Source organism: Sphaeramia orbicularis, chromosome 2, assembly GCF_902148855.1.
Source record: "Sphaeramia orbicularis chromosome 2, fSphaOr1.1, whole genome shotgun sequence".
In the NCBI taxonomy this organism is placed as follows: Eukaryota; Metazoa; Chordata; class Actinopteri; order Kurtiformes; family Apogonidae; genus Sphaeramia; species Sphaeramia orbicularis.
Window position 1 is genome coordinate 14,496,863 of NC_043958.1, and position 288,358 is coordinate 14,785,220.

Genomic DNA, 288,358 nt, shown 5'->3' on the forward strand with positions numbered 1-288,358 from the left:
GGGTTGCTCAGTGGGATGCAGTGGTAGCTAACAGAGGGGCCTCCTGTCATGTGTGTGTGTGCGTTTTGCTTGAGCGGACCGCAACACTGTCATCAAACACTCCATCATCGGTTTCTTTCTCCGAGAGGCTCAGGGGAAGACAAAACAGCCACAGCATGCCCAAATCATCGGGAACGTGTTGTGGTTGAAGCCTGTGATTTCGTGCTTTTTTACCTCACACAACGCTCACTGGACTTCTGAAAACCTTCTGCTAATTTGTTGGCATCCCACAACCAAAACTTGCCACACAGTCTTTATTTGCTCACATTTGATTTTGATGACCTCTTGTTTATGCCAGCTTTTTCATGTGACCCATGTCTGATTCCCTTATTTCCACTGGAACTCTACTGTTTACATTCCAAACAACCTGCATGTATGCATGACATCACGTCTTCATAAACAGCTCTATAATCAAGCAGGGAATAACATATATGACTCTGCAACTGCATTTTTTCTTTTCTTCATCTCAGTGGTGTTTGCAAGAACATTCTCCTTCTGCAATGGATTTGTTTGAATAAAATTTAGAGGAGTAAGGATTTATAAATGCAGCAAGCAAGCACCAATATAAAATAGGATTACCTGAGCACTTCTGAACATCTGAACTTCTCTAACATCTCTGTGCTTCACACTTGCTTTATTTTGACAGAGCAGAAAGCTGATACTCTGAATATTTTACAGTACATTGATGCTTTTATCCAAAGTCAATTCACACTCAGAAACCATGCAGACTGGTGTTCAGTCAAAACTTTGCCTAAAGATACAAAGATGGAGTTCAGAGTGCTGCTGATGGACACTTTGGCTGTAAGGCCTGAACTGGTGACCCACGGGTTCACAGACGGGGGCCAACGTTGCAGTCGGCCCTGATCTCCAGACGCCGCTCCTCAGTGTTCTTTTCCCTTGTCAGGTAAGGTGAGAAAGGGCATTTTACCAACAACACTGTAACTAAGCTCCCTCCAGGCAAACAGCTGAGTTCAGCGAGTTCAGCTCATGTCCAACGGCATGTCGAACAAAAGAGGCGAGACACTGTCTAAGTTCTTCTTGTTGCAACTTGGGAAATACTTTTTTTCCCTCTCGCCTTTATTTATCCAGCGACGGAGTGCTGAGCAGGCATCGCTCTGCTCATAAAGTTCAGGCATCACACCTGGGAGCTGCTCAATCAAACCACAGCCCTCCACTGTTGACCGCCGAGCAGCTCCGTCGGGGCGGTTGCGGGTTGATTATTTTGCTCAAGGGTACCTCTGACAGTCACTGTTGAGAGACACAAAGGTGAATTATGCTTTTTCACTTCCTTTACTCAGGCTTTTCCAGGCAGACATGGGATTTGGAGCGGCAGGCACGAGCCTGTAGGTGTGTGTTTCCATGTTTCAGTCTGCGTTTGTATCATGTGTCTTCGAGGGATTGACAGGGTTGACGACCAATCCAGTGATTCATCAGTTACTTTGCCAGGTGCCTTCAAAGTCTGTTCAAGTGCTCTGGTTTAGAACAGATTTACTGCCAACAGCATTAGCACTAGCACTATAAAAAAACATTAATATACTGCCTGGCTAAATAAAAAGTCATACACAAAATATTTTGTTAGCTTAGATTATGAGATGTCTTTGCTGTGACAAATGCCACAAAACACTTGTGTAATTTCACAATAAATGTCACAGTATTTATTTATGCGCATACTAGCATTCATTTTTGGTGAAGATCTTGTACTGATGATGGGAAAGACAGACCACCTTGTAAAGTCTTCACTAGTACATCCCAGAGATTCCTAATGTGGTTCAGGTCTGGACTCGTTGGAGGTCAATCCATGTGCGAAAATGATGTCTCATGCTCCTGAATGACTCTTTCGTAATTTGAGCCTGATGACTCCTGGTGTTGTCATCTTGGAATACGTCTGTGTCATTGGAAAAGACAGTGATTCCATTAATTCAGTATATTTGGCAGACCTCATTTTATGGACATGTACTGTTGCTGAACCAAGACAATTTGAACAAATCCAGGTCATAACACTGCCCCCATAGGTTTGTACTGTAGGCACAAGGCATGATGGGAAATCACTTCATCTGCCTTTCTTTGTCATTCTGGAACAGGGTCAATCTGGACTTATCAGACCACATGACCTTTTTCCATTGAAACACAGTCCAATCTTTACGCTCTCTATCAAACCGATGGTTGTTTAAGAAATGAGAAGGAACACACTGCATTAGTTAAAGGGTTAAAAAAAAACAACAACTTGTGGCTGTCGAAACATAATTTGTTAGCCTCATTGCATAACTGCCTCAAATTTTTGACTAAATTGGGATATCTGCATGTCTTTGCTCTCCTGGCACTGTTGCTTCATTTTTGATCATTGGCTTTGACCTGAAAAAAAAAAAGATAATTATGCTATGAGGCTAATGATCCTAATCATTACAGTAATTATCCAATGCTTCCTACAAATATTGAATACATTTTTTTCAGTGAGCTTTGTTGTGGTAAAACTACATTAACAGACCATCAGAAGATTCTTTCACTTGAATGTTTCATAATGACTGTACTTGAACTGTTGGCATGACTTAGCTTCATTACCTAATGTTCCAAAAGTCCCGCCCCTTTCACTGTGCCCCATGGTATATAACCTCAGAAAAAATATGAACAATGGTCAATGGTGAGAGACAAACAATTTTTAAGACGTTCCTATGATGGAAATTTCATGATCCAAGACGGTACTTGGGACAAAGATAGTAAAGAAACATGTAGTTTAGTGTTAAACCGCTCAGTCGACTGCATGTTTGGTCGTATGTGATACATGTCACCCACACACAACTCAACTGCTGCCCTGGCACGTTTTACCTCAGTCTTCTAGAGCAAGGTGAAAAGTATTAAAAGGGGTGAAAGTCACAACAAGTCTGGTCATGTCGAAGCTGCAGAGACATCTTCAGCAACTCTGAACAGATCATGGAGAGTCAGTTATTATGACGTCACCTCGGCAACTTCTTCGTCTTAATATTCGCATAGTTTCACTGTCTCATACTTCAACACTTTTATCACAAACTGCCTTTTTCTCTGTTTCTAATATGTTTTAAACTGAAAAAAACCCCAAAAACATTATATGTGTAAACAGCAGTTTAATTCCAGCAGGATTTAAAAAAAAGCTAATTTCTTGCCATTGGCTGTAATACACTGCTGCCCATAAAGTTGGAATAAAATATTTTTACCTCTTCTCATGAAATGATGGCGATAATGCAATTTATTCTAGAGAGATAAAATGGAACTGGGGCTCAGTATGGAATCATTGTACCTGGTCAAAGGTGATTACTGATATGTGTTGATGTCATGTTTTCTGCTTGACTGCTATCCAAATTGGTACTAAAAAAGGACCTGGTATCAGGTACTATCACCCTATGGAAAACCCTAAAAAGTCAAGTAGAGCCAAGCAGGTGCTAGTGGAAAAGCCCCATAAGTAATGTATGTACGTATTACATTAAGTTTATATCATAAGTTGATATATTAGCATATAGAGAGCAGCTGTTTACCCACCTAATACCAGCGATAAGGTTTTGTCCATATTCAAAAGATAAAAGTTTCACAGCTTTATTTAAGAAAAAAAGCAAAGCTGTCCACTGGAAAGGACATAAAAATGTAAATGTATCTGAAAAAATGATTGGTTCTTACTGTTTTCAAGACAGTGTGATACAAGATATTTTTCAAGTAAAAAAGCAGAAACTTGTACTTGTACTGTGTTAACCCATAAAGAACCAAAACTCCACCGGTGACCAAAACCATCTACTCACATCTAATGTTTAATACCTGTTGATCCACTAATCTTATCTATACATGTAAATAATAGGTGTAAAATGCATTTTGTCATGTTTTCATGGTCATCAGATATGACCCATTTGGATGTTCAGAGGCTCTGTAGTTACTGCGGAAACACCGTCATCTTCTATAACATTGATTCACCAGTAAAACCCATGGAGTTGGATCAATGACAGTGGATGGAGACACTTGTTTTTACGTTGAGTTATTGATCTTCATTTTTCCCTGTTGTAAAATAATAACCTTTGAATTTACTCTGAGCTTTCATGAATATGACCAGTGAATTAAATATAGGGAAAAATACATGACATACTGAAAAATGCTAAATGCAGAGGATAATATTATCATAAATGGTGATAAATCACTTAAGAAAGGTTAAATAGAGAGAAAAATTCATTTGGGAACTGCCATAAAAGTAGTACCGGGTCTTTACGGGTTAAACACCACTGTGTGCAGAAACTTAAACTTTGTCATCCTCTGTCCTCTTGTCCAAATATGTTCATTTGTAATTCCCAAAAAACTAAGGTGGTGACGTCCATAATGCCAAACTTGAGGCTTCAACCCAGCAATCCACAAACCAATGGGTGGTGTCGTGGTGGCTACATCTATTCCTTTAATACAGTTTATGGTTAAAAACCAATGCTCATCTTCAAAATAAAAAAATAAAAAAACTGAGTGAGGTAACGCATTCCAGCTAATACTGCCAAGTTTGTTCAATAGGATATGGACTGAAAATGGCCCAATCCATCACAAATGTGGTATGAGGAATGAAAATGACAAGTGAGCACAATAGTTCTCATTTTATCTCATTATAACGCTGTAAAATGTAAAACACAATGAGGTGTTTGTAGAACTGTTTACAGCATGCATTTGTCCACGAGTTTGTGGTGGGGCATAAACTTTTCCATAAACAAAAAGGACAGACGACAAGCAATAGACAGACCACCGACGCTTTCTCAGCAACTCTCACTGACAGCCCTGATAAGAAAGGCCTGTTTAGGTTCCATCTTGCTGATGCACCCGAATTTAAGGTCTTCTGTTCACCTAATTCCAGATCTCAAATAGACACAATACTGTATATTCTGATCCTGACACAAGGCTATAAATCCTTGATCTTGAGTCAAAACATCAAGTGAAATATGCTCACAGCAGTAACAGTATCACAGTGTTATGTATGGAGATATATTGTTACTGCTATTGTAATAATCCAGCCTCACTGGGATGAGTTACAGGCTTTTGTAGCTCAAGGCACAGGTGAGGTGAAGCAGAAGAAGAGCTGTCTGTAAGCAACATTTCTGTCTAATAATACAAAGCTTGAATAGGCAGGTCAGTGCATAGACACCTCGCCTCCTAATCGGAATTTCTAAACACAGCTTTACGGATTCTGTGTCATGGTAGAGGTGAGGGAAACGCTGTCGAAAAGTGGAAACAACATGGAAAAAAAAAGAAAAAAAAAAAAGATGTGAGACAGAAAATAAAATGCAAGTAAAAAACAGAACATACCATTCAGAAGATAGAGTATCATATATAAGATATCCTGTTAATGCAGTACTCCTTTTGGACGCGAAGAATTTCTGCTATGTTGAACTTGGACAGATTTACAGGTTGGCCAATGTTTGCAGTTTATAGATCAAGTCATTTAGAGTGTATACGGTATGTGCAGGGTATCAGAGGATTTAGACATGCTGTTTTCAAATGCAAACAAGTGTGTTAAGATAGAGGCTTCTTTCGCAGCTTTCTGGCAGCTTCATCTCTGAATGAATGTGTCGAGGGGTTTAAGTTCCACCATGGAGGAGATCGTCTCGATTTTTATTGCCATTGGCACGAGTCATAGACTAAATAATGGTTATGTAATGGAATCAGTGCTGCCTTAAACACAGGAAATAAATGGTGGTGGTCATGTTCATTCATGCTGGTAATTATCACTGCTTTCTCAAAAAAAAAAAAAAAAAAAAAAAAAAAAAGGGCAAAAATCCCCTGAAAGAAAAGAAATTATTAACTTTGGACAGACACTGACTGGGCTGCATCGATCCAGATTCTACAACCCTATGTGTGTGTGTGTGTGGAGTGTTTTCATCCTGGGCAACCATTGAGGAGAAACTTCTACACTGAGAGCACGTGTTCGCCTCAAGAGGCAGACTCCAGCCAGGAATCGGGCTCCGATGCAAGATGAATCTTCAAGTTAAAAGTTTCTTTTTCTTCAGTGCTTTGGAAAGATTCTGACTCGCAGAAAACGAAGACAAAGAGGCGCCTTGTATATACATGCCACATGAATAATATCACTTAATAAAAGCATCTGAAACAAATGATGGCGCTCCATACGTTGCGAACTTCTTTGGGGATCTTCAAAGCTGACCTGAGGACAGGCCCTTCCCAAAGCCCCGAGGCTCCTCAAGGGCCACATCGTAAAAAAGAAACACTTACGCCCCAACATGACTCAAGTTTGGGAGTATTCACATTTATGACAGTTTGTGTTTTCTCTCAAATATAATGTGCTGAGCTCTGTAGAAACAGGTGACCTCCGCCCGTTTGGCTAATCCTCGACCATCAGGGATCATTCCTGCGATGGTTTGAATTCTTCCACAGCTTTCACACTGTAAGCTGTCTTATTTTGTTTCTTTTTTTTTTTTTTTTTACGATGCTTTCAAGATTGTAGGTTTCATTTCAACTTTACAAGGGTTACACTCTAAGTGACAAATCATAAAGACTTCATGCGATTGTAAAAACAGGCTAAATGTAATAATTTTGACACGCTTTAAGACCTGAGGGGGCTTTAACAGCTCAAAACCATTGTTTTATTAGCTTAATGCCTCATAGCTTCTCCTAGTTTATAGGAAACACTCATTTTTAAAGGATTACCATAAAGCTCTACAGAAATGAATCTTAAGAGTCAGAGGGGAGTTGGCATTCTGCACCTCTGGTCCCTTTGTGTCCAAGTCGAAGGTTTCAGTATTGTGTTACAGGTACAGTCTGTGGTTAAAACAGGTTTAAAAATGTCAGATTATGTTCTTCAGGTATACACTCAACTGAACGTTAACAAAAAAAATCAGCCAACAAAGGGCTAAATGAGACTGTGACGTTAACAATGACATTAAATGTCATCGAAAAAGTCATATACTCACTTTTATGGACTTGTGTTGCATTATTACAAACTATTTTACTCACCATCTCCATCCAATCAGGCTCAGACAGAATGTTTTTGGTCAAAAGGTAAGTGTGTGAAATTAAACTACGATGAGGTGTGGCGATGCTGAACTGACATCTTATAGCCTAAAGATAGTGTTTGACTTTTTTGCGTCAAAGCTCTGAATGGACTCCCTTTTATCCTGTTATCTCCATGTGTTTCTTCTAGCATTAACCCTTTAACAATGGCAATAACTCCTGTGCTACATCTTGCACTTTACAGCACTCAAATTACTCTAACTCCTGAACCATTTGTGCTATCTGAACTTTCCAACACTACGTAACACTTTACGACAGCAATGCGGGACATTATTACAAGTAGAAAGGAACTGTTTCATAGACTTCCACACAGGCTAAAAATACCTGGAAATAAGAAATATGAAGCCAAAATATGGATACTGAATGTTCAAGACCAAAAAGCATGTTTGAGCAGATGTAAAATAGTTGAAAGTGTATCACAGTAATCTCAAAAAGTTTCATTATGGATATTTACAGTTGTTTCTGATAATAAATATACTAAAAACTTTGTCAGTTTTTTTTCTTTTTTTTACTAAAACACACTGTTTTAAGCATTTGCTGTTTATAATAATGATAATTAATGACCAGATATTGAAAGTTTAGCTCTTCCTAAAAACAAAGGTACAAAAGAATTGGAAGAAGTAAACCTGAATACACTTATGCGGCCTGTTATTAATGTCAGTACAAAGAGTTCACATCCTCTTAACTAAAAAGCCCACAATAGTGAAAACAGAGTGTAAAAGGCATTTTATACTGTTGGCAGCCTCTGTAGGGGTAGATGGGTGGGTGGGTTTTGTACAGTTAGCTGCAATCTGAAACTTTACCACTAGGTTTCACTAAACATCACACACTGAACCTTTAATAGGTTTGTGCATGTTTTATACTGTAGTTATCTAGTTCAAATGATGAACTCTCAGGGACACGATGGATCAAAAACTGTTGCATGTTTCTAAAATCCCAAAAACTTCTGCCTATTTTTTTCTGGCAGACATGAGAGGAAACATTGGTCCTTATCCTGATCCTGGCGCAAACAAACCTGCTTGTTTCCTCTCGAACTGCAGCCCATGCTTGACTGAGATGCATCATAGTCTCCACTCAGTCTCATGAAAGTTGACCCTTTGTGCGCTGAGTGGGATCTGAAGCCTCACATGGCTGTGAGAAAGTACAGTACAGTCAGTGTGGCAGATATGACTCTGATCAGCTCTATGATGCGCTGTCGTTGTTCCGGAGAGATTTCACACGAGCGTGAAGCTGAAATGGAGTCGGCGAGCTGCTGCCGAGACACAACGAGAGGTGTTTAGGGCCCGCTCCGCTGCTTTGGCGGGAGAACAGCTGGCCTGTTTCAGAGCTCCAGTGCTAGCCGACCTCTTCCTGACCAACATGTGGATGTGAGGAGAAGCCCAGTGTACCGTTTCCACCCCTAATTAGCCTGAACTCAGCACTGTTATCTTAAGGAAACCCTCAGGAGCTGTGAATCGGTCAAACTGCGGATATGACAGAAGTTAGGAGTGTTTTCCGCAGCAAATGGGCTAAATCAAGGCTTCTCTTGAAGAGATTATCACTGGCAGAAGCAGAACAGATCACTGATGAGCTTTTAATGATGTCTTAAAAGAGGGATTCTCTTCATCCCCAGCATGCTACTGATAATATCATCATATCTGGAGGCGGCAAAAACGCAATTAAGCATTTCACGTATATAAAGCACCTGCTGCTGTGCTTTGGAAGAGGCTACAGGCTATTAAACCTGTCACTCCTGTTTAATCTGGCTTCTGTCTAACAAAATATAAGACTCAGTTCTCTTTGGGAAGTAAAAAAAAAAAAAAAAAAACGCGCATGGAGAAGTTGGAGTGCAAACAAAACAGGCAGGTTGATTTTTCCATTTGATAAGAGTGGAGTGGGAATTTTCCCTTGTTTGAATATTTACAGTCCAGTGGCATCTGCATGTGCAGGGGTCAGGTTTTTCCAAAACGACAGAGCCTCTGTGTGGGAAGGTCATACCTGGGTGAGATGCCTCTCACACACTGCACACATTTGCACTGGATATTTGTGTTCAGGTTTGGGCTGTGTGGACTGAAAACTGTCAAAAAAAAAAAAAAAAAAAAAAAAAAAAGTTGTTTATTCTTTGTATATTACGTCGTTTAATCCAATGATGGGTCACAATGGACCACAGTGTTTTTATTGGCTTTAAAACATGTCAGTTTGATTTAATTTAACAGATGTGGTACTTTGATTCTCTACCTCTGTAACAGAAATTAGGTGGTATCTGGTAGATTTGATAAACATGATTTTTAATAAAGTAATAGGACAAAAAGCAACATTATCGCAACCTGATATTTAGTAAATGCACATAAACTAGTGGGTTTATCTCAACCCATGTAACTTTAACGCTTGTGGCAGTTTCAGGTGCATAAAAAGTTGCTAGTTTACAAGCATTTAATGTAGAAATGTTTCATAAAACAGGTTAAAACTAACTAAAACATAGACGTGGAACATGGTTTGATCAGGGCGATTCATTATTCAATCATTCATTCCTGCTGCCATTGGATTTTATTATTCTAACTTTTAATAGATAATTGTACTTTTTATACTTTCATAGTTATTTATTTATTGTTGTTTTACATTTATCGAGTGATTATAACTGTGTAGCTTGACTGGACACTTGAATAAAGCATCCATCCATCCATAGATAAAACTGTAAAAGGTTAAACTAATTAAACTCAGTGAACACTTACCTAATAGAGAAAAACTCAAAACTTAGCTCATTCTGTGCTAACGAAAACAAAACGGTTCTTATTTTTGCATCGTTCTACATTAACGAAAATACACCGATTAATATCATATTCCCTTTCTGCAACCAGATCCTCCTAAATCCCCCAAAATCATACACACTGGACCTTTAAGAGGAACCCTCCCAACGCTGCCAGCCTCCAATATGTTCTGTTTGTTTTATGATGGCATGACGGTGACATCTGAGGCTGTTAATTTGGTCCGACAAAATATATTACGCACGGTGTAAAATATTACCCTCACACTTAACTGCGGTGACACAACCTCCTGTAGTCAGGCCCTGGTGGTGATCTCACAGCAGGTGAAGACTTTTAAGGTTGAGTGCTCAAGATTAAGGGCTGACATTTGTGTGGATTGCATTTCTAGTCAAGTACACGTTCATGGTTTGCATAAGAGCAACTTATTTAGGTGGAATCTAATTTTGGAAAAGTGTAGATATCGTCACCTTTGGATTCCTAGAAACTGAATGATGGCCCAGACAACCTGGAGACACACTTGTTTTAGTTGAAAGTGTTGAAAATGCTCCGTCAGGTGGATTTGAACCTCAGTCACAGGCTGTGAACCGATCGTCTTCTTTCTTTCGGTGTTAAAACCCCCTCTCTGAGCGCTGGCCTTTCAGACTGGACGTCCCTCCTTTCTGTTTTATGGCTGATTTCAAAGCCGGGAGGCATATGGTCCTGATTTCTTATTCAACGATTTAGCCGTCGATCGAACCCCGAGCATCAGGGCGGATGCAAAACCGCCGCACCGCCTGGCTTTGACGTATGAACTTTCCCCTGTGTTTTTACTGCCCTGACAGATTCAATGTTTTGTTTTATTTTCTCTCTGTTTCATGTTATTGAAATGCAAAACGTAGTCTGCGCACAGGCGATCTGTTGTAAAAGAAAACTTTGCTGTCGATGGGACTCCCTTGTTCAAATAAAAGTGTCAAATCAAATCAAATCACACCACTTGTGCAGACGGATTGGTGACCAAGCCTTCCATCCAAATCCTGTTACCTTTACATCTGTCTGTTTTAGGCTAAATGCATATGTAGCGTCTATGAACTAAGCCAAGAGACCCATGATGACTTGGTGGTGGCAGCAGCGGTGGTGGGCCCGTGTACCTCCCTTACAGCTCATACGGCGCGTATGTAATTTGTCAGGAGGGAAGTGTGTCATGCATATTTGGGAGTTTGAGCACTGTCTGCGACCATGAGAACCTCGCAGAGTTTGGATTACATTTCTTATTATTGCCTGTCTGCGTCTCTCTGTCCCGCCTCTGCCTCTCGTCGGCGAGGTGGGGGCCCCGGGGGCTTTAAACTTGGAAACAAACACAGAGCAAACAAACAGAATGGGCTACTGCTTGGAGAGCTGCCTTGTTGATTCTGTAGCGCTGGATTTCCCCCGAGTGGCTCAGTGGCTCGGCCGCAAACACACACCTGTTATCAATCTGTTTGCCCTTCTATGATAGTTCTGGTCCTGGTTTAAACTAATCTAGTACACCCTCCCAAAGTCAACATTTAATTACCTGACCAACCAAGCTGAAGGATGAGGAAAAAACGACTGAAATAACCAAACATATAGGGTCTGCCACTAGTATTTTCTTTGTGTTTTAATCTGGTGAATATTCTGGATGATTCATTGTCTCTTTCTCAAAAAATACTGTTTTAATTTCTGTTTCTACAATATTTACAGTTTTTATTCAACCCTTAGATCGTAATTAATCCATAAACATCCAAATAGCCACTGATGACCAAAACCACCCGCTGAACTAAAATGTTCAGTATTTGTTGATCCACTAATCCTATCAATCCATGTAAATAATTGGTGTAAAATGCAGTTTGTCATCTTTTCATGGTCATCAGATATGATCCATTTGGATAGTCAGAGGCCCCATAGTTACTGAGGAAACACGGTCATCTTCTACAAGATCAATTCACCAGTAAAACCCATGGAGTTGGATCAGTGACTGTGGACGGACACACTTGGTTTATATTCAGTTAATGATATATTTTGCCGTAGAAGTCTTTTTCTTCAGTTTTCTCTTTTTCTGATTTAATAATCCCCAACTTTAATCAGAGCTTTAATAAACATCTACATGTTCAGTAAATTAAATCGAAGTGGCTTTTGCCACTGTACTGTGGGACTACGTTCTTATTTGTCTGTTACCACAGAGCCATTCAGCACCCTTGTTAGGCTATATCATGTGTAGACTGCTAACCTGTAACCTGTAACCCTGCTGCCACAGTACTGTGCCAGTGACCTGTAACCCTGCTGCCACAGTACTGTGCCAGTAAGCATCGCACATGCCATGTGCCCATCTGGTTACAGGAAAAGGCTAGGGTACCACCTACCGGAAGCTGTTTTGTGCGCCTAGTCACACTTTCAGTTTCAGCATGCAGGCAAAAAACATGAAACATGGTGATGGTTTTGCCTCAGATGAGGAATTTGGTTTTCAATAAATATAGATCAGGAGTGGCGCACTGGGACCCTTTTTTCAGCGCAGGAGTTTCATATCCAACTGGCTGACAGAGTGGGGATAAAACTTATGGGTTAGCCTTTTTCAAGTTCTACATATGTATGCACTGTGCACATAATGTGTGTGGACACCTCTTTCACGCACTGGGATCATCAGTAAGACACTTAAGTCAATTAAATCCACTGTTTATGTGCTGTCAGTCACAAGTAGCTATTCTAGCTCAAAGTCAAAAGTTACTTAGAACAAGAAAAGTTTCATAAACTCACCACATGCACGTCCCTCCCTAACGACAGTGTCATCATTTTCAACTTGGCTTTGCTGCTCAGATGCTACAAAAGGCATGCAATTAAAGGATTAGTAGGCTTCTATTGCAAATAAATTATGCATTATTACATTATTAATATATTTTCTATTAATAAAATGAAATACAGCATATTACTCCATTATACGACAAGCTGAATTGGTTAAATACTGTGTAGCCTATTCTGAGCATCCTAGCCTGATGTTAGCTTATATGTTAATTAGCCTGTACCCCGGCCCTTTACCATTTCCCTCTTCTGTCTGTCTTCTTGAAAAAAATTCTATGAGCTTCACACTTGGCAGCATTCTCCTCTAAAGCTTTTCACTTTATTCTGGCTTTTTCAACCCCACCTGGCCTGTTCCTGTCCATCTTTTCTGGAGCCCCGGGGCCAATCCTCTGTCTACAGCCAAGAGCACCAGGAGCATGCGCCATATTGGACTGAACCATCTTTAACGAGTGCAGAGGGGTTCACTGTGTAATGGTATCTCCTTATTTCAGTCTGAGGGAAAGACAAGTACAATGCGAAATGAGGATCTTCAGTCATTATTTGGTGGATTTTCATGAATGAAAAACATCTATACTACTTAATTAATGTGTTATCTTTATGAAACAGCTAATACCTGATTTCCAGTGGAAAAATTCAAAATATAGTGGACAAAGTCATAATAAATCGTGATCAATTAAGAAAAGTTAAATATTGAGAAAAAAATATTTTGGAGCTGCCCCAAAAGTAACACTGAGTCTTTACGAGCTAAACTACAGGAAAAGTGGAAGACTAGAATTAAATATGAGCTTTTCTGTTAACTGACATATCCGTTTACAGCTCTGCACAGTGTGACATGCATGATCCAAGCCAACACAATGAGTTCAGATTAGAGGAACTAACCTTTATGATAACATATGGTTTGAGGCCTGTATGTGTTCAAATGCAAATAATTAACAGGAACAATGTGAGATAAAACACCTCCTGGTCAGAAGTGGATTACATTGGGGAACTAAAAGCAGGCAGTAGTTTGACAGTAAAATGGTGCAGGGTTAAGTCAAGGTGAGGTGAGGAGGAGGGCAGTGGGAGAAACGCCGGTCACAGACGCTCTTCCATTCTTATGCAAAGAGGTTTCAGATGAGAAGGTGGTTTTGATTTGGAGCAAAGGCCTTTCTTATTAAATCTGTGACTAACCCTCACTTTGATCATCTGCCACTTCTGATTTGTCTGAGGTCCACTTTTAGCTTTTAACATCAGGAACACATGAGGCAGTTCTCAGATTGACCAGCTCTTGAAGTGAACTTCCTGATTTCAGATCCAGAGTTTGTCTGGTCCTCACACTGGGCTCTATGGACTGAAACGACTCAGGCTTCATCTAAACCTGCACTATTTGGTCATTTTTTTCCCCCCATGTCTGTGGGAAAACTAATTCCATCTTCCCTTTGAGCATATTGTAATTCAACCCTGTCTGTGTTTCCAGGCTTTTAAAAAATCCACCTATAACACATGGTTTGTCTGGTCTCAGGTGTTTGAAAACCGGTAGGAGGGTTCAACATGTGATCGACAGCTGTAATAACCAATCACTGATCAGATTCAGTAACCAGCTGTTACTCCATTAATGAAACCTAGCACTAACCAGGCCTGGAGGATCAGTAATTAGAGACAGGTGCATTAATGAACACAGGTGTTAACGGTTTTACAAACGATACTGGAGACAAAAAAAATAAATTAATAAATTTTAAAAAAATAAAAAATAGAGAATTACACGGTTCTTTACCAACATTTTTCACTTACTCTGTTTCTCAATGATGCATTTTTGTGATTTTGAATCAAGATCACAGACCTGAGTTTGGGTTTCTGAGGGTCCGGGTCAGCTCAAACACAGGCACAGACAATAAGCAGTATCAGTAAGAGTAATAAATTGATAAACTCTTAACAATAAAACCATCCCTGTGACTGTTAGAGTTAAAATCCTGCCTTTTATGATGTAGTTAATTGAACATTTTAACAATAAACTATATCAAAAAAATAATTTTAATATGCTTAAACCCACAGTTTGTAAGAATGATGTTTCCATTCAAAGAAGTATATTCATTTATTATGTGCTTTTGGTCACTGGTCAGTGATGTTCTATTCCTGTTATTGAAGCTAAAGCAGGATAAATATCTGGCTAATATCATAGTGTCAGCTGAGTAAATGTCCTGCCTTTAGAATTATCCACTAAATGTACTTGATTTTAAAAGTGAAAGTCTAGGTTTAGCAATGTTATATGTAAAAAAAAAAAAAAAAAAAAAAGAAAGAAAGAAAAAAGATGGAAATAAATGTGACATTGCATATCACAGTCAGTGTGCTGTAATCAAAGACGAAACTGGTTCAACTAAATAATACAACATAGGAATTTTTTTTTTTTTTTGGCCAGTCTGTTTATTATTATTGATGTAGTTCATATTACTCAATCAACTGTGAATCTGTAAATAATTTTTTATTTTTTTTTACTTTCTGAACTCATTGGGAGAGAAGTATTTCCAGCTTCCCATTCTGGATTCCAGATTGTGACTCTTCACTCCTTCAACTCTGTTAATGATTCTAGTTTCACTGGTTTCAGACAATGACTGATACGATCGAAACTTAAATTCTATCCTGTGTTTCCTTCTCACTTTTTTTAATAAGATGTGAAGGCGAATTCGCAAGACAACTGTGCATTTACACGGAACTACTTCAATATGTCATCGATGAGGTTCTACTGTGGTGAAGCAACATCTTAGATACTCCAGTGTGTTTGAAATCATCTAAAGTTTAAACTGTTTTAACTATGATCACCTCCGAACAACAGTAAATAGTTAAACTGTGTTAGCAAGTATTAGCAATGAATGTTATGTCATGAGATAGAAAATTAAATAGTAACTTACACGATGACATTCATCTCTTATTGGTCATGTTGAATTTTTTTTTTTTTTTTTTTTTAATCAGTAAATTTTTAACATCTGCTCTTTTCTGGGAGCGTTAACCAAAACAGAAGAAGCGTCTGACAGGGAACATCTTCTCGTTTCTATATTTAACATATGACTGAAATACAATCTAAATTACATGAAATTAAACGTGGCTCTAATGTGACCCTAACCCTAAAATGGATCTTCAGAAGTAAAGGGTTTGGTAGTTCAGTATTTTACATGATGCTTCTGTAAATAATTGAAGGACCGACCTCATCTCCTGTACTTCAATAAAGAATTGCTAATTATGGTGTACCTCAGGGGTCAGGATTGGGTCCGTTTATTTGCTGCCCATGGATCCGGTCATTATTTAATATATATACAGCACAACTGGGAAAAATATCAACCCATGTGTCACCATTACAGTCATAGAAAACTTACCGATTCCTTTTTCATGTCAGCTGGACTTCAAAGTTTACAATGTAAAACTGAACTGGAGCAAAATGGAAATTCTTCTTTACCACACCTAATTCTTTCAGTAGGATAGTCTTCAGTTTGGGAAAATATCTTTAGAGGAATCTCCCAGAGGTGTCCATGCTTTTATTTCATCATCTGAATTTTGGTAATGTCCTCTTAGTTTTTCAACCTTCCCACCATCACCTTTATTTGGCTAAAAATTAATCCCATTGATAAATTAGGGCGATCTTTTTTGTAGTCCACGGAGTAACGTACCTGCTGAGATTTGTACAAATTCCCACAGTAAAATGTGCAAAATTTTTGAGACTCCAACCATAGAAAAGAAGGCGGTGGTGTTTATGTAAAATGCGTAACCATCTGGATAGAAGAGTTACTGTGTTTTCACTCCACTATGGCTATATTCAAGACAGCAGGTTTTAATGCACAATTCAGATTTTTTGAAGAAATCCAATTTTTTTGTGTACTCGTTCATATTATGCATTCAATGTGACTTCTATCAGTTTTGAGTATGAACTGAAAGCAACCCTGAAGTGACCCGCATGTACAGAAGAGGTCCTGATGTAATATGTGACCACGCACTGTGTTTATGGAAGTAACACTCCCAGGACGCAGAATTGTTGCATTTGTTGCATTTCAGTGACGTAAAGGTCGGATAAATGCAACCTAGCGGTTCAGACTGAAGTCGCATTGCAAAATATCAGATGCGTATCAGATTTAGGACCACATATGAAAGTGGCCTGGGTTGGATTTGTGCTGTCCAAACTGTCTTTAACAGATCAGATACAGGTCACATATGGACAAAAAAATCGGATTTGAGCCACATTTGCCTGCAGTCTGAACGTAGCCTATGTCGTTCTACCACGTTTCAGCAGCAGCTCAAATTGGACTTCCTCTTGTGTGTTCTGGCATCCAGCGTTAAGGCGTATTACTGTCACCAACTATATTTCAGTGCAGGCCAGAATAATTGCATCGCTTAAAGCTTCAACGCATGGTAGTTTTCCAAAATTATCTTTCAGCATATTGTAATTCAAGCAGTCTGAGAAGAAACTGTAGATGTCCAATAGTTTTGGAGCTGTAGAAGATCTACCCTGGGAGGTTTTGGCTGATCATAGGTGTTTTCAGACAGGTAAGGGGGGGGGGGGGCATTGGTACCTGACAGCTGTAATTACCTAGTGCTGTTCCAATTCAGCATTTTGATCAGGACTGAAAGGTTACAATCTGTGTATATTTTCAGTTTTAGGCGTTTTACCCAATTTTAAATCCTGCACTTTTTCATGTTTTTAACAGCCACTGTATGGGATGGTGAGCTGAACTGGAACTTCAGCACTAGATGGTGCTGAATACCATAGTCTGAACCTTGAACTTTCTTTTGTGTGAACTTTAATCTCTTTAATGTTTCATTCATAGTGTGTTATTGTTTACTTAATCTGAAGCACTTTGTATGTTGATTAAGCTAAGTGCTGAATAAACAAAGGATCACAGATGACAGGCTGCACCCAGGCAATAATACAGGGTTCATGTTTAGATCCCTCCAGTAACAGATTAATGAGTGAGTCATTGCAGCTTGACTCCAGTCATTAACCTGTCAGATAAATATAGTGGAATAAACTGCAGGATCAGCGCTGTGTACCATATGTATATGTTCATAACCTTCAGCGTCATAGTCACAAAAGCTGAATAAACACCCACATAACGTCCTGTAACTGATTTGTATTGCTTTAATGTTTTTTCTCCTTAGGAACAGGTAAGCCATGACAATATAATGTAAATGATAAGCGCAAACAAAATCTGAGACCCTTTTGTACATCCATAGTAGCACATTCATCCGATTGGTACGATGGGGTCACAGAAATCTCTCTTTTTCACTGAAACAAGAAGTAACCCTTGATTCAAAGCCAACAGGTACAATGCATGATGAGTTTTATTATATACCACATGAATTTTTTTTAATTTTTTAAAATGTAAAGAACATTTAATTTTTTTTTTCCTTTCTTTTCCCAAAAAAAAAGAGCTGAGGAGCTTGTTAGTTGGTAAATGCACAGTACCTCTTTGCTTTCAATAAAGCGCCACCACACATTCCTCCATTCATTAACACTGACTGTGAACCTGCGATAACGTGATAATGCGACGAGTTTTAAAAACATGTCAGGAAGAGAGAAAAAAGAATAAATAAGAATAAATAAATCACTGATGTTTTTTTTTTAATTTTCTTTTTTTTCGAGAGGGCCGGAGTAGACACCTTTGGCAGTCTGACAGAGCTGCAGCTGTAGAGCTTTAGCATCACGGTGAGACACGTCTTGCTTTATTTACCTCCAACACTGACACCCATATGGAATTTATGTCACTCCTCTTTCGGTATTGTGAATGTAAGTGCTTTGTTTACACACTTCCAATTGGGGCACAGCTAGGCCTGTTCCCTCTTGAACAGGGCGACGGAGATGGACACATTTTTGGCGGGTCGAGACACCAGTAAAAACAAAACGCTTTCGTCATCCGCGGCCGACCGTCTCGCTGTATAAATGCCGTGTTGCACACAGGGTCTGCAGGACACGCTTGTGTCGAGCTCGTGTTTTAGCCGCCAAAGCTTGAGCTGAAGGTCGAACGAAAGCGCGAAAACACAAAAATGGGAGGAGTCGTCCAACGTAAAAGCGACATGTAGCCAGTTAGCATAGACGTGAAGTGTTTGAATCTTTGGCAAATTATAATTCTAACTGTCATGGTTGCATACGATCTTTTTTTTTTTTTTTCATATTGCATTTTGAGGTTGGCTGCTGCTGAACAACTATTTCTCCCCTTTTCTAACGTCTTTTACCTTAAAACCTATCAGCTACAACGCTTTTATTTCTACGAGTGTGTTCCTCTTGTTAAAAACGGATGCCTCTGTCCATGCAGTTCAGTCCGACTCTTGGCTTCTACCGTTCATGCCCTACCTTGTTCTCAAAGAACGCAAAAATGAAAAACATGACGAGCCCGAAACAAACATATACATGTACAAAGTAATGTACACCATATATTCAAACACATTTCAAAATCGTCAGACTTTGAAATCATTAGCCAAAATAAGTATATTTTTTTCTCAACCCATTAGGTAATCTTCTTTATCTAGACTGTACAATATATGTATATATGAGTAATCATGAGGGACCAAAGCAACAAAAATAAATACTTTTTCGCTATGTCACCTTTCAAAGTAGTATATCTATGTACATTTATATCAATATCAATTTCCTTAGCTTATTGTGAATGGTTGAGCGTGTTCAACAAACAGGCATTTGCGCACAGTGTGTTTTTTTTCCTTTGCCCTATCTAAAAGGTATCTAAATGTCAACTTTGACGACATGGTGGATCCACTGTGGAACAAAGAAAAAAAAAAAAAAAGAAAAAGCGGACTGTCCTTGGTACAGTGAAAGGTAACCCTGGCTCAAATGGACCAAAAAAGAAACAACAAAGAAAAAAATGTAGAAATAGAGCATCTCACCATCATGTGACTACTTCAATAATGGGTTTTTGCCTACTTCTTTTCAGGACTCTGAGGAGAGTACAAAAAAATGTTTGTCTATTTCATGCAGTCTTTGACAAGTCATACAACCTCAGTGTACTTGTCTAAAGGTTTTAAGTCATTTTTAGCACACAGCATAGAATGTTTTCAGTGATGTTGAATGTAGCTATGAGGGAGGGTGCATTTTGGGACAACAACATGCATAAAGAACAGTGCATAGGTCCAGGTCATGGGGCCAGTCCCTGGTGATTTCCAGTGTGTTTCAGTGGCAGCGTCTATCAACAGATCCACTACTGCAAGCAGTTGGTGATGGGCAAGTCCGTGTCCAAAGCCTGACCGAGTGGCGCCATCTTGTGGACAAACAGTCTTCCTTTCTCTCTCTCTTTTGTCTGACATGCTATCAGGAGCTGACTGACTTCAGGTGAGAATAATCCTAGAAGCAGGTTTGGAGAGAGGAGGCCGAGGTGATGCGAGTGTGGCTGCTCAAAGTGCGGTGACTGTAGCGTGGCATTTTTTCTTTTTTTTGTTTCTTTGTTTGTGTGTGTGTGTGTGTGTGTTTTTAAAGTCTGGTCTGCTATGCGCAGTTTAGATCAGTCGTTGTTTCACTGCAGAGCCCTTTCCAACACACAACAGACCCAGAAATGACCACTCACAATGACTTTTGTGGAAGGTAGAAGAACCAAGCTTAAAGATCAAGCTAACATGCATAAGGTCTTCAGACACTGTTTTGCTAAAAGCCATCAAGGCCAACTTTTTTTCCTGAAGACAAGTTCAAGAAGAAACCGTATTTCTCTTCTTTTGTTTTTTTTTTTTTTTGTTCGACACTTCATCTTTTGAAAAGAGGAGAAAATAATGGCTTAATAGCTACATCATTCTTGCACTTGTATTGCAACTACCTTTGGTAACTCAATCAACACAAACAACAACAGAAAACCCTGAAACATACGAGTCCTTCCATGTTTCCTGACTGAACTTTGCATTTTTCCTTTTAGTCTTTTCCAAGACCAATCCCCTCCCTTCCGTGGCCTCCATGTTTGTCACTTTCTCAGCTCCACACCACACATCCTCTTGCGCCACCAGAGATCCACACCGTATCCTTCACATCCAGACTCTTGAAAAAAGACCAAAGTCAAGACAAAACTGTCAAGGCAGAGAAAAAAAAAAAAAAAGCAGGAGGGAAACAGAAACAAACCGACAGGAAACAGAAGTTAAAAAAAGGGGGGGGCATCATCATTAACATCATCATCATCGAGTCCTGGCGAAAAAAGACACCAATGATGAAGGACGATTTCAAAATGGGCTCTGCCATTTTCATTTTTTTAGGCATCGGGGAGTTTCACCGCTTCATCATTTTGGAGACAAAGCTGACGATGGCGGAGGCGGGCTGATCTGGGTCCAGCTCAGCGAACAGGTGGCTGACATTGTCTGTTGTGCTTCCTTGTTTCCTTGCAACAAACCCAAAAAGCCTGAGGAAGAAGATGAAGACCCAGCGGTTAGGATTCATCTAGTTTCTGTTACTTTACGTCACTACTGTACTACATATTTTACTTCTCAGATTTGAGTTTTTAGTCCTTTCCTGTCCAGTAAATACATAAATGTTCTAAACTTACTTCACTGAACCACCTCCTTCTTTGCCCCATCTGTGATAAAACAAGGACAAGTAAAGTTTACTCAGAGAATCAGGCTTTTTATGGTATTTGCACCAGAGACAGTAGAAGTGTACTTACTTTCTGTCCTGGGGGTCAGTGTCACAGTAGGTTACTGTGTTGAGAGGATAATGTCGCCTGAAGAAAATCCTGCAAGTGACAAATATTTTAGGAAACATTAAAAAAAATCCCCACCGCAAAATGAAACCTTTATTTTTCTGTTTACACTGTATTACTTAAACACATTTAAAAGACAGATGGAATATTTTCTCCATTTTGAACAGTTTATGTCAAATTTTGAGACATTTCATAAAAGAGTAATACATTTATAAACAAATCCTGCTACTATTCCCTTTATGCTACACCATTTTTCCAACCCTAACCCTACACCAACTACACAAACAGCAAAACTACAGGAAAGAATATTCAAAAAAGATCATATTTTAATACTTTAATTAACCAAAATTAAAGATGTTTCTATTCGCAGCTAATGCTAATGTTAGCTAATGTTTTCACCTGGTTTCAGCCCGAGACCCAAAAGATAAATGTTGTGTTTCATCAGGACCCGTAGTTTCAAAACTACAACATGAATTATGTTCTTTTATGCTGATTTTATCTTGCACCATCTTTTGTGTCAGAGGCGTCTACATTTCACATGACTGTTCTGAGGTCAGCATTTCTAAACTCTTGTTGTATCACACTGTTATTTCACAATTAGGAAAATAAAGTTACATGTAGTATCATATTATTGTTGCACATTTAACATCCTGACCATAAATTTGGGAAAAACAATACTGGCGAATTATCTAATATTTCTGATGTCTCTCAATAAAACACACTTTTTCTTGAATAGTTTATCTTGTAAATTAAATGCATGAAATTAAAAGTAACAAATGAAATGAAAATTAGGAATCAGGTTCACAGATTTGAAGAAAAATGGATAAAATGGGTGAGATGATAAAACAGCAATAGTGAAAATGGATTTATTGGAAAAAAGATGGATATGATATGATATTCTACACTGTTTTTATTGGATTTTTATTGATTTAGTTTATCTGGTAGGGACAGTGCACGTTAATGAACATCTGTATTGAGACAATGGCAGATGTAAATATGCCAGATTACAGCTAAAATGCTAATTTGCACAATTTAGAGGATATATTAACATAATGTATCCTGTGGCTCTTTAACTTGCCTGTTTTACAATTAATAATCAGACTAGTTCCTTCTTAATGTGTAGATCTAATCAATAGTGCACATAAAACATATATCTGTGTGTGTGTGTGTGTGTGTGTGTGATGGGATGTTCACTGACTTCCTCTGACTGTCGGTGAGCGTGATGCCCTGCGTGGACACTTTGAAGTGGACTGTCGTGGCTGCAGGCAAAGGGTTGGTCGCCAGCGTCTGAGTGATCGCCTTGGCGATGGCCTGAGGCCCCGTGAGAGACTCCATGTCCACAGAGTTGATGTAAAGGACGTTGCAGGCTGGAGGACAAACACAGGCATTATAGAAAACCCGACGTCTGTAAAGCGGCGTGCATGCAGTTGAGCGTACGGCGCTGTGGGTGCAGACTGTTGGACATGCTCAGATGAGTGATGCTGTGGCGTTAGGTTTGACATGCACAGGGCTGGAACATGTGGTCATGTCTAGTGAAGCCTCAACACTCTGATGAGGGCAAAATCCTAAATGGCTTGGAGCTGCTGTAAAATGAGGCAGCTGTGACGCTTAGTGTGAACGCAGGCGTCAACACATTCACTTCAAGTGCAATAATGAAGCAGAACAGAAAACGCAAACCAGTATTTACCATGAGCCTCTTCAGGAACTTTCTGGACTGTAAGGTAAGGGGACAATGTGTGAGAATCATTTACAGGACTTAGTTCTTATTGAGTTGCGTGTTAAATGATCTGTAAGTGTTTTTAAATGTATGTTCTGTTTGGGTTTAAACCAAGGACACACTGTAAGAACGGAGCACAGACTGGTTTATTTATGGTCTCAGCCTTTTACAAATACACTGTTGCCCATAAAGTTGGAATCATTTTATTATCAGATACAGTCGCAGAAAAAATTATTAGACCATCGCTTGTTTTCTTCAATTTCTTATTAATTTTACTGCCTGGTACAACTAAAGGTACATTTGTTTGGACAAATATAACGATAACAACAAAAATAGCTCATAAGAGTTTAATTTCAGAGCCGATATCTATCCATTTTCCATGTTTTCTTGATAATAACCAAAATCACTTCATTTCTTACATCAATAGCTGTGGCACTGTACTGCCAAAAACAGTGCTTTTAGACATTCCATGTTTTCTTTTCTGTCTGCTTTAGTCACATGATACACACAGGAGTTAGCACTTGATTGCATAACCATTGTTTTTGATGACATTTGATGGTCTAATAATTTTTCCGCGACTGTACATTCCTGTTTTTATTCCAGATGCAATGATTAGACACTCCCAGTTACACCTCATCTGACAAAAATGAGGGAAAATATTTTATTCCAACTTTATGGAGTGTACAGTGTATATAAATCATGTATTCAAGTATGTTTTTCATCAGAAAAGTAATGTCATTGTATTAAAAACCATGAATAACTCTGACTAGAACTGTTTGTTGCTTGACATCAGCATACTTTGCTTAAAGTTTGGCATTATCTCTAGTTTCAAGCTCCATTGTTATCCAACCAAGGAACTACTGTTTAGCCCCTTGGGAGTTTTTTTTTTTTTTTTCACAAAACACCTCACAGTTTGGAAATATTCAGGAATATTATAGGTTTGAACATGTGATGTGTTTGATACTGAAAATAAGGAATAGTTTGATGAAGACACTGAATTCATATCCGATTCTTACACATCCACGTCTGTAAACTGTACCTGAATACACTTGAATTTTAACTACACTTTGTGGGCTCACATTCCCACTCACATTTCCACCACAAGTGAACCATTTCACATTCCCACTAAGTGGTTGTTGTGGTTCTGCAGAGGTGGGTAGTAACATGTTCCATTTACTTTAGTTTCACAGTAACATACTTTACACTCATACATTGGTTTCACTTGGGTAGTGCACACTGAGTTACCGTATGTGGCAGTGGGCTTCAGGTCCACAGCAGCTACACCCCCACCCCCACCCTTTTTTTCCTCCTGGAGCATTTCCTTACCTGCTCCTTGCTTCAGAAGTTCAACCACTGGATCAGTAGGTGTAGCGAGCTCCAGCGCCTCCTCATTTGGGTCTGTGTGTGACAACAATACAACAAAAGAAACTGATCATAAGCTTCTCTTTCTAGGCTTTTAAGTGAAAAATGATGAATCTGGAGGCGGAGCTTACCTTTGGCGGGGATCATCAGCTTACAAGGCAGAGCCAGAGGAGTCATTGAGTGTTGGTAGACCAGAGCAGAAAGACAACCTGCAAACACAAACGTACCAGATCAGTCTGAGAGGAAACTGATCTACGAGACAAATGTTAGTGTATGATAGATATGATAAACTCACCAAAGTAGGGTTCGTTGGGACAACCCTTCAGACGGACACCTTTGGGGCTGGTCTCAATCAGGAAGTGTCTCACAAGCTCATTAGTCATGTCACCAACTGAGAAACGAAGACAGGACGGAGACGATTCATAACAATCATACACTGTCTATTAGTGGACACAGACACGTGGAAGGTTTGAGAAGTACCACATAGGTGCATGGAGCAGCACTCAGGCTTTTATTTATTTATTCATTCATTCATTCATTCTTTATTACAGTACAAATTTGGATTGGATCAGTTTCAGTGTCAGTTGTTGCCCTTAGATGTAAAGTGGACCTTTACCTTTTTTGTTCTGTTGGATGGTCGGTGGGGGGCAGGCCACTTTCATGGCCAGACCATAGGCCCCACGGAATGAATGACTGTCCCTTATGATGAAGGCCCCGGGCTCCCTGTCCTTCAACAGATTAATAGCTGAGAGAACAAGGAGGAAGAAAGGATAAAGACGATTACAATACATGATGGAATGACTTTTACAACTGCTGTCACTGTTGTTTTCAGACTGAATACAATGTGTCAGATAACACAGTATTTCACAAAATACTAAATATTTCAAACATCATGATTTTGAGAAATACTGATGTGAATTTGTTGTAGTTTCTTTTAGGCTGAGCTTTGTGAAGTGTTATTTGAAATATGGACTTATCACCTTGCTCTCTGGAGATGTCTGGTTTGTACCAGTACTTGGATGTGTCCTGGACAAACTTAACATTCATCTTAATGTCTGGATAGCCATCTGTTTGGACAAAAGAGTCAAGGGAAATGATCAATGTCGAGGACACAAGCGTCTGCAGGCTATAAACAAAGTCTTTCATAGTCTCACCGTATATGGATTTGGAGATGTCTGGGAGCGTGTGCGTTCCAGACAGGTTTGGCGTGCTGCCACCGCTGATGGGTGTGGGCGTCAGGTTCTTGTTGTCCGTCCTCTCAGCATCTCCACTGGACATGTGTCTCTTCTCAGGCAGCTGTGGGGAGACAGGGAAGGCGGGGGTCGAGGGTGGCTGGGTGCTTCCCTGTCGTGAGCCCAGGTCCTCAGGCGTGCTGTGGCCACTTGTTGCTGCTCGGCGTCCCATCAGCGGGCTGGGTGGCACCCCTCCGGCGCCTGCCGTTTTAGGGTTGCGGCCAATCAGAGGGCTGGAAGGCGGGGCGTGTCTGGTCAGGGAGGGGCTGGCCTGGCCCAGGCGTCTCTGCAGGGCGGGGCTGGGCGGTGTGTTGGTGGCCACGGTGCGGTGGAGGGTGTTGGGGCTACCGGGGACCGTGTGCACACCCATGACATTCACCTGCGAGCCTTCTGGGGAGGTGGGTCTTGGACCATAGGAAGGGGTGGGGCTATGAGGGTTGCTGTCTGAGGAACCCATCCTCCTCCTACAGACAAGAATCAGACAGTTGTACATGATCTACTTTGACTGATCTGAGAATATTAATCTAATTTATAATTGAATGTATTATGTATAGTTTGTTTGCGCTTGTATTTTACTTTATTCTTATTTTCCATTTTTTTACAGTCTGTCATGATTCTGTTGCACAACAATTTCCTAATAAAGGGAAATAAAGTATCAGTAAAGGATCAATAAAGTCTATCTATCTATCTATCTATCTATCTATCTATCTATCTATCTATCTATCTATCTATCTATCTATCTATCTATCTATCTATCTATCTATCTATCTATCTATCTATCTATCTATCTATCTATCTATCTATCTATCTCAACCATAGCTTTATGATCAGTCGTGTAATCCACAGTTTACAACCCAACTCACTGGACTCCCACTTCATGGTGTGGACTTCTATTAAAGCTTTTATTAAATTCATTGGACCTTTCCAAATCTTAAGGATCTACTCTTAAATGTTTTTTTTTTTTTAATCCTGAGGCGTTGTGCTCATCTTTGTGTTGTTTCTTGAGTTCTACAAAGGCCTGAGTACAGGTTCTTTATACGACAGGTGCTGCTGGACTTCCTGACCTGCTTCATGTTTCTTCCTCCAGTTTTATCAGAACCTTCTACTTTATTTCTTCATCAGTTTGAGATAATAATAAAATAAAAGTGTGAAGCCTCTGACAGACTACGGTGTGGACCACACAGCATGACGTTGGTCTGGAAGAGATGGTCATGGCTCAAACTGAACCATGAAGAGCTTTGAACGAATTTAAAACATCAAAAAAATCCATACCGTGAACAAGTGTTATATGTAAAATGTTCAGAATTTCAGGTGAGTAAGAAATTTTCTGCAGTTCCTAAGATGAACTGTGTAATTATATTTAGTATTGTGTGACACTGATTTTTTTTACAGTGTATACAACCCTCTGTCTTGGGTTACTGCTTTGAGAATTTCAGCCTTAGTAAACATAGAGCTCTATCTTAATTATTGAAGAGTATCTGCTTATTATTTTCTATTACAAGTCTTGGTGTTTGACCTCAGTGACTGCTTACCCATCAGCACTGTGAACAGGGCTGCTGGAGGAGAGAGGAGCATTGACAGGTTGTGCTCTGGAGTCCCCGAAACTGTGATTATCTGAAAAAAAAAAAGGCAACAGTAAGATCAGTACCAGCTCTGTCTAACACACCACACTGTACACACTGTGAACAGTTTCATTGAAGGATGCAGATATCAAGTGTTTGACCCAAACAAGGAGCTGAAAAGACAAGACTAGAATTGAAAGTTTCAGTAGAACAGGGATGCAGGACTTAAACAAGAACGCAGACAACTGAAAAACAATGCAAGAAAATAAACAAAAACGAAGAAGAAAATAAGTAAAGAAACACGTAGACAGCGGAGGTGCTGGAGAATTAGCCTTACCTTGCTTTCCGTCATTAGAGTCAGAGTCTGACAGCAGGAAAAGGCAAGAAAGAAAGACAGAAAGAGGAGGAAAAGATGTGCAGAAGAGGAGGATATGAGGAATTGAGCAAAACAAGTAAGACATTAGCTTTTAACTGAATCATTTAAGAGTAACCGGAACAGGTTTGGGCACTAGGGGGCAGCAGTGACTAAGCATAAGGCCACTTTCTGCTCAGTCAGCTACACACTGCTATGACATAATGCAGTAAAGCTGTGCAATCAGCTGTGGATCTTCACTCCAGAATAAAAAAAACAAAAAAATGGTAGCATCACATGTAACTGTAGAACCCTATGAGCCAAAGCCCTGCAAACACTTAGCATAAAAAAAGATGAGAACAGTACTTGTAATGTGTTTGCACTGACCTGATCCACCCTGCTGATGTGGTTTCACTCCCAGTGCAGACAGAGGAGTCTTTGTCAAACCGGCAGGAGATCGAGCTGCACAGGAGGAGACAGAAGAACGTAAGTGATAAGATGTAACACACTCATCAGTACAGTCAGCGGGAAGGGGATGGGGATGATCTGCATTTAGAAGCCATGCAAAATACACACCTCTACACACACACTTCAATTCAAGACAATGCAAATAGTTACATGAATATGATGCAAATTAGAAGACTTAATGTTGCTATCCTCAATTAAAAATAAATAAAAATAAAAGAACTGTTTTAAGGATGTTTGTGATCTATGGTCACTATTATGGTAGCTGTATACAATGTTAAAGGCCTTCTCTAGTGTCAGTGTTATGTCTATTGAGGGGGACATTAACTCTGGTCCACATTCAGACTTATTAAATGATGGTAATGCATCTTAACCGTACACGGCACCTGCTACATAATGAAAAGTGCACAAACTACTACAGAAACACGAGCTCTCTTCTAGTGAAGTGGGTCCAGGTCTAGTGCTTAATCTGATCTGGGTTATTCTTGTGTGCCGCCACCACCAGCTACAACAGGGCTATAACCAAACACTGTCATGTCTTGGGGTAGACGTGGGACTATCATGACCAAAACACCGACTAGAACATGGGTTGGCAACCTCTGCAATCTGAAGAGCCATTTTAGGACAGAAATAGAAAAACAAAAACTGTCTGGAGCCAAAAGATACCCTTATATCTTTCCTCAAAGTGGTAACTGTTTAAGAAACTATTTAGAATTAGTTTGTACAGAATATGTGGAGAATAAATCAAAGCTTCGGTACATTTACAGAACTAAAGAAAATGGTGATATTTGTCATTATTTTCATTAAAAAAACAACTGGTATATGAAGACTTTCTTTGCAATGAAGAATACAGATGAATACCTTCTCTTAAAATTAAAAACTAATCTACTTTTATTAATACCACTACTACTACTATTTATTTAATTCATTTGGAGTATAGTCTACATTTTTACAACTGCATAACATCAGAATCACTTTATGGTTGTGACAATAACAGCAAAATGTGTAAAAAAAAATTTAAAAATAAATGTGTTATTTATTTCCTTTTACTTTTTTGACATAGCCACACTGAGCCATTGGAAAAGGGCCCAAGAGCCATATATGGGCCCAGAGCCACAGGTGGCCTACCCCTGGACTAGAACTTTGGAAACAACAGAGCTGGTGTAGAGTCAGGTCTGTCTAATGTAACTGAACATGAAGAAAACAAGAAGAAGCTGCTTTTTGCTCACGGTGCTGATTATCTGGTTATATATGAAAGTAAGCGAGTAACACTGGCTCCTGTTAGCTGCTAAGATTCTGCTAGTTAGTGGAGTTATGGGCAAGACACTCCATCTGTACATACGAAAGCGTCATTCTATGATTAAGGTAATGAAAACACAACAACTGGGGTCAATTCACCAAAGAAAACATAATTTCTGTTCATAAATTTTACAAGCTGGACCTCTAAAAATGTAAAATGTAAAAACAGAATTGGTCAAATCTTCTCCCTCTTTACTGTTAATGTTTCCTGGTGTAATAAAAACAACTTGTGTACGTAAAATTTAAATACTAAAAGTAAAAGTTAAGAGTTTGCACTAATAGGACAAATCCAGTGCACCTAGAATACACTTCCAAAAGCAAACGAGTCTAAAGTAACTGAAGAAAACTACTGTGTTATGTTTTCTCCTCGTCCCAGGTATGAGCATAACCAGGAAGGGAAATCGAACATGTCATTAACAGCAAAACTACATGGTTTTATTGCATGCTCCTACGTGGTTTCTGGCTATTAAGAAGAAAAAAAACAAAAAACACAGAGACTGCAATTGTACGGCAAAGTGTTGAACATCCATGCACAACATGAGAGCAAAGTACAGCCATGGGAATGCTGGGAGCTTTAAAGCATGTGGCTGGATGAGTGAACAACTGCTGATGAGTCATATTAAATGATAGTTTCACATCTGAAGATGATAACCACACAGCCCAGATGTACACTGAAGTACTTGATGCTTTGCTGTAATCATTCCTTTCTGCACCTGTTATTAAAATACTATTAAAAGAGAAGTACTGCATTACTTATTCATGTGGCTCCAGATGGTCTTTTTTTTCCTGTTATATTCTGCAAGAATAAGGACTTTAGAACAGCAAATATGGAAAAACATCCACTTGATTCTTATAATTCTGATTGCTGAGGCCTCATATTAAAACGTGACAAAATTTTTTAGATATATATTTTCCCATTTTGACATTCATGGAAGGGAAGGATAGTAAAACAAAAGGGAATGTTTTCTATTTTTTGCGTTAGCATGTGGATAAAAATAAAGCTTAGGTTCAAAGGTGACCCTAAACACAACCCTAAAGTGGACTAATAGATATTTTCACTTCCTCTTTGCATGAATGGAGGTAGATTTTCCTCTGATTACAACAAGCAAAATGTATCTCAGCATACAGGACTTTTGTTTGAAGCTAGATGTGAAAAGCATGAATCAGTCGTTTGATACAGACTTGAAGGAAAAAACAAGAAAGTCACACCATGAGACTAAAGAGTTATTTCCAAAAAGAGATGCCAGCTGACGACAAAAGGCCATTCCTTCATCTTCAGAATGACTCAGTTTCGATTATGCCACGGATTAATCAAGACACAGTGATTCGACTTGCAACCAGAAGTCAATAATAGAAATGTGAAAATACCATTAAATCTGCCAATTATCTGTGAAGAGTTTTTGTTTTCCACAACTACACACTTTGTATTAGTGATGTTATTTGGGCTTACTCCAGGAAATAGACTACTGGTGTTTTTGGAAATAACCTCTTTGGTTTCATTAATCCTCCAAAATCAGCAGCACGATGGGGACTCGCAGGCACAATGTTGGATTAAAGTGGTTCAAAGGGGTGAAATGTGAAGCCACAGAGCAGAGTCTTACTGCCACCGCTGTGGGTTCAGGCCTGACTGCAGGAGAGTGGGCCGTGTCTAAGAGCTGGTTTACATAATCATCAGCACAGTCAACACAATCTGTCAGACAGAGCTCCTTAATAGTGGTCAGTGTTAAATGTCCAAGTGAACGTCTGTTGCGTGTTATTAGTACTTGCATTACTCATTCTGTCGCTTGGTATATGCAGTTTAATTTATCCCCTTTATAGTCAGCTCTTCCTATATTATTTTTTCGTCAGGACAAACATGACAAAATGACAAATTGTGTCTACTTGTTATTCAGAAACATGATTTGCACACACCTGCACAGTGTTTTTCTAAACTGTCAGGTCACACTGCTCATGTTTTCCCTCAAGCAAATACAAAAATTAGCAAACATTTCCATCTTGACAGCACCTGAACAACAACAAACAACAAACAATCTTTCTTTTTCAGCTAGATCACTGCTATGTAATTCAGTAGAGATGTAAAATTTGGCAGGAGAGGAATATTAAATTACACTTTTACATCTATCTGTAGAAAGGAATACATAATTTACTGTGCATATGTTGCAATGTGGATTTTTAAAAATTATTATTACTTTCTATAAAATTCAGGCAGCAAAAGGTATAACGAATGACAAAAAAATTAGGTTTCTGATAATAATGATTCAGCTCCTGAGCGGCTCAGTGGTAAGGTGTTTTAATTGGTTTTAATGCTAAAGTTTCATGGTCATGTACTTTATGTGCTAGTTATTTACAAACTAAAACAGGGTCAGGAGTGTTTAAGAACACTCTGTTGTAGTGATTATAAAAGGGTAGAGTAGTGTGGACGCTGTGGTGAAACACAGAAAAAGTTATATAATATAAAACAATAAAGTAGGAGTAAAATGTACTATATAGCTGTACCACAGTGAAGGATTTTTAGACGTTGTTAAGTTAATATTTTTCCCACGTGGGCATTTTCTGGGCCATGTTCTGTCCAAACCTAAAACCTTCAGAGTATCTCAGTGATAGAGTGTTAAACTTAAATGTTTGACTTAATCAAGAGTTTAAGGCATCATACCTGGCTCTATTCAATTTCTCTATCAAGCCGTTCATTGTCACTTGCAGATATACTTTTTCTTTGTATATCTGCTCTGTCTAAGGTTTTGGTTAATTTGTGTCTCCAAATCATGTTTCAAATGAAGTATTTGTATTTGAGTGTGAAATTCTAAATCATTTAATTACACAGGGATTGAATTAGAGTCATCATTTTTGCACTTTTTCACCTTCGTTGCAGTGGTGCTCCTGGGCAGAATGTATGAAAATGTTGTCATGTACCATAAAGTGGAAGCAATGTACACTTGGAAAAGGTTCTACCCTATGCAAATACCTTTAGGTCCAATAAAAACAACAGGGTACAGACTGTAGTATATACATCGTTTACATCTTCAAAGTGCTGCAGTGTCACCTGTTCTTTCCCAAAATGACAATGATGCATCAACCCTTCAGACTCCTCCTGATCCTGCTGGACACGTCTGCACTGCTTGGCAAGTATATTTATATTGAAAAGGAGGCAACCTGGCATGAAGCGCAGTTTTATTGCCGTGAGTTTCACACCGACCTGGCTCCTATCAGCAGCAACAATGACAGGCAGAGTATTCAGAATCTCACTACAGCACTAGACTTCTTCTGGATTGGACTGGAAAGGAACTCCACAGATTGGGACAAATGGATGTGGTCAGGAGGAGGGGAGGCGTCCACATTCTACTGGGGACCCTGGGAGCCCCAAGACAGCCAAATGGAAGGCTACGTAATGATGCATTACTATCTGTGGTACAACGTACCTGGAGACCGACCATTACCATTCTTCTGCTACAGTGTCCATGTGGTGAGGGAGAAGAAGACGTGGGAGGAGGCGTTAGAGTACTGCAGGGAGCACCACCACGATCTGGCCAGCATCACATCTGAGACAGAAATGATGCTAATCCAGCGGGAGCTAAGCAAAAATGACACAACGGAGCGTGCCTGGATCGGTTTACGTTTCTTGGCCGGGAGCTGGATGTGGACGGATGGGAAGTGGCTGCGCTACGAGGCCTGGAATCAACAGGGTCAGCCTTCGTGCCCTGAGAATGACTTGATGTGTGGGGCTTTGCAGGTGATGGGAGGGATGCAGGACAGCAGCAGTACAGCGACTACAGCTGCCAGTAACCCAACACAGACACCTGAGATATTTTACGCAAGTCATGCACACAGTGAGGGGAATAATTCACAGGAAAGTGCTGCAGCTGAAGGTGTCAATAAGTGGCAGACACGTAACTGTGAGGAGAAACTCCATTTCATTTGCTACTGAGATAACTGAGCAATTATAGCAAGTGTAACAGTTCTTTTCTTTTAGCTGATTGGAATTTCCCTGCTAGGTTGTTTCTGCATTTTATCCTGCATTTCACTCCGATAGACAGTGATGTTACTTTGTATTTAGGTTTTTGTTCCTTTCTTTAATGTCAGTTTGTGCATTCTGATGACCCATGTTTGAATCAATTATGTTTCCACTCTGTTTTTAACATTTCCACTAATACTGTATTAAAAATAAATTACATAAGAATACATTTTGTGGGGTTTTTTTATGATTTGGTGATGGCATCCATGCTGATCCTAAACCTGTTTTTGGAGCTACTGTATAATATTGTCAATTTCCTAAAATAATTGTCAAAGTCAATTTCTTCCAGATTTTTCAGGAAACACAAAACACGCATCCAGGCCTAAGTCACATTATTGACATATGCGATTATCTTATGGGGTAGAATCACATGATCTGTTCAACTGAGAATGCAACTCCTCAGCATTATGAGGAGATGGTTTAGGCAAATAAGTAATTTTTGTAAAAAAAACAAACAAACCTCATTTTAGGAAGGTAATGATATCTAACATTTCCACATTTCAGTATCTAAAGAATGATTAAGCCCCTGTTGTACATTTTTTTTTACTTGAAAATTACAGAAAATAAATCCACAAATGACATCTTTAGTATTTAACAGGAGAGACTAATAATTGTAGTGAATAGAAACTATTTAGAGCGCCCTCTATCTGCAGGCAGGGTGAACCTACACATGTTGAAGTAAGGAGTCTGTGGTGACACGGGGAAGCTGGGGGTCTGGGGGGAAATCTCACCACCGCCTCTAAAGGTGGGACTGTTGGAAAAGCCGTCCACCTCGTCATCCTCAAATGCCTCCCGGTAGCTGTGCATAGTACCCTGGAAGAAGAAGAAGAAGAAGAAGAAGAAGAAGAAGAAGAAGAAGAAGAAGACATGCATACATCAAAAACAGGAGTACGTAGGTAAAGTCTCTTGTCAGTGCCTTCAACTCACTGCTACTAATGTGCTCAATGCTGCTAATGCTAATGCATATTAGGACAGATGAAATGCAAAATATCAATTTCTCTACCTGGATTTGAAGTCAGCTATCAACATTTTTTAAGTAAAATTTGTTGTTATTGTCATTGTGGTTGAGACAGACCAAAACCAAAAACAAGCAGTAAAATAATTATCTTGCTGACTAAAATAATGATAAAAAAAATTTAGAGTTAAATATATGGTTTAAATAGAATCACAGGTAAAATCAGCTTGGTATTATATTACTATTTCAAAATAATAAAAGCAGAAGATTTAGTTCCATGTGTTAATTTCTGAGCTCTGCTTTGGCATGAGCAAAGTTAGAGGATCACAGTGTACAAGAATAAAATGGCTTTACACAAAATGCATTCCACCATTTTCAACTTCTATAAACCTAAGCTCTCCTTTTTAATACACGAAGAACTAAAACTAAACTACAACTACACTGACATCAGAAACTACACTGAGAGAATACATTCAGATGTGTCCACTGTTCTTACATCACAATCTGAACTCCTGGTTTAAAGCGCAAAATGTGATTTTTGATTTCATTGTGATATTGAACACTGACCTCAATTCTAGGTATTCCTAAGATTTTGCAGCCATAAGAATGGGCAGTCATATCATCATAGCAACTTTGACCATTGACTTTTAGTCATCAATCTGTTTTCTGTTGAGTCCACATGAGCGTCTGTGCTACATTTTTAGGCTTTCAGTTGAGCAGTTAGGGACATTTGTTTTACATATAACAGGATTCAGGTAATAACATGGGAATGAAAACAGGTAAGATCATGCACTTCTTACATTCTCTGCGCACATCTTGATGAACTCTGTGTTTACCTCTCTGGGTCGTCCTCCTGGGTTGAGGGCCAGGTTGTTGGCGAAGTCCGGTGAGCGGACCACCGGGCTGTTCTCATGGCTGCTCTGGTACTGGCCTTCACTGGTGGTCCGACGCCGGCCTGTCTCTTGTGGCACTTCAGGGGTCATTCCTCTGGAGCGAACTCCTGAAACGCCCCAAATGTATAATGCATGGAATTCTAAAGAAGGAGCTGGTTTCCAACAAACTGCACCTTGTAGCACTCAAAAACAGCCTTTTAAATAGCAGAAACATAGGAATATGCCATTGAAGCAGCAAAACAGGCTCCACACTGCTATTTGGTAGGAGTTTTGTACAAGCTGAATCTTCACTTCTTAAGATAAAACCTGAATGCAACCCATCAACACAAAGCCAAACAGACAGAAGAAGAGATTTAGGTAAAGAAGTGAAAGGATGTGGGGAAGCATAAGGCATTGATGAAAGTTAACCCTCAAAAATCATAAAAATAAAACAATGGGAAGCAAAGAAAAAGGTTCAACAAATGCAGGAAATAAAAGCACACAATCAGAAATTAAAAGCGTGAAAGTGGACAAACCAGAGAAGGAATAGGAGCGAAGGCGGTCAGATTGTTGCGGTGTCATGCTTTCGCTGATGCCCCGAATACGAGCGTTGTACTCTGTTCCCGGGGAGGGTGGTGTGTGGATGGAGGGCAGGAGGAGGATGAGGAGGAGGAGGAAGGTGAGAAAGGTGCAGAGGAAGAAGCAATGGTAGAAAGGGTTGTCCATACAGCAGGGGAATGGATTGAACAGAAAAAGAAGAGGAAAAAAACAGAACTGTGATGAAAATACACTGAAAATGAAGATATCTGTCAAATGAGATGTCAAATAAACCCAACGGTGATATAATATTGAATCCTACAGGACTTGTTGTTTTTCCATAAAAAAAAAAGTATATTTGTATGATCGGCACAGAGAACCACTGAAAAACAATTTACTTTTCTCCACTAGGTGGCATCTGTGAGCCTCCACAAGTTTTCACATGAAGGTAAAAATGAATGCAGACAATGCATGGAAGCCAGTGCCTCTGAATGTTTGGCTATTCTTACTCCTATCCCGTCTCCACTCTCACCGGCTCTGCTACTTCAGCTGCGAGGCTAATTTTATAAGCGCAGGTCATTCCCCTGTTACGGCACCCTGTGATGATTCGGTAACACAAACTGCTCAAAGCTGCGCTGCTCACATGCCATTTGATGTTGTGGACTAAAGATGCTCCAAGGAGAATAACAGTCTTAAGAATAAATGTCACATCCTTCAATGATCGTGTATATTGAACTGATTGTGGTTCTGCTTATCATTCGCAGATTTTCCTGATTCCCTGTTTTGCTTTTAGAATGATAAAAGTGGAATCTCCTAAAAGAATTAAAGATTGTCATCCACTGTTTTAGTTTTTAGTAAAAACAAAACACATACATCTTTATTTGTCCTATATATCAGTCTAGGACAGGGTTTCCCAAACACAGTCTTTCTCTAGGCAGGCTGCCCAGGTGTATTTTCGCCTGCCAAAGTATATATGGCCATCCATTTTAATATGTTTTTTTTAGAACACCATCTGCACATTATACTCTCCCTCAGTCTACCCTTCTTATCTCCTCAGTCAACAAATAAACATGCTGTCCAGAGGTAATTGTAACCATCAAAACTAGCTTCCAACATGCATCTCACGTTGTCACGTGTTTTGAATGTTATCTACATGAATGAAAACACTTTTGCGTTGGACAGGTTCAGGCCTTTGTTTGTGTGTTCAGGAACAAATAAGCAGAACCGAAATGTGTTGCTTTGTGGGTTTAATTTCGAACCAATTTGGAATTAAGGTTCAGTTTCCAACCCTTACTACTTCAGATAATTTCAAGCCTTACCGGCAATTCGGTGAGCCACCAGGCCTTCCAAGTTTAATGTTTCTTCTTCAGCATCTTGTTCTCTGGCCAAAGAGGTGGACGATGTCTCCTTAGGCTGGGGTGTGAGTGCAGGGAGAGGAGAAGACGAGGCACTGTAGCCTGGGTATGGAGACGAGCCTTGCAGGTCTGGGGAGTGGGAAACAACGCCGCCCTGGTACGAGTTCACAGGCTTTTGTGGCACATGCTGGTTGAAATTTGAGGACTGATCGCTGGGGTAGTGATGGGCTGCTTGACGCATATGGGCGAAGGGCTCGGGGGTGTGTGTTGGGGTGGTGTTTTGGTGTTGGTAGCCTGTGTTGGGTCGCTGGGGGGAATATGCCGGGGACTCCATGACAGGACTCTGGTTTGGCATTGTGGACACTCTCCCTGCTGACCTCGGAGACTGATGGAAGGCATTGTTGATCGACCCTGTGTTGTTGTAGCCATGGATGGCAGAATCTCCTTGGTATGAGGGCCTCGCCAGGGTCTGTGAGAAAGGAACCTGTGTCGAATTCAGGTTGCTTTCCCCAGTAGGTGCACTGTGGGACTTAGACATGTGGGAGTTGATCGGGTCCAGGTCGAGCATGAGCATGTTTAGCGCCTCAATTGATTGCTCGATGTCCCGCTGTGAGGCGGTGGTGGTGAAGTGGGGCAGGCTGTGGGTCGACTGAAGAGGAGGACCAAATGGATCATCGGGGAGACTATACTGGTGCCAGGCATTGAGACCTCTTTGAACTGCCTCCCGGCTACTGGTGCTCCTCTCAGGGGCTCTGGGCATTAGTTTGGGGTTGGTCTCAGGGCTGCTTCCCGGTGGGTTCCCAAAAGACTGAGAACGGTACATTCCACTTCCATTCTGGTAATTGCTGTATCCCCCTTGTGGGGAAGGTGAGTCCACGCTGCGCTCCTGCATTGCAGTGGGAGTTCGTACTCCGTGCACAGGCATCTCGCTCAGCTTTTCCCCGAGTCCGCCTCTCTCAAGGTAGGGCCCGTCGTTCTGCCCACTCACAGGTGTCTGTGACTGGTAGTACAGGTCTGCCGGTGTGGCCTGGCCTTCTAGGGATGAAAGTGTACCTAAGCTGTCCACACTGTTGCCTTCTTGACTGTTGGGCAGTTCGTCATCTAGAATATCTGTCTCCCGTTCCTCTGTTGAAGGGACAGCAATGAGTCTGTTGTGGCCCCCGTTGACGTGGACCTGCGCAGGAACCAGATGCCGCACACCTCCTCCTGGACTGGTGGATGTGGACAGGTAGGTTTGTCGCTGATGAGCAGGAGCTTCGAGGCCACTCAGGAGCTGATCGAGCTCTTTTTTCTCCTGTGGGCTGAGTGGTGGGTGGGTCACTGCCGGATTATTGTGGTTTACACCACCTTGCACGGACTGGCTGTGCTCGTCGGTACGGTCGGTCTTGATAGAGGCAGTGGAGTTGCCCGAGTCGCTGCTTACGGAAAGGGTGTGGTCGACAGCAGGGAGGGAGGTGTGGCCTGTGACGGGAAGGGTCTGGTCAGTTGTTTGTAAAGGATGGTTGGGATGCTGATGGGTGTTCTCTGCATTGGTCAGGGGGTTTTCATGGACTGGGAGGCCATTGATGGTGACCACTCCCTCCAGGGAGTCTTTCTTGCGTACCCGGGCATACAGGCTTCCGTCAAGAGGACCTTGAGTGTGAACAACATCTGAAAGAGTAACAAGAAATATTTTAAATTAGTTAATCTGTCCCATATTTTTTTTACAGTTGCATGTGCAGAGATATTGAAACCAGAGATAAACTGGACTGATGAACCCATATTACTGTTGAATTAGATAGTGTCCAATGGCTACTATCAGGCTGAACCGGGAGGACTATCTTGAAAGAAAATAACATCTCAAGAATCAAAACCACCTCAGATCATTTAGATTTTGTTTGGTCAGTTTGATGATCAGTTCTAAATGTATTTATTTAAGTGTTGATTAGTTTGACTATAGTTCTATATTTTCTCATGAAGTAAAAGGTAAAAGGTCAATCCATCACTGAAACAGATCTGCTCTTGATCTATATTATTTTACTAAATACAGTTCAGTCTAGTAAAAACTATGAAACCTATTAAATGCCTTATTAAACTATATAGTTGCAAAAACTCTAAAATAATCTTTCCATCATGCACAAACTGTATTCATCGTCTCCAACATCAAATTGTTTTTGCACAGGACTGTATCATTCACACTCAAGCCCAGTGTCCCCCCTCTGCACCCATCGTTTTTGACCTGAAGGTTCAGCATGTGGCCCAGGCACCAGAAACACAGCCCCCCTCCAACTCTATTAATAGCCAATTTGCAGAACTAAGGCCCCTGTCACGTTGCGTCAGTGCAGGGCCACATGGTCTAATGTGAAACAGGACGGATCTTGTCCAACACACTCAAACAGCTGGTCTGCCAGAGCCAAACAGAAGAGCACTGCCAGTTTGCAAGAGCTGGACGAGAAGAGGATGAGCTGTCTTCTTAAAATTGATTTTGGTCTGCTGAATCATGTTGGCAAAGTCAGGCTGATTGCACTTATGTTACATAATGCAAATAACAAGCTGTTTTCCCGTTATACAACTTATTCTATAGCCACCATTAAAACATTTATAGCCTATTTTATTATTTTCCAGTGTGTAGTTGGTGCAAATGTGGCTATATTTTCTCTAAAAAAATGAAACAAATTCCTTTGGCCTGGCTTTGGCCTGTGCCTTGGACACACAAATGAAGGGTAACATTAGCTAACTTTCAAAACAGCCTGTCAGCTTCCAGAAAACCAACCCCAAGTATATGGCAAAGGCACAACCTTTAGGACAGTTCCCACCCTCGTCAATGACTCTATGCAATGCAACAGGAGATATTCTTTAAATTAACTATTTTCGATACTTCAAAGTGCATTTTTTGCTGATATCAGTACTGTAAGACTATACTGTAGGACTTTTGTTGCAATGTCATGTTTGTGCACAGATTTTTTTCTTATAATAAAGGATATGAATGAGAATCTGTTTTTGGTTCTATTACTGTACATAAACATTTGATATTTCTCAGACCACAACATCTGAGCATCATGTGGTTACATGTGCAAGTTTTAGAGACGACTGTTATTTCATGGCAACATCTACAGATTTACTGCTCATAAAAACAAAAAGTAAATACATTTAGGTTATGTCGTGTGCTGTAATTCACACAACATGCACTACAGTAAAATGCTAGAGCTGCATTTTCACATTGTAAAACTATACTCGCTTCTGTGACACAACAATCACACGTGCAGCTCATTGTGCACTTACAGAAAGAAAGTGATATGCCAATGTGGACATATACATTCGCAAAGTGATCGAGGACATATACATGAGTGCAGCTTGGTGCATATGTGAGCTTCCAAATTGAGCGACGCCGGGGACAGATGGTGGATCGCTCCGACCGCAGCTATTTCAAAACCCATGTCAACAACAACTCACGGACACGGTAGCGACAGGAAAAAGGAGAGTGGGCGAGGAAAGCTGTAAACACAGAGCACGTCTCTGTGGTTGTTTTCAGTGATGACACAGGGATTATTATGAATATATGGGGAAAATCTTTGCATTTTGGGGAGTTTAGTCTGAAAACCAGTCATTTAAGAACATTTTATTTATTCATTTTAGACTAAAAATGACTCAATTCATTATCACTACAGGCAAAACTTTGTACTTACATTTTAACGTTACTTCTATCATTGTCAGTAAAAACATTCTCATTTGGGTCAATTTTAACTGCCAGATCGATCGATCGATCGATCGATCGATCGATCGATCGATCGATCGATCTATCTATCTATCTATCTATCTATCTATCTATCTATCTATCTATCTATCTATCTATCTATCTATCTATCTATCTATCTATCTATCTATCTATCTATCTATCTATCTATCTATCTATCTATCTATCTATCTATCTATCTATCTATCTATCTATCCATTTACTTTTTTGGTCACATAAACTCACCAGTGGCACACAAATACATGTACATAAACATCATCATATACTCTGATACATAAAAAGGCTGTTACTAAATGAACCATGATGTCATTTTTTTCAAGGATTAAATTCAATATCAACTGAAAATAAAGTTGGAACTCCCTTTATGTTGTCTCTCAAAAGATACTAAATATCAGCAAGAGACAGATAAAGGTACAAATGTAATCTACAAGTTAATTAATCCACCCATTATGTAATCACAGAAGCAGTAATACAAACCTAATATCTTTTTAAATTACTCCAAATCATTGTTAATACAAAGTTCTTCTTACCAGTAGGTCAACCCTCTGATATTTAAGGTAATTCCTTCCAAAAAAGGATAAAATAGTTCCTCTTCTTTAGCCTGTTACTTTCAGATCAGCACTCCATGGGCTCACATTTTACTGTCAGAGCTCTGACTGGCTGGACTATCTGCTTCTGCTTCAACTCTCTGTGTGTCTGTCCATCCTGTCTGATTCATGTCCTCCCATCACCCAAACATGTGCTGTTGCAGAGCGAGGCGGGGCTGTAACACCGCTCTGCTGCCCAAAGGGGTGAGCTGGCACCGTGGCTGTTCCCAGCAGTCAGACAGGAGGGAGGGGAGGAGGCGGGAGGGACCTCCAACCCACTGGCTGCCACTGGAACGACGTTGCTTCACATAAACTACAACTCCCACGCCATCTGTCTGTCCGAAAGTGTGCACCCCCTGCCTGGTGATGTCATCGGGGGGATCCCTTCAGTCTGCGTCAATCCAACTCCCCTCACTCAGAGTATTTACACAACTAAGGATGAACGAAATCGCTGCAAGACATATGCGCTTAATAACACTTTTATTACTTTTTAAACCGCACAAATTAGATAATCTACAGTATTTAAAGACTTTCCCAGAGACTGTGGTTTCTATTTTCATTATATTTTCACTCTCTCCATTTTTCTGACCTTTAGCGGAACAGGCGATGCCCTTGTTCATGTTCATAAAAACTGAATTGTTCACTGCTCAGTGGCAAAAAACAGTCAAGTTTCCCAGGGCGACACTTTTTCCAGCAGCTGGTAAGTAACCCAGCTCTGGGGTTAAATCAGGGCAGGAGGCACTTCATCTGACATGGCTCAAGTAAATGCAAAAAGAAGTGGCTTTTGAGCATTGGCGCCACCATTATAAAAGTATTACCAAGAGTTGATGAAGTTGACTAAAATGTTTCCAGAGTTACAAACACCACAAGTTGAAGTCATCACCCAAAACTCAGATTTAAATGCTATAAACAGACAGTAATATTAGCATTTGGGTTCATTTGAGCTGCCTTTTCACCATTTTAGTGACAAAAACTCAGCAACATGTGTATTAAAGATAAATAGCACAATTATGATGTTTATGGGCGAGCATAATCTAAGTCTGTGAAAGGATGATATACAAAATCAACTGAAAACAGTCCCGTTTTCGAGGCAAATTCTCTCCTGATATCATGACATAAACAGACAAACAATGACACATTACTATTCCCAGGGGGGCTGCCAGGGGTTTGGGGCCCCGTGAAAAAATATCACTTCAATACCACTTCAATACAAAATAACTAAATATACTAAATATAACACTGTGCAGACATGGATCAATATTTTATTTACAATAGGTTTCATGATTTTGTAATGAGAAAGGTGCAAGCCTTCTTTTACATTTTAATCATATTTTTTTAAATGATAACAAATATATATATATATATATATATATATATATATACATATATATATATATATATATATATATATATATATATATATATATATATATATATATATATATATATTTTACATTGGATCACAAACAAAAATAAAACAGAAATTTACTTTTTGAATGGAAGTATACTGAATCGTGTTGGCGATATTTTATTCTTTTTTTGCCTAAAACAAAACTAATTAAAAGAACTAATGTGCTTATTGATGCCTTACGTGGCAAACACTGTTTAATGGTTATAGGTTAATAATTTTCATTTAAAAAATTGATAAACATTCAACTGTCAGCTGTCAGTTGTAGGCCCTTGGAATCACTTTTATCCCCTTATAGTACCTTTGACCATACCTCTACTTCTTCTGTTAAACATTTATTTAACTCTTAAACACATCTACAATTAATGAAATTCTGTTTTACCCATTAATCATGAATTACATGGAACGTGGCTCATAGTAAATGCAGAGAAAACAAGAAATGCAGCCTTTTTTTGTTTTTTAATTTCTTGTTTATATGATCTCATGTCAATCGACCATAAAGTGGTGCAATCAACAAGTCATTTAAGAATCTATCAACAATAGATTAGCCTGAACATACTGGCCAACAGTTCACTGAGCTGGAAATATGGGCATAGTAACAAAAATATTTTAAATTCACCATGAAAGACCCAAAAGCTCAATCCACTGACCACAGAGGAGCAAGTCCTTCAAAACAGAAATGATCAAAACCAAAGAATTCAATCAGAAATAACTAAAGAGACTGATATAGGTATATTGTTGAGTATATGAGTTTGTTTCCATATCAGTAACAAACAGAGACACTAAAACACCACTAAAAAAAAAAAAAAAAAAAAAAAAAAAGCAAAACAGTACACCTTCAGCAATTTCTCGTTTCCAGTAACTTGTGCAACACTGGCTGTGTTTTGAGCCTCACCTCCTCAAGTGTCTTCATCTTATTTTCTGTCAAGTGAGAGGAAGAGGCCTAAGACTTCAACGTCATCAACTCAACTTAGAAAGGAACAGGAAGTACCAAACAATGCTGAGCATGATAGGAACCCGCTGAACAAGCGTCACAAGGTTGTGACCTTTAGATTTACCCCACACTCAGGGCACGAGTAAACGGGGCAGCAAACATCACTACAACTTCCGATAGACACACACACACTTGGTTAAACCCTTCAGTTCAAAGTCCAAGGGTGCTACAAATGACAATGTTAACAGAGCAGAACTCATCATTGAAGTAAATGTGTAATGTACAATGTGTAACATGTGCGTATGTCCTGAAAAAAGCTACTAATTTGGTCATTTCTGCCTAATGGAGGTTGGAATTCAACAGTCTCTAAAATCCTGGATGTTGCAGCATCCTCTAACACATTAACAATCATCATGCAATTATGGTATAATGACATAATGGTGTGATGGTTGTTAACTATTGCCCATAAGGCTTCAATTAGACCAACACACTGCAGTAATTACAAATTGCTAAATTTGTGTAAACCATGCAAAACCGCACTTTGTCGTAGATTGATTTTTAGTGTAAAAGCAAATGAAAACTGAAACCACAGGCCTCTTAATTACAGCAAAAGAGGAAATTGTTCTATTTTCTATTTTGACTTCACATACAACATTCCAGACATATCTTGTTCTTGTTTGTGTTGCCTGCTACAGTATAAGCATCAGATCGAGAAGAATGGAAGACGTATAGCCTTGGCGTTAAATCCAGTGATCAAGTGAGGCAGCAGTTCGCGATCTGATACAATAAATAGCTTTGTTCTGGTGTCAATAAATAGCTGCAGCAAATCTGAAATTAGACGGGTTGACTCACCAAGGTCTGTCTCACACAAATAGCCAACAACTTGTTTCCGACTGTGGTAAATGACTGTAACGTGCCATTCTCACTGATTCACGAGACACATTTAGCATTTACTTTTTCTATGTGCTGTAAAATCCACATTCAAGTTACAAATATACATAAATAAACAGGATTTTTGTTACAGTAATTGGCATGCATGTGCAAAATATGTGACATTTTAATGAAAACTGCTCTTTATTTACTGTAAATTCTATCAAAGTTGTTTAATAGGGATGGATGGTCATTTCTTTCAAGCTTAAAATCTGACTTATTGTCATGTGTGAAGGTTTAAGAAACCAAAGGGTTGAGGTTTTGAACTATATTTTATGGTTGAAAAACAATGACACTTACCAAGCACCAGCATTTGGCAATTTTAGACAATTAGAAGGTAGAATACTCATAACAAAATAAACACTGATACAATTTGTGTTATACCTGTAAAAAATTTCTTTAAAAAATCCAAAGACAAAAGAAGAAAATTATCATGATATTAAAGTATATCACCATAAATACCTTTATTGTTGTATATATTATATTAACTCCAGCTTTATCGTCCTGTTTTAACATCCATCACATCATTGGAAGCCCATTTAAGGATTAGAGTTAAACTGTTGAATGAGTTTATTCTAATTTGGTATAGACCTATTTTGTTATTTGTTCTGGCTTGAAGTCTACGGACAGGACTGAGTATTTAAAAAGTTATTATGTTAAGCTATTTGATGATGAGAATGGGGGTGGGATTAAATAAATTTTTCTTCTTCCCACTCCTTTTCAAGTGTGATGAATGATTTTGGAATTTTGAATTTGCATGTATTCTGTAAATGCCCGAAATAAACAAATGAAATGAAAATGAAAATGAAATGAAAGGGATCCATGTTGGAACCTTGGTAGTATTTTAGCTACATGCTAACCACTATGAAATGAAGACTGATATATGCATTTTGACTTTAAACATCTTCTGTTACAACCCTAAACTTAAGTGCAAGTCTAATAGAGGTACACCAAGGGGTTGGAGTCCTTGAAAAGGGTTAAGAAAACTCAACCAAAATTTCGCCATCATTTTTGGCATTAATCTGTGTTTCTTATTCGAGCCTTTCTATTCTCTATATTCTTCTACATGACAGGTGTTGTGCTTGCTTGTGAAAGTGCCAGAGGCATTGCTTATATTCTACTCTACACAAACGCACACACACACACACACACACACACACACACACACAGCACCTGGCTTCTGGTTGTATTCTCTTAAGTGTTCGCTTTGGTGTCTCATTGCCACATTGCAGCCGTGGAGCCCATTAAAAAGCCATTTAAACACCTGTGGCCAATGGTTTATTATAAATAGACAACACGCTACGGTGCAACCACTGTTATTGCTGTACAAGCTAGACCAGCTGGGATGTGGATTACATACAAGACACTGTTACAACATTTGATATTAACAGAGTGATTTGGTCGCCTCATTTGTTAGCACACCCGTACACAAATGAATGTACTCAATCATTTCGGTGTTGGATGTCACCTCTCAATGTAACTTGTACACTAATAATACAGTGCTTTACTCCTTTAAATGCGTTTAATTGAAAGGAAAATGTGGGAAGAAAGACAAAAAAAATAAAATGGTACCAATGGTGAAAAATTTGTACTTTTGTCGCAGAAGGATCAGAATTATTTAATCAGCCAGATTAAACAGGTTTTTTGGACTGATTATATATATGTGTAGGTCTCATTTGTTTCAGTTGATCACAGTTCTACTTCAGTTAACAGATTAAGTTGTTGTTTGTAGCTTAGGAACGAATGGATTTCAGACAATTTGCAGGTTTAAATGTCAGATTTACTTGTCTTTAAAGGGGGTCCTAAGGGCTCTACTCTTGTACCACTTTTAAACTACACAACATATAACGCTGGTCTACAAATAAAAAGCCTCCAGCATAACGGTAGTGAAACTTTACCAAGTTCAAGTCGCTAATGAATAAAAATGAAGTCAAAAATGTTAATTGGCTGTGGTTTCCAAGATACAGTCTTTGGTCAAAATGTGAAATTGTGAGAATTAATGAGAGAATTGGTTTTAATCAAAAGGAGTGTTTGTCTCAGAGCTATGAGACTGGCTTCAACACACTGTCTACACATTGTAATACATTCACTTTTCAGGTTCCTTATACTGGAATTTTGATAAATATATTGTATAAATGCACATAAATCAATATATATTTGTAATGACACTTTATCATATGGATTGAAAACATCAGTAAACCAGTACTTTTGTCATTTGTTCCCCAATTCATCTTACTACAGTATGTAAAATTGAGCATATTCAATCTCTGAGGCAAACCATTTCTAAAAAAAAAAAGCACACTAGTGTAATATGTACTATAATACAGTAATTATTTATTTGTAATGCTTTATCAAAATTATATTTCTTTTCATTCTTGAGACCATTGACCGCTGGTTTCCATCAATCCTAGAAGGACCTATACATGACACTAATAACTATTTTCCAAGCCATATGGGTGGATTTTTCCCTCGATTCACAAAGTTTACAAGGCAATTGGAAACTTCAGGGCAGGACTGACACATTTAGGAGACACAATGACCTTATAAAATGGGCCAAACCCATATTTACATAACACACACCTTTAAATATAGAGGCACACCTCATATTTACATTTATAACCCTTATGGTGGATCTGCTATGACTCAGAAAAGTGATCTCCAATGACTTTTATTAGATATATCATGTTGTGTGGTTATAAATGCACAGGCAAACTAATGCTTAAAAGGTATTTTTCAAAGTGGTAGGTCTGTGTCTAACAAATAAATGTGGTACATGAGAGCAGTAAAATGGAAATAAGGAATAATAAAACTGAGGGAGGACCAGACAGACCACGCAACAAAACCCAAAGGCAAGTACCCAAACAGAGCTAAAATTAAACCTCCAGGAGTAAGCTGAGAGGTGAACCCTGAAACAGTAGTCAGGAAAAAATAGGTACCTTTATTTAAAAAATACCACTTGATATATTTTTATTCTATAATTAGAATATAGATATACTTTAACCAAGCAGTAAAAAGAAGAAAATGTAACTAATATTAACCAGAACATTGTATTTTATAGAATTTTTCATTTTTGGATGAGAAAGTCTTGGCATATTATTTACATACTAACATATGCAATTGTATGTAATTTTCTTGTCTTTAATGTCTTTCAATTGTATTTCATTCCAATACCCCAATGATGCCAGTAGACGAGTTGTCATAAATGCAAAGTGATGATTTGTTTCATACATCTCAGCACAATGCATGATCTTTTGTCAATACAATGTTTGTTTCAGGAAAATGTTCTAAATAGATGAAAATACACCATATGTTTACCTATAACAAGGACATTAAAGAGCATTTTACAAAAAAGTTACAATGATTAACATGAGTTAATTGCAGTATTAAGGCTAACTAATAGATGATGTGTCTAAAATTAATACGTAACTGAAGTTGAAGGATGGAAAATAAAGTGGATAATCATTAACAGCTTTAACAGTTTACTTACTAATCTGTTGTTCTTAATAAATATTACAAAAAGACATTTGTTAACTGTTAAATAATGCTTATTAGTGGTTAGTTATTGCTTATTACAATATTAATGAATGTCAACACAAGTTTTATGTAGATGAATATGTGAATGTAATTATAATTAAACAATAGGTAACTATAACTCTTAGGTTATGCTTATTAGTGCGCTGATTAATGTTAATAATAACATTAGTTTAAGTTGTTTGTCCATTCAACTGTCAGTTAATAGTAATTATAATGTAGCCTTAGCGTAAAGTGTTACCGCTATTCTTTGTTTGTATGTAGCTCATAACTAACGCTTCTTCATATGACACAAAATTTGAGTTCCCCTTACACATACATACATATCACACAGACATGTCGGGGTGTGAATCTACATGCACAAGCATTTATGGGCACATGTAATGATGTCAGTGAGCCATCGGGTATCTCACAGCAGGATGCGACTTTCACCTTCACAGCTTTCGTATCACTGTGACGACGGTGAGTCTGCATGCCAGAGAGGGGTGTTTGGGTTTGACTGAAGATCTGACAAGTGACTGTCTGGACTTACAGACCTGTTTGTACATGCGCTTGTTATTCGTCTAAATCCTGAAATGTTGAATCATAAATTTGCCTTTGGCGCCGATCCTCTTGAACTCCAGGTTCATTTAACGCAGCAAAGTGTGAAAGAGAAACACTGACACCAATATACTGTAACAGATGATGTGACAGTCCCTGCAAAAAAAGTGTCATGGTTGGTGTATCAGTGACTGGCACAAGGAAAACTGTCGCGGTTTTATATTTGCCATGTCTGCCGCTCAACCCATCTATCACTCGGTATCCAGCTGTCACAGTTTGAGGTAACGTGACGTGACTGTATCAGTGTCTGTCTCCAGGATTACTTTCAGGGTGATGTCATCCATCCGCCTGTCTGTCATGTGAGTGACTGTCATAAAAAGCTATCTGTCTGACGATCTGTGCATCTGACATTCACGGCTGATTCAAGTTGTCTCTTGGTAACAGAAGATGAACCTGCAGATTGGTGGACGTCCTGGCTAAGTGGAGTTACAACGACGTCATGGGAGAACGGCAAAAAGTGTGCGAGATGTAACTAACTTACATGTGACACCTATCAGTTCACTGTTCCTCATACTAACTTTAAACAGGGATGCACTGATATAAGTGTCCAGCATTAGTATGAGCTCAGTATTGTTCTAAATGACTGACCTATTGGCAAAGCTATCATTTCTATTATGTTATAATAAAGGTTGTGCTATAAATCTATATGACTTTAAGCTCATTTCATTGTGTGATGAGGACATGAAGGACTTTACAAGAATACAGATGCTCCCAGCAAAAGTGAAAATAGATTTAAAAAACCAAAATAAACAGAAAATGAGTATTGGCAATAGCTACCGACCAAACTGTTATTTTAAACATCAGTATTAACCCATCATTTCAGTGCATTCTGAAGTAAAACACCATGATATAATAATTACCGACAACTGCTTTAAAATCTCCTATTAAAAAAAGTGAAGTTAAAATCACCTTACAACAAACTCCATGTCCACCTGTGATTGAGCATGGATTTCGACTGTTTAATCACTGCCACTGAGGAGGTTGGGCTTTTGATACTTATAATGTGTTGGTCTGCTTGTCTATTAGCAGCAATACGCAAAAACTAGCCACTCATGTGGTGAAAGGGTAGGAGGGCCAGCGCAATTTTGGATGTTCAAGGGACAGAGCCAGGATTTATTTATGTATTTGGTTTCTTTAACAGTGCAATGTCGTGTCTTAGCAGAAGTATCCTATCTATTTTAACTCTCAGAGGTCTTGATTTTTACATACTTTCTTAATTTCACCTTTTTACGATACTTAAAAATAACACAGTACCCAACTGTTTTATATCAAAATGTTCAGGACAATCTCAGCTTTATGTATACTGAGGCCTACTTTGTCTTAAGCACTGTATAAAGAGATAATCCTACCCAAATGCCAAAAAATTTGAAGCCTGATTTATGAAAATTTTCAAAGCATAAAAGTTGTATTTCATTCTATTTTCAGCAAATGTCTCAAATGTGACATGAATGAGGCTGAACAAAGACTTCACAATATGATATTTAACATTGTTACATATCAAGCTTCATTCGATGTGTACATGTGTACAAATGAGAAAGGAAATTTGAAAAGATCATGTGATCATAGACCATTAAGGGAAAAAGGAAATATTTCATATTAACAGAGGCTGAGCCTGTTTTTTGTGTATTTTCTGTGTTCGAACTAGCCTGTAATGCAGTTGTCTCATGATGTTGTCTTAAACATAGTCTGACGGGTCTGGTTTCTGTGCATCTGTCCATCAATCTGTCTTTCAGTCATGAGGATCAGTAGCCGTCATAAAAGTGCATCTGCTGGTTGTCTACCTGGATGCTGGCCTATCATATCTGTCTGCGAGACGTCTTTGAGGACCGTATTTCGCCTTTAGAAGCCTCTTAGTTACATTCCAAACCAGGTAATGTCGGACACGGTAACTTATTTTATTTGAGTCCTGGTGTGGAGAGGCGTTAAAATAGACTGATTTAACTAAAATAAGTGATACAATACTGCAGACAAAAACAAAGGGTAGTAGAAAAACAGAGAAAGACACATGGAAGCCATATGGAGACATCTAGTCAGACAGTAGGAGAAAGCAGGCATTAAGAGATGAGGACTGGCTCTGCAGGGTTTCCAGAGCTGGGATTTGAACCTGCTGCTACAGCTCACAGCGCTGTCAGCACCAGGTCTAACTAGAAGCATTATGTGATCACGCAAGACCCACAGGGCGCTGTTCAAATACCTGACTACTCCACACTCGGACTGCGCTGTTGAAAAAGGCGAATTCTGGGAGGTGAGTTTTATTTGTGAGTCTGTTCAGAAGTCTGCAGTCTGCAAATACCAACCCACACCGACATGAGAACGAATCACATCCGCTTTAATCACCATGCAAAAAAAGTAAAACAAAGCCTCCACATGCATTCCCATCCGAGCCTTCTGGAGCTCGCATGATGTTACCAACCAAGGTCCTTAATAGTTTTGGTGTACCCAAATTGCAGCTCGCTCATAAAATGTTCCACACACAAATTGCTCGCTCCATGAGTCATTTTATGCCATATAGGTGCCAAACACACAGGATACAACAATGTTGGCATGGAAACGCAATAAACAGACAAACAGACTTCTGCCTCTCGACTGAATGAACAAAAAATTGTGTTCGTTCTATTGAGGCTTTTAAAAGGGAAAACCTACACAGACTAAATATTACGCACAAACACTATTTTTGATACCGCTTTACTGATAGTTACTTATCACTATTTACGGCAACATTCCTCTTTTTTTGACTAAATTTAGAAGTAGAGTTAAGGTTTTAATAGTGATACTCACCAGCAAGTGCTGTTGGGCTGCTCTTCCCTTTGTGTTCTCACTTTATTCCTTGTTCTTTCCTAATTCTTCTTCTACCTCATTCAGAATTGACCAAACCTTCAGCCAGTGTCTCTAGTCTCACTGGCTCTGTGTCCCTTCTACCTCTGTCTCTGAGTCTGTCACTATCCAGCTATTCCAGACATGTTTGAGCGCTCAGCCCCAGCCAAATATGGGAGGAGGGCAATACACAAGAAGGACTGGCTGCTCTGTCACTGGGCCTGCTGCCCTACTGTACAGCACACACACACACACACACACACACACACACACACACACACACACACACAAACACACACACACACGCACACACACACACTCATCCTCCTGTGGCAACACACTACTTCGAGCTGGAGTTCGTTTTCAGCTGCATTTACTTGGACAACCTTAAATTCAGCAAAAAATATTACTCATTTAACCCTTTCATGCATGATATTACTGCAGTGGACAGCTATTCAGTCTTCAATTAAAGCCACATTATTTGCAGTAATGACTCCGACTGCATTTTATAATATTTCTTATATTTCTTCGGCTCATTTTACTGTAAATGCTACACAGACACTTGACTTCCCCCTCTGTGGAATCAATAAAGTCTTATCTTATGTTGATATATTGTTAAATGAATCCAAAACATGTGGCTGCAAAGAAATTGTCTAATCATCTACAGTTTAGAGAATAGTTTGTTCAGTTTAATTCAGTCATTTTGTTTCATGACATTCATGATATTCACCACCACTGAAATGATGTGTTTTCTTAAATCTGTGATGTATTCTAATTATGGAAAAGGTGTTATTGATGTGTTCATGGCCGAAAAAATGGTAAACAACTGATACGTGGAATCAACAATGAATAGATTTGCATTATGCTAAAGAAATAAGATATTACCGAAATTTGACTGTACATGTTTATGTCACACCCCCCCCCCCCACACACACACACACACACACAAACTAATTTATTAAAAATATATGCATAAAAGAATTATTGGCTAAATATAAAATACTTGAAGGTACACTGTGTAAAATATATGAAGAAGTTTACATGTAGTGAATTTGTCAGATTGTGTGTGTGTGTACATACATATATATATATATATATATATATATATATATATATATATATATATATATATATATATATATATAAAGAAGCCACTATAATGTTTCTCATTGGTTCATGGATGCATTTTAGCCATTTGGCTGTTGTCATCTTAGTTTTTCAGAGCCAGACATGACTACATTTGAGGAGAGGTGAAGTTTGGAGCGAGGGTAGGTGGTTTCAAAGATAAGAAGCAACTACAGACAAGTAATTCCAACCTGGCCTATTTCACTGTTGATGAAAATTTTAACGATAATTCGTAGTTAAACAACTTGTTTCACTTTCAGCCACTTGAACCCATTCCCTGACAACACCAAATGTTATTATGCCTCATCTGCTATAAATTACAAATCTACTTGAAAAATTTGTAGAAAAGTGTACGATAATTATCTAGTCTACAGAGAAACCTCCAAAAATTGGTAAAATTGCATAAAGCTTCGTATATTCTGATAAACATGTTGGAAGATATTATAATTTGCAAACACTGTGAGAGTATCACATTTTCTGTCATAGAGCTATCTCACTTTCATGTTTTAAGACATCCTAAAAATTAAAAATAATGTGTGGAAATAAATATTTTATTAGGCTTTAAGTCCATGGTAGCGGTAGGTGCTCAGTGGCACAGGCGGTGGCCTTCTGACTGGTTTGACCTCTGGGTCATCAGCTGCTAGACTCCAGGGCTATTAGTGGAGCAAAGGCAAGCCGACAAACACAAGGTGCACCATGCGCACACACACGCATACCACGTAAAAAAACAGCAAAAGACGAATGTGAAGAAATTTATAGGCACACACAAATGTTTATGTGTGTCACTGTACAGCAAAAAATAGTATACAATAGCACTCAGCAGCTGAATAAGCATCTTCACATGCATTGTTCGCCGTCTACTCCACTCAACATCTACTTCAATCCCACACTCGTCACAAACACGTTCAGTTAAAGGACCTCTCCTCACGTTTCCCATGGGAGTGTGCATCAGTGTGAAATACACCCAACTCTAAGCTCACTAATCCTGCAGATCCTTTTAAGACAGCCATCTTTCACTGGGCCCTTTCAGCTGGATTTCCAAGGTCGCTGGACTCGGTTAAAAATGGCGTCAGAAAGAGTTAGGTGAACCCCGGACGCATTCAGACATCAACGCCTGAGGATGAAACGTTCACTTAACACCTGGTCAAATAAACAAGTCTGGATTCTCCAAGTGACACCTGATGAGTGATGAGTGTCCACTGTGCCGAATAAAAATAGGCCATTCAGTCATGTAGCTTATCAGTGTTACTCATGCAATGTTAATGTATGTGTTTGTGTGTGGTCAGTTGATTACATTTTTACATCATGAGAATGTATTATCCATGGTACTGGAAATAAAACAAACTATTATCTGCTTACATTAGACAAACAGACTACAATTATATCAGAATTTACCCACTTATCAGAGCCCCAGAATCCTGTTTCTTAATATGTCTAATATGTCCTGTGTGGTATTTTCTCCTTCCATTGAAAAAAGAAAAACCTGTCCACACCACTTTCATTTTATAAAATATCTCCAGCCACCCTACAACACAAAAATGGCTACAAACTGGTACAAATGTCTGGACAAACCATAGCTTCTGGTGGACTTGAAACTGTGTACACTGTGGATAATAAATGTGTGGATCTACTGCAGGTTCAACTTGTATTTAATGTTTCAGGTGTAAAACAACATTAGAAATATGTACATTGGATTACTACTGCTCATAATCTTTCTTTTCTATTGAATGTGTTATAAAGTTTAATATGTCCATGCTTTTCTGTCTCTGGATTTTTGAAAAAAAAAAAAAACAAATAAAAAAAAATCTGTTTAAATCCCTAAGAAAATGGGACAGAAACAGAAACAACCAGAAATGTATTAGCCTCACTGTACCTTGTTTGATGGAGAATGCGTTTTTAAATATGTACGTACACTGTGAGTAACAGATTGTGACTGGAAGACGTTGTGTCTCTTATGCTTCAATAAAAACAAAAAAAAAAAGGGGAAAAAAAAAAGAAATGTGCACATTGGAGTGTAACACCAGTGTTTTCTAATCTATTCACTCTACCTGTCAACACAGATACACATAAACAAATCCTTTCATAAAGCATTCCAGAAAATGACTTTTTTTCAGCCTAAAACATGTTGACAAGAGGCTAAGATGTAGATAAAAAGAAATGATCCACCTAAGTGTAGATGGGACTTTTGGTGGGAAAATACACAAAGCACGGCTAACTTAATAATATCTTACCTAAAAAGTGTTGAGACTCATTTTCAGTGGCATCCAATAATTGTTAGCTGTTGACCTAAATAAAACAGTGTTTATAAAAACTGCCACATGAGTTAAATGTGTAAAAGTACTTTTAGCTGCTACAGACCAAGCAGGTGCATTTCCATGCAATTCCACAACAACTCTCTCATTTTAAGTTTATTTTTTGTGTTTTAGTAGCAATCAAGCTCAATACTACCACTCAGTAAGATGTGTTTCTGCCACTCAGAGTGTCACTGCATTATACTGTGATGTCATGTTCACACCCTCTGGGCCATTTTTCCATACTGGTAGTAATTTAAAAGGAAATGCTGAGTGTTGCATCCTTCAAAACTGAAAAAAAAAAAAAGAAAAAGTCCATTTTCAGTCCAATCCCCATAAAAATAGACACCGCGCTCTCTCTCCTGCTTCTCTGCAACATTTGGATTCTCACATCTAAGTGTAGAAAGCAAAGGCTGCAATTACAGAAATGAATAAACTGGCCGAGAGCTTTTCTGCTGAGTGCTGAAAACACTGCTGCCCATTCAATTAGGATCAAACTTGCAATCCTGGCGATTCCCACTGACCTTCTTGCAACACAGCAATTACCACAACGATTCTCTGGGGAAGTTCATAAAAATGAAATGGGTCTTTGCAAAGCCGTAAAAAAAAAGGTCTCATATATAAAGTGGATGTAGCAGCAGGATGGCAGCCAAGCTCTGACTCAACTGAGAGAGAACACATCCCATGTTTGTGTGGTTTCTTTAAAATACGACAGTGATTAGGAATCTAATAATCACTGACAGGGACAAAAGGAGTCATTGGACTTCTTCGGTAAGTGATTCTTTGAAGGTAAACGGTACATCAAATAAATAAAAAAAAAAAAAAGTAGATGCACTCACACATGCACAGATAAAATTGTAAAATATCAATTAGAAAGTTATAGGAAGGACTGTTAAAGAATGGATTGCTTTTACAAAACTGCCAAAAAAACCCAATTTTACATTTTTTGGGGCCTGTGAACAGTACATATTAATAGAAATGTAAAATATCTGCTCAAATTTTAGATATCTGCTTAAATTTCACTAAGGTTTGAGACCCAAAAAAGGTTCTGGACCTTCAATTATAGAGCTGCACAATACATGGTTTGAGCATTGTCAACACCATGTACGCATGCACAATAGTCACATCGCAGGTCCTGCAATGTCAGAGGCAAATGAACTCAATGTGTCCTCATCTAATTTCAACCTGGCTACCTGACACACACTGCGCACAGTGATCCACCAATCACAATCGTTCTTAATCAGTTTGCTGAAGCAGACCATGCCCCTGTACGTGGAGTGAGTCGCTGGTAACAACATTGAAAAATGAGCAACGAACAAGAGAAAATCACCAAAAACAAAGACTTGGTGCCAATAAGGAAAGCAACATCAGTCATCTGGAATTATTTTGGCTACAAGAAGGATGATATTGAAACATGTGTTCTGAGTCGGTACTGCCTTGCATCTGTTGCCACAACGAGAGGTTACACAACTTATTTGTTTGACCATTTATATCGTCACCACACAGCTGTTATATCCTCCTGAGTATTTTTTTTGTATCACAAAATATATCGCAGGGTTAAAAAAAAAATCACAATGTCAGTTTTTTCCAATATTGTGCAGCCCTATTCTATTACTGGGTCAATTATTGTCAGTGTAAAATATAATGCTATGATATGTGATTTTTTTTATATGCCGTTCATCTCAAACACTGATTTAGCTTTTTTCCAGGACCTCCATCTGAAAGCGTGATGAAACATTCCTTAGATGGTGCTAGTCCTCAAAAATCTAGAAATTAAGATAATTCATGCAAGTTTGGTTACTGGTAAGATCCAAATATTTCACTCTTGGGTCTCAAGGTGAAAAAGTGTATAGACTACACAGCAGAGCAGAGCAGTGCTTGACTATGTTGAGAACGAAAAGTCATCCCTACACATAGACAAAAGAATGGGTGTTCCTCAGGGTTCTTACCTGGGCCTGTTGTATTTCCGCCTACTTTGAATTGAATTGAATATGAAAATACAGAAATAAATAGTTTTTATGTGTTTTCAATTAGAAAGTGGGGCTCACATTACAGCTTGATAACTTACAGAATGAGGAAACAAGCTAAATTTGATAGACAGGTAAAGAATATCTGACAAACAAAGGAAAGGCCAAACCTGTAGGTTTCAAATTAATCACTCACAACATACACATTCCGAAAACCCATTTACACTCTGTAATTTGTCATAATTTGTAACTGCATGGGCTCAATCATCACCAAGTTCAATCAGAAATCTCTAAAGTTAGCCTTCAAATGTGTCAAAGTTTTAGCTCCAGAGTCACTTTCCATGTCTATCCAAAAAAAGCAGCAGAGTAACTGGGAGTGAATGGATACATCGTAAATCTAAATTTGGACAATCCACCTCCTCTGCAGAGGCCTGTCAACTCACACATTACCAACTGAAATAAAACTAATTACAGATAGAAAAAACTTTTACAGCAAAGCTTAAGGTCTGGTTAAAACCAAATCAGAGTCATTTTAATCTAAGTATAGTGTGTATTTAGTTGTATGCATTTTATTGGACTGTTATGTCTGTAATGTACAGTGTTTTTATGAATGGGAACTGTATATTTTGATCTTGTATGTAACTTCATGTGTAAAAACTAGGGACAGGTGACAGAACAAACTCAGCATCAGATTTCATGCTTGTTTTGAACTATGTTAACTGCATCGTCCCAAATGAATCAATAAACAGATTCAACAGCGAGGGTTGTATTCTAATGCAGACTGATCAAAGTTCAACTTCCTGAACTTCTGGCTCAGATGCAAAACCAAGACTTGATGGAGGTGGGTTTGGGCACTTGTGGGACATGGGGTTTCATGTTACAGCCTCCCCAGGGAGGGGGCAGCCAGTAGCAAGGCGACTGACGCCCACCTATTTCTGCAGCAGCTATTTAAAGGACTAATTGACAGGCTGGGGGAGAGGGGTGAGGGGTGGGGGTGCATGGGCGGGAGGAAATGTTGGTGCAGTGTTTTCTCTGTAGAATGCACGAGAGCCAGACGTCCTGGTCTGTAGTCGTGCAAGGAATTCAACTGATGAATTATGACTTTGAATATTAACCTGCGTAGCAAATGCTGAAAGTGAAAGCTGAGATTTGCACAAATGGTTTATCTCCATCTGATCTTTATCTATGCTAATAGGTGAGCAGGAACATTCCATTTTATTACATCAATAAAGTTATTTGATCAAATTGGCTGAAGTCTAATGCTCAAAAGACCTTGGAGGCACAAAACAAAAAAAAAAATCAGATATTTTTTCAGATTTTAAAAAAAAAAAAATTATGGCTTTAATTTCAGAAAACCTAAGAGATTTGTTTTTGCAAAGGTATGACTTCATAATGTCATTTTTTTTTTTATTTTATCACTTAATTTTATGAGAATTTGAGCTTTTCAAAAATTTTGAGACTTTTCTTATGAATTTTTGACTTTACAGTATCAGAAAATATTAAGTTTTTTTTCCCATAAATTCATGGCTTTACCCCCAGAAAATGTCTGAGTTTTTCTTTGGCATCACTTCAGAAAAAAATATTCAAGCTTTTTCTTGCAAATGCACAACTTTATTTGATTTGAAAATGCGCATTTTCTTCTCAATTTTTTTTTTGTAATATTATGGCTTGATAGACTCAGAAAATACCTTCTTTTACAGTGCATTTGTGAGAATTTTTTTGTGAATTGAACAATTTATGTCCAGTTTTTAACACTACAATGTCACAAACGCATAACAAAAAATTGAAAAGCATAAGAAGTAAATTAAAAACAACACTAAGGATTTGAACATCTGGTCAAGTTAAGTTATAGTATGTAACACAAATCAGCAAAATGTTTCCCACCTAATGTAAAATATAATGAAATACAAACTATAGAGTAAATATAAAAATATATAGTTTTCTTGCACATGTTCCATCTTTCAAACACAGTCTCTGAGAACTACCATGTGAAAATCAAACCACGTTCCCAAATTACCCACAGCAGGATTTACAGTAAACCATGGGACAGCAAGTGAGTGTATTAGTAACTGTGGACGAGTGTGGACAACCATCCATCAAACTGCTCCATGTGTATGTGTGTGTGTGTGTGTGTGTGTGTGTGTGTGTGTGTGTGTGTGTGTGTGTGTGTGTGTGGACGTACCATGCTCGCCATCCACAGTGTCCTCACAGCGATTGTTAAAGCTCTCATATGAGTCCCAGCGGATCAGAGGGTCCTGGGTGTTGTAGTCCACGGAAACGCTCGGCCCATTCTCAAGGTGGCCCAGGCCTGAGGAACACAGTGCATTATGGGTAACTGAGTACTTATAGAGAGTGAAAAGACAGGGGTGCAAGGCAAAGGTTTAACCACAGTTCAACATTTCAAAAAACCTTTATGAAGAACAAAAAGCATACTTTAACTTTTACAGTGAATTGGAGAAATTATTTGGTTTCAAAAAGAAAAACGAGGACCTGTTGTCGCCACAATCTGATCCATAAAGGATTCAAAATATGTGTGTTATCAGATTGATGCCTCTATAAATGACTGGTTTACTTATTGGAAATATACTACAAAAGGTGTTCTGGAAAACGTACCAAAAATGGTCAGGAATATTCATTTATCTACAAATTATATATACGGCCTACAGTGAATTGCCTTGTGATGATTTGTCATGAAGAGGGAAAAAAGCTGTAATTTTGTGGATTACCTTTAATTTTTTCTGGTCCATAGGAGAAAACAAACTCCACTTTGCCGTACTCTGGGAATCTGTCATCTGCAAACACAAGTTATTATTATTATTATGTAAAACAATGGAAAGTGTGTGAATCACATTAAGTTAGAGTTAGCTTGCATTAGACAATTTATAATTTTACCATAAATAGAAACCTGTAACTCTGTGTTGATCAAATGTTCCTTAATCTTTAATACCTCTGAGTGGTGTGCATTAAAATAACTGGTATTTTACTCGTTTGCTTCTGTTTACTTTCGTCATAAGTGAGGAGATGATGAGCTGCCCTCACCACCAGAGGACCCTGTTTCCTACAGTATAAAGTTCTGTAAAAATCTTCCAGCAACATATTTTATGCTGAAAACAATCTAACATTACAGTTTTTTTTCCAGTCACTTTCCAAATTCAGTAGTATATGTGAACTAAACTTTACATAGTTTGCATTGCTTTCATATAAAATGCATGGACTAGTTTCTATACCTTCCATTAACACTTAAATTTCAGTATAAAATAGCTACAATTAGAACGCTGTAGATATTAATGTGCCACATTTTGCCACAGAAATAAAGCTATACACGTGTTTGAAGTCTCATTAGTCATATCTGGGCATATATAACATCAGCATTATGACATTGCAGCAACTTTGTGATATTTTAAAGCATTTTGTGTAAATTTCATGCATACAGTACATGTCATTGAGGGAAGTGACTGGAAATCGACCTGTGCTGTTATTTAGGCATGTGTATGTGTTGACTCAATTATGTGTGTATAAAGCATACTAAAACAGCGGATATGGTATGTTAAGATGTTTGTATTGTTTTGTACTTTATAGGCCAATAAAATACTAATTATTTGTGTTTTCTCTCTGGACAAAAAGGCACATGGAGATAGAAGTTACCTTTAAAAGTCTCATCCAGCTCACTCTTCCCAAAAACCACGCCCAGGTCGTGGATGGCGCAAGTGTGGAACTGCACCCTGAACACCTGGTCTCTGGTGGGGTTCCTGTACCTCTTGTGGTAGCACTTCAACTGTTGGGAAAGAGACAGTCAGAGTGTGAATAATCAGTAAAATCAAAAGTACAAGTTTTAGCTCAATCTTGCAAGAGCGATGAGGAAAATAGACTCAATCTTACCAGGATGTCTCCCTTTAAAAGCAGGCCGGGTTCGATGGTTATGCAGATGCTAGTGTTGCTGTCTCCTTGCACATTACTGTTGTAAAAAACGACAAGAATATTTAATTAGAATTCCTGTTTCCTCGAGGAGACCCCACATGTAAATAGGACACCAAACTGGAATCAAAGGTTCCGTACTATATTCCTGATGTATAGACTGGCTGCATTGCCTGGTAGATCTTCAGGAAGGGACGGCAGCCTGTGAACGAAACAAAAATTAACCCTTTCACCATGAAAGAGTATATGTTTTTGAGTTTTTCTTTGGCTTGGATGCTCACCTCCTTTGGACTCAAAGTTTGGTATGCCGTGCATGATGACATGATGGAGAAACAGAGGCTTGTTGTTGATCTTTATGTGTCCGGAGAGCAAGCCGTTGAAGTATCGTACATACCTGCAGAAAAAAAGGACATTAATCCACAGCGTACTCTACTGATTACACACTATACACCCCCATCATTACAAGCATTAAGCATTTTTCTCCATCTAATGCTAACAGGCAGCTCCTTAGCACAGTAATTTAATTTCACATCTTATAACATGCAGTGCTTGAAAGTAACACTTGACAAAACTATAGCACTTAGAGTTTATAGAACAATCTTTACAAATAAAAATACTGACAGTTCTGACCTTTAGTGCAGCTATTAGCAACACAAATTGCACAGAAAACAAAGATGATTTGTGGTTTTACTGTGGCTGTTTTCTGCCTATAAATAGAGCTAAGCTAACAGAGCTATAATGTAAACTATCAGCTGATGCAGCAGGTGAATGTTATCAGTGTTATTTGTTATTTGAATGCCAAGCTATTTTATTTTGAAGAAGAAAACTTGATGATACCATGATACAGATGTGTGTAAACAATGAGGTTTCTACTTTATTCAGTGAGTGATACAGTCTGTGGATACGTCGGTGCATTTTGGTTCATGATTTCCTCTGTTGTTGAAAGTTTGGAACATCAATACTACATATAACCTCTTTAATAACATTTTTTGTTAATACTCATGTACTTTTACTTAAGAACGGTGTTTCATTCAGGATCTTTACTTAAAGGGTATAAATACACCTATAAAGGAATCACTTTAGCAAATGGGACGCCTTTACTTTTGTTACCACTGTACTTTTCCTTAAGTGAAAACTCAGCCAGAGCCAAACCCCTCTGTGACTATAAAAGAGCCAGGAAATGTCAAAGTGAATTGGTGTGTACAGAGGCCAGTTGGGGGTCTGTTGAGTTAGTGTGGTCTGGTTGTTAATGATGATAATGATGATGGTACCAAACGTGACCTTGACCATGGGGTTGCCACATGCAGACACCTCCCCTGCCCTGCTGTCAGTGGCCAGATGGTTTAGCTGCTCGCAAATTCAATTAGACCGAGCTGGGCTACGTGTGTATGCGTGTGTGTGAGTGTGTGTGCATGTATGTGTGTGTGTGTGTGTGTGTGTGTGTGTGTGAGTGAGCAACCTCGCAGGTGGAACCATGTTCTGCCTTTTATCAAGAAAATGTTCTGTGTTTAAGGTGCTGGGTGGAGCCTTTGAAACATCAATATACAGTACAAATGGCCTTTCATTACATCAGACACACAGGATGAATGGTGTGTCTATTACAGGGTAGTGGAACCAACAAACTGAAGCCCACCTACTCATTTCACTTACTCATTGACTTATGCACCTTGTTTTTAATTTTTTACCTTGTATATATCCTCTATATTTTGCATATATTTCTTTCATCTGTGGTATAGATTTGGCCTTTTGTATATTTTCAGCATTTTTTGGTATATTTTTATATATTTGTAGTATTTTTCAGTATAATTTCATGTGATAGTTTTTATATTGTCTCTCTAGAATATGCTGCTAAACAGAGCAGAACTGCTAAACTGATTTTCAATGTTCTTGTAACAGTGACAATAAAAATCTATTCTATTCTATTTTTTGAGGGTCAAAGCACAACAATGTCTCAAACAGTGCAACAATATTCCATAAAAAATACTTGTTTGTAACTGAATAGAGTTTAAGTCAATCACAGTTGAAACAGTTGTTTTTTCTGCTATGCTAATGTGTCTTCTAGAGCCCAGTTCAGACCAAAGATGTACAATGATATAAATGTGTTTTAGAGCATCGCAGGTAAAGGTTACAGTGGTGTGAACTGACCTGTGTGAGCCAAACTGGCTGCTGAGACTAGTTCTAGAACATCACACTATATACAGAGTTCCTACAGGTTTCTACAAGTTAAATTTAAGACTTTTTAAGACCTTTTTAAGACAACTTACAACAAAATGTGATTTAATTTAAAATTTCGCTGCCATATTGGCAAAAATTTGTGACTCCTGGAATTTAGGAAAATATATTTATTTACTCCACTGCCTTGATTCCCACTGTTCTGAGTCATTTCTCACTGGCGGGTGGAAAGTTAGTGGTTCCTAATTTCAGTATAAATTGTCGGGTTTGAACTAAGTCGACTAACGTTACTTTCTTTGCAGCTTGGACATTTCCCAGACACATTTAAACACAATACAGCAAACAAGTTTATGGCAGCCTATCATATCAAATTTAATACCTTTTAAAGCCTTTTTTAAGGTATTAAAGGCAGATTTGTAAATTCAAGACTTTTAAGACTTTTTAAGACCCTGTTGGAACCCTGTATATAGTTTGTGTTTTTCTCTGTATTTAAGGGTTGTAGTTTATCTGTCCTGACTGAATGCAGTGTTATTATGGGCTGTTTTGCCAGTAAATCCCTGCAAATGTTAGGTTGTTTATTCTTTTTTTTTTTTCCTTTTACAGTGTTGTCCTTTTCAGAATGTTGTAAATGCTGTTGTGTTTTCCTAAATTTTAAAGATTAAAAGGTCATAGGTCAAAGGTTAAGGCACTTTATTGTTGTAGGGAAAATGGGTCTCTTTTTATACATCACCATACACAGAGTACTGAGCACTAGCATTAGCATTTAGCATATTTAGAGCAGTGAGTTGCCATTGAAGGAGCTTTGTGAGCAAATCAATGATGAAGGCACCAATAGGAGAATTAACCAATATGTACCTGTTTTTATAGTGGATTTATTGTGTAGAACTTGGAGGAAATGTGGTGATGTTTTCAAAACTGCTGCTGTCTTTTATAAAATGTTAGATTTTATTAAACTATAGTCACAGAAAAAATGATTAGACCACCCTTGTTTTCTTCAATTTCTTGTTCATTTTAATGCCTGGTACAACTAAAGATACATTTGTTTGGACAAATATAATAATAACAAAACTAGCTCATAAGAGTTTAATTTACGATCTGATATCTATCCATTTTCCATGTTTTCTTGATAATAACCAAAATCACTTCAGTTCTTACACCGATAGCTACGGCATTGCACTGCCAAAAACAGTGCTTTTAGGCATTCCATGCTTTCTTTTCTGTTTTAGTCACATGATACACACAGGAGTAAGTACTTGATTGCATAACCATTGTTTTTGATGACTTTTGATGGTCTAATATTTTTTTCCACAAATATATATTGTGTTTTCTGAAATGTTTCTCATCTTTTTTGAAACATTGCCATGCCCCTGTCAGGAGTAAAATGAGCTGTAAAACATGTCCTATGATCAACAGGTTCTGCAGATTTTTTTCAAAGCTGTTCAATAGTGACATCACCACAATCCCACCAAAATCTGATGCATTTATATGATATACTGATGCTGCAGTGTAATACAGATACAGGCATGTGTGGGTACAGATTGTTCCTGACATTTCAAAGCAAATTATATAATAATTTGAAAACACTGCACGCAACACCTATAATTTAAACTTTTACGAGCTTTCATAACATCTCTAACTCATCTCTCACTCTTGAGGTTGAAGTCACACATTCCCCACCATAATGCTGGCGGACTCCTGGGGGGCAACAGATAATTATATCCAAAGCAGGAAATAGCAGCGGGGCAGAGGATGAGCCTATAGACCTGTTAGAGAATGTCTGGCTGTCTAATTCACTACCTCAAATGAAGAGTTGTTAGAACCTTTCGCTGCTCATCCTTTTTGAGACATACTCTGATCTGGATTCCTCTCCCACCAGGTGAAGGGTGGAGGCCTGGCTAATAATGCAGAGGGGTGGGCTCATACAGTGGGAGCAGATTTATGACTTAAAGGAGGACATCTCGAAGGACAGGACCCTCGAGCGCACTGCATTCCAAATAAGAAATTGCTCAAATACTTTTAAACCGCTCTTGATTGGTTCGACTGGTTTGGAATTTGTGTTGCTCACTCTCGATGTTACGTGAAAAACACTGATTGCTAAAAGTGGAGACAAACTGAGGAAAAACATGCTGCGATCTGTGAAGAGGACAGACTTAAACTGCCACCAGACTCCCCAGAGACACCAGTGGAATCCCTCAGACAGACAAGACAGATAGCCTATCTACACAACGTGACATTCTCTCACAATTACTGCAATTACAGCTGATTTGGAAATAAACAGAAGAATTTCCTCTGTGAAGTGTTCCTCCACAACTTCAGTCATGACTTAGCTCTGGCTCAGAATAATAATTCACTGATTGGACTCATGTTTCAAACCTTCATCAGGAGTAAATACAACAACTGTACATCATAAGTTGAAGGGATACTTTCACTTCATGAGCATATGTTCTCAGTTTACCTGTTTTCATAAAACACTCCAAATATCGATGCACCAAATGTGAAAATCTGGTCCAATGCTGATACCAACACTTCACCCTTAAAAACGTATTGTTGTGGTGACTTCCAAATGAATTTTTCTCCACACTTAATCTTTCCTAAATGATTTATTACAATTTATTATCATATTATTCTCTGCATTTTGCATTTTCAGTGAAAATCTGATGTTTTTCAATACTTAATTTAGTGATAATATTGATTTTCACAAAAGCTTTGAGTAAATTCAACCCTTATTATATCAAAACAGAGAAAACTGAAGAAAAACTCACTTTTTTTAGCAAAATATCATTTACTGAACATAAAAACAAGTTTCTGCAACTACTGTTCTTTGTCAAATTACATTCGTTTTACTGGTGAATCAGAAGATGACGGTGTTTCCATGTTCACGATAGAGCCTCTGAACATCCAAATGGGTCATATCTGATGGCCATGAATAGCTTTCCAATGTATTAATAGGATTCGTTGTTCTGAAGTTATTCAACATATTATATCAGTATATGCTTTTGGTCACTGGTGGCTTCATGGTAAATTAAAATAAAAATTTTTTCAATAGTTGATACTGATACCATTTACTTTTGTTTTTTGTTGTTGTTTCTTCTTTGTAGTGACAAATCATTAGTTCTTAGAAAATGCAGTGTTAGTGACTAATAACTTACATGCAATTGGAAAGTAAATGTAACTGTTATTTGTAATTACTGATAAAATATGCATTTACCAGTCAAAATATATGTTCTTTATGGTTACAGGATGATTTTATGTAGAAAATAGCATTAACACCACTTCTTTTCATCTTTTGCTCATGCCATCTTTGGGCAGATTTCAGGACAGCAGGAATGAAAGGTTTTGAACAACTTTGAATGTGACACCATCAACAGTTTATGGTTTTTATGGAGCTGCCTCTGCATCTAGACAGACAGGCCCCATCCAATTGGTTGGATAGGACTGGTACATGTATAATTCTGGTACTAATTAAATTTCACTACAAATGTGAGACTCAAGTCGATGTCGCCAAACAGGAAGTGATGTAACTACTAACCTCTTCTGTGAAGGTTGGCCCACAGGAAGTGCTTTGTCCTCGTAGAAGCGCCTCATTGCAAACCTGTCCAACGCCTGGTCAGCACTGCAAAAACCAGACAAGCATGGTTCTTTATTTGAACTTCCAAACCGAACTGAATTTGTGAATTATCTGATTGAAATGAATGTATTTTGGAAAAAGGCCACCTGCAGATTTTTCCCAAGTTTGAGATTTAGAAATATCCCCTGGCCTTCATCATTTACAAAGCGGCTTTAAATCCTTCTGGCCTCCTCCCTTCTGTTAACATCTGGTTACGTTCAAGACTGAGGACGTTTTTCGGAGGGCCGCTTCTCAGAGAGCCAAAAAAATAAGCCGGCCAGTGTTTTGCCATAATAATCACATCTGTATCTAACTTTCAAGTCTCAGACCTGGAGATGTGTGATGGATCTGATTGTGAAGAGGATATTTTCAGTGACTGGTTGCTCAAAGTACTTTAATTCCACTTTCACTTCTGTTTCAATTCAATACAACTGACAGCGGAGGTTACTACCTTGCGGATATGTTGCTGTAGTGCATGTACGCGGCCACCACCACCCCCGTCCGACCTCTGTTCCCCTGCAAAACAAGGAAAAGGAACATGATATCAATTTACAATAAAAGCTTATTTGACATAGGGATTATTTCACACAGATCAAAGGTTTTAGTCACAAACAGGGGGAAAAATAAATCCTCCTTGTCATCCAGCTGCTTGAATTACATATGGAAGTCCAAAAGCTGAGACGTGAAATAGAGTTTGATAACGTTGCTTGTTTGAACGGACCGGTCATGCACCAAAAAGCAACAAATCTGATCCGGAGTAAAGCAAAGAGCTGCAAAAATGTTGAGCTTTTCTGCATGAAATATGATTTACAGCTTCTTGTGCTTGTAGAAAAAGTCATCAGGTGCATCCAGTATTGAGGTGCATTACCATCTCCGACTATGTTTGATTATAGGTCACTGTTTTCTAATCTATTCTATGTCAGTCTGTGCTGCTTTGATGGCTTGTCTCACCATAGTAGTTAAGAAATCTCAGCAAAGTTTTCTTTCTGTTTTTGCAGCTTAGGTGTTGAGGTCTTATAATGACACAGAAAACTCTGAAAGTAATTAGAACATGTAGTGTTTGTTTATATGGTGCAATTTGTGCTGTATTTGAGGTTACATGAGGCTAGTTTGCATTTTGTAGCTTGCATTTTTGTTTTAATAAGGAGAAAAGTTGCTCACACCATTGTTGTAATATGATTTTTTTACTAAGACTCATTATTTTGCAACTACTTTTAATTGTACTGTGTGTCTGGCTACTCTGCCCATCTCGAACAACCTCATAGCATAATTGCCTAAGTCATATTTGTTGTCAAATTGTGAAATCTGTGTAACTTTACTCTCCTAACACTTCCATTTCATTTTGCAATATTTGCTATGTCTTCAAAAAAACAAAAATGCCTCAGACCGGGAGTGTCCAATCCTGTCCTCGAGCGCTACTATCCTGTATGTTTTAGATGTATCCCTCTTCAAATGATAAGCCTATCAACAACCTCTGCAGAAGCCTGATAACAACTGTCAGGTGTGCTGGAAGAGGGAAACATCTAAAACAAACAGGATAGTAGCTCTCAAGGACCATAACTGGACACCCTTGCCTTACAGAATTATGCTATGAGGATAACGATGTGCAAGAAAATGGACTGTCTACCTATTAAGATGAAAAAGGACAAGAATTTGGGTGAGTTTCATATGTTTTTTTACCTTGTTGTGGAGTACTACCACGTTGTGTGGATCCCCATTGAGCCACGTGTCAATTGCCTTGCACATACTGCAGATCTTGTCCAGGGCTGGTGCATGGTCATCGGGCCATCCAAACTCTAGAACCTAAGGGAGGTTATTCACAACAAAAACAGGAAAAAAACTCATTAAATGAGGACATTTTTACTTGACTTATTTTTATTTTTTTACAAAAAAATATCCAAATGAGTGGTGCATCTCCTGAAGTGTTTGTACCTTGTGATTCAACTTTATTAAGTCATTTCTCCGCTCGCTGAGGTTGAGCACCTGAAACCAGATGAAACAAACACAGATAATGCCTCACAGCCCCACTCCACATGTGATCCATGTTGACATTAGAGGACGAGGCAGCCTCACCAGGTAATGCTCGCCGTGTTTGGAGCGCAGCATCGTCGCCACCTCCTTGAGGTGGGAAGTGTAACTGCGCTCCTCAGCGGCAGCGGGGAAAGAGACAGAGATGATCCTCTCTGTGATGTAGACCAGGTCCACCTCATAGCTCTCCTCCATGGCCTGAACCACACTCTGACTCCTGCAGAAGCAGAGTGAGACGCCGTGTTAATCTGATGCTTTTTCTGGCCTCACCGCTGGAAGGTCAGACTAAACATCTGTCCACAACACAGGTCCAAGTCTTTTAAAGTCCAACATCTGCCCCGCGCCCTTCCAACAACATAACAACCTGGCTTTACTGTGCTTTGAATGGACGTGGTGTGTCACGCATCACCAATATGAAAAACATTACCATAGTAGAATCAGGTGAGTTCACATAAATGTATTTCATGCAGTTAGAAGTAATATGAAAGAAAAACAAGACACAAACTGCAGTAAAAATCAATATACAAATGCAAATGTATTAAGATATATATATACAGGGTGGGGAAGCAAAATTTACAATAAACATTTAGTTGTTTTTTCTCAGCAGGCACTATGTCAATTGTTTTGAAACCAAACATATATTGATGTCATAATCATACCTAACACTATTATCCATACCTTTTCAAAAACTTTTGCCCATATGAGTAATCAGGAAAGTAAACGTCAAAGAGTGTGTGATTTGCTGAATGCACTCGTCACACCAAAGGAGATTTCAAAAATAGTTGGAGTGTCCATAAAGACTGTTTATAATGGAAAGAAGAAAATGACTATGAGCAAAACTATTACGAGAAAGTCTGGAAGATACTATTAAAGAAGAATGGGAGAAGTTGTCACCCGAATATTTGAGGAACACTTGCGCAAGTTTCAGGAAGCATGTGAAGGCAGTTATTGAGAAAGAAGGAGGACACATAGAATAAAAACATTTTCTATTATGTCAATTTTCTTGTGGCAAATAAATTCTCATGACTTTTAATAAACTAATTGGTCATACACTGTCTTTCAATCCCTGCCTCAAAATATTGTAAATTTTGCTTCCCCACCCTGTGTATGTGTGTGTATATATCTATCTATCTATCTATCTATCTATCTATCTATCTATCTATCTATCTATCTATATATATATATATATATATATATATATATATACAGTATATATATACAGTATATATATATCTATATATATATATATATATATATGTGTGTATATATATATATATATATATATTTATATATATATATATATATATATATATATATATATATATATATATATATATATATATATATATATATATTATTTTTTTTATTTTTTTTTTTTTTTTTAATTTATTTTTTTTTTTTTACATAAGGTGTGATGCTTTTTCTCCCTACTGTATATAATGTACATAATATGCTCTACCACATGTAGATTACCTAGTTTTAACAAAGGAGTGCTGGTATTTGTTTTATTCTTTTGTTAGGTGTGAGGATTGTTTGTCACTGCGGTTTTTTTTAAAAATTTGAATAAAATTATTTTGGAAAAAAAATCAATACATACTCAAAGTCCACTGAATAGACAAAGAATATTCAGAAATTAAAATAATATTGCTGTTTTATTATATGTCTCAATCTAAATTTCCAATGGAACACATCGCTTACATGAACTGTATCATAGTTATGGAATATTAATGCACATGTAAATGTAGTGCAGTGACATTAAAGAGCCACAACTTTCACAATTTCAAGTGCCATTTTAACTGTGAAAGTTTCACAACAAAACCCTAAAGTTAAACTAAGACATGAAGAAATGAATAGGGCTGTTAATTTGTAACATACAGGAAATGTTGAGTTGATATTACAGAGCAAACAACCTGTTTTAAATATAGACCTGGTATATTCTTATTCTAATCACCTCCAAATGAGGAAGAAGTTTGGATTTTGTGACATTTTAAGGAACCTCTGACAATACAAAGTCACTCCACTGATACTTTAACACTGGGGTTAGTGTTATAACAGAAGAACTGGAAGAACCCAAATGCATTAATTGGACTAAATCTGAAAAGGAATGTCTAGTTTCTGTTTAACATGGTGCTCAAAAACAACCCAAACCTCCCTCTTGGTCCCACTTTCTGTTTCCTTTTTTGTTGCAGTTGCTTGTACAACATCACCTCAAGTTTCTGAATCCTCTCAGGGACCAATGACCTGAGTTCACTGCAAACATCATCTACTCCATCAAATGTAAACTCCTGCAGCTCATTCTTATATTTCTTGGAAAAGGAAAGATTTACAATCCTTCACTGGCTGTTGACATGACCTCTGCCGATGTTATGCAATCTATTTTGTTGGCCAAATGAGAAGCAAACGTGAGCGTACAGTAAAGCCCTCTATGGGAAACACTCATGCTTGAGGAATAACAAAGAACAGGGAAGTGATATGAGAATGGTCATATATCCAGCATAAGCAATCTTTATTTGATGTTAGCATTAAATACAGACGGAGGGATTAGGATTGATTTATGGGGATGACTAAGTTGAATTGATTTCTGTGTTTTGTTCCAATGATGACTTTGTAATCCAAGGAGTTGTCAGTACATCTGCATTTAATATGGTCACATGACAGGGAAGTTTCTTACCGGGACTGCCTTCGTCTTATCTCCACACTCTTGCAGGACCTCGTAGATCCCTAGAGAAAGACAAGAGAAAAGGATTCATGAGCTGTCTCCGTCTCTAATGATGATCATGTCCCATGAAAACCAAAAGAAAGAAGGAGGAAGATGATGAAGACCAGAAAGGCGAGGAAGGAAAAAGTGAAGAACAACCAAAATTCTTGACAAGAAACCCATCATCATATCATCCAGAATTACAAATAAGTCAGTTTTAACAGCTTCATCGACATGATTTTAACCAATAAAGACCAAGTGCTTCTTTTGTGTCAGTTCCCACATGAAATTTCCTCTATATCTAACATTTCTTAAGTGATTTTTTTCGATTTATTACAATATTGTCCTCTTAATGTTGCACTTAATCAGGATAAAACAGGTATTTTCCTGTATTTAATTCACTGATCATAAAGATGTTCATAAAAGCTCAGATTAAAGTTGAGGGTTACTATATTAAAAACAGAAAAGAGAAAACTGAGGAAAAAGTGACTTTTTCAGTAAAATCCATCATTAACTGAACATAAACCCAGTGTCTCCATCCACTGTCATTGATCCAACTCCATGGGTTTTACTGGTGAATCAATGTTGTAGAAGATGACGGCGTTTCCACGGTAACTACGGAGCCTCTGAATGTCCAAATGGGTCAAATAAATGGGAGCTAATAAACCTGAGAGTATGGCTGAAACCAAGCCTGGGATCACTGACTGGATATTTTATAGTGTTCTGATTGATTTGCTTATTATAAAAAAAAACATACAAAACAAATTTTTGGTTTCACAAAGTGTTGACATTACATAAATCTTAAACATTTTTCTGGTGACTTGGTTGAAATCCAAGTCATGTAATGGAATAAAAAGGAGGTTATAGAACAAAAGAAAGTAAGGGAGGAAGTCAACATGGAAGGAAAAGAGAAGAAAATTCAGTATTAGAGGAATGGATGGCAGGGAGGATCTGGAAATGTGTCAGATCTTGTCTTGATCCAGAATTACCAACTGAATGCAATATGAAAACCAGACAGAAAATCGTACTAAATACATTTGTTCTGCCGAGGAATCCCTGCATAATAGATGCAGGCCATGTCTGTTTTCCTGACTGTTTGTAGACCCAGGGGAGAGTGAGTCAAAAAGATGACGATATCCAAAAAGACTGACATCTTCTTTTATTTTCACGGACACCGCTTTTCCCATAAAGCCATAAAACTCGAGCGTTTAGCTTTACTGGTCAAGCCGATCAGAAGTGATGCTGGCTAGAAGGGTCTCTCATCGTGGTCCAAGGTTAAACACACAGCCCAGAGCTCTTCATGCTGCCTGTGCAGAGCTGCGTCTAACGGATGAAGCTAATCCCACCCCCAAGAGCCAAAATGGGAAGCATAATTCTCCATGATTTGACAGGAACCAGATGCTAGGCGGACCAGGGACGCTGGTGTTTGCAAAATGAAACAGCCTGTTCACATGGGGCTTCGGGGGTGTCACGCCGCTACGTTTCAGATCACAGGAACAATCTGTTGCCTTGTAGCGACACGGGTTCATGAACGTCTCGTGAAAGTCAATGCAGCGTAGCGACGGGAACGTACGCACCTTAATGTACACTCATAAGAGGACGCTGACAGTACTTTGGCATGTTTGTTATTTCTACATACATCACTTTCCCATCACAAATCCTCAAATGTGTTTCAATCCACCACTGAAAATAGGTCCTATATCTCCTGTGGTTATTGTAATGAAGAGTAAAATATCCAGATAATAAGATGTATAACAATATATTACATTTTCTGTAAATTCAGTGAATCAGTAGTTATCGTATCAGTACATAAAATAATTATATTTAAAGGTCTATTCGATACATTTTGGAGTATATATTTGACAGATAAAAGGAACACAGTCTAATTTATTTTTCTGCTTTTATTTAGAAGTCGTGTACAAAAATGTATAAAATATGGTACATTAAGCTAAAATAAATAGAAGTCTAGAATAGGAATATGATCAGACATATCAATTCTGTTCAATAAATTTGAGGTAATGATAGCAAAGCCAACCAAACATGGGCCTAGGGCTAATATTGGGGTGTATAAAATACCACAGGTAAACATTGGACACTTAGTTTAAACTACAGCAGCAAAAAATGGCGCTCACACTATAAATATATAAATTATAACAAGTAAATAAAACATCTGAGCTGCTTGGAAGAACTCAAACCTTCATCCAAATAAGGGAAAACATTACTATAAAGAGTAGGAATGGCAAAACAAATGGAAGAGATGCCTTTCTACTCTATTGTAACATGACATATATCATAAACTGTATAACATGTATATCTAATTTCAAATAATCTAATGAGAGAATTTACTCTCATGGACTGGACTGAATTCATAATTTGTAAATACATAAAGGCAACATTAACTTTTAGTTTTAACAAATATCAAGTATTAAACACTAGATATCCATGTGTAACCAAATATGACATGATCTTGAAACGACTCTAACGTAGATGCAGAAACGTTGAAGAATTGATTTGCATTTCCTACTAATTTTGCAATTTTACTGCCCCTACATAAGACTATTTTAGTTTAGTGGTATTTTGAGAACTAAAAAGTTGTGTTTCAGATGTTTTTATTTTTTGAAACTGAGTAAAATGGAGTAAAAGTACTTCAGCAAATGTCATTGTATGTTACCTAGAGACTTAGTGAATGAGAAATACCCAAGGCACTTGGCAAATCCACTTATTTCTTATTAATATTTAGTAAATCTGATTATTTTTAACAGCATATTTGATGCTGTTTTTTAATACATGCACCTAGTGACCACATTTTTAACAGTGCATATTTAGAGAAAGTGTCCGGCCTTATCGTTTAGCAATGATAAATAAATTGAGCATATATGAAACAATCTGTTGAATATCATACTGTGGTGGTAAAAACAAACTTTTCCTCGTGAGGGTGTGGCCTACCTTATTGAACAGGTTCCCCGTGCTCCACCTCCAGGATGAACGCAAGGAGGCTAAACGTCGTCGAACAGACCCAGCGAAAGTCATAGCTCATCTACACTTGAACCACTCTTCTATTTTTTCTTTGTTTTTTTTCCTATTTACCTCCCTACCTCATCAAATCAGAGATACTCCAGGTCAAATGTGGACTGGTACAAGGCATATCGGAGCATCGTTCGGGTGATGGCGACACATTCAGACAGACCAAACTGTGCCCTGTTTGTGTTGTTAGTAATGATGTAATAAATGATGATCCATGGCCGCCGTCCTCCGTCCCTCCTCACTTATCTTCTCCCTTCTTTCTCACAACCTCTCCTTCCCTGCTTACCGCCCACTTTGTGTTCTCTGGAATTACTCCTCCCTCTGGCTCATTATCTCTCATTATTTCTGCCCCCCACCCCATCCCTCCCCCTCTCTGCTTTTCTTTCCTAAGCCTGCATGTTTTCTTACAATATGGATGTACGCTTGTCTGTTGCGCATGTTTTTCACCTTAAATGTCCCTTAAAAGAGACAAATACAAAACAACAGAGCAGAAAAGAGTAGAAAAATTAAAACCATAACATACTGACAGGGCATCACTGTGCCCTGTCAGGGCATCACTTTTCAACAGTGCAATATATATAGTTTGATTTATCAATGTGGGTCTGAAAGATATGTAGACAACGACATGTTTACAGTCTGGATAGGTTTAGGCTTAAAAACAACTTGGTTAGGGTTAGCAAAAGGGTCTGAGGAAGGACTAAAATAAGAAAGAAAACACTACAATAAACACAGCATGAAATGGAACATGAACACTGATCTCCACTGTGTGAGTCCACAAACTGTTCTTATTCTACCACTTCGTTCCCCATCCACCGCGGTCCACGTTTTCTTTATACTTTACAACGTCACAGTGGTCTATGTTGACAATTTCTGACATCTAAGGAGTTCTCTTTGGATTAACCTGCATGATGAAAATTAATGTTCATTCGCTGTGGGAATACCCGGTGAAAAAGGATGCCAAAAACAGTATGTGATGGCTCGAGAACAGGCTCTAAAAATGAACATGTCCTCATGCCTGAACGACCAGGACAGAGAATACATAGAATAGTTTGATGTCCATTCACTCCCAAAACAATATACAGTATTTGCAGGAAATTTGCAGACACAAAGTACTCTACTTTGTGTAAAAAATGAAAATACTGACTAACCGTGGCATTTAGGCTGTGACAGTGTTGTGATTAGGGTTTGGTTTAGCAGATGCACAAGGGCAACTTAATTTGGGTTAGGAAATAATCACGGTTGGGGCTACGGTAATAAACTTGTGTGAAAAATTTTTTATAAAGATAGAGTATTTACTTTTGGTTTAAAACGGAATACAAACCCTTATTTCCAGTGCCTTTTTATCCAACCATATCCATCCCAAAGCACCTCCTTCAAAAAGGCATATTTGTACTTAAAAACATCACATTGGCTTAAGTCATTAATTTCTGTTAGTGACGTCTATCTATCTTACCTCCATTTTGAAAATTGACTATATTGACTATAGGGATACCCCAGTAGTAGACCTAGGAGTGGAAAATGTACCTGAAAAAAAACAACTTTGTGTTTGCGGTACAAATGAACAGCTGTACTCATGCCTGAACAGCCAGACCAATGAATAGAGAGAATAAGTTGTTATAGTTTGCATTACTGTTACATTGTTTGTCTCTATATGTCAGCCCTGCGATGAACTGGCGACATGTCCAGGGTGTACCACGCCTTCGCCAATAAGTCACTGGGATAGGCTTCAGTGACCCCCGTGACCCTACTGAGGATAAAGCGGGCTCAGAAAATGAATGAATGAAGGTTGTTATAGCGTCACTCCCCAATATTATTTTCCACGTATATGGCAATATGTTTACAAAAACAACTCGGTTATGGTTAGGAAAGGGTTCTGATTAGGGCTAAGTTTAGACACTTGAATGACAAATGTGACCTCAAGACACAGCTTTTACCTTCAGTTCTCCTGCGCTTTTTAATGCAATCACACCTATTCCCAACCACCTCCTTATAAGTTATTTTTCCACTTAAAAACATCACATTGGTCTATGTTACCAATATCTGATTTCTAAGGAGTTACACTGACTTATCAGAGTAGCACACAAGAGGAAAATCTATTCATGCATTTATTCATTGTAGAGGTATCTGATATGTTGTAAAACAATGCTGAGGGCTTATGATCATGTGACAGGATGCGATGACTACTGAGTGAGAATGGGTTTAAAAATAATAGTTTTGTGGTTCCATTTCCAAAAACAACTACAACATACAATAGGAAACTGCTTATGTACTACACACAAAGACACTAAATAGTGCTGATACTGTTAGATTTGGGAGGTAGCAATGGAAGGGCTCAGGTTTGGTTTACAGTAGATGCAAAAACAGCCTGGTTAGGGTTAGGAAAAGATCACGGTTAGGGCCAAGATACAAACTTACATGAAAACAATTACACAAAGAAAAACTACATTTACCTTTGGATTTAAAACACCCTGAGCTCCTGCGGTTTTTTTTGTTTTTGTTCTTTTTCATTCCATATCCATCTCCAACCACCTCACTCTAAGATGTGACCCTGTTTAACCCTTTATCAGGCAAGTGACTGATTTTGGTAATTTCAACAAACTTTAAATATGGGGCCAATCCTGTGCCTTAGTGGGGTCAAGAAGCATGTTGGTTTTTCTAGAGATTTTATAGAAATTTTGAAGCTGAAAATAGTGAATATGAGTGATTTTTGTCAGTTTATGACCTTATAACAATTGTTTTATTGCACGTGTTTACTTTTTAGCAAGTGGTGCTCTGATGTTTTATGGCAAGAGGAGGGAGACGACAATGTCCAACAACACACTAAGTTATTTAGGAGAGTATTTCAATGAATGCCCTATAAAGGGTTAACAGCGTTATTTTATCTAGCGGTTTCATCATTTGGAGGAAAACCGTGTGCATTTTTAGCTACATCTACAACAAAATTGCTAATTTGTCCTCCCTGTGTCCAGCTCTCCCACCACAGTATTTTTGATTTGTAGTGTCTAATCTCTGTCTCCATTCCACAGACAGATTTAAGGAAAAAAAAAAGTCCCACAGTGCACTTGGATGACCTGGACCAACCCCGCCGTAACTTACAATCCACACTGGGAACTTCTTTTAAATGAATCCAGAACGTACAGACGATGAAAACATGCAACCTGATCTGAGACATCATGAGGAATGCTTCGATAAGACTTTTGGTTAAACAAAACATTTGGATGATGAATCAGGATGTTAATGTTAAGTCAAATGTCTGGTCAGAGGATCCGTTCATTCCAAACACTAATATGTCACTGTCAAATTGTTTGCGACAACTTTCTATAATTACAGTTAAAAAAACAGGACCATGGTGAAGACAATTAGTAGCCTCCGTCTTGGTATTTTTAGGGCTCGTGTTTGTCATTATTACGCCCACATTTCCCACAAGCCCTGTTTATGACTTACTTGACCCTTACTTGGCTGCTCTGTAGGATGGTTTAGTATAAAAAACATAGGGTTTTTACCTCTGTGTTGACACCAGTAGAGCAGAATCATGCTAATGTTGATGTTAAAATACTCCCATTAATTGCAATATTCATGATGTTAATCAACTGATATTAAACATATAATCAAAAGTAAAGTGGAAGGAGTAAAAGTATTTCATTCATGAGAAGGAAAGTGGCTTAGTTGATTTCATTATAACTGTATTCTTAAAATTTACTATACTAATATGACAAAAAAAAAATTACTTTAATTTATATTTTCATCATCATCATCTCATTTTGTATGATATTAACAACAAAACAACATTTTTTTTTCATTACATCCATAATTTTCTCAACAATTCATTGTTTTGTAGGACTGAGTATAAAGGCCACACTGATTAAGAAAGAAGTCAAAGTATTTTAAGAAAAAAGTTCCAATTTTACCTGTATGAATTTTCGTAATAGATAGTAAGAAATTTCGCAGCATCAAATAAGGCCTATTGTATTTATCAAATACAATAGCTGCAAATGCATTGTTTGGTTCATCCGGGAAATTTGATAACTTAAGATTAGCTATTTTTCATGAGATATCGCAACTTTGTTGTCATAATATGACTTCTTTTTTCTTTCAATATTGCGGCTTAATTGCAGCCAATATTAATCTCAGAACTTGTTTCTGGAAATGTGACTTTACACTTGAATATTCTTGGACGATTAAGATTTTTTATGACATTTTTTTTTTTTTTTCCAAAATATTACGACTTCAGTTCTTGCTATATTGCTTTTTTCCCTTTGCTTTGCTTTTTTCTTGAAACATTATGACTTTAGTCTGTTAATATATCATATTATTGTCCTCAAAATCTGAAGACTTTACTCTAGTTAATATATGACTATTACTACATCTTACATTGCATCTTTACTCTCATTATATTTAGATATTTTATTTCTCTTTCGCCCAAAAATATTGACTTTTTCCTAAAATAAATAGCCACTTTCTTTGTGAAATACAACTTTTTTGGGAAACAATACACAAAAATTCTTAGAATATGATGACTTCTTTCTTTAAATAATGAAACTTTACTTTAAAGAAATATCATATAATCTCATAAATTGTTCTGAGACGTAAGACTTGATGGTATATATTCTTGAAATATTAAGCCTTTTTTATTTTTATTTGTGACTTTTGCAATTTGACATTTTTTAAAAAACATTTTTCTCTGATATTTTTTTCCTGAAATATGCTAACTTCTCTTTTTCATTTGTATTTATAAATTACATAATTCTCGTAAAATTATTACTTATTTCTCTGAAGGCAACAACTTTATTGTTGAGATATGACTTTTTTTTTCTTCTAGTATTGCAACTTTACTGTCATACTACAATTTTTTTCTCGATATTTTTATGGATATTATGTACATTATTCCATCATAGGCCTGGTTATCCAAATATAGCAGGTATTTTGACGAATTGATCACTACAACAACCATAGCCTCTCCTTTAAAGTCCTTCTACTAATGCCATATTAAATTTAATTTTCTATACCTTCCTTCCCTCTCTATGCATTACAGACACAACACTCGTCAACCATCACTCAAAGCCAAACTAACCCCATGCATCTCCCACCTCCCCCACCCAGACTGTGGATTAATCTCCATGTACACAGGCTGATCTGTGTTTATAATCTGACTCTGAGTCACAAGTCAGAGCTCTGCTGTCAACCTAAACATTCAGCTGACATCGGACACAAACACTGACTCATGACCGTGACTCACAAAAGAAACAGGAGAAGAAGCAGGGATGCAAGATATGAGCGCTGCTTTTATCTTTAGGGGATAAATATTGCTTCAGGTTTTAGGAGAAAAATTAAGGGAAGGCAGCCTTACAATCTGAAAAGCCAACACATTGTTACCTTTGTGAATTCTGGCTCAGGTAAACTGTTTGTACTCTGCATTCATAGTGGTTGTCTTTGATTTTTCTGGAGTCTTGCCCTTCATGGTTTAACAATGTCAAGCTACACATGCGTACCTCGTCTTGGGCCAGGCTTTGGCACCGATTTCTGGCACAAAAACCATTATTGGCACTGGACTGGCATCAACAGATGTCACGGCAGCTTTTCTCATTTTGTGAGGTACGTGTAAAATATCTTTCTAAACCGAAGCAGAGCTGACCAAGGGTTTAGAGTTAAGCTCAGACCACCTGTTCGGGTGGAGTTTGGGAATCTGCCTCGGGAACACTGTTTGACTTTGAAATGACAATCAAATAATAAACAGATTAAAGCAATAAAAATGTGTTTTCGTCACGTAGCACTATCAGAGGCTGTGATTGGCTGTTATCTTTTGCACAGTGCTGCCATCCATTGCTTTGTGCAGGAACAGACGACCTGTGATGGACCTGAGCTCATCCTACATTTTCATAAATTATACTAAAATATTAAAAAAGATCTAAAATACTTCTAAAGAAATATATAATTTTTCCACTAATACACTCTAAATTTTACAGATACTAAAAAAATATACCATAAATTACAAAACAATCTAAAATGTGCAGATTCTGGGAAAAAATGAAGAGACCACTCCAGATGTCCAGACGTGAACTTCACTGAAAACCTCTGGAATGTGATGAAGAGGAAGATGGATGGTATTTTTGCGCCAGGAGCTGCATAAAGCAGCCAACAGCAATGAGAAAGACTGGCACAGGGTTATCAGAATTACTCCAACACATACTGATTCCTGTACTCGTCCCCAGTTTAATACTGATTTTGTTGTTTTAAAATAAACATGAAGTTGTGTTCTTTGCATGAGTCAAAGTCTGAAAACACTGTATTTTGTGTTATTTTGATCAGCTGACAAAGAATTTCTTGAGGCAATGTTATTTTTTCAAGTTGACTTTGATAAAATGTTGTAGTTCATAGAATAAATTAAAGTAAATCCTGCAATCCTAAATTGGCTCTTGCTAATCTTCTTAAAAATGGCAAGACTGGATAAAGACATGGAGCTTTTTTATATGACATGCTCAGAACTGTAGTGATATCAAAGTCATGTGTCTAGGATGCTGCAGACTTGCAAAAAGAAGTCTAAGATGATAAAACAATTGCACTGATGTTGAAAAAATGTCAGCCTACTTATGATAAAAATATGAAATAAAAAAAACTGTACAAATAAACCTGGTTCTGTTTATTGAATGAAATATTTGTTGGGGCAGAAAACTTTACTGTAGTTATGCTTAAAAAGTTGTGCAAACAAGATTCTTCAAGGATTTTGTTGTGCATATCTTTCATTAAATGTTCCAGTATTTTTGTATGCATGACTCAGTCTGTTAGGATAAATAAGCTACATCAGATAATATTAGCATTAATTCAGCACAGTCCCTGTGACTCAGTGGTGATATCCTGACTGGACATCACCAATTTGCTCCATAAAGTAAGTATATTTTTTTTTGCTTCAGAGGAATTTTGTCTCAGTGTATCTCCATACTGATACATCAGATCTTCCTTATTTTAGTTTTTATTTCTCCTGCTGTAGTACTACTGTAATGGCAAAGCGCTTTTCTAAAACAAATACAATTTTCTGATTTATGAGCCATTACAAGTGGAAAAAATAATAATCTCATACTTATGCCTCAAATGCATATTGCTCATGTATGACCACGTCAACCATCAAAACTTTTGTATTACTGGCAAGAGTGTGTCTGCATGTACAAAATATGAAGGTAATATCTTTTACTAAAATAAACTGATTAATTAATTGTAATTAATTCATTGGTTCCCTCTTGTACACATCCTGAAGATGACTGATGACATACTTACATCAACTGGCAGATAATTATGAACTTTCATCTTAACATTATCCTCTTAAATATGAAGCAGATCAGAGATGATCAGCTGAGATTTACTTCAGTCTGGTGATTTGAGGTGAATTTACCCACTGCATTACATGGTTAGTACGCTAACCTGCTAATGAGGCCAGCTAGCGCTAATTAATAATGTTTAATCAGCATTCATAATAGGCAAAACTGCATGTGTTGCCATTTATCAAGTAGCTGAAGTTACTCAGTGGCGTTTAATACAGTTGGTAGTGTGTTTGGGGTTTGCACTATGTTAGCAGTACTGTTAGTGTTGCCTCAGTCTCTCTCAGCTCCTCCCCTCTTGTCCAAATATGGTCACTTCTGCTTCCAAAAAAAATCAAGATGGGAACAGCTGAATGCCAAACTTTGTCAACTGTCTTCCGCCTCTTTTCTACAGCCGGGACCACGGACCAAAAGTTATATGTAGACAGTGTTGTCCAGAAACTTTTGGCAACATTATGTACCAAGAGATTGTTATGGCAGCAGAGCACTGCGATAACAATAACAGTGTTTATGAATGAGCAGCTTTTTTAAAGCATGTCTCCTTGGAAGTAGGGCTAAAGAAGAAGAGGAGTTACTTACCGGTGTATCTACATGCTTTAATGGCAGCTGAGGAGTGGGAGGCTGGAGAGAGAAGCCAGACAGAGTCAGGGGGTTAGTCATTGTTTCTTTCACACGGAGGAAGAAACAACATGAGGGTGAGAGAGAGAGAGACAGAGAGAGAAGGTGGAGACAGGCCCAGCCATGAATGAATGAAACAGATTTGTACAAAGAGAATACGCGTAAAGAGATATCAAATATTCTATGAAGACTTTGGACAAATAAGTGAGAGACAATGAGGTTTAAAACAAGGTTGAGGAGATGCTTCCAGACCAGTGTGAGGGGTTTTTATAAGGAGCCTTTAAGCAAGAGGTAGTGTGATCTATGGTGGAAAATTTTGCATTGTTTCCCCTTTTTGTTCATGCGTTTTGGGTGTAAAATCTTGCTTAAAGAATCATTCTGTAACACAACAATGATAGTGCAAAAAAAGGAAGAAAAGGCAAAGATATAGAGAAAGTAAAGAGAAAGAAACTATTCAACAGTAACTGTGTATGCACGCGCACACAGACACACACACAGATACACACACACACAGGCTGACAGTGATCCATGTGTTAAGGAAAATCTCCTAACTGAGTTAAGTACAGCGTCTGAGGCTGATGGGAGCTCTGTAAACAAAACTGGGGACTGTTTAACAAGCTGCTGCAGTGATTTAAAAAGGCCCGCGTCCAATGTAAATAAGTGAAAAGTAGTTAGTGCAAGACTGGAATGTTCCTAATTTGGTTATATCATCGGTGCCTGATCTTAAAACTACAAAACGGGACTTGCTGTGGTGTTTTTTTGTATGGAAAACTGCAGATTTTCTAATTACGTCCAACATTTTGTCGAGCTTACATTCATTTGGTGGTGCAACAAGCAAGACACATTGGCTAATTTGTGCGGTAGAGTTTTTCCCCTGAGGAAGAGGAGGAAACTCTTATGGTTATAGGGTCTGACCTTTGACCTCTAGCAACAACTTTACAATGCTGTGTGTGCGTGTGCGGTTGTGGCCTCATTCCAGGAAGGATCTCGGCATTAGGAAGGGGATTTCTAGAGGTCGAAAGGCCCATTAAATGTCTCCCTAACAGCTCTGACTTATTCCACATACATCCAAACACTCACATGTTACACTCACCAGCTCATAGTTGGTAGTTGTCGAACATGCTGTGGTGACCTGGGAAAAAACAGAAGAGAAGCGTCACAGTCTACTTAAGATGATTATACTGTCTGACCTTTAACTAAATCACATTAAAAAAGGAAGTACTCTCTTTAAAAAAAAAAAACAAAAAACTGATAGATAGCGATTATTTCTGTAGAAACAGGGAGGAAGAGACATCTCTGAATGTTTCCTCCTGAATTGCTGATTCCCGTAGTCACCCACAGAAATACCCCCCCCCCCCCCCCCCCCCCCCCGTGTGGGAAACATTTTTCAGTCCACAATGAGACAGAACATTTCCTGCAAATATTGAAATCATTGGATTACACTGTACTGTCATGGGTGGAAACACTGGACTATAACTGGGTAATTCACTCTGTATGATGCTTTTGTTGATCATTTCCTCCAAGAACCACGGGCCATTCAATGCAAACTGTCTAAGGTCATTTCACTAGTGTTCAACAACAACCCTGACCTGATCTGACCTGCACTGTCACTCACGTCACGCCATATTTTTTGCCTTTCCAAAGGCCCTTTTGTCAGATTAGGTGATCATAGCATCATAAATCTGTATCATGACTTGGCCGACGGACATGGGGGATTAGGTTTTTACACCCCACCAGTCATAACTTGCTGTCAGCCTTAACATCTTATCCTGACAGTGCTAAGAACATCATTCCTGCCCCATTTCAATATTTGTTTTAAACATTTTTTACATATGGGAAAGCCTAGCCAATGAGGTTTAGCATATGTGGGGAAAACACAAACACAGTGAGTGAAATGTAACACTGTTGGATGCATTGTGAAAGCTTGACAAATCACAGCAACAATAAGCATATTACAGTGGTGGTCATGATCCAAGAACAGCTGCACTGCCAAAAATGTGTCAAGTGCTACAAGGATGTTTGCTCTTCTCTTCTTTCCTTCCTTTCCACTATTGACAAATGATTTGAACATGATTTGGGCAATTTGCAATCTCATGCTCTAGCTCCTCTTGCCCTGTTTAACAGCAGCCAGGTTTTCAGATAAATGTAGCTGGACCGAGAAACCAAATACAAATACTTCATTACTGTTTTTTTTTTTTTTTTTTACTTTTACTCTACACTCTAACACAAATATCTATACTTTCAACTTTTTACTACTACTACTCTTCATCTGTTGCTTTAGTTTGAATGAATTTTAAAGAATTATCCTAGTTTTATTTTGTATGCTTTACAATATTAAGACCAATTACACCCTTAATTAGAAAAGGTATCCATTGATGTGTATCATGTATGATTAAAACAAAGAAAACACTGATGTAAATGACAAAAAAAGAGATGAAACAAAATTAAACTGGTCTAAATGACAAAACAAGATGGAAATGCCAAAAAAAAAAAAAAAAAACGCCATGAGATGAAGACAATGTAAAAGATGCAACAGGATGAAAATGCTGTAGACAGCTAAAACAAAGTAAAAACAAAGGGGAAAAAATGCAGTGAAATGGGGCATCAACATAAAAAAATTCCAAAAACAACAAACAAGTGAAGATGAAAATGATGTAAGACAAGCAACAACACAAAAGTCACAAAGATGACAAAATAAGATGACATTAACAAGACTCTGGGGTATCTCTAATAGGACGTTTGGTTGGTCTGACATGTTAAGTTCAGTTCCTGTTGCACAGAAACAGTCCAGACCATCCAGCTTTGTTATCAGCACTCAGTTGAAAAAGCCTACATCTTTGATGGTATGGGGGTGCATTAGTGCCAATGGAGTGGGCAACTCTTGACAGACACCATCAGTGCTGACAGGTATACAAAGGTTTTAGAGAGGCATAAGCTCCAGATGATGACTTTTTAGGGAATATGTCAGCAAGACAACACTAAACAGCTTAATGCATATATTACAGCATGGCTTCATAGTAGAAGAGTCAGAGTCCTGAACTGGCCCACCTGCAGTCTAGACTTTTGGCACATAATGAATAATGAAATAGAAAATACAGCCCAGGACAGTTGAGTGACAGAATCCTATGTCCGACAAGAACAGGACAACATTCCTCGACCAAAGCTCCAGCAACTGGTCTCCTCACTTCCAGATGTTCATGGACTGTTGTAAAAAGAAGAGGAGATGCTACACAGTGGTGAACATGGACCTGTCCAAACTTTCTGGAGACATGTTTCTGCTCTTAAATATAAAATGACCTTATATAGCCTATTTCTAAAAATTCTCAGTTTATGTTCTGCTGTGAGGAGAACATGTCTTTATGACTAATTTTGCTTGTATTTACATATTACATAGCATCACAGTGTTTTTTGGATTGGTATACTTTGTTTTCACCAAGTATCTGGACTTCTAATGGAGAAAATAAAGTACCACCTCTGATGGTACACCATTGCTTTAAAACGCAGAGCACAGGGCCAATAGGTGCTAGAGATCTCTTAGCAACAGTATCAGTTGTCCCCTAATTATAATATCAACTTAAATTTAGAGTGGCATTGATTTCCAGTGTTACATGTAGCATCTTTAAATAGCGGCTAATGCCTCTGAGGCTAATTTGGTTCTCAAAACAAACGATCATCATGTCAATGCCAAGCAAGTGTGGCTCCTAATCGTCAGCCACCGGAGCCCAAATCACTGATTACGATGCGTAAACATCGTCTGGCTGACCAGCTCAGTCACTTTCATCTGATTGCATTTACTTTGTGTACAGATAGCCACATATGTGTTTGTGGTTAAATGAATGCATGCAGGTCCGAGTATCCCTACGTGTTGTGCTGGGTCGGTGGATGTTTACGAGAGCTGCGATGAGAGCACGCTATCAGCTCACAACAGACGCAGGCAGGAAGGAAGCAGCTGTAATTAGTTTGCTCTGGGAAAACAAAAGACTCATTGACTTTGTAATGCTATCATCAAGCCTATCAGAATACAGTAGTTGGATAACATCGCTGCTGAACAGATCCCACCCAGTACATGCTGATGTGCAATGTGATGGCATTGGTCCACCAGTCAGTGGTGATATGTGCTCTGAAGCAATGCTGTTGCACAAGCAGCTGACCAACAGAGATATTTTAGGTGGAGAAAGACGCCACATTCTGCAGGATGTTTTGGTACCCAGTGTTCAACTTCAAGTACTCCATTTAAGAGGGAAGAGAAAATGCAGGATCAAGAAGGCATGGATAAACACGATTGTTTACACATGATTTGTTGCACACCCAATTTTTTTTTTTAATGTTCTGCATCTGATGGTCTAATGCAAGGTTGTCATTACAGTTCATGTTTGCAACTTGCGATCTGAAAAACCGTCTTTTGTCTTTACTGGTCAACTGTTATATATTTGGAAGATATTTTATACATTTGAGCTCCACCTTTTATCATAAATTATAGTGGGGAAAAAAATGGAATCTTAAAGTGCAAAAAGAAAGACTGTACTGTATATAAAAACTATCACACAAAATAATACTAAAAATATGCACTGAAAATATGCAAAATGCAAAATCTGTAGTACAAAGTGCAGACTCCAGCCGCCATACAACCATGAAAACACACAGCAACACCCTGAACACACACTCCATGTAAGGATCCAGATTTCCAGGTTACATAAGCTTCTGTGCTGCACTGGCTATACATTGCATTACAGTGTATTCCCCATAGAGTATTATTCATTCCATCAAGATTATTACAACATCAGTCTATTTAAAAAATAGAATTACTGTCCTGCACTTGTACACCTCCATAAACTGGTCATATTGCACTTAACAACCATGTCTGTCCACACTTGTATATATAGTGAAGACTTTGAAGGATTTTAATAAAAAGTGATTTTGTTGCAGGTTTTGGTCACATAAAAATTGTGACATGTATTATTCCAGTGAGAAACATGCCTGTACTTAAAGTTTTTTTTTATTTTTTATTAATAAGTACAGCATTGAAAAATGGTTTTAAAGTGACTTTTGACTTTTTCATATATGTGTATTATATATATATATATATATATATATATATATATATATATATATATATATATATATATATATATATATATATATATATATATGTGCAATAATACAATACACATGCATATAATATGTCACTGTATCTTTATTTTATCCTGTTATCCTGCCATTCTTGAGTTGAAGTGGAGATTTGTGCCAAATTTTAGAGAAAGTGCACCTTGAAAGATATGATATTTATTGCATTATTGGTTAAAATTTGTTTTTTAGTCCAATTTTAATCAGGTTAAGTGCAAAATTTCATGCACGTGTAGGTGCAATTATGTTTTCTGTAATGTATTATTATTATTATTAGGTGCCTGGACTGTATTGTTAGCTAATATTTAGTCAAAACAAGTTGGCTCATGCATGTTCTTCACTGATTCCTGTACTACCTGAGGCTGTGGCTGACATTCATATATCATGGCTAGAAGTACAAGTGACCCCAGGGCCCCATAGCAAGAGCATCTGCTATTATTTACAGCTGACAGGAGGTGCTGTTCCCCGTGTTGTACTGAAGTGTTCTCCTGCAAATGACCCAATGATGACACCCTCAAGCATTGATCTAAAGGTCGCAAGGCCATAGAGATAAGTTTGACTGAGTCCCGAGTGTCTCCTTTAAGATTGCATTTGTGCACGGAAGACTGCCTTGGAGGAATCAGCCGTGAATATCGCATGCAAATAAATATTGTTTTCATATCACGGATTCAGTGAGGGAGGCATGAGGATAGACAGAGCAAGCAGACCGATGGCGAGTGAATGCAGACTTCACAATCAGACAATCTTACATTCCTTTAAACAGCGTCTCTGTCTGAGTAAGTTCACAACACCGACGTGCAGCAAAGTGAGAGAACAACCTCGACTTCATCCATATATGGCCGTTGCAGCTGGAAGCCAGACTAATGCAGGCTTCACATGGTTTTTACCAGCTCAGACGGATAAAAGCAAGAGATCCTGCCACACGCTTCAGCAAGGCTCACATATGAACTTAACCAGCTGTGATTGTTTTCGCTGATGGTTTGCTTTACCGCCACGAAATCTGTCGAATGATCCATCTTTTTCATAACTTATTTTGTCAGTAGCAGGAGATCATCCAGAAATAGAGACAGCAATGAACACAAGATGATGATTTATGTTGTCTTCTGATTTTTTATAATACAAAAGATAAAGGATAATGACAATAAAATAAAAGCAATATTGGACCAATAATGACTGATCAGAATCAGGATAGTGATATAATACAATAAAATATGCTATGATATAATGCAATATGTTCCCATGCTATACAATGTCCTATGATTTGGAGGGTATAATGTCATTTATGTGAAGGTCTGAAAGGGGGAAGCAGGGGTCTTAATTCAAGACTATTCTCCTTTTCAAGAGGTCCAGCATCACTGTGTCTGGGTTTAGTGTCAGCAATCAACAATTTGGCCAAAAATTGGATTTTACTGATCTAAATGCTTTCATTGCTTCTATTGGTGGAACTGCATATGATGATAGAATTTGATATAATATGATAAGGTATGTTTCAATATTACTCCATCAAGCACTGTTACTAAAAAAAAACAAAAAACTAAAAACATTGATATTACATTGAACAATATAACTACATATTCTTATAACATATGGCACCATCTGTCCAACCTAAAAAGGCCTCTTTGGGTACCCTTATTAGAGCTTTATTTTTTTATTTTAATACAGTAATTCCCCTGGTGGGACGTGGGGGTACACATAGGTCAACAGAGGCCATTCACAATGAAGAGTTTCATTTTCTACATTGTAATCGGTTTCAAATTGCAATTAAATATTTATGTTCATATATTTACATTGACAAACGTTATCCAAATTAATAACACAAAACCACAAGATTTTATTTAGGTGTGATTCTGTGAAATTTGACTTTAATTCTTTGATTGAGTTATATTTACCCAGTGCCAAAAAGTGAGGAGCTAATTAACAATTCATTATTAATGTCACTTAATTTCTTCTTTAATAAACTGTTACCTGAGTGTGGATTTGCACGAGAATTGGTTTTCATTTGACTTACCTGGTTAAATAAAAGTCAGTAAAAACATAAATCTCTTCAAGAAATAAAAAATATACATAGATGTATATATTAGATGTATGTGTTAATCAGAGGTGTGACTGAAAGTTTTAGACGCTAACAGTAGATGTTCATGTCATCTTTTAATAGAAGAGGGCACAAATAAGATGAAAAAAAAAAAAGTCAATAATGAGGAGCCCCTTGGTAAGGAACTCTTCGTCTAACAAAACAGCAAAAAAAGTTTATTAGTTTATTAAATATGGGATATTCTGTGATATACTACCAACTATTACAGTGGCACACACTTAAATTTTTAACTTTTGTCTCTGTTCAACATAAGTACACACTTTAACCTTTTCAGTGACCTCTGCCTGAGCCCCCCTCCCCCACCAAATCACTTTCCAGCAAAGTGAGTGGCAGACCACAAAGAAAGTTCTCCAACCATGAGAGCAGGTTTAGGATTTTAAAACAGGGAGCTTATAATCTCATCGAGTCACGAGTACCGTCTGGGAAGCCAATGAAGTAGAACAAGGAGTCAAGAAGCCACTGATGGGGGCCCCTCTCCAGTCTCAACCCAGCTGAGAGGCCTCGCCGGGGGGCACAGTGCAGCGAGTGGAGGCGGGACGATGTTGAGCGAAGGTCAAATATCTCAGGTGAGTTTTCATTGAGCTCCTGTCTTTCTTTCTTGATCTCCATCCACACAAATTGAGAGCGTGGATCAGCGAGAGCTTCGATGATTTCAGCTAAAAGCACTGCTCGGGTACTTAAAGGAGTTTATTTGAAAATGGAGAGTGTAGCATATCAAAGCATGACTCTGAAGCCCAGTCCACTGGATTGAATCATTGCAGAATGTGGAAAGGTGAGGTAGTTCAAGCAGGATTGTGATGAACTTTTTATCTTTTCAGTCTTGCACTAAAAATAAAGACCTTCAATGAAGTCATAATCCTTGGAAATTAATCTTGTTTATTCCTAAAAGAAAAAAAATCTTGTTTATGGTTTTCTTCAGAAAATATATCAAACTTCAGACATTTTATCTGAAACAATGATTTGCATAAAATACCCCCAGAAAATAAAAGATTCCTTATTTTAAGACTGAAATCACTTGGACAACTTCTCAATTTAAGCCTATAGTCAGTTGCTCCAGGAAGTTGCAATGTTTCAGTTGTAACTGTGACTAGTCAATCCATCATCCGTCCATCTGTTTGTCTGTCCATCCATCGTTTATGTTAAATACCTTTTTTCATTGCTTGTACTCAACAGAATTTGCCAAACATTTGACATTTTTTCTGTATTTTCTGTGCACTTGGACACCTGAAAAGGCTTTTAATATCATCATATATTTCCAGATACAATGAACAGTTTATGCGATAGTCATGTGTGTTCGTAAGTTGAAACTCTGAAGTAGAATTTTGTTTACTTTCTCCTTTTCGATTCACTAAACGTGCAAAAGCTACAAAATTGTTTTTTCTTTTACCCATCTAAATTAACAGTAATCACTATGATCGTCAGCCTAACTGATGGGCGAAAGCGTGTTTGCCACTGTGCATAAATCATCCCATTGGCTCCAACCATTGGTCCAACCACACTCAAAATTCCTGAAGCACTCCTCCTGCCCACACAAGAGCGTCTGCAGCGCCGATGGCAGTTTGCCTGAGAAAGTAAATTCTTCACTTTCCAAATGGGGGCCAAATAAGGACTGAAGCTCAAACAGCCCCTTTGGAGGGATTTATACATCAGCTAGGTTTCTGTTTTACTTGGAGAGCTAATAAATCCGCCGAGCGCTCTGATGGTGAAACGTGTGTTCCTTCCCACTTTGACATTTTGACATGATGTCAAGTGTGTAAAGCCCCATGTTCGACTGGGTGGCAGCCTGTTACTGGCAAGGAGTGCTGGCAGTGTCCAGTGGTGTCATCAATAGTTAAATAATATCTGATGGTGAATATGAAAGGGGAGTTAAATTAGGCAGCGGTAGTAAAATAATGCTAAATGCAGCCAAAAAAAAGAATACAGCGTGGGAAAATTTTACCGCTCTGTTATTAATAAAACAATCAAATAGTAAGCTCTTGATTCAACAGTGACCAATCTGTGTCTCCATATGATTGTCAAGTGAATTTGAAGTGAACTCTGGAAACGCTGTTAGGGGCAAATTCAGTCCATGTTTTTGTGTTTTGTAGGAATGTCCAGCCATCAGTCCATGTGTTGGTAGGTCCCAGCGATATCTGAACAGAATGTTTTCATATCTGATGCACACACTCACTTGGACACAAAATATTTTGGTGGCCAATGGTCACTGTAACCTTATGTCTGCCCATCCCCATGAATGCCATATCTCAGGAATACTTGAGGGGAATCTCTTCACACTCTGCACAAATGTTCACTTGGACTCTAGGATGAACTGGCTATATTTTGGTGGCCAAAGGTCAAGGCTGTTGTGACCTTGTTTTTGGATATATCTCAAAAATTAATTCACTGTTACACAAACGTTGTGTCATTAAGTGTAGGTTGTTAGTATGCAGAGGTAGTGGATGCATCTGACTGAACTTACGGTTCTCCTTTTTTAAATGCTGTGCTTGAACTTTCTTTTTGAAAGTACAGAACTTTTCTGCTGGAGTGAAGTGAGATGAGAAGTTTGAAGTGATAGCAAACTCATCATCACTTTTCATTTAAAATGGCATAATTTGTCCAGAATTAGTCCAATTTAAGAATTAAACAGTTTCGTGCTATAGAAACATTCAGATATCTATGTAAACCTTCAGAGGGAATGAGAGTCTATCTTTGTGAAACATTCCTGGAAAAATATTTCACTAAATGCATCAGCTCTTTTCTTAAAAGTACAAGCAATCCTAAAATAGTATAAGAAGCATTGCCATTTCTGTCTCCCTTTCCTAATGCAATACTTTATAATGAGCATCAAAATGTACTACAGAACACAAAAATGTCCTTTGAAACAGAATTAATTTGATAAACATTTTTTTTGTTGAGTGGTGTTGCTTTTGGTAGATATTTCAATTTGAATCCAGACTCAGTCTTTCATTGGTGAGGTTTAGCATCGTCTGGATGACTAACTCTAATTTCAGAGGGGTTTTCACTCATGGCTGGAAAAGGGCTGGTGTATACACAGAAAATATAAATAATTGTTTTTATACAGTTGAACATATTGCCCGCCAGCTGTTTCCATTGCCATCTATCAACACTGAGGCGCTCCACACAAACAGGGTCTTTTAATGGGATGAAAACAACCCTGTGAGGGTTGGACAAATGACAAGCCTGTGACTGGACAAAAAAAACATCCTTTGAAACACACTCAATGGTCGGCGACACGAAATCTGTCAAGCGACAAGTTCTCCATCTCCTTGTAAGGAATCAGTCTTCTAAATCTTGAGGATAACACAAGAAGGGGATATATTTGTTCACATGAGAACAAAATCACTACCACATGGTTAACACGCCATAAATAAGAATAAAAATCAGCCGACAGGCACAAGCCTTCGCCTCTCCTCTAAATGGTTCAGACAAAGTATACCACAACATACAGAAGGTTATTTACAATGAGATTCATCATACTGGATTGCCTCTTATTTCAGCTATTTTGATTGCCAGTGAGCTCAGTTTTAGGTCCAACAAAGTCTCTGACATTATTTCACCTCGAAACCAACATGCCGATGTTGGTTTGAGGCCCAAGGAGACTTCATAAAGTGGACGCGTAAGAGGCCAAAGTCCATGGATCACTGAGGAAGCAGCTATTTTATCATGGTCAAGCCACAGCGAGTGGTGAGTGGGCTCTGGCTTGGCTGCTTCACCCCTCGTATGGTTACAACCAAATCACTGCAAGCTACAGACGACAAAATACCCCATTAAACAAGGAAATGATGAATATCAGATGTGCAATTGTGGCCGCTTTGGACACAGGTTGAAAACCTCCAAATCTAAAAGTCCGCCTTAGAGTTTTATTCAAGAGGGGCATGACCGCATATCATAAATGTTAGATCATTTAATCAGGTTTTCAGTCGTGGGAGAGGGAAAACATTTGGTGCTGATTTCAAACCAAAACTCACCTGACTTGCATGACATTGTGGTACCACATGTAAGAAACAGTTGTACTTGCAGTAAAAACTTTGCAGTTTTTGGATACTTGAAAGGCGGGCTTCTGTGAAAGTTGAAAACAAGCATGTTTTCGTCATTACAGGACTGGAATGTTGGACGTTGCTGATGGGTTTGTTCCGAACGGTGTATGCCTATCAGTTCCTGTTTAATTAAGGGTGGCTACAGGATGCTTTCTCTCATTTGACCACTAATAGCATAGTGAGGCGAGAAAAAAGACAGAACGCCAAGCCAAAATCAATGGTATACACTCTGAAACGCGCAATAAAATACAGGCTTTCTAGCACACAAGATGCTCAAAAGAATAAGTAAATGCTCTGTTAGTGCAATTAAGTCTGAGAGAGCCTGGAGTTGTACTTGTTTCTGCATTTTTCCTGAAAGTGCGAACCTGAAAAAAGATTGCTTTTAACTTGGACTGAATTTTTCTTTGAATCCAATTTTTCTTCTTTGTTTTCCTTGTCACCTTGTCACTTGCTGACAGAAATAAATAAGTGGGTCAGCCCAGTTATGCAGCCTCTTTTGTGGTTGAATCCTAAATGCTATCCTCCCTGGTCACTTTTGCTTTTATAACATTTTTGGGCACATACTTTAGAGCTGACACAGTTGGAGGATCTCATGGTGTTCACAGTTTAACACGCTGTTTGTGTGTTCTTTTTATTAGACCAGAAGAATATTTTCCAAATATGTTTGATATAAGAGAACAACTGGCATAACTGTGCAAAAATGTGACAGAAATAGCTGTTTAGCTGGAATCAGAAAAAAAGATGTCTTCCTTTGAAGCATTCAAGACAATTTTCTGATTTATGGCATTTTTTTCTTGGGATTTCTTGCCAAGGTTTCACCTCTCTGATGCTTCAAAAGATGAACTGCCCTGAGGTATGTTATTAAGGCATGGGAGAGACTGATGGAAGAGACAAATAGTTCAAGAGGGATAGCAGGCGTTCCAGAGCATCACTCTCAGAGAACATCTTTATGTTATGAGACACGAGGGAGACATGAGTTAGGACTCTTTTGGCAGTTTAAGAGGGTTTCTGGGCAAAGTGAAGAAAGTGGTAGCACATTCTCTCTTGAGACTTATGACCAGTTTAAAATGTGTGATGCCAGGACAGAAGCGCTGGGTTCAAGGTTATGCAATGTCTAAAAAAAGACACTTGAAAAACAGCTACGAAAAATGCGGCCATTGCCTTTAAAGGACGGCAATAACACTGCATTCCTTTCTCTTGTTTTGACTCTTTAGTGGGAGACAGGACATACAAGCCTCGCAACCTCTTGACCATTCATGTTTAACTGCCATCCTTATGTTAGCACAAGGTCAAAGGTGAATGATTGCCATCATCAGTCTGCATCCTCTCTCCAAGGTGTCAGAAAGAGAGGTGTGAGAAAAAAGGGAAGAGCAGGACACAAACATGGACAAGAAACCATGCACAGAACAATGAAGCAATGAAATCAAAGAACATTCTCAAGAACATCCTGCTCAATAGACCACTCTTCTTCATATCTCCCACCAAAAAAACAGGCTCAGGTCACGCTGAAAAAGAAAACACGTGTTTGCCCGTGTTGACCAGTCTCTCCCTCTTGACTATGCTGCCACAAATCACTACTCTTCGCGTCATGAAAGGCTCCAGAGCCTCAAACAGCGACTCAAATGAACCCTGTCTATCCCGTTCCCATGGGAGCAAGTTTCCCATGAATCTGCAGCAGACTAGTCTATATCCAGAACATGCATTTTCAGCTGCAATCACACTCAAAACACAACCTCATCATGAATAACAAACACTTAAAATGCTGGTTTCAGACGAATTGACTGAAGTCATGAAAGCATGCAAAGAATTAGGACGCACTCTGATGAACTATGCTGCAGAAAAACAGAGAAAACCAGCTCTGAAAGGCTACGTACCTGCATTCAGTTCCACTTTTTCTCACGCTCCCTCTTCTCTCCCCCTGTGCCTTGTTTCTACCTCTGCATTCTCCCTGCCTTCAGACCCTTCAGACCCCCCTCCAGGAGAAAGAGAGTGAGAGAGGGAGTACCAAATACAGACACTTTTCCTCCTCCTCCTTTGCCCCCCTCTCGCTCAAAACAACAGCAGTAATCCCGAACGCGTGCCAGAGAGCTACTGGAGTCGATTCTGTGTAGAACGTGCGTACACGTGTGGATTTCTGCGCAGCCTCTGGACTCGACCAGGATACTCTTCTTTATACTGCTGGCTTTAGTTCCCCCTGTCAACTGCCAAGAAATTTTGAAACACACTATATAAGGCCAAGAAAGTGGCTTGGGGCTCCTTATGATTCCGGTACCCAAAACGAGAGAGCAAAAGCCGTCCGGGGGCAGACAGTAACTGTATCCCTCTGTATCCCTCCCTCTGCTAACCCGCTCTGTCTATTTCCCTCTCTGTTTCTCCTCCCTCCTTTTCCTCATAGTCTTCTCAGTAGCTGTTGACACATGCTTGACAGAGAAAGCAAAAAGGGAAAATAACTGTCTTGTTTCTGCACTGCAAAAACTCCATCATTTTATCATATTTACCAAAGAATATGTTTTAAGAAAGTGAATGTGTAACTCTATATGCTCTATACTCATTGTTGGTGAGGTGGTGCAGTAGCTTAATCTTGGTCGAGTCCACATTCATAAGGTCTTCTTTCAGAAGAAGTCATATTTTACTCAGTTTTGTGTTGTTCTTGGGCAAAGACTGTGGATTTTATTTTAGGATATCACTAATTTGCCTGTGCATTGTCTAGTTTATTTGTTAACATCATTACTGCAAAACCTCCTTCTTCCAATGCAACCAATTATTCGTTTGCTAATTAAATTTTGACTAACTTCTGATCTGAATTTAGTAGAAGAAGCTGTGTCTGTCTGGAAGGGATTCCTGCAAAACCTTCGGAAGCAACATGTGTCAGTATAAACCACAAATAATGTAAATGTACATCTGTGTGTAAATTATGTAACAAATAATAACTAAAAGCTCAAACATATCTGCACTTATGAATCATAGACAGAGGTAGCCTAAGTTTGCTAGCTAATGTTCTGTGCCAGAACTCCTCTGTAAACTCTTCACCTCTCACTCAGGCACATTTAGTGAACATCAACTCCACATACTAGACACCTAAACACAGTATATGCTTCAGGACACTAGTACCTGTTGCTTGTCAATGAGAGATAATATTCATAAAGTACAGACAAACTGCTGTTCCTCAATGATATTTTGGCTTGAGACTGTTTCTATGGATCCTCAAAAAGTTTTACTAAATTGCATTTTCCAGGAATAGTGTGCAGTAAATACAGTAATAAAGAAGCAGCAGTGGATTTAAAAAGTACAATTCTAAGAGCAATCATTTTCTTTTATTTCTAGACCTGACCAAATGAAGCAACCCCAGATCAAAACACTGCCCCCACAGGCTTGCACCATAGGCACTAGGCATGATGGGTAATGACTTCATCCACTTCCCATCACTCTGGAACATGTTCAGTCTTGACTCATTAGACCACATGACCTTTTTTCCATTGAAATACAGTCCTGCCTTTATGCTCTCTCTATCAAACGGATGGTTGTTTAAGAAATGAGGAGCTACTCACTGAATGAGTTAGGATTAAATTTTTACTTGTTGCCATATGAAACATATCAGTCACTGAAGTAATTATCCAATTGAAGGCTCTTACCAATTTATTTAGTTAAAACCTGTGACAAATTTTTGTTTTGCCTGGGTAGTGTAAAAAAAATAGTTATTATGTGCATTATCATATAAATATGAACTACCACAGTGTCAAGGATTCAGCAATCTTACAGCCTTTGGGAAGAAACTCCTGCAATTTTTTTATATTTCTGAATTGATAGATTGACATTTCCTGTCCAACTCAAAATACCTTAAATGCCCACAACACCTTGTGCAAAAACACACTCAAATGACAAACTATGGGTTACATGACAAGAAGCTCCTTTGCAAAACCAACCTCTAAATAAGATGCTGTATCTACATCAGTTTTACTATACTATGTTGGGATGTGATATGGTCTTAATTACATCAATTTATTCATAATGGCCTCAAATGTCTTAAACTGAACTTATTTAAACCAAGCACAACCTGCTTAGGCAAAATGCCCTGTGACCGCTGCATACTAGGAAATAATACAATAACGTGCTTTTTAGATAATCAGAAAAGATGGGCTAGTTCAACCAATTAAATAAGAGCTACTTCATATAAATAACAGATGGATTTCAAGCCAAATAACTCATCTGCAAAGTCCGTAAGTTAGACAGAACTAAACAGACTGATTACAGGAATGTCGCTGGAAACATAGAACCAGCATCAACAATTAAGTTTGTTGCCTTCCAACAGCTAAGTAGCAAATACCATTGACAAATAGAGACGAATGGCCACCATGCAAGATATTTTCCAGCTCTGTGTTCTTCTAATTATATTTCATTAGATATATAATGGACTGAGGAAAAACTTGACAGTGTTGTGGAACAACAACACAAAAATAAAAGAATTAAAGTGGAATTTTAAGGTAAAAGTTGTTTTTACTTGTAAGTAATGACTTGGGTGCAGAAGCTGTTTAGGTAGCCTTTATTTTAAAGCCAAAATCTAGAAACTCAAACTAATTGTTATGTCAATAATTGACACTGTTCAGGAATAATCTGAAATCCAACTTGCAAGAAATTCACTGAGATGTTAAAGTTGCACCGTGCCATTTTTACCTCTTGACAGCTCCCATATGTGAGGTAGCACATGTATGCACAAATGTCAACAGATATCCCCTCAAGACCCTCTTTTCAAAAATACTTGAGAGGAAAATATTTGCCAGCCTCCCGTTGGGTTTTGCACACTTGGGGTGAACTCAGCTCTTGACCTACAGACGAGGGACTGAGGTAAATTGGGCCATCAGTCATCTGCTAGCACCCGGTTATTAGGCCGCCCGTACCGTTTGTCTGCCAACGCTATCTCCCGACTACTGCGCTGCATCTATACCGCTGAAGGGCGTCGCTATGGAGACATGCTGTGATGGCTCTTTGATGTGACGTGTTTGCGCCGGGGAAACAGACTTGCCTCTGTGAAGGGCTACTGAGGAATGAGAGGGGCTTGGCTATTGCGAGAGTGTGTGTGCATGTGCACGTGTACGTCTCATCATAACCCCACCACCACCACCACACCCCCTCCTCTTTCTTCTTCTACCTTTTCACTTTCATGCTTGAATGCTTACTCTCTTTTCCAGGCCAACATTCTTCAGCACTCCTTATCCTCGCTTCTATGCACGTCGAACTGTGTTTTTGGTTTTGCTCCACTCTCTCCTTTTGGAAGATAAAGTAGATAAAAAAGGACAACCACCATGGAAGGGAAAAAGTTCCAAAATCAAAGCCTAATTTCAACTAAAATCACAATGAATCATCCCTTTTTGCCATGGAAGAATGTACTTTAAATGAATCTAAATTGAACAAAAACGTCTTGCCAATACAGTTTGGAATGCAAAAAATGCTTGCAAACACACTCCCAACTGAATATCTTCTTTCAGGTGCAAATTCTCAAAAGGTGAACATTATGTGTTGTTTCCAGGGCAGATTTGCATGCTGTTGTAGAAATATTATTTTCTATTGAATTTTAATTGGACTTTATTGACATGGTTGCTTCACATATTTTTAAAATAATGTTTTTTGTTGTTATCTGCCTAAAAACAAGTAGCCTAATTTTTGCTTAATTTTGGATCTATATTATTAATATTGATAAAATGGCTCGCAGAAAAACAAAACACATATGTTTTTAATGAAGTTAACATACGATTTCAAGGAATTATCTATTTTTCAATTTCCTGGTATAATTTCTGTCCTAAGTAGGAGAAAATATCAGCAGAGTTTTTGTGTTTCTTCAGTTTATGTGCTGTGCAAAAACAATCATAATGGTCAGGAAAACTGTGTCTTTATCACTTCATGTCGAGAATTAGCTTTGTATTATGGAGGATATGAAATCTATCTTTGAATATTTTAACTGCAAATTTTACACCACCACCATGAAGCATCTATGTTGCAAAGAAAGTGTCGATTTTGGATTACTTTTAATGTTGCACAATGTCGCCTTTATAAATCTCACCCCTGACAAATATCTCATATAAATTTTTTTTTAAAAAGACTACAGCTAACTCTCGAGCTCATAAAAACTGAACTGAACCAAAGCCCCTTTAAAAAGCAATAAAACAAGAAAACAACGAGTCAAAATGAAATAAATTTAAAGTGTAAGTCCAATGTACAAGTTCTGTGTTGTTACCAATAAATCTAAATTTCCTCCAGTTTATTTTGAGTCCAAAGTGAGGGCATGGGTGTTAAAATGGATTGCAACCATCCATCCTGGAATATTAGAGAACTTCGATGTGTGTTTTATGGAGCTTGTGATTTGCTACGGGCCTAATTAAAGGCCTCAGCCAGTTTTCACACATCCACACATGTAAGGATGTGGAATCAAATGTAATGATGCCAGATTGTAAACCACGACCTCAAATGCTCATGAGGTAAAGGCCGGGACTACTGCGATGTTACGGCTAGGCTTAGCCCAGTTTGGAATGTGCATTAGTAGACAAACAAATCTCATGCAAAGACACTTTTAATTGGCAATACTGGTCTGCTAATAAAAGTGGAGGAGGTTTTTTGTGTGAGTCTGACAAAGCTTCCCCTCCCTTCTCTTAGATGCTTTCTTGCACATCAGTGTTTGAGTTACGTAACAAAAGATTGAGCTCTGGCTGTCAGGCACGAATCTTGGACAACACGAGATGGAACAGGACTGTTTTGGTCAAATCACAGCAGAAATATTCTCTGGATTCCCTTCTGCATGACAAACAGACTTTGAGATCTGCTACAAATAGAAATTTGTTTGATGGGTATGCCCAGTCGACTTCAAAGCTTGGACAGCATTTGAGATGGGAAGCACTTTCTTTATTTGGCACTTCTTTTGGTATATTGGGAGAAAAACTGATAACTGATGTAGGATTTAACACAATACTTGCAATATATTAACAGAACTCATATTCAGCACTTCTAAATTATTGTCTCATAATATTGCATTGGAATTTAAGTCAGAAACAACTGATCATGAATCCTGCGAAGAAAAGTACAGAATGTAATGCCCTCTGAAGAATAAACTGCTCACTAGCCAACAGACTGTGAAGCATAAAGGTGTCGACAGGAATATGTTCCCTCTGTTTTTAATGTGTCTCATGTCCTTATTTTATTCTTGGACTGCAACCATGACTCACTTCCTAGCCGTCCTGTTTCACCCCTGGTGCTGCTCCAAGATCTGCGAACATCTACAACTACAGGAAGTGGAACGGGCTGATTAAGGGAGCACTTTGTTCGGCTCCAGCTGACAGCAACAGAGGACAAGTAAACAAGTCCTGGGATTTTTACTTTGACTTGCTGAACACAGGTGCCGATGTCGAACATTGGAAACGCCGTGTTGCAACGAGGGAAGAAATACCGAGGAACTCAGTGGAACTTCTGTTCAGCGTCAGGCCTTGATTCCTGACCTTTACTTTGATCTGCAGAAGAGCCTTGCAACTAATGTGGCTTGAACTTGAAGTCAGTGCTGTAGTACCTTAAAACATGATGGCCACTAAAAGACCCAAATGATTTCACTGAACTGCTCCCTAGAAATACAGTATTTGGACCTTCTAAGCTTTCTGATGGTCCTTTTGTAAATCATTCCTCTTTTAATAAGATTTTAAAGCAAATAAAAAGCTTTGAGGTCTACCTTTGGCCACTCTTCCGCCCAGTCAAACTTTTGGAGCTTCTGTATATTGAATTAAACCACTAAACTAAATCTACAATAGTCGTTACACAAGACAGTTGAGGAAATTAAATTTTTTACTGTGTCAGTAAGTTAGCAATGGTTGATGCCCCATTTTAACATTACATTTAGTCTATACTTGTAAAACAACACCATTTGGCCTTCCACGGTGATCAAGAAAGTAACATGAGACAAACTCAACAAAGAACATCTGAAATTATGTTTTTGCTCAAATGTGACTTTTATATGAATAACTGCTCTTGCGGACTTACAAGCCATCTTCTAAAGTCTAATAGTTTCTATTTCAACTCAACTAAACATACTTTAACCTTCTAGCATCCATCAGGCTGCAATTGCATGTTAATAAAAATCTGAGTTACTCTTGAGCCATGATTGAACTGATTGACCGAGTCAAGGTTGCGTTATACTCACATGCAGAAACACAGAACTTAGAAGATGTTCCCTTTCAAATGACATCAAATGCATTCATTTTAGCCGTATAGTTTTCCTGTGATAACCTGGACCCTAACCCCAAATGAAGGTTCCATGAAATATATGGATGTTAGAAGGTTAAGGACCTCCTCAAGTGTTTTCCTTTTTCAAGTTAACACAGAAACACCTGGACCACACAACCTAACCTCCTAACCGGCATCTATCTATCTTGCATTAGATTTCCCAAACAAATTTGTCTTGTGGGTGAAATAGAGTTGTAAGAGCAACACATATGGCATGTCAGACCAGACCGCATTTTGTATAAAGAAAAAAAAAAATCACAAACATGTAAACAACATTTTATACAGTCGAGCCAAGGCAAAACTGAAGCAGACAAATCTCTCCCGCATTTCTGTTTACATGAGAAATATTCAAACTTCTTGCGCTCTCACTAGTCTTGTCCAACCCCTTCCCATCATTCCTCTCTGCCCCTACCTTTCCCTGCCAAACCTCGCCTGGGTCTTCCAACCCGCTGGCCCAATCGAACAGCACAAACCACTGCAGCGGCATTCCAGGAGGCTCCTCCAAGACATGCCAGGGATAAATCATAAGGAATAATGAGGGCTTGTTTCCATGGTGGGTGAGAGAGAACAGAGAGCTTACAGGCGCTGTGTTATCCAGTCAACATGAGAAAGCACACATGCTCATACTCATCTCCTCTCATACTTTAGTGGCGTTGGTGCCAAATCGAACAGCGAGCCCAGAGAGTAGGTGTGTTCATCCACATGCAATCCAACAGGTCATTCAACTGAGATGTAATAGGAAACATCCCCACAATGCACTCCAGGTAAACTGTGATTATAATCATACAAATAAGTCAGTAGTGGGTTGTGTAGATGGTTCAGCCACAATGTTACAAATGAACTGCAGGTAAAGCAGCTTTCGAGTACCATCTAGTTATTAGTTCCTGTATGTTTTCAAATGTTACTTGCACAGTTTTCCAGGTGGTCATGAGTTAAATCCTTGGGGAGTAATAACATCCAAAATGGTCCATGACAGTGCACACTCAGTTCAGTTCAGACTAGACTGGGGGGTCCAGCTAAATGGACACATTCCAGCCACAACTGACAAACACAGTGAGGTTAAAGAAGGACTCTCTCAGCTGGAACTTTCAACTGTGATGCCCCTGAAGTCAGATTCAGAAAATCCAACCAGCTTCAAAATTCAAGATGGCTGCTCTGTGCATCAAGAGTAGTAAAAACTGTAGTAGCATGTATTTAAACAAATGATTGGTTTTATTTCTCTCTGTTTAAATCAGATGTACACAGTGTCCTGTCAGTGTGCAGATACCACTAATGCCTTATCAACTAGCATTGCTAACACTGACTAACCTGGCTTTGACTTTGACTTTGTACTGGAACACATTCAACTCGGGTGTGATTCCATTCCAAGCTCTTACTTCCAAGGTCAATGGAACACAGCTGTAGTTTGACGCCATTGCGAAGTAGTGTGGTATCATGAGAATTGTTTTCAGGACCACTGTAATAGAATTCAACCTAAAGTGACTCATGTTTACAGATTTCAGGTATGTTTTTTGTAATACACTAAATTTTTATTCACATATTTGCTGACATACTGTATATTAACACTATGCCATGTCATATCAATGAAATAGCTGCAAGTACCAGTAACTAACAGAATGTTAAATGCTAAAATAACATTGACTGAGTAGACTTATGTTACGATCCACATTAGCTTGACGATGGTGGTCTATCGTAGTACGCTGGATCAGATCATCAAAGATCAAAGAATCAGTATGTATCTGGATTACTATTATTTACAATTCTGTCCAAATAATAATGAAAAATATATGCATTGTAGCTCAAATCCTGCTGTGTTACTGCATCTATGACATATTTTAATGTGAAAATTATTTAATTTTATTTATTATTTAATTTTAATTTGTGTTGCAAAAGCTTCATAGTCAAAAGGGAATCGTTCGGTGCCACACTCACATCATTTTATCCAGTCAAAGCGATCGGCAGAGATCAAATGAATCAAAACGCCTGCTGCTTTCAGCCTTTTTATTCCAATTCGAAATCTGTTTGATGTGATTTATAACATAATAATTTGCATGCACAGCTTAAGAACCCACAGCAGATTTGAAGACCATACACACCAGAGTCCACCAGACAGCCTCAGTCTCCAACCCACCACTTGGGTGTCCGGTTATTTTGCTAGACATTGGGCAACCTTCCAAGAACCCCTGTCCAGACGAGCCTCCACCTCATCATCGCCACCCATAACAAACACATCAAGGTCGTCGAAATCTGTCTGCGGGACGAGAACGCACCCGTCGCTATGCTAAAATGTCCTCAGGGATCCAATAACAGACGTCCGCACAGAGATGGTTGCGGTCGGACGGAAAGGAAAACAGAAGAGGAACTGTAGCCAGAAACATTTAGCCGTTCTTCATCAAGACATATTAGCAGACATCTGTCTTTTGGATGTTCAGAGGAGACATTTTCATACGCTTTAATGATTAAACCACATGTGGCTACAGATTTTCAAAGATTACCAGAATGAGACTGAGAAAGAGAAACATAACACTAATCGTCCCACCGACAACAAAATTACAGGGACGTCGGCATAATATTTTATGGACTTAAAAGGTGAAATAAGTCAATTTTTTTCAACGGAGGCTACAACATCAGGCTGCTAGGCATTTGAGTCCTGAAGCTAAACAAATGGCTGTAGAGTTATCTGTATATTTATTAGGAGAAATTACAACCTTTTTTCAGATCTTAAAGACATGCTGCACCGGGAATGATTCCGACTTTCTACCAACTTATTAAGTTGCAGCTTCTATCCATTTGGAGAAATCATTAAAGGCCATTAGAGATGACGAACAACTAATTTTTTCTGTTGTAAAAAAAAAACAAAACATGACCATTATCTTACAAATGTCCTTTCTGCACACTAGTGCAGAAAAACAACTACAAAGTGGTGTCAACACTCAGCTTCTGGTGGACTTTAAACTATGAACACCATGTACTTTAGACAAGAATATTGGCGAGACAAGTGAAGTTATAAACTAATGATTATGTTAAATGGGCAATAACAGACATGTGCAAATCAGAGCATGACGGCATTGCTTTCCAATCCCTTCATTTTCCCAGTCCACACACCAGACTTGTTTTTTTAATCTATGTATTAGTGACATAAAATACAGATTACGTATGGCTGAGTACAGTCTCAAATGCCCATTTTGTAAAATATTCATGTGGACTTGGCATGAATCTTCCCCTGCAAACCCATGGTGCAACCTACATTTGATGCAAAAACATGGAAGACTTTTGCTAGAACCACTGTTTGGTGTGTCTGCTCTGGGCATGAAATCATAATTATGTATATTATGTTTCATTTGTGCAAACTAATCCCCTTAAATTTGGAAGTAACTAAGCATAAATACTCTGTCAGTGTACTTAAGTAGAGTTTTCAACTATCTAAACAATTTTATGCATTCAATCCCTAATTTTATCACAGGTTTCTGTAACACCTACCCCTTGCATTTACAAAACATACTGACTTTACTTTTAGTTTTACTTTAGTGAATTATCAGTCATTTTTATTTTGATGACCATCAGTGTTGATCACACAGCAGATATAACGAGGTGTAAAATACATAAAATTGTAAGAAATGTAAAAGACTGGTTTGGAAGAAGGTTGACGTTCATTATTTTTGTATGTTGTTGTATTTTGCTTTTACTGACATAAGGTTTATTTCACTTTGGTTTACTTTTTTACTAAAATATGTACTTCTCCATGAGTAAAGAATGCATTTATGATACTTTTACCATTTTTGAATCCTACACACTGTGCCTTTAATACTGTTTTATGTCAAATTACAGATATATGAGCATGATTATTAAAGAAAATCCATTTTAAACCATGCAAATTATCAACTAATTATCACATCACAATTTTTGACCTCATCAACCATTTTGCATTGCTGTTTTCCATCTGAATTCGGAGTAAAATAATTCCCACGTCCAGACACATAAACAAATTACATTCATCACGTGCAAGGGTGTGTTGCGGAGACAACGTAAAAAACATTACAAATGTCTTACATAGAATGGTAGATCCATTTCTCTTCATTACACCATCATTAAAATAGTATAAGGCCCATTAAAATGCCATAAAAACACAGAGATGCTGCATAAAATGTAATAACACTACCATGGTTACAGTACAGCATAAAAAGGGAAGTTGTGGCAGCTTGAAATAATAAACACATAAAACGAAATCAGTGTAGCACAGCAGTTAGGGCTATCTTCACTTCTGCTGAACTGCAAACCACTGGCGACAATCTCATTGTACCTCATGATAAATTTACGGTTCAAGGTCTGCCTAAATCCACACTCCTATTTGCACAAACTCTTTGCTTTTCCGCACTTTTACTGCCTGAAACAATGAGCGCGCCACTTCCACACTGTGCTCTGTTTATTTTTATTCGAGGGTCATTTCACTGGATAAAGCCAACATAAATGTTTACATCCGAAGGGAAACCAATTTAGGGATTAGCCAAGAAGGATTAGTGCAAAAGTGCAAAAGTTCTCATTTGTCTTGCGATGTTTGAAACATTACCTACCGCTGCTTTTCACACAGTGGTCTAGTTCTTATTATTTTCTGTCCTACCGTTTCTCCTCTCAGACACACACCTCTTACATCTTTTCCTACAAAACATTTCCTGTCCAGTGTCTGTCACCACCACAATGAATGACTCATGACTTTGGCTAGCCTGATTATTCCCCCCATTGCCACCGCAAATGGCTTCGCCTGGTTTTTGAGGTATTCAGACATTTTTTTCCCCCTCTTGCATGTTTTGGGAACACACAGCTTTTGTTCCTGTCGTAATGTTTGGGTAGAGAGATGGCTTTGGAAATGTTTTCAGAGGGGGGCCAACATGAGAGGATGCAGGAATTGGGAGGGAAAAGAAAGGAACGGAGGGAAGAAGGGAAGAGATTTCAACATTTTCCCCCCACCAGTCACAACTCAAACCACTAAGAATAACCTTGCTGCGCTCTTCCCCTCCGCCCTTTTCCCTCCAGTCGCATTCATTCCTCCCTTCCTTCCTTCCTTTTCATTTACTCTCACCATGCATTCTTCCCTTTTCCACTGCAGATTGGGATCAAATATACAGGGAGGAGTGGGACTGTGAAGAGGTGGAAATGTGGACGAGACTTGGTGAACCACATGGTTTTATGGTCCCACATTATTCAGTTTGCAGGGTCGTGTGTTCAAGATATGAACAAATGTTTAAAAAATGTTTAATTTAATGAAAGCTCTGAACATGGTACAGGTAACATAAAGGAACAATGACCTATTTCAGGGTTAGAGTTAGGTTTAAGGGTAGGTTTGAGTCGTGTTTTTAAGTTTAAATTTAGTTTCATACATGTGTAAAACAAAAAAACTATAAGATGTTCCATTTCAACATGCATATCAACCTCACACTTCTTCTGTTATAACCCTATCTTAGGATTTTAGGGCACATGAAAAACAGTGAATATTTGAAAATTTTCATATTTGTGGCTGTTTCTGGTCAGGTACATCAAAACTCAAAGGTGTTTTCAGGGTTTCAGCATAGAAATACTGATGCCTTCATGTTCTATGATACAAGTATCTAATTACAGCTACTATTGATACTGTAAGAGCATATTCTTTATGTAGTATTTTAACAGGTTATTTATATCTGTGTCCGTTTAAGAGATTAAAATGGATGCATTCATTTTTACGAAAATTGGTACGTGCACTGAGTGAGCGAATATATTCTACATTTGAGTTTTTTGTAGCTCTTGATTGAGAACGAATCAAATAACATCTGAAAATCAAACGTTGGATCACTGTGCAATGAGCTGTGAAAAATTCACTATGCTGTCACATTGTCAAACACGTCAAAATCAGATTGATACTTGATACGTTACAAGTTTCTCAGCCTTTTTAACTGCTCTTCAGTTCAGCGTTACTCTTGAATTGAGGCAGTTTGAGCAGTAGATGATCACTCAGGGCTCAGCTTCACTATGTTTTTCAATGAACAAACTGCAGAATATGCATTGTTCCCTTGCAATTTATATTGACATTATAATTTTGTGTTTAATGCTGATGTTCTTGCGGCTTTTTAACAGACACATATGCAGCTTCTTCGCTTTTCACCTTGATTTTCTTTAAAATAACTTAATTTTGATACTGGCAAAGTGCATATGGACTGCACAGCGACACAGCATGAATATAGTGTGTCATTTTCAGCTGCAGCTGTTCGGGATGCAATGGCAGAATACCTGTAAGTCATAATAAGACAGCTTTTAGATTTTTTTAGCCGAGAATATAGTTGTTAAGATTTATAATTTATGGTCAATTTATTAAGATTAAGTGGAGATTTCCAAGCTGTTTGGCTTTTTAAAATTGTTTTGCATCACAACATGATGATGGACTTGTTGATGCAGCAAAATTCTACACTAACCAATCTCTGATCTGCATGATTTCATATCATGTTTTTAGACCTTGGTATGTTTTGGCATCTGATGATGGTACTTGTTCTCACAAAACCAAAAAGTGTCAAGTTAAGGTAAGTTGAGGCGATACTGTCAGTAGAAAAGGGGAAATAGATCATAAATGGGACCAGTGTTTACATCCCTTCTCAGACGCATTTTTCATTTACAATCCGTAACTTTTTAAATAAGTTTATTTTGAGGTTCTTTACTTCACTATATTTTCAATTTCCTCTTTCATTGAGTAAAAAAAAATCTTCATCATTTTACGTGCCAGAAAATTATGTGATCTCCTACATCAACACAGCAAGTCAGTCGCTCATTCCATGCTAGGCGGTCAAAATGAAACACCACAGAATTAAACTGGACTTTTATAGACCTAAATTTAGATGCAAGTGAACCTGAATCCCAGTCATGTTCAGATGAGAACGACAACTTCAATCTGCAGCATAAACTTTGTGCAAAATATGGAGATAGATGAATAAATCTGTTATTAACCTGTGTGAGCAAACTTGATATGTATCTGTAGTAATTTCTGACAGAGTATTTGTCGCAAATGGTTAAATTGTTTTGTTTTGCTCAGCTTGACTCTGTTAATGCTGTGATACAATATGATCTCAACTCATACTTAAAACACATTAAGTTTTAACTAATTAAGAAAACTAATTTTACTTAAAAACAATTATCAACAGTCGTGCAAAGTTTACTTGAGTAAAATCATTCAAGAATCTCTCTATAAACTGCTATATACTGCATATGGTCGAATCCATGAAAATGTAGATGTAAGCAGATTTTTCTACACACTCTGGTGTTACCATGTGGGGGTCCAGCTGCATATACAATGAAAACAAGCAATAATCGGCAGGAAATAGTGGGTGAATCATGTTTCGTTTCTTACCTTCACTTCACATTTCTTATGGCAGGACAGTCGACATGCTGAAAGACAAAAAAAAATCACAGTTAACTGAAACAGATAAGAGTAGGTTCAAGGCAAGAAAGCACATTAATACTAAGATTTATTAATTAATAGAGACTAGGATAGCTTCAGGTTTCACCATGAATAGGTGAGAAAAAAGCTTAAAGCAGCAGAGATGCAAAGAAAAAAACTCGGCTATTGTAAAATGTGTAAATTCAAATATCTGTCATGCATTCAGGTTTGAGTGGAGGTGCTTCCTGTTGAATGCAGTGTAGGTTAAGTCTCCTCCAGAGCTTTACATGCTGTGGTGCTGCCCTCATGTGGCTGCTCAAAGTAGACTCCAACTCTATCCCCTCAAGTCCCAAATCCAACCTGATAAACTGAGGCTTCTTCGAAGAGTTGGAAAAAAAACCCATCAAAAACCAGAGCCTCAGCAACGATCTCCGTCTCTGATGTCTGGACAGGTACAACCTTTGACCCCCACCCTCCCACCGTTCCTCTCTTTCCTTTCCCACACCTGCTGCTGTGGCACTGTCAACTTAGGTGGTCTCCAGGTGGTGAGTGTGTAAATGTGTTTCTGATGAAGAGCAAGTGAACAAGATAGAAGTAGCAGATGTAGTGTGTGTGTGTGTGTGTGTGTGTGTGTGTGTGTGTGTGTGTGTGTGTGTGTGTGTGTGTGTGTGTGTGTGAGAAGGGGGGGTGCTAATGAACCTCTGGGTGGTCTTACACTTAGAAAAACACACTAATTAAGGTAAACCTGTGAATAATGGTGATGAATGGATTAGTTAAAACATTGTCTATAGAGTGACAATTGTGAATTATTTGTAAAAGGTCGGTGTCTGATCACATGGACAGCTGTTAAAACCTGTGCTGAGTGTAGGTACTTTAAAAGTAAGACAATGGGCCTCTTCATACGAAGGTTTCGGTCTTAAATTCTCTCTTTGTTTGTTGTGGAATGTATCTCCACTATGGCACCTGTACTTTACTGACAGACTTCCATTCTGTGCTGCTTTTTAAATCTCCTCGACTACATTTCAGAGGTAAATTTGCATTACGTTTATGCACTTTACATTTAGGCAAAACCATGTATCTTCTTTATGCATTAAGAAGATTCTTTAGGGTTCATGACTTTTTTTTAACAACAAATTTCCATAAGTTTTCAATGACTTTGAAGCTAAATTTCATGACCATACATTGTCTCAAATATACATTTACATGACATTTGATAAAGTTTATGTTAAGTGTGATGCAGAATCAAATTATGTAACAGCACTGTCTCTGCATGTGCTGTATTCTGTCCACATTTTGCATATCCTTGCATTTCTACTTCTCCAAGTAAAGTCAAGCATTATTAAAGGTTCAAAAGGTAAAATCTATTGATATCCAGTGGCGGATCCAGAAAAAATGGAAGGGGGGTGCTATATATACATACATACAGTATGTGATATCCTTGCTCAGCAGGACTGCTTGCTTTGTTTACAGAACATACTGGACATTACAGTCATATTTCACTACACAATATACACCCTGAAGCTTAGATGTAAACATCACATCCCGAAAAGTACAAAGACAATCAGATAGCAAATAGGCCCACCCTTAGGCCAACAGAGATTTAGCTAAATTGGTAATGCTTTGGACTGCAACGCAGAAAACCAGGGTTTGATTCCTGGTCAAAGCAGCAATTCTTTCTACAGCTTTTCAAACGGGGAGTAAATCCACCATTGATATCTAATGCAGACTGGAATCAGCTGAATACCCCACTCACCCTCACTATCACTGGCTGTGATAAATGCAGGACATGGGTTGAGTCATTGGTTAACTCTACTTGGGTGAGACTAGTTTACCCACTGTAAATTTCAGACCCTATTTCAACAAAAACACAGGATTTGAGGTATTTTAGTTAATAGTATATTAACATTGTCCACATCCATACATATCGTCGCAGAAAAAATTACTAGACCACCCTTGTTTTCTTCAATTTCTTGTTCATTTTAATGCCTGGTACAAGTAACCGTACATTTGTTTGGACAAATATAATGATAACAACAAAAATAGCTCATAAGAGTTTAATTCCAGAGCTGGTATCTACCCATTTTCCATGTTTTCTTGATAATAACCAAAATTACTTCAGTTCTTACATCAATAGCTATGTCATTGTACTGCCAAAAACAGTGCTTTTAGGCATTCCATGTTTTCTTTTCTGTTTGTTTTAGTCACATGATACACACAGGCTTTCGTACTTGATTGCATAACCATTGTTTTTGATGACTTTTGATGGTCTAATCATTCTTTCCATGACTGTAGTAGGTGACACTGTTGCACCTTAACAAATGATGCCACTCACTAATAAAAACATCCGTAAAGAAAACAGAATGATTTTAACCCCTATTGGCATTGGACTAGTATAACCTGTAGACCTCTAGTGATATGGAAATGAAACCAAATGACCAAGATAAGCAAAATATGTGTTCCTTACTGAAATTATGCTCTGATTCTTGTGCCAACAGTTGGCTCGCCACTTACAGATGACTGTTGAAAGATGGAAAATGTTCCTTCCAGTAGCTGTCATGCATGTCATCCTTCTCATCATCTCAATTTCCACACAAAACACTTTTAAAATATTTCATTTATCATCACCAGTGTCACCTCTACAGCCATCAACCAGGAAGAAGGCCGAATAAATACAAAAAGGAAACTAAAAATGCTGCATATCCCATCAAATTGCACTGGAGGGATATCATCTATGATCACTAAAATAGAGGAGGTCATTTGCTGTGGAATTTTTACTTCACAAATTTCAGACATAGATGATTTACAGGAGATTAATATCCCAGACAATTTCTACAAAGATCACCACATATTACTAGTCTTGTGTGAATAAGGCATGGTGATTATACACTAATGAAAACATATTGATGAATACTATGCTCTATTTTTGCAATTATCTTCCTAAATCATACACACTGGACCTTTAAATCACCATTTTCCTGGCATTGTATAACATAGATCTGACCTTTCTCTCCTCAGAAAACAATGTAATGTCACGAATACCGACATTACCTTATTGTTTCACTAGCATGTCTTTTCTCAACATATATACTCTATTTTATAAGCAAATTTTCATGACTTTCTGGGATGTGTCCTCATTTAACAAAACTCTTCAAAAGCCTGTTTTTATTTGCTGGAAAATGCAGGATCACAGATGTAAAACCGGCCTATTTTTCTGAGCTCATGCCATGTTTTTAGAGTTAAATAGGTCTCACAGGACATTAAGACTGCAAACATATCGTTAGCCTCATATCGCATAATTGCCCAAGTCATATTTTTGGTCAAATTGTGATATCTGCATAATTTTACTCTCCTAACACTGCTGCTTCATTTTACGCAGGTATCATAATTTGGCCAAAAATATGAATATGAGGTGAATAAGATAATGATCTTATTGAATATAATGCATAGATGCTAGTAACATGTATATAAAGTAAATAAGCTCAACCTGAAACATCTACAGCAGTTAAATGCACCATAGATTTTCAGTATATGCGCAGAATAAACATGAAAATCAGACACGGGAAAACAGCTGAGACATGAATGACTAAATCTACTGACAACTTCACCTCTGATAAATACAACAGCACTGTGGCATTCCCTGTTTCTTTTTCTGTTTGTGCAAATAGCTGTCAACGTTTCTTTCTAAAATGCCTCAAAGCGTCCGTTGGTGAGCTGCTGTGGGCCCCAGAGGGAATCATTATCATCATGTGGTTTTATACACTGTTAATGAGTCCCACTTATCCACAGGAGGCACAAGTCTATCCTCAAACCGCTGCAGCCGAGCAGAGAGTTTGGTTTTGATCAGTGCATGTTTTGCTTCTCATTAAAAACAGCATCACCTGCGCCGGGTCAGAAGTATGTGCATATTTTCTGCAGTTATTTCTGGCTTTCATACATGTTCTCTTTGCTGACACATCGTTTTGTTGTCGTTCTCACCAGCTGCGAGTACCTAAAATGCCCCCAAGGTACACAGTACATACACCAACTGTTCTTAAGAGGACGATGTTTTCTTATTCGGGATTTGTCCTTCGTACAGAAAGACTCTGCACAGACAGGCTCGAGAGTATTTAATGTGTATTTTGAAGATTCACATCATAAAGTTTTTATAGAAACAAACAAATTTTGATGTAGCCACAGGACTGATCCTTGTGTCGTCCCTAAAACATATAGTAGCTGCACTGCAAAAATTTAAATCTTACCAAGTATATCTTTCTCATTTCCTGTCAAAATATCTCATCACACTTAAAATAAGACATGATCACCAAAAGAGTAACTTTTAAGCGAGATATGAGAGCTTATTTTTAGACAATGGATCTTGAAAATCTTATTTCAAGAAATCTTACCATGATAATTTTCATTTGTTCCACTGGCAGATTTTTTTTGCTTGAATTAAGCAAAAAAATACTGAATTAAGCAAAAAAATCTGCCAATGGAAAAAGTGAAAATTATCTTGGTAAGATTTCTTAAAATAAGATTTTCAAGATCTATTGTCTAAAAATAAGATCTTATATCTCACTGAAAAGTTACTCTTAGGTGATTATGTCTTATTTTAAGTGTGATGAGATATTGTGACTGGAAATGAGAAAAATACACTTGGTAAGGTTTTGATTTTTGCAGTGTGGGGTTACAAATACGTCTAGATCAGGGGTGTCAAACTCATTTTAGTTCAGGTTCAACATTCAGCCCAATATGATTTCAAACAGGCCAGACCAGTGAAATAATAACAGTGAAATTACATTATGAAAATGTTTACATCTAAAAACTATTCTATAAAAAGTGTAAATAACATGAACCATGGACAATCTGACATTTATTATGAAAAATAAGTGCAATTTTTACAGTATAATTCCTCTGGTCATCATTTACACATGTACATTACAACTTACAGATCACAGTAGATCTACAAATACACAAAACATTGAGTAACAGGCATAATGTTGGTCAAATTGCACTTCTCTAAAGATATTTCAAGTTCATATTTGCTAAGGTTGTTCACATTTTTTGTGAAAGGATAGTTTATTGATTTAATTTTACTTTTTTACACTAAAACAAAGAGAAAAATGTGGGGTTGCCATTATTTATAAGTTATTATGATAGTATTTTACTGGTCTGACCCACTTGAGATCATATTGATCTGAATGTGGAACAAGAACTAAAATCATTCTGACATCCTTGATTGTTAATATCTTCAGTGTACTTTTTGCATTTCTCAAATTCATCCCAAGGGCCGGATTAGACCTTTTTGGTGGGCTGGTATGTTTGACACCCCTGTTCTGGGTTGTAAAGTGCTAATGACACAACTGATGCAGAAACAGAATCTTATTTGGAAAATCGAAAACAGAATTATCTGCATCTGTTCTTTTTCTTAGTCATCTTAAATGGAGTCTCCCTTTTAAGGAAATGCTGTGCTTTTATGCAACTTTTCACTAGTTTGCTTCAAATTCGCCTAGTATTTTATGGAAATGCAGCTACTATTCTACTCTTAGGAATAAATATTAATAATCTTTTAAAATAAACACCACACTCACGCTGAGAATGATCGGCTGTAGAGCTTCAGGAATAGTTTAGATCAAAGATTTCCAGATGATCTCCAGTTCTGGCTTAAAGTTTTGGGAGTGACATAAGTTTTGTCTTTAGCTCTGAGTTTTTTCCACATGGTTCTGAGGTACATAATTATAAGCATTTTACAAGTTTTGCAGACTTTTATTGGCAAATAAAATACATCTATGCAATGAGTCAATTTGTGTCACTGCCAAAACTTTTGGCAACGACCATAACACTGACAGGTTCTGAGTCTGGTGCTAAATCTTTAGATCAGATTTCATTACTGACTTCTCTTTTTGGTAACTAAGAACATCTGTTATGCACTTTCAACTCAGAAAATACGACTCATCACCTTTCACCCAAATGAACGGGGCATCGGCTTTTCTCTGCTTCATACATACATGCCAGTACTACACTGGTCTTTAGACGTCGGTCGACCTCCAGTCTCCCTAATCCATCATCAGAGCCTGTAAACTGATTTCTATGCAGAGGATTCAGGTCAGTTTTTCCTTTAGTGCCTCTCTTCTGCTCTTCTACAGCTGCAACACTATCTACCTTTAGCTTGAAAATGAAGTTCTACAACATCAACCAAAGACTCCATCAGATGACCTTGCACACATCTTACTGTTCAACACCATAGCTCATGAACGCTGCTTAACACTCTCAGTTTGGACAAATCCACACATCTCACTGTTACATCTTATCTCCTCCACACAAGCCCTCTGGCAATGTGGCCTTTAATGGGGTGCCTAGCAACACTTCCTGGTATCGGTAAAGGACATAAACGAAGCTGGGTCACATATTTGGGAACATGTTTTTCTTTAGCAGCACAAAAAAGCAGCGTCTGTGCTTTAAATGAGGCACTGCTACTGTACAGTTCAGGCATTCAGCTGAAAACCACAGTCCTTTTGCACTCCACTGTATTTTAACTTAAAAGATAAATGAACAAAAGAGGGATGAAAGGGAAAGAAATTCTCCTGCGCTCTCCTTTTGCATCCTCATTCTTTTGTTTCTTCTGTCTAGCTCCCAATCCCCCCATACCCCAATTTCTCTGTCTTTATTCTGCTTCACTCCACCCTTCCCCCCACCCCGTCCTCCCCAGCGCTCACCCCTCTTTCCCTCTTTTCCCTCTTATCTAGGCTAATGCAGCAGCAGCCGCCATGCTAATTTTAACAGCAAATCCTCAGCCAAAGCCCTGTACGGGCCCCATTGCCTACTGCCGGGGCTTCTGTGTGTTTGTCAACTCGGCTTTTTGCTAAAGAAGCTGTGTTTGTAGTCCGGGGGAACGAGGAGAAAGTGACTGAAAGACTGAGAGGGGGAATGCAAAGAGATAGAGAAGGAGGAGGGGGTTGAAAGACAGAAACAGAAGCAATGTGATGCAGACTAGCTGAGTCCTCTAATGTTAATTTCTTCTGGACTTTTCTGGGAGTGACAATAAAACCTTTTGGTATTCTAAAATCTGAACAGAAAAACACACCAGCAGAGGAAGACTGGGAGGTAGGGGCTTAACGGGAGGAAGAGGGGGATAAAAGGAAACGTCAAACACCAGATGAATACATACCATGTCTTTTTTCATGCAATTTGTCAAATAAGGAAGGATATTTTGTGAATTTAGCAGCTTCGACTCCTTCTCTTTATGACAGTTTTATTTCTGTGATGGTTATTAATGGTATTTTCCTTCAAATCTGCATCAAAATCAACTAAATCAAGTGTCAGTAACAACAATGTTGTCCTTTTCAGTCCTCAAAAATTTACATCTAAATGCCGGAATTTAAGGTCGCTGACCTGGATCAAATGGCTACAGGTCATGTCAGACTCCCGCTTGCACATGTGTCTTAATTGTTTCCCTTTAAATCCTTAGTTATATGTAGAAGCTTCCTGAATCAAAGGGTCATTCCAGCTCATTTAGGATTCCCGGGTGATGGTAATGATGTCTATGAAAAAAGTTGAGAACACCCTCAGAGATAAATCTCAGCATTAATATGTGTATTCTAAGCCATCGGACTGTGTTGAACTTTGTGTCCGGACATACTTCATTTATTTCTAATACTGCTTAATATTTGATAACATTAACTTGTTAAATAACTAATGTGTATTAAGCTAATGGAGCTAAGGTTACAACCATGTTAATATGTTGTCAATAAAACAATGAAACACCACTCAAACCTGGAATTGTGCTGTATAAGTTTCCAAAAGTTTCTGTTTTAGGAATCCTAAAAAATGAAAACTGTTGATGCTAGATGTAAAACTAATGGAAGAAAAACAGCACCATAAAAAAATTCATTTAAAAAAATCTAGGTGGATGTGAATTTTATCAAGCGAACAGCATTATTTTCCTCAAAGTGAGTATTTCCGATTGTGAAGCTTAATATTAAATATTCCCTTGACTTCAGCTGAAACTGATAGATGGAAAAATGTCCAATCAGCACCAATTAATCAACAAGTAATTAATCAGTCAAAGAGATTAATTTCTCTATTGCTAATTAATAGTACTTGCCTTCACATAAGGATAAAATAGACTTCAAAGCCCCACTGATTCCACCAACTTTTCCACTTTGTCTTAAAAAGTGTAAACGTGTTTGTGATATTTTAATATTTTCCAAAGTTTTCTCTTGCTTTATTTATTGTAAATTATTACATTAAGGCCATAACTATGACAATTCACTTTTCACAACGGGAGTTGGTAAATGTTGCATTCACATAAAAGACTATTTATTATCTCTAGGCCATAATCTATAGTGTGCACTTATTATTATTTTAAATGTAGACATACTTTATATCAACACTTTGTCTAGATGGTTACTATATCTATGCCTCATATTGCCCCACATTAATGTTGTTGGGATCTGGTCTGCTTGTCTACATACTAATGATGAAATTAAACCACATGTATGAAGTTTATATGATCAAAAATTCAGCTGTTTCAACTACTGAACTGGGCAGCATGGTGGTCTAGTGGTTAGCACGTCTGCCTCACCATTTCAAGGTTCTGGGTTTGATTCTCAGACTGGATCCTTTCTGTGTTGAGTTTACCTGTTTCCCCCACCATTAAAACACCATTTCTAAGTAACTAATTTTGCTGTCGGTGCCCTTGACTATGGTGTTGATGTAGATCTGGAGATGGTCCCTGAGCACCTTCAATGGCAGCTCACTGCTCCTAATGTGTGACATGTGCTAATGCTAATGACAGGTACTGTGTGTGTATGAGGACCGGTCAAATGCAGAGACTGAATTTCCCTACAGTGATAATAAAACAAGTTAACCTTAACCTTTAATGAGGTATTTGAAGTCGTTGTTTGGGATTTTGCATCCTGCCACAAACTTTACAGAAATTTACATATGATTGTGTTCAAGAATATCCACTGTGAAGGCTTGGTGAGTTATAGCTAAGATTTCCTTTGTGTCTTTCTCTAGCTTTACTGCCATCGCCAACAATTGACTGCCAACAGGAAGAGGGAGAGAACATATTCGTGAATGAATCGCTGTCTCAGTCAGTTGAGGAATTTCACCCGGACACTGTGTCTGGTCACAAATCTCTGGTCTAATCTCCCCCCGTCTGAGTTCAACTCCCAGCAGACACTCACCTTTGCAGATGAGGCCCTCCTTGGTTATGGCCTGCTTGCATATATCACAGCTCTTGGCCTTCTTGAATGGCTTCAGCTTGAAGGTGTGTGTGTGGACGCCCTCCAGCTCGTCGGGCTGAGGGAAGAAGAGGAAGGAAGAGATCAATAGAGAGGCAGCTGAATTCATACCAGCAGGTCCACAGCCAATGGAAACACATTTGGTATTCAGCAATGATATATCCGTCTACGGCTTCACATGGTGTTTTTGATCTGCAACTGCATTTGGTTTCAGCTTGACCGCTGTCTTTGTTATACAAAATGTTTTCCTTCTTGCATTTTTTTTCCACTCATCAGCTGATATCATGTGAAAGAACATAAAAAAGTGAGCCCACGTTCATAGTCTCCATGTATCACCATGACATACTTCATGTCGCAACTTTACATCTGCACAATCTGCACAAACTGACACACACACTGACATAGTCCGCCCACCAGCAGAGGATGTTTTCACTTTGAAGTTCTCTAATTAAATGACTAATTAATGATGAAGAAGAGAAGGGAAAAAAAGCCTCACAGCAGCCAACAACCTCAAAAACTCTAGGAATGATGTTCGTCTGCTTATGTGTCTATGTGTATGTGTACGGTACTGTATTAATGTGTTGGTGCCGGAGAGCTGGGACATTTTTCAGAGCAGCCTGAGGACACAACAGCTCTAGAAACTACAGCAGAACCTGGGCAGAGCTGGAAATCATACACATGACTTCAGAAACAGTAGAAAGGTATGAGGGACGATGATGACAACAATGATGGAACAACAAAAAAAGAAAAAGAAATGATCAGTGTCTCAGAGATTTGTGTGTACACCGATGGTTGGTTTGTTGTAATTGATGACAAACCACTTAAGAACAGTCATTCCACTTAATTTAATGGTCAGGTGTGTCTGTGCCAGGAACACATAGGTAAATACAGGAAGAGGTGTCCCATGTTGTGAACAAGTGGAAATCTCTGAGGCTGAAAAATGATGTCAACACAAACCAGCAGTTGTTGATAATTTCCCAGTTTACTATATAGGACATGAAAAAGTCATGCAACAGGTGTGTGTCATCTACTGTTTGGGTTTCATTTGACACCTAATTCATTCCAATTTCAGATCTTATGTTTATTGAATACATTTTATTTTCCCTGACAGACCATTCTACTGCAGTTGTGGTGAAAGAAGTAGTTACAATAACAAGCCTGGTACAGATTTAGGTCATGCAAATATATCACAAAGTATGAATGTTTTATTAAAATACTCAATGCATAAATTATCTGGATTAGCTAGTGTTAGCATTATTTCGTTATTGCATTATATTTACCTGCTAATTGGGCCCATTATCACTACTTGTTGTGTTTATACATTATATGAACGGTATGTGCCAATGACTTAGTAGTGTTTAACATAACAGTGTTTGTCAGTGTGGTTGGTATTTTCAGTTAATAGCCTTATCCCGGTGAATTTAACCCTTGGTTCTTTTGCAGTTCCATGCTTTTAACAACATTTGTGCATCCAAACAAAATCAAAATGGTGATGAACAAAATGATAAATTTTACAAATCAAAATAACAGTCCACAAAAGAATGGATGATATTGAAGAGTTGTGGTCTATGGCACAGATATTATGCATATTACCACTTCACAAGCTAGTACAGTCTGCAATGCCAGTTTGAAAAGCACATCTGACTACAGGAGTGGTTTATTTCACCAGGTATTTAGATCAGATTGAGATAGGATCACATTTCCACCACAAACCACCACAGAGTTTGTCTGGAATTGCACCGACCGTGTCTCAGTGCAGTTGTTTTACACCCAATTGCTATTTTCACACCTGTCCAAGCGAACCATAGCAAAGGGGAAAACCCATACGACTGTATGCACCTGTTAAATGTAGACTACGAAGGAAATGAGGTGAAACGTAAGCTGGAGCTGTGGTTTACTAAAGCCAGTTTTAATTGTCAAAGGGTGGATACTGACTGGGAGGAACAGTGCACTGATAAAGTTCACTACAGGTATTTTTCAGTTTGGCACGATCTACAATAAAAACTTCTGTGCCTCAGACTCTGGCCGACACAGGTATTTGCCAAACAAGACGATATGGTGTTGAAATACAATTAAATGATTGTAAGACATTGATTGCATAAGTGTATTTAATAGAAGGTTGTAATTGCCATTGTCATGTCAGAGGATCAACTCCATGTCTTGTATTTGATTTACTCTTGACATTCTCCTCTCTTTTGGCGCATCAGTGCTTGTTCAAACTTCAGCCTTTATGAGATTATCTTATCCTGAAGACTACAAAGTAGAGCCAAGACTGTAACAGGGTCTTTACTCCTGCTTTTGGAGGAACCAGAAGACATAAGAGCCTAAGTTAATACTGACTTCTTCAAATTACTCTAAAAATATTTCTTGTCATATTCTCCAATCTGACATTTACACTTTGCTGTTATGCTTATTATCACAAACTAGTTCTATATTTAACCTATAAAGGCCCAAACATCCATCAGCAACCAAAAGCATCTACTGATATAAACTGTTTAATACCTGATGATCCACTAATCCTATCAATACAGTGTAAATAATTGGTGTAAAATGCAGTTATTCATCTTTTCATGGTCATCAGATATGACCCATTTGGATGTTCAGAGGCTCTGCAGTGAACGTGGAAACACTGCAATCTTCTACAATATTGATTCACTAGTAAACCTATGGAGCTGATCAATGATAGTGGATGGACACACTTGTTTTATATTCAATTAATGATATATTTGACTGAAAAAGACACATTTTCTCTGTTCTCATACAAAAACCTCTGAATTTACTCTGAGCTTTAATGAACACCTACATGATCAGTGAATTAAATATAAGAAAATACATGATTTACACTGAAAAATGCAAAATACAGAGAATAATATTATACTACATGGTGGTAAATCACCTAAGAAAGGTTAAATAGAGAGAAGATTTCATTCGGGAGCTGCTGCAAAAGTAGCTCTAGGTCTTCATGGGTTAAGTACAATTCAAAGTATGAAATACAAAGCTGTCACTTTTATTTTAACTTGTCACACAACTAAACAAGAGACTCCTTTTCCTTTCTTCTTCTGATACATTCTATCTTGTCACTCAAAGTCAGACCAAGGAGAACAAACCAGTCTCGGATCTCTCTATTGTCGTACCCCTACTCCTGAGCTCTCCTTTCCCACCAGCTCCCTGTCTGAACAACCTCCTCGGTGACTCACAGCCATGATGTCATTTCCTTTGTGTATTTGTGCAGCTGGGTTAAGCTGGGCTGGGCTCTGCCGGACTGTATAAATCTTCACTGTTTTTTTTTTTTTTTTTTATTGAAAACGGCATTTTATGGACACCTTGTACCAAGTATCACCTTGAGAGAAAGAATGAGAGTCCCTGAAGGAATAATTAACACAAATGAAACCAATCCCACAAATTAGCAGTGAGTGCTCCCAATTTTAACGCTGATCCTGTAATAGAGGACTGTCTATTGTACACATCAAGTACTGGATGACTATGTACTGACAATATACACAACTTTGATAAAAAATGAAGGGTATTTGGCAGATACATATGTGACTGAACCTAATTTGATGGACTACCTTGATATTGTTCACAGTTGTTTCTTTTACTTCAACTTATTGTTGTGATAATGTATTTATTACTTGGAGATTGTGCTGACTACAAGAGGTACATTTTACTGCTTGTTTAATGTGGAACTTCCAGTTTTACTGCTTTACAGTACATTCAGTGTGTGATAATTAGTGAAATCTAGTGGTAAGGTTGTCGACTGCAACCAAATGAATACTGAAAATCTCGTCATTTCCACATTTAAGTAACATGACTGTTCACTGAGAGTTCTGGGCTTTTTAGTTAACATAATAATGATTCGATAACACATTCCAGTGACAGTAATGCACTGTGACTCTTCATTTCACTCTTCACTGTGCAATGAAGAAGTAGTTCGTTCTGAGCTAATATGAAACACACCAGCGCAAAACTGGACTTCATAAAAGTCGACTACTTCTGTGGATGTAGACAGCCCATTCTACACACAACAGCTCTTATTTTTAATGCCAATGAAAATAGAATTAGGATTATTGTATTTCTGCAATTCAACTCACATTAAACTTAGATGCTGCATAGATTGGCTGCACAGGAAAGTGACAAAAACTCTCTGAAAAGCAAATAAAGCTGTCAGATAAATCTAGTGGAGTAGACATTACAGACATTATACTAACATTTTCCTCTAAGATCTACTTGACGAAAAGTATAGAGCTGTATAAAACAGAAATACTAGTATTCCCAAGTACCTCAAATTTGTACTTTGGCATAATTATGTGCTGGTTACCAATAACACCCTTCTTGACATAGGTGGATGCAGGTATTTGTGCTAAATCATACATTTTTTTATTTTTAATATTAGCCATGTACAATTGCATTAAAGGTAATTAAAGTCTGGCTGCAATAATATCAATATCTATACATTGCATGACTATCCCTGTTGTTGCTGTTATCACTAGTCTGGCCTCTAAAAGTAATACTGCTACTGCTGTAACTATATAGGACTCCAGGTGTGATGTAGCTCACTGAAAGATGAACTCTAAACTCATTTTCTTGTTGCTTTCTGAAGCTCCCTGGCCTTTATTCGTCTCTGTGCCGCAGTCAGTTTGGCTCAAAGCTTTTACAAAAGTGTATCCCTCAGCAATTTCTCCCCAGCTATCTCCCTAAATCTTAATGGCTTTTGTCACACTATGACTCGCTTAAAGCTCCAGAGAGAAGCGATGGCTAACCTTGGCCACAGAGTGCCAGACAGGGAAAGTTACAACAGGTAGTTTTAAGCAAACGGGCTGACTGGTCCAATATAATGCACAGGGATGCTGATAATTTATGCATAAAACCACATATTCCATCCACCTCATCAATAATCACCGCAGTGAATGCTATCTGAAGCTTTAAGCCCTTCCTTTTGCACAGAGTTGAAGAGAGTAGATGTAATCTAATCTGACTGATATCTATCATGATTATTGGAGGACTGTTGGGAATGTGTTAAAGACAGCACAGAGGGAAAACCAAAAGGGATGAAACAAAAAAAAATACATGTGTTACTTTGCAATGTTATGAGAACAGTTTTCATATCTGTGAAATGTTACTTTTGATTATCTTCAATAGGTTTTATTAGAAGTGTTCATTTCTTAAACTTCTAATTTGGATACTATCACCAGAAGGGGGAAGCATTTTACCAGAAAGTTTTGGTGTCTACAGCAAAACCGGTGAAAATGTGAGAGCTAAGTTTTACTGAAGGCCTATTACATAATGTACCTATGCTTATTCAGCTGTGATTGTAGTTACGTTGTTAGAAACTACGGCTAAAAGCTAAGAGAACTGTTCTTTTCTCTTGCAAGTGGTACAGATGATGATGCACTTCAGGGAATAATTCTGTGCTTTTTTATACTCCAATACTTTTCAGATTAAACTGAATGCAAAAGTTAAGCTTAATGACAGTTGGACAATGTGAACATTGTGGTGGTGTCACTTTGAGACTATTTTATGACTTTGTAAAAACCTTAATTTTTAGGTGAGCACACAGACCTGCTGAAACCATTTCTATTTCTAATTAGGGCTATAAAATCAGATTTTCTGTCAGGTTTCTGAAACTTATAAGGACACCGGTCAACAGGACCACAAGTTGACTAAACACCTAACCTAACATCTTCATCAAGTCAATAACCACAGCGTGTACATTTATGTTATAAGAACATTTAGGGAATGTTCATGGTCATTAAAAGATTTTATTTTGTAAACATTACCTTCCTGTCATGCTTGTACATTTCTACAAATACCAATTTTGCAATTTTGCACACACCCGCAGTGACTGAAATTGGAGACTAACACTTCAGGTGATCAGTCTACAAGAACACTGTTTAAAACAGCCTGATTCAATTGTTGATTATAATAAACTAAAATTATTTAGCTTGAAGTTAGCTAATCCATATTATTTCTTTTATTGAGATCCAGGCTTCCAACTGACTCCTGGTTTTCATTTGAGGAAATATGAGATTCAACACTGTTTTAAAGGTGGTAGGGCAAGTACAAATTATGAATTCATGACAATTCATAATAAGTTTTGTGTACATGGGTACATGGGTGGGTGATACCCTCAACTGAAAAGGTTTAGGAACTCTGGGATCCACTAATAAACCAGTCACAGGAGTACAGTATCGCTTCAGGTGCTTATGTTTGCATCCACCTGGAGCTAACTGGTTAGCATGCTAAATTTTGTAACACACTGACATCTTTGCATAACATTAAAACTGATGCTTCTCCGCAGTCCAAGAATCAATTAAGGTAATATCTGAACGGTTTAAGATAGAAATATTACAATCTAGACCTTTTCCTGCACGTATTCTCTTCTTGCCTGCATACAGAATGACTATATACATAGATAAAAATGATCCCAAGACTAAATAATAGGCTCATACTGTAAAAATATTTTACAGTGTGAGTCAGGCTGGGTTTATAAATAGTGGATGAAGCACCTTGGTGCCACTCTACAGCCCTGATGTTAAAGATGACCTGGCAGAAAGCCACCAGCTAAACCAATCAGATGCAGCCAGCTGTGTCACAGGCAGGTGCCATGGTTACCTGGCTGCCACGGGAACTGGGGTCAACGTGCCCTGTCAACTAATGATGGATGGGAAAGGATTAAAAAAATGGGGGTGGGGGGGAGAAAAAAAACATACAACCACAAGTTGGCACACACATACACACATGTACACAGGCCCACAGCGAGTATCGCCACAACAGGAGTGCAAATGGTTCTTGGATGGCTGCCATGTAGCATCTGGGATTCAAGATTTTTTTTTTCAGAGGAAGAGGGAAACGGGGCCTCAGCAGCTTAAATGAAATCACCAAAGAAGAAAGAGAGATCACTTTGTGCCCTCCAAAATACAAATGACCCACATGCTAACTCATACTGGAGACTATTTTCTGATGTGAAGATGGAACTGAAGCTCACAATTATGCATGTAATCACAGAGGTAATGCTCTATCAACATCAGGGTCTTAACCATCCGTGGTGGATTTTATCATCTGGAATGAAACAACTTCCCTGATAGTGTTCACACAAAGACACAAAAGTTTGCCAAGAATAGACAACGCAAAGTAATGCAGGGAACTCTTTACTCTTAGGTGTAGAATCTAACCAAGAGGAACATAATAAGAGGCTTTTCATTTAGAAGAATCAAATCATTAAATCAGATTGAAATAACCTCAGACAAAGATATCATCGTCTAGGGAAAGTGTTACCATTATTGTGTCTCTTCTTGGTGTTTTCACAGTACTCCTCTATTCTCAAGTGGACTTGAAAGAAAAACATCGAAACTGAAAAAAAAAACACATTCTGAGCATGTAAAAGATGACGAAGATTAGAAAAACGAGCAAATGCAGAGAAGGCTGAAAAAATCTCATGCTCTGTCCTCGGTGTCGTGTCAGAAGGAGACTCCCAGGAGAGGCCAGAGAGGGGAAAATGGAGAGGAGAGCTATGTAGAGAGGTAGAAAGAAAAAAGACACATAGAGAGAGGAGGCAAAATGGATGTAGATGGAGAAAAAAAGGGGGATAAAGGGATAGAGTGAAAGGGCTAAGAGGCAAGGATGGAAAGAAGAGGAGAGTGTGGGTGTGTGTCCGGCCTTATAGACAGCAGCCTCAGTAAATCAAGACTCTGTGCTCCTCTCCCCCAGTTGCACTTAGCTAATGAAAAGCATCACTACGCTACCTCGACCGCGACCCCACTTAGTGCCAAGATGTGGGAGGGTGGATGGGGGTGGGGGGTGAATGGAAGGGAGACGAAGGGGTGGTGGGGGTAGGGAATGGGGGGACACAACACACTCAAAGGCACCGTTCTGTCCTTCTGCAAAGGGACGACGCATGAACACAAATTACCCTGGCACATGGAATATAAAACATGTGTAGTCTGCCATGGACATGCACCTGCATATATAATTTCACAATGTAACATTAAAAAAGTGCTTTTCAATAGCGCTGAATGCATTTTTAATATTAGACACAGAGAGGACACTGCACTTTAGCTTCAGCTTGTCCAATTCAAGAAATCCAGCAAATATTTTTCAAGGTTATATGACATCATTTGATAAATACATAGAGTATACATTTTATTTTAGCCATGAAATGGAAAACATAACCTGATGGGGTTGTGTATTCAACATGCATGGGAGGTCCTTTGGTTTCTGAACTGCTGTTTTGAGGTAAGTCATAAAAGTTGCTATGTTGGCTGTTTGAGGCAAAAAGTGACCATATTTGGACAAAAGGAGTGTGTAAGAGATCATGGGCGAGCTAATGCAAAGTGCCATACCAACAAACCCTAACATGGCAGACATAGAGATGGATCATTAGACCTGAAATGTGATTAACACAGATATAGTTTAAAGACGGACCACCGGAATTGTAGTTGGAAGGTCCAAAAACAGATGAAACTGGAATGAGTTCTTACAAAATGAGCATTTTTAGAGAGAAATCCCCCTTTGACCAACTATAAGATACGTCCACATTGGCTTCATTTTGGAAATAGAAGGGGTTATACTTCAACGATTGCTTAACATTTTTAATTACATCCAAGAAAATATGGGAAATCTGAATAATAAGCACTTAGGAAACAATACAATTCAACACATCTACCAAAATTGTCACATCAATTCAATTTCTGAAGCTAAAATCTGCCTCCATTGCTGGTTTCCACAAAATCAGCATGTGCCATCTATGTGAAGGACTCAAAAGAGATTAAAAAACACTGTGTGACTCTAGCTACCATTAGCTTAGACACAAAGTTAGTGAACATAATCCAATTGTCAATTACAGCAGACAGACCCCAACACAAGCAACGAAAAGTTAAGAAAAACACACCCACCAAATACAAAACCAAACAAAAACCAAGCAGCAAAAACAAGAAAGAACTACAGCACTAATAGAAAAAAAAGAAATGTAAAAGAAGGCCGATAACTCAGTTTGGACATACTAAGACAGCTACTACCTCGATATAGCTTTTTGTTTCTCCTTTCCCTCTTTAAAATATACTCAATGTGTAAACACCTGAAGTCCTCTAAAGCTTTACAGACTCACAAATATGCACAATGAGTACCCTGTCCAGAGAGTAGAGTCTCAATAAAAGGGTAAATGTTTCTACTTTGACGTCCTGTTTATGCCAGGTGTGTTTTGAGCTGCTACATCTGGGACTCATGCCCGGACACTGTGCGCACTCACACTCTCAGAGACACACACAACCCTCCCCTAAGTCCAGCCTCATTCTCATATGTACGGCCAACATGCCTCTTCTAATGTAAAACTGCACATGTGGTTCCATTTACAGCTCGACCAGAGGAAAGCCTTTCTGCATGAATTGGAAGCATGGTTTAAAACACAAAGAGAGGGCATGTTGGAATAAAGATGTGCAGTATCATTTTGCATAATGATGTAATTTGACACAATCCCTGTAGCCCATTAATCTCTCAGTCAGAGTGTCCCCTAGTGTGCAATAACTGTCTCCGAGGAACAATGCTCAAACAAATACAGCTCTTTGGAGACTCAAGTTAAGAGTTCAGGCTTTTTCCTGCAAGGGCACAAGGTTTTGGATTTTTCTCTGGGGTACAAATGGTTTTAAATACATTCTTAACCTCTTAACATCCTCCAGGTCACCAGCAATCTGATTTAAGGCTAGGGTTCGACTTACAAAACAAGGAACATCTTCTAGGTTCTGGTTTTGATGTGACTGTAACAAATGGTATCCCATGGCTTAAATGTAAAAACTAACCATCGCTTTGGGTTACAATGAAAAGAATGGACGCTTAAAAATGTTTGACAAAGCTAAAGGCTGCAGTAAATTGACTTTTTCTGCTTAGGACACGTGTGAAAGGTGAATGGTTTTGTGACTGACTGACTGACTACATGGATGATAGATGAGGTGAACAGAAACAGTCAATGACTCACAGAGAAAAAAAAAAAGCACCAAAACTCGCCAGAGCGTTTGCCCGCCTCGGACGGCATGATTCACTGAAGTCAAACATGAGGCTCAGGCCCCCACGGAAACCGACAGGCGAGGGGGGGGTGGCGGTAGAAAGACGTCCTGCACCCCCCTAAGATGAAAAAGCAGAGCCACACCTGCTTTCAATTTGAAATTCTGACAGGAACAATGGGCGCCTTTGTGAGACACAGAGCCAGCCAATGAGTAACACAAAAAGAAGGAAAGGAGAAACAGGATGATATTTGTAATATTTATACATCGGGGTGTGTGGAGGAGCAGTCCGCTTACTTTTCTGTTGTAGTTTTTGCTACATGAAACCCATGGTGAAGAACCTGTCTGAGGAAATGCAGCGATCAGTTATTTATTCATTGTCCTATAAAGACAACAGACATGCAGCTATATTTCTGCAGCTCTTTAAAACACTACAATAAGTTTATCACCAAATCTCCTATAGACTGTGACATTCCAATCTTGCATTCCAGTCTTGCATGTTTATCAGCGGCCACGCGTTGCAACATGGATGTGATAAACTTGAGTGCAACACGTGCTGAGTGTGTGATGACAAAATCTGCTATTTGACATCTGTATGCACTACTATAGTTGTAAACAGCTAATTATTGTGGTGGTACAACAGAGGTATTTATGTAAATGAAAATATATATATTAAGTAGGAGAAGGAGATCCGATCATGACTCAGGAAAAGAAGCAAAACTGGCATGACGGTTTTACAAAGAAAGCTAGAGGTTTAGCTAAATAAACACACCTATGGCGTTGATCACTGTCATTTCCTGTTCATTATTAAGAACAGGTAGGTTATAGCAGCAGAAACACTACATTTAAAAACATGAAACTGTTATAATTTTGTTACAATCGGTCTTTGGTTGAAACAATGTCAGATTCTTCATTTGTCATTTAAACATTTCCATCATACTCTAGATGTAATGCAAAATTAAAATGACAACGCATTGGTCTCAATAAAAACACACACAGATAAAACACTTGTAGACAGAATAAAACAGTCAGTAATAAAATTTATAAATATCCATAAACAAATAAACAATGCTCGTCCACCCATTCTTCCTGACTGCGCAACATTAAACTCAAAGATATCGCTATATTTTGTCCTCTTTCATGACCCAAAATCACAGTGTACACCCAACTTCTGACAAATGCTCACATTTGTGAAGTTGTAACTTAAGCTGTAATTTGAGACCAAATATAATTGTTAATGGGAAGAATAATCTTACATAGTAAAAACCTAGTATGAAAGTATTATCAGCAAAATATACTTAAAACATGAAAAGTCAAAGTAGTCACTGTGCAGTAAAATGATCTGTCTGTGTTTTTGATTCATTTTTACTGTGGAGGATGTTTAAAGGTTGAGGCCATTTGGACTATTTTAGATTTTGTCTGTAGTTTAATCTACAGCAGTGTATCACATACTAGAAGATCATCATATGTTTGTAGCATTGTCCAGTGGAAACCACAACAGTTTAAAACCCAGTTTTACAAAAATGGCATTGATATGACATCATTTAAACCTCAGATTAACATAATTTTACCTGCAGTATAGTATGTTGTTTTGACAGTTTTAAATGCTGATATTTAATGTAACTGTAAAAAAAAAAAACATCAGTTGGTTTTGACAAGTGTAGGTAAAACATGCCATGACTTTGTTTAAAAGCCTGCAAAGATGTGATTAAAAAAAAAAAAAAAACCTCAAACGTCTTTTTTTCCTGTACTTTTCCTGACCTGAACCTGAGTGCTTTTATTGCCTAAACCAAAACACCTTTAAGAGACGGGATATGGACTCTATTCTCTGGTGGAATGTCTTGAATTGTGTAAATCCTCAAAAATGTGAGGAAAAGGCAAAAAAAACAATGGCAGATTCTATGTTTATGCAACTTAAAGGTTTTTGTGGCAAAACATCGTTGGAATTGTAGTTTAGTTTAGTTGAGACTGGCCTCTGAGACGTGGTCCAGTTCTAGTATAAAGCTTCATAAAATAAAGACATTGCAAATTTGCACTTAAGTAAAAGTTTGGACTAAAAGCACTTAAGTCCCATGACTGAAGAGAAAGGATTCATGCAGACATATAGAATGGTCAGCAGGAAAATCCATGCACAAATGTATGTTGTTTGTATGAAATACAGTGTTCAGATGATTTGTATCGGCTACAGACCTATTCTGTGTTTTCATGAAGACTTTCACTGTAAACTCAGCTCTGTCTGGCAGCTTTCACTCTTTGAATCTGCACACAGATGGCATATCAAACAGCCCAAATGATCAGGGTGGCTGAGATCTGCTTGGATTTCATCTGCTCGGCCAAATTACGGTTCTTTATCGAGCTTTACTCAGCACAATTCCTTATGTCCAGTTTTGTTAAAATAATACATTCTTTTTTTAAATTAAATAAACACTAATATCCATGAAAATCCAGGTTGACTGACGTGAAAAATAACAGAAGGGGGAGTTAATCTCTTTGCGGGATAGTCATTATTCTAGTTATAAAACCCGAGGGGCCGACTTCACTGTGATTATAAGTACAACAGTGATTGGCAGCACCGAGGTCTTTATAATCATAGTAAAGCATCTCATGGCTGCATTACTGTCCATGGGATAGGTGCGCTTTGGAAAGCTTAATAATAAATGTGGCATTGGAGGTATTAATATAACTTATTTCCTTCCCTGTTTCCATCTATACAACATGGGAGTATGGATCACTGTACAAGAACATAGCTATGAGTTGAGGATGTTTTATTTATGGCGGTGAATACAGCCGATCCCTGTGGACTGACACTGTGGGCCGCTCGCCAGATTGTAGTAGATCCCTTCTCCGAGCATCAGCAAGCTAAGTGTGTATCTATGGCGACGTTGTTACGCTCCTGGTCGGCACTATATGTATATTGTATATGTGTGCGTGAATGAGTGAGTGTGTAGCTGCGGCACTGTTTGCATCAGTGTACAATATGATCAATATCAGGTGCAGACGGAGAGACACAAAGATCAATGAGCTGTGATCATGAAGTCTAGGCTGCTTATGATCATTAGTCAGCTGCTAATGAACTTAGAATGCCACGTCCGCTAATAAGCTCTTGTCTCTTTGGTCCATCTCAGGAAAGAAAATACAAACAAAGCAAAGGAAGCACAAGACAACAACACAGATCTGGCTTTGAAATGTAGATTTTAGGCATAATGTGCATTGTGTTTGCTGCTTCTGTTTATACAAATCGGCCTAAACTTGACGCTGCCTTTTATATTCTATGGTTATTGATTTAATATATCTTACTTTGATGTGTGATTCCGGTTTAGGGTCTTCTTTGTGCCTGCATCCATGATAACAGTCTGTTTTCTATGTAGATTCTATGGCTGATTTTTACATATAAAACCTTGCACTCACTCCTGAATTCTTGCTTCTCTTCTGCTCAACAGCAAAAACACTGTAGTACCAGATGCCATTAGCTTAGAAAATGAAGTTAGCAAACACGACCAACAACTGACTCAAAACACAAACTTAACATAAATGCATGAGCACGCTTTTTAGTCACATCAAGTAGCTGAATTATATCTTATATCTTTCCGTACAGCGGCTACTTAAAATGTGAAAGTGTTTGGTTTCATCTGTTCTGGGCTTTTTGATAAACAGGTTAAAAAATCTGGACTAGTCTCACGCATCCAGACCTTTTATTTCCACACATTTTTTAAGCTCTGTGCCAGTGATGCAGATATATCTGGCACTATTTACTGTTGTTCTGGCCTCAGTGTAAAAGTAATCTTGGTTTAATGGCTAGTTCTTGGGTGATACTGAGTGTTGGAGACTACGACAGCGCATTTTGGAAATATCATCAGGGGTAAGGTAGTTTTGATTGAAAGTGTGCAAATGAGGATGCGTATCATAGTATTAAAATGACCACATCACTGTACAATAAAACAGCACGTAAAAAGATGGGAGTCTTTGCCAGTCTTGCCAGTTTCAGGGTGTTAGTGCAGCTTGGGGCTCATTCTTTCACAAAGTGAAGGAGAACGTTCAAAGCAGTAACACACAGATAAACTTCTGACCCAACTGCAACTGTACAATGAGGATATTCACCCTTATTCCAGTGAGCCAGACTTTCTTTCTTTTTGGTCTGCACACAAACATAGTAATGATGCTAACCCCAGACTTACCAACTTACCAGAAAATATAAGGAAGATAAGAAGAAGCTTGAAAAGTGCTATAGAAATAAAATTATTCCAAACACTAGTGGTGTTGGATCCTATTGTTTTTGTTGAGGGTATTATTATTATTCTGATACAGAACTTATTCTGATGCCCCTCCCACCAGGACTGGATTGTGTGCAATAATTATTTTATTTTAATATGGCTCAACTCTAAACTGTTCTTATTTTATTTTTACCTTTACTACTACGGTACTTTATTTTTATATAACTATGTAACTTTTATATTTATTTGTACATTCAGTCATTCATTTTCTGAACCCGCTTTATCCTCACTAGGGTCACAGGTTCGCTGGAGCCTATCCCAACTACTCATTAGCGAAGATGGGGTACACCTTAGATGTGTCGCCAGTTCATCGCAGGGCTGACATATAGAGACTAACAATCACTCTCACATTCACACCTATGGGCAATTTAGATTAACTGATTAACCTATCAGTGCATGTCTGTGGATGGTGGGTGGAAGCCGGAGTACCCAGAGAGAACCCACGCAGACACGGGGAGAACATGTAAACTCCACATACAAAGGTCCCACCCCCATTGACTGGTGTTGGAATCAAACCCAGGACCTTCTTATACATACTACTTCGATTCTATTTTATAACTTACAATAAAAGGTGGAGCTCTAATGTATATATAATACCTTCCAAATATATGACAGTTGACCAGTAATGACAAAAGAAAGTTTTTCAAATAGCACATTGCAAACATGAAATCTAATGACATCATTGCATTAGACCATCAGATTCAGAACATTTTTTTCATTTTTTAGGAGTGCAACAGATCGTGTGCAAACAATCATGTTTATCCATGCTGTTCTTAATTTATTTTTACTTTTACTACTACGATACTTTATTTTTATATAACTATGTACCTTTTATATATACTTATACATTCTATTCTATTCTATCTTGGCAGTGCCCACTACTCTTGGTGCAGAGGTGAAATTTTAAAAAAGAGTTCACAAAGCCTGAAACCTTCCTTGAGGAAAAAAAAACTGTTAACCTCACAAAGAGGCAACAGAATAAACATGAATAAACCCCTTAAACTTCACATATTAAATATGTATCACCACATATTCTTTACATGGAGCTCTATCTGCTAACACACTGGAGGCATATGCACAGACTGGCAAATGTCTGTTCACAAAATCACAAAAACATCGAAAACCAACTGTCAATGTCCATCTTAACAAACAAAGAAGACACTGCAGTTCTTTATTTGTGGTGTTGGATCTAAATTGCATAGATATTTGAAAATTGCAATCCTAGATATTATTATTTTGCAGTAATCTGTAAAACATTCGTCATATATAGATAGATCTACAGTGTCCCAGCCAGTATCTGAAAATTCGTGGGCATATATCCAGACTGAGGCATGATAAGAGGGGCAGAGTAGTGCACAGCACCCTGGGGAAGTGTGCTGAAGCTGGGTCGCGAGCCGGCTGCCGGTGGCCTGCAGGGCCTGGGGGGGAAGTGTCCAGTCACATCGCATATAAATCACCTGGTCACAGATACACAAAGCATTGTTTATAGCCAGAGTGATGGGTCCACTCTCTGAGGACAATCTGAGTCTCTGAGATACAGTACCACAGGCCACGCACATACATAGACACATGCAGTCGCAGACGCACTGGCCGGAAAATGAAAGCACAGAGAAAGCTCTGGCAAAGAGTGGAGAGATCTGTGGCTGTGGACAGTCAGCCTGTGTGGCAGCTGAACAGGACATGAGCCCCCTGAGGACACTATTAACTAAAACTAGGCCTGAGTGCACTTTCATGTCATTTGGAAGTGGACTTTATCATTAAAACCACAACTACTATTATCACTATAATTACATGTTGGAAATGGTAATGTTCTTTTTGTGTATTTTTACAGACAGTTAAGGAAAGTGGATGCTTTTGGGATCTAAACACTCAAACCACTGGCCAAGGTGTTCTGGGAAGCATTTCACCACACATCTTTTATTGTGTAAACGCTTATGCTTTATAATTTAAGGGGAAAATACGTCATCATTGCAGGACCAAAAATGGAAGATACAATAAATAGTTGAGTAATTTGGCCAAAAGATCTTATGCCTATTGTTAAACTGCAATCTTTCCTCTCAGTTCAGAAGTGTAGTGTTGATGGAGCACAACAGAACATTCAAGATAGAACTATTTCCACAACAGATTAATGACGGATACATGGATAATCAACGCAAGTAATATATACCTGTTCATTCTAAATAGTTTCCCATTAATTACCAATACTTTACTAACACACCATAATTATGATAGCCACCACGTTTTCTTTAGAACCTGTGTATAAGTTCACACTTATCATAACAATACAAAACATCTCCAACATTGCATTTTGTCCTGTTGCTTTGGCAAGTATCTGTGCAAACCTAGCTTTACTGCACAACTGCATATCTGCAGCCACCAAGTTCTGTATTTGTGAATTTATTTCATAAGTAGTAGAAAAACAAATCACACATAGTGAAAAAAGTGCGGCTCCAGTCAGTACAATTACGCAAACAATGGATATGTACAATTGCAACATAATTTGTCATCTTCATCGCATATAAAAATGGTTGCATTAAAAAAAAATCGAGGTCTTCTGGACTATGATGGTTCTAGTATTTTTTTTTTTAGGTTTAAGCAATAAAGGTACATTGGTTAGGGATAGGAAAAGATCTAAATACATTGGTCATTTTAAAGTCACATCTTTGCTGACTCTTCTGTATCAAACCACGCCTTAATATCCTTCTTTAACCCTAATCTTGTCAATGTCTAAACCTAACCGTGAAAATCATTAAATGGTTACATATGACACCACAGCCAAGGGTGGTAACAACACTTCCACTGATAAATATTAATCTAGAAATGTTGATCTAAAGTTTTTTTTTTTTGGTTCAGAAACATGACCTTATACATATGTGTGGTTTGCAGATGCACATATGGCCAGCATTTTATTTTGCTGACTGGATTGTTTATTTTGACGATCTAATGTCTTTCAAAGTAAATGGATAAAGATGATGCGGTTGTTGCTACGACACTCCTGGGAATTAGCTAGTGGGCCCGCACATAGAGACGCTCAGACAGATTCATTACTCAAGAATCTCCTCACTCAACGCAAGCTAATCACCAGCCAGGGCTAGCAGACACACTCTTATTAGTAGAGTGAAATGGCATTCCTGATTCATGCCACGCCACACACATACACACACACACACACACACACACACACATGTCATACAATCATACAGAGGTGACACACACGGAGGCGTGGCAGGCAGTAACGGTCCAATCAAAGCCTGATTGATTTTCAGAGCTCTCAGGGGATTTTGTTCAGTCAATAAGGGACTCTGTTAGACAACTGAAGACATGATGGATCTACCATACATCTTGGCTTACAGTGTTACAGCTGCCTTACAGTGCACTGGAAGAGAGGAGGACAGAATGGAAACCTGTAATGACCAGCATGGGCATAAACCTGTACTAAATATAGCTAAAATCTGTTAAAACCACTGTTAAAAAGTCGGCTGAGCTCCAACACGGATGACTGATTTTCTCCTGGGTGGAAAAACTGTCTGAAAGAAAATCAGAGACTTGGATTGATCAGTCGTGAGTCAACTTTGAGCTTTCCAGAGTTAGGTGACCTGCATTGACTTCCTTCAGTCTTTAAGGCAAAAATGTTTTTTCGTTTTTGCAGAGAGCCTGTTGACATGCTGACTTTTAATCCCTGTGGGTCAAGTGTCAAAAACATTTTTTCCTACACTTCCCATAATGCAACCAAAAGTGTCTTCTTTTCAGACCCTTACTATCTTAAAAACAACTTTCAATCTCAATCATTCAACTGCTGTCACTGGGTGATCTGATCAAAAATGGACAGTTCTATGTGAAGATATGTGTTGGGATGTGGTTGATTAGAATTGGAGGGGATCTTTGCCATATTTTATCAGTGTCTTGAAGGATGACCCAATCATCTAATGTCTGGTGTGTTAAACCGCTATATATAGAAACAAAGTATACAACATTTTGGGTGATTTGATTGGCCTGGGACACACCATGGAATAGACCAAGTCAGCATTGTTTTGATTTGTTGTTTCAATTTCTAGCAGTTTAGGTGCAAGAAATGCATTGCTGCCTCTCATCAGTTAAAAAACCACCATTTGGGGTTTGCAAACATAAGTATACATGTTTATTTCCATATAGAGCTTGGAAGTGAGATGTGATCCAGTGCAGTACCTTAAGACTCACATGGAGAAACAACCTAATGGCTGGTTCTAATGCTTGAGGTTCATGGAAGCCTGGTAACGCAAGACGACATCTCAAAATAACAATTAGTTGGGAACCTCTCAGTTCATTTTCAATTTCCCATGGGTGTAATCAATTGGTGTGGGCCAAAATACCTCTAAATGCAATTGATGGAACAAATCACATCAAATACCATGAATCAACAATGGCTTTAAATGCAGCTGCTTGTTCATCTTTTAAATGTGACGGTAAAATCAAAAGACTATTGGACACCAGCGACAAACCATGTCGGCAATTTGGAAAAGGGACTCCATGATGATCCTCTGTCAGCAATCATATAAAAACCCACATCGTATCAGATTGACATGACATGGGTTTGACTGAGCCAATGAAACATTAGTTCTCAGATTTATCTGGTTCCCAAGCTACATATATAGAGATGTGCTCTTTGTTATTAGATCATGATAATGCCAGGTGTATCTGGGGCAACAGTACACTTCATACAGTTGCATTAACCAAATAGTCAGCCAGTAACCCCTGTTATGTAAACTTAAGATATGACTCTCACACTTCATTATCAAGGCCATTTAATGGAACATACCTTATAGTGACATTATCAAACTAACTATCCATCTAGCCTATTCAGAATGTGACACTGATATAAATGTTTATGCTATAAGTGTGTCAAATGGCCATTTTCCACCACGTTACTGGGTCAAATCGACTTGTCATTCCTGGCCTTTTTGGTTTAGGTTCCAAATAACTTCAGTCAGTACTAAAACACTATGTAAAAGTACTGCAGCTAAACAAGAACTGTCACTTGCTGCTTTGTTGTGGATTAAATTTGACATTATACTCAATGATTAAACAATACCACAGAGATAATACGGCAAAAACCAGTGCAAATGAAGAGGTAGAAACATGCTAATGAAGATCAAGTACTGCCACATGTTGAAGATGGCATTGCTGCATTTTCATGTGGTTATACAATGACAAAAGAAGCTTCAAAGAGGGGATACTATCTGTTCTGCAAAATAAGCTAAATAACAGGTACTAAAAGTAAGCAGAGTTGAGATGAGCTGATACCATGAGGTGGAAAGGTGCCAAAAGTAGTAGAAAGTGTAATGGGATCTAGCTTTTACCAACATAACACCAGGGCTTAATAAAACCCCTCTAACACACAAGGGTAAACACTGGCAGGAAATTGTTCAGCACATATGTTTAAAGAAAAAAATCATATCAGTGGTGCTGTTTGAAATAACGGTTGTTGTTATTCATGACTGAGCTGCTTAGCATATTGTAGAGCAGTAATGAGCTCACAGAAGTATTTGGCCCGCGCTGTAGGAACTAGCCTGCATTTGTGGCTGTTTCTGTCAGCATGTCAAATCTAATATTCTCTCTCTGTGCGTGGGGCTGATAAATTATTAATAGCATGTATTTGAGGAGCTTTCTCAGAACCCGCTTCTTGCACGTCACTCAGCCTCCACTCGTTACTCTTCCTCTATCAAGGCCTCTGCTGATGTCACACCTCACAACACTCGTCTGTTTCCCCTTCTCGTTGCTCCTCAGCGTTTTTTTGTTGTCGATGTGAATGGTGATAATGTTGGATTGGAAGCTTTGCATCTGGACGACTAAATGTCTTGCTTTGCATATGAACTGCGTGGGAAGCTTTTCCTCCGCACTGCCTCTTTCCCCTTGCATCTAAATGGCTCTCTCCTCCACTGCAAGCTGCTCAAAAGTAGGGCAGATGCCTCATTTAACACTTGGGTGTGATCATTACATGCTGTGTATACATTATACAGCAAAAAAACAATAAATCCACCTTCCTCTCCAATAAGGATGGTGTAACACAGCAGCTAGGTGCATTAAAAAATCAAGAGAATGCGTGATATGTATGACAATTTCTTGGGGTAAGGAGTGTCTTTAAAGACAAATTTTGCTTTTAAGGTGCAGAAAGAATAGCCTTTGAATCCATGTACCTGACATCAGTGTTCTTATGCCCTTATTCGTGCTTGGAAGCCTACATACATGATCTCATGTGTGTCCAGGTCAAGACTGTGTGGGCGTGAAGGACTAGTTCCTTTTCATCCTCTCTTCCAACCTGGACAGTCCTGATGCTGCGTGGAAAGCCCCCAGTTCCTGACACACTCAGTCAGTCCCAGATAGGAGGAGAAGCGAGCAGCAGCAGATTAAATTATACAGGAGAAACCAGAAATAGCTCTAGTGCCGAGGCCGCGTGGACTCGACGCAAGAACACGCCGATGCGAGTCGCCACAGAGCAGTCAAGTAGATTAGCCCTGGCCCGATCATGGAACGGAGTGAACTACAGTAGATATGCCAGGGGTATTCTGACAGATATTCAAGAAAATATCATTTGCGCTTGTATTTTAGTCATAAAAAAGAAGGAATGTATAGAATTGGAAATTAATAAATCACTTAAAAATTTTCTCCAAGTTTTTGTCTAGTCTTAGAGATGATGAACACGGGTAGCAGAAGTGTTATTGTGTTGTGAGCACTTCATCAAGAAACAGTTGCTCTCCTAAACACCCACTTGACATCATGCAAAGACATTGTTAAAAAGCCACTGACTCATTCATGAATGTGTTGTGTACACCTCATGCTAAGCTGAACCAACCTACTCCCTTAGTTTAAAGCCACACTGTTTTCAGTGCTGACCTTTTTTGCTCATGCATTTTGTTCATCCCTGTCTGGGAATTCTTACCCAAAACATGCAGGAGAGGCAGACCCAGGTTCTGGCCCTCCCTGCCAGAGCAGAGGGCAAAGACAGGGAGACGGAGGGCATCCTGAAAACCCCTGAGGGTCCCTCACTACAGAAATCCACGGTATTCCCAGAAATTCCCAAAGGTTCCACGACGCAAACTTTGGCGACACAGATCCATGCCAGACGTGTGAGGTGCACAGAGGGTGGGGAAGGGTGTGCTGCTCTGGTTTTCTCTCTCTCTCTTCTTTCTCTCTCTGATGGTCTTAGTCAGTCTCCCTCATCAGAGCTCCCTCCCTCTCTTTGCTTGTTCCTTCGCTCTCCCTCCCTCTTGTTCGCTCTCTCACGTCTGCCTTCCTCTCCGTCCCTCTTGAAGTGTGGTAACTTTATTCCGCGGAGAAAGGGGGGGAGGTGAGCCTTTATTTTTCTCCCTCCCAAAAAGTCCCCTCTCCTCAAATGATCCTTGTTAGCCCCTCCTTTCCCTATACTTTTCTCCCCTCTTTAACCCTCACACACACACACACACACACACACACACACACACACACACACACACACACACTCTATTCACTGACCACTCTCCACCCCCTTGGCTTCCTTGCATTGCATACCTCACCTCTCTTTCCCTCCACCTCTCTTCTGCAAGCATGTTAGCTCATGTCTGCGCTAATGTCACTTCAATTTTTCATCGGCACCCCCTTTCCTCTACAAAATATCCGCAGGACTCGCCAGCTGCTGTGATGCGGCCAAACTGACAGAAAGAGAAACTAACAGGTACTTGCTGAAGAAGTTGATGGGATGTTTAAAAATACAGCAGTTGGCAAACAGGTATATGCAGGTGCAGCCACATGCACACACTCAAAAAAAGACTGCTGGTCTATGTAAATAGCTTATTTAGCTGCTTTAAAGATGTCATCCTGTAGCTGCTTCATGTTGTTTTCTTTTGATCGTTATAAATGTTGAATTGTCATTTTAAATTCATACATAAAATTAATTTCGTCCAATCTGACTATTCAGTTTGATCTGAACCCAAATTGCAAGTGTCGAACATCTGCCAGACCTTGGTCCGGACTGGATCCAGATCAAACTGAACTAATACATTTCTAGTATGAAAACAGTCCTTTGGATCATTCTACCAGGCAATAGAGAGGTGAAGCCCCGCCCCTTTTGCTATGTCCTTTGGGATCTAACCAGAAAAAATATGAAATGAAGCTGAGGGACACACAGTTTTTGGATCCTGCCTGAATTGTGCCACTGATTATTTATAAGACATTTGTCCATTTAAAAGAAGATTTTATGAGCCAAGAAAGGATATTCTTTTGTGAAGATGGTAAAACATTAGTTTTCTGCAAAATGCCTCAGTGGACTTTATCTCTCAGTGCCTGTGATTACGTCATCAACATTATAATGGTTGTTCCTTTCACATGTTCCACCTCATTCTGTGAGGGGGAGGGGAAAAGTATTTAAAAAGGTGAAAAAAAACATCACTAAAGTCTGGTCTTGCAGAAGCTGCAGAGACATCTTCAGTGACTCTGAACAGACTGTGAAGAGAAAGTCTGTTTACGACTTTCAGATGTGTAGTCTTTTTTTTTAATGTATTTTCACAATCTGTGACTTTATTAATGTGTAACATTATCTATTAAACTGACAAACATTGTAGAGGGCATTATTCAAACAGCATCCAAAATATTCTTGTCTCACACCATTGAGTGTAATCCAATTTTTTTTTCAAAGAAAGGTTCAATGGGGCGCAAGTGGAAGGGGCGGGGCTTTGCTGGTCTATTGTGAACCATTAAAGAAGAAAGAAGAAGGAGGAGATGATGGAGAAAGAGAACTGGGAGAAAGAAGAGAGAGGGGTAAACAAAATCCAACAAAGTTTATAATAATAACAACAATATAGTGGCAAATGAAAATCTGAATCTTCATGCATTTTTCTCCATTTGAACTGTAGAGGCTACTCAACATCACACATACCAATCTGGCTCATACATGTCATGACGGCATGATGTAGGTATGTTATGCATTCATCTTAATGTGGTGAGCTCACTACAGAACATTGTATGACACAACTACATCCTTATACTTGATCTTGACTGGATTTTAAACTGACACGTGTCTGTTTTCAGACTGGTGGGCAGCCTTTTACAAATTGAAGGAGAAAAAATTATACAATTCTTACTACAGCCTTACTAAAGAAGTACCAAGTGCAATTCTTATTACTACTTTGAATTCAGTCATCATGTGAAAATTAGTAGACTCTAAACCATCATGTGAACCTGGATATTTGTATTTGTTCCTTCCAAGTTTATTTATATTCCTTTATTGAACCACATTTATATTAAACACATTTGATACCATAGTTAATTTTTACTTTCTCGTTCTTTTCTACATTCATCATCAACTTTTTGTCCATAACCTGCTGTAACTTAATGTAATTTGTCACAATGTCTGAACCATCCAAAAAAAAAAAAATCTCTGCTCTAGGACCATGGTGGTGCTTTCATCTACCCAAAACAGCCAAACGGTGGTCCAGAGGAGGTTTCAGATTTTAGCAAATTTGGCTCAGATCAAACTGAGATGTCCAGATCTATTGAGTAAGTACTAAAAGCATCACGAGAGACCAAAATCAGCCAAAATCCTTATGTTCAATATGCTTTGACATGCTATCAGAAGCTCTCCATGCCTGAATAGACAGTTTCCTCCATCATGTATGCAAACATTGTCATGCATGACGTACTGCCATATGCATGTCTCCATCTATATAGGGTACAGCACTGAAACCACATTATATCAGCGGTGCGGCCACATTACATCACTCCACAGTCAGATCCATAAAGGGCTAAGAGCCAATTCATTTTGAGAAAACACCCTCTATTGATTCCTGCTGCACTCCATCACTTCCACTGTAACAGTTATCCCAATCCATAGGCAAACCTGACACATAATCTGTGTGTGCTTATGTGTGTGTGTCTGCCACAGTGTGTTCTCTATTAACATAATGTCAGAAAACAAGCCTGGATGTGGACACAAAGGGGAAAACACTCCTGCTTCTACTGCCGCAGTCGTGTTAACTCCCAAACTGGTTTTTATAATGGATTTGGTACCTGTGTTTGATACCACACAGCTTCTCCTGCAGTCTAAACTGGGTTGCTAGCAGCCTCTAGTGGCCTCCAACCAAGCCTCTGCAGGCAGGCAAAAATGAACATTACTAGTATATGTATACATACACGGGACATGCTTACATTTTGGGTTTGTTTTTCTCCCTTTAGATGCAGCCAGAGAAGCCAATAAAGTGATACTTTACTACCTGCAAAAAGCATTGATTTTGAGACTGCTATTGGGAGGGGTGTATTTTCTCAGTACAACATTTTTGCACAGTGAGGTCAGATTCTTATTCCCTTATTCCCAATGCAACATGCCGGAGCTCACTAAAAACACACAGGCAGGCAGCTAGGCACAAGAGCACTCACACACACACACACACACACACACACACACGCACACACACACACACACACACACACACACACACACACACTCCTACACAAACACTTTGTTTCCCACAGAATTGTGCTCATGGAAAAGGGGATTTAGACCATCATGGGAAAGTAATACCCTCCATTAAAGGCCAAACTAATGAAGTTAGCAGCCCTCTGCACCTCTTTAAAGGCTGGGAACACCAATATACATTTATATACACTGACAAATGGGCATGGAGACTGATAATTGATGACCAGCTTTACCACCACAAACACACTCCAGGCAACATGCTCAAATATTTTGGTTATAAAGAGAAAAGAGAGAAGAGAAGAGAAGAGAAGAGAAGAGAAGAGAAGAGAAGAGAAGAGAAGAGAAGAGAAGAGAAGAGAAGAGAAGAGAAGAGAAGAGAAGAGAAGAGAAGAGAAGAGAAGAGAAGAGAAGAGAAGAGAAGAGAAGAGAAGAGAAGAGAAGTTGAAGTTATTCCACATCGCTTATGCAGGCTCCTCTTTTGTCGCTGGAGAATCCATCACATTAAAGCTTTAATGCTAGAATAACAAAGCATCCATCATGCTGAATGCCGGCCCAGAATACAGTGAGCCATTCAGGGCAGAAGTCTGCAATCCTCTGGGTGCGGTACCTGCACACGCTGCTCGCTTTGCTCGGCTGACATTACTGAGTCCGGAAGGCAAGTTGGGAGCATGTGATAAATAGAAAGAGCAATGAATGAGGTTTTCATGCATATGCTGGAGGAAGTAATATAGAGGGAGAGAATAAGGACCTATTCAGTGGACAGGTTTCCCATCACCCTCTTCTCTTTTGGCTGTCTGCAGCGCTGCCTGATGTAAATTTATTGCCCGAGGGGACATTAGTTAAATGAATAGGGAGGCGAGTAAACATCAAATACAGGAGAGGAAGGGAGAGGAGAGGAAAGGAAAGGAAAGGAGACGCGAGAAGTGATTAGAAGCAACAAAAGGAAGGATGAGGAGGAACAAGAGATGAGAGCAGAGGAGACAGAGGGGACAAAAGGAGACAAGATGAAATTAAGTGATACAAAAGACACAGAACGGGAGAAGAGGAAACAAAGTATGGAAAATTAGATCAAATGGGAGGAAAGAAGGGGAATGAAAGGGAGGAGAGGGTTAACCCTCTGTAGTAAAACCATAGTGTAACCATAGTAACACATATGGATGACAAGAAAACCCTTACACATCATCATCCCTCTGCCTCTCTCTCCCTCTCTCTGTTTTCACATCTTATTTGAAAAAACAAAAAAAACAAAACACCGCATATTCACAGTCGAACATACCGACAATATTCCCAGCCCTGTATCCTGTAGTAACACGGCCCTATCATGTGAGGACCGTGAGAGCTGTGTTGCCATGGAAACTGAACACCTCACAGTGGTCCTCGTGAGGGAAGACACAGAGCCTTTACCTCTCCACTTTCACCTCCCAGCCAGGGTCACGTGACCATCTCTCAGTCTTGCGCTGCAGCTCGAAGCGACAGAGCAGCAACAGACTGAATGGGTGTCATGAGCACACTGCAAAAAGTGGTTGGACATTTGGATCCAAAGCAGAGTCGCTGTTTAGCTGTGCAATCAATTGATAGTTGAGGGCTTGTGTTGCCATGCAGACCGTGTCACCATTTCTATAATGCAATGGTTGAGCAGAAAATAGACAAAAAGTGGTTTAACAGATGCATATGTTGCACTTTGGCTGCTGCAGGAGGCCTTCTCTCAACTTTTGGATATGACATGACTTACATAAGGATAGGTTTACAATACCTCGCATCTGCAAGAAGAGAAGCTTCACTATAATTCAAATAATCTAACCTTGGGAATAAGTTGTTCAGAACACATCAGTATGAGAAATGTTGAGACTATGTCTCTGAGATAAAGTCATGAAAAGATAGTATATATATCAAAGTATTGTATTTAGGATGCATCATTGTGAAGGAGTAGCTGAACTGCCCTTTTGATAATGGTAGGTTGATGTAGCTACTTTGAAAAATTGTGCAAAACCCTTCTTTTGCTATGTTGCTTTGTTTGTTTGAATGCAAAATCCTTTTCAAGGTAGAAGAGAATTTAACCTAAAGAAAAGCCTCTTCCTCTAAAGAAATGACATCTATGAGGAAAAAGAGAAAAAAGAGTCAATGCTGATCAGACAGGCTGTGAATGAATGAACATAATGGGTCGGGGGTACGTTGTGCAGGGTCGCTGTTACATATAATGACTGTGTGTCTGTAAAGGCACTAACAAGCTCAGATACAGTTCCACACATATGAGAGAGTGCGACAAGGGGAGTGTGGTGGGATTGAGAGCGGGTATAGAGATAAGGAGCTGCGGCAATGGGCGGGGGGGGGGGGGGGGGGGGGGGGGGGGGGGTGGCGATGGTGGTGGTTTGGGGGGTTTGGTGCTGGTGGGAGGAGGATGTTGGGGTTTGAAGAGACGGGTGGCTGCAGCACTGCATGCAACGGCGTCACCACGAGCAAAAAAAAACAATGATCGGCAGACTTTTTTTGACACCACCACCGGTCGAATGGCTCTCAGTGGAGAGCTCGCTGCTGCAACACTCATTCACTTTAGTGAGTTTTAAAAAGCCACTGAATGATATTTAAGTGCAGGGTCAGAGCTTTCCTTTATGCAAAAGTAGAAAAAAATTGGAATTACAAAGAAGATTAGGAAGGTACATGAAAAGTCCGAAAAAGTGAATTAATGAATTAGTAATAATATTGTAACTTAGGAAGGGCGGATTATTAATAAAAACTGCTGAGAATTCAATGCACTATGGTGATTTGGTCACTGCTTCCTGCCTTAGGACAATGAAAAAGGTCTGTCTTTGCTACTGGATGCTCATGGCGTTTAAAAAAATGTCAGGGGAAAAAAAAAGCAAATCACCTAAAAAAATGATCCCACCCGTCACCATACATCAGAGGATCACCTCAGGCACTGTTTCTGGCGTTCTCACATGTGTGCACATGTTGGGAGAGGAAATAGTGCCATTTAGCCACACTGGAGTTGTTACACATGATTGATTATCTGTTAAAAAGCAGGAAGATTGCGGTCCAGTTTTTGCTAATAATATTGGCTCCGGGAGTAACAAAGAAACTGACCATGTATTCAGCTGATATCATTGAATGAACTCCATTTGGCCTCTCTTGCTCATGTGCCATAGAAATATGGCGCAGGGATGAAAGCCGCCCCCCCCCCTTATCAAAAAGGAGAAAAATGCAGCATGGCATGTAAAAGCAGGAGATAAGGGAGGAAAACGCAGAGCTCTGCTTTTCAAATGCACAAACTCTCAATAATGCTGCATTACCATTGTGCTGTTGTGACAGCAAGGTGACCCTATGTATCAGGTTGACCATGTTGGTGGAGGCTGCAAGAGCTTGGCACTGGGGGCACATCCAAAAAGCTGAACACCATCATTCCCAAACACCTTGATCTGAAGCACCTGCCTAAGGACAACTTGGAAATGTAACACTGACCTTGAATCAGCACTTAAGAGGAACACCAACCGGTCTTTCCAGGGCCCATGGTTCGAGATCAGGCGCTTTTTCACAGCTACGTCACTTAGTCATTTAGGTAAAGCTGGCTGAATGCGCGGAATGGTTGAGTGGTATGATTGAGCACAAGGCCTATCCTAATGAATGTCTCATACAAGATAGGAATTTCAGCTATTTTTTGGCGATTTGAAGGTAGTCCTCAATGGACAATGTTCAACTCAAAGTCCACTGAATCCTCTCTGACTTCCCAGTCCCCCTTTCCCAGCACTCTTTATTCCCCCATCTGTGAAGTCTTACCTTGTCTCGCTTGGCCCCCCGCAGAGGAAAGAAGCAGGCGAAGAGGAACTTGCCCCAGCTGATGACGGCAGCCAGGCACCAGTTGAGGCGAGCCATGCCTGCGTCTGTCCCGTCTCGTCTGCCAGCCTGTTATCTACCCCCCCACCCCCTCCTCAGCTCCGGGAAAGGATCCTGCAAATCCCCAAAAAGAATGATGTCAAGCAAAAAAGACCTCTCAGAGACAGGCGGGAGACGCTCTTGTCCTATAGTCCGTGGAGCTGAATTGAACTGAAAACCTTCCTTCAAGCAGATGATGACTAGGGGTATATTTCCTTTTCAGGCTTTTTTTTTGGCGAATTTTGGCTACCTGTCTGGCTGTGCGTCTGCAGTTGCAATTTGTGGGGAAACAAGGGGGGGGGGGCAGTTTGAAGCTACTGGCATCCCACAAATGGACTAGACTCTTGGACAGTCTAGAGGGACTCAGAACATCAGGAGCTTAAGACTGTCTTCCTATCTATCTGTGCATCCATCTGTCTTTTTTTCTTTCCCTCTCTGTTTCCTTTTCGTCTCTTCGGTCTCCACAGCCCCGGTCTAAATGAGTCAGTCCTCAAAGTAGGATGAGCACCATCGGCTGCATAATGCGAAGAGCCCGTTGCTGATTGACGACACTGTTACACACACACATACACACACAAGCTCACTGCTTGTCGTCTCTCACACACATTCACGCACACGTATGCTCGCCTGCAAGGGGGAAAAAAAAGAAAAGAAGCGCTGTCCTAGGCACATACATCCACAGGCTGAAGAGCCCCCCTCTCGTCACACAGCTCCCCTCCAGGCTCAGGATCCCCGGTGCTTCGCGCTCACACACTCCACTTACACCACACACTCCTCGCTCTCTCTCTTTCGTTTGCTGCTGCTCTCTCACACATACACACATGCACTGATGCTGCAGCACTTACTCAGCCAGCGCGGGAGGAGGGGAGCAAAAGAGTGAGGAGGGAAAGGGGGGGGGGGGGGGGGGGGCAGGAGAAAGGGAGAAATGATGGGAACAGAATGGTTGCAAGAGAAAGAAAAAAACAGGAAAAACAAAAAAGGGGTTGCATTGTGAGTGGTGGTGTCGGTGTTTATATTTGGGAGTTGAGGCAGGTCCTGCTTAAGGCGAGACAGCAATGAAAGTGCGCATCAAGTAGTGAAAAGGTGATGGAGCAACAAAACAGACCGAAAGAGTGAATGGAGGAGTCAAGATGGACGGATGAGAGACATCAGGAGAGTGACAAAGAGATGCAGGGAAGAGGAGATGCAGGAGGGGAGAATGTGTTTGAGAATACTGAGCAGAGACTACACACACCAGCATGCGCAGTGTACACACACAATCGGACGTGCAGCAGCCGTCACGGTGCGAGGCTGATACAAGGCAGGCACAGGGTGAGATGATTGTAGTGTGTGTGGAGAATTGGGTCGAAGGCAGAGAAGGAGGGAGGAGAGGAAGAAAGGATAGAAGAGGAGAAGAGCGTTGAATCATTGTGTCTTGGGTGATTATTTCCCCCTCTCTCTCTTTCATACACACTTACAGACACACACACATCCCCGACTGCAGGTGGTGCACAGGCTCGTTCACTGTGCTGCAGTCTCTCTACGCTTCAGTGGGAGCACATTTTCACTGCAGAATGCTTTTCTCTGCTACTCAACCCCCCCTTCACCACCGTCACCGCCGCCCCCTTCCCTTTCCCCTACCACCCAGCACACCACCGCCACACCAACGCAATCACAACACATCAAAGCAATGAGCGAGGGAGATAAAGTGTAGAGAGGATGCTGTTCTGTCAACCAAAGATAGCTTAGCCTGGAGGTGGGGGTGGGGGTGGGGGGCTAGGGGACATAACGCAAATTGTTTGGCCATATGGAAAGATGGCAATAAAAAAATTACAAATATTTCCACTGAAAAAGGAAACTGTTTGCATGTTAATGTCCTATTCAGTATGTATGTCAGTATAAACCACGTGTCATGTGTCTACATGTTCCTGTGGGAATAGTCTTATGCTTCATGGCTGTGAGAGTAAACAGTTCTTAAAACAGAAGCTAAATGCAACACATTCATTAAGGATAAGCATTAGCTGCCAGTTGGTTATGCTTGACAACTAAGTACATGAATGAATGAATGAATGAAGTAATGAATGAATGAATGGACTGAAACAGTTGGGTTTGCAGACCACCTGTTATGACATGGACTTTGTGCTCAAGGTCTCTGTGAGTGTGTGTGGTTCTTTAAGTCCTGGTCAGACCGAAAACTCATGATAAGAAAAGGTGAAACTGCAATGGTGAGAAAACCTTTGAGATTTAACAAGGCGGTGTCGTCATTTATGGTAGTAATGGTTATCTGTGCTTCCGGTTTAACTTCACGTGTAACACCAAACTTGAAACTAAACTTAATCTTAGTAGGTGTATGTGCTGAAATGCCAAAACCCTAACCCTAAACCTCATGAGCATTGGTGTAAGAATGCCCTAAATCTAATGTCTAATTTATGCATTTACATACGCAAAGACAAAAACAATACCGTCACTGGCCACATACTTCTGTACCTTCTATATATTCTTATATATATTAAGAAATATGATCACAAGAGTGCTTCTGAGTGTGAAAAGTATTGTTTAACAGCATTAAGGCTGAAGAGGTGTTAAAGGTCACTTTTTGTGATTCATTTGTGCATCATTATAGTTTGGTAAATACTGTTGTGTATGTCATGATAACAACAATAATGGACCCAGACCTGTTGACTTGTGGCCATACTGTTCGGTAGGAAACACATAATATTAAAGATAATGGTAACGTGAATATCACATGAATCACATATAGACAATGTCCATCTTTTTATGCAGACGACGGCAGCAGATGAGACTCCAGGTGATGTTGAAGCCATTACCAGCCTGGTATGAACAAATATTTGAATGCATTGAACAAGTGTTACACCTGTTGATGTGGGCAGTTCTGATATGAAATATTCGTGGACAAATATCAAGAGAATAGCCTTTACGTCCCCCAGTGTTAAGGCCTTACCTAAGAAGTACAGATAAAATGATATCGTAGTACTGACTCCTTTCCATATTTCACTTTGAACATAAATAATCCCTAAAACTGACCATTGAAGTGTACTAGGGTCAGAATTCAGTCCCATGCTCAAAGTATTAAGGCTTTTTTTTTTGTAGATGCACATAAATTGTACTGTCCTAAAGCATTAATGAAGATTGCATAGCTTGTATTGATGACACTGCATAAACATGAAAAACAGATATTCTCCTTTTTTTCCTTCAGCAAATTTGTTTTCTCCAGGCTATCACTGCACTTGCTAATAAGACGTGAGCTACAGACCACAATGCATACACTGTACAACATAATGTTTCCAACCAGCCAAGCTGAGATGCAGATGATACCATTAACCAGCTTAAACTGATACGACCCAGATGTTTTCTAGTAATGGCATATCATCATTGTGAATTTTTGGTCTGAACTGGATTTCAGGAACAATAATCTGACCTCTAGATTTGTCAGAATGAGTGCTCTTGCCCTTATGCAACTTATGTTAAATCAAGAAGTATGTATTATTTGTTATGTATGTCTTGTGTCTACATTGAGAATAGCATTTTCTACTGTTCTTGACAAATGACAATATAACTTTAATATAAAATGCAGTGGCTCAGAAACAGGCCAACACCAAAACTTTAACTTTTCTTTTAAATAGACAGGAATTTCAAGATGCTGGGATGATCGCACTCAATATCTGCCTACAATATGTCTGTAGAAACATGAAATTAAGAAAAGTACACCACCAAAAAGCAAATGGGCCAAGAAATGTAAAGCAGACAGCACATTTTTCTTAATATCAACAATATTGATGATCTCTCAGATCCTAGACCTGCTCCTTGTCACAGTGAGGTGGTTCTCTCCTTCATGTAAAAGGCGACAGCATGTGGAACCGCTAATGTTTGATGGGTTAGAGAGCATTTTGTTGACAAAGTATCCAGCTATGTCCTTTTTCACTGAGATAAATGAGGAATATGTTTGTCCACGGCGCAGTATCTACAGCGCTGTGTACTGTACATCTCAGTGTGAGACCGGGCGTGTGTCCCACTCTCTTGGCAATGCGCTGACCTTTCTCATTAGGCATAAGCAACTTGCATAATCACTGCTGACTTCTATTGACTGGCCTGTCACACTGCCTATCCGTTTGACTGGAAAGCCTGTGAAAAAGTGCAGCCTGCCAAAAAAACTTCTCCCTCAATGACTTTCTCCTGTCATCCTCAGCAGGATCAGAATCCATCATTTTTCGCCAAGTGCACAAAAACAGGGACTTTACACTGTTAGCTGCAATTTATCCACTATTGCACCAAAAGACTCTCAAGTGAATATGCTCTATTGATATTTGCAAATGTCGACTACTTCCAGCCTCCTATCAAAATATCTGCACTGGATTCAACGGTGTCCTAAATAATGTTGAATGGTGTAATTTTGTTTAGATGGGATGTTATAATGACCCTCACCTGCACTCTCACATCTTGTGTGCTTTCATTTGCTCAGAGCAAGGTTATGTAAATTTTTCATCACATGCAAACAGAACGGGATCTAATTTGAACCAGGGAATGCTTTTCACAGCCAAGACTCTTATGAATGTTTGATGACGTCTTGGTATGAAACACCTTGTTGATTCAATAGTGTGATCACATAGTCATTTATAGCCATAACTTGTAACATTTCCATGTTAAAATGTCTACGACTAGGCCTTTGTTCTACCTTTTATTGGTGTGTATATAATATCAAATACTCATAATGAGGCTCACATTTGGGTAAATCTATCATGTTATTGCTTGATAGTGAAATCACTTCATTTTATTACCATTAACCTTTAACATGCACTCTTAATGAAACCTTAAACAAAACCACATGGAACTTTTCACTTAGACTTCAGGTTCTTTTAGTTTCTGTGTTTAGCATGGGGTAGAAATACAACCTAAACTACAGTAAAATGGCTTAAGTGTAACCCCAACCCTAAAATGGGTCCCAGTTTGGTGGATCTTCACAAAAACCTACCAGTTCCACATCTTGATATTGACCACAGACTCACAAAGAGCACCTGAGCATCAAATGAAAACTTTGGAACAGGCAACCCTACCCAACACCGCAAGACGTTTTCCCTGCCAGTGTGACAGTGTAACCTTGTTGCATGACAATAATGTAGACTGTATAACTTTATGTGTTTGTGGACGACAAACACGTAAATCTATTCAGCCTTCAGTTCTTCTGACTCATGGACAGTCTCACTTAGCCTACACATCTGCATATTAACGTCATTTGCAGCTATTTCACTAGAGTATGAATCACACATAATAGCATTACCGTGTCTGTAAACATCACCTCTACCTGAGTCACAACTGATATTTTTACTATATTATACAGTACATTAGCAGTGGTGGTGACAACAACATGCCCATAATCCCACGCAACTTCGTGACTTTGATCTCCTACTACACTTTTGTAAATGTTTTGAATGAGAAATGGCATATACTGCATTTAAGAGTTAGTTTTGGTGGTCTGTTACAAAGTTTGGATGATATCTTATATTAAATTTGGACCACTTCAGTTAAAGGGCCTAAACATTTCAAGAAACTCCCCAAAGCACACTGTGAACATGGTTGCCATTTGCTATATCAACATTGTGTATTTTGCCTCATATCTGCAGAACCAAACATGAATAACACAGAAAAGACAGCATCTGACCATATGTTTGGTTGTCAAGGATTACTATTGTATGAAATTGCTCATGTGAAGTATGTGTTGGAGTCTGGGTTGGCTTGCTGTTTGTTGATGTTAGTTAAAACAAATCTAGTTAGTTTTACCATTGGAGAGGTAGAAACTCCGACCTGTTCTGCTACATTTCTAAAAACTTTCAAGGCCACAAACGGCAAGTGTACTAAGTGTTTTATGTATTTATCCTCCTGAGACCCAGGAAATGTCAGGAAAGTACAAGTTTTGGCTTTTTTTTTAATTAAACTATTCCCTATATTGGAAGCATCATGATGCAACAGTTTTTTCAGATGTACTTTTTAAAATTTTTATGGAATGCAGTGGACAATTTTTTGGGTCTTAGGAAGTTAAAACACATTGGTTTCATACATTTTGGTCTGGTATATCAACCATAACCCCTAAATGAAATTTAATATCTTTGTATGTACAATTTAGGTCTGTCTGTGTCTTTGGCTCTTACTTGCTCTTTCTCTACAAGAAGGTCTGTCTTTCATTTGGTCCAGCTCCATTATATTTAAAATACAATGGAATGGTCTGAATGAATGTCTCCCAAACATTCACTTTGATGCCTGGATGGGCTAATGAAAGTTTGGTCGTCAAGGTTAAAGATTTTGTCGAACTCATGTCTGTCCATTCTTATGGGGAGAAGCTCTCAGATTTTGTACAAATGTTCACTTTGATACAAGTGTGACACAAAATGTCACAATTTGCCTGTAAATAAGATCTGCATATGATGCAAGGATATTGGATGCATCTGATTGTGATCACAGCATATCATTCATAAGTTGTGGATAACTCGGCTCACCCTCTGGTTTATTTGCTTTATCCAGGTTGATTGGCCAGGCTTGTGATTGACAGCTGGTGAGACTCATGTACAACCTGCAAAAGAAAGGGAAGTGCAGGGTTTAGGTTTCTGCACCAGCATCCCATTCACATTCAGTGCACAGACTGAGCACTGTACTGAGCAGACAGCAGATTAGGTCCCATCACACACCTCATCATTCACCAACACAGATTCATCTCCCATCCATTCCTCTTCAACTCGTCCTCACATCCCCTTTTTTCCACTTTCACCTTCCTTCGATTTCAACTCCTTATTCTATATCTTTATGTTTTTCTCCTGCATCTACAAGAGAATCCCTCATGTTGTTTGATTTCTTCCCTCCCTCCACATGAAAACCTGTTTTGTGTGTGTTTCACTACTTGTCAGTCTGTGAGGTGACTGAAATTTTTGTCATATACAAACTGATTTCAACTGAGACCAATGTAACTGCACTAAAAAAAATGTGTAAGAAATTTGAATTGTTCCAAAAATGTGAAATGCATCACCCCGGAGGCAGAATAAATGATTCAAAGTGATGTGAGAACAGGACTACATCTCGTCCCCACAAACACTCACCAACCTGCCGTGCCCTTGCAGTGCAGGTATGCCAGTCTGGACTCCCTTGTGCAGGGCGCCATACATAATACATAATAATACATAATAATGACGACACCTCGTTGTTTCAGAAATGTCCCTCTTCATCACATCTAATCCTGGAGAAAGCACTGCAGAGACAGGGGTGACCCTGATGGCCTGTGATCAATGATTCAGTCTATTAAGTGAGGGCACTTTGATCAGTAATTCTCAATGACACAGGATCATAGAAATCCAGTGATCTCCAAATGAGTCTGTACTGTACCAAGCCAGGTTTTAACCCAAATTAGAATAAGTAGCATTGCTTGAAATTAATGGAGCTCAAGGACGGCGCTGATGAGATTCTGCTGTGTTGCACCTTCCTGGCGGTACTGTGGACTGCATGTCTGCTTGGAAAAAAAATAACCCTCCAGGTGACAGGTTCATCGTTAGCAGGAGCGTATTATGTGCAGGGACAGGGAAGCACTTGGATGCGTTAGAGTGGAGGTCTATGAGCGGTGACACTTCCGGGGCCCGCTGCCAAGGGAAACTAAGTTATCCGGCGGCAACTATTCCCCTCCCCCCAACACACACACACACACAATCTCCCACCTTTTCTCCCACACCGAGGGAAAAGGGAAGACAGGAGGGAAGGGGGTGATGATGAAGCTACTGTTAGAGAAGTGGATCTACACTCTTTCAGGACAGCAGAAAAAAACATGATCAATATGTTCTCAACTTACGTCATGTGGCCTGCGCTGTTGTTTTTCTTGTATGTTTGTTACAGCAAATGTATGTATATATAAATGTATGTATATATACGTTTATTAGCATCAAGGTTGAGGTAGAAACAAGTAATGGTTTTAACTAGAGGTCGTGGAGTTTTAAAGGCGCATATAATAACATAACCAATCACTGCCCCTTTGAAAAAAATATTAACGTAAAAGGTAAGTTTTTTACTACCTAAAAGTGGAAAAATTTTTTAACTCCATGTCTAAGTTAAAGAAATGAATGAATGAATCTCAATCACTGAAGATCAAACTTAGTTAATAATCATTTTGTAACTAACCATAACATATCTATGCAATTTTAAGTGTGATTTGTATGTTTTGAGTTATTTTGTCTGCATGTAAGTAATTCCAAATCACTTCATATCAGAGCTGATACTCAGAAGATACCAAAGAACTCCAAGGCACTATCTTATAAAAGTACTAAAATGCTTTTGTTGGATGGCTAACCTCCTGTTTTAAAGGTCTAACATGACCATGCCATGACAATAAACGAATTTTAATAAATGTAAAGCCTTGGATTTTTTTTTTTTTTTTTTAAACAAATATTTTTTTAGTTCAGGAAGTGCTTCTTCACCAACATTTTTGACTAACAGAAGTAACAGTTTGTAAAATGGTTGTGTCTATTAATCAGCCAAATGAAACTGATTTGTCAAAAAACGTAATCTATTTAGAAGACTGGATTTTATAATTACAAGTGAGTTAGCACCAATTTGTTATTTTGTAACCAAAATATATAATTGGTGCTACGTTAACACTAAGCAGCAAATAAGTCATTTGACTTTGAGCAATGTGTTTTGTACCACTGTATTTTTTTTATTATTATTTTACTATGTAAACTGGATCCAGAAAAAGTTAAACATGCTCTTTATTTCCTCATGTCTCAAACAGCCTTTTTTACCTGTTTCAACTACAAATCAGAAACATAATGTGGTGCACACTTTTAATACCCCTCGGCCAAATATAGTGTAAGATTCTGTTGAAAGTTACTGCCCTATAATTTAGATCAGACTGCCTTTGAGTAAAACTTATTATATACATATTTATATTTGAAAGTAATCAGATATTATACCTGCACAAGTCCATTTGACCTTGAAAAAGTAGGTCAAGGTCACCTATTTTCAATAGGCTTCTGCACTATGCCAAGATGCATCCACAGTATAAATGTGGTGCAGATATGTCAATGTATTCTTCAGATAATGCAATTATGTTGTTGAAAAGACATGTCACCATTTGATCTTGAAAAAGTAGGTCAAGGTCACTGATTTTCAATAGATTTCTGCTCTATGCAAAGATACATCCACAGTATGAATTTGGTAAAGATATGTCAATGCGTTCTTCAGATAATGCAATTAGGTCATTTAATGGACAGAGACAGATGAACAGACGACAAAACAATTACAATACTCCTCGGCCAAGAGATAAAAACCAAAAATGAAACATCTGTAAACTGCACAGAAATCAGTTCCAGCCACTCAGGGCATATCCTGGTTTTATCTGAGTTGCACATTTATTTTACAGTTTTACTTTGTGTGTTTTATTATTTTGTATTTTATCAATTTCCTTTGTACAGCACTTTGTACTTTGTATGGAAAGTACTCTATAAATACATATTCTTATTCTTATTAATCAATAGAAAAGTAGCTGTCTGTTGGAATTATTGGTTCACCTATGCTACTTTACAAAAGACTCATCCAATTTTTTTTTATCCATTGGAATCTGTTGATATTAATTCATTCATCGATCATTTGGTTATTTTATAGTAACCACAACTTCGTAAAAATACTGACTTTACAAATAGAAATTCACTAACATAGAAAAGTAAAAAGCATCATAATATAATTAATCCTAAAAGTTCTGATTTATACAGTCAGCGCCTACTTATGAAAGGTGATGTTTACTCTCTGTGCTTTTAGTTACTCGATAGTGGTGAGGATGGTTTACTTCAATGGCTCGTGCTCATTTGGATTGGAAGGTTGCTGAAATTGCTTTACAGTGTTAGTCTTGTTCACCATCTGCTCTAAGCTGTCTTTGTTGAACTGACATTTTCAGTACAAAGTGAACTGAACGCATTTTTATTGGGTCTCTGTTTAAAGAATTCCTACTTTTATTCTACTCTTATTTATGCAGACTGACATTGAATGGATTAACATAATCATCATTACGTTGTTCTGATTTCCCCACTTTTTTCTACTTTCACATTTATATTCCAAGGACTCCATATGTCATTTATTGTCTTGTAGCCTGGACAAAGAGCGCTGATCTGGGTCTGGCTGCAGCAGGCAGAAGGCAACCAGTGATGTAAATGACCCAGATAAGGTATAATCAGGTATCAGCCAGACGACAGCAGGGTAATGCAACTCAACAACACTGTTATCATCGCCATCAGCTGCAGTCCTCGGCCAAATTAGAATCGACCCCTGACTCCACTCCATTCCTTTATATCATCTGCTCTGTGCAGCTTTCACCTTCACGAGCCTTGACCAAGAAAGCGTTTATTGGGGTTTGGATTGTTTTTTAGTGTAGAACTGTAAACAGGACAGCAGGGTGAAAAATCATGGTGGAGTCTGAAGAAACATATTACATGATTGTAATTTATTGTACATTTCTGCAAACTACAGATACATATAATTATTAAAAAATATGTTTCATAAGACCATTATTACATTTGGACATACATGTATATCAACATGCCTGCTTGTTCTGTTCATTTGTAAACATTTAACAGTTTTTAAGGTTTTGGTTTATTGGCAGCGTTTGATATTGATCAGAAAAATACTTGAGCTTGGTCTAATCCAGATATGACATTTAGTGCTTTTATTGACATTAAACAATCTTTTCCTAACCCCTTAAACATTCCATTTTACTTTACAATAAATTCACCTCTGCCTGATGTTTAAACCCAGTCATAAACCTATTTCCATTATGCAATTTAATGTTATTTATGCACCTGTTTCCACTGAAAATTTCCACTTTTACTTTGCACATTACAGTTTATTGTTGCACCTTACTGTTTGATTGTCCACATTTTTCACCAGTTCTGTTTTCATACTTCTAATTTATTCTGTATAGTGTCTTTGCTCTTGTGTTTCACTTTTATTCTTGTATTCTATTTTTACTGTTTGTCATGCTGCTGCTGCTGCACTGCAATTTTCCAGTTTGAGATCAATAAAATATATCTATCATTCTATCTATCTATCTAAAAGGCTTTTATTACCAGTGCAATTGGAGAATTAGAGGCAGCATGTATTATCCATGTTGTCGTGTTATAGTTTAGTCGAAAAAGTTTACACCACCTCCATCTCGAGCCTGTTTTCCCAAGTCATCACATTCTGCTGCTTTACTGTGAGCCTTGAGTGTTTGTTTTTAAGCCCAGGGAACCCTGTTAGCGTCAGTTTTTGAAGGGAAACCAGATAGAAATCATGTTGGAAAAGGCCAGCTGAGGTCGCAAAAAATTTAAAGGGAGGTGATTGGGTGGTGAGTAATGCAGGTTGATTGTGCAGTTAAACAAAGATGACCTGTTTGATGGCGTGTTTATTTTGGCACTGACTCTTTTTTCCCCAACTTTACTGAAGCTGGTTTTATGGCTAAACCGAACCAAACAGTAACATCTGCATTACCTAGACATCTGTTGGACGAGCATGACACCAAGCATCATCCATAGTACCCTCTATGTTAAAATGTGATTTGGAAGTGAGAATATGTTGCCTTTTAGCTTCGTTCAGTCCATGTCTGTTTATATAAATACACATCATTCACATTTGCTTATTTTTCTTATTTTGGTAGGTTTTTTTTTCCTTTTTTTCCACTTTATTTCATTATTTATTGTGTTATTTATTCATTTTGTGCTACCTTCAAAAATGTTTTTATTTATTTACTGTATACATCTGTATAGGAGTGTATGTATGTGTGTATTTTTGTGAAAAATGCGAACTGTTATTAACATATTACAAAAAGATCTAAGGGAATTAAATTTTCATACATCCTTATACTGATAGGAAAATAAGTTGAAATTTCCTCACACTCCTTTTTGAATATGCAAGTCAAATCATTTTGTCATTATAATCTGTTCTTGAAATCTAATTTTATTTCTAGACACTCATTGTATAATTATTTTTGTTTATTTTTTTAGTGCATATTCGAAATAAACTGAACTTGTTTAATTTATTTAGTACAGAAGCTGCCCCAAATCACCAAGTCATGAAATTAACAGAAATGCACAGAACATAAAATAATAAAAATAGATATCAGGGATGTTTTCAATGTCATTTTGCCATTGGAACGTTTCTGCTGCACCACATAAGGAAGAATGTAGAGCAGTGTTTCTAAAATGTAACCTTCTGGCCATGACAGGATGTGTGCCTGGAACACAGCAGTAGGATACTGTAGTGGTTATTTTCATTTGGAGAGAGCTCAGGAAAAGCCTGAGGGAAGCTTATTCACTCCCCCTTATGTCCGAACATCCCACTCGCAGCACACATCCCGCTGCTGAGTTGGCTGTTTTCCAGTAGGGTATGTGGCGCGCTTTTAGCCCCGCTAATGTAGCTACCTATGTAGGTTAAAGACCCCCTCGTGGTCGACACACACACCAGAGCCGGGGGGAGACATTTCAAGGTGAAAACGGTGTTCACATCATACACTCCCCCCTTCAACAATAAATAGGGCCGAAACAACAATGTCAAAGAGACATTTCAGCTGTGATTGATTGGTTCGAAGTCACAGAGGGAAAAGACGTTTAACCATGACAAAGAGTTCGAACAAAAATCCTTCCTCCCTCATCATTCATACAGTAAAAAAAAAAACATAAAACAGTAGCTCGCTGTAAACACAGAACTGAAGTCTGTGTTCATCTGTGAAAGATGGGACCCTTCTCCATTTAATCCTCTGGTCCTGTCTGCTGTGCTTAGAAATTTGCAGACCCCTTAATTCCCTAAATGAGCCAAGCGATCGATAGAAAGACTACAGGCCCTTACTCAGTCTAATTATATACATTTATCACCCATCACAACCTTGGATTTGAATACTGGCTGCTGAGGCTTGGTTTTACTGTAAGGCCAAGTGACAGTCGAGCTCAATCCGGTTCATCTGTTAAGTAAGGAAGACTCAGCAATGTGGTATCAGGATTGAAAGTAGGGGGAATGTGCCACGCCGCGGGATGAAGATGAGAGAAAATAACCATGAAACTAGAGGCTGGGGGTTGGCTATAGAGCACAGAACAAATGTCTTCTGGATAATCACAGAGCATGCGTTTCAGATTGTATGAGATCAGGCAAAGAGGAAGAGCACAGTCCTTTAAAGCCCTTCACACCAAAACGCTGTAATCCCAGCAATTACTGCAGCGCTAGAAGATGCACAGATCTGTCTGGACCAGACTGGAGTAGTGGGATTCAGAAAATGAAAGTCAACAATGTGATTCCTCGTCCCTGCTATCTGAGTCCACAGTTGTTCATTGTGATGAGTAGTATTAAAATGACGAAATCTTAAACTGTGTCCAGTCTCTGTGGTAAATTCCAGCCTTGTGTTACCTGAACTAACGCACACAACTTCAGCACAAAGCAAATCCATGTCTGTTTGGGTCATTCTATCGAAATGGTGCAAACCAGTCAAAAAACTAACGCTCAAGTATACAAATCTCAGGGTCCTTCTGTTATCCAGTGAAACCCCAAAGTAACATTTGCACATATTAGCACATGGCCACTAGCACAGATTTCAATTTTTGTTCAAGTGTAAACCTAATGTTTCTGTAGTAACTAATAATTCATTATAATTAATTTAATTAGAGGCAGTAGGTGTTTGGTAGTGATACTGATACTAATTGTTAAAACATTTATATGAAAACGACAGGACAAATGATATAAAAGGGACATAGGAAATCTCTTTTGCCAACTGTAGCATGAGTTGTTACAAAAGTCGTCATCATCTTATATGGAGACAACAACAACAACACTTTCCTAAAACTTATTTAATATTTATTAAGAGCATCATTTGAGAAAACTACCTGAATTTTGCAAAGAATTTTCTTGGGGTGGTAAAAGCCCACAGAGGACAAAGAATCCCCTTTTTTGATTCAACTCTTCTGATGTCATTCACATTTGACTTAAATGACTGATGAGCAACATGCAGTAGGACTGTAGTCTCTATTTCCTTTGTGCTTTTGTCGTCAAAAAACACAGACACTCTTTGGCCAAGAGTAAAAGCTCAGAGGAAATGTAAACACCTTGTTCCAATAACATCTGACGCAACAGGTCACACACTCATGAGCTGAACAATCCTGCATCATCTGTGGAACAAAAACATCACAGATACGGTTTCTTAGGAGGAAAACAACAACTAAATGCTCTGTGTCTCCTACTGTTCAGCAGAGTTATGTGTAACGGCGCCACCTACTGGTAATGTAACACAGCCAGTTTATGGAAACACAAAATTCGCATTTTAATTTTTTTTTGTCACTTGATTCTTCATTATAGCACAATTATGAAATTACTAAAAGTTTTGACAGACAAACATCTGAGTAAACATAACATTAACTTTAAAATATAACCTGATCATCGCATTTCGTTTACAAAACTTCAGTTCAATTTCTGGACAGACTATGCGCACTCAGTCCCCCAAAGGTAGTGAAGCTATGGCTACAACCACATTTCCCATCTCTGTTTAATATCTATTCATAATTTTCAGTCATGTGACTACATGGGGCCCTGGAGGGGAGAAAAACACTGATCCCACAGGTAAAGACTGGACACAGAGTACAGATCTATCAATTTAACATCTGTTTCAATCCACAAATACTGAGATCAACTCTCAAAAGAATTAAAACAAAGACATGTGACAATTTTTCCGACAACTGTGAACCAAATAGAACACTCACCACAGTATTTTACCACCTCCTCTTATGGATGTAAAGGTCTGCCTCCACCATCGTCTATCGCCACTGCAGGAGGAAAGTCTGAACGGATCATTGTTGCTACTGCTGCTGCTGTTTGGGAGGAGAATGACAAAATCCCACATTGTTAAAGATGGGGTTGATCTAATGTTGTCTTAATGATGCCTTATTCATTTCAGCTGTGGTAGTCGTAGTATCACTCTAGCTTAACTAACACAGTGAGTATGTTTACATGTACACTAATGTTTTGGTATTACCCAAGAAAGTATTCTCAATAAGTGGTTTACATGACCAAAGAAAGGAACATCCTACTTATATTTTGTGTATATGCAGTATTCATGTTTATATGCCATTATAAGGAATATTTTTCAAAGTTTTCCACTGGTGGTAGATGTTGCACTGTGTAAATTCAGCCTCCTTCTCCTGGAGTGGGCCAGTTTTTCCATATTTGCTCACATCCATAAACCTACTGTTATCATCTGTCATAATACTTAACAGTATCCTTCGGACTAGAAATGTGGACTTTTCTTCAGATCCATCCATCTGTACCAGAGAGGATGTTTATCTTTACCTCAGCTGGACATAAACAGAGGCTGAATACACTCTGTAGATGTGTACAAATTCTCATTAATCCAGAATTATATCATCATAACACATGTTTGAATACTGGAAAAAGGCCACATGTAGAATTTCCAAGAGGAATATGATGTGGACAAGACATCTGTCAAAACTAGAATAATAGTGAAATACTAGCGTGTATGCAAATGTAGTCAGTGTCTCAGAAGGTAAAGGATACGCAGATGTATCATTGGTCATAGCTTCTCAAACCTCAGTCATTCACGTTCATTTTAGGGAATTAAGACATCCTTAAAAGTTGCTTGAAGAGATTCATTTCCGGGCCACAATCAAGGATCGAAGGGTCGACCTGAGGAGGTAAAAAAAAAAAAAAAAGGAAACTGTGAAGAGTCCCATGAAGACATACAACAAAGAGAAACATGTAAACCAAACCAACTGACTAAATATGTGAATTAAAAACAGTCAGGAGAAACATTTACTGTTGTCATTTACGAAGAAAACATCATAAACGCATTTTAACATCACAGGAACTATACTGGTAACGTTATTAATTCTGTTAAGTTTCATGACATCTCAACTACTGTGCCTACTTAAATACTTGTAACAGAAATCAATTATTTTGGTTTTTATACACAGGTTTGAAGTGAATAAACAAGGCTGTGCAATGTCACCAGAGGGTGGTGCTATAGGAAGTTATATACTATGGTCTATATAAACAGAGAAAAAAAGGCAGAGTATGGTGGAATCGAATGGAATCGAGTTTATTGTCGTGTAAAAATGTTTAGCACAACACAATGGGTGTGTGTGTATATATATATATGTATGTATATATGTGTGTGTGTGTGTCTGCGTGTATATATATGTGTGTGTGTGTGTGTGTGTGTGTGTGTGTAAATAAAACAGGGTTTCAGCTTATTTTTTTCAGCTACCAGCTGTGTTTTGGTACTTGATCAAAGAAATATCTGTGGATTCACTAGGGATCTATCAGCTGATCAGTCACGAGTTCAGTTTTCATTACAGTGGAATTTACTCGAAGAACCTGCTTCCATTTACCATTATGTCCATCAACTCTTACAAGTGAGAAACACCAGGCAATTAACCTGTTTTTTTTTTTTTTTTTCAACTGTCTCATGCAAAATTCCAAATGAACATTAAATATATCTATAGAATTGGGAATACTGTTGGAGAAATATATGTAAACCAATCAATTTTATGGAACTGTTGTCTTGCTAATTACAGATTATCATGAAGGTGAATATTTGATGAAAGACCTTAAAGCACAAGACAATTTTTTTCAGATTATTTACCATATAATTGCAACTTAACACACTGCTTTTGCTTTATTGATTAAATGAAATGCATTTTTTGTATTAACAATAATTTCCAAAATTGTGGGTGTAAATTTAAAAGAAAATAGCGCGAAATGACAGAGGAGACACTACATATGGTGTGAAACTGACTGTCATAGTGAGTGACATTACATGTAGTGATAGTGAAGTTGAGAAACAAGCAAAAAGAGGGAAAAAAGCACACATTTCTACTGTCAGGCATGGGAGCAGTTCCTCCTCCTTCTAAATCTCCTTATCTCAGCTCAGAGGCAGAGAAAAGAGGAAGAGGGACAAATTGGAAAGGACAGAGCAAAGCACACAGAGAAACAAAGACAGCAACACATAGAGAGAGGGTCAATCTGTGTAAAATGTCTCTGAATGCACCATTTTATTTTCTGTCCCTGAGAACTAAGATCAAAAATCACACTAAATGCCAAATTCTCTCCATCTCCTTCAAGGCTTGGGCAAAATCCGACCTCTTTCTTCAACATAAAATGTTTACCAGATATTAGCCGAGGCATTTCAAGAAAAAAAAAAAACAAAACATCACAAGACGCAGAGAGACCTCTACTCTCCTTCAGAGCCAAGAGAGGCAATGAGCAATGTGTCTCTCCTGAGGGAATTATGGGAAATGAACCGTTCTAAAGGCCTAGTGTATCCATTGGGACATGACTTCAGGCATTGCTGCCAAACTGTCACAACACTGGCAGACCAGGAAAACACTGAAATGCGCCAACACATAGACTGCACCAGTACATCAACACATAGACCGCACTGACACACCAACACATAGACTGCACCAACACACCAACACGTAGACTGCACCGGCACACCAACACATAGACTGCACCAACACACCAACATGTAGACTGCACTGGCACACCAACACATAGACAGCAATAGAACTCTAACACATAGGCTGTTTCTCAATATGCATTCTTGTGTGTTCTTCTGTTCTCGTGATCTCGTGAAACATCATCTTTCAGGGCCCAAAGACTGTTCCATTTCAAAGTTCCCACAAACCAACAATGCATGGAATACCCGAATGTTGTTCTTGATTGCTAGCTTAAACCAAGGATGCACTGGTTGGTGACTTGTGTAGACTTGGCTGGCAAATATCCCAAGATGAACTTCGTGCTACTCTCTTGACTGACTCAGAAATGTTTTATGACCATCACCAGATGATGTGATACAATGTTGGAACACATGTGAGAGGCAGAATAGCAAGAAATACATCTTTATTGTCATGAAATGGAATTCAACACAATTTATTCCAGTTTTGACAAATATGTAAAATGTATAAAAATAATAATGACATGTAAATAGCAGTGCAAATGTATTATAATCGAATCGAGTGACATTTGTAGTGGAATGAGGAAAATATGTTAGGGAGCTGATGGCAGAAATACAGCAGAGCCAGGGAGGAAAGTTCACAAGTACGCGGCCATTCCAATTACAGAGAGACTTGCATTCTTAGGAAGTCACTTCTCTGGGACTGTTCTTATCAAGACCATACTTGCTGACTTCACAAGACAAGTACTCGGCAAATTTGATATTGAGAAACAGCCATAGACTGCACCTGAGCTGTATATGCCAACATATACAGAGACAACTTTAGCTGCTCTCTGTCAGATGTATGGAAATGTAAAAGTAAACAGCATTTAATGATTATTTCAATGACCTATAAGGCCACTTTTAAACCATTTCTCAGCATCACTTCAGTTGAAGTTAAATTTCAGCTCAATTTGTGACCACATGGCATTTAAAGCTGAAATATTCCAGATCCACGGGTAAAACGCATCACTGTAACCCTGATATAAACACTTCACAGCCAGCTGACTCTCAGCTGACCAGGCCAGCGATGATGTTTTCCGATGATGGCTCCTCTCCCCTGCCTTCACCCAGCGCCGGTGCTCGGTTGCCATGGGAGATGTTTATGTAAGCCATGCCTAATCCTGTTAACTGTTACTGCGGATTCGGAGCAGCATAAGTGTTCTGTGATGCTGCACAGCAAAAAAAAAAATAGCCATTCTAAGTCCTTTCACTGAATGCTGACTTTTATTTTTCTTCAAATGAGCAAATGCAGATGAGAACATTAAAGGGGGTGCTGAAAAACAATGGGAAGGGACAGAAATTATGATTATACACTTACTTTTTGGATTGTTTTATGACCTGAGCTTATGATTTATAGCTTATATATTTATATGAAGTTATACATAAATTAATATTTTGTGATTTCATGAAAGTTACCATAACGCAAATGTATTTAAGGAAAACTAGAACACCTTAAACATTTTACTGTTCACATGAAAAAGCAAATATATTGACAGATATTCCAACTGTAACATTGCTAATATATAGGCAATGCTAACTTTTTTTTTTTATTATTTATTATTTCACTCTTGAACGTTCCCATGTTTCCCAGTTACCTAACCCAGCATGTCTACACAAACTCAATATAACTAGCTGAATTCTAGAAATATAACACATTCTTACTTTTCTGGTTACAGTTCAGTTTTAATTCACTTTAGATTCAGTCAAATAAACATCATCAAAAATGTTGTCAAAAGTCCATCCAAAACTAAGCTGACATTTTCTGTCAAAATTAACACTGATTTCCCACATTTTCCTGTAAAATCATTAAAAAAACATTAGACTGTAGTAGTATGTGAGGAAACAATGAATATTTAGTTGCTTCACACAGACTGACATTTTACACACTAAGTTTATCAGTTGTTTATCACTGGCCAAAATTTGTGACTCCTAGAATTTAGGAAAATGTATTTATTTACTCCAACGCCTTGATTCTTCTAAGTCATTTCTCACCGGGCACTGTATTGGTTGCAATTGGTTCCTAATTTCAGCATAAATTGTCGGCTTGGAACAGGTAGAACTGAGTAGATTAACGTTACTTTATTTGCAGCTTGGACATTTAACAGACACATTTAAACACAATACTGCCAAAAAGTTTATGGCAACAGACCTACCATATCAAATGTAATACCTTTTAAAGACTTTTTTAAGTTATTGAATGCAGATTTGTAAATTCAAGACTTCTAAGACTTTTTAAGACCCCACTGTAACCCTGGTCTCAAGTCATAACATGAGTGTGTTAAATGATCTGGTTTTATAATTCATGTATCTTTATTAAAACAAAAAAACTTTGCATGGCCGAAAGTATAAATCATTCTAAAAAGACAGCGTAAATGGGTTTTAGAAGGAAATATCAGCACATTTATTTAGTTGATAAATCTGTTTATCGATTGTAAACTGTAATAACAGACTTATCATAGTTTTCAGTTATTGCTGTTATCTAAAAACATACAGAAAAATGCTTAAACGTTAACAGAGTGATTCATTTCTATTAGTGGTTTAAGAACGTATGCCCATATTTTTTTAATCTGGATTAATTTTGACTGTATTTAACAATAACACATTTTAGGAATAGTCAAAAAACTTGCACAGTAGCTACAATTGGCCTGTTGGTGATTCTAAAGTGATAAATTTTGGTGATTTGTTTCTGTTTATAGCCATTAACCCTCAAAGACCCAAAAGCATCTACTGATCTAAAATGTCTAATAACTTTTTTCACTAATCCAATTCAATACAATGAAATAATTCAGGTAAAATGCAATTTCTCAGCTTCTCAGCAGCATCAGATTCATCCATGGTGTCTGTAGTGAACATGGAAACACCATCATCATCACCATCATCTTCAGCTACATTGATTCACCAATAAAACCCATGAAGTTTGACAAATGACAGTGGCTGTAGATGCTTGTTTTTACATAGAACCGACATTACATTTTGCTTAAAATGTCATGTTTTCTTCAGTTGTCTCTGTTTTGACATAACTTTTTTAATTTACCAAGTATTTAGTATTTATGAACATTTACATGGTCAGTAAAGGCCCAATACATACAGGAAAATACTTGATTTTCAATGCAAAAAGGCAAAGGATACTATAATATATGGAAATAAATAACTTGGTATGGTTAAATGTTGAAAAGCATTCATTTGGACATCACCTAAAGAAAGTAGTTTTGGGTCTGTATGGGTTATAGACTGTTATTTGAGAAAACAAAATGAAAACGTGGCTACTTAATAATCTGAATTTAGGCTGTCATCTTAATACTTAATTAGTTGTGTCACAAGAGCCCAAAAGACACCATCTTAAGTCTGACTGGACCTTTATCCACAGTCTCCACGTTGACCCAGAGTCCTAATGATTCCAGAAGATTATCTTTGTGTGAAAAACGGCAGAGAAAATGAGAACGGACAAGACAGAAGCCATGCAATGCTGAGCAGGAACCAGTGATGCAGCCTCATCTCATTTCCTACTGTCGAGCGGAACGCTGTCACTAAAATGGATTGTGTTCTGGGCAATCTAAAGCATCATGGACCATAAACCCCCACCTCGCTGCCTTATCTCCAACCTTCACCCCTGTTATAAAAAAATACAACCTTTAAACAATTTTTAGATCCTTTGGTAATAGAAGCATTATTTCGCGCCGTATCTTCTGCAGGAAAAGGAACGGCGAGGGAGAGGGCTAATTATCCCGATTAAAAAGCAGAGAGTATGAACGAGTCATAGAAAAGAGGATTATAAAGAGACATTAAAGAAAAGTGGGAGAGGAACAGAGCTGCAGAAAAATGGGAGAGCTCATGTAAAGGCAGACGTGGATGATGAGACGTCACATACATGCATATCCTCGCCCAGGAGATTGGACAGGAAACCTATGGATCCCTGTCTCTTTGTCTCCTCCCCCCTGTTCCCTCCACTCTCTTTTGCTCCATTAGCTTTATTACACTCTCTTGGCTCAGGAATCACTCTATTGTTCAGTTACTTGATCATGAAGGTCAACAATGGATTCATTGTGGTTTTGATCCAGAGTCGGTTCTAAAGCAATCGGAGGAACCGCAGATGAAAAAAAGGACTTCTACTTCCACTGCAATGTTACATTAGCCTGTCAACGTCCACTCCTTTCATAGAACCCTAAAGTGATTCACTTAGGGTTAAGGTTAATGACAAAACGCATGTATTAAACTACTTTTGACAAGGAACATCTTTTAGTTTCTGGGTTTAACGTGTGGTTAAAATGACATCAACTACATTGGGTCAAACATGGGTCCAGTGGAATCCTTACCCTGTGATTCACATAGGGTTGGGGTTTGGACCATGATTGTGGAGTTGGTGTTTAGTATGTGGTGAAAACAAAATCGACCTCTAACCCTAACCCTCAACAAACTGCTTAGGGTTATGGACAAAAGCAGTAAACTGAAGTAGTCACGGTTGTGTTTCAGACAGGAACTAGCTGGTGAAACTAGTTAAACACATGCATTTTGGCCTTAGGTTACTGGTAGCCTCTTAAGCCCAGTTGCTCCCGGTACTGGAGGCAGCCTCATCTGTGTTGCCATGGTAATGCTATGTGATGCTTATAGCAATACACACATTCTATACATCCGCGTAACCAGAAGAACATCAGCTAAAAGCTCAACAAAACCAACTGACAACAGAACACAACTCAAAAAACAAGCACTTAAATGGGCAAATATGTATATCAAGTTAAGTCTGAGACCAGTGTATGTCATGAATTTAATAAAGCAATAAACCAAGGAGACAAAAGCTAACACTAAGCAAATCCTATTCTACAAGTATTAGTTCTCTACCGATATAACTCTGAACTCATAAATAAAGCTTGTATTATGAAGCAATGTTTATGTATTTTTCATACCTTCGCTGTTTTTTGATCAGAACTTGGTTTATATGAATGAAGCTTCTGCTATCAGCTACTCCATTGTTTTGTGTTGCATTGAAATGATTCCCACTGGAAACAAAAGGTCCATGGCTTAACAGGAGCAACCCTAACTTGTGGTTAAAAGAGTGAATGCAGGAAGATTTGGATTAAGGTTACATCCGACCCATGGTTTAGCCACATGATCAACAAAGATGTTCTGTTCTGAGGGCCTGTATCCATACATGGCATTTATTGTGCTTCCTGTTTTCCACACATCTTAGTTCAGCCTTCACAGCACTGGTCCTCCTCTAACGGACACTTTTTTTGCACTCTGAGTTGAAAAGAGTTCAACTTTTAGAACAGCACCACACTCCTCACTGTCACTTTTATCTAACCAACCAATCAAAATCAAAAAGAGGAGGGACTTATTATATTGATATTATCAATAATGATGGAAGAGACACTCGCTGACAATCTGGTTATTTATGGTTCATATTTATGGATTAACGCAATCTTATAAATGAACTGAACCTCCATTATGCATCCATTATGTTTTACAGAATTTAGTGTCTGAACACGTCCTCTCACACAGCCTTGGATTAAAACACATCTTCAATCACGTAATCCAGTTACTTCTGTGCAAAATAAGTACCTCTATAAACAATTAACTTACAAGTGCCTCGTCCATTAGATGTCATTAAATGTAAAAGACACATAAATGGATAGTGAGCGCTCACTATCTGTTTATGTTGATAGTTTGTGATGCAGACTGACTGATGGGCTGAACGTAAACCTCTGAGATGATTTGAGAAAAATTTTAATTAAGCTCTATCTTGAAAAATAAACTGTAGATGTGAGATTTTAACAACTATGTTCTCATCTAAAAACATCTTAAAACTACCTCCTCTGAGCCAACAACAGTGGAATTTCACCAAAGGTAGCTCAGCAACCTGTATTAAGTGAATGCATTAGTGACTTCTGTTTGTAATTATAGTAACAATAAGCGTGCCTTAAAAGTGCTCTGAAAGTCCAGTTGTGGGTACTACCAGTGCAAAAAAAACACTGCTTATGGACACAGGCCTTAAACGTCTTGTGTTATAAATGTTACCATAACCACTGATACGGACCTGGTGGTGAAGATTTATTTTGCAGGGTGTACTAGAGAGAGTCAAAAAGTGCTCAGACAAATGTAATAAAAAGTTAATTTCATTCATTCATTCATTCATTCATTCATTTATTTATTTATCTATCAGACCTCTCTGTCTTGAATTTCACAGGTCCAGCTGCTCCTTTTGGATGCCACTCTTTTAACTGAATTTTGCAAGTTTTATCCTTAGTGACACGCCACTCACCTGAGAACTTTTTGACCCTCCCTCGTACATGATGTTCTAAAATTTCTTAAAATATATGTTTATTTTTATGGTTAACATCAGCACACCATGATAATCACACCAGCGCTGTCATTTTTTAAATAAAAATAATTAAATAAGATATTAAGAAAGAAAGCTTTACACGCCAAAAGATTTGTTTCTTCAAATATAAACAGTTTTCTTTTTCTTCAAATCCAACACCTCTGCTCTGTCTTCCATCTCGACTCTGTGCCAGTGCTGCACAGCAGCTGAGCCTCCAGCCCATTAAACACAGTTTTGTTCTACTCAGCGCGTCATCATCACTCTGATGCATCTGCTGATCACAGCACGCAGAGGAACATTAAAACACAGCCTCTGCAGATCGCCAGGGGACCAGGGCCACGTTACAAACCTCCTGAACCTCCTCGCTGCCTATTTGATTGGACTTTTTTTTTCATTAACACTGGAGAAAAAGAAAGGAAAGGAGTCCTAAGGCATTTAGTGTAGATGACAGTTCACTCTACAGTACCTCCCATGATCACAGCAATAGGCACAACCCTTGACCTCAAACCGGAAGCATCTAATTTTTCTTCAGGGAAGGACATACTCTAAAAAAAAAAAATTATACCATCCATTATGACCGTCAATGTAATTTAACCTAAACATACAGAATGTAGTATTTCTGACATCTAAAAAAGACTAGGCCTGTGTTTTCTATGTAGTGACTTGTGCACTTGCATTATATCACATTGTTAAATTACAAGAATTTTTTTATTCACTCTAACTATTCAAGTAAATTGGTTAAATGTCGATGGTGTCATATATTATTCAGCTACCATTGGCATTTAATGTTACTTAAAGCTATTTCTCTTGAATGAAATAACACTCTGTAAATGTATAGTGAATTCAACTACCTCAGAGTTCCATTTTAGTAAAATGTCTGTGTTGTCAAAGGTTACAGATTGTGTATTTAAGTGTTTGTTGGTTTGTCCATCCAACTCAGTTTAAGATGCGGCCATTTAACATTTCTAATCTCAACATGATTAGCCAGTGACTTATGTACTTTCATAAAATGCAGGAAGTATAAGCACAAAGTTTGTTTCTTGACTCCTGTATATTTATAGATGATTTTATTTCAGTAAAAGCAGTAATGAAATTATTAATTTGATAGTTCTTGATAATAAACCAAGCCTTAGTATCTTTCTCTAAACGTAACCAACTTCTGTCAGTGTCCAAAGAGTAGAAGTAAAACTTCCATAACAAGCATTCAGCACATTGTAATTAAAGTGGTAAAAGAGGAAATGAGCACCTCATTTTGGCCAATCACAGGTTATTCCAGAATGAGGGTGGTAATATGGACTGAGACTCCTGTTAATCATCACAGAAACAACATGGTAGATTTGGGCTTCTCCATGGTGACAAAAATTAGATTTGTGTTATCCATCTTTACATACACTCTGTGCTTGTGATTGTGGATTTTATGTGAGCTGGACACACTGAATTTATCATGTGGGGATGGCTAGAGTATCTTCTATTCTATTCCATTCTAGAACACGAAGTTGAAAGCTGCAGGAGGAGGGGGTGTATATGAAGCTTTAAAACATCGATACACAAGTTTCATCCAAAGGTTAAGTTCTCTCCACAATTTGCCGAAATGCACAATGGCAACCATTAATTCATTCTGATTACTGTCTTAGTCCATGAGAGGTTTTCTTTTTCAATCCACATTTTTTTTCATCTACACCTCAAGCTGTCGCGTAAAGACAAGCAATAGCTTAAATCTGGGAGTAACCTTGGTGAGTCAGTTTACTCTGAAGGGAGAAGTAAAATCAAATGAAAAGATAGGTCACTTTTAACACCAACATTGCCCAGAGAAAGACTTTTGTCCTCTGAATGAAAAAAATAGTCCTCCGACGGATGGGTGTGTTCCAAAAATATTAAATCATCACTGAGCAATTTAATCATGCCACTGGCTACAGAGCACTGCAAGGCTGCATACTGTGTAGTTTTTGCCACAGAAAGCAAAACTCGACATTTGCTCATTTGCTGTGCAAATGAAAACATGTAATGTGCTCGATAGAGATAAGCACTTTTGTGTTTTTGATAAGCGTTATTGTGAAAAGGGCTGGTGACCCTTAAAAGCCACCACAGCACAGCAGCTCAGTCATGTATAACATTTCCAATCATAGAGGTCTGTGTAACATTGAAAATACATGTTTGTACTATAGTTCTGCTATTACCTTATAAATAGTAGGGTTAGAAAAGAAGAGGTACTATATTCTATTCCTGATGTTTCTTTCCAGTTCTCTGAGCGGTCAAAGCACATTCAGCTCATCCCTGCCGGCCTAATGTCTGACAAACTGGCTGTTCTGGTGAATGCATATCAATGCCAGAAGCCAGGAGTGCAAGACAAGGTGTAATTCACACCAAGCTCATTAGAGATGAGATGAACTAGCAGTAGTCGACCACCGTTTTTGTGCCAACTCAGCTGTGGCAACAGTGGGGCAACAAAGTTGAGATGGAAGCTATGCCATGAGACAGTTGGAGTCTGGATCAGACACATGGAAATTAATGCAGTAAATGTGAACACTTGCATAAAGATGAGAGTCATGATTTTTGTTATTACTGAAGCTAGTTGTTGTCAGTACAGCATCTGACAACCACATCCAGATAATAAACTCAATATGTAAATGAAATGGTATGGACTATGGATGTCTTTTCAAAAGTGTGCTGACATTAGAAATTCACCAACAGTCAGCGTGAAACCTCTGTCATAGTCAGAGCCATCCTGTTTAGGAAGGCCCAAACCATTTATGGGAGTGATACACAATCTTGGCTTTGACACAAGATTCTCATGCTGGGAAAATGTTAAAAAAAAAAAAAAAAAAAAAAAAAAAAAGAAATTGACACTGTATCCACAAGTGGCTGTGGTGCAAATGACTGTCATTTAACAAAGAGCTTTCAGTAGTCTGCACGACATACTGAGTGAGAATAGCGGAACTGCATGTCAGGGACTGGCTGGCGGATCAGAGCAGCATGAATGTGTTACGTCCTCCAAGGCTAATTTAATTGAGTGTGCTATTTATTTTCTCATTGATCTTCCACGCAAAGAAACTACTTTTCTGTTCTGTGAGAGAAGCTTTTCTGCCTAATACACTTGGGACTGCATGCTTTTCAAAGGAAAAGAAAACAGGTGATCTGGTTGACTTATGACTGGTATCAGGTCTCCAGAATTTATTTTGTACACTGAACATATGCAAAATTTTACTGTGAAATCTATAGTGTATGAATTAATTTTTTTTTTTTTGCAGGAAAAAGCTTTATACTGGTATAAATATCAATTCATGCCATGCAGTGAATTCAAGATCCCCTCTAAAAATGGTGCTAAGTGCTCAGGGTAAAAATGCGAGGTGCTGTTTGTGTTATGATGGCAAAAAAAAGCAAAGACTGACTTCCCTACAGGGATAATAAAGTGAGTTAACCTTTAACCTTTTTAATTTGTACAAATATGACAGGCCCTCCTGAGAGTCAGTGTTTGTTTTGTCTGTTCTGGCCTTTGAAGATACACAAAAGCATGAAATCACACACTGTACGTAGCTGAAAAATACAAACTATATAAATACTAACCTCAGCAGTAAGTCAGTAAGCCAGGAGAGTATGGTACTGGTGATTTGGAATGAAGAGTCAATGGAGTTTGGTTGATGGTGGTGAAAGCAGAGGTGAGATCCAGAAGAATGAGAAGACCGAGGTGGTCCAAATCTGAAGAGAGGAGGATCTTTGACTCTGGGGAGGGCTGTGGAGATCAGAAATCAGATCAGAGTAGCTCAAACAGGTTTATTCACTCAACAGTATTAAGTGTGTATTGAGTGAGGTATCAGACACAGTGCATGCTACTCCTCAAGCTCTAAATTAATCTGCATACAAAGGCTGTAAATACAAAGTTTGGGAGGGAGGTTTTGTACTTTTCCTTTCAAACATATCAACATATAAACTGAATAAGACATGATATCATATATAGTGCAGGGCAATATGGCCAAATAAATAAAATACTTAAAAGGTTATGCATGATTTTAATTGAATATTTCTGGCCACATAAACAAAAGACAAAACGTGATTCAAAAATACTCTTTCCTTATTCAACATATGCCATAAACGACTGTAGAAACACAAAAACACATGTATTGCAAGAAGCAAACAAGCTGCATTAAGATAAAAGGTTTTGGTGAGCAAGAAGGTTTAGAAAGCAAAACCTTCATTAATTGAATACATTTGATATGTTGCCCATCCCTGCTCTTACAAAAAAAAAAAAAAAAAAAAAAATATATATATATATATATATATATATATATATATATATATATATATATATATATCATCATAAATGTTTGCTCAAGGCAACACACTATTGGGTAGCTAGCTTAGCTTTGCACACTTAGCCAACATAAAAGAAATGTTTCTGTCTAATACTAAGCATATTTAGTGTTTCTTTTATATTCTATTAAGTATTTACTCAGCCCTAAATCATACACAGCAACATAAAAGTAAAATATATGTAACTTATAATGATTATTCAGCCTTTGTTTGCTAACACCTGTGAGCTATGCTAGCTAATGTTAGCATTTTAGCATGTAACGTTTATGCAGAAAAGGGACCTTTTTTTTTTTTTTTTTTTTTTTTTACCAAATTTGCTGTACAGTGAAAGCACCACACACAAGAATATTGTGTTTCTTTCTGTCTATTTCTCAAAGACATTACAGAGTTATACAGAAATGTAGTTTTTCCTACCGCTCACTAATACTGATAGAAACTACAACGTGTAACATGTTAGCTGTGAAAGCTAACAACACCAACCACGGGGACAGGAAGCAGTAAAGGTCAAGAGGTTCCCCTAAAAACCGCCCTTTATTATTATTATTATTTTTATTTTTATTTTTATTTTTATTTTTATTTTTATTTTTATTTTATTTTTTTATTTTATTTTATTATTTTTTTTTTAAATCTTATTTTCCTTTATAGACAGTGTATAGGGTGACTGTTATCCCTCTGCTAGACTTTAACTTATTTAACTTATTTATTGGGGTATATTTTGTAATATAATCTGCATATGTGCTTTTCAATGCAATATTGATTAGAACTAAATATTTATGATTGTCGTGGGAAAAGTTTGTCTTTTGCTACTTGAGGAAATCCTGAAAGACATTCAGTATGACCCACATAAGCTTTAAAAAAAAAAAATGCACCAGGAATTTGCCCATCGTACACATTCTGCACAGCTCAGCAGCAGCAGTCATGGTTGTGTGTTTCCAGGCCTACTGAAGGGTTTGACATTGTATAGTTGAAGACTGTGTGATATGAGGAGTGACCTGAGTGTGTGGAGGGTAAACGGAGTGACTCCCCGGGGGGGAAGCTTGTTCTCTACAGCCCTCTTTTAGAGTTCAGACAAGTCCCATGATGCCCAGAGATTAATGAAGCTGCTCTGGCACTGTGATCCCTACAGGACACACACACAGTCACAGTGGTGCACACACTATTCATTTCAGATTATGACAGTTCTCTTGTACCTGCACTGATACAAGCTTTACAGGATGCAGGTATTTATAATCCCAAAGGTGCTCATATATTATAGACACCTGACATACCTGCAGCCAACAAGTTACACCTGCCAAAAGGTAAAAACAGATTTCACTGTGATTATCTGATGAAAATTAACCTTTTCCACAATGCCTCCCATTAGAAATGTAGCTTTAAGCACAATATATACTGTAAAGAATCTCTGCTTTTCAATAGCACCAATGTCATATTAAGATTATAACAAAACTAAAGTGAGCTAAAGGGGTTTTAATGTTAATTTGGAAAAGGTCACATGAAGGAATCCTAGTGTTGGTCTTGCATCATAGCTCACAGAGTGTGGAGGATGTCGCATTAACACATGGACTAATCCCACACCTGCAGTCAGACAGATGCTCTAACACGCTGCAACACTGCCACCCTAAGGATATTATACGAAACTGCATTTTATCAGCGTCCTTAAAATTCTGAAACACTGCAGATGTATTAAAACACACACACACACACACACACACACAGAATTTTACATCCATCGTCGACCAAAAATATCCATTGACCTAAGGTATTTAATAACTGCAGTTTGTCATCTTTTCAAATAAAGTTGACAAATGACAATGCTTGCAGGTGCTTGTTTTTATGTTTAATGATATATATTGCTGTAAAAGTCACTTTTTCTTCAGTTTTCTCTGTTTTGATACCCCTGATATTTGATATTCCTTTGAATTTACTCTGAGATTTTATTAGCATCTGCAAGATCAGTAAGGAAAATATAGCAAAATATATAATTTACAGTGAAACATGTAAAATACAAAGGATAATATTGTAATAAATGACGATAAATCACTAAAGAAAGGTTAAATGTAGAGAAAAAGATCACTAAGAAATCAACACAAATATATGAGGTTAGAGAAAGGAAAAGGACAAACTATTGTACTTAACTTGAAAAAATATACACAGCAATGCTGGTTTGATGGATATTTAAGACTGGATGCTAATTTAAAATCTCCCTGATAGTGTATGATGAAATTATTTTTAAAAATTATGTAAATTCTAACTCTAGACTTGGCATTTATTTTGATCAAGTTAAAAAAGACAGTTAATTTATAGAAAAAATATTCATCAAAAATAATAATAGTAATAATAATATTCTGTTATTTCAATAAATATCTCCTCTGTTATTTCAGATAACCCAGCTTTATTGTGATGTATAATTCTATTATACATATTATTATATAATATTATATATTATAACCCTTAATGGACAGTAATGACAGTCACTGACATGTACAGCACTATAATGTTGCTTTGCTGCTTTTGATAACACGTGCACTTTAAAATTATAGTTACTATCTTGTTTGATCTTGTGACGTTTAAGTAATAAAAAACCTTGACTTCTTGCATATTATGCCTTCAACAAATGAGTTCAGGCAACAAATATTTTATACCATGTAAAAATGTAAACAGTAGTTTATTCATCGATGTAATAACAGTAATAAATACATGACAAGTCCACAATTCACTTACATGTACACAAAAATTTTGATACCAGTACAAATACAGTTACCCATTACTATCAAAACACTGGACTATTAATATCAATGAATATACATACCTGCATTGTTTTTTCTTACATATTATGTCTTAAACAATTAGCACAGTTGATTAATATTGTGTAACATGTAAATAATGTCAATATCAATTAATCCATACATGTAATAACAATATCGAACACATGATTAGTACATGTATTTTTCACTTGTGTACACAACTCTTAATACCAGTACAAAAACTAACAATTACAATGACAGTTTACATTCTACAATACAATAAAAATACATATTTTAAGCTCATTTGCATTTTTATACACTCAAAGCAATTTCAGAATTTAATAAAAAGTCTCAAGCAAGGTAAGTTTCAACTCTTCTGTTTTATGTGTCAGTAACTTGGCATAATCCTATTGAAAAATCAGTACGACAACATAAAAAACTGTCTGGTAATATACTATCATGAATAAGAATATACAGAAAATAATAAAAAAAAAACAAAAAAAAAAAACCTCTGTTTACTGCACACATCAACATGTTATTCTTCTGTACTTGATAGTATCTATTTGTTCTTAAAATTCAGTATGTAGTTCTTATGGTACACACCTCAATGTATGCATCTTACTTACTTAATGGTCTCCTTTTTACTGTTTGACACACTGGGGTCTGCTCCAGGTTTCTGCCTGTTAAAATGAAGCTCTTCCTCACCACTGTCACTAAGTGTTTGCTCCCAGAGGATTCTGTTGTGTTTCTGTAAATTGGCTTCAAAGTCTGTGTTAGACCAGCTCTAAATGTAAAGTGTCATGAGATAACTTTTATTTCACTGTGGTGCTATATGAATAACATTTAATTGCTTGGTTGATTGATTGCTTGGTTGCTTAATTGATTGATTGATTGATTGATGTTGCAAAGCTAAAACAAGCACAAGACAAGATTCCCTCCATACACTTGATTCATTGTCCCTTTAATATCAATAAATATGCAGAGTATCTAACATTTTTTTTTTGTTTTTTGTTTTGGGGGGGGGGGGGGTTGTTTGTTTATTAAAAAAAAAAAAAAACAAGCTGCCTTGGAGTATTCTGGTTTATGATTATTAAAATATTATAATTCTGGTTCTTGTGTAATGGCTGTAGCTCCATAACCATTTCCTTATTCAGCAGTATGTGCCTTTTTTGCACTGAAAGCACAAAAAAATTCTCAATAATATCCTGCAGTGTATGATGTGCTCCTATTTTTCCCAATCTTGTACACGTCAGATTTGTGCTACAAGTATATGTTAATACTCTCCTTATATGTATGGTTTTCTGTTTTGCATGTATGTATAAGTACTTATGAGGGGTCTTCAGATGAGAAAACACAACCCAGCAGTTAAAGTGGGGTCTCCATATATTCTGAATCCATTTGCCGTTCATCTCCAGCCTCACATCTAACTTCCTCCACCACAATTTGTTCCTCGGTCACCTCCACCTCTGCTGTGCAGGTAAAATGGCATTTTCTCACACAAAAAAGCAACTGTTTAATGTGCGGGTTACGAATAATAAGGAAAGCTGGAATGATGCAATAAGGTATAACCATGAGCATCGGTACTGCTATGGAAGTGATGGTAAGGCAGGGTAATTGCTTTTTCTGCCCCAATACTGTTAAGATGACAGATATAATGTTCAGCGTCACTTGCAGTAGAAAAAACAAAAAGTAGAGGCCAACTGTGCGGTTTGCTCGACGGTTACTACGCTTAAGAGCCATTGTCACCCTGACTGTTGCAAGGTACATGGATCCATAGCAGAAGCAGAAGGTCAAAATGCACACCACCATTATGACAGATGGGGGCCCAAAAAACAGCATGTCCTCTTCCCAGGAAAATGAAATGTGCTCCTTAATGGTGACAGCACTGCACAGGAGTCCACTGGTTGGCTCTTGGATGCCACGTTGAATCTGGCTCAGGAACAGCCCCCCATGGAAGCTCACTGCCCCACTGAGCAGCCACAGAAGTCCAATGCAGATTGAAACATTTTGAACAGTGATTAACCTGAGGTAATGGATGCCGAAACAAATGAATATGTAGCGTTCCATGGCCATTAGAGCCAAAGTCATCTGGGAATTCAAGAAGAAAATCCGTAAAAAACAAAACTGTATTATGCACCAACTTCCAAAAATCTGAGTTTGCTGATGCAAGACAGATGATAATGTAACACCAGCTATGACAATGTTCATTCCAATGCCACAAATTGAAATATTTTTAAGAAGAATGTACTGGGGTTGCCATAGCAGCTGCCTATACCTCACTATTACAAAAAAGAGAAATCCATTAGCTCCACATGAGAAGATAATACATCCAAAAAACGCAAGAAAAAATGCCAAGAAGATATACTCTGAACGGTCCCATGGAATACAGTACAACAGTTTGTCCTCCTGTTGGTTCAAGCCAAGTGTTGTTATACACTTTACGGATGAACAGGAAAGAGAGGAATTTGAGGCATTCACCTGCTCCATGCTTACAATGACGTCTGATGGCTCAAGTGGAGTTGAAATGTAATGAGGTAGTGTGGAAAGAAATGGAAGGCTAAGTAGACACAGCCTCTGACGCAAGTTATGAGGTGTTGGATGTTATTAAAGAGAGAGAGAGAAAGAGAGAGAGATGATGGAGGTTTGGGTACCAATGACCAGTCTACTCAATTTTGCCAATTAGCTAAAAGTAGAAAAAATGTGCATATTATTTCCATTATTACGTACGGAGCCCGGGAGGGGACATGCAAAAAATAAAAATTATTGCGTTATAACGCAAAAGTATTGCGTTATAACGCAAAAACTATTGCGATATAACGCAATAATTTTTATTTTTTGCATGTCCCCTCCCGGGCTCCGTAACTATTGATATTTGAGATGCAAATTTTTATTTTATTTTATTCACACCTGTTTTTTGCACAATCAGGGCCTGTCACAACTCCCATTTCACTGTCAATGTCTTTGCCAATGTCATGTGACAAATAAAGATTTTATTCTATTCTTTTGGGAGATTGATCTCCTGCATCAAGACCACAGGACTCCAACATAGCGACAGAACCTGTCCATCTCACAAATTCAACTTACTGATTCTTAAACTGAGCGACACAGTGACACTCGTGCCTCACTACAAGAAGGTCCTGGGTTCGATTCCAGCACCAGTTGATGGGGGTGGGACCTTTCTGTGTGGAGTTTGCATGTTCTCCCTGTGTCAGCGTAGGTTCTCTCCAGGTACTCCAGCTTCCTCCCACCATCCACAGACATGCACTGATAGGTTAATCAGTTAATATATATTTTCCATAGGCGTGATGTGAGAGTGATTGTTTGTCTCGATATGTCAGCTCTGCGATGAACTGGTGACATGTCCAGGGTGTACCCCATCTTCACCCTTAAGTAGCTAAGATAGGCTCCAAGTGACCCCCATGACCCTAGTGAGGATATAGCGGGTTCAGAAAATGAATTAATGATTCTTTGACTATTTTAAACCATTAATTTACCATTTTCTATACATTTTTTTTTTCTTTTATCTGTCAGATTGAGTTCATTTAACATGTATTGAACATAATGTTCCAGAAGCTCAAGATGGAGTACAAATGTCCTGACATATTTCACCTGTTGAGTGGTTTGTGATTCATGTGGTTCATATAATTACTTCCTTTGACGCAAACCCAGTAAGACGTTCAGTGCAATTTCATGGGTAATTTGCACATTTTTTTCACAGCATGCACTCCTTATACAATTTCATGAACTACACAATAATAGAGGAAAAAATTGTCTGAAATGCTTGGTTTGCCATTATTATTCATTCATTCATCTTCTGAACCACTTTATCCACAAGAGGGTCAACTCATGGGGGTGCTGGAGTCTACCCCAGCTATATTTTGGGGCGAAGGCAGGATAAACCCTAGACGTGTCGCCAGTTCATCACAGCGCTGACATATAGAGAAGAACCAATCACTCTCACACCTATGGCCTATTTAGATTAACCAGTTAACCTATTAGTGCATGTCTTTGGATGGTGGGAGGAAGCCGGAGTACCTGGAGAGAACCCACATACACAGGGAAAACATGCAAACTCCACACAGAAAGGTAGAATTATTATTATTATTATTATTACTAGCGGCATTGTACCCGTGGTGCCATCATATGATAGCATGAGGGGGTAAAAGCGCACAGCATACCTTACAACATTTGAATACGGACATGAAATTGTGCCTAGTAGATAGTCAGGTAATGTTTCTCTTCATTTGGTGAGTTTGGCGGCGATCGGGCCTGTGAAGACTGAGGAAAACCCGTACAAATGCCCTCCTGTGCTGCAACATCGATCGGACATCAATCGGACAAACATGCACCGGACAAACACAGAACATCCATTATAGTCGGATTAAACTCAAAAAGATGTCCAGTGTTGATTTGTTGTTTCAACAAGGTGTCTAACTTTTATTTATTGCCCAGTTGTCCATCACTTTGCTCTTTTGTTCATGTTCATAAATATTTCTTTTCAATGTTTTTTCCATTGGCAGGTTTCTTCAAAGACTATGCACATGAAAAGCTCAATAAGTAGCCATTATACCAGTTGAATTCGTCTGTGGCAGGTATTGTGAACTCTTCATGTGTCTTCTGAAGGTTTTGCTGTGGCCATTCTGGAAGTTTTTTTCCCTCCACTCATTTTTCAAATGTGGAACAAAAACACCCGAGTCAGATTTTCCCACCTACGCAGTCTCCACTTTCAAACAGCGACTGAAATTTATTTGAAATTAAATAAAGTCTTATACATTTCACAGCTATAGAGGCCTACATAGTAAGCAAAACAAAGTCTACTCTTTGTCCGTGTGCAGAACTACACCACAGGGTAGTTCGAGACAGTTTGTCATCTTCTGAATGAAGGAGGGTGAGAAGGAACGAAGGCCGGCGCCACAGATATGGACCCCCGAGACAACTTGTGTGGCTTCAGGAAGCATTTTCATGCTGAGTTGTAACCTTTCAAAGACATCCACCATTAGAAATTAAAAAAAGACAAAATATGTCTTAACATGCTTAAAAGGCAGATCGAAGTCCATTAATAATGAACATGGAGAATGGATTCATTATTATTTTTTAAAGATGTATGTTAAATTTCTTGTTCCTTGATATTTCCCAAAGTCAACATTTAACAGTATGTAACAGCACTTTTTTCTCTTTTTTTCACTGATATTAACATAATCTATTTTGGAAAAAAAAAATCTCTTGTCCAGCTCCCCCCCTCCGTTGTCCCAGAGTTAAGACAGTACGGCCTGGGCGTTCTTGACCCCGACCAGGTTGTCTGCGCTGACGGACCTCCTCATGGCTGATTTGCTCAGGTCCTTGTACTTGTCCTCACAGAGCCTGGAGATGGCCTGGTGGAAACAACACAAATACTCAGTTTACTCTTCAAACATGGACAACTGATTTTTAAGCAGAAACTGCACTGGACAGTAGGAGTTTTGCAGCCTACTGTCAGGGAAAAGTTTTTCCATTAAGAAAACAAGATCACACAGATAAACTTGTACATGTTAAGAGTCAAGTGTAACTGTTATATTAAGAATAAATATTCAAGTTCAAAAGTGTTGATTCCTTTTCCTGTTGACTATTTCACCAGTTGAGTGGTCTGTGATTCATGTGCCAACTATGATTACACTATTTTTTCACAACCTAAGTGAAACAAGTGAAAAAGTAAGCAAAGTTTACCAGTGCCCACCACCGCACAACACTTAGCCCCTCCTACTCACTGATGCCCTGCCTACCCAGGGATGAAATTTGAGCGTTATCTTTCAATCTTTTTAAAAGGTTTTCAAGAATTTGCACACAAAAAAAAAAGCAAAAATTGAGAGAAAGGCCATAAGACTGCTGAGGTCAAACCACAACTGAACAATAACTCACCCTGATGCTGTTCATTTATGTGCAATATAATGACACAGTGCAGTATTCAGCCAGTTTTATTACAATATAACGTGCAATAATATGTTTACATTGTCCAGTCACTTTCTCTTCCCCTCTACGTCCATTTTATTTATTATTATCTGCACTCTGCTTTTCTTGTTTTTCCATGTTGAAAATTGCATGTTTTTCTGTTCAAGTGTGTGGTTCTTTATAAATGTCTACTTCACTATCCAAATTTTGTTCTACATGTCATATGATGAAAGACAATAAAGAATCTTGAATGTAAAGAACATGTGTGTAAAATTTGAAAAGAATCAGGTGACTTAGTCCAAGAAATGAGTTGGACAACTTGTCTGAACTGAAATTTTCAAAAATGTATTAAAAAAAAAAAAAAAAAAAAAAAAAAAAATCACAGAATTGAAATTTAGTCATCAAACTGTGCATTGCACCTCTCCTAGTGGTAAAAGGCATGTATGTCCAGTTTGAAAAGAATTGGTTGAAGCGTCATGAGAAATTAGTTGGACAAAAATCTGGGACGGATGGAAATCCTGCTATATCTGGATAAAATGATTACACCTTCCCTCTGAGGAATAATAATAATTTTAAATTTGATTAAACTAAGTAACTGTCCTTTTCTGGGTAGTTCAGTCAGACCACGACAAATGCAATTCTGCCCAAGTCTGACCTTTATCTTTTTAAAAAAAAATTCATAAAAAATCCCCAAATTGAGATTTATCCATTAACCTGTGCACTGCACCTCTCCTTGTGGTAAAGAACGTGTGTTGGATAGATGGACAAAGAGACAGGCAGAATTCCTGCTATATACTATATACTATATACTAGGGCTCCACGATTCTGGCAAAAATGTGAATCACAATTCTTTTGCTTGGAACTGAGATCGTGGTTCTCTGGCACGATTTTTTTTCACAAAAGGTTTATTGCACAGCTGTCAAGGAAAATGGGTTCTTTTACCTCTGATTTGCATCTTTCATATCACTCTGCAAGTAGTCCAATCACTTATGCAGTGTTTGCTGTGGAATTGATCTGTTAGTGTGGTTGTGTGTAACGGGAGGGTCCACGCGTGTGTGTTTTGGTCAGTGGTAGTGGTGGTGGTGGTGGTGCAGTTTGGCCAGATACCCACGGGCGGCAGTTTCCATCCTACTTACACAATGGGGGTACGGGGTGGTGTGGTCCGTGCCCCCCGCAGAGGTGAAAGTGAAACTTTGTTTATTTACCTTTTCCCTTCCCTCCTGTCCTGGCCTATTATATATTATACATATGAAAATACATGACAATGATGATTTTTTTTTTACATGAAACGTTTGGTGTGGGGCATGGATAAACCTTACCAGTGGAAATGCTGCACTTATGGTCCGGATGCTAAGCAAGTCAGCTGATCTGTGAAAGTTTGCAGCGCAAAGAAACTTCCTAGCCGGCACAATGGAATATTTTTTAAAAAAAAGTTTTAGAGAGGGTGAGACTTTTGATTCTTGGTTAAAGGCTAAATTATCCTCACCGGCAAAGAAATGGAGAATAACAACAGCAGCATAAGTCAGAGAAGTGGAAATGAAAACACAGTTGGATCTGGACGACAGAAAAGAAAAGCAGCATGAGATTAACACTGCTGAATGTGAACCTTAATTGGGCAGGAGTTCAGGTGGGTAAGTCACCACTACCACTGGGGTTTTCATCCATTTCACTCTCTTTATCGCAGACGTTCCTCTGCTGTAATTTACTCCTTCTTCATTCAACTACAGCCGACAGCAGCAGGATCATGTGTTGTACAGATACAGGGGTTGGACAAAATAATAGAAACACCTTCACCTCAAGATGATAATGCCCCAATCCATACAGCTAGAATTGTTAAAGAATGGCATGAGGAACATTCTAATGAAGTTGAGCATCTCGTATGGCCGGCACAGTCCCCAGACCTCAACATTATTTAGCATTTATGGTCAGTTTTAGAGATTCAAGTAAGACGTCGATTTCCACTGTTATCGTCTCTAAAAGAGTTGGAGGGTATTCTAACTGAAGAATGGCTTAAAATTCCTTTGGAAACAATTCACAAGTTGTATGAATCAATACCTCGGAGAATTGAGGCTGTAATTGCCGCAAAAGGCGGACCTACACCATATTAAATTATATTTTGTTGATTTTTTAAGGTGTTTCCATTATTTTGTCCAACCCCTGTACTTTACCATTGGTTGAGGGAAGAGGCGGTGGCAGTTCTGCGATTGCGGGCATTTGTTTGTAATGCAGCCCATGAAATAAAATGCCTAAAAATCGTCCGTGTTTAGAAATGAGATCGCATACATGTGTGAATCGAGATAGCGATCTTTTAACGATTAACTGTGCAGCCCTACTATACACTATATATCAGGTCTATGATCATTATGTTTCACAAATTCTTCCCTCGGGCCAGAGCGGACCTTTTGGTGGGCCTGTTTTGGGCCGTATGTTTGCCACCCCTACTCTAACTTCAACTGTTCCCCTTAATGTCACCTTAATACTCTGTTGTAAATCAGAAAATATCAGCCCAGGAAACACTGTAAAAACCTGAATTGTCCTGCAGAGAATGTGTCCGTACCACACTGACCTCTAGTTTTTGGGCGCGCTTGTTGCTCAGCGGCTCCAAGGGGAAGCTGAGGTTATTGTCGTCCGCCAGCGAGCGCAGGTCAAAGTAGTACTTTGCGTAGACGCTGGCTGGGACATTGATGTTGAACTGGAGCAGCTCCAGGAAGTGACGTTCCATCTCATTCCTGCAGAACATGGAACATGTGGACAATGGTCAGAGAGGATTCAACGCTGGTACTTGAGTGGATTAGAAATAAAAAGAGCACTCACATGTCCTCCACGGTGATGTCTTTGAGGATCTGGCAGTAGTCGACATTCCACACAGCCTGGTCATCCCAGACCTTGGAGGCCAGCAGGATGGCCCCGAGAACAATCCGCTTCCAGTTACAGGGACAGATGTCCATCTCAGCATACGTCAGCAGCCTTTCCAGGTACACCTGAACACCACACATGCACCCGTTCAGGCAAAAGCAAAGCACACACTCTGGATTATCAGCCTCCTCTTCCCTGAGTCTGTAAACCTACCAGAGTGACAATGGCGCATTCAGCTGTGAGCTGTGCCGAGCTGAACAGTGTTCGTATGAAGCGGTAGATCAGCTTGTGTTCTGGATCCACCACTGAGTAGTCATCAGGAACCTTCTCACGCTGTCGATGACACGCGCATCCGTTAGTTAACAGAGACGCACAGAAAATAATGCTCTGTTTAGTGATGAACTTACTGATAGGGGGTGTTTCTTCTCATCAAATATATCCAGCGAGCGATTTGAGTCTCTGCAGAAGCACAGACAGAGTTAATGATGGACAAACCTCCAGGTGTATTCGACTGTTTAACTCCTGCATAAACCTGTTTACTCACACTGTCAATGATGTCTTTATTCACCAGCATGATGACATTCTAATAAGCTTGATTCAACCTTCCACTAATAGTAAAGTCTAACATATCATATATAATAAACTCCACCTAACTCATTTATTTACTCTAACCTACTAATCAACTCTCATTAATACGTTGATAAAATCTCTAACTTATTTAGAAACTTACCATTTACAAACCCTCTCTTCTTTGTGTATTTCCAACTCTGTCATGGACTTACTTACAAACTTCCTCATTAATGTAGTTATTTACACACTTATTCCGCTTATTTTTAAAGTCTCTAACTTATCTCTAACCTAATTAGTAACTGTAGAAAAATAATTTTACTTGAACATATTTACTAACTTCTATACTTTCACACCAGTTTGCATATGTGAAAATTCACTAATTCAACGTTTATTTGACTTAGTTACTTGTTTACTTCATTGTTTCACCCACTTCTTTATCTGTCTAATAGCTCTCTTACCAAATTATTTGCTAGCTCATTTGCTTACATGCTTATTTAGTAACTACCCAACTAGTATATAGTTAGACTACTGGTCACCTATAAAAAATAGAGCTATGAAACCCTTTACAATGACTTAAATAATCAAAAGTTTTATTTATTTATTTATTTATTTATTTATTTTTTAAAAGAAAAGTTAACTATTAACTATCACTCACAAAAGATGCAATGATGCCATTAACTCAAAATATTAATTATTTTTACAACTCAACTCAAAGGCTGACTACTGTTCATTTAACTACTCAGATTTAAAGGTCTATGGGTTATGAGCGTCTTAAACAACACAATGTCTGAGCACATGGGGGTGGGGGGGTGGGGTGAACGTAAAGAACATTTTTCCTACCTGTTTTTAATGTGATAATATATGGCCAATGCGACGCTGGAACAGAGACAAGTTGGAACAGACAAAAAATATTAACAAGTGGAAATTTTCCTTTTAATCTGCTGTGTCTACTAGCCTCATCTGTAATTTAGCAAATGCCGTGATGATCACAACACTTTAATGATGCAGATACTCTCTGTAAGTACAAATATATATTTAAAAGATTTAAAATAGAAACATAATCCAACTTAGGAAATATTCAGAAATAAATGTTTCAAAAAATATAAGAACATAAAAACTACACATGAAATTTAAAAAATTTTGAATAAGCAAATGCGATGCTGACTTCAGTTGTATTGCACAGTACAAGACTATTGCACACTGATGTAAGGTAATAACATGTAGTCCTGGTTACACATGTGCAAAAGTCTGAGGCCACCTTTTGTTTTTGTTGTTTTTGCAGGGTTGAAATTAGAGGTCAACCGATATGGGTTTTTGTAAGGCTGAGGCCGATTTTTTAAAATTTCATCAGCCGATGACTGATATCTAGAGCCGATTTTTGAGCCTGATATTTAGGCCACTTTTTTTTTATAAGTAGCCTACATTGACCGTAAAACACAACTGAAACACTCAGACAATTAAGATTTTTATGCAGCAATATACATGAAATTATGAATACACATAAACATAGTACTCTTTTAACATTAACTGAACTTCAAGTGCTGCCCCTCAAATATTGGCTTTCAAAAAAAAAAAAAAAAAAGGCCAATATTGAAAAATATCAATGTATCGGCCGGCCAACATATCAATCTACCTCTAGTTGAAATGAGCACACACATCTAGTTCTCATTCTCTTTTCTTCAGACACAAGAAAATAGAGGTAATCTGTGCACAGCCTTAATACACACGATAAACTGAACTAAATGGGTTCTGAAGGTTAAAGTTACTATTTAGTGCAGAGGTGGGCAACTCTGGCCCTCAGGGGTCAGTATCCTGCATGTTTTAGATATTTCACTCTTCCAGCACACCTGGAAGCCATTACATCATTATCAGGCTTCTGCAGAGCTTACTGATCAGCTGATCATGAATCAAACCAGGTGTGTTGGAAGAGGGAAATATCTAAAACATGCAGGATACCTGCCCTCAAGGACCAGAGTTGCCCACCCCTGATTTAGTATGACCTTTGACCTCATGACAAGAAGCAGCACAAACAGTTAAAAACATCTGACATGTGTTGAATGAATGGTATAAAACATCAGAAAATTCATGCATTAAATCTCATATTGTCTGAACAAAAGGGTTAAAGACATGTAAAGTGCAAAGGGAGGTCACACTAAAATCCAACCACTTTGGTTTATAGAAGCCGATTTTTCTATTGAAACTGCTGTTTTCCTGCTGTGCATTCTTCACATATATCAGATTGGGTCTAAATACAGAGGCTGACAAATGCATATGTGTGGTTATTAGAACTTTACTAAACCAACAAACCTAATGTTGCCTAAGATTTTGTACAATTTTGTACATCATGTCTGTTTTTAAATATATTGCATCTCCATTTGAGACAGTACAAGCTAACCTTTTAAACTGTAATTTTAAAACATGTTTGTGAACCAAGAACTTTCCCTCATCATTGGACTGTATCCTGCTGCTAGTAAGTAACACACTCTGATCCACAGTGTGACGGGGGGGGGGGGGGGCTCACCACTTGATCGTGCTCTTGAGGTTGGGCTGGCTGACTGTGCTGTCATCAATGAATATTGTCGAGCAGGAGCTGTATTTTTTTGTCAGAAGCCCTGGGGACATCTGATATAAAAGAAATAACATTTATGAAGCAGATTAAGAAACATACACAAGACTCAGAAAGGTCAGTAGATCTTCAAGTCTATGTTCACTGTAATCTTTGACTTTCACACTTCTTACATGAATGTTTCTGTGTGCTCAAGAAAATAACTGGATTTCAAAGACTGGACCTCCAAGCAGGATTTGTGGCATCACGTATATTCCATTTTGGAGCCAATTGTGGTCTCGTATGCAACTTTTATAAGTGTGATGCATGAACCTGAAACTATCAAGCATGAAACATCTAGTGCCCAGTGACTAAATGTCATAAAGTAACAAGTGTGTTTCTTACCTGCTATGTTAATTCCCATTTGCAAACTGTTCCCATATGCCATTTTGCACTTTCACCATACTGAACATGACAGTTCATTTTTGCACCTTACAATTTAATTATCCAAGTTTTTTTTTAACCAGGTCTTTTTTTATACTCCTAATTCATTATGTACAGTGTGTTTGCTCTTGTGTTCTATTTTTCTATTTTTTAGTGTGTGTCATGCTGCTGCTGCACTGCAATTTCCCAGTTTGGGATCAATAAAATACATCTATCTAGCTATAAAAAAAAGTGCAGAAAATTCCAGAAAAATCTGGAAATATCACTTGCAATATTGCGTTTGTTCTTGGGAGAGGTGGAAAAGAGGTGTATTGGTAAAAGATTAATGCAGTTAAGTGAACACAAATGGTAAACTCAACCCCACAGAAGAGTATGAAGGTAGGATATTACTGTATGAAACACTATCTAACTGATGTTTAAAGCTATGATGATGACGATAAAGAAGAACTCTTAATATATGGATGACTGTAATGGATACAAATGGGCACAAAGTAGCTTTTTCTTTTGCAAACTGTCTATAGTCTCAATTCATCCTTGTGGTAAGTTTGGAATGGATTTTTCAGTGAGCTCAAGGGTGAAACTAAAAGTTTAATAAACCTTTTTTTTTTGCAGGAGAACCTCATTGTATCATTTCCTACAACATGTCTGAAAGGGGAATTTAAACCAGCAAACACTTACATGATTCAAGTAGTTGCTTTTTCTCTTTTCACGCACTGAAATGAAAAAAAAAGACACAACAAACCCATGAGATGTGCAAACAGGTTTAGGACATCTTTTACAGAGGAATACTCACCATCTGTTTGGGACTTGTTGAGGAACAGGGTGCTGGCTCTGGGGTGGTCTGAGGGGTTTGCCTCCTGGGCTAGCTCTAGACAGACCAGTATGAGAAATGTGTCAGACAGAACTGATCCTGAATTTAACAAAGACGTTGAGTCCACCTGCTCTCCACCCACCATCGGGGAGCTCCCTGTCGCTGATGTGCTGCAGGTAGGTCCCTGTGTCTTCGCTCACGTCCTCGGTGGTGGTGATGGGACACTCTTCCAGCTCCACCTCCCTCCTGTGGATCTTGGGACTCTCTCTGGGAGAGATGCAGCATGACACAGAACCTCCCATTGTTGACCTCCAGCAGTCCTGTTTCCCATACAACTAAGTGTGGACCACCAACTACTCAGACTCACAATAATGCTATTTACACTGGGATGTGGAGTATCCTCAACCTTCACTTGGTTTAATTTTCTTTCAGTGCAAAAAAATGTGCTTTCAGTAAGAAAAAAATGGAAAAAGACTAAACTTGGCTCTAAATTGACTCTATTCAGGAAGACATGCTTCAAATGTGTTACATATACATACAATAATTCCTCAGCAGAAAACAGGGGAGGGGTTTCATTTGGTTGTTTGAGTGTGATTTGGATTTTTTAAGTAACAGACCCGTGTTGTGTGGTTGCAGAGTGTAAATTCTAGCCTCTGAGTAGGATGTAATCCATGCAATGACAGCCAACCGGGTATCTGCGGCTTGTGCAGGACAGCTGACATATTCGGGGCGTGTGCGCAGCTTAGCACCGGCGCACTTCTAGAAGATTTACATGCGTGGACAGGATAGTTTTGGATTAGAAATAACTCATTTCAACTCATTTCACAGCTAAGAGGGTGATCAATACAAAGTCACGGGCTTCTCTGTCTTCCTCCATAGCTAGCCGCTAGCGCTAGCTTCCGCACCTCAATCCATTCTTGGCTCGTTCAGCGGCGTGGATCAATCCATTTCCACTGCGGTTCAAGCCTCCGCCGCAGAAAAAAACACGGCTTCTCTGCCTAGCTAACACGCCACTTAGCTAAACGGAGCCCTCTAGATGTAGCTAAAGATGCGGAAACGTTGCAGGGTTGGAATTTGGAAGAGATGTCCAGTGTTAGCTTGCATCTCATCGCATTTGCAGGAGACACGTCTTGGATGTCAAAGCCGAGCGAAGCGGCGTAGTTCAGAGGTGACTTCCGGTTCGAGGTTTTCACAATAAAGGTCTGTCGTGTTCAATGCGTAGTTAAACGCGTGGACAGATTTGTTGGTACACTTACATGTACATCTCTTTGAAACAAGGATTCATTTTGGCTGAAAAATTATCATATGAAAAGCATTTTTCTCATGTATACCTGTATGTGATACAGTAAATTGATTTTATTGCGAAAAGAAATGTTTTACTGTTTATTTTACCAACATACCCTTAAAAAAGCCAATCAGCCTATTATTATCATTATTATTTGCTAATTTATGTATTATTACTACTTTTATTATGTATCACTACTAGTACTTCAAATATGCAATTATCGGTTTTTACCACTGTTTTTATAGTTATAGTTATTATTATTTTATTTTCTTTTTTACATTGTAGGTCTTATATGTGTGCATTCAGCTACTGGAACCTTAATTTCGCTGAATAAAGTATAAGGCCCATTATTTATACTCATCTGTATAATGGTATCATTAAGTTTTCCTCTCAAACAAAAAGTCATGACTAGCTTTTTTGACAATAAGATGTATTTTTAGGGCTTTGTAAGAAAAAGAAGTGGCATTGTGTAGTTTGACATTGTATGCACCACACACAAACAAACCTGGAGCTTTATGACAAGTCAAGCATTTTGCTTCTCCTTTTTCATAGAAAGTTACCAACAAATGTGTCTACATCAGTACATAACAATACATAATAAACAGACATATGAATTGTATGTATGGGTTTTCTTGACAATCAAAAAATACTGAGTTCCAAAAAATCCTACAGAGGACATCACTTTACTTTTAGTCCCTACATTTCAACAACAACAAAAAAATACCAATATTTAAAAGTTTCATGATATACCATGAATACTTTAACGTTAAAATTAGACATTTACATCACAATCACAATTTTTATTTTTCTGACCTGACAGAAATATGCTTTTGTAATACTTCAATGTGTGTAAAGGAAGTGTGTACTTTTGCCACCTCTAAAGAAACAAATCTCTGAAAATGATCCAGCTGTATTGAAAAATGAAGCTTAAATAGCCTTGTTTTTATGATTTGAAACAAAGACTTTTTTTTTTTTTTAGCACCACAGTGATGGACAATTCACACAGTCGGACAAAAAAATTATCACTGTTGATTTCAGATCAGTGATGGATCTGTTTTTAAAGAAAACAAGTGTACAAATGAATAGGAAACTACAGTCTATTTCCATATTGCTAACTTGACAGACGGAGGTAGCGTCATGTGCCGACAACGCCCCCTCCAAGTACCGCTGTCGGAAAAAAAACCCTCACAGACACGCCTACCTCAGAAGAATGCTTTCCCATTGGCCGCCTTCAGATAAAACACTACGTGATTGGCTAAAGAAATTTCTTCTGTAGTCTCAAATTTAGCAAAACGAGCGCACTATGCTAAAAACATATAGCATAACGGGTAGGTCTTTTACAATACAAATCGAAAACAGTCGACAAAGAAGACGGCTTAATATTCTTGGGGCAAACAGTTATAGTGGAATTAATTGAACAGGTAAAGAAAGGACACCGAAAGACTTTATTTCAGATGGCGGCGGCAAAACGAGAGTAAGAACATACTAGTTAATAAAAACCACGAAGAAGAAGAAACTTACTGCGCATGACTGTACTCTCAGTCTTGATTAGTGCTGTTGACATTCTCCTTAATTTTCAGTATGGCTCTCGTTCCGTATGTAGAAAACGCGTTACCCGGTCTTTCTAAGCTCCATAATTCGTCAGCTCAGTTTAATTTCGCAAACCACGAGCTCCGTCTCGCCCAGGACTGGAAAAAGCTCGGGGTGGCAGCTGTTGTATGGGATGCGGTAAGTGATTCAAGAGCAGCAACGTGTCTATTAGTACAAATCACACACTCGTGTTTGTTTAAATTCCCGTTATGTCTGTTTACCAGGCAGTTGTCATGTGTATGTACCTGGAACTGGGACAGGTGGAGTTAAAGGGGAAGGTAGCTATTGAACTGGGAGCTGGGACAGGACTGGTGGGCATTGTAGCAGCTTTGCTTGGTGAGTAATCAGGTAAACATACACAAACACTGTTGGTCCATAACAGTATAAATCAGTGTTGAGTCTTCCCTAACGGATGTGCCAAGATTTTCAAGCCCAATCTTTAGAAATCCATGAATGAAGGAATGATGGAAGGCACTGATGCTGCAAAGCTTAAAACAAACTAAATCTGTAGGAATGCTGTTGACCCTCAAGAGTCTGTGATGTAAATGTCCGTTTTTGCCATACCTGCTTATAAATCACTCTTTTAGGCACTTCATATATCCTAATACACCATGTGTTGCATATCTGAATGTGCAGAACATTGTCACCTATCAGTAGAATATGGACTCATTTGTACTGTGATGAACATGTTGAGCCTTGAACCTGCAAAATTTGAATACTGATTTTGGAGGAAAAAAGTGAAACAACTTGAGAAAACAACCCTTTACTTTATGTAAATGGAAATTTAGAGATTACAGATTGATATAGCAATCTGTTTTGTTCACAAGTCAAATAACTAGATAAACAATGCCTAAAATAAAAAAAAAAAATCAAAACTTTTTTTTGACAACACTTTCAACATATATAAAACTGACTTGAAATGGCAGTGAATAATGATCTTGCAGTCAGTTAAAACAATCAGAAATCAATTTGACTGAATATTGTGAACTTGTTTGAACAAATAAAACTGCTGCTTTCAGGGACTGACCAGGGGCTCAGTAAATCTCATAACTCACTGATAAAACAGACATTTTATACACAAAACGATGAGAATTTCTAACTAAATGATTTCTATTTGTGTTTTTTTGGTGGAGATATTAATAGAAATGTGTGGTGTTCAACTTCTCAGGTGTAGAGCCTTCCCCAAACTTAACTGAGACTCTTTAAGGATTGTTCTTAAGTGGTTTCTTGTTTGCTGGGGTTTTTTCAGGCGCCAAAGTGACCATCACAGACAGAGAACCTGCATTGAACTTCCTCAGTGCCAACGTGAAGGCCAACCTGCCTCCAGACTCCCAGGGATCAGCGGTGGTATCAGAGCTGACCTGGGGTGAGGGTCTTGAACGCTACCCGCCTGGAGGATTTGATGTGGTTTTGGGAGCAGACATTGTTTACCTGGAGGACACATTTGTTCCTTTGCTACGAACGATGGAGCACCTGTGTTCAGATCGGACCATGATGTTACTGGCCTGTAAGATCCGCTATGAACGAGATACCACATTTCTGGACATGTTGAAGCAGAAGTTCAGGGTGGAAGAGGTTTACTATGAAAAACAGAGGGACATTCATGTGTATAAAGCTTGGAAACTGGCATACAGGAAGGATTTGTAAGAAGTACGTTTACGAACAATACACTTTTTTACTACTTTTGTGCATCAATCAAATAAAGACAAATATATATACTTTTTTTTTTTTTTTTTTACCAGAAACACATTTATTAACAGCTGCCAAAAATGTAATATTTGAAGAGCTCTAACATAATGTACTGAAGTCATAGTCATACAAGTTGGTGCTGACGTTTAGAAATTGTGAATACAAAAATCAATGAAAAGCAACATAAAAAAGCATACTATGTCAAGACTATACATAATACCTAAATAATACAATATGGCATTCCGTTAGCATGAACTTAAACACTTTGTTCACTGTGAAGTCTGATTTGGTCGCACTCTACAATCCTTTTTCAGGTTTATTTGATAGGTGCAAACAAGTTGTACTTGGTGCGATTTGGTGCTTGGTTAAACTGAGAACACCCAGGCAAATGAATTTATACCATGTTCACTTAAAGCAACAAAACACTTGTGGATGCTTTCTGATTACATACCGTTTAAAAGGTTATTTTGAAGTAAAAGTCACCTTGCAGACTCGCTGCTGCAGGATACTTTTCTCTTATATGATGTGAAATGGATTAGGATTGTATATGCAAGAAAAAGTGCGCATGCCACTTTGCATTTAGGTAAACACGACTTGAGGACAGCTCCTGATGAAAGAGTGATTCGGATTTCCTAACATCTGCCTGCAGGAGTGTCCCTTCAGTTAGACTGAACAATTAAAAAAAAAAAAAAATGGACAGGCATTTCCAAACTTTGTCTAGCAATATGCAATTATTCTTTAATTGCATCACCAATTCTATGTGCAGCTCATTGTTTTTGGTCTTTTAGGTAAAACGCTTAAAAACAAGTCAAATTGGGAAGTCATAAAACATGATGCAAGAAAAAAGTCTGACAGTAACAACAATAATGCTCTTCAATATTTCCTTTTTCTCCTTTTCTCTCAGTATAGTGAGTAGTTTTGTGTCTTGAATATTTGGATGTGTAATGGAACTAATTTCAGATCAGTAGAAACCAAAAACAATGAGCAGAACAAAGAGCAGAGCATGTTCTATTGACAGGCCAGAACATTTCAACAGTCCTACACCATTAACTGTCAAGAAGACAAGGAATATTTGACTCTGTAATGTCACCTGTTCACTGTTAGAGTCGCTCTCCAATCTCACCCAAGTGTACTTTTAAAGCTGTATTTAACATGAAAAGCATTTTACAAGTCAACTTCATAGTTAGTCTGTTTTGTTCATGTTGTTTCAAGGCAAGTAAATGAAAGTAAAAAAAAAAAAAAAAAAAGAATAACTCAATGGCATGATGCAAGCAGAGTTTAAACATAAACTGAAACACAGCTCAAAGATAAAATGTCCATGGTGCAGCCTGTCTACAGTTGGAAGCGTTAGTAACAGATGTTAATGTGAGTGCAGTTACGATTATAAACGTTGCACATGACTGTAACGTCTCTGGGAAGGAAAAGAAGAGTAAAAAGTTCTAATGGTGAATTGAGCAGTTCCCCATTGCTGGTGATGTAGCCCGGTTTTCCCAGGCACATGTGAGTGGAATGCTTCCCTTTGGTGGCCTTTCCGTCCTGTTTGACCCCAGGACCCCGACCTTTCCTCCACGTCGACCTGAAGCATTGCCTCACCTTCCTTGGAGGGAAACTGATGGGAACAGAATTCCAAATTGAACAGGGCACAGGGAAGTTTTTTTTCCTTTTCCTGGTGAGTCACTTTACAGATTTTCTGCAGTTTTTTTTTTTTTTTAAAAAGAAAGCAATTGAGTAGAAAAGGAAGAGTGGCATCCAGATGCATGGCTCTGTGCTGAGTCTCTGTACATGGGGACAGACAGGCACCTGTCAAACCCTTTGCAGGCAATTGGTGACGTTTCTACTCCGATTTGTGGCAGTACAAGTCTTTGAGGGCTTTGAGTTCCTCGATGAGGGTTTTGTTCTGGTTCTCCAGTACAGCCACACGGTTTTCCAGACACTTTACGTACTCCTTCTTCTTCCGGCGACATTCTCGAGCCGCCTCCCTGTGCAACACAAACAGATGTGGCACTGCTTAGAACAAGTGCTGCTTCAAGGAAGAAAAGGACTGAACATATTAAATACCATGGAAACTTTGCCTGAAGTCTCATCAAATTTACAAAAGACACATGAGCAGATGGTCATGAAGTAGAACCACCACTGAAGAGCAAAATTTGACAAGACTCAAGCCAAAATTAAAGGTTTACATACTGTGATTTTAATAGATTGACATTGAAAATAGCATCATTTCGGCATCATTATTGTGATGATAATATTGGACAAGCATTCAGTCCTATTTACAAACAGTGTAATGTATAAAACATTAATTCACATTACATTTAGAGATGAAGTAAACAACTGAATCATTGGACATTAGACTGGACGATTATATTTCTGACATTAGAAAGCAATTATTTCTTGCTGCTGCTTAAAAAAATGTATCAACCATCAAATTATTAAAAAAAAAAAAAAAAAAGGCTTTTTTTTTTTATTGGTTTTCAGCAGATGTGGGAGTTAAGACGTTTGCAAGTAACAAGCAAATCTCAAGTCTTAACCTTTATGACTCCACCAACTCCTATGTTACTGTGGTAAAAACCAAGCAAATCAATTCTAGTCACTGGTAAAAGCCAAGTAAGACGAGTCATATGAACTACTGATGTTGAGCCATTTATGACAAGCCTCCAAATGAACAAAAATAATGACAGTTTACTACATTCTTTACTCCTTCCATCTCTTCTTTCAGTTGGACGCTGCTCTATGATGACTCCCACATATCGCAGTAAAAATCACCAAATAATGTTAAAAAAAAAAATCAAATATGACTTCATGAATTTGTTTTAGCCAAGTGCCATTTAATTCTAATCAACTCACTGCATGTAGCATTAAACTTAATGTTCATAAAGGGACACCACTGACACTAACCATATAATACCTGTTTGATTGAATACAGATTTCTCTGAATTTGAACCTTGCTGGAAACATCAGAATGTAACTACACAAAACAACAAAACTGTTAAAAGAATGCTAAGAGTAATTTTGGTCTTGGTGGATCTGAGGTTATGATGTGGACGACGTATGATCCACTGATAGGGTGAAAGTTATCAGGGCACATGTTCAAATAGGTGCAACCAGCATCATCATGCACACATTAGTGTAGCAAATAGTGGGCCATGACTGGGTTTGAACAGTCATTTATATGATTGTTTATATGATGTTACATTGAGACCTGGAGAAGGACGCTGGGACACGTGGAAAATAACTAATAATTATGATATCAACATGAAACCCAACATACCTGTTTTTCATAAGGCGCACCTCCCTTTTACGTGTGACCTCTTCAGTGGCACCTGCTGTTCCCAGTGCAGGTGAGGTTGCCATGACAACCCCAGGAGTGATGGTGCTGGTTGGAGCTGTTCGGATTTGATATGCCTGGACATCTCCAGAGGCCGCTAGGAGTAAAGACAGCAAACAACAGTTTTAATGAAAGACACGCATCGTCAAACAGTCAAAACCATGCCCAGAGTGGTATCACCTAACCTTGTACAACCACCTGGTTGCTGGGCACCAGGATCTGCTGGCCGTCGCTGGTCTGGGCGTACTGCAGGATGGTGGCGCCGGGCTGGGCTGTGGCGGTGTTGGCCATGGTTAGCGTCTGCAGGCCCTGAACTCCATCTGTGCCGTTATTGGCCAACTGAATGGCCCCACCCTGGGTAATGGCAACTGCAGACAGAGAAAGCATTATACGGCACAGTCAGTAATGTCCTCCAAATTCAGCTGAAAACATTACATTCATTTGTAACTTTACATTTGATGAAACATAGGGCTGTGTGCGATTTGAAAATATTCAGTGTGCAATCATATTATGTATTATCATGTACTTTGTTGTGTTGCAAGTCAGTCTTTTTTCACATGCCATGGATTCAGGCAGTAAATTAGCGTCAACATGGAGGAGATGGAAGTGACCTAACAAGATTCTGAACAGGTTAAACAGACTCTAACCAGCTGTAAGAAAACTGAAGGGCTCAGATTTTGTGTTAAATACATGAAATGCCTTTCACAATTCATGTTGTTTCAACAGCTTACCTCAGAACAAAGTCTTTACTTTATAACTGTAAACAAACAAGTACTTACTGTACTGGCCACTACTCGTCTGATAAATGGGAGTGGGCATGGTGACTGTGGTGATGGCGGGGGCCGAGTCATCTTCTGACTTCTCTTCCTCAATGCGAGGAACCGCTGGAGCATCTGATGATAAGTCATTGAGAATCTTCCTGCACATGGAAACAATCATAAAGATGTCAGCAGAGTTTCTATTTTGGTCACAGGTTGTGACATTTACCTCCCACCACACAGATGGCTGATGGATCCTATTTTTGCAACTATTCACAGTCATTATATTATAAAAAAAAATCAGTTAGTTCTGTCTCTTAAATATATTTTAACTTGTTCTCTGTGGCATAACAGGAACAGCTACCCAAAGCTGTGTGTCCGTCATTGAGTGAGGACGCTATGTATACATGACTCAGGACTGGACTCACTGACCAACCACAAACAAGTTTGTCATAAAAGTTGCATGCATCAATTTTTGTTAGGTTTCCAACAGATTTTTTTGCTGTTTTCAGGACTGCACGATTAATGCAAAGTAAGATTAACCAGCCATCAGCGATAACAGAGTTTTGACTTGTTTAGCTCTTTGACTATCACACAGACTGCAAACAGTCAGTCACAGTCCAGTGTGTTCAGTCCACATGCACTGTACAGTACACTTGACAATTGACTTATTTTCAGTGTTCTTCGATGGTTAAATAATTATAATATAGTGATTTACTCATGGCCTTCTCACAACTGCTTGGCTGAAATGCTCAACCTTCGTAGAAACTTTATGAGACAAAAGACCTTGTCTGTGAACATGTACTGAAACACATTCGTAAGTGATATTACACTGCACAGACCTGTAAGAAGGTCGTCTGGAAAGGATCTCTCGCCTCTTCTGAGAATCTGTCACACTGTCTACAGACTCCTGAGAGTCCTCGCTCTCAGCAACCGTTGAAATCTGAAGAACAAATAAGTTGTTGTATTTTTAACTCGAGCTTTAAAACAAATGTTTAATAATTTCTAAAGATATTTCATCATCAAAAAGGTACTTTTCCAAAGGTGACAGCTGTGAGATCTTGTACCTGTACTGTCTGTACTTGTGGGGACTGGATAACAGAGGGTTGAGCAGCTTGTATCACCCCATGGACTTGGACTGTCTGTCCGTTGGGTAACTGCACCAGGGTCACAGTAGGGCTGCTCGATGAAACCTGCCCTGCAGCTATGGTCGCCTGCAACCATGACATACAAAATCACACAATGATGAGTAAATGAACAGCTCCCAGAAACATCTAGTAGCTTTGACAGGATGAGAAAGGTAAGCAAAGGTATAGTACAGATCTAAGTGTAAATCAGAGTAGACATTGCAAAGATAAGGGAAAACTGGCTTGTGCATCTGTGCTGTGTTTACCTGGGCCAGGGTGATCTGCTGGGCCTCAGACTCAGAGACAGCCGTTTCACCACTTTGCTGTGTTTCTGCACCAGCCTCCATGGTCATTTAAAATCTGCAAGAAGTAATTCACCTCTTAGACATACCTGCACCAGCATACTACAAGCACCTGACAATTCAATAGTATGAAAGCATGGAGCTGACATTCTGGAGGTTGTGTCTTTTCACGAGTGTTTGTTGATGTCCTACAGGAGGGTGTGGCTTAGCCTCAACATGCTAGCATATAATTCATTGTAAGACCTCTACGGTAAGCCTCTTTAAACCCGTAACAGATGAAAGACAGACAGTGGGAAATGTAAAAACGTTACGCAAAAGTACCATTCAGTGCATTTCGACAACAGACGAAATGTTTTAATAAACATTTCCCTGCACCTCCCATAGACACCGGAGGCTAAAACCTAACGACTAGCCAAGCTAAGTGGTTGCGGTTAGCATGGAGCTAAGTTAACTAGTGTGTTTCATTGCTGCTGTTAGCATGCTAGCCGGCTAATAGGAATGCAATGAATGTTAGCTGACAGTTAGCCAATATTTATAATATATTTGCATTTCATTTTGTAGCAATTCATGACGTCGGTGAGGAGTTTTTATTTCAGCTATAGTCCACATAATATTGCATTGTCTTATGACGTTTGGTAACATTAAACTAGCTGTGAGTCTGTATGGAGGGAAATGTCTGCAAAGCATTGTATGCCAGTTTTTTGCAACTAGGGCACCCCACTTTCACTGACGAGTTTGTTGGTAAAAATGTATTTAATTAGCACCAAGCTAAGATAAGTTATCTGTATATGTCTTATTGCTTTTGGAGCATATCCCAGCGCTAATTATTAAAAGCAAATTATCCAAGCCCACTCCCATATTAATACCTATGTCTCGACTGTGTTGAGAGTCAGCAAGCCTTGCAGAGACTGACTCATTTTGTGAGCCTCTGCAACACCGCCGCCATGATCTCTTTGTTGGCTTTGTGCTGATATTATGCGCAAATAACTTCTCTGGGCAGCCATCTATCTGTTTAGCAAACATCGGATGCGTATCCTCTTACCAACACAGACTCGCTTCGTCACTCCCGGGTCTACGGAGCTCCACTTTTATTCAGACCGACACGTAAGAGACCGCGTCAGGCTACACCTCCGTCGCGTCACCGAGAACAACAACACGGAGAGGAGGACGAGGGAGACGACGACAGCGAAGAGCAGCCGAGGATTGAAGAGCGCATGCGCAGACACTAACCCGGACAGGGGCAGTTAGGTCTGTTCCAGAAATGTGCAGCAACGCACAGCAGCTCAGAGATGGCATCAAACTGAGAGAAATCACACAGATCATGCACAAAAACTGAATATACAAATAGGAATACAAGTGCAAGGTGAAATGAAACAACAAATTAAAGTATATAGGGACTACAATGAGACTATAAAGTCAAGTGAGAGTCACTGTGGATAAAAACAATATACAGAATTCTACAAGGAGGGCATTAAGAGTTTAGCTGCCTTCAGCGAGTGGTACTCCAATTTTTAATTATTCTAGTCATTGTCTTTGTTGAATTAGTAGTCTTTGCCTCCAGCTCCACTGTGAGGACCCTAATCATTTATTTTCATCAAGATTTACCATTTAATACACACTAATTTAATCCACCTAATACTGCTGATTTGAAGAAGATCCTTTCCTATAGAAGTGATGCAAAACTCAGTTCATACGTGTTACTTCCAGGCTGTAATTCTGTACTATCAGGATGTCCACATAACTCCCTGAAAGACCTCAAATTAACCCAGAATAATAAATTAATCCAGAATACTGCATCAAAAGAAGTAGGATCCATAAAAGCAAATCTCACAATATTAGTTTCTCCTCTTTCTCTCTGCATAAAAGATCAAATTTAAGATAAAGGTAAGATAAAATTGTAATTTTTTTCCTCCATTAATGCTTAGCTTGTTCTCTTACTTTATAGAGAGGAGACGCAGACGACAACCAAACATCCCTGGCTCTTAATTGGAATGTTTAACTTGATATTGTGCAGATATAACTCGTGTGTTTCACCAACAGGGTCCAGAAGTCACTGGTGAAGAGGCCATCCAGTTCCCAGACCACCTGCAGTCACGTCAACCCTGATTCTCCTCTATTTTTAACATGAAATAAAATCTTTTTCCTCCATAAATATTTCACGAATCTCATATTTTTGGTATTAGTACTTCATATACTATTAGTGCAAACACTATGAATTACTTTTACTGTGTGCTTTTGGAGTAATCATCTCCAAAATCCCTTCCAGGCTGCAAAAGTGTTTTCATCTAACATAGTGTTTAAGACTAATTTCAGTGATGAATAAAATTAATTTTTCTAATAGAACCTCATGAATTTGGTATTTTTGGTATTGGTACTTCATATACTATTACATAAAGTCCACTATGCAAATGCAAATGTATGGTAAACACACACACACACACACACACACATTTAATTGATTCATTTGGAAATTGCTATTCTTTCTTGTGTATTTTTGTTGATGATTTTCTCTATATTTTGGCTCATTTGTTCATTTTGTTCATAATTTTTGTAGCAGACCAGAGGAGAGAGTCCACAGGAACAGGACCAGTCCAGATGCAGACCAGCCACAAATCTGGACCTGACGGTATGGATAAGGACCCACACGGGTTCAGGTCATGTGTTCAGTTGGGTTCATCCATCCATTCCATCAGATCCAGTAGATCCAGGGGTTGGTAGAAATCCACTTCCTGTCTCCTGAAATGTCATTTTAACTCAGATATTAAAGTTTTAGGATGAATTGTTCTATTATTTAGTAGTTATTGTTTTAAAATAGGATTAATTTGTTTAATCTGTTTTATTTCAATAATGTTAATAGTGAGTTCTATGTGACCAGGATTTATGTAGTTCCCTGTTTTAGTTTAAATATTTTGTCAGTCGGTAACGCTTGTTAAGACAGGAAACATCTGTCTGCACAAGAGTTAAGTATGTTCTGCTCTTCCTTTAGATACTCGTCTAAACACACATATTTACACACATAGTGTTGTCAAATGTAGGTGATAAGAAGTAACGTTATTGTTGGCATAAGTTTACTTAGAGTTGAGGCCCCACATCTGCTTGACCTATTTAGATAACGCTAAGTTAAAGACCAACCCATTTGTACAGGTGAGCCCGCCCATAGGGACAATAAATGTACAATTCATCTAATGTTCGGGGCTCATATTTTTGGGGTCCCCAGCGCTGAATGTCTGTCTTATTTGTGCTCTGAATAAATTTTGTGAACTTTGAGACCGTGCCGAATCCAGACTCATCCCTGGAGCTTCCAATACAAAAACACGATAACACTCCTCAGGACCCACATTTACAAAACACATGATGAAATCATTCTTCTATATCCACACAGTGTTTAAGGATTTTGTCCTGATGTTTCTAGATATGGGTATAGATGACATCAGAAGAGATGTCAATGGTGGACCTGTGAGGAGGAGCAGAGACCCCAGACCCCAGACCCCAGACCAGACCCTCCCGCAAAAAGCCAGAATGACCAACATTTAACCTGAAACTGTAACCACAATAAGCCACATGAACTTCATCTTTTTCTTCTATTTTTGTCAGAGAACCAAGACAGAGGTTCATTTGGTTTTGTAGAACATGTCATGTCATGAGTCGATTGTACCCACTTATCTAGTGGTTTGTAATGGAAGAAGGTGTTGAACCCTTAGGGGTCTGAGCCTGTTTTGGCCGTTTTTCAATACTTCTGATTTTGCCTTTATGTAACGCATAGAAAATGTTAACTCTACCCATGTTTGGTAGATTTTTTTCAGTGCTATTTCACCTATATTATCTGATCATTCTGTGACACTTTATCTTATTTTATTATCATATAGGACCCAAAGAATACACAAAAGTAATACAATTCAATTTGGGAAAAAAATACAATTTTTTTACTCTGAAAACCTATCAAGATAACTATTTATCTGTTAGTAATATCTCCAGATTTACATGGTTGATCAATGTCATACAAATACTTTTTTTTTTTGTAATGCTTTGATCCTCATGGAGGGTTAAAGGGTTAAAGTTTAAGCGTTTCTCAAGGCTTCCACAACAAACTGTAGAGTTAGAAACTGTAGATTTAGTGTTTAAGTGTAAACTGGTCAGTAACAAAGTAGTGAACTAATGCTGCTATAATAGTTGTAAAACCTCTTCAACCGTCTAACGAAAATTGTGTCCTTACATGATACTGTTTGTTACATTTTCTTTCTTATAAGCTTCATGGGTTGGAATACATCATAGTTATATTAGTTATTTATGATAGTTACTGATGATTTTACAAAATACAAAACTTGATTAATTTGAGTAAACAACCAAACTATAAAGCTTAATGGAGTTATTCCAAGAGGTTATTTATATTTAGTTTGTGGTATAAGTTCAACACAAGTTTCACTGAAACTGAAGAAATCTAAAAGGAAACATATCTGTGAAAAATCTCACAATGCGAATGTGAAATAATAGAAAATATCATCTTTATTGTCATTAACAGCTATATATAGCAGGGACCATGTATAGTGAGAATGAAGTACATGTGGGTCTGACACAAGGGGATGTGATGCAAAAGGTGCATTAGTGCGATGCAGGACAACTAACACTATTAGGACCAAGTCTGAGACTGACATGGGTCCAACAGACAAACAGATCAGTCATGGTGGTTGTGTGTCCTGGAGCACACAGGGAATATTACACAGTTACTAGTCCAAGTCTTTAGCAGTGTATTAGTCATATTGCACTGTATGATAGTGGGGAAAAGGGAAATTGTAAGTTAGTTGTTGTGTCTTAAGTGTTTAGGAACGTTATTTGTTGTGTGTTAGTGTTTATATTTTTCCCCGTGTCAATTTTCTGATGGACTTTGTGGTGGGAAAAGGCCCTGAATGCAGAATGAATGTCCTTCACTGACTGTTTCATTTTTGACTAAAAAAATGCAACAATTATTAACAACATGGCCTTACGGTTCAATCTGTTATACTAATCAAAATGTATTCAACCATGAATCTACCTTTAAATCTGCTCCATGGGTCTATACATTATGCTATGATGGTATATCATCAGTCATTTAGGCTCAACAGTTCTTTCTGGTGTGCAGCTGAGCCCAAAGAACATGTTCTGGTATCCTATCTGTTTTGGCCACTTTGGATTTATTTTAAAAATAGTTGTGTCTGCCTCGGTAAAATGCATAATTATGTCTAGAAAATCATTTTGGACCATGTTCAGTGATGCATGACTCATCAGTTGCTGAAGCAAAACAGCAATATCAATCATCTCCAAAATGAGTCCATTTTAGCATGATAATGTCTGGAATACTAAGTCTGCATCCAACAGGGTTATGCAGCAAATGCACTGAGGTAGAAACTGTTAAACATATATTATTGTAGTGTAAGGCATATACAGAGCAACGTGGGAAATTATTTACAACACTGAAGAAACTGAAACATGCTGATTTTTTTTTTTGCAGGGGCTTCTTGGGAGTCAAGGTGGAAACACAAATAGGTATATTATAGATTTCTTAAGGGATACTGATATTATAGGAAGGATTTAAGTTTTTTTTCCCTGCCAAGTCTGTGTCCACACTCCAGTCCAGCTGGTGGCGGTAATGCTCCAATAAGATGGCTTTCCAACCGCCATACAACCATAAGAACAAGAACAGGACAGAAGCTACAGGCTACTGAAGCTAACCGCGAAAAGTTTGAATGAACATTTCCAAGAGAGGTAGTTCATGTTTTAACCTGCAGCTACGTGTCCCTTTATTAACAGCCAGAATCCGTATATCTACATACATCTGAAGCTGTGGTTGACTCTGTTTACGCAGTGTCAATGATCTAAATGAATAGAATTAGCATACTGAATCGTGGTGTCAAGTAAATGTAGGAGACTTCTATCCAGTTGTTAAAATTTCACATTCAGGACTAAAAGCTGAGAGGACAAACGGATATAGTTTATGTCTGGCAAAAACTGAAGCTGCAGCTGTAGTTTGTGTTTGATTGTCCATCTGTTCTCTCAGTATTTAATAGAAACACAAACCGCCTCTTCCACATTTAACAATACAAGTAATAACCAGTAGATGGCAGCACCGCACCAACGAAACGTCTCGTTAAACTAACGCGAGATGATGACTTCACTATACGCAGGCGCAATTATTGGCCAATACAACAACAGTAGCCAACAGGACAGAAGCTACAAGCTAACCGCGAAAAGTTTGAATGAACATTTCCAAAGAGGTAGTTCATGTGTGTTCATGTTCATTTTTTATGCGAATAACGAGTGTTAAAGCAGAACAGCTACAGTTAGTCACATGTATTCCAAACAGTCTACACGTGTCTTCAGGAGCAGGTCACTGTGTGTAGAAAAGCTAAGGTGGCTAAAGCTAATATCTGTACACAAATACAGGGTGTCCCATAAGTCTCCATACATAGGAGACAGAATACATATGGTTCTAACATGTATTTCTTTATATTTCTTCTTTATAGTTCTTCAGCAGTGGAGGACACTCATTGAAATGTGTTCCCGACAAAATGGCAGTCATATAGAGCATATTATATAAATAAAAATGGTTTATGTCAAGAAACGTTTGTTTTTCCTATGTATGGAGACTTATGGGACACCCTGTACATCTGCTCTGTCTGCTGTGTGCTCATTTTATTGGTCTACTGTATTAAAATATTAAACAAACCTCTGCTCTGATATAAATTACATTTGATGTATCCCCTGAATGTTTACAAAGGCCTGTCCCAAAATGTCTGTTTACAACCACATCAGTAATATGGTATCAAATCAAGTTAGATATTCGAGAAAATACTCTGTCCACAAATTATCCACAGTAATTTTTTAATAATCTCTAATCTACCTAATATTCTTGTCTCATTTGGTATGCGTGTTTACATCCAGGTGTAGTCAGTGAATGCAGCACCATACAGACAGTGATGGGGATGAGCCACAGTGACCTGAACACCACATGGACTATGAAAGGAATGACACTTCCGGTGTTAGAATGGGCCGTCATATTAGATGGTATAAGTTAATTAAATCCATCTGTTATGCAAAGTATCATCTTTTACCATCACATTCATGTTCTCTGCAGGATGTTTACAATGTGCTGTTATTTATTGTAGTTTTGCTGCCTCTGTGGATGAGGTGATGGAGATGGAGGAACATCATACAGAACTGATAACAACTCCATCTCTGTGCTGACGCTGCTGGGTGAGATATTTTGACTTTATTACATTCTTTTTTGTGTGAAATATGGATCTTGGTTTTGGGGAAAATGTTTTGGAAAAAAAAGTTTGCAAGGAGTTCAGTTTTGAATACTGTCAATTGCTGTGTGCTCGTAGTTGATAATCATAGTAGTAGTAATTATAATAATAGGTTATGTTGCAGTTTTTGTCAACCTTCCATAGAATAGATGGTCTTTTTACACATGTTGTCTGTAGGATGTTAAAGTAATGTCAGTAATTCTTTTGTCCCACTTGTAGATTTTCTGCCTGGGTGGATGAAATCCTGGAAATGGAGGACCATCATACAGACCTGCTGAAGCTGCTGGGTGAGATATTTTATCTTTGTAACTGAAAAGCTTTTTCAGTGTGGTCAGTGTGTGATGTTTTTGATCTGTTGAGCTGGTGATTTCCTCTGTTGAGTCTGTTAATGCCAGTTGCTGTTTGGTCTGAATTAGTATTGACTTTCAGTGAGTAGTTTGTGTTGATCTATGAATTTGTCCAACTGTTTACTGAATAGTTTTTCTAGAATTTGTGAGAGTTGAAGATCGGATTGAAATTGGATTCAATTGTTTTATAGAGGTTTTTCAAAGAGTGTGAGGTTTTATACAGTCTGTGTGTGTTAATGTCTAAGAGATGTCTGCTGACTGTGAATGTGCCATATAAAGGCCCAGTTAAATGGATGAGACACACATTTTGTCACATTTTTGTCAGATGGTTTGTTTGATGAATTGAGGTAGCAGTAGCAGGTCTGTAGTTTGTGAAATGGTTCTTATTCCCACATTTATAATTTTCATTTGGTTTTTCATTTAGACATAGACCAGGTTGACTGATGTTGTTTTATATACTGTATTTTTAGTTTTGAAGAGTTTTAGAAAAGTGTGTGGTTTTATACAGTCTGGTTGTGAGTGTTAATGTGTAAGAGATATCTGCTGTCTAAAATCTGACTGTAAATGAGACAAATGAGATACACATTTTGTCATGTTATTGTCAGGTGGTTTGTTTGTGGTGTTGTGGAGCCTCTGGTCCTCTGTAGTGGTATTAAAGCTGTCAGACAGGAGCTGTCAGTGCCTCGGTGCTCGGTAGCTTAGGGGTTTGGTCCTTGGCTCTTGTACGGCTGCCTGTCATTGGCAGGTTGAAGGTTGGAGACTCGTGAGGGCTGAGTATTGAGAGCGGACGGTGAGGGAGGGGGCCTAGACTCCTCTGAGTTTCCGCACATCTGTCAGGGAGGGGTTATGGAGCAGGAGATGATGAGCAGCTGGTGTTTTACAGTAGTGATTAATGTTTGTTTTGTATTTCTGAGGTTATATCAATATTGCTTGGCTTTTTAAAATTGAGTATCTATTGATTTGATTTATATTGCTTGTTTTTAAAATTTTCAGTTGACTAATTTTCTAGAACTGTATCTGTAATGCTAATGCTATTGTTTGTACTTTTATTGTACCTCATGTTTCCTTTAACTTTTTATCTTGTGTTTCTTTCAGGTTTGGATGGCAGCGGCTGGCCTTTGACTCAAGTTATGTTATTTCTTGCCTCTGTGGGTAAGAAATAACATTTCTTGGGTCTGGAATAGGGGGGTGCAGAAGTGTTTTTTTCACCTGTTTCAATTAAAAAAAAAATAATTGTGTATGCCCCCCTGGTGTTCACAGGGGGGCTCAATACAAGTCCCTGGTTTTCTTGCACTCTTATTCACCAAGCCTTGGAATTGAACTACCGGCCAGCCTCACAGTAGTCAGTTCTCTTCGCACCACTGACCTTCTCACTGAGCTATCTGTGAGCTACTAATGATGTGTTGGAACTTCTATTTATTGTGTTTTTTTGGCACTGAAAACACAGAAAAGCATGTGTGTTGCCTCAGGGTATTGAACTGTCAACTTCTGGGTTCAGAGGATGAGTCTTACACCAGTTTTAAGCCACTGAGCTATCTGTCAGTTGATGAGTTGATTTTGGAAGTTATATTTATTGTGTTTTTTTGGATGTGAAAACACAGAAAAGTATGTGTATTTTCTCAGGGAATTGAACTGTCAACTTCTGGGTACACAGAAGGAGTCTAGCACCAGTTTTAATCTACTGAGCTATCTGCCAGTTGATGATTCAGTTTTTGAAGTTGTATTTATTCTGATTCATTCCACTTTTCTATATTTTTAAATGAAAAACTGGACTTGGAGTGGAATTTGATCCTGCAACCTTGGAATCTGAAGTGGGGCTGTGATTTTTGCCCTTTACTTAGGCCACTAAGCTAAGTTCCAGTTGGAGATTCAGTTGTCAGTTTCCAAGTATAAGAAATGTACCAACTTGAAACCTCGAGTAGTGAGGATGAAAAGAAATTTTGAAAAAAATAGATCCTGGTGTGGGATTTGAACTCACAATATCTAAAGTTGTGTGAGTATGTGACATTAGTTCTACTCCCTAACCACTGTGCTACAGCTGATTACCTGATATGGGGCAGTTTTTAGGAGTATAAGAGGTATAAACTGGAACCCTGAGTACAGACTCTGCTCTGTTTCCAACCAGGGTCAAGGCCTTTGGCTCTAAGATCTCAGGAAGGACAACTGAACTGGTCCAACAGTGATGTGAAGTCTCTGATACAGACAACTCACCACTATACCAGCCTAACCTACCATGTGACAGTCTGGTCGACACCAGCTCTGAATGTAAAGTGTCCTGAGATTACTTCTGTTATGATTTGGTGCTATATAAATAAAATTGGATTTAATTTGGGTTAGGTTGGTTCAGTGTTTTATCCATGAAGACTCAAGTTCACACCAGTTTTAGACCACTGAGCTTTTATTAGTTACTATCAGTTGATTTCTCCCCTTATTTATTTTTGTGTAAAAATCATAGCTGATGTCACCAAAGGGGTACTTGAGCCCATAATCTCAGATAGTTGAGGTTTTAACATCTCACCAGGAATTCAACCACTGACCTACAAGTAACGTGTTGGAGCTTGCATTTATTGTACTGTCTTTTTTTTTTTTTTTTTTTTTTTTTAAATCTGAAAACACAGGAAAGTATCAGGGTATTTAAATTTCCATGTCTGGGTTCGGATAATAGATTTGTAGCTGTTATAGTCCACTGAGCTATCTGATAGTGGTGTGTTAGAAACTGTATTTATTCTGTTTCTTTCGATCCTTCTTTTTTTTTTTTTTTAAGTAAAAATAACAGAAACACTGACTGGAGTTGGACTTGATTTCATAGAGCTATTATATCTGTCTCACACTTAAACCACTGAACTATCTGAGCTATTGATAAAGTGCTGGAACTTATATTTATTTTGTTTTTGACCTGAAAACAGAAAATAATGGGTGTTGAATCTGAACCTAAGGTGTCAGGGTTAGATTGTAAGTTCTGTACCAGTTTTAAACCACTGAGCTACTGGTCAGTTGGCAGTACTATTTTGGAAGTTGTATTTATTCTGTTTCTTTGTAACCTCTTTTTGTTTTTTTGTAAAAACCATAAAATAACAGAGACTGGTTTAGGATTTGACCTTACAGCCTCAGATTAGGCAGACTGCTGTCTGTCATACACTCAGACATAACTGACTTGTTCACAGGTATAAGAAATGTGTAAATCTGAACCATTCAAAGACATTCTGCTCCCATGACGCAAACAGGTCACGTGACTTCAGAAAAAACTAGGGTTTTAGTATTGTCACAGCCTTGCTGAGACTGAGACAGACAAGATGGTCATGAGTTGAAATAGTAATTTATTTTAACTAAAATTTTATTTGGTGCTATATAAATAAAATTGATTTGGATTATTAGTCTGGTTCACTGTTTTATCCATGAAAACTGATGTTCATGTTAGATAAGTTACTTACATATCATTTTTAAAGTCTGTTTGTGTCACTGCCAAAGGTTTTCTGGAAATAAAGTCCCATTTATCCATCCTCACATGAATGTCAACAGGAAGTAGGAAGAAATGACCTCTGTCCGGGGCAGATTTACACTTATAGTGTCTAACTCATTACTTAAATCATTACACGACTGTTCAGTTCTTAAAATAAACGTTTATTTATCAGGCATATTCCGTGAGCTACCAACATTTAGGTTAAAATGACTGAGTTCGCCTAACAAACAATACTTGCTTGTATTTTCTTCTTCTACGGCTACTTCCGGTCCTTCTTTGCTTACTTCCGGCCCTTCTTCTTCTTCTTTGTATTTATCATCAGCTGTCGTCGTGCTGGTGTTGCACTACTGACATCTGCTGGAGAAAATTAACTCCTGCATCAAAACTGTTGTGTAGTGGCTTTCTGATCGCCTTAATTCACTTGTGCTACTGCGACGTATCTTGTATATATCTTCTGTTAATCCTATTATTGAATATAGTTTTTTTCTAATTTCATTTTAATTTAATTGTTAATTCTATTTATTATGCATACTGTTGTGATGTTATTTATTAGTCCTGTACCGGGAAAATTTACGCCTACTGCTATTCTTTGTGTATGGTGTTGACTTATGTAACTCTGCCCCCTGGTGGTGATAAATATGAAGTGTCACCTGTTGCTGCTTTATTTTAACCTCCTTCGATATAGTCACTTAACATGGTTAAGATAAAATCAGCTCCTATTAATGTTATATATTCCTTTTTTGCTTGATGCTCTGCAAGAAATATTCAAACTTAGACCAATAAGCAGTTCACATGTAGAAAATACAGTATATGGAATCATATAACTCGTTTTCTTCCATAACATTCCAATGTCTCCATCTAGTGGTTGCTTTTTAAATTGCAGTTCACCACAACTTCCAATGCGGAGGTTGGAACAGAAATGCAAGCTGATACTCATCATTTATTATTCACAGCAATCAATCACATGATTATATAAATGAAATACAAATAGTTTAGATACATGTTGAACTGGCTGCACACTTCACATCTTCCATTTTCAGGTCTTGTCATTTAGAAATGTTATATAATAATAAATATATTCACGGATTTGACAGAATCAGTCCACTCCTAGTCCTCCTTTTCATTTCCCCAACAATAGATTATAAATCTGAACAGAAAATAAATCTCTCCCTTTGTGTCTTCAGTTTAATTTAACATTAACAGTCTTATTTTACCAACTTTATCCATTCACAAGTTCATTTGGTCCATCTGTCTAAATGTCTCCATCTAGTGGCAGCTTTTGAAACTGCAGCGCATCACAAATCGATAAAACCATCATGAAGGACAAACGCTTTTATTTTATCAAACAGTGATTCTAATGTTTACAGAAGTTAATTCAGTGTTAAGTGGTAGAGTTTATAAAAATATCTTTCCATCTATGTGATTCATTCTCATGCACACAACTGTAACATTTGTCTACAAAGCTGAAAAATGGAATGTAAACAGAAATGGAATGTAGTTTTTATTTCAAGTCTAATACAAAGACATGCTAGGAGACCAAAAGGATGAGATGAAATGCTGCTGGTTCATGGACAGAATCAGTTTTCAAACACACGTCTCAGACTTTTCTAACTGTTCTAACTGCGCTTTGAATCCCAGATGATGCGCCCGTCCTCTCCCAGCCTCACGCTCCCACTGGACACCAGCTCCACGGCCTCGGGGTAGGCCCGGTGCTCGGCTCCTTTGATTCTGTCCGACAGAGTGTCCTCCGTGTCCCCGCGGAGGACGGGCACCGCCTCCTGCACGATGATGGCCCCCGCGTCCACCTCCTCCTGCAGGACCAGGACACAACACAGCCTTGAAGACCAGGTTCAGACGGAAGACACAACTACTGTAAGTATTAGACGGAACAGGGAAGACTAGACCCCAGACCAGGACCAAGACCAGGACTAGACCCCAGACCCCAGACCAGGACCAAGACCTAGGACTAAGACCAAGACCTAGGACCAAGACCAAGACCAAGACTAGAACCCAGACCAGGACCAGGACCAAGACCAAGACTAGACCCCAGACCAGGACCAAGACCAAGACTAGACCCCAGACCAGGACCAAGACCTAGGACTAAGACCAAGACCAAGACTAGACCCCAGACCAGGCCCAGGCCCAGGACCAAGACCAAGACCAAGACTAGACCCCAGACCAGGACCAAGACCTAGGACTAAGACCAAGACCAAGACTAGACCCCAGACCAGGCCCAGGACCAAGACTAGACCCCAGACCAGGACCAGGACCAGGACCAAGACCAAGACTAGACCCCAGACCCCAGACCAGGACCAAGACCTAGGACCAAGACCAAGACCAAGGTCCAAGACCCCAGAACCAGGACCAAGACCCCAGAGCCAGGGCCAAGACCCCAGACCCAGGACCAAGACCCCAAACCAGACCCAGGACCTAAGACCACAGACCAGACCCAGACCCAAGACCCCAGACCCAGGACCCAAGACCACAGACCCAAGACCCAAGACCCAAGACCAGACCCAGGACCCAGGACCCAGGATCCAGGATCCAGGATCCAGGATCCAGGACCCAGGACCCAGGACCCAGGACCCAGGACCAGACCCCAGCCCCAAGACCAAGATGTCGAAATGGAAATTGTGGTTTTGGGAATTTCCCACATGTCATTAGAACTGTCATTACCTGAACATCTTCTTAGTTTTTCTAACTTGTTTCCTTCTGTATGGATTGTACATCACTGATACTGTAAACATGCATGAACCTTATGGCTAATTTCCAACTTGTGCTCTTGATGAGGTTGAATATGTCACTAAAACTCCAAAACAACAGTCAGCACAGACAGCAGTTTAAGTAGAGTAAAAAAATCCTAAAGCATTGACCCAGGGAGCATATAGAGCAACACAAAGTAAAACATATAAGACACTTTTAACTCCTAAAGACCCAGTGGTACTTTTGTGGCAGCTCTGACAGTTTTCTGAGTGAGTTTTTCTCTGTAGTTAATATTTGTTAAGTGATTTATCGTCATATTAACTTCTGTATTTTGCATTTTTCATTGTAAATCATGTATTTTCCTATATTTAATTAATTTCATGTACTTGATTTAGAATTTCATGAAAACTCAGGAGTTAATTCAAAGGTTATTGTATCAAAACAGAGATAACTGAAGAAAAAGGTATTTTTTCAGCAAATATCCCATTAATTGAACATAAACCAAGTGTGTCCATCCACTGTCATTGATCCGACTCCATGGGTTTTACTGATGAATCAATATAGTGGAAGATGACGGTGTTTCCACGGTAACTACAGAGCCTCTGAATATCCAAATGGGTGACATCTGATGACCATGAAAAGATGACAAACTGCATTTTACACCAATTATTTACACGTATTGATAGAATTAATGCATCAATAGGTATTAAACCTTTTAGTTCAGCAGATGCTTTTGGTCAGCGGTGGAGGTTTAGGTCTTTATGGGTTAAAGTTACATGACATCAAACAAGACATTTATATCAGGAAATTAATTTAGACTTCAGGTGCCTCTTTTGTCTAAATCATACATCATGTCCTACTAATTCCACCTAGCCACATTCAGAGCTCATTTTTGGTAGATATCTATTGACTTGGTATTGTTTGTGACTGGCTGCAGTAGCTGCTGTTGTCCACATGGTGGCAGCAGAATACTTCTTAATTTCCTCCCATGTTGGAACCCAAACTGTCCCATTCTCTGCTTCAGAACCCATTTATCTGGTTCTTCTGCTTACTGGTGAGTGTGACTCGTCTGAGCTCGGACCCTGGCTTTGCACACTGTTGTTTTAATGAGGAACCAGTGGGCCGCAGCTCCTTAGTCCTTATTATGTGCTATTTACAGCCCTTGTGATCCACATTACATTTGCCTCTCCTTGGTCGTCGCCTCCGCCCATAAAACGTTCTCATTAACTCTGTCACTCGGGGTGTGAGGACCAGGAGTGAAATGGGTTCTAAGCTGTGGCAGCTGGTCAAAATCCTGCGGGGAAAATGAGACTTCAGACCAATTTATGACCATCATCTCTATGTGCGAGGTCATTTCGGAGGCCTCTCAGTATAACACACACACATATACACACACATACACAGATGTCAAATCCACCCATCTTCACCTATCGGGTGATTGACTGCCCCCTCGGTGCAAACATACAAACATCTTTGTGTCCTCTACCACGAAAAAACGGGACGATCGGACCAAAGACGTCTCAGTTTTGGCTCCTTTACAACTGAAGGTGAACTAAAAACTCACCCAAACGTATGCAAAGTGTTTATCAGGAAACTACGGGTACCTTATCAGCTTGAGCGGACATTGATTTTCCTTCAGACCACCTGCTGGGAAGGCCTTTAAAACACCACCCGCCTGCACTCAGATTATAGGCAGCCAGTCCAAGTCCTTCTACATCTGCAAATCACAGATAATCTCTGCACGTCTTATCAAAAAAAAATGTTTCATATCAATACTTTTACACCAGTATTCTAATGTTTGAACAGAAACCAGGTTCAAAAGTGCATTTATGGACTTTTACGCCCTTGTATGGGGTTAGGGAAAGACATGGGGGTTTGGATTAAGACAAAAAAAAAAACAGTGAACGTATAGTCAGAGCTAAAACACACATTTACTCACTGATTTACATTAGTACCATCATTCAACAACAGACAATTGACATCATGCAAGAAAAGACATGACAAGTTTCCGTCTTACACAGTAATATGTTCCTCATGTAGATGTTTTACCTTCTAGAACATACTAAGTGCTACTTCAGTTTTATTTTTTGTTTTTTTTTTTGACGTGATCTGGGATATTGTCCATTTTGAGTGAATGACGCTCGTTGCACAGCCTCTCAGTTTAGGAATATTAAGTCTGTGTTTAATGTTTTTGTCACTTATAATAAGAACACCTTCCTTAAATGTCCTTTTTTTGATAGTTTGAAGTCCCACTGTCTTCTCAGGTCTGGTAAAAAGATTTTTTTCCACTGTAATACAAGGTTATGTTTAAGAATATTTCACTTCTGTCAAATGTATGCAGACTTATTTTGTGCCAAAAAATAAGCTAAAACCTTTGGCCATCGCTGTTTTTACTCATATTTTAATAATACTCCAACCCTAAGTGAAGCACTTTCATTGCAGAAAATGTGACAGGAATCCTAATTCTAATCCAAACAGTTTTCACTTAGATGTAGAGGTGATACGGCCAAAAAAGAATCATTAGATATTAGGTAGATTTAACTCAAATCAATGGTCTGATCTTTATTTTCTAAGTGGAACCATTTACACTTGTAGCTGTTCAGTTTACCAGCACCATATCCATCCTATAATAAGCATAACCTACATATATTTACCTTCTTCTTTTTTTTTTTTGCATAATGTGGTCTTTCAGTTGTTGGATTTATGTTAGTTTTAAGGATTTCATAAATTTTTTTCTTCATATAAGACATAATCATTTACCTTCTCTATAGTCGGTCTGTTCTTACGGTGCAGAATCATCAATCCAATCACCCCCAAACCAAAATAATAGAGACAGTGATGTTCTACAATATGTATCAGGGGTTCATATACAAAACCAAAACACCCCAACTAGACAGAAGCGAAATATTCTTAAACATAACCTTGTATTACAGTGAAATAAACTCTTTTTACCAGACCTTAGACCATAATGGGACTTCAAACTATCAAAAAAAGGACATTTATGGAAGGTGTTCTCATTATAAGTGACAAAAACATTAAACACAGACTTAATATTCTTAAACTGAGAGACTGTGCAACGAGCGTCATTCACTCAAAATGAAAAATGAAGCGACATGACATGCATTACAGATAAAAAAAAAGACCAATTTCCCAGAAAAGGAGGCGTTTTTACTCCTTTTCATGCCATTCTGTTTTGCAGTGTGGTTTGAAAAGGCGTATTACTCGTACGTAAAAGCCAAAGCAGCCCGTCTCCCACTGAAAACCCTCACGTTATGAACTTCTTCATCACAATATCGTCCCATTTTTTCCATGTGCATGAGTCGACAGAAGCCAAAAGTCTGGTTGTGAGTTGCACAGAGGGTTTAGCGAATCACTCTGCTGCAACAACAACAACAACAACAACTGTGTGGCTGTAAATCAGTGGTGAAAGCACCCACAAACAGCGGAGTAAAATGATTCCACAGACGTCCAAACCGGTGTAGGAGGAGGACAGGAGTTTAATCTCCAGAATATGAAGAAGAGACCTGAGCACGACTCCAATCCACAGCCCTTTCCTCTGTCCTTAAACCCAGCTGTCAGAGTCCTGGGCTTAACACAAGCCTCCAAAACCCCAGCGACGCCGAGGCCCCTGACACTTTCACTGTTTTTTGTGTCTGCTTCTGTTTATTTTTTTATTTTTTTTGCATGTGTGTGTGTGTTTTCTTGCGCCACACCAGGCCGCGAGTGTATTACGCTTATATATATTCTGTCGGCAGTGAATTTTAAATGCAGCCTTCAATCAGACGCAGTGGAAATATCATACCTGTCACTCACAGGGGGCATTATGGGAGATGGGGGTTCACACGGGTGCACGGGGTGGGGGGTAACATACGGTGCATTTGAATACAACTGACCTTATATGCATGCTTTTCATTGTACGTCGAATTACCTGAATTGCATATGAACCAGTTCACCTGGCTGGGGTTGCCATGGATACCAGGCCCCCACAGTCTGCCTCCCTCTCCCTCTCTCTCTCTTTCTCTTTCTTTCTTTATCGTACGCACACACACACGAACGAGGTGCTCAAATCTGAAGATGGGAGTTTCAGAGATATCCAGTAAAATATCGTGGTGCTGAGGTGCAGTATCAAGGCGCCGCTGCTGCGAGGCACCGGAGTTATCTAACACACCGAGATTGTGCTGACCCACACCTCCTGCTAATCTAGGCTGTAGGCAACACCGTGTATTGGGCGATCTCAATCAATCCGTCAAGGTGTCAGCTCCTCCCTCCCTCCAGATCCTTTACTCCTGCAAAGATTTCACCCCCCCCCCTCCCCTCCCCTCCCCTCCCCCGCCTCCTGCATCTGACCATCCTCTATGTAGTTCTCTTTAGAACGAACACACACCCTCACACAGTTAAAACGTTACTGGTCGTGGTGAAAGTGGTCCTTCTCATACGTATGTAACACAAGGTTCATCACGAACTGACACGAAAAATTCAGTTTGAGATAGACTTTTTTCCCAGCTATAGTCAGAAATGAATGCATTTAGTATTTTTGAAGTCCTATTAACCTCTCAACACCTGACCAGTATAATAAAAAAAATAAATGATTTCTGTTTTACAATATCATGTATGTATACATGTGTACATGTATATATATATGTGTGTATATGTATGTATGTATATCCTCATTCAGACTGACTACCTACTTGCACTGTATTTATTTATTTTATTTAATTGTCTCCTGGGTTGGTGCAATACACAATGGTCTCATCTTTCCCCTTTTATATAAGGTTTTTGTGCACACACACACATATTATTTCTATTATTACGTATTAATCCTAGCATAGTAAAAAAAAATCCACACTCCAGTATAGGATATGACAAATATATGATAAACTTAAGCATAGATAGATAGATAGATAGATGTGTTTTTTCTTGTATTTTTTGTCTGACTCCCTGAAAGACCGCACCAGAGTTCCTGTGTGAACATATACAAATGAAAAAAACACTTTTGAATCTTGAATCTTTTGTTTTCAAGCAGATGCTAAATTAACAGGGTTCATACGGGTGCTTGAAATCCTTAAAAGTGCTTGAATTTCAATGTTGTGTATTCAAGCTCTGAAAAGTGCTTGAATTTTAGTTTAACCCATAAAGACCCAAACATCCATCACCGACCAAAGCCATCTGATGATCTAAACTGTTTAATACGTGTTGATCCACTTATCCTATCGCTATGTGTAAATAATTGGTGTAAAATGCAGTTTGTCGTCTTTTCATGGTCATCAGATATGACCCACTGGGACGTTCAGAAGCTCCGTAGTGAACGTGGAAACACAGTCATCTTCTACAACATTGATTCACCAGTAAACCTGGATGGAAACGCTTGGTTTACGTTCAGTTAATTATAGATTTTGCTGAAAAAGTCACTTTTTCTTCAGTTTTCTCTGTTTTTGATGTAATAACCCTTAACTTTAATCTGAGCTTCTAAGAACATCTACATGATCAGTAAATTAAATGCAGGGAAATACCTGATTTATTCTGATAAAAAATACAGAGGATAATATTATAAATAAATGGTGATAAAACACTTTAGAAAGGTTAGATATGGAGAAAATTTCATTTGGGAACTGACATAAAAATAGTGCTGGGTCTTTATGGGTTAAGTGTGTGAAAGTGCTGGCAATTACAGCCAAAGCTACTTCCAGAGAGGTGATACATTTTGAAAAATAAAACTTTATGTCAAAAAGAAAATTACCTGATGCTCTCAGGTCAACTCCAGGTACATTTTTATCTTCTTAATCTTTGATCTTTGTGTGAGTGTGACTGAAGAATGCCAAGTGTCTTCCCTTTTTTTGGATAAAACTTTGTGTTCTCCTTTAATTTCTAAATTGTTGCTGTTATGAAATATAATTTTAGATGTTTATAGCATAATACAATGTACATCATTGTGATAAAAATTGACAAAAATGATCCTGAGTATATGTATTCCAGTAGATATGAATTTGACCCCAGCGATAAGGTGCTGTGCTGGAAAAGTTTTAAAATGACCCTTGAAAGCGCTTGAATTTGATCTTGAAAAATGTGTAGAGATTGTTAATTTGACTATAAATAGAAATTTAGGCATGATGCAAATTTTCGATAACACGCACAACGGTCAAAGTATGTACATAAGCTGAATAAATTAGTTTTTTTGTTCATGTATTATTGAAAACGTAAGGGTTAGATAGTTTAAATGAGAGATTAAATACATGTAAATCAGAGATGGGATGGCCTGTCTGAGTGACAAATAATCTGGTGTGTGGACCTTATTCTTTGAGCAATAAAATTCCTAATAAGACACTTCCATGGAAAATGAACATGAATATTCCTCTGATATTCCTCTTTACATGGAGCCATACATATCTTGACTTAAAACATGCTCGTCTCATATTTGCTCATATCCATAAAAATGTGATGTTTAACAGTAGGTGTGTTTCTCCTTCTGACTATATATAACATTTTTTGGGGGGCATCCATCTCCACCAAAGATCCATCGATCCTTCCTTCCTTCCATTATTTTCTAAACGACTTAATCCTCACAGGAATGCCAACAGGTAAATACCAAATACGTGTCCCCAGTTCATCACAGTGTTGACATGTGCAGACAAACAACCATTCACTCTCACATTCACACCTAAGGGTGATTTAAATTGACCAAGTAACTTATCAGTGCATGTCTTTGGGCGGCGGGAGGATATTACCTTAGAGTATCTGGAGAAAACCCATGTAAACACAGCGACAATGTGTAAAGTCCACACAGAAAGGCCCAGTCGGGGCTGGAATCGAACCCAGGACCTTATTGCTGTGAGGCGACAGGTGCTGTAACCAAGCAAATTAGATTCCAAATTAGAAAACCTCAAAAAACTGGAATATTATCAGCACATCCAATGTATCTAAAAATGCCTAATTAAGAATATTCTAATCAAATACGCCGTATACATGACACCAGTTCAAAATAATGGCAGCATAATAGTGCGACTGCAGACGTAGTTGATTCTATTTCCTTTCATCGGTAAAACACATGTTTTTCCTGTGTGTATCCTGTAGTGCCATCTACTTGCAGATCGCAGCAGAAATAGTGAATTTGCAAAAAATGTGAAAAGTCCGTGTCAGAGCCAGTGTTTATTTCACAACTTTGTGAGCTCTTTATTGCTCTTTATTATCTATTGTTTTTGGTTCGGTTTGTTTCTTTAACACTCTAGCAGCAAAACTATTGGTTGAATTCATACCAAATTGGGTTTACAGATTGCCAGTGACCCAGAATAGATCTGATTACATTTTGGGAAAAGTAGGTCAAAGTTTACATTTTGTATGAATTTTTTAAAATATTTTTTTTCTCCCATTTACTTATAATGGGTGAAATTTCTAATGTCTATAAAAACATCAATTTTGTTTCAATTTACTTCAAACTTGGCACATATATAGATGACATCAGCACACGCATAGACATGATGACATCAGCTGGATCGATGCCAAAATAAGCTACAATATGTGCGAGGGGCGGGGTTTGTTGTGCCTGGCACCACTTGCTTAAACAGATGTAAATTCTAATCCACACTAAACTGCTCATTCTAAGGTAACAAAAACACAACAGCTTTTATTATTAAGGAGGTAAAACATTTTTTTTTTTTTTTTACAAATATTATATTATACATATTATAGACCCTCCTAAATCTTAAACACACTGGACCTTCATATACTTATAAAATCCACAAAATAAAAGCATTACAAGAACGTGTCAGTGAGTAGGGTATTATACAAAAAAAACCAAAAAACAAAACACAATGAAAAACGCTTTAAATTCTAACATATTTAGCAACCAAAATAACATCTTCCACTCAGTGAAAGGATGCAATAAAGTTACTTCCCAAGCATTCTGAATCGGAACAAATACACCTTCAGTCTGCAGTCGTCTCCTCTTGGTCCAAATCAGAATAGTAAATATAAAGACGGGTATCTTCATACACATTCCTAGGTTTCTGGAGTAGAGCAGTAGCTTCACGTCTGACTGACTCTGATCAGTGATGGGTAATTACAGCTGTCAGTCATGGATTCAACCCCCCGCCCCCTTACTTGTCTGAAAACACCTATGATCAGCTAAAATCTGCACCATAGGGCAGATTTTCTACAGCCTGAAAACACAGTCAGGAGAGGTGGGTGCAGGTCTTGTTTCCTCATAAACCACTTGCTATTTTCATTTGGATATTCTGAACTGAACTCATAGGGGATATCTGATCAGGCTTTTTTCTTACCAACTAGCCATCAGTTTCAGAATGGGATGGAGAAGCTCAAAAAGTCACATTTCTACTTGGATTGGACCTCGTTTTACACACTAACAGACTCCGATATTGACATGTTTCTGTAAACTAACAAATATCACAATGTGTTGAAGGAGGCTGTGCTATGAAAAGTCTGCGACGGGAAGGTGGGAAATTATATTATTCAGAGGTAAATACATAAAATGGCACAAATGACCAACTACGTGTAAATATGAATATTAATATTTATCAGAATAGACAAAATTAACCTTGTGTATTAAAACACACACAGCATGTTTCCATCATCATTCCAACTATAAAAACAGGGCTTTTGGCGAGGTTTAAACCCTCAAATAATGCATGTTGGGAAAACTGCTTACATAGTCATGAGGTTTAATTAGAAACTTAATTTAATTAGCTCAGTGAAGCTGGGACACATTAAAACCTTCCTTTAATATGACTTTATGACTAAAGCTGCGCCCTGACATTAAAAAGCAATCATTATCATATGCTTTCACACTACATCATTTTAACGGTTTAGGCGGTCTTTGCCACGCCGCAAATACCAAATAAACCTAACAAATCTTTGGAAATAACAGATTATTACGAACATCTCTCTCTGAAATCTAATGCTGAGACAATAACTGTGAGCTGTTTCTCATTTTAAGCACCATCTATTTTTTTTGGTGCCACTGCAGAATCTGTCATTTCCTTCTCTGATTGCCAAGAGTTTGAAGAAAATCTCTGGTGTTTTTTTTGTTTTTTTTTTCTTTGTCTAGTTTTATTGTCAGAGGTGAGGAAAAAATGTATCATGCTTTGCTGTGTTTTTCAAAGTGACTTGAATGCCATGTTTTTGTAAGAAGGAAACATAAGTGCAGAACAATCCTAGAATATTCAAGTTCTTTAATTAGAGTTTGGTGGAAAAAGATAGAAAACCTTCTTTTTTTTTTTTTTTTACAGGAAGAGCATGATGTGTTCTGTCTTTAGTGAAAATTCTGTCTTTTTTAATCAATGAAGAAAGAGGTGATGAAGAACTAATCTGAACCTCATTAACAGTAATAAAGCTTGTAGATTTATTATCAATGTAATCTGACACTGAACAATCAGATCTATTTTGAGTTTATCTCAGCAAACATGAGGTGGTTTAGGACAAAATCCTGGGTTTATGGAATGCACCAGGGAGTAGAGTTTGCATCCTTTAAGTTTTTAGATTAAGGCAAAAAAAGAAAAAAAAAAAGTGCTTGGTTTAGTAAAAGATTGAGTTTTGATTTAACTATTACCAAGACGGTCATTTGTCTTTAAAGGTACTAAGTGCTGTCAGTGACTAAACATTACTGTAACATCATTCCATTGTAAAACACAAATCAATCAAATCAATCAGTGGGCGTCGCTCTCTTAAAGGACAAAAAGAAGACACAGAAACTAAACAATGCAGCCCTCTGCTGTGATGGAGGTAGCAGTAAAAATGCTTTTTAGCCACTTAAAATGACAAAAAACGGACAAAAAGCATAACTTCTTAACAAATGACCCCCTTTCCCCCTTAATGCTGAAAACATTAAAAGGCTGAATTTAAGTTCATCATAAAATAAAGCACCCAAACCAGAACAAGTGGAATAAGCAAGTGATGGTAAAAACAATCAAATCCCATCACAACAAAACAGACTCCAGCACACACTCACATACACCCATGAAGAGGCACAAATCTTATATATAGGAGCATTTAACATGTAAAGCAAATTCAGAGATTCCCTAGTGAAAGTAAGTATTGCGTTCGTGCTGAGCTGCAGTTCAGCTTTTTCCACATACTTTCAACATTAATGCTTCAATTTACAAGCAAATCTTTCCACTTTTAAAGCTTCTGTATATAAGATCGACATTAGCTAACTCCATTTCTACACTAATGGCCTGTCCACAGATGTCCATGAAAAGGACTCGGATCAGTTTCTCAGTAAAAGTCCTCACACTCATTCCCAGGTTGTTCAGTACCATCCGTACACAACTGACTCCATGCCACTCAAATGCTTTAAATATGCACATGAACATAGTTTTTGGTAAAAATGGTTACAAAAGACAAACATCAATGGATAAAAACATTGGAAACACTTCTAGTTCCACATGTATGTCAGTTACATACACGTACAGTTTCAGCATTTTATCCTGATGTCTGGGTTGGAGAGTAAACAGTGTGTATGTGTGTGTGTTCTAACAACATGTGTGTGTTTCCTATTGTAACATGTCATTCTGGACACTATTAGTCCCAACAGAGGGCTTCGCTGCAGCTCAGTGACAAAGGCGTAAGGTCATCTGTCAAACAGTAAAGGCAAGTGTGCATGTGTGTGTCAACACAGCATGCGTGGCATCATTTGGCATTGTGTATTATTTATGTGTTGCACCTGTACAGCTGTGGATATTTGTAATTAAGTGTGTGTGAAAGAGGGAGATATATAAAGACCCTGGGAAGCTGTCATTCACACAGGCAGAACAGCATTACAAACCGCACAAACCCTGCTCTCATCCCTCACCTCCTCTCGCTGCTGAGTTCAAAGGTTGCCATGGCTACCGGCGTCCCAGCGGGAGCACAGCGCGCTCTGCCCCGAAGCCATTGGAGCAAGCGGACTTGGTGGATGGGGAGGATATGGCGACCTTTGACCCATCAAGGTCTTACGAATGCAGAAGAGGAGCGGTGGGGAGGGGGGGTTTGCAGAGGGAGGTTGTAAATTCAGCTGATCCCACTGAGGCGCGGCCCAGGCTTGTTGTGGGAGGGGTGGCGGCCTCAGCGACTCTGAACCCGCCGACTCGTGCCGGCTGCGTCCTGGATTTCCGAGGGCCCTGGGCGAGCGAGATAGCCGCCCTCTAATCCGCGGAGTCTCTCTCTCACCTTGCCTCCCCCGTGTCTCTCAGATAGCACATCTTTTGTGTCAGATCTCTGCAGCTGTCACCGCCGTCGCTTGTAAGGATGATGCCGGCTTTGTGCAGGTTTGTGTGTGTTTGTGAAAGTGAGAGAAATACACAGAAAAACCCAAAGATGTGACAGATACCTTTGCAAAACTCCCCCTCCTACCAAAGAAGAAAAAGAATGGCACATAGTACCCATGGGGCATTGCAAACCATATACATTTACATTTAAAATAGCCTGTGCACTCCAAACATGAAGAATATCATAGAAATCACCAACAGACTCTCATATTTCCCTTTTATACTAAATCCAGTAATAGTGGTACCAATAATCTAATTAATATTAACCTTCTTTATTAAAAATATGCTTATGGTTGAGAGTTTTTTGAGATATTAGTACCCAAAATAAAGTCTCTTCATGTATGATCTGATATATTAAATGACTCTGCTTTGAAGATCACATATATCTGGTTATCTCACTAAAAATCCCTACATATTCTTTACCATCAATAAGGAATCCATGTTCAGTATAGTTTTAAAACTTAACCTGCTGGACACAAGACGGCTCTTCATTCTTAACTCTCAAGTCTCGTCATACTAGTTAAACATTCACACTCAACACATTTTTGTAGTTAATTGTCCCGCCTGAAGGCACAGGCATTGATGTTAGGTTGAAGTTAAACATGGAGAAACTTTCCCTGTTCGGCAGATGAATGTGAAAACAGCCCGAGAGCTTTCAAACCGCGCATTTTACTTCTGAACACTGCAAATGAGAGGGGGATTTAAAATGAGATTTTCAGATTTTCATAGAAATCCATGAATTTTAAGTCCAGATCAAACCATGCATGTTGTAGAAGGTCATGGGCACAGGTTGTAATGGTAAGAACTGGTCAATCTCAGCTCGATTCGACTTTATTTTAGCTTCAAATGGCATGTGTGTACACCTCTACCTACTACCTAGAGTCAGAGTGTCTTCCCTCCAGAGCCACCAGGCTGTATATGATATGATAAATTATAATGATAAGACACTGGGTTGTATACATTGGGATCTTCCTCCAGCAGTAACAGGAAGGAGTGATGCTAGAAATAAAACAGCGGTATAAAGTGCATGGATGAGCGCCAGCATGCATCTGCCAGCGTGGAAATCATAACAGGTCAGGCTGTTTTGACATGTGCTGCTCAGTGGAGGTGTGTTTTGAGCTTCTGCTTGTCACGTCGCCATCATACAACACAGCCACCTCATAGCAAAGTAAACTGGTCATGTCATTACAAACTGCTCACCTGTCACCAGCTGTTTCAGTTGCACTAGTTAGCATTTCCACTAACATTTTCACCTGAGAATAGAGGGGGTAAGCTGACAAAAACTGGAGATCCCCTGTCTCAAATGCACAGTGTAATATCTTATAATCCCAGTGCATATTCTGTTGAAGCACCTACAGTCAGCTCCACATTCTCTAGCCTCTTCGTAAGTGCAGATATTTATATATTTTTGCCGTTTCATCAGGCGTAAAAATGCAACTATAGCAAGTAACTACAGTACAAATTGTATCCAGCTACAAAAAAGAAGGGTAGAAGTCCACAGAGTCATCGCTACTGGAAGCATCTCATCTACGTACACTGGTTTAAACTGGCAGGTTTTCAACTGCGCATTGCAGGTAGTTGCAAGTTTCCGTTTGTCTAGTTGTGAATCTTTGGTCTGAACAGGGCTTAAGCTTCACCTTAAGACAATATCACATATATTATTGAGAGGAAATGTTCAATGAGCAGGTGTAGAGAGGCTCAGGAGACGCTCAGGGTGTATTATGCAGGAAAAATGTACTGGAATGAACTGGAGGGATTGCATTTGCCATTGTATAAACCGCATATAGTACAAATATCATAACTGAGTCATTGGTCCAAGATAAAGAAAGGATTCAGTGTTTCTCCATAACTGGGTGAATATTTTAAATGCACCTATAACCCAGTTAAACATCAAACCTAAGTAAAATACAGCAACACACACACTTAACCCTTTAACCCCTGAGACATTATTTCAGGTAAACGTGCTTTGAAATGTCATCTGTTTCAGTGTCATACAAGCTGGTGTGAGGATGTGCTTGTGTTCCTTTTCCTCCGTAGTTTTGTTTTACTGTGTGTTTTAGGGTCAAAACAGGAGGTATAACATAAAAAAGACAAAGAGAGGAATTGAAATTTGACAGGTTTTTTTACTAATAAGGCACTCAGAATCTACATTAATAGAGATTTAGGATGTTGAACATGAACTGTGAACTGGAACAACAAGTATTTGAATTCTGGTCCAGTAGTTTTTGTTCTGGGCTCTTTTTTTCTAAATTAGTCCAGCTACTTTTCGGCACCTGGTTGAACTCCAAAAAGCAGTTACACAGTCAGAACTCGGTAAAAACACAGTAAAAAAAAAAACATTTAAGGAAAATCCCCACAACACTGAAAACAACAGTAAAGACAAAAAACGACATGGAAAATGGTGAAAAAAAAAAAAAGCCCAAAGTGTTTATTTTTATAGCGAGTTGGTCTCACTCACTGCTCTGTGTTTTGCCCCCCCCGCCATCCCACAGGTGGTGGTGGGTGCACTGAGCATGCTCAGATGTCTATGGAAAGAACAAGGTCTATTCTATCAGCACATTTTGAATGTTTTCTTATTGAGCAAACAGTCGAATTTTTATGAAAATTTAAAATAAATCCTATTTACAAAATGCTCACCACAGACACATTAGGGATTAAAGGGTTAAAGGAGACGGAAGCAGATATTTTAGGCTTAATACGTCTATGAACCTTAGGCAGAAGCTGCACACCATGACCTGTGACTAAAATCACAGGGAAAAGAAGAATTTCTGTAACAGTTAGAATATAAAGCATCTAGTTTTACATGAAAACAGACTCAACAATGCTACTTTCCATGCATTAATCAAACATTTACATATTAGTCAGTGGACTGTCATCCTGGAGTCAGAAGGTGCACAAAAACTGCAGACAGAGCAGCCTGAGTGTGGGGTGTGTTTTCATGCCTGTGTATGCATCAGGGAATAGAAGGGGACAGTCAGGAGAAGGGTTATTTACTGCGCGGCCCAGGCGACCTGTCCGTCCTCACGTCCAGCCCCGGCAGATTAAGATGCAGCCGCTGGTGGCTGCCAGAGCGGGCTGAGATTGATGGGGAACACGGGGGCCACAGAGGCCCCGCAGAATCCTGAACAGAGCCTGTGGGTACGAAGCCGCCGCCGCCGCTGGCATCAGCAGCGCCTCTCCTCCCTCTCTCACTTGTCACCCTCTTTTTCTCCTATCTTTTTTCTGACTTTTCTTTATCGCTCTGTTGCTCTTCCTGGCATTTTTTCTTCTCTCTCTGTCACTCTGCAGCTCTCTGCATTCCTGTTTTTCTGTCTCTCTGTCACTCTATCTCCCCACTGTGCCCACCAACCAGTCTCGCAGCCCCCCCTGAAGACGCTGTCTCAGCAGCTTTAGCAGATTTGGATGTCATGAAACTGCAGGTATGGCAGCATCGTGTGTGTGTGTGTGTGTGTGTGTGTGTGCAGAAGAGGGGGCAACAGTGAGCAGGAATCTAGTCTCAATAAATAATTCTTTGGTTAAGATGGGTAGCAGGAGAGTTAACTGTGAGATGGATGCCTCTGTGTGTGTGTGTGTGTGTGTGTGTATGACTGCAAACAGGGATCAATAGCAGCTCTTTAGCTGCCTGCAGAATTTTAGCTGAAGGAAAAATAGCAATTATTCCAGTACGTCAACATCTGCATGTGGGTTTGTACTCACTGGCTGTTCTCTAATAATTCAGATGTTGCAGTGATGGAAGAGGAAAAAGATGAGTATGGAAGATGGATGCTTGTATATGAGTGTGTGTGTGTGGCTGTGGATGCTGAACAAACTGCACTGGCAGGGTTTTTGTTGGAGTCCCAGGGGCAGAAGACGCATGAGTCAGCGGCCAGTAGGATTTATAGCCAATTGATTAAATTAGCATTTGTTCTGCCACTGGGGCAGCAGCCTGTCAGTATAAACATACACCCAAAACACACACAAGCAAACAAACATACACCTGGACACCGGCCGCAGCCCAGCGCCATGGAAGGAAGAGGAACTAGACAAGGAGGGAAAGTACAAAAAAATAAACCAAGAAGACAATTAGCAATGATGTCAATAAGTCAACATGATTAACATCGGGATCACTGGGATGTAAATACTTGAAGAAGCACACGGCATCCTCCCTCCTCCGCAGCTCCCTCATGTGATACAGCAAGTAAGCAAGAGGGTCGCACACACTGGGCTTGCTGACAAGCCTTTTTTATGACATTCATCAAAGCCATCTGCCATTTTCCGCTCAATTAATTTGTTATGGGAAGTGGGATCAATTAAGTGCGCACCGTAATGGCTTTATATCCTTGTTTCCCTTTTATAGCCCAATATTTTCTGTGCTCCACTCTGGCATGAAAAGGCGAAATCGATATCCCCGGCTATTTTCCCCTCCTGTGGACTAATTTGTTTTTGCCACTCTCTTCCTGGCATGATAAACTGGCTGTAATGAGGGGTTAGGGTGAGGGGACAGGCTAAACATAAACGTACACTCCAGCCAACAAGCCAGCCGGGTATGCCCTTTCCTACTGGATGCAAGAATCTACCTTTCTTATCCTTTTAACATCCACCTTTTTCATGTTGCTCCAACTCCATGACCTTTCACTTGGAGTTCGAGTTGGGTTATGCTTATAATAGATATGTGAGATCAAAATATATGGCTTACACTTTCTGTGTTTAGCATGTGGCTAAAACACTATACCTATACCTCTGAATGTTAAGAGACTAAATTGCAGAGATCTCATTTGGATTTCAGAAGTAGTGTTGATTCCTGCACTCTACCAAGGACTAGGCAGTATCAGGAGGGATTGACCTTCGCCCTGTTATCATCCGACACACTGGTAACCGGTGGCGACAGTGAGTAGCTTAGACAAGGGTGTAGACGGCGATGATAAGGACAATGGGCGGCTCATGCGGGACAGTTACTTTGACAGTGACGGGTGGAGCGGCGTTGACTCGGGCCATTAGTACGGGTGTCACGAGCCGCCGGTGTACTCGCTTCGCTCACCTCGACCCCTGAGATGTATTGATCCCTTCCCCATTAAGCCTGCTGATGGGCTTGATGATATGATGAAGAGGTGGTGGTGGTGGTCGGGGGAAGGGGGGTGTGTTTAAGTGTGTGCATGTGCATGACTTCCGAGCCGGGTGAGGGACCATCATTACTTCTGGAGCAGGCCTGATGACATTGCCATATTGATTTTGACATCATCTGGTTGGGATGTGCTTTAGAGGCTGGGTCTTAAACCAAGGCGAGCAAAGTGTCACCTTGTTTGTGTCAGCAAGCAAACAGGGCCACGAAGGTCCGCACCCATGAGATGATCATACTGTAGCTATGTTAACACTGAAGCTAGCTCAAACCTTTGGCATGGTCTTTAAAAAACAACCTGTTTTACACTAGAACCTCTTACATTTACCCTACAAAGGGGAACAACAATACAAAGAACTGACTCACACACATGCATGATAGTTTAGTATAAGTATGTAACATAAATGTACCTGTGAAAGGATGTGAAACAACTCAAAAACCAAACAAATGACAATGGACAAAAGTGTAAACCGCCTTTTCAGCCAGTGAACATTCATCAGGTGGACACTGATGTACAAATATCTTGGTAGGCATACGGACAACAAGATGGACTCATTCCAGACTAAAGATACACTCTATCGAAACAGAGATTTGACTAGTTTTGTTATGGAGAAAGGTCCTAAGATGTCTGTTGGGAAGGCAACAATAAACATGAGGATGCAGGACGTCAGGACAAACTGGTGGTGGAGGCTGGTTCAATGAGTGGCACCATACTGGATTAAACATTAGAGATGGGTACCAAAACCCACACTACTAAAGACTGCAACACCAACAAGGTAAGAAAAATACAAAAATCTGTCTCCTATGTCCCAGCCTTCACCTGTTGGTACCCCCAAGATAGGCTCTGGTACCCCCAAGACCCTCATGAGGACTAAGTGGTTCAGGAAATGGATGGATGGATTAGTCTGTTGTATTACAGCAACATGAAAGAACCAGATCGATAAGCAGGATTGTAAGAGTAGTGGTATTGATAAAAACTTAACGATACTCATTTGTAGTAAATGTGGACACTGAATGAAGTGAAGAGGATGATCGGACTTGTCTAAAATGTCCTTCAAGGTGAAGGACATTTTAGACAAGTCAGATCATCCTCTTCACCTCGTACTAACCAACCAGAGAAGCAGCTACAGTAGAGGACTCACCTCAGACCATTTATCACCACTGCCATCACACTGTACACCTTAGCCAATGGAGGGTAGCCTAAAGATAGTCTATCCTCTAAATAATTCACCAGTTATTTGTTACAACTTATTGTTTTTTTGTTTTCTTTCTATTCTTGAGCTAAAGGACATATGAATTCACCCTGGGGATTTTCAAAGTGCATCGAAATCTAATTCTAAGTATGGAAAAGTGTTCTTTTATCAGCCTAATGGACCATTTTACATGGTCCAATGGCACTTTGGACCCAGTCCAGACCAAAGATTCACAACGAGATGAGTTGAAAACCTGCAACTACTTGCAAAGTGCATGTCTGCAATGTCCTGAAAACCTGCCAGTTCACATCAGAACAACAAGATGTGTAGAGTTTCCAAGGCAATATTTCAATGCCCCTCTGTATTGCATGTTAATATATGAATGATAACAGTGATAGTGAGCTACTACATGCAGTTGTATTCAGGAGGTGAAAATGAGATCTAGAATTTCTCCCGTCTATTCCCAGAGTATAGATGTATCACCAATAAAAGGCAGCAAAAACACAAACTATTGAGACAACATGTGACCAAGAAAGCAGCTGAGAAAAACTGAGAAAACTATATGACACTATGTCCTAAAACCTGCTGTTACAGATTTGATAAGCTAAACACTGGTGACACCATCAGCTAACGGCTTGAGATGGGCCAGTTTACACTGCTGCAACCTTTACCTGTGAAGTTCTAAAAGGGTTTTGCTTCGACAGAGTTGGTCAGTGAGCAAAAAAAGCTATGTTGCCATTAGCCTCTTTCTATGTGTATTTTAAGGTATGACTTAAAGGGTTAGTAGAAATTACAAAATCTGATAAATGTAGTTTATGTGGCTAGTAGTAGGGGTATGGCAGCTTAATATGTCACTGTGGATTGTAATAGGATGGGTGCTCAAATGAACTATGAGCATATACAGGGTGGGGAAGCAAAATTTACAATGAACATTTAGTTGTTTTTTCTCAGCAGGCACTACGTCAATTGTTTTGAAACCAAACATATATTGATGTCATAATCATACCTAACACTATTATCCATACATTTTCAGAAACTTTTGCCCATATGAGTAATCAGGAAAGCAAACGTCAAAGAGTGTGTGATTTGCTGAATGCACTCGTCACACCAAAGGAGATTTCAAAAATAGTTGGAGTGTCCATAAAGACTGTTTATAATGTAAAGAAGAGAATGACTATGAGCAAAACTATTACGAGAAAGTCTGGAAGATACTATTAAAGAAGAATGGGAGAAGTTGTCACCCGAATATTTGAGGAACACTTGCGCAAGTTTCAGGAAGCGTGTGAAGGCAGTTATTGAGAAAGAAGGAGGACACATAGAATAAAAACATTTTCTATTATGTAAATTTTCTTGTGGCAAATAAATTCTCATGACTTTCAATAAACTAATTGGTCATACACTGTCTTTCAATCCATGCCTCAAAATATTGTAAATTTTGCTTCCCCATCCTGTATTTTTGAAGAAGACTCCAAAAAAAGACATCATCCAACTCCTTCCACTTTTCCTTTTCCCTTTTGTCAAATCTCTAAACATTTTAAGTCCCCTAGGACAGGCATTACTGCCACTTTGTTTAGTTCTGCTGCAGGTTTGCCTTCTGTCCCAGAGGTCGCACTCTCCCATTGTTGAAAACGGCATTAAACTGCTGCACTGGCAAACACAATTCATCACTTGATGGATGATGAATCCTTTAATTTGACCAAGCACAGCTTTGTAGTTCTATAAAGTCACAATCATTTCATTGGTATTGAAAGTAGTTCCATTCTACCAGAACCAAAAGAAAAGAAATCAATGCACCTCTCCACCTAAATTTGCCTGCCGCTTCGCCTTAAGATTTTGTTTTGACACTTCATTGCAGCCAGAAGAAGTATGTAACAGTGAGCAGTAATAGAAAAAAATGAAAACATTGGCTGTTAATGGATTTTTGGAAAACAATGGGAGGCTGTGGGCTCTGGGAGGAAAGACAAACCTACAGAGGAACACACAGGAGCTTCTAACTCACATAACCACTGGTGGGCTCAGACCATACTTACTTGGACAAGAAAAAATTAATTACACTATTACTACATTTTAAATATCAATAAATCATAACCGAGTTGATTAATTGAGGCATTAGTTTAACTGCAAACCAATTATCTGCTTATACAGCAGTAATTCCCAAAGTTTTTTTTTTCATGGCAGCTCTTTAGAGTAGTTTTTCTGCAGCTTAATAACATCAGACTTAAACTAATACCCAAATGTATTTTAGACACACCACAATTGGTGAAATGCAACCCCAGGGAAGCAACCAGAGCTTCAGTAAGTAAAGACTTTTTACTGACATTTAACTTAGTTCCAACAGAGGCTGCTGCCTACATTTAGACTGGACTACAGTAGGCCTCAAGGTTAGTAACATAAAAGATTTAGATGGTTACATGAATATTTTTTTTTACCCTGAATGTTGCATTTTGATCAAGAGTGAGCATCAATATTTTTCATTACCAGAGTCAGCTTAAAGGCAAGGATGTGTGATATGCCAAGAAAACATCCCAATCTTCAAAAAATACATCAAAAGACATTTATCAACATATAATTTAAAAGTGCATTAAAGGTTTCAGTGCACAAGATTAAGTAAGTGGCCTTTACTGATGAAGTTGACTACCTCCTTCACCCTCCATTACAGTGTGAAAGTCCATTGTTATAGCCAGTGTTGTATCTGTTTGTCCTGGGCTTTTGAGTTACAGAAATATTAACTTTGGTCAATGAGGAAGTCAGTTTTGTGCCAGTTAACCTCCTCCCTCTGAACAACTCATTCTAATGTAGTGAAAAGACTTCCTTCTTATTTTCAGGTGATTATAGGTAACAGGAATGTACACTTACACTGTTATTCAACACAAAAAGAAGTGTGTCTTGAGCAACTTTAGAAACATGGTGGCGATACTAAGAGTGGTGGATGTCGTATTACCATGTAGATTTACCACTAATTCTCAAAGTGGCTACTTTAGGTACATCAACAAAACAAAACAAAACAAAAACCTATGGCCTATGAAGCAGGTTCCGCATAGACAGCAATGAACACCTGCTTATCTTTTTCTTTGTAAAATGGTCTTACATGTGTTTAAATCTTCAAAATGCCAATACATAAATTAAATAAAAATCAGTGATATAATCACAGTGTACAGTCATTGCCGCTCTTGGTTTGACTGGGAAGGCAGAAAAGAACGAGCCATACTTCTAAGTGACTAATGAAAACATAATTATAATTCATTTCTTCAGTTAAAGTCTCTAAATCCCCATAACTCTTACACAACGGACCTGTAACTGAATGGTTTTATCTAATCTTTTCAGTGGATTAGCAAAGACAGCTGTAAAAAAAAATCAACATTTTAGAAACAAGGACCTAGGCCTTCTGTGCTGGGATATAGCCTAAAGCAATCTGTCATGTCTACCAAAGTCATGGAGCTGAAAAAGATTCATGTTTCAATTCAGTTATCCAATGTGTGGCCCATCACTCCCTTTATGTCAGTATGACACACGGCTGAGAAGCACTATTAAAACCACATAAGTCTACAGGAAAAAATGGGTACACTTAAATATCAATACCCTTGAGCGGTATGATGTTATCTTTTAAAACACTGTATGAACTTGTAATTGATAGTGTACCTATAAAGACTTCCATCCACTCAATAGAAGTGTTGTAATTGATCTCAAATCATTTGATTGTTGGACTTCTATGCAACAATGTAACGTGAGATAAGAAGAGAGTAACATAAGGTCAAAAAATTACAATGCATTGTCTTATTATCAGTAACTCACAGCCCGACCTCACCACAGACATGTATGACAATATGGGTTAATAAGTGAAAAGGACTAAAACGCCCCATATTTAGTCATATAAATAATAGTTGGTGGAAGAAAGGAGTGACAAAAGATAGCTGACATTGTCCCATGCATCTTGCAGTGCAAACACAAAGCTGACATCGTTAAAAATGACCTTAGAAACAGTTGGCTAGGAAGAGATACAGCAAAATAACAAAACTTTGTCCGGTTTCAACTAGAAGTATAAGGTTCTTTCAGTTTTCTTCATAATTTTTTGACCCTTAACATGTTTCCTTGTACCTAAATCTAAACAAGCTGTAGCTGTGATATCTTCTTCTTGTAATTTATGCTTCCTCTCCTAAAAGACCAGCATTTGGAAAGTCTCGTAGGTTTGTTTCATCTTCTTTTATTCTCCTTCCACCATTCCCTGCCAAGTCTTCCTCTTTGGGTTTTTACTTCTAGTGCCCAAATGAGGGGCAGTTTGTTTGATATTACCTTACTCTCTTCACATTCCATGACAAATCCACCTCTGTTACCTCCTTTTCAAACTCTCTTGGTTGAGCAAGAAGTTCTTGAATTGAGAGTGTTGGACCAGAAAATACTCAACATTCTTCAAATGTCATCCTTCAGCACTGTGAGCCACATAGAAGTGTTAGATCACACAACTTTTGGACAATCTCAGCTTGATCTTAACACATTATTGCCATGACCTCCACTCATGTCAGAGAATTCCTCTGTTGTTCGAAAGTCCGTACCATCTACTTGGATTGGTGTCAGGTTTGGGATATTAAGTATGACCTCTGTTGTCTTTCAGCCAATCATCACGCCTGTTTGTAGTGTGAATGTGTTGACTTCTCTTGCATATGAAGGTAGGTTTGAGAGACTAGTTCACCCAACGCTCCTGTTCTCATCACCCAGTCATTAAGTTATAGTTTTAACGGCAGTTTTATTCTGTCAACAAACTCTGTGCATATCAGCCACATGGAAACTGTAATTTAAGTGGAAAAACACATTGGATTTTTGTGTTTCTGTCAGTACTTTGGTGTCATTTTTCATGTGTTAAAACTTGAACATGCCTGAGATTGTGCACTAAGTGGGTTGGGCTGTGCAGATGAGGGGGTCAGTCTGCTGGACAAAGTTTCATTCATAATCAGGTCGCCTACGTTGGCTGAAAATGGTGGGCGGGAGAAGGGAGAGCGAGACTTGGCTGCCTGTCAAGCCCAGCCGCAGATTAAAACCCCATCGATCCGACTGTAATTTATTTATCAATTCAACTAAAAATTAAACATTGACCCCTTCCTTTGAAAATCCCCCCTTTTAATCTTGTTGGACGTAGTGCCTTGAATACCAAGAGAGCGGTCAAGTGTGTAAAAGCGGGGCCTGTTAAATTCCAAAAAAGTGAAATGAATCATTGGCAAAACAGCGTCTTTCTTCTTCCTTTTTCTTAAAGAGTTCAAAAGCCAGACTATTAAAAGCTATACACTTTAGCTCCCGCTTTGCTGCATCTCCCAAACCCTTAGGACGTCTCCTTCTGACAATAAACAACTGCATTTCTCACAGCCGCTCCAAAATCTCAGTTCCTCTTTCCGCCATCCGTATTCTCGTCACTCCTCCCAGTCCTCTGATCTTTTCTTCCCTCTCCGGTTATCACTGGATGCTGTCTTTCTTTCTAGGATTATTTTACTCACAAATGCCAAAGCATACCAACATACTGTAACTTTCTTATCACCACATCAAAGCCTCGTCTCTTCTCTCCACGCCACCCCTCGTTCTCTGCCCTTCTCGGAAGCTTAAATCCTGCTGACTGCAAAACACACAAACACTCATCGCATCATTAGAAAAGCTTCATTCCTTCTCCTTCATCTCGTTGCTGTTCTGCATCCCTTCCCACCCACCCATCCACCGCTCGTCCAGAATAATAAGGTTACCTCGCTCACGCTCATGTCAAACAGCGTCTCCTCCCTTGTCCCCTCACCTAGCGCCCCGCTCTCTGTCGTCCTTCTCACCCCTCTCTGAACCCTCCCCATGACCGGCCCTGTAATCCAATTAAAAGCACATTAGGGCCAAATGAATAGTGGTAGATTTAATTAGCTGCTGACGAAGGTTGGCTGGCTGGTTGGCAAGTCAGGCGGGTGGATGAGGTGTGTAGGGAGGGGAGCCGAGCGCTGGTCGCCTTTAACCCGTTGATGTCAGAAGGGTGAGGTGCATTCGTTGACGAGTTCGCAGATGTTTTGCATAGACTGCCAGTGTGCGCCAGATGAGGCCATTTATCAGTTCAGCCTTTGTATCTGTGAAACACTTAAAGGGATAGCGCAAAAAAAGTCCCCGCCAGGATTTAACCAAGCCTTCCATTGGATAATTACTGCAGTGATTAATATGTTTCAACTGAACACAAGTTGTGTGGGCTCTTAAGCCCAGTTGACCCCGGTTACTGGGGCAGCCACAGTTCCATCTGTGTTACTATGGTAATGCTACATGATACTTTTTGCACAATACACATTCTTTACATTGACAAAACCAGAAGAATGTCAGCTAAATGCTTAACAAAACTAATTGTCAGAAAAGAGAACACACTTCAAACAGCAAGCATATAAATGTCTAAACTACGCTGACAGTCTAAAACCAGCGTATGTCATGAATAATTTCATAAAACACCTGACTGAGACAAACTTTGCAGCACTAAGCTAACACTAAGCAGATCCAACAGTACAAGGATTATTGCTCTCCCACTAAAACTCAATGAACAAGACAAATAAGACCAAAAATAAAGGTCGCATTATGAAGCGATGATTAATTTTTGATGAGTTTCTTTCTCACCTTTGCTGTTTTCAGATCATAACTTGGTTTAAATGAAATCCATTGTTGTTCGTTATGTTAAAATAATTCCCTCTGAAAACACATGGCCTAGGGTTTAACAGGGTTTAGCTCAAACTGATGCAGTAGCTTCTCATTTTTTTTTTTTTTTTTAACAACCATCAGTTTGAGAGAGGACATAAAAATTGGATTGTGTTTCAATGGAAATAGGTCATGTGGTCTGATGAGTCCAGATTGACCCTGTTCCAGAGTGATGGGTGCATCAGGGTGAGAATAGAGGCAGATGAACCCATCATGTCTAGTGCCTATAATACAGGTCTGTGGAGGCAGTGTTACGATCTGAGGTTGATTCAGATGGTCAGGTTGAAGTTCAGCAGCGATATGTGAACAAAAAGCGGCAGAAAGAACTCTTTTGACATTGCATAAACTTACTGAAATGATACCACAGTGACTGCATGCCATACATAATCAAAACTGATGGCACTGCAATGAAAGTGGAACTATAGCATGACTTTTTTTTTGATGTTCCATATCATGAAAATGCACCTTTATCATGTTTTGAAGTTTACATAATAAGCTCTGTGGGGTAAAATATAAGCGATGAAACTATGAACGTAATCAGCATTCTGTTAGCTTTGTGTAAGTCGAAGCAGTTAAAATAACCTCAACTGCCAAAAAAAAGTTAATGTGGCAGTTTTTATGGACACTTTTTTACTCTAGGTCACCTTTGGGATCCCTCTCAGGAATCCAAACTTCTTCCCTGTTAAAATTCTACAACTTTTCAAGATTAGCTTTCAAGCTGTCAGGCAGTGAGGATTCATGCTTAAAAAAAAAGAGAGTTTTAGAGCAGTATTTCATTAAGGGAAAGACACGGCTGCTGCAGAAGATGAGGGAATGGGCTGGGTGCAAAGTTTCAGAACTGCTTCTCATCATGCTTCCACACAACATGCAGCACATCTCATTTCTGTCGCCTCTTCCCTCCCTCTTTCTGGATGCAACCTTTCTCCTGCTGCAGACTCCCAATGTGCACAGTCAGCAGAGTCGTCAGCGTTAACCCACTGTGGCATTTGCATCATGCTCTTCTGCGTGGGTGTGTGTGTGGTGTGTGGTGGGCTTCTAATGAAGGGAGACAGTCTCTGCTGGGGTCCCCCTTTTTTCAAGCCCTCGGAGGTCTCAGGTCCAGTAGGTGGATAGTTGGTGTGTATATGTGTACTTAAACGCCTCATTGTGCATGTTTTACTTCACGCGTTCGTGCTTGTGTAACAGTTTTCATGTTTGCATGCACCGAGGCCTCCGATCTGAGCATGTGTACATCCATGACTGTGTCTATTGTGTATGTGTGAAATGAAATCCAGGTCCTGGCCTCTCCATTTCTCTCTGCAGGTAATAAAAATATAGAGTGCCCTCCAGATCCCTTTATAGAGAGAGAGTTGAGACCGCAGCGAAATCTAGGACAGGCTCCATTGATTTGGTGGCTACAGTATTACTAGCCATCACAGCCAAGGCAATATGAGAGGCCTTTTTTAAATCACACCACTACCCCCGAGCCCAGAGGGACTGAGACCAGGCTCAGAAAGGGAGGATGATAGAGGAGGAGGGGGAAGGATGACTGGGGAAAACTATCCTTACTTTGTTTCCTTTCTCTGCCATTCCTGCCTTGTTGTAAAAACGTTATCACAGACAAATAAACTTGACCATTTTGTCTCACATTTCCTCACCACAACTCTTGGGGGACTTGGATGTAACGGTGCACTGTCAGATTTACAGATATTAAAGGTAAACTAAATCTAAAAATGAGCTCTAATAATCCTCATTATGTTTTCATTTGTATATAATCACCTTTTTTGTGACTTAGACTGAGACATTTGTATCTAGTTTTGGAGAGCTCACTATGTTGTAGCACATCTTTTTCCATTTTGTAAGTTGTTGCATCCTCTGTTTCAGCGCATTACTGTCACCTACGATGTTCAAGTGTGGATTTAACAGACAAAAAAAAGCATTGATGCTCACAAGGAACTTTTTCACTAGTGGTGTAATGTGCAACTTCTCCACTAAATGTCACACACTGAACTTTTAAAGCTTTCTCATTTGTTATTGTTTCCACTAGAGCTGCACAATATATCGTTTGAGCATCGTTATCGTGATGTACGTGTGTGCACTAGTCACATCGCAGGTCCTTGGAGGCAAATGAACTCAACGTGTTCTCATCTAATTTCAAGGGTATGAGACAGACACTGCACGTAGCAATCCACCAATCACAATCGTTCTTAGTCAGTTTGGAGTGAGTCACTGGTAACAACATTGAAAAATGAGCAACGAACAAGAGAAAATCACTGTAAATGAAGAAAAGCAATGTCAGTTATCTGGAATTATTTTGGCTACAAGAAAGAGGATACTGAAACACATGCTCTGTGTCGATAGTGACTTGCATCTGTTGCCACAACGAGAGGTAACACAACTAATTTGTTTGACCATTTATGTTGGCACCACACAGCTGTTATATCCTCCTAAGTATTTTTTCATATTGCAATATATATCGCAGGGTTAAAAAAAAAATCGCAATGTCAGTTTTTTTCCAATATCGCGCAGCCCTAGTTTCCACAATGGTAAGAAAAAAGTGATTAAATTAAAAAAACAACAATTTATCTGACCATTCATTTACATAGTAGTAAGTAGACATACAGTGAAATACGATGCACAGGCTTAAACAAATCTTATATAATACATTAAGCTCTGCAGGATGTTTTGGTGAGACTATTTTACATAATACCAGTTGGTGAGAGCGTTCCCCACACACATTACGTATATTAATGTACATTTTGTGACTGATTTTATCTTTTTTTTTGTGTTTCCATCTGTCTCTGACACTGACCCATCCTGCAATCCACCCTCGCCGTCCCTGCAGCACCTCACACACTGCCAGCAAGTAAACACCTCGTCCACAGGTCAGTTGAACTGTCAAAACAAGCAAATGACTTGTAGATAATTAGCTTCACACATGCATCACACTTTGTCTTGTTGTCATTTCTTTTTATAAAGTGAAGCCACACTCTCACTGCTTTATTGCCATCCATCTTTTAAACTGTAGTGACATTAGCCACGGTTGTTCCTCCACAGATAGGTCCCGGCAAATCAGTCCAATATTCACAGTTTTTGCATTTTGTGATTGAGAAGGAGGGAAGTTTTTACAAAGTTTTTTTCCATTACTTTTTACATGTTGCTGTATCGACATCAACGCCAGTGGTTCCCAAATGCTTTCTGCTTGAGAAGAAAACAATAAATATGTCTGTTCAGGACCCAAATTTACCAAATTACATTATAAATCACAGCTTTTACACCTATACACTTCTGTTACGCATATTACACCATGTCTTGTTGCGTCCTTTGTGTTGTTTTTTGTATTATTGCATCTTTTACATTATATTCATCCATATGTTTTACATCTGGTGCCTTTCCGCTACCTTTCATGTAGCTTTGCTTTCCAGAGAGCACTACTATTTTATTGTAATTAGGAAAATTATGTGTGTGTGTATATATATATATATATATATATACATACACACACACACACACACATATATATACACACATACACACACACATATACATATACGTACATACATACATACATACATATATACATACATACATACATACATACATATATATATATATATATATATATATATATATATATATATATATATATAATTACATATATATAATTATATTATTCTTATGCATTTTACTTGGACAGCTGGTGACCCAATAAACAGATTTGCAGCTAGTTTTAGAATAAGCAGACCTTTTGATTGTTTTCCTCTCATCTACAAGATCAACCTCTGTATATTTGAGTTTGTTTGAAATCAGTCTTCTCTAATAAAACTGAAGACGTATTGAAAAAGTGTCATTCAGGAACAGTCAGACTGTGAACATGGCCCTGCCCTGTTGACAGCTCAGTCATCACTCAACATAGAGCTGACCTGAATGTGGACTCAGTGTTTTAGTTACGGTTGGGTTTAATCTTTTACTGCTTGTGCTGAGTTCAACAAACAAAAAAAATGTCTTGGTAACAAACTGCACATACTTGGCCTTAAAAATGATAAATTAAGAGTAAACGAGTACATGAAGATACAATATTTATCTAGAACTAAGACATGGAGGAGGACATCAGTTTGTGTTCAGGAGAGAGGAGAATTATGTTTCTCTGATGTTCACGTTTAATTTCACTGCGGTGCGTTCAGGGACACTTATTCCCCACTTGGATTTAACAAAGCCAATAGTTCAGGTCCTTCCATCGGTTATTTACTGCAGTGATTAATATGTTTGAGCTGCAACAAGTTCTTTAACCCTTTACCTGATGCAGTGAGAAGCTTCTCATTTCTTAAACAACCATTAGTTTGATGAGGGAATAAAGACTGGACTGTGTTTGAATGGAAAAGGGTTATGTGGTCTGATGAGTCTAGATGGACCCTTTAGACCTCTTCTGTGAAACTGAAATGACTTATTAAATATTATATTTTAATCAGCAGAAGGTGAACAAAATTATCTACTGATCTGATGTTGTACTTTTGAGACACTACTCCTATCAATTAGTACAAATAATTCATTGTCTGCTGTATCAAATATGTGTTTTTTGGAAGTTCAGAGGTTCTAATAGTGAACATGGAAACACTTCATCTTCTGCAACATTGATTCACCAATAGAACCCATGGAGTCTGTCAATGGTGGTACAGCTTCTATGAACATTTACAAGGTCAGTAAATTAAATACAGTAAAAAAATATGCAAGGATGCAGGATGCAAGGAGGATAAAATTGTAATAAATGGTTATAAATCAACTTAGGAAAGGTTAAATGTAGAAAAAAAACTAATGTGGAAGTTGGCATAAAAATGTTTGTTCATCTCTAAGGGTTCCCATCCACCTCTGGTAAATTATTATAAGTTTAGGGTAATATATGAGTCGCGTTTCAGTTACAGCAATGAAGTCTAATACATGCATTTTAGTCTTATATTACTTGTTCCATAAAGACAGCACATGTTAAAAGATTAAAATGTTTTATTATAACTTTTCCTCCAATCAAAATAGTCAAAGGTAACAAAATATGCATTTAATTGAAAGATTGATTCCCACTTCTGAATTCAACTTATATTGAAGAAATTTGATAAAAAGTCAGGATGAAGAAAATTCCATAAGTTACAGATCTTCAATGAAATGCTTGAAGCCATTACTCATTACATTGCAACATGTTATAACTAGTAAGTCCTCAGAGTATATTTAAAGGTTATTATATCAGTGTCATGTTGCTCCCAGAACAGCAGTCCTTCCTTATTGTGATCATGCTGTCTTTTTGTTATTGGGATTGAAATTTACATTTTTATTTAGCAAACCAAGCAAGCATGCTGGTGTTTTATATCACTCTTGGGTCCTTTAAATCCGTTAAAAAGCCATTGTATGATTTCCCAAATGTCAATCACGGGAAAATAAAAGACGGCATGCTTTTCTCAATTTGGTTTCCATCCAACAGCAGCCACCGGTACCATCTCAAGACCTGCGCTTTGTACACTTCAAAGGTGTGGACAAATGGGGGAAAAAAATGTTTTGGTGGTGTCTACTTCTACTGAATTGGGCTCTTCAGGCTCTCAGGAGAGCGCTGGAGTGTTCTGGGTCGGGCCAAGAACCGACCCCCCCCGTCTGGCTAAATAAGATAAGACCCTGTCATTGTATCCCACCACTCCACAGCCCTCGCTGCATCAAATATTCATGGGCCACAGCAGACTCTTAAGTAAACTGGCCAATTTGTTGCGGAAGACGTGCATTAAGATTGGCTGGACCGATACGCGGCCGGCCCCCCGGGGACAGGCCAGACGGGGGTGGGCGGCTGCCATTTTGGCTCCCCTTGCCTCTATTGTTGCTACCCGTCAGAGCGGTGAGGGACAGGGAGCAGCACGTGGTGGTGGTGGTGTGGGTGGTGGTCTGTCTGAGCGGGTGGGTGTGAATGAAGGGAAAAGAGGGAGGCGGGATGTTGAAGCGGGGTTGGACTGAAGATAACAGGAGGTCAGAGGGACCGGTTTAGGGGCCGTCTTTCATCCGGATGTGTGTTGAGAGAGAGTTAAGACGGAAGACAGGAACAAAAAAGGATGTTACGTCTGAATAACAAAAGATATGAAGTGGTGTGGAAGAAGGAGGGGCTGTTTTCAACACATCGTACATTTGTGGAAGATACAGATATGTTTAATCTCAACAGTATTTATCAAACAAAAAAAAAAAGGAGTTGCTATTGTACGCGAATGCAAACCTTGGATATTTGTAATCCCAACAGTTGTCATAAAGGATCTAGTACTTTTTGTTTTATTTTAGATGAGGCGGCAGAGATACATGCAATCTTTACTCAAGTAGAAGTATGAATACCTGTTTAAAATACTTTGGTAAAAGAAGTACTGATTCAACTTTACTTTAGTAAAAGAGAAAAGGTTGAAACTCTTTGCATGTAAAGGCAGGTAATTCATTCATATAATGTGAAAACTATTAAAGAATATTCAGCCAAAACCTACAGAACATTAACTTAAGTATGCAAATCACTGTCAGCAACTAGAAACATTATGACCTCATGTTATATGTGATTCGCATCGATGGGTCATCATTTTGTGAGGGAAGATTAAAGTACTGAATAACTCCCCTAAAATACATTAAAGTAACAACACTGTTTAGAAAATGTAAGACACCAAATGAACTGATATTTGGGTTAAAATGTTGGAAGTGAAAAGTTGTCATAAAAATACAGATACCTGAACACTCTCCAAATGTAAATACCAGTGGGATTTAGGTTTGAGGGTTTGGATGGAGTCACATCTTCCATCTTGTACAAGTTTGTCTCCAAATTTCCTTCTTGGTTTAATGTGAAAAAAATACTATTACACAATGAAAATATTTACATTTACAAACTATCCTTTAACAATAAAATGTGAATAACCTGAAAAAAGATGAATAATCTGAAATGTCTAAAGAAAATAAAGTGCAATTTTAACAACACAGTGTTTTTGGCCTTTGTAGATCTGTCATGCACATGTATAAGTGATAAGTTGAGGCATAATATTGTTAAAGATGTTTTCTAAAGAAATGACATTTTTTTCCAGGTTATTCACATCCTTTTGTGAAAGGATAGTTTGTAACCGTAAATATTTTGATAATTTAATGTCAGTTTTAGCACTAAAACAAACAGAAACATTTAGAGCTGTCATTATTCATGGGATATTATGCTATTATTTTACTGTTCTGACTCTTTAGAAATGAATAAAATTGAGTTTGACATCCCTGAACTAAGGGCTGAGCAGAACCATCATTTCCAGACACTGTCAGTGTGTTACTATGTGGCGATGCTGCTGATCATACAATGTGATATTGTTGCAAACATGAGTTGCCTGCACCTCACACATGAACGGTAACAACTTAATAGATCACATCACAGCGACAAACAAAGCCAAAGTACACATGCAGCGCCGCGCACACACACGGTTTTGAAAGATGGCTCAGGCAACGTCTCCAAACAATAGATCTCAAGGATAACCCATCTCCGCATTATATCTCCCCAAGGACAGAAGTTGACAAATCACTAAAGCACATTTTTACTTTGCTTTATGGGCGCAGAAGTTGAGCGGCAGCAAGGGATAGACACAACTTTACGCTCGGCAATTCCCCGTAGGGCATCGGATGGAAATGAGCTGAGAAAGCTGTCTGCAGGAACGTCTGTTAGAACGACGGAAAAAACATAGAAGAAAAAATAAGTAGATGAAGCTCATAAAGCTCCGACTCGTAAAACTGTTGATCTGAAAGAAGAAGAGGAAGACGAAGAGGAAGTGAGGATTCCTTGAGGCAGGAGATGTATGCATGGAAGTGTGGAAGAGGGGTGTGGGGGGGGTCTAATATCTAATCCTCGACGGCAGTGGGGGCGAGATCACGATCTGTGACCGTTGGAAAGGAGGGGGCGGGGGCGAGGCCTGGTGCTGTTATTAGGTCACTTCCGTAGAGGACTGGCGGGTGTTTGGAGAGCGACCGGGTTTGTCGGGTGACCCCTGACAGCCTGCTCGTCATCTGGCACCGGGGGCCTCTGGGGGGGCGCTAAGAAGCTTGTTGTGAATATTAAATGTGACATTCTGCCTTTTACAGGGAGAAAGAAAAAAGAAGGAATAATCATATGAGGTGAAAAAAGGATCTCAGTTACTTCCTGTGGAGATGATATTATTCCTTGGACTGTATATTTTTGCATGTAATTAATCTAAGACAAAACAATTATTATTTAATTGTGTTTTTTTTTTTTTTATCAGAAAAGTAATCTATTTTTCAGTTATCTTAACTTATCTCAGTAAAATATTCAAGCTAATGCCAACTGAGATTTAGCCAGTCAATATCAGATGCATCTCAAATAATTATTTTGTTTTTATGAAGAGCATTGTGCTTAAATCTTGGCTTTTTTTCTAACTTTAGAGTGATTTTATTCTAGTTTTATGAAATCTCTGAAATCTTCCTTAACCCATAAAGACCCAAACAGCCTCCGTCAACCTAAACCACCTACTGATGTAACTGTTTAATAACTGTTGATCCATTAATTCTATCAATACATGCAAATAATTGATGTAAAATACAGTTTGTCATCTTTTCATGGTCATCAGATATGACCCATTTGGATGTTTAGAGGCTCTGTAGTTACCGTGGAAACACCGTCATCTTCTACGTCATTGATTCACCACTAAAACCCATGGAGTTGGATCAATGACAGTGGATGGACACACTTAGCTTATGTTCAGTTAATGATAGATTTGCTGAAAAAGATCACTTTTTCTTCAGTTTTCTCTATTTTTCATATAAAACTCCTCAACTTTAATGTGAGGTTTATGAACATTTACATGATCAGTGAATTAAATATCAAAAAACACATAATTTACACTGAAAAAATGCAAAATATGTAGGATAATACAACAGTCAGTGGTGATAAATCACTTAAGAAAAAATCATTTGGGAACTGACATAAAAGCAGCACTGGGTTTTTATGGGTTAATATGAGCAGGGATTTTCCAAGCATGTACCATTCTTTTTTGCAAAATCTGGCCCAAATATTTACCTGTTTGGAAGCAACTGAATTGATTTCAGTCGTTAAAGGTCAAAGGTCAAGGTTGGTCTGACCTCATTCTTGTCCACCCTGATGAATGCAGCTCTCTACATCGCCTTGAGGGATTTTCATCAAATTAGACACAAACGCTCACCTCGACTCAAGGATGAACTGACTGCATTTTGTTTGTCAGAGGTCAAAGGTCAAGATTACAAATTAAATAAACTGAGGGTTGAACTAAAAACGGTGAAAGCATGAACAGATGATAGAGCAAAGACAGTGGACGTTTGGCTGTATTTAATAATAAACAGGCCGGTTACACAATTCTGAACTATTGTCTTAATACAAGTGGAGGTTTTTTTGTCCAGTTTTTTTTTTTTTTTTTTTGCAGCGTATCTGGTTTCTTTTGAGTGTGCACTTCATGTAGTGTGAACTCCATAAAAGGATTTTGTATTAATAAACTTGTCTTAAATCAGAATCTAGTCAAGTATACTTCCCATTAGAACTTCATTTTAAGAGTTTATATCTAATATTCCATCTAATATTAAGATTAACAAGCTAAAGCAGTGGTTTGTGTGATATTCCTGCACAGTAAAAGTATTTTAAGATATTATTTCTACAATTTTTTAATTCAAGGACATTAGATCTAGCATAAATAGCTGCGTTTTACTGCATAAAGTAAAAGCACAACTCTCCTAAATTTTAGCTTTTGTTCTGTCTCTTCAATTCAACATTTCAGGTAAGTATTTTTTTAAACGTGTATTTATTAAGATTTTTTCTTTTAACCAATACAACAAGTTACAAACACACAACAAGGCACATAAAGAGTATATATGTAAAAAAATATATATATAAATAAATGTACACACAAGAAAGAAACAAGAAATAATAATATTACAGAAAAAATAAATCTAATAAATATATATCAATTTATGTTGTCCATCCAGCCATCCACAGGTATATTATTATTTCCAAGAAAATTGTAGAAAAGGGTCAGGTAAGTTTTACACTCATTTCAGAAATGATTTTCTTACTGCACTGGCAGAATTCTTGGTGAAATTTTACCATCTGTTTTACATGTTCAAGGCCCATTATTTTTGGTGTTCTCTTTCTTTTCTTCTGCTGACAGAAGACAGTTTTGGGTATATTTAAGAATATTTGGCTTCTGAGTTCCAGCAGTTTATGAGGTCATGCCCTGTGCACTCTATAAAAGACAGAAAAATAATCTTTTCAAGTACATTTCATTAGAAAAGTTATGCCATTTTAAGAAAACATGTCTCTGAGTGTGACTAGAGTTTTATTTTAGTTTTAAACATCTACTCTATTTGCTTATTCTGTTTTGCTTAGCAAATAAAAACCTAGAAATGTTTTTGTGATGACTTCCAAATGAAGTTTGTATCATTATTCAACATTTTCCTATGTTTAATTCACTGATCATGTGTGTGTTTATAGAAGCTAAGGGTTAAATCAAAGGTTACTGTATAAAAAACCCCAGAAAACTGAAGCAAAAGTGACTTTTTCAACACAATCTATCATTAACTGAACATAAAAACAACCATCTCCATCTACTGTCATTGATCAAACTCCATGGGTTTTACTGATGAATCAACGTTGTAGAAGATGTTGGTGTTTCCATGTTTACAATGGAGCCTCTGAACCTCTAAATGGGTCATATCTGAAGATGATGATGATGATGATGGTGAAATACAGTTTCTCAGCTTTTTAGCAGCATCAGATATGACCCATTTGGATGTAAACATGGAAACACCATCATCATTTATAATATTGATTCACCAGTAAAACCCATGGAGTTTGACTAATGCTAATGGTCGTAGATGCTTGTTTTTACATTCAGTTCATTGTATTCTTTGGTGAAAAAATGGAAAAAGTGACTATTTCTTCAGTTTTCTTTGTTCTGATATAATAACCTTTGAATTTCTTCTGAGCTTTTATGAACATCCACATGATCAGTGAATGAAATATAGGAAAATACATGATCTACACTGAAAAATACAAAATCCAGATGATAATATTATAATAAATTCATTTGTTTTTAAAGCCCTCACTGGTCTTTTACTATCTTATATAAATTTTTTTAGTAACTTTTAATGCTAGTCAATATCACACTCGCTCAAAGGACTGGCTCACATTGCAGGTTCCTTCAGTTCGTACTGAATTGGGAAAGTCCAGTTTTTCTTACTGTGCAACTGAAACCTGGAACACTCTCCAAAACCATCTGAAACTGACCACACTTTTATCATTAGGACAATTCAAATCCTTAATCACTCCTTATTTGACCTCCAGCTGCTCCTGTTTTTAAGCAGATGTCCTTGTTTTTAGTTCATCTTTATCACTTTTACTTTCTGGTACTTCTGATATGTGCATTATATGTTTCAAATATTTTGTGTTTTAAATCCATAATTCCATCTTATTTTACCTCCAGCTGCTCCTGTTTTTAAGCAGACTTCTCTGTTTTTAATTAGTCTTTGTCACTTTCACTTTTCGGTATTTCTGATATGTCCATTAAATGTCTCGTTTGGTCTTGGCTATATTGTGAATGAGGTTGCGTCTTCAATATATCTCCAAGTTTAACCCTTTCATGCATGAATTATTCAAACCTTAGTTGAGATTTTTTTTCCTGAGTGTTTTTATTCCTCTTTAGGCATGAAAAAACAATGCAATTGAAATGTTTTTCAATCAACAAAAATGTCCACTCAGCTGGACACCATGCCTTTAATTTTTGAAGGTAAGAAACCATCATCAGAAAGTGATATACAGTGCAAACCTATGAAATAAAAACATTTTTTATGCAGCTAATCTGATGTTTTCTTACATTTTGACATACTCTGACATTAGTTTTTACTCACTTCATGGAGATAATATGCACAAAAAAATAACTGTTTGATTAAGAAAACTGTTACTTACAGCCTAATAACTGTTAGCAAATATTTACATTAAAACATGTTAGTGCAGATCAGGTTTATCCAGAACAGCAAAGTTACAGTAATGATATGAATCTCAGCGTATTATGGGATGATGCATGAGCGTCCACTGTGTTGGCTGATATTGAACTAAAACAACAAAACCCATGAATATACAAGAGAATAGCTGGAGAATAACTGTCCACTGTAGTGACCACTATGCATGAAAGGGTTAAATAAAGGTTATGATGATGATGATTTGGAAGTCACCACAAAATAGTTGTAGATGTTTTTGTTTCGCTGGCAGCTATTGAGGTCTTTGAGGGTTAATACAACCCAGTTTGAGTATATTTAAGAACATTTGTCTTTTTGCTACTTCTTTTGCAGTGTGAGGAGATGGTGTCATCCTCTGCAGCACCAAACACACAACACTGAATCATCATCTGAAAACTTGCATTCAGCGCCTGCATAGAGCTCATTTCTTGCTCAGTCTGAGAGGTCTGATTGTTGCTTCAATAGGGCTCGATGATGTGAATGAATCCATTTACATGCTAATGGCCACGCCAGGCAATTTTCTTATCACGTATGTAAATGAACACATTGGCTGGATCTATGTTGGCCAAACACAAACAGTCAACAATATGCTGACTTCATGTTAACGCTTGGCTTTATTCATTCATACGGTAATTAAACACTGCCGACACACATGATTCTTCACTGATAGGCCTGTTAGCATTAATTAGCTCTCATTAGGAAACTAACCAAATGTACCACACCTGGACTTTTTTTATACATGTCTTAAAGATTTGGTGCATCCAGCATCTGTAACATAAATTCCATCTTTATAAAAAAAAAAAAGCTCACTTTCTTTAATGCACACATATGGCCAGCATACATTCCAGTGTGTGGGAGTCTTTTTAAAGCCTGTATGCAGGAGCTGTTATTAAAGTAGGAGTAGAGAATGTATAAAAGAGGCGGGAAAAAAAAGGTATGTGTGAAGCCAGCATGTGTGGGTGTGGATGAGGATAATTCTGAGCCCTGCCATCTGTAAACAGGCGGACAGGTTTGTTTCCAGAATGATGAGACGGAGCAGCATAAATAAACTTAAGTCAGCAGTATGCTTCCTTGAGATGAGGATAATGATTGTATTTATGTATTTTTCGTGTGGTTGTTGTAAGTTGTGGGTTGGTACGTGTGGAAGGACTGGAAATGTCTCCGATTTGTGCTTGGATGAAAATGAGAAACATCTTTTTTTTTTTTCTGTATTTTCCATTCCGGCTTTGGGATCTTTCATGCATGCTGTGTCTTTAAAGGCAAATGACGCCGTGGATACAGAGGTGTGTGTGTGTGCGCACAAACCACAGCGCAGTCCACTCATGGCTGTGCTACGTCGGGTTCAAGCCGCATGGATAATGTCATAACACAAAAGGAAATGAAAGCAAAATGATAAAATAGAATCCGCCTCTGTTTTTCTGTAAACAGACTGTTTGTCAGGATTATGTACACATACGCATAGATTAAACAGTGATGTGCACATCTGTAGTGATGTGTGCATGCTCTTAAATCCACTACTCAAGTTATCAAGCCTTAAAATCAACTGACAAGGATCATTTTTACACTTTCAAAAATTGTTTCATTTCATAAGACAATGCAAAAGGTCCTTGTCCTACATTAAATTTGTTGGTTTAGTAAAGTTCTAATGAACACACATTTGCATTTGTCTCTTCATTTAGATCCAATCTGAAATACAGTCGCGGAAAAAATTATTAGACCATCAAAAGTCATCAAAAACAATGGTTATTCAATCAAGTATAACTCCTGTGTGCATCATGTGACTGAAACAGACAAAAAAAAAACATGGAATGTCTAAAAGCACCGTTTTTGTCAGTACAATGCCATAGATGCCATTGATGTAAGAACTGAAGTGATTTTGGTTATTATCAAGAAAACATGGAAAATGGCTAGATATCAGCTCTGAAATTAAACTATTATGAGCTGTTTTTGTTGTTATCATTATATTTGTCCAAACAAATGTACCTTTAGTTGTACCAGGCATTAAAATGAACAGGAAATTGAAGAAAACAAGGGTGGTCTAATCATTTTTTCCGCAACTGTATGTGAAGTATGAACAGCAGGAAAAATAAAAGTTTCAATGAAAAAACAGTTTCTATAAACCACAGTATTTACTGCGACCTCCTTTTGCACTTTGCGTGTCTTTAACCCTTTTGTTCAGACAATATGAGATTTATCGCTTTAATTATTTGATGTTTTATACCAGGTTTCATTCAACACATCAGATGTTTCTAACTATTTGTGCTGCTTCATGTCATGGGGTCAGAGGTCACACTAAATACTGACTTTAACCTTCATAACCTGTTTAATTCTGGTATTTTGTGGGTCTTTTACCCCTTGTGCCCCACTTTTGTACTTTTATCTTGATTTGCTAATCATTTTGGCTCAACTTTTGGCAAGAACCTTTCTTTTTCATTAAATATGTGAAATCCAGTGTCTTTTACTCTTACATGTCTTTGATATGTTGCGCCCTCTGGACACCTTTGTGAAATTAAATCAAAATTAAATCATCATACATCTAAATTTTGTGCTGTTTTTTTCCATAAATCTCTTCAAATTTGCTCAAAACGATCCAACATTCAATCATTTTAACCCTTCAAATGGCAGTTTTATAACTGCAATTATGAATTATGTATTACAAAAAACAATAAAAAAATTATTTGGAAAGCCTTGGGAAAAAAAATATTGATGTATGATGATTTAGTAGTGGTTTTTTTGTGCATGAACATTTTTGCCGTGAAGGTGTCTAGAGGGTAGTAAATTTGAGGAGGGCACAAGGGTTAAGGCTGTGCCCATATTTCCTGTATTTTCATGTTGTATCTGAAGAAAAGAGAATGAGAATTAAATATGTATGATCAATTCAACCCTGCAAAAACAACAAAGCCAAATGCGGCCTCAGACTTTTGCACAGTGCTGGGCTTAAATTACCTCTTCTATACATGTACTGATCTTAACTTTTGGGGAAAAAATGCTGCTTATTTGTAATTTTTCTGTTATTTAGCTTCAAAATATCATGTGGTGCAATTATCCAGCCTCTGTGCAGAAGTGACTTTAAATTTAATTTGTTTTCCATTTTCATCCACATTTCCATTATCATCATTATCAGTTCAGTTCAACATCTGGACCATCCTCAATTTTATTCATACTTTCATAAATTAATCTTATTAGTCCTAGTAAACACCATGTGAAATGTCAGTCTTAGATCGTCATTAGTTGTTCAGATATTCAGGCTCTGAAAATGGATTTTGACCTGTTCATGATAAATGCATGAAAATTTTAGGAGTTATTTTCAGGTACAAGATGTATTTTGCTTGTAAAAGAAGATCCTTGATTGAATATTTGCCAAATAGCAATTTACTAAAAAAAAACCAAACTGTATCTGCACATAGAAGCACTTCAAAAATCAAAAAAATGAAATCGACTTTTCAGTTTTATGAGGCATTAGAAATGGAAAAAGATTATTTCACACCTATATTTCAAATGCTCATAAGGACGAACATAAAAACAATTCTATCACTGAAAGTATAAAGTTAGCATCTTTAACCAAACTTTATTCATTGTGATGAATTCATTGGAATTATTTGTTTCTCTCTAGTATTATAATATCCTGAAGGTTGTTGAAGACCCACTTACATGAACTAACAGGATAAACTAACATGTTCTGTGTTCCCTATTGGACTAATAACGTTATTTTGTTAAAGTCTGAAGCAAAGGTAAGGTGGATTTACTTCAGAAAATATTATTTTTGTGGCCAAAATGTTAATCATAGATACAGTACGCTGAGATGAATAACTGAATTCTTGAGCTTTTGTCACTTGTATGTGATTTACAGGGAAAACAAATCTGCTAAATACACACCAAAGCTGACTGTAATGAACATATGGGATAAATATATACAAAAACTGAAAATAAAAGACGTTACTTTGGTATTAAAGGTTTGATATGACTGAGTATGTGTATGCTACAGCCAATCCATAAATAAAATGACTTTAAAATATCATGTGAATGTATGAGTAGATGCTTGAACACTTGCATCTAGTTAAGGATTTTTACAGTTGGATCAATTTGTGACTTATCAGGTATGATCAGTCGTGTCTAAACATACCTCTGTCCAGACAGTCATGCTTTAATAATCAGACATATGAGGTATTTTATACAGAATACAGTAACTTATGACTTGTGTTGTGACTTTTTCCTCAAAGTGTCTGGTTTGAAGTACTTGTGGTGGAGTGTTTTCACTGTGTGGTATTAGTACTTTAGGGATGCTTCAGAAAAAGCAGTCCATGTTTTTTTTAAATGCCTACTTGAATTTATCAAAAGCAGCAACGTATTATCTCTCAGGAAAGTAGTAGTTTGCTCAGTGACTTATGGTAATACACGAGAGGGATAAACTAGGGTTCAGTACCAATCTGAGCCGAATCTAAGTCCAATCAAAAGAGATAATGCAGTTTAAGGCTGGATTACAACGCTTCTCACAGGATATGAGTGCACCAGACCTCAATGGGACGACAACATAGTTCCATCCTGACTGTTTTTCACCCCACAATTAGCTTGAAACTCATGGTTAAACCTGCTAATAATACTATAGACCAGGGGTGTTGAACTCATTTTAGTTCAGGGGCCACATACATGGTTCCAAGTGGGCCAGACCAATAAAATAACATAATAATCTATCAAGAATGCCAGCTCAATGTGTCAAAATGGAAAAAAGTAAAATTACATTATAAAAATGTTTACATCTACAACATATCCTTTAAAAAATGTGAATAACATGAACAACCTGAAATTTCTTGTGGAAAATAAGTGTAATTTTAACAATATTATGCCTCACTTTATCATTTACACATGTGCATTATGACTGATAAATCACAGAGGTTCTACAAATACACAAAAAATTTAGCAACAAGCATTACAATATTAAAATTACACAATTGAAAAAAAAAAAAGTGGTTGTACACTGTTCCGGGTTCCTACAGGTTTCTACAAGTTAAAATTAAGACTTTTTAAGACCTTTTTAAGACTACTTAGAACAGAATTTAATGCCCATTTCACGGCCATACTGGCAAAAATTTGATTCCTAGAATTTAGGAAAAAGTATTTATTTACTCCAACTGTTCCAAGTCATTTCTCACTGGGGGCTGCAAAGTTAGCGATAATAAACACAGCCAACAAGTTTATGGCAACATAACTTAAGACCTACCATATCAAATTTAATGCCTTTTAATGACTTTTTTAAGATATCAAATGCAGATTTGTAAATTCAAGACTTTTAAGACATTTTAAGACCCCTCAGGAACCCTGATTGTTGTTAAGTTATTCACATTTTTTTGTGAGAAGATAGTTTGCAAATGTAAAGATTTTCATGTAATTTTACTTTTATGCTTTCAAACAAGGAGATATATTTGGATTTATCATTTGTCAATAGGCTATTATGTTATTACTAGCGCCTTGACCCTTGGCGAACCAGGGGTCATATTAATACTGATATCTACAGTAGGGGTTGAAGTTAGTAAAAGTCTCGTTCCTGATTTCAACTTCAGTTCACATCATGCAGTGCGGTACTGTGTTTCTGGTCAACTGAACTACATGATTGTCAGGCTATTGTATTCCAAAATGACTAATACCTCCCAGAATATTGGTCCTATCAACTTGACGAGATATTTAATGTGGAGATGAGACTATTCCTCAACTGTAGGTACCAAATTAGCCAGTTAAAAACGTCTACATTTCTCAGAACTGTGCAGGTACACACACACACACACACACACACACACACACACGCTCTGAGACCTTCCAGTATTATGATACAGATTTTATTGGTCCAACCCACTTGAGATTGAATTAGTCTGTATGTGGAACCTGAACTAAAATGACACCTTTGACAGTTAATATCTTCAGAGTAATTTTTGCATTTTACAAATTTATCTCGCAGGCCAGACTGGACCCTTTGGCAGGTCGGTTTTGGCCCGCGGACCGTATGTTTGACACCCCTGCTATAGACGACTGCTTTCATATTAGCATCTTCTCAATGTTTTAATGTTCAATGTACTTTGCGAAGAACAGAGGGACACTTGAAAGCATCACAGAGGCAAGTCATGAATTACAGTGATTACAACTTTATATCCTTTACTTCGGTCCCTTTTTTTAAGCTGAATTCCTACTGAGTGATTTCCGAGTGTAGCAATGAATAGAGATGGGTGTCATCTGTGGCTGATGGCTCTAAAAGGGTGTTCAGACATCTATGAAATACCCACAAATGAATGCTGATTGTACTCTTTCATGAGGAAGACAAAAGCAAGATGTGGGTGGAGTTTTTGTCCGCTTTGAGAGGGGTTTAAGTGTCCAGCATACAGCATTCATCAGACATATAGTCTGTAACATATAGAGTACATACCTGGCAGCGTATATGACATGTAACATAATATATGAAATCATTTTCGAATGGCTGCCATTTAAGAAAACCAGAACAGAATAAAAAAGTAAATTTGGCTTTTAGGTGTAACATTACCCCTCACATTAACACCGCCCACTGCATGACTCCTTCAGGGTTTCAGATGGAGGTGATCTGCGTCTGAATGCCGAGGTGTCGTGTAGTTCAGGGACATCGGTACAACAGAGAATCACAAGACGCTTATGCAGAACCATATGAGGCTTTGAAAGGGTTAGTTTCAGCTTGTCCTCTAGTTTTACCATCTAATAAAGGCCAGCCTGAAAATCAATATCCATTTACGTGTACACTATTGTTGGAATATTTCTGCTGCTTTTTCTCGCTGTCATACATTCTTCTTTTTCCACAGGGAGATGAAGCCCTGAAGTGTTCTTAAACCTATTAAAGTTCTGCGACATACAGAACACTTCTGTAGCCCGTCTAGTTGTGTCGCTGATGCTTTGATGTTTATTTCAGATTCAGATCAATTAACAGTTTGAGTTTGACCCAAAATGAATGAGTTTTGGCAGAATTTGACAGAAGGATAAATGGACTGAACACCTTTGATTAGATATTACTTTTTCCAATACAATTTCTAGTTTGATTCAATCCAGATCAACCTCCCCTGGACAGCAGTGGAGATGGTGTTGGAAGGCAGAAGGTAGACACAAGCCAAATAAAAATCACAGTGACATCAAATGCCTGTTAAATAAATGACACAACACATTGATGTACTATTTCTAGTATGAAGTGAACTAATGTGATTTTCAGGTCCAAAATGAAGCCAGTACAGGAATATCTTAACCCTCAAAGACCAAAACAGGCACTGGTGACCAAAAGCATCTACTGATCTAAAATGTTTGATATGTTTTCATCCACTGATCCTATAAATAATTTAATTAATTCAGGTAAAATACAGTTTGTCATCTTTGATCATGATCATCAGATATGACCCATTTGGACGTTCAGAGGCTTCGAAATAAATGGTGAAACACTGTCGTCTTCTGCAACACTGGTTCCACAATCAGACATGTTATTTGACCAGTGACAGTAGCTGTAGATGCTGGTTCTTACGTTCAGTAACTGATATAATTTTCCGAAAAGTCACTTTTGTTTCAGTTGTCTCTGCTGTGATAAAATTATCTCTGAATCTTCTCTAAGCTTTGATGAGCAGCTACATGATCAGAAAATTAAATATAGGAAAATATAAGATTTTTACTGCAAAATGCACAAGATTAAAAAAAACAACTAATCACATAACAAATCACTTAGTTATGATGAGGTTCAATGTAGAGTAAAATTCACTTGTCAGTCACTGCAACAGTAGTTCTTGATCTTAAAGGGTTTTAAAGTGTGATACTGAAGGCTCCTATACTTATATTAGTTTTCTTTCTAGATCACCAGTGACTGTTCTCAAGGTCCATTTTTTATTTTTTTGCTGTTAATACCAATTCTAAACGCTTTTATCTACAGTAATGAAAACACTTCTGATGTTTGAATGTTCTATTCTACATATAAACTTATAAACTACAATGTTGATTTGTTTGTTTTCATATGTTGGCACGTGTAAATTCTGTATTTTACTCTATTTTATGTATGTTTTTAGGAGTTTTGTGGCTTTTAGGTATTTTTTAATGTTGCTTATTTCCACTTGTTAGTTTACTGCACAGTATTTTGAGTCTCTGTGATTGTTTTAAAGTGCTCTATTAATAAAGTTTGATTGAATAGTTACTGTTAACATTCAATGTGCAGTTTTTAGTGACATATAGTGGTGAAGTTGCAGATTGCACTGCTGTGTCCTCATCTTAACCTGACCTACAGCGATTAAAAATGTCCTTGTTTGAGCCAGTGTTTGTTTTTGTCTATTCTGAATGAAAAAAACAACCAACAGTTCTCCTAGCAATGAAAAATCAACTCATCCTTCCAGTAATTATACAAAAGTGAAAACATAATTGTGAATATTACACTCCATTACTGCCGTGCATTCTGCTAAATTTGAGAAATTCTGCTCTAAAAGAAAGGTGTAGCCTCTAAAGTCCCGATGCCCCCAATGCCCTCAGTTCCATCTGTGTTGCCATGGCAATGCTATAACATCAACAAAACCAAAAAACACTTACAGCACTTAAACGTGCAAATATCTAAACCAAGCTAATAGTCTGACACCTGCATATTTCATGAATAATTTAATAAAACAAAACCAATTTAGACAATCTTTGCAGCACTAAGCTAACACTAAGCAGATCCAACAGTACTAGTATTATTTCTCTACCACTAAAACTCACTGAATGAGACAAAGAGAAAAAATAAACTGTTGCATTATGAAGCGATGATCATGTATTTTTTCTTACCTTTGCTGTTTTCTGATCATAACTTGGTTTTATACAAATAACGTTTCTGCTATCGGCTAATCTATTGTTTTGGGTTACACTGAAATGAACTGAACAGATTACAAACTGTCACAGAACATAATTACATGCATTCAAATACAGTACTGTTTTCATTTATAGAATGCCCTTAAATTAAGAAGCATTTCTGTTTTTCAGTAAAGAAATATGCGAAAAAGAATAATTGGCTCAAGTTCTTCTAACCTTTATAAATATGAAGAATTAAGTGAACAGACAAGATCAGACAGTTAATGTCTGTGTAATAGTTGAACAAAAACTAAAAGAAAATGAAGCAAGACTTTAAAACATACAGAAAGTGATTATGCGTATGTGTGTAGCTGAATAACAGTGTGTCTGTGTGTGTGTGTTCATGTGACAGACTCAGAGGTCATTCCCATAAAAAGTACAGGGGGATGTCTTGAGCGGGAGAGGAAATCCAATTAGGACCCCAGTACGGTCGTAGTGGCATTTAACAAATAATTGTCCTCCGTCTCTCTGAACAGCAGCCGGGCTAAGCCAGCCTCAGCAAACCAATAATAACACACTCGCTCTAACTTATAGCCTTATACTGTATTATGTCTCCTATACGTCTGAGAAGAGTTACGTTTCCATTCGCAGCCATGATGAAGGCATTAGTCAACGCATGCTGTAACGACCAATCATCAGCAGTGTTAACCATCGTGTGTTTATGTATGTGCTCACACACACTCACACATCCATTCCCTGAAATATGTGTATTATCCCAAGGTGGATAAAAAATCAATAAAAAGCAATATTCCTATTGGATTTAGTTTATGCCATCGACCTATTTGTGCGTGCTGGTACGTAGATCATGTGTGCAGTGGTGAGTGGATGACCCGCTAACCTCTATCCAGGGTCACTGCATTAACGCTCACTGCTGCCCCTGAGATAGCAGCTTTACCTGTCGTTTACATTATGGATTCTCAAGGAAAATTGATCTGGGTTTGATCCGGCTGTCCATTTCGAGTGCCTCTTTTTGACATAAAGGTTGAAAAAATAGCACCTACTGCACTGAAGGCCTTTATATACAATGCATAAAGGTAAACCATTTTACATGATTACGCTGTAACTGACTTTAACTTCCACTCGAATCATGGAACGGAATAAGTGTGAGGCCAAAATATATATATATATGTTAACCATTAAAAAGCCACTTTTGACCCAGAGCAGAAGAAAAAAGTGTCTGTCTCCGGTAGCATATTTACAATTTCTTGGTAGTTTCTATTTCCAGTACAATAATACTTAGTTTGGGGCATTTCTAAAATTATATGGCAATAAAGAAAACAGTTGGGATTTCTACTTTTATTGATGAACACTATTTCCAAAACACACACACACACACACACACACACAAAATGGACTTAACTGAGTTTGTGCCATTGAATTTGATAAAAAAGCACCAGCTTTAATATAGTTTATGATATAGTTGTGGAAAAAAAAAATTGGATCATCAAAAGTCATCAAAAACAATGGTTATGCAGTGAAGTACTAACTCCTGTGTGTATCATGTGACTAAAACAGACCAAACAGAAAACATGGAATGCCTAAAAGCACTGTTTTTGTCAGTGCCATAGCTACTGATGTAAGAACTGAAGTGATTTTGGTTATTATCAAGAAAACCACTGAAAATGGTTAGATATCAGCTCTGAAATTAAACTATTACGAGCTATTTTTGTTGTTATCCTTATATTTGTCCAAACAAATGTACCTTTAGTTGTACCAGGTGTTAAAATGAACAAGAAACTGAAGAATACATTTTTCCGCAAATGTATTTTTTGGTTGATGAAATGTTACAAAATGTTTCGATTCTGTGTTAAAGGCTGCATATTTTTAGTAATAATGTTAGAGGCTTAAGTGTTGGGGTCCACCTACGTGTCATCCACACACCGGCATTGGCTGATATTTGTTGTTGGCCAGTATTAGTATCTTTGTAAAAAATGTCATTTCACTGTCGGCAATGGCAAAAATGTATCCGACGTGTTATATTAAAGGTTTTATCATATATGTGTATAAACATAATGGGATGAAAGACTGTAAGACTTTAAAATAGTAACTACTTTTATATTTACAATAAAGATTTCATTGTAAAAGAGGGATGTATGTATATAGTGTATGTTTACTTTCATTTCCTGCAAATCTTGTATTTTTTTCTGCTTTATTAGTGTATTCTATTTAGATAATTTATTGCTTTTATCTCTTCATGCTTACTTTTTCCTTTTTTTTCTAGAGTGTTTTTATATGCAACTGAGCTATTGTGACCACGTAATTTCCTCTGTGGATCCATAAAGTTTGTCGAAGTCTAAAAATGAGTAATGGAGTAACACTGGTGTCCAAAATGTTCTGAATTTAGCAATCCTCCATGTCTGTATTTCATCTGATGCATTTGCATAAAAGCAAAGCGAATCATAAACCCTGCATTATTAGTTCTGTAGAATAAATGCACTGAGGAAACCAAAAATGTTGCCCCAAAAGATGACGATGACCTCGATGGTCGCTGATTTTCAGTGGAATTTTTTACCACACAAATTTTAGATGTAACTGATTCACTTGAGATTAAAATCACAGACAACCTCCTCAATTATAACAAATTAGCAGAGGTCAAGAGTTCATACTAATCCCATGCAAATGAGATTAAAAGGGAACATGCTCTAGTTGGTGTATTTGACATGTGGCTCCTCCATCAGTGTCTGGAAAGTATCCGTAACCCTAAACCCAGTGACCTGATGGTTGGTCAAATGTAATATTTGCAACAGTTGCAAATGAACGGTTTTCCACAAACACTAACTGTAATTCATGGCTCCATACTGCAAACACATTGGTTACACAAGTGTGACCAAAATCTTTTATTGGTCTCTCTGGTGCCTCTGACATTTAGCAGGTCTTTTTCAGTATGTGCTTCTGTGATGTCAGTTTTTCCCCCCACTCGCATTCTGCAAAAACCCACCCCTTCTCTGCCACTGATTAGCTCTGACCCTGATTTTCCTCTTTGCTGATGGGAGGGGAAAAAAAATAAGGCAGCTGCTTTCTACCTCTCCTTAAACCATACCCGTAAATCCAAACCAAGAGATCTGTTGATTGTTTTTTCATCAAGTTAAAAGCGGCAGTTGCTGTTACCTCTGAAAGTGGCAGATCAAGCATCATTGGCGGAGGTTTCTAACCACTCCACCACCTGTCTGCATCATCCAGTGTCATCAGCAGAGACGGCATCCACCGATTCCAAGCCAGAGGAAAAGCCTTCCATGAACAAAAGACCAAAGTATCTGCTTATAGCTTATATTTTCTATGTTAAAAACCCTGATGTTATGTATTCACAGCAAAGACTGTGGGCAAAGCACCTTCATTCTTTCATCTCTAATACATAAAAAAATCGAAGGAATGAAAGAAAAGTTCCTTAAGGTACAAAAATGATCCAATAACAACAAAATCAAGCTTCATTTTCAAAGGGATCACATGCATTAGATCTTTCCAGTTAGCCCAGAAGGGAACATCTGTATCGGACAAAATAGCGATGATGCCACAACTTGCAATAAATAGATAAATGAACCCATAAAGACCCAAACATCGAGCAAAGACCAAAACCATCTACTGATCTAAACTGTTTAATACCTGCTGATCCACTAATCCTATCAATGCATCTAAATAATTGGTGTAAAATGCAGTTTGTTGCTTATTTGGATGGCCAGAGGCTCCATAGTGAACACAGAAACACAGTGCATTGATTCACCAGTAAAACCCACGGAGTTGGATCAATGACAGTGGATGGAGATGGTTGTTTTATGTCCAGTTAATGATATATTTTGTTGAAAGTCACTTTTTCTTCAGTTTTCTCTGTATTTGATATAGTAACCCTCGACTTTAATCTGAGCTTTAATGAACATCTACATGATCAATGAATTAAATGTAGGAAAAAAAACCTGATTTTCAATGAAAAAATGCAAAATAAAGGTAATATTACAATAAATGGTGATAAATCATTGAAGGACGGTGAAATTGAACTGCTGTAAAAGTAGCACTGGGTTTTTATGGGTTGAACTGATATTTGCATGCGACTTGTATAACCTGTGGGTGGGAATCTAAACCCCCACATCTGAGATAAATAAAGGTTTCTCATTCAGATGAATAAATATGAGTACATGGATCTGATGTGAAGGTTCATTCTTAATAAACTCCTCACAGTTGACCATGAAATCTGTTGAACGCTGTTGCCACGGTAGCTGCCTTACATATCCAGCTTACCTTCTTTTGTCAGGTTACTTTTCTGTGAATATCCATGCCGTTTCACAACATGAACCTCTTGAATTTCAAAACAAAAACTCTTAAAACTCATAATTCATCACCACTAGCCTCCATAGTCGTCAACCATGAAAAAAGGTTGAATGAAGCCCTTTTGCATGAGACTAATTTTACCTGTGAAGCTCTAATAATTTGTTATAATTGCAGAATTCTTCTATGATCATAATCCCATATGAATCTCCCGTCTGTAATTTGTAAAGTATAACTTCCAATGCAAATGACTATTTCAGTGAAGGCAGACATCCTGTGATAATATTAATGACATTTCTGTAATTTTGGTTGGATATGCAACATTTTTTGTGCCCTCCCTGCAGTTATTCAGCCTGTTTCCAAACCGAGGATGATGGAGGCTGTGCTGATGATGATAAATCGAAGCTTTACAAGTGTTTCAGGTGGAAATCCAGGAGGCCCACGTTGCAGCATACCAACCAGGTTCACAGCAAGAGCAAACTTACATCTTTCAGAGAAGCAACATCTGAAAGGCTGGATGGATGACAAGCATGACTGCTACAGTACGGAACAGTTATCTGCAAATGGCAAAGCTGCCATTGACATGAGAACCAGGGAATAATGTCAGTCAAATCCACTACAAAACAGACGTTGCTTATCCCATGTGAATGTAGCATATGAAACACAGACATGGGAGATCCACAGGTTATACGAGTCTCATGCAAATGGGGTTTAAACGTGCACCAGAAACTTAACAACACTGCAAATCTGAACCAATTACCAAGTTGTACAGATTAATATTATCACAGGACTTTGAAGTTTGATGAAATCTGTAGTCAGTGTTAGTAAGAAGTGTAGAAACAACTGTACTGGGAGGAATGTTTTCTTTCCTGTTACTCAATACCTGAGTTGTGAGTTAATCAGTACCTCAAATTTGACCATTAAATTACTTGTATTCATTGTTTGACTGAATCTTCATGCTGTTCACGACTTTGAACCACATTATGTAAAGTGTGAATAATCAACAAGGTGAAAACAGACTGATGATTTTTTTTAAAAATAATTTTTACATTACAAACGATATAAATGTTATTTTTGCAGTGGATTAAGGTAATGGATGATATCCGTAATTACTACATCTTACCAGAGATCCACAGGTAATATTTCCATGTAATTAATGCTATCTATTTGACATCAGAATTCAGAGGTGTTGACTCAAAGAAGTGATAACATTGGCCCACGTTAACTTCAGGTATTACGAGTTGTTATTCAAATTCTACTTGTGTTAATTTCTCCTTCTGGATCTTTTGTACTTTTTTTCTTGCACTAAATACAGAATCAGAGCTGGAATTGAAACTTGAAGCTTAAAGGGGTCATATTTTGCTAAAACCCACTTTTATTAGTCTTTGGCACATTTATTTGTGTATTTAGACCCTAACGGTTCAAAAAGTTTGAATTTGAACCCTCCAGGTGCTGCAAAGCTATTTTTATATTCATTTTGTCAAAAATGGAGTGGATTCCTACAACCCGTTTAAATTTCTGCTTAATTTTTAACATCTATAACTAGTTACATCACAACATTTGCACATATAAGGTCACGACGTCCAATGAACATTTCTCTGAGTACGCCATAATTGTTTCTCAGCAGCAGCGGTTGTAGTAAAAACTGAAAATGTGTCCAAACTTTGAGCCAATTACCTACAATGTTCAGTTGCTGGTTGAAGGGGACAGAGCAGCACAGCCAACAACCTGGAGGGGGCGGGGCATGAAGTGGCTCATTTGCATTTAAAGGGCCAGCGCTCAAAACGACCTTTCTCCTGTCTCCTACTCAGAAATATTATTGAAGATGGACCTGTGGAGTTGAATTAATAAAGAATTCAGACACAAGCATAGCATTTACAGTTTATGTAGACCACAGAGAAATGCTTTAAAATGCATAATTCCATTTAAAAACAGCAAAATATCCTTCCTTTAAACTTTGTATCTGGTCTGTGTCTGTGCCAAATAAACCATCTTCCTCTTCTACAAAAACAGATCCAGCATGTGATACCCTAAAGACCAAAACTGGGCCCTGTGTGTGTCAACTGTCGCCATGTCTCTGCGTCCCCTCCCACCCAAGTGTCTCTGCAACCCATATATTTGAACCCGGCGTCACAAAATGACACGGTGGCAGGAGACCGGCCTTGCGACTCGCGGCGTCGCTCGTCTGGGAAGATAATGAGTTCCCATAGGCCGGAGATAGGGCGCTGAGTGTTTTAACTAAAGGTGTGTGAGTGTGTATGTGTGCGAGTGCGTCTTTTTCCTTGTTATTAAAGTACAGAGAGATAGCGCCAGAAAGAGACAGGGAGATTCTTTAAACTTTCAACTTCAAATCGCCCCAGTTTGGTCAACCCCCAGCAGGATTTGGCTGTAATGAGGACTGGTTCTGCTCGCTCTGTCTGCTGCCCTCTGTCAGTTTCTCTGGTTCGCCCTTTTCTCTTTCCGTCTATGCTCTCCACAGTTGATGCTACAGACAACAGATCACTCCCAGGAGACCTAGCCCTAAAACATTATCCATCATGTTGACAGCAGTGCAGCTCAAGAGTCTTAAAGTGAAGAAAATATCATGTACTACGCACAGATAAACTCCTCCTTCAAGCTCTTATACACTTGGTTTTTCGTTCTTTTTCACTTTCACTGACAGGGCAGGTATTGAAGAAGCCAGTAATGTCTTATGTAGTTGAACAAGGTTGCAAGTTCAATGCCTCACAGTGGTGTCTTAAATCCATATTTATCTGACAGTGTTACCACTTTGGCCAACAACAGCAAGGAGACCGTGATGCAACAGGCAATTGCTGGTAATATGTCATCTTGGCTGTATATGTCCTTGTAAAAATAAAACTGTACACATAAGTGTGGGCAAGAGGGATGAGGTGAGGTGATGATGAAAGGAAGGAAGTGCAATATTTGTTCGCTTGTCAAGTGTTGAAATTCCACTGGAAGATAATGTCTAAGAGCTGGTTTTGATATGAAATACCACAATTTTTATAGGTCTGGCTTTCTAAAGTATCCTTTTACAGCCACTAATGTTGGCTTCCTCCCACATGTGACAGTTTCTTAACCTGACTGGTCATTACAGCTGTCAATCACCTATTTTTACAACATCAAATAACCTCACAAAAATGATGACCTGAACATATATTAGGTCCATTTCATATTACATCTATGACAACAACATGGCTTTGTCAAGGGACACTCAGGGTCCTGAACTGGCCTCAAATGAAAACATTTAGTGCATAATTAAAAGGAAAAGATGCAGCAAACATGATTAAGGACTGTTGAGCAATACTGGAATACTATATCAGACAAGAATGGGACAACACTCCACAAACTTTTAAAACAAGCGGTAAACATGACCATGCTTCAACTTTTTAGAGATGTGTTGCTGCCATCAAATTCAATATTACTTGTTTTTCTCTTCAAATGGTACACTGACACAGCTTAACCCATAAAGACCCAGTGCTACTTACTTTTGTTCCCAAATTATTTTCTCTGTATTCAACCTTTCTTAAGTGATTTATTACCATTTATCATATTAGCCTCTCTATTTAGCATTTTTTCAGTGAAAATCATGTATTTTCCTGTATTTATTTAAGTAATCGTATACTTGAATCATCATGCTGAGATTACATTTGAGGGTTATTACAACAAGAACAGAGAGAACTTGAGAAAAAAGTGACCTTTTCAGTAAAATCTATCATTAATTGAACATAAACCCACTGTCTCCATCCACTGTCATTGATCCAACTCCATGGGTTTTATTGGTGAATCAATGTTGTAGAAGATGACAGTGTTTCCACGTTCACTACAGAGCCTCTAAACGTCCAAATGGGTCATATCTGATGACCATGAAAAGATGGAAAACTGCATCTTACATTAATTATTTACATGTATTGATAGGATTGGTGAATGAACAGCTATTAAACATTTTAGATTAATTGATGCTTTTGGACACTGGTGTATATTTGGATCTTTATGGGTTAAACATTTTTTCTCTAATTGGTTGCAAATAAAATATGGGTGCAATTTTAGAACAGAAAATAAATATGAGGACCTTTAAATTTACTTTACATTACCAAAATACTTGGCTACAGTTACTAAAAAGCATTGTACAATCAAATCTTCTGCAACAAAGTCTGACAAACAAAATTGAAAATTTGATACAAAAACAAACTACATCCATGGGCCAGTTCTGTTTCTTATCATTTGCGTCAAAGTTTCAATGTCGTGTCAAACTTTGTTGCAGAGGGATACAGAATTGTCCAATATATGTAGTTTCAGAGGGTTTTTGGGGTGATTTTGAGCTATTTTGATGAAGACTTGAAAGATACTCATTGCTTTGTCCAAACAGATCAAACTTATTTAAAAAAACACAATCTTTAATTCTAAGCCAGCACTTGGTAACTTCAGTCTTTAAAAAGGGTAACACAAATCTAGTCTCCTGGAAGAAGTTTGACACAATATTCGCCTATTTTCAACCCAGAACGCCAAATATGAGGTGCAGAATTGTCCAATAGATGAAGCTCCTGCGGCTTTTTTGGACCACAAACCTGCAAAGAATTAGTGTATAATATGAAACTAGGACACTGCTTGAGTTTAACTTCCCACCTAGGGCTGAAGAAGTTGTGTGACCTCTAGGCTTTTGAAATATGTCCTCTCTAAGGCCATTGTATAATTAAAAAATGTGTGGCAGCCCTGTCATAAAAAGTTCCAACCCGAAAAATGTAGGCCGAAATATTCAAAGAAGTTGAAAAAGTGCACTCATTGATCTTGCAAGTCTCTCAAAGGCATGCGGGACAATGCGAAAAAGGAAGATTCAAGTGTACCTCATGGTTTTTTCAGGTATTCTGACGGCATTCACTCACTGCTATTCCAAGGTCTGTGTGGGCTGAATGAAGCTGAAGGTAAGGAGCGAGGAGGGGGGAGGAAGAGGATGGAGGACGAATGTGTTGAGGTGTGTGACGATTCTGTAAGGAATGATAAAGAGACAGAAAGAGCGACTGCTGGTTTTACAGCACCAAGGCCGCCGAGCTTGGATTTATGGATGCAAGTTATGTGTGCAAGAGTTAGTGCGCTGGACGTGTCTATTCATTAAAAAAAAAAAACTACAAGTGTTTCGACTTCACTGCTGACCTTGTGAAACTCCTAAAGACTGTGTTTGGATCTATTCAGTGCAATGACACTGGCCATTTCCAGTGGGTTTATAAAGTGAGGAGTACTACACATACATTTTAAGAGGGTCTTAAAAGACAAATCTGCCCTCAGATACCCCTACGCCGCAATAAATCACAAATCTGTCATCTTTAAGGGACACAGGACTAAATCTTGTCCTCTCCTTCTTTGGTGTGTCCGGAATCTTTCTCTGCAGAAGCATTTGTTGCTGAATCGGAGTTAAATAATGTAAAATGAATCTATAGAAACTCATCGCTCTTTGGAAAAGACGATGACCAGGTCGTGACACTTTGACAAATTATGCTTTATGTACAGTATTCAAGGATCTAAAGGACTGATACAGCATCTCAGCATAATGTCACATCATCTAACCAAAGGAAAAAAGATATAGATACACAAACACAGATAGAAAAAATCAGTATAAAGTTAGCGTATTACTTTTTATTTTCATTTAATCTATATTTCATATCATTTTAGTTTGTTTTCCAAGTGCACAAGTGGTGTTTTTGAATTATCATTGTGATGGATGGCCTTTAGTTCAATAGTTGTTCACCCCTATTGGTAGCTTTAGTTATTCAGTTATTATGAGGACAGCCTCGGTTTGCAGACGCAGGAAAAATACATTAGAAAAGTTCCCATACTGTGGAAAGTCATTGTATTTTGTACAACATGAACCATACACAAGTGTGAATACAAAAATTGATTCTAAGTGCAAGTTTTCATTTGTTTTAGTGCATTTGAAAAGACATTATCTTAGTATTATGTTGGTTAACAAAATGATTTCTAGTAATTTATTTCAGTCTTAGTTGTTACTGAGTATAATAAACCTAATCTCTGTGTTTTTTGTTTGTGTTTTCCTTTTATTTTTAAAGGCACCAATGAATAACAACAGAAGCAATAAAAGAAACTGTCCCTGTACAGAGCAAAGGTGACTGAATGCTCATTATAATTTTTTTTTTTAGAATGTTCTGCTTAAATATATAAATGAATATGATTTGATCCCAATGTGTCATGTATGAGATTTGCTGTTGTAGCAGCTCTGTAGCACAAAGAATTAACACCAGTACAGGCAGCAGGAGAAAAATACCACAAATCACATTAAAATGGACCAAAAAGCTGCTGTAGTTCAAGGTTAGTAGCAAACAATAACATAATAACAGGAAATAATGTCATTATTTTGGACATTTTAAATGAAATAATACTAACAACAAAATAAATTGGTAATAATGTAATGAGTTACTGCATTACTTGCTGGTTATTACTTTACTGGCGTTGTATTGAAAAAGTCCTTTTAAAGTATAATAAATGCAGCTGAGAATGTAATAATAATACTAATAGGACTGCATTTCTGGGAGGTAAAAGATACTTTTTTTTGCAGTTTTTGTGCAGTTTGTTCATCAAAAATAGGTATAGTGGATGGTATGGTTGTCCTACTCATTCATTGTCTAACCACCAAATACACTTCACAGATATTAATTATATAATCTTCCTCCATACATGAAATTATGAATGTACATGTTCTTGGTGAATGATGTGTTTGAGCCAATAACGTAATAGCTTATTACATTATTCACAAAAAGTTGTTGTTATTGGCTCAATTATTTTATTACATTACTGGTGAGCTATTATGTTGTCATTGTTGGTCATTATTACATTTCTACAAACTTCCATAAGGGAGATATTGTGTTTGATGTGTATGATGTTTGCCTTCAAGAAGTTTACAGATTCAAGATTCAAAAATGTTTATTGTCATTATGTACATGTAATGAAATTTTTCTTAGATGTAGTTCTTGGCTACATTTAAAAAAAAGTTTGTTGGAATCTGTGTGAGCGGTGATTTATAAGCAAACCACTGCTAAACCATCGACTGTCTTAAACTGCCTAAATACACAATCATCTTGTCATCATGGATTTCTATGAGCAAGCCTTGTTTTTGCCATGAAAATCCTACACTCACTCCCATATTCTTCATTGTCTTGCTTTTGACAGCAACAACTCAGCATCAAATCAGAACTAGCTCCCAGAACAACAACTCTTTAAGGAGTAGGAGGAGATCATTGTCAGGGCTAAAATATAAAGTTTACACAATATCTACCATCATGGTCACAATAACAAAAAAAACAAACAAAATATCTTATGTTGCAGTATCCATTTCCACTCAGTGAAACCAGGGACCACCAGGTGCTCTCAGATATGATTTATTATTACTATTTATACTATTTCTATTATTACTTTTGCAGTGGTTCCAAGTGAGTCACAAAGACACTAAATGTGACATAAAATCATGCAGATCAATACATATGTGTGATACCAGGCCAAGCTAATGGGAAATGTCTGAAAATGTTACAGCAATTTTTTTTATCTTGATAAATTGGCCGCATATATTAAGACCAAACAACTGTATTCTCGCTTAAAAAAATCATATGTTACAGTAGTTTACATTGCATTACTATGGCAGCCAGACAGTAGTATACCTGCAGTGGAAACACAATGAACTAGTGGCAAAACAGAGCTGAGTCAAGTTGGTGTGAGTAAAGCTGACACTGTTGCTGGAAAAGTTCAAAGTTTACAACACTTTGGGTTCAAAATGAGACACAAACATTAATTTTCTGTATTAAAAGTCCACAGATTTGTTCTTATGATATATCCACTGAAATCCATTCGCTAAAACCTTTACTACAATGTGACATCACTAGGACAGTTAAGGGCTTTTACTAGTAAAATAACAAGAAACGCTAAAACCTACTTAAACATCAGTATTTTGTTCTTCCTGGGAAGGTCTGCCTGATACAAATTTATATTTTTAGTGTAAAAACTAGTTTAAAAATTATATCAAAAGGATGTTATTAGAGATGAGAAATAAAATATGATAAAATGTGTCAATAATTCTACAGAGCAGCATGTAAGATTCTATGAGTAGTAACTATCAATAACAATATTATAGTAGTTTAATGTTAAGTGCAGGAAATATAAAGCAGAACGAAGTAGTGAATGTGAAATTGAGTTCACGACTCTGTTACAAAACCGTGATCTGGGCATAATGATAAGATTACAGTGAAGAGGAGGGGGATGTGAACACTGTATTCACAGCACAGGAGAGGGAAAAAAACAGAAGCGAATAGTCACAATGTGACAGCAGAGCAGCAACCTTGAAACCTTAGGTGGGCGAGAGCGCAGCCTGAGGGGGCTTTATGTTAGCGAGCGAGACAGCGAAGGAGATCATAGGCCTTTTGCTGCACAATGACAAGAGCCTCCACACGGGGACAAGGACACATGTGACTTCAGTTCCCCCCTGCTTTCTGATAGCGAGAGGACGCAGGCTGCATGTCTTCAACCCCGCTGTGCAGCGAGAATACTGGAACATGGATTTGAGATTCATTACTGCACATCATTGTCGCCAAGTGTGATGTGTTAGTGCACACACATGTTGCTCAACACAAAAGCACATGTATGTGAAAGGATGTGGTGTGAGCAGGATGTCTTAAAGGACCGTTCTGCAGAGGTTTTAGCTGATTAAATACAGATTTTGTCTGCAGGACGAAATGTTGGCAGTGTACACTTCTGCAAACTGCAGATATGTAGAGTCTAATCTCAAGATAATTTCTCATTGAAGGATCAGCTACTTCACTGCCTTTTTTCTAAAGGCAGGAAGTGGGGGTGGATGGCAGACACACAGAATCCAGGACTTTGCCACCAGAGAATGGAGTGGGCTTTGGGTTTAGGCAACAAAAATGTTTTGATTAAGTTTAGGAAAAGACCATGATCTAGTTTAAGGTCTGAACCAAGGTTTTTCTAATATTACAGATACATTTGGTCCGAATAGTTTTCACAGCAATTTTGATCTGTAGAAGTGGATTTATATATCTTGCGGTCATTATTTGTGTTTTTCTCCTGTTAACTTAACGTGTTCATTCAGCTCATTTTTCACTCTCGCCCTTCCTTGTGATTGGAGTGATTTCTCATCGCCCTATCCACCAGTTCATTCTGATCCTTGTACTGTTTCCATTTAGGTTTTGTAGAGCCTTGGTTCTATCTAATAAACCAGCCTATGTGTCATTAACAGGATGGACATCATGCACAACAAAACCAGACACAGATACAAGTGGGGTCTTTGTTGTTTTTCTTCTGTTTTTTTAACCATTCAGTTTGCTTACTCTTTTTGTGCTAGTTTTTCCTTAAACTCACAAACTAAATCACCTCCAAACACTGGGTTTATTCAACATGTCCTTCAGGTATTTGTTGTGCATTTGTTTCTCCACTGGGTTCCCTTCTACACTGTACAGCTTGTAGAACATGACATGACCACAGCAGTTCACATTCTGGTTAAAAAAAAAAAAAAATGCTATTTTTTGGTTGCAGCTGGTTGTTCAAGGTTCGAAACTAATTTATTTCGGGTTAAAATACTTCAAACGTTTCAAAAATAGTCCACTGAACCAGAGTGTTGGGAGTGGAAGTGCCCTTCAATGGTTTTAGGAGGATTTAACTGCAAGATGTGCATATTTATAACCATGTTTTAATTAGCGCGTAGTCAAACAAAAATGATAATTACATAACCTCAGATTGAACCGTTTACATTATAACTTAAGACACTGCTCAGAATGAGTTTTGCACAACTTATTTCAAGCAACTTCTCATTTTCCTAAAGACTAGATTAAATGACTTATTTAAACAAATCTTTCCCAGTGTAATTATCTGACTGCACTGGCAGATAATTTCACTTCTGTCTGGTTTGAATGTTTTCAAACCAAGGATTCTGTCTTATATTCAGATATTGTTATTAGTTTGAGATTTTGTGCATCAGTCACAGCTTAATTCAAAACTGGTCTGAGAAGAGATAATGCACTTAGGCCATGTTTACACTGCAGACAAGAGGCCCAGATCTTACTTTTTTCCCCTATTTGAGCAATTTCTGATTTTTTATGACAGTATGAGCAGCACATATATGATGTTTTTTTAAAAACCACATCAAATCCACTTTCTGATGTGGTCTTATATTAGTGGCTGTAGAGAGTTGTTTTTTTTTTTGTTCAAGTCAATGGAATATTTTGCTGAAAAAGTCACTTTTTCTTCAATTTTCTCAGATTTAATATAAAAAACTTTGAATTTACTCTGAATTTTTATGAACAGCTACATGATCAGCAAGTTAAATGTTGGCCAATGTTCACAGAAAAATTCAAAAACGCACGGAATAATATAATAATGCATAAAGCATAAAGCATTTATGGATATAAAATGTTTAATATCCACTAATTCTATCAATACATGTAAATAATTGGTGTAAAATGCAGTTCGTCGTTTTTTCATGGTCATCAGATATGACCCATTTGGATGTTCAGAGGCTCTGTAGTTACCGTGGAAACACCATCATCTTCTACAACATTCATTCACCAGTAAAACCCATGGACTTTGATCAATGACAGTGGATGGATATGCTTGTTTTGTCCAGTTAATGATACACTTTTTCATATAATAATCCTCAACTTTAATCTGAGCTGTTACAAACATCTACATGATGAGTAAATTAAATATATGAAATTAAATATATGAAAATACCTGATTTTTTTTCACTCAAAAAATGCTAAATACAGAGGATAATATTCTAATAAATAGTGATAAATAACTTAAAGGTTAAATCGAGACCAAGATTAATTTGGAAATTGCCACAGAAGTATGGGTTAAGGCACCATAGAACTGTTCACACGAGTCTGATGCCAGTTGCATGTAAAGGGTAATTGGATTCAGCAAAAAAATAAAAAAATAAATAAAAATTCCCAATTGAGCATGAAGAACTGTACTGTGAACATAGCCCTTGATTTTTGTCTGTCATATGTGTTTATTAAAACCAAAAGTTTCAAATCATGAACTGAATTTAAAGGAGAGGTCACGGCTTTCTGACTGTACCTGTTGATGATTAGTTTCTGGAGCATCAGTTTGAATTGTTCGTAGTTATGGAGATTTCTCTCAGCCTGCACAAACCCAAACCCAAATTATTCACACTCTCAGTCTCTCTCTTTTGCACACACATCCCCTCTTTCCCTTTAGGATAGCATCCGTTGGATGAAAGGTGCAGTCCCTCCACCACCAGCACCACCACCTCCCAACCCCCCTCTCCCCTTTCTCAGTTGTCAGACATCAAAAAGAAGGGTGCTGTCTCCAGAAAGACTCAGCCAGGGCTCAGAGGGGAGTGGCTGGGGTGTTTTTTTTCTTCTTTTTGGTAGGTTGGGGGGGCTGGTGATGGATAGAAAAGGCGAACATGGCTGATGCTGTGGCTCTGAGCCTGGTGCCTTATTCATGCCCCACACACTCCCCTCATGTGTTGGGGCGAGGACAGGGTTTCACTGATTAGTGCTAGAATGTTCTAAAGAAAGAGAGAAGGTGCCAAGCCGCCGCCTCTAGCAAAGTTACACAGGAGCAGAGAAGAAGCGTGTAGATGTGTGTGTCGGTGTAAAGCAAAGTGAGAGAGAGGGTGAGAGATGGCGAGCATGTGCGCTGGTGCAATGATTAAGTCATTTCTTATATTCGCCTCTGAGTGTCTTGTCTTTGATGCTGTAAAAAAAGCCCCTCCCACACAGACATCATTAAGGAACAGAGGAATTGTCTCTCAAGTTGGATGAAGAGGACGAAGCTGATGGGGGTTGGCTAGCATGGAGAAAAAAAAAAAAAGATGGTGGTGGTGGTGGTGGGGCGTCTAACAATTCATCTTTAAAGACATTACATGGCAGATTTGCATCCCAATCTTGGCATTTTGTTGTCTTTGTTCTGTTGCACTAACAAGTCAGCAGCACGTTTGCTTAGCTAACAGCTCTGAATTTAAAACCGATCTGATTTTGTCTCTGTTCTCACTTCTTGGCAGCGTGTTTTTACATAATGTCTTACTTCTGTTTTTGCCTACAGTAACTATAACAGCATATGTAACTGCAGCTGCAGCAGCGATTTGGTTAATCACATCGCAACAAACCAAATGTGGGACAAAGAGTGTGTTTGTGTGGAATAATTTGGGACATGTTAACAGGGCCGAGAATTTCAACATGTAAAGAATTTACTGTGTATTTCCAGGTGGTTTTATTCAATTGTGAATAAAAACGATGAGATGGGAATTAAATTTCAGGCTATTACATAAAAACAAAAAATGTGTGTAGGAGAGACAGCTGCTGTTGACCAAAAACACCTACTGATCTATGATGTTTAATACATTTTTAACCACTTATCCTATCATTACATTGAAATAATTCAGAAAAAAATGCAGTTTGCCAGCTTTTCTCATCTTCTCCCGTAAAATCCATGTAGTTTGACAAATGACAGCAGTTGTAAACACTTGTTTTTATGTTCAGTCAATGACATATTTTGCTGAGAATTCGCTTTTTCTTCAGTTTTCTCTGTTCTGATACAATGATCTTTGAATTTACTCAGAACTTTCATAAATATCCACGTAATCTGTAAAATAAATGTAGGAAAATACCCGATTTTCACTTAATAATGCAAAAATGCAAAGAATAATATTACAATGAATTTTGACAAATGAAATGAGAAGGGTTAAATACAGAGAAAATTCATTTGGAATTCAACAGTTTAAATCTTTAAAGGTTAAAGGTCAAATATTGAAGTGGAAAAATAATGGACAACTCTGTGTTTCAAATGTGCAGATTAAAGCGACTACAACTAATATGCACCTACTGCATTTCAAGTTGATGTAAAAGAGCCTACAATGACATTTTCACCTGCAAATTTTCTTAAGATTTTTAATGTATCTGGTTGGAAACCTGAGCAGAACCTGGTAGAATTCATGTAATCATATGGCGATGCCTTGTCTCAGTCCAGAGTACACAGTACAAAGCTAAGCAGTAATACCTACATTATATGTACTGATAGATACTTTGTAGTGTAACTAGTATCAGTGACTCAAGAATTATTTAGTGGTGGAAGAATTATTTTCATCATTTAAAGGTTTGATTGGGAAAATTTGTGTGTGAGTCAGTATCTGTGCTGGGAGATTTTGGATAGTTACGTTAGCTTATGTCATCTGTAATTTGTTGTCTATCTCCATGATAAACACTAATTTATATGTCAATGTCCTGAAAAAATAAGAATAAACTGCTCATCTACAGTGGTAACACTGTACAATGCTAGCTACCAGTACATTCAAATTAAGTCAGCTAGTATCAACCATAATGTGTAGAACAATAAGTGGACGGAGTCATTGAAAAATCACCTGTTAGTAGTTACTATCATTCTGAATTTTGGCCATACAGTGGTACCTGTACCAGTGACTTTTTTAACTCTGTGACTCCAGGAAATGCACAAGAATTCCAATGTACCTATGCTGCAATTTATCTGTGCAAATGGCAAATAAATTCTGTTCTATTCTATTCTATTCTATTCTATTCTATTCTATTCTATTCTATTCTATTCTATTCTATTCTACCTTGACTTAGGAGTTTAATTTGTTCTGTGACCAAGTTCCTAACTCAATTTGCTCGTATATTGTTGAGATAATGTCTAGCCTATCCAAAACTTATTTCTAACCTATGAATAACGTGCTTTGTCAGTATGTGTAACTTATACTGAACTTAGCTCCAATTCATGTTGACATATATAGATGTATTTGACATGTTCTGGATGACCTCTTTTCACCTCTTCCAGACACGTGGCAAAGCATTTCTGCACCTCCCCTCTGGACAGCGACTGGAGCAGTAGATAATACCTGTAATACCTCATATCACCACAATCTTCAAATTTAGAATTAAATAAGAAAAACTAATGAACTAAAATGAAATAAATTTGAAACTCAAAGCAAAAAATCTAAAGTGACGGCTCGTAACTTGGAAAAGTCGTATGTTGGTGCAAACGCAGGTCAAAGTACCACTGTATTGCCTTTTTCTAGACTGGACCATATTTGGACAGAAGGATGAAGCTGGGGAAGCATGATGGGTAAAGACTGAGCAAGTGCAAACTTATTGACAGAGTAAAACAGTATATTTAATCAAGTGTATGTTCTTATGAAAAAGATGTTTAATGCATTAAACTAAAGCCCTGCAAAGGAGAAACATCTGCAGATCTTCATCCAAGCTTTGTATTTGTCCTAAAACAGAAACACTATTCACTAAAGGACTGTTCAAACCAATAATAATGAATCTGAATATTAGGAGTGTTTCTAGACAAAAGTTTAATGGAAACCTGTAAGAGCCAAACTTTGTTGGAGCCAGGATCTTGAGGCCGTCAGTGGTATTTTTGAGATACCAGTTTTCAAACACAAACTTGACATAAGTGCACATAAATCTTGCAAACTGAACCTTTAATTAATTGAGAGAAAATACAATGTGAAGCAAATATGGCAGCAAAGTTCTTGCAGTATTTAAACACCTGCAGGGGATGGAGCTGGACTGAACTATCCTGTCACTACACTCACTATGAACGATACAAGTGCTATTTCCATGCCCTATGAGGTGTAAAAACACACATACACACACACACACACACACACAAAATGAGTTATCAGTCATTCCAGTTTACCCTTGTAGACATGAGACCACCTAATCAGCCAAAATAATTATGCGGTTGACCATGTGTCATACTTCTCGATCTTATCATAATCTTTAATATGGTTGGTACAACATTTTCCGGCTTATTAAATACAGTTTCTATTCAGGGTAGACAGGTTAGTATGTGCAGCTCAGTGGTTGGTTCAATGTACAGTCCAGCACAATGAACAAGATGTACATTCCAGCAGTAGTGTTTGCTTTGGCCATTACATATATCATTTAACACCTCATTAAAAAATGACATTAAATTACATTCATAGTCAACATATTGGCGATTACAATGACAATAAAACCTGCATATAATATTTTTAGTACACAGCTGATACCAGTGTGTCAGTGCTGTTACGTAATGAGTAACATAGAAAAAGAAAAAGTTACTTATCGCATTTTTAACAGAACAACTATTAAATGTGTAACCGATTGTATTTCAAAGGTAAAAAACCCAATATTGGTAAAAGTAACAATTGGAGGTGTAATCAGTAGAATAACAGTGACAAAAGAAGCCAACATCATATGATGTATATCCTTGTATCACTTTGTATTACAGACATTTATGGTTTGAATAGAGTAGTACTGCAGTTATGAATATGTTTCAGCTAAAACAGGTTCTTGAACCCTTTAACTGATGCAGTGAGTAGGTTCTCATTTCTTAAACAAGCATCGGTTTTGAAGATTGAACTGTTTCAATGGAAAAAGGTCATGTGGTCTGATGAGTCCAGACTGACCTTGTTTCAAAGTGAAAAGAGAGGTGGATAAAGTGATTACCTGTCATGTCTAGTGCCTATAGTACAAACTTGTGGGGGCAGTGCGATGATCTGGGGTTGACTTAGTTGGTCAGGTCTGGGTTCAGCAACATGTGACCAAAAAATGACTAATAAATGCTGTGACACTGTATAAAGTTACTGAAACAACGCCAGTCAAAGCTAATGGTGGACAAACAACATATTAGAGCGTGGGATTTTTTTTTGTAGGTGTGAAACATTAACTTGATCATGGCTCTGTCTTTGGTTCAAGTATGGTCTACTAATGACTGATATGATCTTCTTGGTCCAGATCAAACAGAACTGCAGTTTGGTTCATGTATAGCGGTGGTTCCCAACCTTTTTTGGCTCGTGACCCCATTTTAACATCACAAATTTTTGGCGACCCCAGACGTTCAAAACAGAGACATTTTTTTTTGCTAAAATTAATTTGTTTTTGATCACGTAATAGTTTGCTATACTATGTTACAAATAATTTTAAACAACATTTAGGCTATGTAATATATATTATTATGGATGGAGGTAGAAAAGCCAGGTGTAGATTACTGCACAAAGTGAGAATTTTATTTTCCCTAGTCAGGATATGTACAGTCAGTCCAGCTTGGATTTACAAGGCTGACAATTAATACTGAACAAACAATAACTCAAACTATGAATTATGAAAGAGCTGCAGCATCTGAAACTGACCACAATGAACAATTGAAAGATAAACAGTACCACAGTGCTTCAGTTTCAGCTTCACAGTTTTTCATGTCTTTTATGGATTGGGATTGTCTCTGTCAACTCACCATTTATTTTTTTTTATCAGTAAGTTTTTTTTTTGTTTTTTTTTTTAAATCAATTACGAGAAATTTCAGGAGACCCCATTTGAATTCCAAGTGACCTCATGTGGGGTCCTGACCCCAAGGTTGAAAAACACTGACGTACAGTGTAAAAGGGTTTGGATAGTTACAACTCTGGGACCCATTGCAAAAGTTATGTAAGGTTATTGTCACGAAAAAGAGAATGAGAATCTAAAATAGCAAGCCAACTACAAATGCACAGCCGTATATACAGGGAAATAACCCCCAATAGAGGATGACTGCAAGACATATTAGTCCAATCTCAAAAAAGCTGCATGGAAGCACAACTGGACCAAATATATACAGCGGAACAAAAAAACAACCTTTGGTTCAGACTTTCAGGTTCAGACAACACGGTTAAATTTCCACATCAATACTACTACTTGGGTTATGGTTCGGGTTAACATCAACCCTTTCGTAAAACTCACATATTGGAAAGCCTCTCTGCCAGACGACTTTACACTCAGGTAACACCTAGGTTTAAGTAGCATGGTTGACTGTAGAAAACTGGTACAAAAAACCTCAGCATCACAACAAATGAAGTCACATGAAGTGTACAGGTTCCACAGTGTTAGCCGTATTGCCCAGTTTAATAAATGTGCTTAATAACCCAACATGTTCTCAGTATTGGCTTACCTAATATTTCAACATTTTAATAATAGTAGCAGTATTGCTGCAACAGGTGGTGGTTGTATTATTTCCCTCGGTCTAAGGAGCATTTGGACTAAGACGAGGAGCAAAAACAGTAGAAATGGCTGTAGCAACAGCACAGCAAACATGATAAACAGCATTTGTAATAGTACGATTGCTCATAAGAAAAACTAAGTACTGTACGAAGCATTTTTTTTGTCTCATTCTCCAGACACAACCTTGTCATTGTGTTTTGCACCGTTTGCCATCATCATAACTGATTTCATGTTTACTTGTCCCCATCTTCAGTGCAGCCATTAAACTATAAAATCTACATTACCCAGTCAGGGCTTTTGACACAAAGTGCACACACTCGATCATGTCGGATAAGAGTAGATTGTGCTTTTGATTAATGTGTCAGTCAGGGAGGCCATGAATAACATTACTGGGTGCATGTAGGTATCAAGTTCTGCTCGCTAAGCTGCAGCGCTAGCTTGGAGTGTTACAGAAACGTACTGTTTATGCAATATTATGATTTTGATGACCACTAAAAGCTACTTTTGATGCTAAAACCAGGCAGATAATCCCTCTTAAACCAAAGAGCAGGTATCTGCAGTCTAATATTGTATCTTGTGGCTCTTGTAAAAATTGGACTGTGTGATGGAGAGACGCTGGAGAACATAACGGGTTTGTTTGTCTTCCTTTATCCCCAGCAAGATGAAAAGCACGCTGTTAAGTCTGATGTTGTTGGTTCTCTCTGCCGTCAAAATGAAAGACTCCTAGACTGACAGACACAAAAGGGCTTTTTGAGATTTGTTGCAACTGCAGGAAGCTGCCTCTCCCTCCAAATTTGCCACTTGACAGTGATGGAGTGCCTGTCTAATACAATGATGTGTTAGTCCGTATATGTGCGTGCACAGGCGCAGCCGCAAACACAACTGGGAGTGTGTTCAAAGACTAGAAAGCTGTCTGACAACATCATTAGTGTGTCTCTGTCTGTGTGTATTACGTCTCCTTTCTTCTGTCTCTTACCTCTTTCACCCTCTCCCCCGCTTTCTCTGTGTCTGTCTCTCTTGACGGGAATCGTGGGGAAACAGGTGGAAGAGTATTCACAGAGAACAGACATCATACATTCCCTGTGTTATGTCTCAGAAGCAGATCAATGTGCTGGGGTGGAGATACGCGCTGCTGCCGGCTGACAATGGGGAACGCATAGATAATTCCCTCTGCAATACTGAAGGGAATGTGAAGTCGGGCCCCAAACTCTACTGTATTCTTCCCAGTAGAGCTCCCACTAAGTGTTTATCCCACAACTGAGGAGTAGTCTCTGCAGAAACACTTGCTTTCATTTAGTCCTCTTATAGCTTGCGATGTGGCCAGTCAGAGAGCCCTCAGTTACTGGCTCTTGGACGGCGTCGCTATGTTTTGTTAAATTGCTATCATTTTTGTTTTCAAACCCAAATTATCCTCCGATCCTGTTCCAGCAAAATAAATGTGACACAATTTCTTGTGTTGTGATCCTACTTAAATGCAAACCAACACTGATTCCTGGGTGCAGTATTTCATTTGCTGCTGATATGTCAGGAGTAGATGAATGCATGTATTTGATAGGAGGTAGTAGTTTCGTGGTGCTGTATCAATTCTCAACACTGTTTTTTTTCTCTGTCCGGTGCGGAACGTGTTCTTCCATAAAACTGCCGCTGCAATTCCTCAGTAATTTGCTGAAGTGGTGCCTTTTGCTGGCTTGTCTGTTGTCATCTGTCTTGTCCATTTACCACGGTCTGGTTTCAGCCGTTGTGTAAGTTTTCTATATATGTTGTTGAATGATTCCATTTTCTGAAACTACTACTGCTGCTGTCAGTGGGCTGTCAATGAAACCACACTATCATCAGTAACAAGGAATACTTTTCAATTTTGCAGGGCTAGGGGGAATATGACAGACACAGATGACCATTGTATTCATTAATAGTTTAATAATATTTTCCTACATGAGCCAGTGTTTGGTCTTTTGCTCATGTTTCAAGTAGTACTAGATCTTAGTTGCTACACAATCTTCATTCCGACCTTGACATGAAAACAACATAATGGCTAGATAAGCAAGGGGATTCAGATGACTCATCTTAGAGGTGTATGAATAAGTGCAGGAGGGAAGAAAAAGTGACAGTGCCAGTTGACATCATGAAATACAATCCTTATAAGACAGAAGCTGGGCATGAGAGCAAGTGTTTGGCCTCAGCTTCGGTCTTTCTACGTGTTTTGTTGTGCCCACTCATGTTTAGGTTTCAATTTTAGTCGAGACTCAGGAGAACTGTTTATGCAAAGTGGAGTAAATGAAGCATTTATTTTTGCAACAGCTGTCATGTAAATTCTTTCTTTTAGCCTTTTCCCTGACTCTTCCCAATCGTAACCAACTTGTTCCTGTACCTTAACTTAAAGGTGCGGTAGACTTTCGTGACTAATTTTTCATCAAATCTGTAAAACCTCAGTCATAGCCTAAGTATCACGAATCTGTAAGTGTTTCTGTGGTTACTCACCTGAATCTCTTGCATTACGGTGAACAATTCCGAAGTGCCATCCACCATAAACAAACCATGTGTTTACAAACAGAGCCAGGAGGTAACTCGGGCATCTTTGGAATTTTGTCACGACGTGCATTGTGGGAAACGAAGGCTTGCATTGCCGCCTGACTGCAGCAGCGGCAGCATGACCATATATTATATGGATGAAACAAACACGACGTGGAAACGGCTGAAACATGGAAACGACTGGAGGGATATGCATAGAGAGAAGGGAGCTCCTGCCGTTTCCGCGTCGTGTCTTTAGCAGCTGCCGCTGCCAAACAGCAACGCAAACCAGCGTTTCCCACAATGCACATCACATGCCCGAGTTACCTCCTGGCTCTGTTTGTAAACATATGGTTTGTTTATGGTGGATGGCACTTCACCGTAATGCAAGAGATTCAGGTGAGTAATCACAGAAAGACTTACAGATTTGTGATACTTAGGCTATGACTGAGGTTTTACAGATTTGATGAAAAATTAGGTCACAAAGGTCTCCCACACCTTTAAACAAACCTTAACTCCTTGTCGACCATTGTGGTGAGTTCACCTCAATATTTCACTGTTTTTGTAATGAGGTGCTGCTCAACTCTCTTTCCGAATGTACATGTGTTACCTAGTTATCTATGATCCCTGACATTCACGGGTCAATTTCAATGATCTGTTTCTGTAGGAGTGTTATAAATTTCATGACATCCTACTGAATTTTGGATGATTTTTGCTTTGTTTGAACTACTGACGAGAGGAACTGATCAATAGCAGCATCAATAAAATAATCCACAAACCTGAGATTGGATAATTTGTTTAATTACTATTATAACAATTATGACAGTTACTCCTAATATCACCAATATGTATCATAGCGATTGTACGTGCTATACTCCAATTAACAGTCTCCATTTAATTTATCATCTCTTGACAGCAACAACACAAATAACTGATCTTTTTATTAGGGCTGTCAAAATTAACACATTCACGTGGATTAATCCATCATCATGATTAATCTGATTAAAAATGTTAACACAATTATCCCATCTCCAGAGCAGAATGACTCTGAACATCTCTGGGAACACATTTCAGGCAATTTGTTTGAGTAGAGTTACATCGCGCATGCACAAATGGGCAGTTTATTGTAGTGACAGCCAGCAGACGCTACACAGCATGTTCGCCCTCTGGACAGAAACATGAGGACAAAAAAATGCAAGACAGAAAAGTTGTTTCAAGTTGTTTTGTTGAAACTGTTGAAAGTGTTTAATAAACACATTTAGTGCATATATTCCCTTCATTCTTGAGTCTTTGTGCTCATGCAAAAAGAAACGCGACTAATATAGATTAATAATGAATGATATTTAATCGTGATTAATCGAAATTAATCCACAGGAACCCTGTGATTAATCTGATTATAAATTGTAATTGTTTGACAGCACTACTTTTTATAGAATTGTAAATACATTCAGGCATTAAGGAGTTACCCACGGCACTGTCACCACCTAAATGCAGCAATTAGATAAGACTATTTAATTCTTTCTGCAGTGTTTCTATGTGCAAAGATGGCGCCCCATCCATAAGCAATCCTTTGCGACCTCCTCCAAATGTCATTGTGCTTCACTGTACAATGACAATAAAGAAATTCAACTCAGTTCGTGTCCACAAATCACATACATTTTAAGGGCAACTGGAAATGGACCTATGCTGTTATTTAGCATGTAGACTAAACCAAATGTGATCAAATCAGTGATCAGGCCTATTAGAATGGATAAAAATCTTTAAAATAGCAAACATTTTGGCTGTAGTTTGATGCCTGACCTGAAATTTCAAACTCATATTTAAGATGACAGTCCTTTCTCACCATCTCAACATCTGGACCCTTTGTTTAACAAGACCACAAACTGAGATCCACATCACTGTCAGGACAGATGGCTAATTCAACATTCCAGATCTTTGTGCATTTTAAGAGATGGTTCTATACAACTGGAATTATTACTTGAAGGTCTTAAATAGATGCTGATTTTTATCCAGAAGGAGAACGGTTCTAGTGGATATTGACACTAACAGGGAATACACTCATTAATGAGCCAGTTTACCTCAGAAATTTGATGTATTTGAGAAGATGTAAGATGTGTAGTCATTGAAATAAAATGTGCTACTGAGACTTCATTTTATCAACTACTGCATTTTTAAATTCAGATCATGTTAGAATTACAAAGTTACAATATATTGCCCTGGTTATATTGAATCATCACTTCTCTATCATTATACAGAGTAAATCACCACATTCTTGCCGATACAAAGCCATAGTATTTAGCATTATTACTCAAAGGGATTATTTTAAGTATGAATTATATATTTTGAAAGGTAAAATGCATCACTAATTTCACATAAGCCCCTGATTTAAAACATGAGTAACATCACTGCACACGCTACAGCCTACCCGTCCACACATGAGACAAAACGTGGAGCTAAAATGTCCAGTATGTATTTGATTGGACAGTACATTTACATTATTCTTGGTATCTTTTTTAGCCATTTCATGCTGTGGGAAAAACAGCAGGTACAAACTGCCGTTTCTGCTGCCAGATTTATTTTAAGAGGATTATACACTTCAGAAAGTAAGTGACAAACAAAGTGTTCTACGGAACTGCAAAATCACACCATTTCAGAATAGAACAGAATAAATGCTGCTGTCCAAGCGAGGCAGGAGAATTGTCTTTGGTCTCAGCAGAAGAATCTAATAAAACCATAAGATGAAATGTAGGTATAAAACACAACACAAATGTACAAAAATATCAGTCAGTATAGGGTGCACGGCTGTTTGTTGACTTCATTATTATTATGTTTGGGAGAAATCTTTGTATTTTTATCTTTGTTTGCTGTTCTTTACTCATAAGAAGATGTTGAGGAAAATATAAGGTCAAAGAAAAATTGGACTTTCATGTTTTTTGCCAAATTAACCCATAAAGACCCAGTGTTACTTTTGAGGCAATTACAAAAATGATTTTTTTCTCTCTACTTAACCTTACTTAAGTGTTTTATTACAATTTATTAAAATATTATCTTCTGTATTTTGCGTTTTTCAATTAAAATCAGATATTTTCCTGTATTTAATTAACTGATCATGCAGGCATTCATAAAAGCTCAGATTAAAGTTGAGGGTTATTATGTCATAAATAGAGAAAATGACTTTATCGGCAAAGATATCATTCACTGAACATAAACCAAGCGTCTTCATCCACTGTCATTTATCAAACTCGATGGGTTTTACTGGTGAGCCAATGTTGTAGAAGATGATGGTGTTTCCCTTTGTTTGTGTGTGTTTCCACATTCACTACGGAGCCTCTGAATGTCCAAATGGGTCATATCTGATGACCATGAAAAGATGATCAACTGCATTTTACACCAAGTATTTACATATATTGACAAGATTATTAAACAGTTTAGATCAGTAGATTGTTTTGGCCTTTAGTGGATGTTTGAGTCTTAATGGGTTACACATCACATTGCACTATATTTCTATGTACTTGCATGCCTACTGTAAATATTAGCATACATTCATTGTATAAGAAGCTCCTCCAATGCTGCTGATTATCACTTAGCTTCAGGCAACTCATCTTGGCTTCATGACAAATAAAATTAAGAAAATGATGGTTGTTAAAATCAGAAAGTGTGAATAAACATCAAATCGTGCGTGGCTGTTCACACCTGTTTTAGTGCAAACTGTCCTAGTTTTGGATAAAAATGTAAGGATGTCTAGCAACATCTGAGAAACACACAATCCAAAGAGGAATACTGCAAAAAAAGGAGCAGAAAGAGGAGTATGTGGAGGAAAGACAAGGAGGTGAAATTGTGCTCTTCACTGCTGGGCCTCGTGTCCCGTTCTCTCCACATGAGAGGGGGGCCTCTGATGAGGTGTTGATTGCCTGTGGGCACAAGTGGTTTCTCCAAACACTCTCAAAGTGGCCTATCCTCTGATTAGATTCAAGTGTTATAATGGCAAATAGGCCCAGACACTCGACCATACATTAGAGCATCAAGATGATCCTGGAGGGCTATAGGGCCTCCATTAAAACAGTGTCTCTGCAAGACTCGGACGAACCTAAAGGTCATTTTAAGAGGAGTCCAAGTTATCATGGTATTCATATGTGAAGCCGCCGGCTGTTTGGCTGCAGCCTCGATGAGACACAGCAATGTGTTAAATTACTGCAGGCCCTCAGAAGGACGCTATGTTGTCTTTAATAGAGGTGAGATACAGAGAGGATCATATATGTTTTAGGTGTAAAATTTGGCTTTGAAGTGAGCAGGCGAGGGTGGTTGAAGAACTGGAAGAGCTAAATTGCTTTAAAAAGTGAAATTCTAGTTAGATGGAATATCACAACTCAATTATAAGTCAGTTATTTTGGTCTTTTTGGACTTTTATTTCACTTGTCTCGGAATTGTGTCCGTAACTATACTATGTGATGACTTTGATAAACATAACCAAATTTCCATACATATGGAAAAAATAATTGTCAAGTTGTCTTTGTATCCAGACAAATGTGCTTCTCTATAGTCTGGTCACAAAACTGAAGGTTTGTAGCCTAAATTCAAGGTGATGCCACTAGCTTTATCAAACTAATTCTTCTACTTTAGCATTATGGATGTAGAGCTCCATCACTGAGACCAATGAATTTTACATCCTGATGCATTGACAACTATCGAATAC

General features: G+C 38.3%; 5 protein-coding genes and 1 long non-coding RNA gene across 15 annotated transcripts; 2 read left to right on the top strand and 4 right to left on the bottom strand.

The window, feature by feature from the left end:
* Positions 1 to 17,671: 17,671 nt before the first annotated feature.
* Positions 17,672 to 147,686, bottom strand: tns1a (tensin 1a). 8 transcript variants are annotated; one of them, XM_030156120.1, is made up of 35 exons: positions 146,825 to 147,686; positions 118,311 to 118,425; positions 109,114 to 109,151; positions 83,332 to 83,370; positions 82,200 to 82,241; positions 71,260 to 71,309; positions 68,634 to 68,805; positions 68,493 to 68,543; positions 68,241 to 68,363; positions 67,012 to 67,076; positions 66,483 to 66,566; positions 61,063 to 61,175; positions 60,923 to 60,983; positions 60,746 to 60,821; positions 60,512 to 60,641; positions 59,593 to 59,658; positions 59,049 to 59,174; positions 36,911 to 38,596; positions 35,591 to 35,671; positions 35,019 to 35,182; positions 33,896 to 34,040; positions 27,842 to 27,916; positions 27,440 to 27,466; positions 27,073 to 27,154; positions 25,463 to 26,004; positions 25,289 to 25,375; positions 24,925 to 25,053; positions 24,604 to 24,699; positions 24,440 to 24,517; positions 24,273 to 24,344; positions 22,917 to 22,943; positions 22,428 to 22,596; positions 21,194 to 21,262; positions 21,077 to 21,106; positions 17,672 to 20,932 (listed from the first exon to the last, which is right to left on the bottom strand). In XM_030156120.1, the coding sequence occupies exons 1-35, from the start codon at positions 146,918 to 146,920 to the stop codon at positions 20,803 to 20,805; spliced, it is 5,136 nt and encodes a 1,711-aa protein (XP_030011980.1). In that variant the 5' UTR covers positions 146,921 to 147,686; the 3' UTR covers positions 17,672 to 20,802. The 8 variants fall into 8 exon arrangements, with proteins under 8 accessions (XP_030011980.1, XP_030011991.1, XP_030011999.1 ...); XM_030156131.1 differs by lacking the exon at positions 146,825 to 147,686 and adding an exon at positions 139,547 to 139,885; XM_030156139.1 differs by lacking the exon at positions 35,591 to 35,671 and having other exon boundaries at positions 146,825 to 147,684.
* Positions 147,687 to 182,476: 34,790 nt separating this feature from the next.
* On the bottom strand, positions 182,477 to 192,101 carry LOC115434776 (cyclin-Y-like protein 1). The gene is made up of 10 exons (XM_030156913.1): positions 191,070 to 192,101; positions 190,910 to 190,984; positions 190,795 to 190,829; positions 189,649 to 189,749; positions 187,968 to 188,003; positions 186,965 to 187,016; positions 186,771 to 186,890; positions 186,516 to 186,682; positions 186,268 to 186,430; positions 182,477 to 183,148 (listed from the first exon to the last, which is right to left on the bottom strand). The coding sequence occupies exons 1-10, from the start codon at positions 191,227 to 191,229 to the stop codon at positions 183,032 to 183,034; spliced, it is 1,026 nt and encodes a 341-aa protein (XP_030012773.1). The 5' UTR covers positions 191,230 to 192,101; the 3' UTR covers positions 182,477 to 183,031.
* Positions 192,102 to 193,510: 1,409 nt separating this feature from the next.
* mettl21a (methyltransferase 21A, HSPA lysine) lies at positions 193,511 to 196,235 on the top strand. The gene is made up of 3 exons (XM_030157068.1): positions 193,511 to 193,940; positions 194,027 to 194,138; positions 195,052 to 196,235. The coding sequence occupies exons 1-3, from the start codon at positions 193,794 to 193,796 to the stop codon at positions 195,447 to 195,449; spliced, it is 657 nt and encodes a 218-aa protein (XP_030012928.1). The 5' UTR covers positions 193,511 to 193,793; the 3' UTR covers positions 195,450 to 196,235.
* Positions 196,236 to 197,169: 934 nt separating this feature from the next.
* Positions 197,170 to 202,175, bottom strand: LOC115434794 (cyclic AMP-responsive element-binding protein 1). Of its 2 annotated transcripts, none has more exons than XM_030156937.1 (8): positions 202,046 to 202,175; positions 200,968 to 201,061; positions 200,642 to 200,788; positions 200,417 to 200,517; positions 199,596 to 199,735; positions 199,002 to 199,184; positions 198,760 to 198,913; positions 197,170 to 197,470 (listed from the first exon to the last, which is right to left on the bottom strand). In XM_030156937.1, the coding sequence occupies exons 2-8, from the start codon at positions 201,052 to 201,054 to the stop codon at positions 197,326 to 197,328; spliced, it is 957 nt and encodes a 318-aa protein (XP_030012797.1). In that variant the 5' UTR covers positions 201,055 to 201,061; positions 202,046 to 202,175; the 3' UTR covers positions 197,170 to 197,325. The 2 variants fall into 2 exon arrangements, with proteins under 2 accessions (XP_030012797.1, XP_030012800.1); XM_030156940.1 differs by lacking the exon at positions 202,046 to 202,175 and adding an exon at positions 201,870 to 202,010.
* Positions 202,176 to 206,675: 4,500 nt separating this feature from the next.
* On the top strand, positions 206,676 to 209,868 carry LOC115435009 (uncharacterized). Its single transcript, XR_003937627.1, has 5 exons — positions 206,676 to 206,742; positions 207,919 to 208,041; positions 208,143 to 208,230; positions 208,503 to 208,570; positions 209,726 to 209,868. It is a non-coding gene; the product is annotated as an uncharacterized LOC115435009 (long non-coding RNA).
* A 3,630-nt stretch (positions 209,869 to 213,498) lies between these two features.
* LOC115434992 (trifunctional purine biosynthetic protein adenosine-3-like) lies at positions 213,499 to 237,997 on the bottom strand. 2 transcript variants are annotated; one of them, XM_030157152.1, is made up of 3 exons: positions 237,690 to 237,997; positions 221,516 to 221,633; positions 213,499 to 213,901 (listed from the first exon to the last, which is right to left on the bottom strand). In XM_030157152.1, exons 1-3 carry the CDS (start codon positions 237,722 to 237,724, stop codon positions 213,707 to 213,709), a joined length of 348 nt encoding a protein of 115 aa, XP_030013012.1. In that variant the 5' UTR covers positions 237,725 to 237,997; the 3' UTR covers positions 213,499 to 213,706. The 2 variants fall into 2 exon arrangements, 1 of the variants encoding a protein (XP_030013012.1); XR_003937626.1 differs by lacking the exons at positions 221,516 to 221,633; positions 237,690 to 237,997 and adding an exon at positions 216,398 to 216,623.
* Between the last annotated feature and the right edge of the window lie 50,361 nt (positions 237,998 to 288,358).

Bases quoted from the DNA above. Each gene is read 5' to 3' on its own strand.
- tns1a (XM_030156120.1), bottom strand. From the start codon at position 146,920: ATGGCTCGCCTCAACTGGTGCCTGGCTGCCGTCATCAGCTGGGGCAAG. The intron at 61,176-66,482 runs GTTAGTAGTTAC...TTTTTTCTGCAG, and splicing joins GGCCAACCTTCACAGAAGAG to GTATGTACGATACTTCAACG. The intron at 24,518-24,603 runs GTGAGTTTATCA...TTGTGTTTGCAG, and splicing joins TCCCAACGAACCCTACTTTG to GTTGTCTTTCTGCTCTGGTC.
- LOC115434776 (XM_030156913.1), bottom strand. From the start codon at position 191,229: ATGGGAGGTTCTGTGTCATGCTGCATCTCTCCCAGAGAGAGTCCCAAG. The intron at 186,431-186,515 runs GTGAGTGCTCTT...CATGTTCTGCAG, and splicing joins GACATCACCGTGGAGGACAT to GAATGAGATGGAACGTCACT. The intron at 183,149-186,267 runs GTCAGTGTGGTA...TGTTTCCACCAG, and splicing joins AGCGCGCCCAAAAACTAGAG to GCCATCTCCAGGCTCTGTGA.
- mettl21a (XM_030157068.1), top strand. From the start codon at position 193,794: ATGGCTCTCGTTCCGTATGTAGAAAACGCGTTACCCGGTCTTTCTAAG. The intron at 193,941-194,026 runs GTAAGTGATTCA...TCTGTTTACCAG, and splicing joins CAGCTGTTGTATGGGATGCG to GCAGTTGTCATGTGTATGTA. The intron at 194,139-195,051 runs GTGAGTAATCAG...GGGTTTTTTCAG, and splicing joins CATTGTAGCAGCTTTGCTTG to GCGCCAAAGTGACCATCACA.
- LOC115434794 (XM_030156937.1), bottom strand. From the start codon at position 201,054: ATGACCATGGAGGCTGGTGCAGAAACACAGCAAAGTGGTGAAACGGCT. The intron at 200,518-200,641 runs GTACAAGATCTC...TTTGTTCTTCAG, and splicing joins CACAAGTACAGACAGTACAG to ATTTCAACGGTTGCTGAGAG. The intron at 197,471-198,759 runs GTATGTTGGGTT...TGTGTTGCACAG, and splicing joins GTGCGCCTTATGAAAAACAG to GGAGGCGGCTCGAGAATGTC.
- LOC115434992 (XM_030157152.1), bottom strand. From the start codon at position 237,724: ATGGCGGAAAGAGGAACTGAGATTTTGGAGCGGCT. The intron at 221,634-237,689 runs GTGAGAAATGCA...GCTTGGTTACAG, and splicing joins ACTGAGATTTTGGAGCGGCT to CACCTGTCGCCTCACAGCAA. The intron at 213,902-221,515 runs GTAATATCCTCC...CTGGTCCTGCAG, and splicing joins TTTTCTCCAGATACTCTAAG to GAGGAGGTGGACGCGGGGGC.